Source organism: Chelonia mydas, chromosome 17 (assembly GCF_015237465.2).
Source record: "Chelonia mydas isolate rCheMyd1 chromosome 17, rCheMyd1.pri.v2, whole genome shotgun sequence".
Taxonomy (NCBI): domain Eukaryota; kingdom Metazoa; phylum Chordata; order Testudines; family Cheloniidae; genus Chelonia; species Chelonia mydas.
Genome location: NC_051257.2, coordinates 9,087,500 through 9,340,414, shown reverse-complemented (window position 1 = coordinate 9,340,414; position 252,915 = coordinate 9,087,500). Strand labels below are relative to the sequence as shown.

General features: G+C 40.5%; 4 protein-coding genes and 1 long non-coding RNA gene across 10 annotated transcripts; 1 reads left to right on the top strand and 4 right to left on the bottom strand.

The window, feature by feature from the left end:
* Nucleotides 1-16,003: 16,003 nt before the first annotated feature.
* On the bottom strand, nt 16,004-20,974 carry LOC122463184. Its single transcript, XR_006286310.1, has 3 exons — nt 20,748-20,974; nt 18,798-18,843; nt 16,004-17,202 (listed from the first exon to the last, which is right to left on the bottom strand). It is a non-coding gene; the product is annotated as an uncharacterized LOC122463184 (long non-coding RNA).
* A 13,566-nt stretch (nt 20,975-34,540) lies between these two features.
* On the bottom strand, nt 34,541-48,011 carry WSB1 (WD repeat and SOCS box containing 1). The gene is made up of 9 exons (XM_007057600.4): nt 47,697-48,011; nt 44,486-44,654; nt 43,106-43,374; nt 41,914-42,045; nt 41,330-41,430; nt 38,929-39,101; nt 37,447-37,560; nt 36,341-36,448; nt 34,541-35,676 (listed from the first exon to the last, which is right to left on the bottom strand). The coding sequence occupies exons 1-9, from the start codon at nt 47,734-47,736 to the stop codon at nt 35,517-35,519; spliced, it is 1,266 nt and encodes a 421-aa protein (XP_007057662.2). The 5' UTR covers nt 47,737-48,011; the 3' UTR covers nt 34,541-35,516.
* Nucleotides 48,012-84,547: 36,536 nt separating this feature from the next.
* Nucleotides 84,548-252,598, top strand: NF1 (neurofibromin 1). Of its 5 annotated transcripts, XM_037880586.2 has the most exons (58): nt 84,583-84,898; nt 101,004-101,147; nt 104,474-104,557; nt 106,795-106,985; nt 109,499-109,605; nt 109,917-109,984; nt 110,283-110,358; nt 111,806-111,963; nt 115,664-115,837; nt 116,492-116,614; nt 116,914-116,988; nt 118,755-118,886; nt 122,936-123,070; nt 124,312-124,425; nt 127,286-127,365; nt 129,481-129,604; nt 134,082-134,234; nt 135,640-135,886; nt 136,383-136,456; nt 136,586-136,669; nt 137,345-137,785; nt 138,277-138,416; nt 139,578-139,700; nt 140,159-140,242; nt 141,578-141,694; nt 142,320-142,501; nt 142,612-142,823; nt 143,843-144,004; nt 145,888-145,991; nt 148,360-148,495; nt 153,986-154,048; nt 158,487-158,645; nt 160,223-160,320; nt 160,488-160,634; nt 161,130-161,276; nt 162,656-162,766; nt 210,255-210,687; nt 210,892-211,232; nt 213,436-213,638; nt 214,776-214,969; nt 217,913-218,053; nt 218,259-218,538; nt 220,561-220,775; nt 220,994-221,055; nt 221,185-221,299; nt 222,172-222,273; nt 224,154-224,294; nt 224,894-225,020; nt 225,515-225,646; nt 226,224-226,359; nt 227,192-227,349; nt 230,127-230,249; nt 230,946-231,073; nt 231,980-232,080; nt 233,345-233,487; nt 234,324-234,370; nt 235,224-235,440; nt 248,117-252,598. In XM_037880586.2, exons 1-58 carry the CDS (start codon nt 84,839-84,841, stop codon nt 248,257-248,259), a joined length of 8,511 nt encoding a protein of 2,836 aa, XP_037736514.1. In that variant the 5' UTR covers nt 84,583-84,838; the 3' UTR covers nt 248,260-252,598. The 5 variants fall into 5 exon arrangements, with proteins under 5 accessions (XP_037736516.1, XP_037736514.1, XP_037736515.1 ...); XM_037880588.2 differs by lacking the exon at nt 134,082-134,234 and having other exon boundaries at nt 84,548-84,898; XM_037880587.2 differs by lacking the exon at nt 153,986-154,048 and having other exon boundaries at nt 84,671-84,898.
* OMG (oligodendrocyte myelin glycoprotein) lies at nt 190,993-196,368 on the bottom strand. The gene is made up of 2 exons (XM_007072729.4): nt 193,580-196,368; nt 190,993-192,810 (listed from the first exon to the last, which is right to left on the bottom strand). Exon 2 carries the CDS (start codon nt 192,803-192,805, stop codon nt 191,483-191,485), a length of 1,323 nt encoding a protein of 440 aa, XP_007072791.3. The 5' UTR covers nt 192,806-192,810; nt 193,580-196,368; the 3' UTR covers nt 190,993-191,482.
* On the bottom strand, nt 197,012-209,254 carry EVI2B (ecotropic viral integration site 2B). Of its 2 annotated transcripts, XR_006286392.1 has the most exons (3): nt 208,982-209,254; nt 199,854-204,812; nt 197,012-198,419 (listed from the first exon to the last, which is right to left on the bottom strand). XR_006286392.1 is itself a non-coding variant. In XM_027820143.3 (2 exons), the coding sequence occupies exon 2, from the start codon at nt 198,149-198,151 to the stop codon at nt 197,477-197,479; it is 675 nt and encodes a 224-aa protein (XP_027675944.2). In that variant the 5' UTR covers nt 198,152-198,419; nt 199,854-201,288; the 3' UTR covers nt 197,012-197,476. The 2 variants fall into 2 exon arrangements, 1 of the variants encoding a protein (XP_027675944.2); XM_027820143.3 differs by lacking the exon at nt 208,982-209,254 and having other exon boundaries at nt 199,854-201,288.
* Nucleotides 252,599-252,915: the final 317 nt, after the last annotated feature.

The following is a 252,915-nucleotide window of genomic DNA, read 5'->3' as shown; positions in this document are numbered from 1 at the left end:
CTGGCCATCGGCCAAGGCAAACGAACCCTGTGAGACCAACTGGCCAAGGTATCCCACGTGGGCACTCTGGTAAACCCTTCCCTACCACTGCTGCAGTGTGTACCAACCCTTGTGCCCAGGCCAGTTTTGCAGCAAGCACTGAGCCTTCACTGCAGCTGTTTCTACAGCAGTAGACCATTGATTTTGAATAACACAGAGATACAGACACCCCGCCCTCCCAAGCATTGGCAATGTCAACAGGCCAAAGGTCTCTGCCTCTGTTGTGTATGTGACATTGCAGCCAACCAGTTGCAAATCGCTCTGTGTAAGCTCCAGAGCCGGTCTCTCTCACCAAGAGAAGCTGGTCCAATAAGATATTACCTCATCCACCTTGTCTCTCCAGTGAGAGTTTTACTCATGGGGATGATATCCTTACCCATTTCCCATTAGTCCCCTTACTTGCTTCATTTTGCACTCTGTGTAGCTGGATTTTTCATGCATACAATTTTCCTGGCAGGGTCTCACAAGAATATTCCCTAGACAGTAGATCAGATTAACTGTCTGCAACTACCAGTGATGTTAAAGAGGACAGCACAAGGTGTAAATCAGCAGGAAATCTGGCCCAGGATTAGCAATTAAAAAAACACTAATGCAATAATTTAGTAGATTCCTCTTTGCCTTCAGGAACGCGCGGTCTTTCCTCAGTCCTACGCCTGTCACTTGGGCTTCTTGTACCCACCACCTGGGCTTCATTTTTGTTCACCCTCAGGGTCGATACTTTGCATCCCAAAGCGCCTTTCACCAAAGGATCTCAAAGCACTTCACAGACATTAACTAATTTAAATCCATGTGAGAGGCAGGGGGGAGGATGAACAGTTACTCTGAAACCAGCCATTTCATGCTGCCCACCCCTGACATACACCTGCCTCCTCCTGTTTAGCAGGGTGGTCCTGAGGCAACTGGGAGCTCTGGGTGACAGTGCAACTTTAGATACGAACCCTCTCATCCGTCCTAATTAGCTACACATTAAGGAAGGGCACCTTAGAACTCTGCTGTGACTGCCAGGCTCCCTCCAGGAAGTCCTGCTTCCTTTGGAGCCCCGCTGCTGATGATTGTACAGTCTGGGGGTGATTTATCAGCTGGCTCTGCGCGGATCCTTCATTTGGAAGATGAAAAGTGCTACACGGGTAACGGAACAGCTGTGAGTGGCTGTGAGACGTTCGCAGGGTGCCTCGTTACCCCACTGCCCCCGCCTCCAGCGAGAGGAAGATTTGCTTGTGCTTAACTGGATGTCAGCTCCCTGACACCACCAGCCACCCAAACATTCTCCTCAGGGCTTGGTCAGCCCTTACTTTGCCATGCAGGTTGACAATAGGTGAACTCCAGCTGCCAACCCCCTCTGAAAGCAGTCCCCTGTAGTATCCAGCCCATCACTGGACACTCAGAAGTGACCAGCTCAGCTGTCCCCAAAGGAACAGTGTACACACAGCTTGACTGGGATCAGGTCCTTTATAACAGAGCTATATGCACTGAGATATGTACAGTGAAACAACCATCAATTTAGTATCCGAGATTAAGATCTAGGAGACATTGAGGAAGGACAGAAAGCGGAAACAGAAATGGTTATATGTAAAACAAAAAGTATAACAGACTTCTTATAGACAACACTTAACTTTAACGGGCTAACCATTGGTCTAACAGCACGCATCTCACCCAAAGCTTTCTTGCAGCGTTTCCAACCAGGACAGGTTGGGATCCCATTTTCATGACTGTAATTGTGCTGCCCAATTACTTCCTCTAATGCAGGATACCAGGGTGCTGTCCCTGTCCCCCTCTTATAGGCCAGTAAACCTCATAAATACACCCTCCACAAAATGCTTTTTCCCTTTCTGCTGCGGTTTTCTTCTTGTTAAGGCCTGGTCTCCACTAGGAGGTCGGTCAGTCTATGTTGCTCAAGGGTGTGAAAAATCCACACCCCTGCGCGAGGCAGTTAAATTGACCTAAGCCCCAGTACAGTCAATAGGAGAATTCTCCCCTTGACCTAGCTACCGCCTCTCAGGGAGGTGGAGTCCCTACACCAAACAGGAGAACCCCTCCCATTAGCGTAGGCAGTGTCTTCGCTGAAAGCGCTACAGCAGTGCGGCATTTTAATGGTAGACAAGCCCTTAATCTCAGTCCTCCCTCTGCATTTGGCTCAGGCTGGTAATTGTGAATCAGACAATACTCAATTTACATTTCAGCGGATTGATAAGCAGCCCTGGCAGGAAACCAGTTTTTTCCCCTCTGCTGGGGAGTAACACCTTGATACAAACGATAAGGACATACTTTCAGTATACAGACATAACCTTCTAAAGATGATCAGTGCATTCATTTCACAACAATATTGACGACCAGCATGATCCTGGCTTTAATCTGAGATCTGACACGGCATGCTTTATAGATAAAATACCATGAAAGCAAGGTGTTAGATGTAATGAGTTGGTCAGGCCTGGTGGGGATTGCTGTTATAGAACCATGTACCTTTGGCAGTTAGCACTGAGGGGTTTGTAGGGGCTCAGCAGCTCACTGCATTGGGATGGCAGTGCCAGGATTTCATTTTTCTGCGTGGGTGGTTGTCTAGTTCTGGTGTTGCCCCTGCACTTGTAAGTCCTAAAAGCCCCCACCACTCTTCACCATCTGAATGACAGCAACAAAAGGCACGTGTGGGATACACACACACAGGAAGAAGATGCAGTGTTGAAGAGGGAAATGAAACCCTGGCAGCTGGCTTTCTGGACGGAGGGGAGAAAACGGACGCGCTTTCAGAACAAGATGGGGGCAGCACAAGCAGATGAGGAGTGGCTTTATCGTTAATGGAGAGAGTAAGAGTCCCCTTGCACTGCTCAACAGTTATACATTATTATTGGCTGTATACAGGAACATCGAGAGGCCTTAACTGAGATCAGGGCTTCATTTTGCTAAGCACTGTACAAACAACCTCTTTCCCAAAGAGCTAACGGTCTATATGGATGAAGGGTGACAGTGGAAAGAAAAGTAAAGTGACTTCACAAGGTCACATCAAGTCAGTAGCGGAGCTAGGAACAGAACCTAGCTTCCCCTGGCTCCCAGCCCAGCGTCCAGTCCACTTGCTCAGATTGCTTCTCAACATCACAGAAGTGTTAGAAAAACTCCGTCAGCTAATGTTTGTGAATGGGGGTAGATTGCTTTGAATTTATGACTGGGTAATTTTGTGACTCAAAGGGTAATGAAGCCACATAGTTTGCTTGTATATAAACACACACCCCCCACGCAGGTATTTTAGTCTTGTGACATGCCACATGAAGATCAAAGTTCTCACCAGACTAAACACTCTCCTGCTACTCTTATCTTTAGTGGACTTGGATTTGTTATTTTTCACTTCACAAAACTGTGATGAAGCAACATTTCCTTTGAGTTCATTAACCTAATTGCCTTCTATGACGAGATAACTGGCTCTGTGGATGAGGGGAAAGCAGTGGACGTCTTATTCCTTGACTTTAGCAAAGCTTTTGATATGGACTCCCACAGTATTTTTGCCAGCAAGTTAAAGAAGTATGGGCTGGATGAACGAACTATAAGGTGGATAGAAAGCTGGCTAGATCATTGGGCTTAACGGGTAGTGATTAGTGGCTCCATGTCTAGTTGGCAGCCGGTATCTAGCGGAGTGCCCCAAGTGTCGGTCCTGGGGCTGGTTTTGTTCAATGTCTTCATTAATGATCTGGAGCATGGCGTGGACTGCACCCTCAGCAAGTTTGCAGATGACACTAAACTGGAAGGAGTGGTAGATACGCTGGAGGTTAGGGATACGATACAGAGGGACCTAGACAAATTAGAGGATTGAGACAAAAGAAATCTGATGAGGTTCAACAAGGACAAGTGCAGAGTCCTGCACTTAGGACGCAAGAATCCCATGCACCGCTACAGACTAGGGACCGAGTGGCTAGGCAGCAGTTCTGCAGAAAAGGACCTAGGGGTTACAGTGGACGAGAAGCTGGATATGAGTCAACAGTGTGCCCTTGTTGCCAAGAAGGCTAACAGCATTTTGGGCTGTATAAGTAGGAGCATTGCCAGCAGATCGAGGGTTGTGAATGACCATTCTCCTCTCTTCGACATTGATGAGGCCTCATCTGGAGTACTGTGTCCAGTTTTGGGCCCCACACTACAAGAAGGATGTGAAAAAATTGGAAAGAGTCCAGCAGAGGGCAACAAAAATGATTAGGGGGCTGGAGCACATGACTTATGAGAAGAGACTGACGGAACTGCGATTATTTAGTCTGCAGAAGAGAAGAATGAGGGGGCATTTGATAGCTGCTTTCAACTACCTGAAAAGGGTTCCAGAGAGGATGGATCTAGACTGTTCTCAGCAGTAGCAGATGACAGAACAAGGAGTAATGGTCTCAAGTTGCAGTTGGGGAGGTTTAGGTTGAATATTAGGAAAAACTTTTTCACTAGGAGGGTGGTCAAGCACTGGAATGCGTTACCTAGGGAGGTGGTGGAATCTCCTTCCTTAGAGGTTTTTAAGGTCAGGCTTGACGAAGTCCTGGCTGGGATGATTTAGTTGGGGATTGGTCCTGCTTTGAGCAGGGGGTTGGACTAGATGACCTCCTGAGATCCCTTCCAACCCTGATATTCTAGGATTCTATTCTGCCAAAGAGCTAGTGACATGCATCCTTTTAGTGGTACCATCAACATATGCACTGCAGGCTTGTCTAGATGGGGAAGTTACATCAGTATAAGGCAAGGTGTGAATTTGTACCAATGTAGTTTTACCAGTATAATGTCTCCGACCCACATGTGGAATTGCTATTCTAGTAGGAGAGTGCCCTGTTTGGGTTTAGCTTTGGAAGCAGTTAAGCTAAACTAAAAAAAAAGCCACTCATTCAGGAATAAGAGCGTCCAGATGGGAGTTAGTGGTTTAACTATATAACTAGGAGAATCTCCCATGTAGACAAGCCCTAAGGCCATGGTCCAGCAGAGCACATAGCTTCAATAGGACAAGTCACAGGTTCAAAGTTAATCTGGACCAAGGCCTTACAGTCTGATCCAAAACTTATTAAAGTCAATGAAAATCTTTCTATTAGGGTTGGATCAGGCCCTGATTGCTGCAACCTTTGTCCCGTTAGGCCAGGGGTATGAAGAGATGTGAACCCTGACAAACAGAGCTATGCTGGGAGAAGACCCTAGTGTAGACACAGCTATACAGCAAAACTCTGGGGCCTCGAGGGTTATCATATTGCAGATAACAATAACATTTATATAAAAAGCAGCAGAAAGAGACCCATATATCCAAACAGAGCAGTAGGGGACAGCATGTTTTGTTTTGCTTTGCAGTTCACCTTCAAAGGGATTTGTTTTCCTGTCTCGTCTGAGTCTGTCCTTGAGTCCTTTTTCCAGCATAGTTGCTGAATTAACACTTGGTGGTTTATCTGTTAGGGTTCTGACACTTATGGACTAGATGAAAAGGAAGGGGAAACTTTTGTTTGGCCATTTGACCATTTCTCCAAGGAGAGGAGCCTCATCTGCGGTGAACTTTTGATCTGGATAATAAAACCACACTCTTAGTGAGTGAGTGCTTTTAAATAAAAGAATATCTATCCAAGCAGATTTTCAACCCTTTGATTTCCAGGAGATTGTTAGATGCAGAAATAACTCAAGGAAGATTCCACTTTGCACACCAACAACTCTGTTCAGCTGAGCATTGTGGGTTCAGCAGACAATCTGGGAAGGTTATGGATGGGTGGAAGATCAGAGACAGAATCGGGGCTCTGTCAAGGATGTTTTTCTTTAAATAATCTTTTAAGTATCTTTCCTTCACTGTTGTTTCTTATATGCCCTCCTTGAAAGCATGAGCTTGTATCGTTATCTAGAGAGTGCCTGACTCTTCTATAGGCCCTGATCCATCATTGCTCTGCACCTTGTGTCGTTTTTCACACCAGTGCACAGCGAGCGGAAAGCACTATTCTTTATGATGAATCAAGCCCACCGAGTTTACGGGCATGAGTATGTGCATTCACTTCCGCAGGACTGAGGCTCTGTCTACAAAACTTACGTCGCTCAGGGGTGTGAATATTCTGCCGCCAACATAGCTTATGCTGCTTGCGGAGGTGTTTTTTTATTCCGACGGGAGAGACCCACTGTGTCTACCCTATGGTCTCTTTGTGGGTGTAGCTATACCATTACACTATACCATCCAAATGCTCCTGGTGTGGATACAGCTTAGACTGGCAGAACTGTGCTTTTATTGGCATTACTTATCCCCACCTCCATGTGAGATAAACGATACCAACAAAACCGCAGCTTTGCCAATAAAGCTGTGACTCGTAAGGGACTTTCCCAGCACAGAGAGGTTGTTCAGGGATCACACCTCTTGACACCCCGATCAGCACAGCTATGCTGGCAGAGGTTCCTATCATAGACCTGACTTTAGCCCTGGTAACAGGTACTGCATGGAATTTTCAGAAGAGGGCTGAACCCACAAATGGAGGTGGATTTTCAACATGAGCACAGCAGTGCATTGGGTGCATGGTGCATTGCTGAGCTCCTTTGAAATTCTGGCCTTAATCATCACATGGTGGGGGCTGAGCTCTTCTGAAAATCCATTCAGTTATTTTGGTGCACAAATGGGAGCTGAGCTTATTAGGAAATCTGTCCTGAAAGTATTTTCGGGACCTGGCCCTTATTTCCCCTTCCATTTTAAGTGCACAGTGGTTTTTTCACTGAAGGACTGCTAGGCTACTGGGAATTACACGTTTGCTTTGCAACCTGCAGACCACAGAAATGGAACTCTTAGAAAACAGCTCAAAGAGTGTCTGCTTAAAACTAACAGCGCATTCATAACTCACCCGCTTATTCTTTCTTGGCAGTTACAGAAGTTTCTAAGCACTGGCAATGCAATGCACTATGGAGGCCCTACAAATTCTCCTTGGCACCTCTTGACCCCATAAGTGCCTGGGTGATTTTAAGGAACCTAATTTGCTATCACTACGCAGTGGTTCTCAGCCTTTCCAGACTACAGTACTTCTTTCAGGAGTCTGATTTGTCTTGAGTACCCCCAAGTTTCAGGTCACTTAAAATCTACTTGCTTACAAAATCAGGCATAAAAATACAAAAGTGTCACAGCACACTGCTACTGAAAAATTGCTGACTCTTGTTTTTACCATATACCGTAATTATAAACCAGATCAATTGGAATATAAATATTGTACCTACATTTCAGTGTATAGTACACAGAGCTGTATAAACAAGTCATTGTCTGTATGAAATTTTAGTTTCTACTGACTTTGCTAGTGCTTTTTCTGTAGCCTGTTGTAAAACTAGGCAAATACCTAGATGTGTTGACGTACCCCCCTGGAAGAACTTTACATACTGTAGCACAGTGGTTCTCAACTGGGGGTACGAAAATTCAGCAGGCCGGCTCAATGCCACAATGCAATTAAACACGGAACTTCCTTGATTGTCGGTTAAAACTGGAACCGTACTGTAACTAACGGATATGTGGTTGTGAATTTCCTCTTTTGTTTTAGATAACGTTGGGTTTAAAAAAAAAAAGCAAAAAAAAGCAGAGGGAGAGACCTTGTCTGGGGAGCTAACTGTGACACTTAAATACACTGAGTGCCGTGGTCTTTGTAAACATAGACCCTGATCTCTCAAACACTTGCACATTTACTTTACTCACACAAAATCAGTGGAAGTGCTAGCATATTGACAATTAAGTATATGTCTAGGTGTTTGCAGGAGCGAGGCCATAGTAGTCACTCAAAAGATACATTGATTGTAGGCCCTTTTCAGAATGTGGGATCTTTGATCCAATGTATCTGTAACTGCTTTTTTCAAGCCCTTACACTCCTGCAGCTCAGAGATTTTGCCACACAGAGATCGAACGTGTGTTTCTCACAAGTCACTATTCAAAGGGAAAGCCCATGCAATTCCTTCTCAAAGGAAGTGTTGGCAATGATTTTTAGTGTTGTTAAAGCCCCAGTTTGTGGAGTCATGTGATTATATTAGACTCTTGGCTTTCATTCAAAGAGTTTCTAACCCTCGCAGTTGTAGAGAAAAAGCTTGAAAACATGAACTGTAAGGGTTGACAATAGGGAGTCATTACATGTGCTGTCTTAGGGACAGATCCTCAACTTGTCATATTTGGAACTGTGACAATTTATACCATTTACACCAGCTGAGGGTCTCTCCCCAGCATCTTTCCAATTTAGATCTTGAAAATATTTGAAAATACCCTTATTGCTCTTTCTCTGCAAACAGCCTGTTGATGGAGGGTTTTTAATAGCACAGCCAGTCTAGTGTTTGCAGAAACACAGGCTGACATGAGTAATCGGCTGGCTTTCATCCCCCCCTCCCATGGTCTTTTTATTAGTTTAGTAACAATAAAAACCTCACATCCAAACCAGTGTTTTGGGGAATGTGTACAATCCCTCAATGGGCTCCCTTGCTGGAACCCTGCCTAGTAAATTTCAGGAACAAAATTTTCTCTCTCCAAAGGTCAGTTTTCATAAGGCCTTGATAATGGGAACCTTGACAGGCTGTTAATTGTAGCAGTATTACTGGGCTGGGAGACAGAGCCAGAGGGCTAGAGCAGATCTCTCTTTGCCTGCTCTAGGCTCTGTGCTTTGCTTGTAGCCTTAGGGCCAAACTAATTATTCCCTACATCTTCTTTCTGCTTACTCCACCAGCTGTAAAGCTGCTGTAACCAGCCTCCTCCCAGGGAATTCTGATGAAGTGAGCTGTAGCTCATGAAACTTATGCTCACATAAATTTGTTAGTCTCTAAGGTGCCACAAGTACTCCTTTTCTTTTTGGGGATACAGACTGCTACTCTGAAACCAAAGTAGAGTGTTCCCCACGCTGGTGCAGAGCTGGTGTAGCCAGATGTATTCCATCCCATTGCAGGAGCCCCTAGGAAAGGGAGCATTTTAGGGAAATGGGAAGTGGTCAGAGATGCCTTGTAGTCCTGCATTCCTGACTGCCACAACAGTCCTTAGGGACCATAGGCAGGTAGGTGCAATTTAGAGCAACTTTCAGGCTGCTCTAACCTGCACCCGAGGGCAAAACTTGTCCCTGTTGGCCCAGAATAGGGGAGGCTTAAATGCTGAAAAAAAAAAAAAAAAAAACACACCACACACCTTTCCCACCAACGTTGGAGCCCCAAAGCTGAGCCCTAGTGCAGGAATGAACTGGTAATGGAGGTTTTCGCAAACACTAAAGAATTGTTGGGCTTCACAACAGCCCTGTGGAATTGTCAGTCACCAGGAGATGCTCTGGAACTACTCCATACGAAGCCAGTCGGGACTCTGGGGGAGCGTCCTCTCTCTGAGCAGACTGTCTCCAGGGCAAGAAGTTTACACAGCTTCGACCTTCCTGGGTCTGACCTCAGAGCATTCAGCATCCCCTTCCACACCATGCGCTTCCCACAGCGAGTCCGCACAGGCGGGGCTCCTGGGGAAGCCAGTGGGTCCTGCACCCCAATTCTGCAGTCAGGCGTGACTCTCAGCCAGCCAGTAAAACAGAAGGTTTATTAGATGGCAGGAACACGGTCTAAAACAGAGCTTGTAGGTACAGAGAACAGGACCCCTCAGTCAAGTCTGTCTTGGGGGGCAGGGAGGCCAGAGCTCCATCTGGGCCTCCCTCCATTTCCCCAGCCAGCTCTAAGCTGAAACTCTCCCGTCCCTCCTCTCGCCTTTGCCTCTTTCCTGGGCCAGGAGGTCACCTGATCTTTGTTCTCCAACCCCTTCAGTTGGCACCTTTGTAGAGGAGGGGCCCAGGCCACCAGTTGCCAGGAGACAGGGTGTCATCCATTCTCTGTGCAGACACCATCACACTGGTCCTCTAGGGCTCTGCAACAATCACACACCCTTATCCCCCAACCTAGATACTTAAGAGCTGCATAGGGGAAACTGAGGCACCCACACAGCATTCAGAGGAAACATTAAGAATATTCCCACTTCGTCACAGGGGTAAAGAACTATTATTTCTTGAGTTTTTCAGCTGGGGAATCCAAGAGGTTAATTCTGTGGTAGAGCCAGAAACAGAATCCAGATCTCATAATTCCTAGTCCTGTGCTATAACCACAAGACCTTCCTTCTCTAGCTTTAGATGAGCTCCAGAAAATGCTTTTAAAAAAAACCACTACTCCAAGTTAGCTAACTCCTTCAGAATTGTGCCTGCAGTCATTTTTCATAAAATCCCATAACACAGAAAGGTCTTGATTTCATAGTTCACCCATGCATTGGTAATTGTGTATTGTGTTTTTAATACATGTAGGAATTTAATCAGCACTCAAAACAAAGGCTGGGTGTTGATTCAACTGCAAAGTCCTGGGAAGGGCCGGGGAAGATTGCAAACCTGATTTTCAAACACAGCTTCCATTTTTCCTTTGTGCAACTTTGCACACACATAAATTGCACCCATCAGTTTGTGTCTGCAAATCCTTCAGGTTTTTTATCCTGGCAGCTCACTGCCGGTGGAGAATTGCAGTATTGCTAACACCAAGCATTTAAACATTACACGTCAGGCTCTCCAAAAAATCATGACTTTTTAAAAAGATAACTCTTTGTGATCTTTTTATTTGCCTTCTTTGCGCCTTTGGAGTGCACTGAGATCATATTTTCAAGCTTTTCTCCACAACCATGAGGTCTACAAACGACAAGCTGAGATTCTCACCTAATCACCTGTCTCCAGGAGATGGGGCTTTAAGAAACTCAAATACTGCATTTTCCATCTCTCCCAGGAATAATTGCCAATGAGATGTCAAAAATAAAATAAAAATAACACAAATAAAAAGCCCAAACAAAAAAAGATGATCCAAGAGAAAGGTAAATGCGAGCCATCTGGACCAGATGATGTCTGCAAGATACTTGCTTTCTGGGGGGTCTCCATTGGTGATAGGGCTAGGATGGAAGCCTTTCAATGTTGAGCACCCAAAGTTTAGCATCTAAAACCAATTAAGTTCTGAGCTCCTGGAGCACTCATGGATTTCAACTCTCTGCTTTTACTGCTCCCTGTTTTGTGCTGCTTAAAAAAAAAAAAAAAAAAAAAACGACAGTTTTCAATATATCCCCATTACAAGGGAGAAAGGGGAAAGCCGGTGTCCCTTTTATCCAATCACATCAGCCACACGGAGGCAGGTGGTGTAAAAGAAGCCACTAGGCTAGCTCATTGTCACCAGGGGAGCAGCAGTGGCTATGGGCCATGCCGAATAACCCCTGGCTTGACGTGGTTTCTATCACGTACAGCGTTTACAGTTTGGTTCAATGACTCAGCACCTCCGCTATACAAATGGTTCCAGCACCCCTGCTGGCTAGAGAGAAGGGAGATTTGCCCCACCCAGTCTTCACAGCTCCTGGTTTTGGGCCTCAAAAGAACAAATGGTCTGGGGTGGTCCTAACCCTTCCCTCTCCCAGACACTGACTGCTCCCTGAGCTCATCTTTCTCTCCCCAAGTAGCTGATTCAGTTGCTTCCCTTGACACACGAAACACTAGCTACTTCCTCTGGCCTTAAATGACTAGTACCCCATTACAAGTGCCCATTGGACAAGGAGTTTTTGAAAACCTGGCCATTATACCCTGCTTCTTGTTACACCTGTGGGAAGATGTTAAACTCACTGGGCTTGCATATGTGTAACTTAGTAGGTTTTGTCATACACACATTGAGCAACTCCATGCTTTGTGACTGCATGGCTTTTCACTTAGATTAAGGGAAACGAAAAAAAGAAGAACGAACAAAAGTCAATTCCTCATGAGAGAGCAGAGTGTAGGTGTCTGCATAACATGCTGCATCTGAACTGACCACAAAATGGCAGCTATCTCTTGGAGAATCTTAGAAATATGAAAACACACAGAAAATAAAGTCATAGCAATCTTATAGCCACATATGCCACACAATCACAGGCAGAATTGTCTTAAGTACTTTTTTCCCCCCCATATAAGGAATGAGGAATTGATAGGCAGCAGGAATTATAACAGAAAGGGACTGAAGTACTGAGTGGTGTCAGTTACAGAAACTGGGCTTGAGAGGCTGCTAGCTTTCCAGACTTCCAACTGTGTGTGCACGTGCAGGAGAGGGGGGAGCTTCCTTGCAAGCCAGCTTTATTGCCATGTTAAAGATCAGTTTAACAATGCTCTAAAACCCCCTTCCTTTGAAGAATACAGAATGCAGTGGGTTGTCTTGATCAAAGCTTGATCTGGGGTTATTTTGGCATCAGCTGCTTTTCACTTCACACGGTCAGACTTGTGTGTAAAAAAGGTCTGGACTGGTGGCTGACAACAGGGGAAGCCCTGACCAGTTCATGCTGGCAAAGGACATGGAAGGGAGGATTTGAGTGCAAACTCTAGCATACAGCTGGTTCCAGAAAGAAAAGGAGTACTTGTGGCACCTTAGCGACTAACCAATTTGAGCATAAGCTTTCGTGAGCTACAGCTCACTTCATCGGATGCATGCTGTGGAAAGTGTAGAAGATATTATATATACAAAGCATGAAAAAATACCTCCTCCCACCCCACTCTCCTGCTGGTAATAGCTTATCTAAAGTGATCACTCTCCTTACATTGTGTATGATAACCAAGGTGGGCCATTTCCAGCACAAATCCAGGGTTTAACAAGAACGTCTGGGGGGGGGGTAGGAAAAAACAAGGGGAAATAGGCTACCTTGCATAATGACTAAGCCTATCCTGAAGGATGACCCAACACTCTCAAATCTTGGGAGACAGGCCAGTCCTTGCCTACAGACAGCCCCCCAACCTGAAGCAAATACTCACCAGCAACCACATACCACACAACAGAACAACTAACCCAGGAACCTATCCTTGCAACAAAGCCCGTTGCCAACTGTGCCCACATATCTATTCAGGGGACACCATCACAGGGCCTAATAACATCAGCCACACTATCAGAGGCTCGTTCACCTGCACATCCACCAATGTGATATATGCCATCATGTGCCAGCAATGCCCCTCTGCCACGTACATTGGTCAAACTGGACAGTCTCTACGTAAAAGAGTAAATGGACACAAATCAGATGTCAAGAATTATAACATTCATAAACCAGTCGGAGAACACTTCAATCTCTCTGGTCATGCAATCACAGACATGAAGGTCGCTATCTTACAACAAAAAAACTTCAAATCCAGACTCCAGTGAGAAACTGCTGAATTGGAATTCATTTGCAAATTGGATACAATTAACTTAGGCTACCTTGCATAATGACTAAGCCACTCCCAGTCTCTATTCAAGCCTATTTCCCCTTGTTTTTTCCTACCCCTGCCCCCCCCAGACGTTCTTGTTAAACCCTGGATTTGTGCTGGAAATGGTCCACCTTGATTATCATACACAATGTAAGGAGAGTGGTCACTTTGGATAAGCTATTACCAGCAGCAGAGTGAGTTTGTTGGGGGGGGGGGGGTGAGAAAACCTGGATTTGTGCTGGAAATGGCCCAACTTGATTATCATACACATTGTAAGGAGAGTGATCACTTTAGATAAGCTATTACCAGCAGGAGAGGGGGGTGGGAGGAGGTATTTTTTCATGCTTTATGTGTATATAATAAGATCTTCTACACTTTCCACAGTATGCATCCGATGAAGTGAGCTGTAGCTCACGAAAGCTTATGCTCAAATAAATTGGTGAAAATCTAAGGTGCCACAAGTACTCCTTTTCTTTTTGTGAATACAGACTAACACGGCTGTTACTCTGAAAGCTGGTTCCAGGGCACTGATATTTACACTTGCACTCTAAATACTAGAGCCAGAATGTGCAGAGCCAGATCCGCCCTTCCCCAGAGCTGGTGGAAACCGGGCCCTGGGGTTCTGGTTCAGGTCCTGCTCTGCAATGGGTTTCTAGCACCTTTCATCGGCGTTTTACAAACACTAACTAATTCAGACTCAATAGCCCGAGGAGACTAGGGATATAAAAGGACGATTTAATACACTGCTAAAATTCAGCCACCTCAGATATGGAGCAAGTACACCGAAGCACTACACAACAGGGAGGGAAGAATACCATATCCAAGGGAAAATACAGGGCACCATGCGAGGTCAAAGTTAGGTGGGGGTTAGCTCACTTGTGTTAGCTAGCCCCCACCCAACCTCTTTTCCTAGTGTAAGAGACTCTTAATGAGTACTCTCTTACACACACCTAGAACTCAGTCATCAGAAACAAAAGCTGATGCACCATCTTTCTCATTATCACCTTGCCACAGGTGAGGGCAATCTGGTCCTTTGACCCCTCTTGCTGACTGTCCATGGCACTGTCCCTGCACCTTCCCCTCTCTGGGGTGGAAACCTGCTGGGTGTGATTCTCCCACGCTGTAGACTGGCACCCCAGAGTGCAGCCCCATGGTCAGCCACCGTTGATTGCTTGGCAGGTCTGACTGTATTTGGCTGCTCTACAAATCCTCCCTCTGGGCACAGGGACCAGCAGGTGAATGCAGCGACCCAAACCTGCCTTTTCAAAACAAAGTCCTGTTTAATCTCCTTGGTAGCACCACAGCATTACAAAAGCAAATGTGTCTGAAGACAGCACCTAAGCTACACCTATAACTGCCTTACCTAAAGCCTAGGTAGGTCCAATTTAGACAAACGCCCTCCATGTCTGAGCCTGGGGTTCAGTTTGCTTCCCCACAGTCCCTTTGTCTCTCCCCCCTGTGCTCCAGGGGCTCAGATGTTAGGCATTCCCAAACTCCTTGTTTCAGTTTCCTGCCTGGATTCGCCCTGAACCAAGCCAGCATGACCAGAGTTAAACTTCAAAGGAATTGGCACTTATATTGTCCTTTTAAGTAAAGTGAATGATGCATTCTGAAGTTTATGGTCTCCTTTCCTGTGCAAGACAGCTCCTTCTGGAATTAACCCTTCACAATCACACAGCCACCAACACAGTAACAATCCAATAAGCAATGAAATAGAAAATAGTCCTACAACATACAGGCATCTCTCCCGTCCTTCAAACTCCTAATTCCACATCAACTTCTGGAACAAATACAGGTCCCTATTATCTCTTAAATTCAACAAGTTGCCCAAGCTGTAACCTCGCTGATAAATAAGAGTATCGTTACAGTGCCTTCAACAAGGTCACTGATTACTTATCTAAAGTACACACTAGCTTTATCAATTCCAATATACCAGTCTGTGAGTCAGAGGAGAACAACTGCCTTGGTGGGTCTATTGGAGTTCAGATTGTGTGCTGTACGGTCCTGCTCCTACAGGGTAAATTCACCCCATGCAGACAGCAAACAGGAGGGCTATGCTCCATTTAATCCCACTTGCCTTCTTTCAGAATAGGCTTTCATAGGTATTTACTCTCTGAAATGGATCACTTCCCCCTTCCTTATAGCTTTTCCAGGCTGAGATTCCCTCCTGCAGCACCAGACTTTTCTGTAACCTATTTATTTGGGAAGGGAAGTTCCTAATTCTGTAAATGAAAGGAGGGCATCAGATGGATGCAACTGTTCAGAAATGTGATTCAGACCATTGGAGGAAAAGTCTTTTTTCCCCCCCAGGCTCCTAGAATATATAGAAATAAGTCACCAATATCACCGCTTGGCCATGTGACCTGGCCTGCCCCCTGCCAAAAATAGTTGAACAAAGTGTCCAGACATCATCCCTTGACTATAAATAATGCTTTTTCAGTAGGTCCTGACCTCAGAGTATTTCCAGAGGATCAGGATCTTGCCTCTGGCTGGATTTCTTATTCTCTCTAAATAGCACCTTGCCTATCATAGAAGCAGAAGGGACTACCTCGCTTCGGTGTATATAAATAAACCCCGAGTACACCCCACTTCATGGAATGTCTCTGCGACTGCAGCAGATCAAGTGTGTGAATACAAAAAGTCCCTTGGACCTGCTAGAAAGACATCTAGTGCCGGATCCTTAGCTGGCCTAAGTCCACCTAGTAAATGTGAATCTATGGCATTTACATGGTGAAAATCTTCCCTGTGGCTCCTAGTCATTCAGAGTGGCTGAATGAGAAAGAAAAATTCCAACTGAAAGGGATGCTTTGCCATGTCTGCAGGGCAGTGGATTTAATTCGGGAGAAAGCGAAGAGGGGAGGGAAATAGAGTCTCCCTCCCTTCCCCACTGCAGGTACATTTGAAGCGTTTGGTCTCAGTCTCCTCTTATGCAGGCATTGGCTGGATGACGTAGATCAGCATGTTCTGCTGCAACCCTATATTGCCTGCCAAACACATTCCACTAACCCAGCTAAGGGCGTGTTTAAAATCTGAGCCTGGCCATTCCTGCTAGGAGGTTTGCTACAGTTTGTTCTTTATTTTAGTCCCTGACATGGTTGGCTGGTACAATTCAACCAGAGCCAGAAGAGGGGAATCGATACCAGGGTGGGAGTGCCAGAAACACATATAGCCACAGCCAATCAGCATCTAGAGGCCGCAAAACGGGGGGAAACGCCTCTCCACACTCTTCAGTTCTGTGCTCCGCTACAGTAAGATCACCAGTAGGAGGATCAAAGGGTTGCAGCACTCCCTGCTCTCTCACAGAGCTATCATCCTACCCCTCCCTCCTACTTCCCCTTCCAGCCAGCACCCTGCTCTGCCATCCTGTATGGCCAGCTTGCAGGAATAGCTCCTCCCATGGCCTGTCTGGCACTGCTGCTGAATACACATATTCACAGTCCAGGGGTCTCCCAGCCTGCCCAGTCCCCTCACTGTTCTGTTCCCCTACTTGTATAAAACAGCTCATGGTCTCTGAATCACTGTGCTGTAGATCTGGGCCTTACAAACCCACTGGTCAGTAAAGCCCTGACCATGAGTAGATTAAGATTTTCAAAAGCGCCTCGGTCCCATTTTCAAAAGTGACTTAGGCCCAGATTTTTCGAGGTAGGTAGGCATTGCTGTGCTCAGCATCGTCATGCATAACGGAGGTAGGAGCCTAGGCCTCACCTTCAAAAGGGATTTAGGCACTTAGGAGACTTCGGCTCCTCTATCAGTTAGGCATCGCAACCCTGAGCGCAGCAACTCATTAAACACCTTTATAAAGCTGGGCTTTGATGACGAGGAGGCTAAGTCCCAGTGAAAGTCAATGGAATGTAGATGCCAAATGCTAAAGTTTGCAAAAGCACCCAAGTGATTTAGGCTCCTAAATCCTTGGGGTTCAGGCGCCTACGATTCAAGCTGTTTTTACAAATTTTAGCCATAGTCTAAGGAAGAATCGTTATCCTTCTCGTGTAGCCAGACCCTTCATGGTAGCTTCCTGTGGAGGAGGAAAGATTGAGTTAATCAGAATAGCAGTTTCCAGTAATAACCCCCTGGAGATGGGCCCAAGCCATAAAGTTCAGACCCGAACTGCCCCAGGATGTTCGGATGAAGGGGTTTGGTTCAGCCCCATCTCCATAATATTTTGCCCTTTTCACACAATGTTCAATGCGTTGTATTTATCCTTAAACAGCTGTTGCAGAAATAGCAATATTTCTACTTGCCGGACACCCTCAGAGACCTGGGTATGTCTGGCACAGGCCAGATTATTTTTGGTGGGCTCAACACAGAGCTCACTTGTCCTTGTCAGCGTTCACACAATTGAACCTCAGAACGGAAAAAACCTGGACGATGTTGTGGGTGTGTCAGCTACAAATCTCGCCTGGTGGTTGCATAATAACAGGGTAAGGCTTGTAAAACCCAGCATCTGCAGAATTAGGAAGGTTGGCCAGCACGAGGCAGCCTGTGTGCTGACTCTAAAATTATCCCTGGTGTTCTGGAGAGAGGGTTAAAAAAAACAAAAAACTGTAAACAACCACCCTCAGAAGAGCCAGAGAAAGCTACGTTAGATTCCACTGGTGTGTTTCACATCAGGAATACTGGGACATCATGTACAGAGAAGAGGAAAAAACAGGACCGGTGAAGGGTGGAGGAGTGACATATGTTTCTTCCTCAGGCTTGGTCTACCACACCCTGACTGACATTGCTATGCCAACCTAACCCCCAGCGTAGCTGCAGCTCTGTTGACGGAACAATGTTTCTATCAAGGTTAGCTACATCATTGTGGAGGTGGTGTTCCTACACCGATGAACAAGCCCCTTCCATCAGTGCAGGCTGCTTCTACACTACAAAGCCCTGACGTAGCTATGCTGGTATAGTCTCCACAGTGTAGAACCGGCTCAGCCGCCAATGAATTGCACTCTTTAGTTAGCATTGCCAGAGAGGATCTTTAACTAGGACCCTGCACATGAGATCCTTAAGCTCAGGTCTAATGCAGGGATTGGTGTCATGAGCATGCAGAGATGGGCACTGCACTTTTCAGACAGACTCGTGCGGTAGTGTGCTTTGGTTTGCATGTGTTTAAGTTATGTGGCCAAAGGCCGGACTCACACGTGCACATTGCATATTAACCTACATAAGAGGAACCTGTAAACATATTGGACAAGCCCAACTGTAGGCTTTGAATGTCACATCTGAAAAGCATGGACCTTTAAATGCCCACACTTCTCTCTGCAGCCAAGAAAGTAACTGGGATTCTCTAGAACTGCCCCTCAGTAGAAGACCAGTATCTAAAAATGGGATACTTCGGTTATGGAGAAATGGTCGAAATGTTGGAAATGTTGTTTATTTGTATTGCATTTGCACCTATGAGCCCCGGTCATGGACAAACACAGAACAAAATCACGGTCCCTGCCCCATATTGCTTAAACAACAAGGTATGCAGACACCAAGTAGCCTTGTTATGGATTTGTTGAAAAGGAAGGATTAAAAAAATCCCAGCAGGTTAGTAACATTTCTCACACTGAATTTAATTTTGGAGATGTAGCATAAGGCTAATAAGGCCATTGGATGACGAAATCTAGTTGTCCTTACCCAGTGCTGCCAACCATCCTTGTATTCCCCTATCTTTTCATGGCACCTACAATATAAATAGAGATTTGGATGTTATGTTCACTGAATGCACATGCAGAAGTTAGATAAAAACATAAAATACTCTCAGTAAATGGTTGCAATGTATCACTACTTTTATGATTAAAATCCAGAAAGACAACAGTAATCAGAGACAAAACAGGCTGCTCCCCAAGGCACAACTCACTCCACTTTGTTCCAGGTTGGCTCTTCCAGGCTGAATCTGTCTGATGGCACATTTCCCTACAGAGTCCCCTGGCCTGCCAATAGGACCAGGAACCTTTCTCCTCCTCCCTTAAAGTGATAGTCTGCAATTCCAACAGTCCTCAGCACACCACAGTAGACTGTGGTGGTCTGTTTTGTTCTATGCCTAGCACAATGGGGCTTGACTTGGTACCACTGAAATATAAAATAATAATAGCTAGAGATGGGCCTGCTTAGGAGAGATGGATCCAGAGCTGGACTGAGCTTTCACACCGTTTGGGGAATTTTGATACCTAGAGCTCTGGGCTCAAGGCCCCTCTCTAGCAGAGCACACCTATGTGTCAGGACGATCCCATTAGGCAAGATGGAACTGCCGGAATGGAACAGATCAATGGTCCATCTAGTCTGGTATCTTGCCTCTAGCAATGGCTTAAGAGTCACGGATGATTCAGAGGAAGCCTTTGAAGCATAGGAAGCCCTTGTAATATTTTGTCCAGCAAGTGCAATTACAGCTGCTGTTATTCTTATTAAGATTTAATCCTTTAAAATAAAAAAACCACTTATTACTCAATAATAATCTGTGGCAGTGAGCTCCGAAGGTTAACGATACCCTTTTTGCAACGGTACTTCCTTATATCCATTTTAAAGAGTGTCTTATAATTTTACTACTGAGCATCCTGGAATGGGAAGGGAAGAATAGGAGCACCTGATTGGCTTTTCTTGAAGCTTTAGTTTAGCTCAGGGGTGCCCAACCTACCGCCCATGGGCGATACACAGCCCACCAGAGCATTTCTTAAGGCCCGCGGCCTGCTTCAACACAATATACTAACAGCTGATTCATTAGCATTTTGTCATCATGTTTAAATCATTTTAGTTTACACAACTGTGTAAATAGACAAAACTGTACATAGAAACAACCTAATACACACAAAATAAGCTGAATTTAAAATATAAGTCAATACAGGTGACTTAACCTTATTAAAATACATAGAATCTATTTGGCCCACACAAGGTGCTGCTTAGGTTTGTGTGGCCCTCCTGAGTAATAAGGTTGGGCACCACAGGTTTAGATAGAAGCCTAGGAACCAATTGGCCTAACAGGGCTGCAAAAAAAAGAAAAAGTCATATCTTCTGTAAACACTTCTGAATCCTTCTCACGCCATCAGATGTCACTTAGACTAGAGCATGAACAAGGCTTCACCATCCCGGTCTATCATGTTGAGTGATTTCCAGAATGGCTACCTTGTTGTGTCTCTCTAACTTCATGTTTTTAGGAGGCTAGGTTCTTGGCCTATCACTCCAGCCCAGCCTGGAAAACGGAGCAGAGTACACTCACCACAGGTATATCCCCTCACAGCCAGGCATGGCGTACAGCTCGGGCCTCACCTAGCAGCCCATTCCAACCGCTGTTCTGGCCCTAGAGCGGGCTTTAGTCTCGTGATTCAGCCCTCTGGCCGGGTCACTTTAAATCTCTCCCCTTCCAGGACATCAGCATCCTACAAGGACAGCGTCCCACACAACGCTAGTCATCAATATGGTATCTTCCTCTCTTCCAGGGCTCCTCTCCCATCCCATCCTTCTGTCAGAGTTGCGGCCCCAGGGCTTCTCCCTGGAGTCTTTAGTTTTAACCAAATACATAAGAAAAACAAAAAAGACACCAAAAGCAGCTTCTGCCCCTTCCCCAGGCATGAACTTTAAATCCACCCTCACCAGCTTGCTGTTCTTCTGCAGAATGTTAACTCCCGGGGGTTACCTCCCTGAAGACTTGCTCTTCTCTGGTTCCTCCATGCCTGTCTACCCCTAAGGCCATCTGCCTGTGGGCTGGTTTTCTCTCAGGCCACTTCAAGAGTCTCCTTCACCCCTGCTACCCTCTCCTATCAGGGCTAGCATGTAAACTTCCTCCTAAAGCTTCTGTACTAAGCAGAGAGGAACAACAGAATTCTTCCCCTCTGGGTGGCCTCTCTTTATAGAAACTCCCCAGCTCTTCCTCCAGCTGGGACTCATCTTTAATTGGGCCTGGCCCACCCTGTAGGAGCAATTAGGTGTGATAATTGGCTTCTCAGGCCTACATTAACCCTTTCACCACCAATATGGGGTGGACACCCCATCACAGGGCCCACTGGGCTGCTTTTAGCTCGGTCCCTGGCCAGAGTGGATGGCCCTACCAAAAACTCCTACGGGTCTAACTCACAGGGTCATTGGAACACACAAGCCTTCCTGCCGCATTGAGGTGCAGCACCAGGAAAGGCGTGTCATCACTTACATGTGTGCAAAGTGCTACCGGGTCAGAATGATGGTGTTTGACACCTACTGTGCACGGGTGTAAATGACCACACATGGTGCACAATAGTGGAGAGTCGATCCCATTGACTGCAGCCCTTTGAATCAAGAGAGACTGCACTGCAGACATGAGAACAGAATGAGGCTATTGACTTTAAGGAGACTGGAGGGTGTTCAACGCCTGGCAGGATCTTGTCCCATTTGTAGAACATAGATAAGTTCATCCCAGTTCTGTAGGAGAAGATGATTTCACCATCCCACCACTTCACCCTGCTACTGCATTTGTTTTCTTATGACCCAGAATTCATAGCAATACCATGTGCCGGATCCTCAGCTGGTGTCAATCAGCATAGTTCCAGAAATGATGATGATTTACACCCACTAAGGATCTGACCCATGGACTCCACCCTACCATAGCGCTCTCCATCCAGATATGTTCTTTAGGTAGGCTCTGCAATCAATTACATATTATTGTCACATGGTGGGGTCTTCTCTCTCGGGAACCCCTTGCTCAAATAATCCACTTTTGGACCAGTGACCCTACCCTGGACTCTGATGAGGACAGCGAACTTCACAATAATCTGGGTGCGCATGTGGATTTTAGGGCTCTTAGAAAAATCAGCTGTTTAACAGTCTCATCCTGAGGGCTTGTCTACAGCAGGGGCTGTCAACCTTTCCAGCCTCCTGTACTCCTTTCAGGAGTCTGATTTCTCTTGCATACCTTCAGGGTTCACCTCGCTTAAAAACTACTTGTTTACAAAATCAGACCTAAAAATCCAAAAGTGTCACAGCACACTATTACTGAAAAATGGGTGACTTTCTCATTTTTACCATATAATTATAAAATCGATTGGAATATAAATATTGTACTTACATTTCAATGTATAGTATGTAGAGCAGTGTGAACAAGTCAGTGTGTGAAATTTGGGTTTGGACTGACTTGGCTCGTGCTTCTTATGTAGCCTGTTGTAAAACTCGGCAACTGTCTCGAGGTACCCCCGGAAGACCTCTGCATACCCACGGGGGGGTACCCCTGGTTGAGAACCACTGGTCTATAGCACAGACTTACAGCCGTATAGCTAGAGCATTGCAGCTGTGCCACCGTGGCACCATAGTGTAGACACTTGCGACAGCGCTGGAGGGGTAGTGAATCCACCCCTTCAAGAGGCGGTAGCTAGGTGGGCGGAAGAATTCTTCCATCAGGCAAGTAGTGTCTGTACTGGGGCTGGGATCAGCTGAACTACGTACGTCAGGAAGTGAATTTTTCTCCCCCCTGAGTGACAGCTTGGTTGACCTACGTTGTAGATGTAGACCAGGCCTTAACGATACTGGTGCCCACCCCAGTTAAATGGCATTACTTTCTGTTCTTTCATGACCTAACCTGAGTTTCCCTAGGTAGCTGATGACCTGGAACCACACTGATTGTCTCCTTCCCCCCCGGGTTTCCGAAATGCCTTTTTGCACGGCAGTTCTTTCCCAACACTGGGCATTATTTCTAAATCACCCCTCTCTTTGCTTTGAGGTTTCTTGTGCAAGCTTAATAAGAGTCAATTAAGTAACTGGTTGCTTCAGAGAGTTATGTAATGTTGTGCAGTTCTAAATTAAAGGCATTAAGGAGCAGTATATAAGGGAGGTATAAGAACTGCACTCAGAACCTTTATGTAACAAGGTGATGTAATCACTGGACTGTAATCAATGTTTGTTTTCTCTGCTAATTAGAGCTGTGGAACTCAGCAGAAGACATTGGGTAACATCCTGGACCCAGTTTCACCACTGACGTCAATGGGGCCCTTGTTTTAGGTCAAGAGAGGCAGTGTTTCAATTTGGGCCCCTGAGTTATCATAACACTGAATACTTATATGGCAGCTTTCATCCATAAATCTTGAAGTGCTTTCCAGAGCTGGATAAGCATGTATTATAAACCTCTTTTTAGACACACAGAAACTGAGGCACAAAGGTTAAGTGACTTGTCCAAGGTCGTACAGCAAGTCAGAGGCAGAGTAAGGAGTAAAATCCAGGTCTTCTGATTCTCAGGGTCAGATCCTGGTCAGTGTTGCAGCAGCTTTGCATCAGTTTGCCAGCACAAAGCATCCATGAAGCTGATGGAGCCAGGAGCAGGAGTATTCTGTCTTTTCTTCTGTGTACAGCGCCTAGCACAAGGGTCCAAGACTGGGGCTCCTATCCTCTATGTACTTCCCTGTGGAAGAGATTGGAATCCCCAGGTGGAAAAGGCTGCCCAAATCACTGCACTATAGGCAGAGGAAGCCCTTCACCCACCACTGTCAGGCACCTTGAGTTGCGGGGGAGAAGGCAGAAGTGAAATATGGTCATGCTTTCTCACAAGGCATAGAAGATAAAATGGGTCAAATTCTTCCCTGGCATAAGTCCGTTATCCATTAGCCAGCTTCTCTCTCTTCACATATTGCAGAATTCACAAGGTTCTTTTCTTAGCATTCCCCACTCACCTTCCTCTGTATAGTAGCATCATTCACTTTTTCCTTCTGTCTGTTGCCTCCCAACCCTCTTACCAACCTTCTTACCTCTTATTGTCTACTTGCTGGTGGTTCTCATTTATTCAGCTCTCTCTCTCTCTTGCTCTGATGTCACTTTGTCATTGCTGCTCCCTTCAGGAAACATTGCCAGCAATTGTCTCATCTCTTTGGCCTGTTAACTCTCTCCACTGCCCCTGACTAAACAATGCTTGCACCAGCTGGGTAATGCATGTCAATGTACAGTAGAACCTCAGAGCGACGAACGCCTCGGGAATGAAGGTTGTTCATAACTCTGAAATGTTTGTAACTCTGAACAAAACATTATGGCTGTTTTTACAAAAATTTACAACTGAACATCGACTTAATATAGCTTTGAAACTTTACTATGCAGAAGAAAAATGCTGCTTTCCCTTTATTTTTTTAGTAGTTTACGTTTAACACAGTACTGTATTTGCTTTCTTTTTTTTTTTTTTTTGGTCTCTGCTGTTGCCTGATTGCGTCCTCCCAGTTCCAGATGGGGTGTATGGTTGACTGGTCAGTTCATAACTCTGCTGTTCGTAACTCTGAGGTTCTTCTGTACTGCAGGTTTGCTTCCACTTCCTGGTTCCTTTCCTCCTAGCTCCTGTCAATTGTAATGTCTTTCTTTAGTCTAATACGTGGAGCAATCCTCATCCAAGGATCCCAAAGTGCTTTACAAAACATTAATTAGAATCTCAAAGTGCTTTACAAACATTAATTAAGCATCACAACAACAATACCATAAGGGCTATAGCTGCATTTGCTTGCCACTCATAATATTGTTTTGGTAAAGCAGGAAAGAGGATGACTCAGTGCCTCTGGGCAGCCACAACAAAGGATTAAAGCAGTGAAAACTCTTACTCCAGAAACAAGCTTGTCTGTCTCACCAACAAAAATTGGTCCGATAAAAGCTATTACCTCACCCACCTTGTCCTTGTCTTTCTAATATCCTAGGACTGACACAGCTCCAACACCACGCTTTTACTCCTGACATCTTGTTAGGAACCCAGCTCAAGAAGCACAACATAATAATGGAAAGAGCTGGTTGGGAAATGCTAAATATTTCCCCCACAAAAATTCAACAGAAACTTTTTTTCATTGAAAAACTGATTTTTTTTATTACAGTTACTATTATTCATTTTTGCATTGCAAAAACACCAGCCAGAAAATCTGGAAAAAACTGAAAATTTTCATTGAGGAAAAAGACATTTTTTGTTACATATTTTTCAAATGAAAAATGTTGACCTGCTCTCAACAACTGTATTTGAATCGAATGACTTATGGATAATGCTACATAGTCTTATATGTCAACAAATGACACTCCTTATATTAACTGTCTACATACACACATGTATAGGGTGACCAGATGTCCCAATTTTACAGGGACAGTCCCGATTTTTGGGTCTTTTTCTTATATAGGCTCCTGTTACCCCCCCCCCCCCCGTCCCAATTTTTCACATTTGCTGTCTGGTCATGCTACACATATAGCACTTTTATATAGAACTCAAGGCCATGAATTAGATGGCTGTTCTGATGGCAAAAGCACTGGAAGTAAAGCAACCTCTTCCATTTTTAGATCTTTAACCCGCATTAAATTTGTTAAATATAGATCATTCAGGAAAGAACCTGGCGTCCATTCAAAACCCGACGACAATTGCTCTGCACTAGACATTGTCCCTCCCTTCCCCTGCAGCAGGACAAAGTCATGAACTCCAGAAACGTATGTGTTTGGCAACAGATTTCCTACAATCCCACCAGCTGGAATCCAGGAAATATACAAGGCCCACAAGGATCCTTGACATAAAGACTTTGGTCTTTGTGTACTGTGCAGCAAGCAGAAGCATACAGCCAAGGCTCCGTAGTCTACAACTGACACATGATAGAGTCTGGAACTAGAGAGGTTTCTTTTTTTCTTTCATGGGTTTATTCCAGGAATTCCTAGTTGGCTCCAAGCAGGGAAGCCAGCTAAGATCAAATGTTTGTAATTTGAGAGGCGATGTTAATATCATCTCCAGGAAGTTTCAACAGTAATACATTGAGGCCGCAAAAGAGGAACAGCGATGTTGTTTGCAAACTTGGAAACTCTCTATTATTAACTATTAACTATTTGTCACACAGCAGCGCCTAGCCACCCCAATTGAAATTGGGGCCCCTTTGTACCAGGAGACCCCCAAACACCTATTGTACAAACACATACTCAGGGGAAGAGCCCTGCCCCAAAGAGCTTACAGTGTAAACAGATAAAACAGAGTTATCAACCCCGTTTTACACACTAGGGAGTGAGAGATTCGGAACCTGATTTTCAGACATAGGAAGCACCCGCATTGAAGTGAAAGGGAGCTGAGGTCGCTCAGAACCTTTGGAAATCAGCCCCGAATGATTTGGCCAAAACCACGGACGAAGGCTTTGGAAGGGCCGGGATTAAATGCTGGTTGCCTGATTGCGAGTCAGTCACCTTAAACACATGACCATCCGTCCTCTCTAGCCCAGCTAAAGAACAGATAATGGGGGAAACGGTAAATTCTTGGAGAACTGGGGCCTGATTCTGAGAGGTGGGGAGGCTCAGCTCCTTTCCAGATCAGACCCTGGGATGATTTTTTCAGACTCTGCCAACCTAACTGCTTTGGGACGGACGGCTCTATAAACGTCCCGGAATCAGTACAGCCATGACCAAAGTGCAGTTAATGCTGAAGTGAAACAGCAGTCCACAGCATGTAGGAAAGGGAGAAGATTATATCCAGTGAAACTGTAGGATGAATTTAAGTAGGCAGAATGGAATTACCCCGGTTGGAATTGAGCCAGAGTATTAGGGTTATATTAGCACTTTACTCTTGTGAAAAGTGCCAGAGGACCACGAGTTGTTACAAAAGGAAAGTACCTTGTTTTAACGTATCATCTAAATGTTGTTTCCTCCAGTTAGACAGGATCACAAATTGTAGATGAACTCACGATCAAATTTAATAGTTTCAAATTCTTCACCCCGTCATTACCCTCATCCCCCAGAAAAAGACGGATCTGTTGACCTCATACTCCCAGCTTACCTGGTGCATGTTTTCCATGTCTTTTTTATTTTCCTTCCCCTACATTGTCACAGCCTGGTTAATCTTTGCCTATTTTCTTTTGTTGCAATAAATGGTTTGTGAGAGATATTGGCCATGTGATGGTCCACAGAGGACAGGAGTCACCAGATCCACTTTGTGGAGAGCCACCTGGGTAGGGTGAGTGGATGTCCTGATTTTATAAGGACAGTTCTGATATTCTGGGTTTTATCTTATATAGGCACCTATTCCCCCATCCTGATTTTTCACACTTGCTATCCTATGATCCCAGTTCTTGGGTTCAGTGGCCAATGCTATGCGCACTTAGGAAAACAAAGGTGCTGTTTGTATCCAGTAAGAGCTTTTCTTTGGAGGCTATGATTCAGAAGGGTGAGAGCCTGAAAATCCCAGCAAAAAGTACATCAGTCCACAACTAACTTCCAGACTCGCTAATAATGCTGCAATAACCTGGGTTGTTTTCACAAACACTCCCCGCAGCCCATGTTGTTAATGGCCTTGGCCTTTTCTCCAGATGTATGTTGTTTCCAGGCCTTTCCCTTGGATGTAGAACAATAATTCTCTTCAAAAAACTCGACACAGCTGCTAAGTGTGAACTTTCCAAGTGGCTACCAAACATCCTTGTCTGTCTTTTTAACCCTGACTTTTACAGTTATGTCAGCAGGAACATTTATATTTTCTCTAGGGCAGTGTCTACAGTACACTACGAGCAGGGGGGTGATTCCCCTGCTCGTGGACACATACTGCTCATTTACACATTGCTCTCATCAAGTTAGTGCGAGTCTGAATAGCAGGGCAGCTGTGGTAGCCCTGGTAGCAGCAGCAGGGGACGGCTGAGCCACACCAAGCACGTACCCTTCAGGTGCAGGTGGGCTTGGACTTGGCACAGCTGCGCCATGTCTCAGTGCCACCGCAGCGTCACTGCTGTTTATACTCACACTAGCTTGCTGAGAGCCAGGATGTGTGCATATGAGCAGGGGAATCACACCCCCTCATTCGCGGTGTAGACATACTGAGAGGGTGACCAATGGGAAGCCCATGTGCCAAATATAGTCCATGGGATCTATAAACTGGCCAGTAGAGATGACAGAACCCAGCATGCAATGCTCCATCTTGTTCTGAGTGACTTGGCTTTCACATTTACCAGGCCCTACATGTCACGCTCCATAGAGCATTGATCCGGCCCCTTTGGATCAAGACAGAAAACTCCATGCCTGCATATATTTTCCACCTTTGTTTTAAAGTTGGGATTGAATGCAGTTAGCTCTTTTTCACACAAATTTGGAGCAGCATGCTTGCAAGTTGCCAATGTATCTTATATGGGCAATGCTTGAGAGTCCCTGTTCTAATTATTCATATGTTTAGGCCAGTCAGAGGGAAGGCAGATTGGCCCAGTTCTACAGGGGCATTTAGCTACTTAACTCTCATTGAAATCAATGGAAGTTAGGCACCTAAATAACTTTGAAGATCTGGTCTATCTCAGTGTAATTCTGTCACTCCAGAGTATTATTATGGCAGGAATTGCCAGATGCTGCTGTGACACATAGTCTTACAAGTTCTTTTTCTTGGTGTGCAAGCAAGTTTTCAGTCCTTGAAGAAATTCTGTATTGTTGTTAGTTTTGTTATGCAGTAGTCCTGGGAGAGAAGCTATGGCAGATAGCAGGAAGTTTGCTCTCTGCTTTATTCTCGATAGTTGGAGGCAATTCTTGGAACAGGGTAGCTTCCTGGGAACTGGACATTGGTGTTTGGGTTGAGATTTCAAGAGGGAATTGCCTCTGCGCTATTTGTGACCATCTCAGCGTCATGACTAGTGTGTATGTACTACTGCTCGGGAAAGGGGCAACAGTATAGATGGGAAAGTTACCGAATGGTGGGGATATTCACAAACAACTTTCTCGTGTTTAGGCCTGCTAGACTATGGTAAGTAGTAATTTCCTCTTCATTCTCATACAGCGTTTGTACTTAATCCAAGACAGCAGAAGTAGGTACTGGGCACCAACAAAAACTCAGTTAATATTCTCCTGCATCATTTTCCAGTGAACCTGAGTTGTTGCAATACTAATACTGATAATAAACAAATACATTGTACTCTTATGGCGTCTTCCATCCAAGGATACCAGAGCCCTTTACCGACACTAACAACGTCCCTAGGAAGTGGGTAAATGGTATAATCCTACTCCATTTTACAGGGTGGTTAAAGCTGACTGGAACAGGAGAGGGAGCAATCACACCACCAGCCAAAGAGGAGGGGAAGCTGCGAAGGAGCACTGCTTACTCCAGCCAAGGTGTGGAGGGTGGGATCTCCCCTTGACTTTTAACAGAGAATGGTGCCCAGAGAGGGGCAGTGACTTGCTCAAGGTCATCCAGCAGGTCAGCAGAAGTGCCAGGAATAGAACCCCAAACTCCCGGCTCTTTGTCAAATGCTTCACCCTCCAACTTTATCCATCTTCAGCTCCGACTACTGATTGGGCTGGGATGGCTTGGCAGAAGATGGCTACTTTGTACAGAAAAATAGTAAATCAACTGTAACGACTTTGTAAAGTCGCAGCAGACAGGGACCACCCCACAAAGGGAGCTGTCCTGAGGCATGTCTCCACCCCAGCATCAGCTTGTTGGAATGACCCAAGCTTGCTGAGTCAGGTAGGCTTTTACTCTCCCATTACCCAGCAGCCCACAGATTCATAAGGGTCAATCTTCATGAGATGTTTCCAACTCGTAGTTAGTTAACAGAAAGGAGATCACAGTAGTAATGCCTCAAGCATGACGCAACTAAAACTAGGGTTTTTGTGTGCTAGGTTCTATATATGCACGTCGTAAAAGACAGTTTCGTCCTCAAAGAGCTTTCCGTCTAAATAGACAAGCGGGAGGTGAAGTGATTTGCACACACAGCAGGTCAGTGACAGAGCCAGGAAGAGAATGCTGGGCTCCAACCACCTAGTTCAGTGCCTGCTCACTAAACCACACTTACTTCCCCTATGTTGTGGTAAAGTTTGGCGTGACAAAGACAGGGATTGGAAGGAAATTTATCAGGAGGGGAAGGGGCAGACTGCTGTTTGCACTATTGCACCCACAGGGGAGTCTTCTAAAATCAGTGGCAGCTAATCTGGCCTGTGCTCTAGAGTAACCACCCATACCCATGTGTGGACTCTAGATCCTACACCGTCTGTGCCAAGCTGGTCAGAGGAAGACAACATGAGAACCACTTTAGGCTGCTCATGTTTATATAAAAATGAAAAGGCTTGAAATGCTTACTGCTGCTGCAGTTCTGTGCGTCTCCCTACTCTGAGCCTCACTGCAGACTTCCTCAATTCTCCAGAGTCCTTATATTCCTAAATGAAAGATTTGGCCCTAAAGGAGGCATTTGTACTTGGTCAAAGGAGATTGGTTTGGCTGTTCTGGAGCAAACACCAGCAGTTTCACAACAGGCAGAAAACTTTTCCCTTTCTTCAGAGGGAAAAGGAAGACCACAAAACCTAGGCTCTCTCCTTGCTCTGGGGAAAGATTAGGTACGTCAACCCTGCGGGTTTTGAAGGAGACAGATATAAAAGCCAAGTATCAGAACCCAGAGTAGTTTCGTAACAGGCATAATTTATCTGGGTGGGAAGTGGCGTCCTCCTTCTGAATTTGTTGTTTGCCTCTTTAAGACAAGGGGGTTGATGTGTGCCTTTTAAATACATGATATGGACTGTGACAAACTAACTATACTCAGCTACAGTCAAGCCTCTTCAGTCCTTGCTGCTCTCAGGCTAGCGTAAACTGGTTTGAACTGCTTTTCAGTTAAACAGCATCACTCCAAGAGAACAAAAATTTCAAGATCATAAATTTTTAGAGTTTGCCAAACTTGGCTCAAATTACAGACATTAAGGCAGCTTCCAAGCCTGTAAATGTTACTTCATGAAATACTACACCTCTAAGGCATGATTCGGATCTCCCTTAAACACTGTTGCAAATTAGAACCAACTCCATGTGACTATGTGTAAAATTGGTGAAAGATCAGAATCAGGCAAAGGGCTACTATTCTGACCTGGTAGCACTTTGCACTGATGTAAACAACTACATAAAGAGAATCAGGCACAAGGCTGAAGCAAGCTAGAGATAAAGCCCAAATCCTAAAAATGGACAGTGAAGTTCCATCTTTATTCCCTCTAGCTACAAAAGCATTAAAACATCAGACATCTTGGGACAACATAATACGCAAGACACAACATTCTGACTGACAGTGCGTGGCATTGTTAAATCAAAGCAGATGTCATTAGTGCACACCCCCAATTAATTGGTGATGGTGCCAGAATAATTGCGCTATATTTTCTGAAAAATAATGTAAAATAAAATGGTCCCTGCTTCCTAAATGGAGACACAAGAAATCATCACTTTGATCTTTTATACTTTCAGTTACATGTGAAGTAATCCCAATTTTACAATATTTGGGCATGCTTTGTGAGCAGAACGAATTCTCCCCCTCCCCCCATCTCAGTCTAATTATACTAATTGCTTAATGAAACTGAATGGTGTGGCTAGTTAATGAACTCTTGCTGGAAGATAAATGCCAAGGCGCTTGAACACAAGTCAAGGCTAAGCAAGCCATTTTCAAAGCAGGAAATTCATTTCATTACCAAGTTAATTGCCCTTCCTATTGCATTTATGCTTCCTATATCTAGTTATTTTTAAAAATACACAGAAGACAGGGCTACTGCCACTATAAAATCTCTAAAGGGATTTAAATTAACATGACTAGGGGTTGCATCCCTGAAGAAAATATTGTTTTAATCTTGGAGCCTATATACACATTCTGCTTTGTCACTATAATTATTTAGGTGAATATAGTGCTAGTAAACACCACGGTTATAATTCCAGAGATTTGAGCCCTCTAGTCATTCACAGAACTAACACAGCATGAGCAGTGGCTGAGTAATGCCTAGTTCACCCTACAAAGGTTTTGCTGAATTAACGATATCAATATAGTTAAGCCTAGGGTGACCAGACAACAAGTGTGAAAAATCGGGACAGGGAGTGGGGGATAATAAGAGCCGAAATACAGGGCCGGCTCTAGGTTTTTTGCCACCCCAAGCTCAGAGAGCGCAACTGCCCAAGCAAAAAAAAAAAAACAAACAAAAAACGGTGGCTGGAATGCCACCCCTGGAATTGTGCCGCCCCAACCACGTACTTGCTTTGCTGGTGCCGAGAGCCAGTCCTGCCTATATAAGACACAAAAATCAGGACTCTCTCTATAAAATCGGGGCATCTGGTCACCCTAGTTAAGCCAGTCAAGCCCTCCTGATGTAGATGCTATCAGTATAAAAGTACAGTATAGCTTATGCTGGTTCCTCAACTTTTATATTAGGTTGGGACTTTTACCAGTACAGCTATGCTAACATATTGCTATGCTGGCAAAATCTTATAGTGTAGACCTACCCTAAACTTGCCCCTTTAGCAACAAGCGTGAGATCAGGGAGCAAGTCTAGGAGCAGGAGGTTCAGTCTCCTTGGGGGCGGCTGGTTTGCTATCTTCCCTGGTGAGAACAGTAAGCAGGGAATCTGTGCCAAATGCCATGTATCTACTTAGCTATTAGAAACTGGACAGAGATGAACAACTCAATTCACATAGACCCTAGGAGCAGCTACCAGGTGATAACACTGGTAGGTTACAAAAGACCTAAGTCTTTCCTGGAGAAAGGCTCTGTACCTCAAATGTCTTCAGCAACCCGAGTCACCTGTCATTTGAATTTTGGCACAAGACCCGATGCTATAGGCCCCCTACTTTGTATTGTTTGCTTTAGATTAATTGAAATTGCAGTAAACAAAACAAAAATGCAGGTGGAGTAGAGCAACAGATGCTCACTGTATTACTGTTCAGAAAGCTGCTGCTGTTTCATTAGTTCAGAGTCGACTTATTCAGTACAATTAAGTCCGGCTGACAGGTATTTTACTCTCATATGACTGGTTGACCAATTTTGTTTGGCACCATGATGTTAATGGAATTGTGTACTGCTCCATCGAACAAGCATAACTGTCTCCATCTAAATAGTTACATCATTTAAGTTAGTTTTTAAAATGTAAGAATAACCTGGTAGACCTTGACTGGCAAATTTGACATAGTAGCACTTATAGGACCAAAAAAGCCCAAATCACCAGCCCCAAACATTTCAACTACATTAAGATTGTTTGATTTTTTTTTTTTTTTTTTTTAAATTGTGGTACCTAAAAAAGTCTCAGAGTAGCAGCCGTGTCAGTCTGTATCCGCAAAAAGAGGAGGAGGACTTGTGGCACCTTAGAGACTAACCAATTTATTTGAGCATAAGCTTTCGTGAGCTACAGCTCATTTCATCGGATATTTCTCTGACTTTGGAATTCAGAACATATTGGGATTGGAAGATTATGAGTACCTAAAACAATAGGCTCCGATACCTTCTGAGTTAAGGCCTTTTCTAGTTGGATTTCTTCAAATCCTCTAAAACGGTTTTGAGTGGCATGCAAAAGTATGGGACTTGAACTAGGACACAAGCCGAATAGGTCATCAGAGTGTGTGACAGCACAGTTCTCAGTAGCTGGCTGGGTGAGTGCCGATAGGTTTGTAGTAGATATGTTAATTTGACTAAGGCAGGGCTTCTCAAACTTTTTTTTCTAGGTCCTCCCTTTGAAAGTATTTCAGACTGATGACCCCCCCCACCCCCAAAAAAGTGATAGCAAATTACCATACTTATTCATAAGAGCATACTCATGATATTGCCACCCTTACTTCTGCGCTGCGGCTGGCGGCATTCTGCCTTCAGAGCTGGATGGCCGGAGGGCAGCAGCTACTGTACCTCTCCTCCACATGGCAATATTTTGTGATCTCATGACTCCCCTACAACAGCCTCGTCACACCCCCTGCCACCTCTTTTGGGCCAGGATCCATGTTTGAAAAACACTGGATTAAAGTGATCAGGCCTAGAGGTTACCTTTAAAAAAAAAAAAAAAAAGCATATTCAACCAATTCCTTTGAAAATCCAGTGAGCTAGTAAAATTTACCTTTTCCTATACATTTGGACCATTTTTGCTGTTTTCTACTAGTTGCCTCTATCACCCATCCATGTAGGTAAATGGCTTACAATAGGTCAGTTCCCTAAATCCCATTACAGAAGATACAGAGACTAGAACTGCAAACACTTATATTCAGTACAGATGTCTTGTAATCAAACTGTTCTTCCTTAAATTGCCATTAGCTGGAAGTTAACACCCCAGTACAGTAATTGTGCAATAATTGAGCAATTCTGCTACTCTGTCCATAAGTAACTTTAATCCTATCACTTACAGACCACTGTTACTAGTAGAGTTTATTCCAGCCTCCAAGCCACCCCTATGCCAGTAAAAGCACCAGTGTAACTGCATCTACACTAGGACCTTTTGTCAGCACAGCTATGCCAACAAAAGTATGGTGTACACATGTCCTGAGAGTATCTTTCATACCTTTGGAAGGTCTTTTGAGAAACTTCAATACTTTCAGATATACTGACATGTGGTTTAACACTACCAACCCTCTTTCATTATATGCACTGTACTATGCCCTTGAGGGTTTAGAGTATTATCACAATATAGTTTAACAGATTTCCACTAAAACTACTTAATTATTTTCATAACCAACACCTCCTTGCATACAAAAAAGGCACCAGACATCATGGTTTCAGAAAAGTGAGGTTTTTGTACAAGTCTTTAATAAAAAAACAAAAAATATATATATATATAATCAGGCATTTTATGCAATGCATACATTCTTTATATCTGCTAGGTACAGATAAATAACAGAAGGCAGAAGCAAACATTTTGCTTATCTTTGGCAGTTAACCAATATCACCCCCTCAAGAGATATTATAGGGTCACAGAATAATACAAGTCTGTAAACTTCACATATTACAGACAATATACCAGGCAACAATACAGTAGTTAGATTTCAGAAATTTAGAGGGTATTTTTCTTAATCACAACCCAGAGTTTAAATTTAATCTTTGTTGTTGCAAAAATTAAGGCCTGCTTTAGATGACAAACATGTTTGCTAATTGAAGTGATGTTCCGGACTTTTATTCTATCTAATCCATCCCTCACTCAACTTACTTCTCTTAACCACACATCAGCACTAATGAAAACTAAGCTGTATCTCCCCACAAAATAAACAATTTTGTATCTGTGGATCAGCATCCTGAACCCCAACTAATGTATGTACGTACAAAGCAGTTAAGCTTCTTTAAATCAATATTTGTCTAACTCAGTGTCCCAGAATAATAGCTATCCTTCTGCTTTACAGCACTGATGGCTCTACAGAAACAATATATACACGATATACTCTGACTCAGAAAAGCAATTTAAAAGGTCCACTGATAACACATAGCTGCTTACACATCTACATATGTACATGTTTTCACAGTTAGATTTTAGAAAATTGTCTTGAGAACTTCAGAAATACTTCTACTGTATTTTTCTATAAATATTAAAAACTCCATTGTCAAAATGCAGGACAATTTTTTTAGATGTACCAAATTTAAATAGATCTTGAAAACTTGTAGAGTTTGAAGCTTGAAGGTTGTAAAAATGTACCAGTAATTTTACCATTTTCAGCAGACTGGTCACATGCAAGGGATTTGGGGTTTTTTGGATTTTTTTTTAAGTCAGGTAGGAAAGAAACTCCACCACTTTTGAAGGGACAGGCAGGTTCCTGACTTGGCTAGTAGGCATCACTCTTCTAATCACCATGCGACACAAGTGTTGAAGACTGGACACATGTTTTGGAGTTGCCCAGAAGTACACGCTTCCATCATGCGTTCTGCACACAAACACATAAAAGTCAATTATTCCACAGAATTACTTTCAGAATTGCACACCCTTATACTTCGATAGTTGGGAGAAGGCCAGAGAAATCCTCTCCTCTAAACTACTTGTTCTCTAACTCTAGATGTTAGATAGCATAGTTGAGATTGCATGCTCTGCTCCTGGGATTTTGGGCTGGGGCTGAAAAAGCACTCAGCAGATCTCACTCAGGTCTCTCTCAAGCTATGGTGGCAGCAGACACTGAGCTGCTCAGACTATATATAGCAGTGCACTATGCTAGGGAATTCAAGGGGCCTGTGCAGGGCTGCCTAGTGCTGTACTTGCACAAGGAGAATTCTACCCTGGATGGCTAAAGGGCTTTCACAGCACTTGCACTGTGCTGTTGTAGTGTATATGGGTCAGACCCACATTTGTGGCTTGCTTGATCATTCCCTAAATACTAAAGAGAAATAAAGTGAGACTATGCTTGTTAAACTCTTGGTGGTGTTGAACTCAAGGCTTGCTTGACTAAGCTTTGATCCCTCCTTCAAACAATCAAAAGCAACAAAATGGCATTTAGAAATGAGGAAGCTAGAACTGTTAGTTAACATTTGCAAAGTCCTTTGAGGATGAATAATACTGCATAAGCGTTAAGTATGATTTATTAGCTGTATACTTGCCCAGCAGCTAGAACACTGCCATCAGTAGAAAAGGCACAGCAAAGCCCATTGTTCAAAGGTGCAACCTGTACAGGATAATCTTCTTCAATACTCCAGAACCTCACCATTCTGGAAGGAAAAAAAGTCAGCTGTTAAAGGCACAGTAACCAATTTCTTTAATGCAGTACAATAATTTATGAAGTGTTAACCTGAAAAAGAAAAATATATTTATGTATTTATAGTGTACTGTCTTCACCTGCAGTCATGTAGTCCAGTGGTTTTCAACCTTTCATTAGCAGACCTCTAAAAAATTTCAAATGGAGGCGCAGACTCCTTTGGAAATCTTGAACAGTCTGCAAATCCCCAGGGGTCCATGGACCACAGGTTGAAAGCCACTGATATAGTCAAATATAACTTTATATTTGTGCATCACACAGATACCAATTCTAAAGAAATATAAAGTAAGTGACTATCGTTTGAAGAGTTTGCAATAGACACTCCAGACTAAGAAACAGCATGCAAAAAAAATTAAGTTACTGCAGCCAAATGATCTGAAAGAGTAGACTGAGTCTCAAAACGTTAGCAGTTGTTATTTCTGCTAGGAGTTCTCAGTATTCATTTTAGCAAGCTACCAAAACAAGGTAAAGTGTTTTCTTGTCTTCGACAGGATGCCTTTCCTATCTTCAAAATCTTCTATTTTAAAAACTGACTGTGTCAGTCGTCATTAACAAAACCATACACAAGTACAAAAGTAAAACAGGATGACCCAAGTAACCATACTGGTTCATTTTTTCTTGAAAAAACTGTCATTCAACCAGACACAGAAGCACACTATTTCAATGATTTATTGAAATCAAGCCAAATAGAGGGCCTCTATTTCTCCACCCTTTTACAGATATCTTTGTATATTTATAATGCTATTTAAGTCATCTATCCTGTACACCATCTCTTGTTTATTTTATATGGCTATGGGAGAGAGTTTTACAACAGACCATCATTCAGACAGCAAGGCATTGGTACAAGCAGTCAGTCAGTTCTCAGTTTAAAAAAGTAAGTTGTGCGTAGTACAAGGAATTTTTAATTACTGGGAAGAAGCAAGAGTCTGACAACTCTTTCCTCATACTTACTTATCATCAGCAAGGCTTGCAATATGCAGTCCATCATAACTAAAAGACACAGATCTCACCCATCTGTCGTTCGCTCCCCCAGCAAATATTGGAGTCGGAGCAGGAAACAGATGCCTGTAGACAGACAGGCTCAGTTAACAGCATAACCACTGGAAACTATGTAGGAGTTTCTGTTAGCCATGATCCGTGATAGACCTCAAGAGAATTTTTTTTTTTTTTTTTTTTTTTTTTAACATTTGTCTCTGTAGTATGAATTAAGAGATACTGCTGCAGAGCTCTACAAAGGACACCACAGTATTAGTTATATACTGAAGACACTTCCACTAGTAGGCTTTAAAGCACCAAAGTCTTGAATTACGCATTTTCAATTACAGAGGAAGTACTCTCCCAGAACTGAGTTTCGAGCTAATTGTTCATCTCAAAAATAATCTTTCACATTTTAAAACAGGGGAATTTAATAACTACGAGATAGAGCAGTTTTCTCCCAGGGAATAAAATCTTACTGTTTGGTGCCAATATGGTACTTCTCTCACCTTCTACTGTCCAAAGCTGAGTTTTTTCTCATTTACTAGTCAAGCAAACCAAATAAGAATCATGGAACTGGGAGGGACCTCAAGAGTTCATCTAGTCCACTCCGCTGCATTCTCTTTCCAATTAATGGGCATACCTTAGATTTTTATAAGATCTTGAACCATTTTAGCAATTCTGTTAGTAAAGATTAACCGGTTGTGATTTGTGTACGTTAAACTCATAATTCTTTGTATATTGAATACTCCCAGAATCCGTGCTGTATTAGCCAAAGTGTGTCTGGATTCTAAGGCCTCAGTGTCTGTTCTTAAACTGAATTGCGTGTGTGACCAATGCTCAGCAACTTAATCAAGTAGTGGGCTCTATCTAATTATTCCCTGCTCCTCTCAGTTCGTAAGAGTCCAGGTAGGGACCCTTCTCAACTAATGAAGGATGTCTACAGAAGTACATTATAATAAACAAGACAGGGTACTTATGATCCAATTACATTCTGTGACTGATAAAGGTATTTATTATTGCAGATGTTTTCTGTGATGAATGAAATAACCCACTGAAAGATATTTTTAACTTATTAGGAATTGCTGGTTGCCACAGCTGTCAGTAATAATGACTGGATTTGAAATCTGTGTCTCACATCCTATAACTTCCCCCAAACTCTTCCCTTCTAGATGTGAATTGAAATATGCTGTCACCACTTCTCCAGTTACAGAGAGCTGGAACCTATGTTTCCTTCCAGTATAGTGCTATATTAAAGTATTGCCTGATTGTCTTACTTAAATAAATAAAACTTTAACCGAGTTAGTTATTTGACATCGTATCTTATTAAATCCAAGCATGTAACAATTCCATAACTTTGTCACTCCTTGCATTTTCATTAGGTATAAACTGTGGTCAGATCCTTTTGTAAATTCCAGGAGGGAACTAAAAATGAACACATTTAAATACTCTGCTTACCCAAATTCCATTAGAATAACTCCAATATGGGGATCCCAGACATAAACTCGAGTATCGTAAGATGCAGTAGCCAGTAAAGCTCCATCAGGGGAAAACTCACAAGCTACAACATCATTGTGATGTCCTTCTAGTTTACGAATCATGGAGTACTTATCCATATCCCAAAGAAAAACCTGAAATTAGAAAAGCTAATGTTATAGCTTTTGCTCAGATACCCAGTGCAGCATTTACATTTCTTAACTGTCTGCTAGTTTTACTTAGGATTATATTAAATCAAGCATTATAAATTACTACAATTAAGAAATATGCTCGTGTCATACTCTGATTAAAATCAGTTTTTAAAAATATTAAAGCAGACATGCAAATTCTAACTTAAGTTTGTTAAATGTTATTTAAAAAATAAGCCAAAATATAAGAAAGGCAATGCAATTTAACCATGTAGTTTTACTGAAATCCATGTATTACAAAACTATTTTATTAAAATACACAGAAATAAATAGGGTTAAGCACTACAGTCCCCTCTTTTCAGTAACTACCAAAATTTTAAGAAATATACAGACAGAAAAAGTAAGGTTAACATATTGTTACTCCAGTGGCATCCCCTTTGAGTTTAAGATCACTTGTTTACAATACGCTTGGATCACCAACTTCAGCCTAGGAAGAGAAACAGATACTGCAAGCAAAGAGAATTTTCACAGCCAAAAGAAATGTCTTTGGCAACATAACAAGGAAGTCTAACCACATTATTAAAAAAAGTTTATGCATCTTAAGTTTAATCATATCAACAAATAAACATTTGAGTATTGTGATTTACCCAGCTTACTGTAAATCTTACTATAGAAATTGGTAAAGTATGAGTATAATTCTAATTTGGGGGGATTTTACATGCAGTTCTACATCATATAAAACTGCACTGAAGACTGTGCAGAATATCTTAATATGAAGGCTCTACTATGTTTTAATGTAATGTTACAGAAAATAGGCTAACAATTTATGGGTACAAAACTATATATTAAATCTGTCCCTGTAAGTGCTCTTTAGGTCTCCCCCGCGCCCCCCGCCCCGTACAATTTTACTTGCAGATAAAATGCAAACAACTTAAGTTTAACCAAAGAAAATAGTATTAGTGCCTCACACACTTTACTAAAATGAAACCATTTTTAAGTCAGTCAGTTAGAAGTATCATGTTGACCAGTTTCACTAGTAAGACCCCAACATTCCATAAAACTGGAAAATAAAATTTAAGTTTTAGGAGTCAATGGGTTTCACTGCTGTGAAAATTAAAAAAATAAAAAGAAAGAAAGAAAAAAGCAGAAAGTGGACATCAACCAGCACCTGCGTACGTACAGTACACCTTGCAGTCGAATGCAAGGTTACTTCGTCCTATGGTAAAGTTCGCCCCCAGCCTGGTAGCCAGAGATGCCACTCTTTCTGCCCAGCTAACACCATTGTGCGCCTGTGTGAGTGGTGCCAGCTTAACCTCAATCACACCAATATTGCTGCCACCACCTGTGACAGGGAAAGCAAGAAGCTTATGGAAAACACACAGCCTAAAAATATCAATGAATACATCCACATCTGTTCTATTTTAAAGGACTAAACTGTTCTCTATCAAATCTGAACTGTTAATTTACCAAACTTTTTTTTTTTAAAATATAAAATGCATTCTAACAATTATCCTAGCTACTAGTCTTCAAGGTTCACATTAATTATGGTTTTGCTAATCAATTAACTTTAGTGTACTATTAATAGAAACTATATACTAGTCTTTTCCCTTTCCTCTATTTTACACTCATAGATTTTCAGTGCCAAGAAGAGCAGTTTATTGTAAAACGTGCTTTACCTGCACTGCTTTCAGTTCTCTAGCAGGACATTAGAATACAGATGGAAACAGAACCAATATGCTGTTCTTCATTCTAGATGTTTTAGACATATGAGTGCTAGTTGTATTTGAGAATATGCAGAAACATTTTTGTTCAGTAGAAGAGACCATGACCAGCTCAGACTTTGAAAAGTCCTTTTAATTGAGCAGGAAATACAAAGGATAAAATCAACAGCAAGATAATTTGATGAAAACGTTAGCCTAAATCTTCCATTCTTAACACTACACGTTTTACTTTCCTTGGTTTTTATTTTATGAACAGATGCAGATGTGCAAGCTACTTCAAAGGATGCTTAAAGTTTCTTCAACTAAAAGCAGTGCAAGTTCTCAGTTCATAAATCAGTATATGAAGGCATCTTAGGTAGTTTACTTCAATTTCTTTCATGCAACTTCTTGCATCATCATAAAAACATTAGAAGTTCATGACACCGAGCACAAGCTTTATTTGTTACTTAGATTTAAAGTGATTATATGCACAATTCAAGTATAAACTTAGGAACAAGAAACTCTGACACATACTGCTTTACTGGCTCCAACGGAACACAGAATGGAAGAGTCTGGAGAAAAAGCACAGCCATACACCCAATTCTGGTGCCCTCTTAATACCTTCATCATATTTCCTGCAAAGGAAAAAATGGCAAAACTAGGAGTATTAGTTCCAGATTAGTAACCCCCAGGAATACTCCAAATCCAGTTTTATTTAACATTTTATGCAAGAGATTTTTTGAAAGAGACACTGTACTGTTGTTCTAAACTACTATTTTGTTTTAAAGAGACTCTGGCTGTATAAAAGTTACCTGCCATATTGAAATGGCCTCAGAACTCTGTACCTTGACCAGCAGGGTCAGCACACATACCACTGTAAAGGGCTGCTGAACCTCAAATACATGCTCTTTGCCGAGGGGTAAATATAGTCTGCACTATATGGGATGAAGATTAAATGATTACTAGAAGGGGGCTGAGGTCAATAAAGATTTAAAAATCCAAAATATACATTGATATTACTGCTGACAACTCAGAAAGATTACTCTATGCTCTCCCAACAGGTGAATTTTCAAACAAAAACAAAAAAAAACACACCACCAAATAAAACACAACTGTACCATCATCTTTCAGGTCCCACACTCTCAGCGTTTTGTCTCTCGATGCAGATACTAATATCAGGCTGCCATCTGGGGCAAAAGTTAAATCTCTGACCACTTCAGTATGGTCCATCAGGTTAAGGAGGAGTTTTCCTGTTGCACAAGAACAATACCAATTAATAGAAAGTGCATAGCAGTTCTTTTACTCAAATTAAATGCCCACAAACAAAGCTTAAAGATAAAATTCCTTCCTCCTTGTCTACTTTTGGAGACTGGCTAGAGCACAGATATCTCTAAAATATGCAAAGAAATTAATCTTGTATACATACTTCATAGTGATAAGATGTATTTAATCTTTCAACTCTGACTAAGTCTGGAAAAGCTAAACTTCTAAAATCTATACACTAACAAGATTAAATGTCTGAGAACTAATCTAAGTGAATTACCTTTTAACTTTAGATGAATGCATGGTTTTCTTCTTAACTTCAAATAGCAAGTTTTTCCAATAGCAACTTCCCTAATATTTATTAAGTAATGTCATTGCTCAGTGACCAGGAGTTAGTTGTGGCCCAATATAATGGTAATTACAAGTTAGATTGCAGGATCCCCTTCTCCCTTGCAGCTTCAAAGGTTAGGACTGTCAGCCTATCTTAACCAGATTAGTATTGCTTATAAAAAAAAAGTGGGGAAAACAATTATTTCCAAAAAACCTTCCCCATAACCAAAGTACTAAAGGAAACTCTTCCCTACCTGGAATGCTGTGTTTTGCTTTAAAAAAAAAAAATTCAAGAGCCTCAAGTCAAGCACATACTCACACACTTTTATGGACCGAGGACTAAACTAGTATTTCTTTCCCTATGCTGCCCCGTTCTCCGCCACACTCAAATGACACTTCTAAAGTCCATTTCAGGTGAGATTTCACAAAGCAATAACAAGACAGTGGTGGTTTGGTATGTAACCTGCCATCTTAGCCCGGAGACGCTGAAGCGCAAACTAAACCATTTCTCTTTTCAACATCATTTCTTTTGTACAATTGTAGTTGCAACAGTCCCTTCTATTTTTAGACCTAAGTTAGTTCACTTTAACTGCACTTTTCAAATTAGCATTCATAAACCAACAGATTTAGAATCTAGTTATTCTAGTTTATGATGAGCTACAATGCTGCATTGTTAAATGACAATGGCAAGACATACATTTGAACAAGCTCCTGTACCTGTGTATACATCCCATATTTTGATGCGCCCATTGTTCAAGCCAGTTGCCAGCAGAAGCTGATCTTGCCCAAATTTGAACCGATGCCATTCTATATTCACACAGCGACTCTGTTTTCCAGGCACTGAAGACCCAAAAGCAAGACTCCAGACTATATCACCACAGTCTATTATATGCTCACAAGGCTTATTTTTTTGACCACCATCACTGTTCTGTCTTGACAGTCTTGTATTGACTGAATTTGCAACATTCTTTGTGCCATGCAACAAGCTGTAAAACAAGTCAGAATTTTAGAAAGAATAAGCTTTACTCTATAAACATAATTAACTGAGTATTTTATTTCAATAAATCTATGGGCAGTCATAATGCACATATTGCCACTGTATCTAAAATTAACACCTTCACTTAAGATTTTAAAATGACTGTCCCTTGTTCCTCAGTTGTGAAGGTGGTTTTCAGATATGGCAAACTCTTCTCATTATAGCAATAAATTTGAGTTGCCTAATTCTGCCTCTGTACGGAGCAGTTAGCTTCTTTAACCCTTCATGAAAGAACATTTTAAATGCTATACTTAAACTGAAAATTTTAGTGAGAATCTGAATTTATATTAAAGTATTTGAATTGTTTTTTATATAAAAGATGGGGCAGGAAGGGATCCTTTCTGTTCTGCTACAACTCACCAATACGCCCTTCAAAACACATTTTATTAGAAAAATCCTAGTAAGAGATAAGCCTGCACACTAAACTTAATAAACTGAGCACAGAGCAGAGAAAATGTATTTGCTATACAGGGATATGCAGCTGTCAATCACAAAGATGTAATTTACCAACTTCCAGATGGACTTAAAAGTGACCTGCAAATGAAACAAAAATGTGCTTTTTTTTTTATGATGTGCTGAAAAAATGCTGACAATATTCTGCTTGTTTTTTTAAGCTTAGAGATGTCAAGAATATAAGGTCATGTTTCCTGATGTTGTTGGAGAAGCAAAGAACTGAATTGGGAGTTCTCAGTCCTCAACTGAAGAGGTAGGCTATCTGAATCTTTTAAAAGAGCTTCTCTCTGGAGTGTTTCAGGAAGTTGATCTAGTGTTAAAAAGTACACGTTTAAAATCACTTCCTCTTTCATTGCACAAGTCTGTCTTTCACTTGTGGTATCACTAGTTCTCGCTTTGTCCATACAATCCTCCTATTTATATAAAAATCAAGACAATGTATAGATTAAAAACCCAAATAACCCAATCTCTCATTTATACATCTTAAAGAAGCAAAAACAGCACACCATCATGGTTATTTATTTGCAGGTCACCGCATATTTCTTTTACAAAATGAAGAAATAGGAGAAAGTGAATTTTATATCAAACAGCACAATTTTTAATCTTACAAGTTATTAAAGCATTTAGTCCAGGGAACAAGCTTTACTATGCGATGTCCTTGTGACCACGCAAAGTAAGATCCATCAGGTGCAAAGGCAACAGTCCAGTTTTCACGTCCACACTTCTTATCAAAAGGAGATGTTGGGGCTAAGAGTTCTCCTATAGGACGTGATCTTGCTAAAAAAACAAAAAGGAAATCCCATTTAAAATGTGAACAAGAGATTCAGCATATTTTAAACTTATTACCAACAATGTAGAGATTTCTGCTGATATTTTGGCTTTAAATCAGACACAAGTTAAACTAATTTTTGGCTAGAAAAATGGCTGTGTCACGATAAATTCATTTAAAGTCTTCCTTAGTAGCGACTGCAAAAACTTCAGGTCATTAAACAGCAGAAATGTACTTAAATAACCAACAGGAAAACCACATCTCAAGCTAATATGAACCCAGCTGAAATCTCATTTATGAGTCTAAAAGAAAAGGAGTACTTGTGGCACCTTAGAGACTAACCAATTTATTTGAGCATAAGCTTTCGTGAGCTACAGCTCACTTCATCAGATGCATACGAAAGCTTATGCTCAAATAAATTGGTTAGTCTCTAAGGTGCCACAAATACTCCTTTTCTTTTTGCGAATACAGACTAACACGGCTGTTACTCTGAAACCTGTCATTTATGAGTCTGTTGAAACTATTATTTAAACTACTCTAACCTCCAGCATTACAGATAGCACCAAAATTTGCCTCTCTGCAATTCAAGCAAATATTTTCAGTAGAGCTGAATAGAAAATTTACTTGGTGAAATTTTTAATTTAACATTAAGTGTGTGCAAAGTCAGTTACATTATGTCTCATCAGCCCACATAAACAAAACACCACCACTGATGTATTGTCAGGCAACAGAGATTTTTATACCAAATTTTCTACTCATTTCTAGTGAGTAGAACAGAAGAACCTAGCATCAGGCAATCAGAAGAATAAAAATATTTTTATTCTTATTTACTCAACTCGAACAAAGAATATCTTCTCACTCCAATTTAAGTGGAGGGGCAGTTTTATTGTCCTCATTACACCAGCCAGATTTAAGAGGACAAAATGATGCTTATCAAGTCCATTTTTACAAATGCAAATTTAAAAGGAAGGGGTAGAAAAATATCACACATGGTTATGATGAAATTTTTAAAATGTTTATTAAACATGCAAGTATTTGTTATGGATTTACAAAGTTCCTACTTCAATATCAATTGCTGCTCCAGCTTGTGCCTTCCTAATATGAATGGAAGGAATTGTGCAACAGCCCTGCCCTTCATGACGGGATAACCGCCCCAGGCTGGTTTCTCACGTGCTGTCTGTATTCATACAGGAGGGAGGGGTTTCTGTGAGTACATGAGAAACCCAACACATGCAATGGCAGCTACTGACCCATTCCCAAAAAAGAAATCAACATTGGTAACAGTGAAAATATGTATTGATACATTGTTTTATGGCTTAAAAAGGAACTATTTTAAAAAAATCACCAGTAGAAAGTGTCCAAAATAGCTAAACAAAGTATCTCATATATTATCCTTTTTTTCCATTAGAAATCCCTTGCTATCCTTATCTGCAGGTTTTGTTGGGATTTTTTTTGTATTACCAAAAATAAACCTTCACATAAAATGTGCACTATTATATATATGCCGCAATTTTTTTTTTTACCAAGTGACTGAAATACATAGCTTCAACAAAAAGAACCATGTTTTCAGAAAAACAATCCATTTTTTACTTAATACATTGACTGAAATCTGTATTTCTATGATTTCACACAACTACCAGCCACCTCTTATTTCGAAACTGAAAAGGCAAGGACAAAGACTTTGCCAATCAAGACTGCCGCATCAAGTTAAATGGAGGAGTTGACATGCATGGTCTGAAAAAGTCCTCTGTAGCTACGTGTCCCTCCCCCTGCCATGGAGTACATACTGTATCTCTCTCCCCTCCACCCTAAGGCATCTCAAGATGCTCCATAATGTGGTCAAAACCTTTTCCCCCATGGGCACTGGTTGGACCATCCCAAAACAGTGACCACATTATAGATTCTAAGGAGGCTGACAGCTTTTATTTTTTGCAACCACATAGCTGGAAGCCTATAGTACCTTCAGACCTTATTAATAGTCAACACTGCCTGGGTTCCTCCTTGGTATCCACACCCCATTTCACCATCCACTCTCAAACTCCTGCCAAGGCCCCTCTCACCACCCAACAACATTTCACCCCAGTGGGATCCAGGATGCTTGTATGCCCCCCAATCTCTCCAGAGATTCCCCCCTCACTAAAAAATGAGGAATCTTTATGGCACCTTAGAGACTACCACATTTATTTGGGCATAAGCTTTCGTGGGCTAAAACCCACTTCATCAGATGTGGGTTTTAGCCCACGGAAGCTTATGCCCAAACAAATTTCTAAGTCTCTAAGGTGCCAGAAGGACTCCTCCTTGTTTTTGCTGATACAGACTAACATGGCTACCCCTCTGAAACCTGTCCCCTCACTAACTGCTTCCCTCCAGTGGAGGACCCCACCCTCCCCCCAACCCCATCCCCTCCACCCCTCCAGGACCCCCCCCATCCCCATCCCCACCCTCCCCCCAACCCCATCCCCTCCACCCCTCCAGGACCCCCCCCATCCCCACCCTCCCCCCAACCCCATCCCCTCCACCCCTCCAGGACCCCCCCCATCCCCACCCTCCCCTCAACCCCATCCCCTCCACCCCTCCAGGACCCCCCCCCCATCCCCACCCTCCCCCCAACCCCATCCCCTCCACCCCTCCAGGACCCCCCCCCCATCCCCACCCTCCCCCCAACCCCATCCCCTCCACCCCTCCAGGACCCCCCCCCATCCCCACCCTCCCCCCAACCCCATCCCCTCCACCCCTCCAGGACCCCCCCCATCCCCACCCTCCCCCCAACCCCATCCCCTCCACCCCTCCAGGACCCCCCCCATCCCCACCCTCCCCCCAACCCCATCCCCACCTCCCCACCTGTGGCCACGCTCTACTCAACCCAACCCTCCCAGCCCACCTCCCCAGGACCCCCTCATACCCACTTGTCCCACCCCCACAGGACCCCCCCAGGAGTATCTCCCCCCCATACCCACCTCCCCGTCTGTACCCCACCCCGCCCATTCCCCCCTTCGCAGTCCTCCCGTCCCGACCCACAGACGCTACCTTCCCTCCACCCCGGCTCTCACCGATGAGCTTCTCGTTGACACTCGGGGGAAAGCTGGCCATCTACGGAGCCGCCCTTCGGACCGGCTCTGACACAGATCGGGGCGCTACGGGACTGACCGACCGCACGAACAACCACCGCTGCGCTAGACAGGACCGACACTGAGACAAAATGGCCGCCGCGTCCGGGGATGTGGTGTAGGGGCGGGGCCAGGGTCTGCAGGCCACGCCCCATCCAGGGGGCGGAGCCACGAGCGCCGTGGCGCAATCCCCGCCTCGCCGCTGTGAGGCAGCTCCACCGCGGGGAGTACGGGGCGGCCGCGGCCCTGGTTGAAACCATTTAACCATTCCACGGGGGGAGACGCGTCCTGTATAGGAGTACGGGGCAGAGCCACAGCTTGGGCAGAACCAGGGGGTTGGAGTTGAGGGCAGGATGAGGTGCCAGGTTTGTGCTAGAATCCGGGGTAAGACCAGGGCTTGGACCAGAACCAAGGGGCAGGACCAGGGCTTGGACCAGGGACAGAACTAGGCACAGAACCAAAGTTTGGACAAGCTGACACGAAAATAAGCCCTGGCTAGGGCAGGAACCATGGCCAGACTGTAAACCTTCCAGGACAGGGACTGTGTTTTCTTAGGGTTATGTACAGCACCTGATACAAGGGGGAACTGATCCTTATTGGGGCTGCTTGTAATGCAAATATAAAATTATAGTTCATGATAGGACTGGTGTTAGGAACATTTGAACGAGGAACAATCAAATAAAATCTGAGAAATGTGGTCTTGCAAGCCATCTTGTTTAAATGGCCCCAAACTATTCTCTGAAATTGGGCTTGTGTTTTGCACCTGTAAATTTTTTTTCCATGCAAGCAGCCTTCTTTGCCTGCAAGTCGGGAAGTTAGACAAGCAGTCCCTGGAGGAATAGATTTCAAGGGCTAAATTTTCACAACAGCTTCTGGAATTGAACATTGTTTTCCTCGTTTAAATGGACATTGGAAAGAGGTCCCACTTAGGGACAAAAGCCCAGGGTAGGCTAAACAGGCAGAGGCCTCCTCTCAAGGTGCATTCCGCCAATGAGATCTTTTTTCCCCTGATGGTGAAATACTATCTTGTGTTTCATTGGTTGAGTGAGATGTGCTTTTTATCCTACCGGAGAATCAAAGGGGTAGAGTTTCTATGGAACCAGACAAAACTAGAATCATCTCTTGCTTTTCAATTAAACTCAGCCAAATTAGTTTTTAATTTATAAATTCAGTTATTACCTTTCTTCACTCTGTTTTCTCCCTTGCTGTCCTTTCTTATACATTCCCTTTGTATACCTCTTTCTTTTTATACCTCTTTCTGTCTGGCTAACTTTTTGTCAGTTTTGCTGTCCCTCCTTTCTCTGGTTTGCTTGAGGGAGAGCAATAGCTGGAATAATGTGTCCCTTTTTAATAGCTCTCAAGAGCAGTACTGATGGTTCACAAGATGCCTTCCATCTTGCACTATTTACTGTCCTTGCCATTAAGTGACTCTAATCTAATGCTCTTTCCCTAATGTAATTTATATTCCTAAACTGTTTTGTTAAATCTCAGCTCATATTTTAGTTCTAATCCTTTGTGACTGCACTGCAATCAGATGATTCCAGACACCCTCCCAATGTATTGTTACGGTATACTGATTCTTTTTTCCATTACTTCCAGGTCATCACCCTAAGATTCAGTTCCCCCACACTCTTTCTGTCGAGCCGTGTCTACCCTATACATAGAACCATGTTGGGACCCAGATTCTACAAAAATCAACCGTTTCGGGGAACCTGATTATGACAGGTATGTTCCTTGACATCATTAAAACATGGTTCACTCTTGCAGTGCAGATGGGACCGAACTATCTTGCAGTCTAGCAAGGACCCAGCCTTGCTTGTAGTATGACTCCTGGACACAGTTCGTTCCCGTTTACACCTCTCAGTCAACCAAAGTCATATTGAAGGGGAGGGGTGTGTGACAATGCTTTGACCAGGTCTAGCGTGTTTTGTTTTGCAGTATAGGTGGAATCTTGTCTGACATGAATACAGCTAACGACTTCAGTGCAACCCTCTGAGCAGCATTTTTCTTACCACAGGCATGTTGGCTCACCCACGTTCACCGCGCTGCACGATGATGCTTGTATGAGGGCAATCTTGAAAAATGTGGGTAGCTATCCCTTGCTGCATCAGCTCAGAGTCCGAAAGGCAGAGAAATGTGGGTGTTTTTCATTAAAGATGTCCTCCTTCAAAAAGACCCAGGGAACTGCCGCATTGGCTAAACCAGTTACACAGATTTGGTTAAGCAATTCTGCATCTACACAGTAGACAAACCCTGTTAGAACCCACCTGCAGCCTGTCACGCACATTACAGCTGTTATCTAATCAGGGTAGAAATGTCTGTACCATGAGTTCATCTTGTTGTGGGCAAACATGAATCATGTGTGAAGTCAGCCATGTTACAAAGTGCCTTCAAAATAAGCTTATCTGTTGAGTCAATGGTTCTAAACCCCATTGTGTTATGGGATCCATTTATGACACAGTTACCTTTCCACATGATTCAGTCTTACAGGTTAGGTGAGATTGAACTGTATTGCAGCCTTGCTAATGCCCAGTGCTGTAGCGTGCTTCAGAAACACCTTTAAAGCAGTTAAGTCCTATTTGTGCTGCAAGACTGAACCATGTTTTAACTGTGTCAAGAGACTTATGCTTTGTAACCGATCCCCCCAAAACAGCAGAATTCACAGTGGACATAAAAACCTCTCTCTCATGCATCCTAACTTGTAGCCTGGAAACCCTAACTATGATATTATGTCAGCCAATATGCTTTCTATCGCTATTTCAGTGAAGACATAGTGAGCTTGTGTTCATAAATTGGATAGCATCTATATGGGATAAGAGGAGACATGCTCTTTAGATGCCTAAATATCCTAAGGGCAGCAGTAACATTCCTACCTGGATGAGTAGGATGGGTGTTGTCTCCATTATTTTTTTTAACTTTTCCAGCCAGATTATGAAATCTTTAATGTCTATGAAATTGCAAGGCAATATCTAAACAAAAAGTGGCTTTAATCTTTTGTGACTGTGTTGTGGAATCCATGGCTATAGGATTTTAACAGGGGCCCTTGATTTCATATTTCCCAACCATTGATATTATGTAAGTCTTCAGCCTTTCCTTGCCCTGCTTTATAATCTAATGTGCAGTCTGGGGAAATGGTAAAATTTTGAGCCAGAATTTATAGTTAAGCTCAGTGGGACTTGTTTATATCCTGTGTGGGGAGAAATGGACCACAGGGTTACATCTCACTCTTCCTGACATAAGAACATAAGAACAGCCATACTGGGTCAGACCAACGGTCTATCTAGCCCAGTATCCTGTCTTCCGACAGTGGCCAATGCCAGGTGCCTCAGAGGGAATGAACACAACAGGTAATCACCAAGTGATCCATCCCCTGTCGCCCATTCCCAGCTTCTGGCAAACAGAGGCTAGGGACACCATCCCTATCCATCCTGGCTAATAGCCACTGATAGACCTATCCTCCACGAACTTACCTAGCTCTTTTTTGAACCCTGTTATAGTCTTGGCCTTCACAACATCCTCTGGCAAGGAATTCCACAGGTTGACTGTGCATTGTGTGAAAAAATACTTCCTTTTGTTTGTTTTAAACCTGCTGCCTATTAATTTCATTTGGTGGCCCCTAGTTCTTGTGTTATGAGAAGGAGTAAATGACACTTCCTTATTTACTTTCTCCACACCGGTCATGATTTTATAGACCTCTATCATATCCCCCTCTTAGTCGTCTCTTTTCCAAGCTGAAAAGTCCCAGTCTTATTAATCTTGCCTCACATGACAGCCGTTCCATACCCTTAATCATTTTTGTTGCCCTTCCTTAATCATCCATCCATTCACCTCTCTGTCCCTTCCTCCTCCTTTTTTCCCCTGTCTCTCTCCTTCTGTATCTCCAAACTCTCTCTCTCTCTTCTAAAGGCTGCATGGCCCCTTCCTTTGGCCTCTGTTCACTTTAGCAACCGTTTGGTCCCTCATCTCACGCTACTCACCAGGGCTGTCAATCGTTTTAGTTTCTTCACTAGGTTCTCCTTCTTCCTAAATCTCTGCTCCCCGTCCTGATTTTGCCATGATTTATCCTAACACCGCCAGTGTCACATGTTACACTTCCATGTAGATGCTGCTTCTCCAATGGGGAGAGATTCCTGATGTCCTCAGGTAGCACTTTTAGAAGTGCCAGCATAGCTGAACCTCACCATTCATCTCTGAGCCTTCTTGGCCCTGCTGAACATGGAAAGAAACTACATTCATCGGACAAAGTACCTTTCAGAGTTTCTATTGCATTGAGCCAATTGTGCCAAAACTTGCTCCAACACATTCTCTCATACTTAAAGATGCAACAAACAGACGCTACCCTGACAGCTCAAAGGGCACCATTAAATTCTGCTGGAAAGAAATTTGTGCAGCAAGGTTTTCAAAGAGCTCAGATTAAATAATACTTTTCCATAGTGTCTTGTATTTGAGGACCTCAGAATACTGTAAGTATTATTATCCCTATTTTACAGATGAGGAAAGTGGGGCAGAGCTTCAGGGCTTGTCTATCTGGGGAAACTGATCGACACAGCTACAACAGAATAACTATTCCACTGTAGCTAAACCAGAATAGCTCCCTGTGTGGACATTCTATTCCAGAATAAAATTACCTTTAATCTGGAATAGTATCCACATAGAGGAGTTATACTGGCATAGCTAAATTATACTGGAATAGCCATTGCGGAATAGTTATTCTGCGATAGCTATGCTGGAAAATTTCCACCATGTACACAAGACTTAAATGACTTTACTAAGGCCTGATGTACACTAAAAAGTTAGGTCAACCCAGCAACGTCACTCAAGAATGTGAAAGATCCACACCCCCGAGCAGCCAAGTTAAGACGACCTGACCCCGAGTCGAGACAGTGTTAGATCAACGGAAACTTCCATTGGCCTAGCTTCCCCCTACTGGGGAGGTGGATTAACTATGCTGCTTGAAGTGTAGACAAACCCTAATATTAGTGCACTGGCAAAGGCAGGAAAAGAAGAAGGGGCTTCGACTCCCTGCCCTGTGGTCCGACCACTAGACATGATACTTTACGAGCAGCACAAAGTCTGGGTCATTTAAGTCTCTTCATGCTGTTTGGAGATGGAAAAGCCCTGAACATCTATCCTCACTTAACCACTTAATTTTTCCCAAATGTCAGGGGTATTTGTACTGCTGGTAAATAACATGAAGTGTCACTGGAGTTACTCATAAGCTATGAATGTTTGAACTGGGCCATCACGTAGCTGAGATTACTCACTTTGGAAGACTGCTGAGGATTTGCATGCCCGTACACAGCCAGAAGAAGGCTGCTGACTGTGTTTGCTTACCTTGTGGGGCTGTTAAATGAAGGCAAAAAGAGGAAACAAGTAACACAGTTTTGGCAGTGTTATCGAGCCTGTGGGTTTCCTGCTATTCTTGTGTAGGATTTTTAAGAGAAGTGATATTCTTCTCAAGTTCTTTTATTATATCCATATGTATCCCCCCACGAGCTGATGTCCCCGCCCCCCCATAGGATTCTCCTTTTCGTTAGATTCACAGATTTTAAGGTCAGCAGAGACTAATAGATAAACTAGTCTGACCTCCTTTATAACTTAGGCCAGAGAATTTCATCCAGTTACTTGTGTACTAAGACCAATCACTTGTGTTTGACTAAAGCAGATCTTCCAGAAAGGCATCCAGTCTTCATACGAAAACTTCAAGAGATGGAGAATCCACTACTTCCCTTCTTCAAATCCCTGCCATGGTTACTTTCCTTGGCTTACAATGAGCTACGCTGGACTCTCTTCAGAGATGACTGTCACTGTTCCTTTGCCGATTAGGCAGGGTCAGGGATGGACTAGGCAGGGTGGAAGCGGCTTGCATGCCCCGTACAGTCACATGTTGCATGAGCCTACGAGGCTGGCTGTGCAATGGCTCAGGGTGATTTATGCTTTTTCCATTATCTTTCCTTTCAGACACAGCTGCCAACTCTGCGTAGTGTTGTTCAGCTTGAAAGTTAATGAGCTCAGTGCCATATTCCCCTGTCAGCCTCTGTCAAGAAGTTACGGGTTGCAGTGAACTATCACAAATGAAAAGGGAGTTTACATTTGAGGCAGGCGGGCAGCCAATGTTACTTTCTAAGGTCCAGCCTGCGTGGCTCTTTCTGATGCCATTAAAGCACCAGCTTCTATTTATTTAATTTTCTTACTTACTGACCCACTGAATCTGGGCACGTCTCATTTCTGTTTCTTCCTTTGGACTTTTAGAGTCCAAAGTTGGGTTGATTTAGATTTCTCGTAACTGTCCTTGCTGACGTTTTCATGGCTCACTCAATGAATTATTAGACCGAACTTGGCAAGCAAAGGCTAGGGGATCTTAAGGGCCTTGATGGGATCCTGCTGCTTCCATAGAGATTGGTTCAGCTTCAAAAAGGGAGGAGAAAAAGCTGGACAGACTGCTAGGAGGAGGGTAAAGCAGTGCTCACCAGATCAGAAGATATGGCCTATGGGCTGGATTGCATCCTCACTGGTGCAGGGAGTTGCAACTAATTCTTCTCTCCATCATTAAAGCCTCCTGTATCATGGTGGTGGTAGTGCGGATTTACCCCTAGAGGAGGGCGGGTGGTGTTTCTTCTGCTGCCCTACCCAGGGAGGGCAGGTGTGAGTCCCACCATAACTGCCCTAAGAGGCACACTGGTGGAGGGTGCACCAAGGATGAGATGTAGCAGCCACTCTGGGCATGCCACCTCCCTGGTCAGTATTGCCCACCGCCTAGCTGTCTGCAGGCCCCTCAGCGGGGTGGTGGTTGTTGGCCACCTTGCGTTACTATAGCCTTCTGTTGGCAGACGTCCATCGCTGAGAACCATGCATTCTCGTGCATGAACCAGCAGTGCATCTATCTCATGGCCTCTTCTGTTAATCCTGGTTGTTTGGCTGCCTAGATGGACCCTAGAGGAAAAGGACACAGCATGCTGCAGAATTTGGCTCAGTAATAATTGTCATATGTATAGCCCTGTGCTATAGGTAGGCAGGGTGCTATGTCCCTGCCCCCAAAGAGCTCACAATCTATAGACCAAACACAACAAGTGATAACCAAGAGGGAATGCAGAGCACAGGTCATGCCAGTGAGATCTAGGTGGCTGATCTGTGCAGCTGTATGGCTTGGTGGTATGGCTTTATTAAAAAACAATATGTACTCTGGTGGCGACTGCTGGCAGATCCAACCTGGCTATCTCCTCTGTTTCTGTTGCTGCTGGAAGTGAAGGCCATGTGGAGGAGAAGGAGAGGGGGGAAAGGTATCCTGGATCAACTCTTGCTGGTCCATTGGGGGCAGGGAATGGGAGGAAAGGAATAGCAGGTCCAGAGGAAAAGTGGTGATACTCAATATTTACCCACAACCGCAGCATAACTGGATGGTTTCTACTAAAATGACCAGCAATGGAATAGACCAGGGGTGGCCAACCTGTGGCTCCGGAGCCACATGCGGCTCTTCAGAAGTTAATCTGCGGCTCCTTGTATAGGCACCGACGCTGGGGCTGGAGCTACAGGCGCCAGCTTTCCGATGTGCCGGGGGGTGCTCACTGCTCAACTCCTGGCTCTGCCACAGGCCCTGCCCCCACTCCACCCCTTCCCGCCCCTGAGCCTGCTGTGCCCTCTCTTCTCCCCCCTCCTCCCCAGAGCCTCCTGCATGCCACGAAACAGCTGATCGGGAGGTGTGGGGAGGGAGCAGGAGGCGCTGCTGATTGGTGGGGCTGCCGGGGGCGGGAGGTGCTGGGAGCCGGAGGGGAGCTGATGGGGGGCTGCTGATGTATTACTGTGGCTCTTTGGCAACGTACATTGGTAAATTCTGGCTCCTTCTCAGGCTCAGGTTGGCCACCCCTGGAATGGATAGCGTTAAAATCACAATGGTTCATCATTAGTTTTCAGTGTGAAAATCACCATTTCCACAGTAATGGGTCAATTCACAGTTCTCTTAGTGCCTGATTTTCAGCACAGTCTCAAGACAACCTCCCTTTTTACCCCCTGCAGTTTTGTGAAAGTGTTTGATTGCATTTGAATGGCTGGATTGCACGTATGCAGCAGCAGCCTGTTAAACATCTGATCACATACACCATTGGAGCAAAGCTACACCCACAGTTATTTTTGTCCATAAGCCACAGAGGGAGAGCCAGATTTAATGAAAGTTCAGATTCCGGAGAAAACTGATGTCAGAAGCAAGGAAAGGCTGAGATAATGTACTAGCCGGTGCCAGCTCCGTCCAGTTCTCTCCCCACTCCCCCGCATTCAGGCCTAGAATGGTTGGAAGGCAGAAAAGAACGTTATCGAATATGCAATTCATGCTTTGAAAGTCCTATGTCCCAAATCTACAATCTCTAGTACTTATTAACGCCAGAAATTGTGAAAGATCAACAGCCCTTTCCCTTGGACACTGACTTAAACATTTAAAGTTTCCTCTTGTGGCCCTGGGCCTCCATGGGGAAGGGGGGGTCTTTGTTCAGCCATCTCCCCAGTCCAAATAATGAACAGTCTAATGAATGGAAGGGGCAGGGCAGCACGCTTCACTGTAATGCCTTGCCACACTACTGGCCATTTAAAAATCATTACATGAATGGCACGCATGTAATTTGGCTGCAGATGCTGCCTCCTCCCTACCCCCTGTTCAAATGGCCAGACAGAGCTCTAGGTTGCAGAACTGACACAAACATTGCGGAGTAAACTGTGATCTGGAGTCAGTACACGCAGCTCCTATTGAAGTCCATGGGCGTTGCACCCACTTGCAGGAGGTCTGAATTCAGCTCCTCACATTTAATGATGTAAGGGCTGATTGTGCTAGTATTAAGGCAAAGGCAAAGGCCTGTATTGGGGTATTGCAGGGTATTTAACATCCCATTCTATTTAGACTGTTATACTGCGCCCATCAGTGTGGTCTATGAGCTCTAGCAGGGGCCAGTCTCTACACCCAGGTGAGTAAGGATTGCCACAGTAGCCAGATCTTTACCTGGTTAAAGGGGGAGAAGGTTCCTTGTGCCCTACACACACACACAAGGCCCAGCCGCGCTCCAGCTCTTCATCAAGGGGAAGAATCTAATGGAGGGGGCAGGATTATGTACAGGGGTTGAGCGAGCATCATGAAGAGGGAAGGTTTGAGACTTCCCAAAAGGAACAAGGCTGAGATTTTGAAAGGTGTTAAGGGAGATAGGTGCTAGTACCCATGGAATTTCAATGGCAGTCGGATGCCTATCTCCCTTCAGCACGTAGTTAGAGAGTTCCTGCCCTGAAGAGTTTGCCATCTAAACAGACCAGAGAGTCAAAGGATGGGAGGAGAAACAGAGAGATGAAGTGACTTGCCCAAGGTCACACAGTAGGTCAGTGGCAGAGCCAGAAATAGACTCTGTCTCCTGACTCCCAGACTGAAGCCCAGTCCACTAGATCATACTGCCTCCCCAGCACTTCTTACTAGTGATTTCCTTTCCCTCCTACTGTACCTATAGATTATCCACCTCTAGCTGAAAACTTGGGCAGTTTTCCATGGCCGTTAGTAACTTTGTTTGCGTCTGAGACTTAAGGGGTTAATCTGAAAAGGACGGATGAAATAGCGTCCATGTGCTGTGGAAAAATTACATAGTTGGAATACTGAGAGAGAAACTGGGTTCATGTTTCTCTTACCTTCTTTTGGTTTCTCAGAAGTTTTATCATTTTGGGGCCATTTCTTTGGGGTGTAATAACAGGAACTTGCAGATTGTGGTAAATTAATTGTTTTAATTATGAGTTTTTAGTGACTGCACTAGAATAAGGGAAGGTGCTGGTTTGGGCTTAATTTTTTAGGCTTATAGGCTTTCCTTCATTGCAAGCTAACCATGGGCATTGTACCTTGCGGGAGTCCACTTCCAGACACAGCAGCAGTGCTATATTTACCCACAGAAGTGAGAGAGCTATCATTCTAGATGGCAGATGGTCATATTGGGAAATTTGGACTTGAACCGTTCAATCAGATGGTAGTGAAAAGATATTCACATAGCAGAAAGGCCATGTCAGCATCCTGGAAAATTAGGTTGACCTAGGAACCTGAAAGCTCTTGTGGGATAGTGCAGAGATTTCTATTCCTCCTGATGGTCGAGTGGAGAAAGATCAGAACAACCTGCTCTAGGAGGCCAGAGTGTTCCCGACCTTTGTGAGATGCCAATTCTGCTGTTAACTGCAGGACTTAGTGCTTTTCTACACTAAATCAGTTTTATTTGCAGTATGCTTTGGTTCTGGGTTTGTCACTGTGGCATTGATAAGAATGAGCTGTTGTTGAGTGTCCCATTAGACTGTTCTGGACAGAGCTCAGCGAAATTTTTTGAACAATTTGTTCCCCAAAATATGCAGTTTTGGTCGACCTGAAACTATTTGCAAATTTGACCCGAATTTGCAGAATAGTTGCATCCAGAAAATGGGTTGTGGTTTTTTGTTTTTTTTGGGGGGGGGGGTGTTCGATTCACTAAACAGGGAGGGGAGGAGCTGCTGCTGCTGCTGACCTCATAACTTTTAGCTCAATGATTAGGGCACTCACTGAGGATGTAGGAAAACTAAGTTCAATTCCCTCCTCTGTCTGGAGCAGAGGTGTGCGTTGAACATGGGTTCTCCGTGTCTCAGGAGCGGACCCCTAACCGTTGGGCTGGGGCAGCTCTTCCCTGCTGAAGCTGTTCCACTTTGCATAAGGGATTTAACTATTAATTGGAGCAGGTATTACATCCCAGGTGAGTGCCCTGGGCTATCAGCTAGTCAGATGGGCCTCTCTCAATCGCTCCTGTTGAAGCAATTCCACTTTGTATAAAACATTTGAATAATCATTGGGCCGGAGAGTGAGTGAGAATGACTCTACAGCCTGGTGGTTAGGGTCTCTTACTAATGTGTGAAACTTAGACAATGAATGACTATTTGCTTTATTTTGAAGCCGTGGCATGGCTGTCATAGGCAGTGGGCCTGGGAAAACCTACATGGGTGATCATGTCCCTTTATGTGTGTTCATTGAGGGGTCAGGAGACCTAGGTTCTCTTTCTGGCACGATCATCAGACTTTCTGATTGGCCTTGTCAAGTGACATCTTCCTGCACCTCTGTTTCTCCACCTGTAAAATAGGGGAGGATAAAACCTACCTTTCAGGGTTGTTGTGAGGCTGAATTCATTAATCTTTGTAAAGCACTTTGAGATCCTGCTAGAGAAGGGCAAAGTATTCCCACTTCTGCTGTGTGACCATGGGCAAGTCTCTTCATTTTCCTGTCACTCTGTTTACGCTGTAAACTCTTTGGCAGAGGAACTGTCTTTCCCTGTGTTTTTATTGTGCCTGGTAAAATCGGACCTCCTCTGAGTTGGGGCCTCTAGGTTCTATCACAATACAAATATAAAATAATAATGAGAATGGCTGGACAGCTCTAAGGAATGGCAGAATCACACCATTATTTATGATTAGCAATACCTTCAGCAGCTCAAAATATGACTGCATGTGTTAGGGGAGACCACACAGCCCAGGAACAATTCCTGCAGCACACAAAATAGGCTGGGTCCCCACCCTGAATAATCGCAAATGTTACAAACATCTGTCTTAATGCTGTTACCCTGCATGTTGTTAAGCGGTCCAGAATTTCTCTACATGACACACCAATGCTGTGTGTTCTTCTTCGGTATGTAGTCATCCTGCACATACTCTTAAAGGGCCTGCACATGGGAGGGGCGAAAAACCCAGATCCTGTTGATTTAAATGGGAATTCTGGGCCTCCAAGCTCCTATGGGATGTCCTTTAAGACCCTGCAGGATCAGGCATGCCGTCTGTGATGTTTCCATGTGATTGAAAGTGACATTCTTTTTCACTCTGGAATAAAAATGTTACCTAGCTGCTGTATATTCCATTGAATAGAGAGAAGTTTTTGTTGGATTAAATCCTTTTGCTATGCTCTCTAAGTATACTCCATTACAATGGTGCACTAAATCTCTCAGTACCACCATCGTGAAAACTTTTGATTCTAATTGATTTCATTAAAGTCAGAGAGGAAGCGTGGTCTTGTGGTTAAAGCATGGGACCTCAAGTCAGGAGAGCTGGGTTTTTGTTTTAGCTCTCCCCCAGCCTTCCTGAGTGAATTTCAATAAATCACTTAATCCCATCTCTGAAACAGCATTAATAAAAACCGACCTTAAATTATTAATACTTGCAAAGTGCTTTGAGACAGTCAGCAGCTAAGTGCTAGAGAGGGACAAAATATTAAAATTAAAAATTGGATCATACTGTGGCCAATTTCTCTTTTATCCTGCACCTTGTGGAGTCATTTACACCTGTGCAAAGTGGGTGTGAAATGCTCTCTGGACAGAATGGTGTAAGTGATTACACAAGGCATGGAGCAAGATAAAATCAGGCGCTGTGACTTTATTGCAACATGTGACATGAGTGTAGGGATGAGAAACAGGCTCCTTTGTCCATCACTTTGTATAATTTGATTAAATATAGAAATGATCCAGGGCCCAAAGGCTCTCAGATTTGATGGGGTTTTCCTTTGAGGTTCCAGCCTCAGCCCACCTCTTGCTGAATGCAAGTAGAAGAAAGAAGGTTTCGGTAAAGGCCCCCTGCTACTCTTCCATCTCCTCCCACTGCAGAGCAGTGAAGGCAGGCAGCTAAGAAGCATTTGGAGAGATTATGCCTCTTGGCCCCAGTCCCTCTGCCAGCACAGCTGCAGATTGGAGGCAAATGTATCTTAGCTCATGTTTGGCTGTTCAGTTTTAACAGATTTAATAATTTTATTAAGATGATGCTGAAGTAAAAAGAAAACAGTATAGAGTTTAAGCATAGAAGTTTCTGGGGGCCCCTCCCTATTTGTTTGTTTTGCAAACCAGCTTCCTTTCCCCCACAAAGATGCCAGACATCTCATTTGTCTGTCATCTTCAGGGAGCCAAGGTCTGACTAATCAGCCAGATCAAACAGCACTCCGGCTGCAGTGCCTTCCAGTGGAGACAGAGCCGCCTTGTGAGCGCATTTATTTAAGTATGATATGGTTGGACATTCTGGCCAAGCCTCATTAGGATGAGAATCCAGGGCTTAGGGCCAGATCGTGCAAGGCACCGAGGACCATGTTCATAGCTCCTTTGTGCCCCCTGTACAGTCTGTATAAAAACTAGGCCTTATTGGAAATCCTGGGAGGTAGGCGGGCACAAGCCTGCCCACATCTAAAGGCCTCTCCCGCAGCCATGTGGGAGGGACCTCTGGACCTGGGAACCAACTGAAAATGAGGGACAACTAATGATTAACAGGGTCAGGAGTGAAGGTCACAGGTTCAAAACTAGGGATCCAGAGGGGGACACCAAGCAGAGAACCCCGACAGCGCTGACTGCTCCCCAAAGCTGTCTAGGGAGCCATCGGACGCCGCCCAGAGGAACTCCGCCTGGATGCGTGAGACCACGGAGGAGCGGAGACAGGCCCCACAGTTGCAGAGCACCCCCTCGTCCAGCATCCTTTTCCTGGTGCTGAAGATGGCCGCTTTGGCCAGGGCCAGGAGGAGGTTGACGAGGGGGTCTCGCGACTTGGTGGGTCCGCAGACAGGGTGTGCAAATATAAACAGGTGTGGGGAAAAGTGAGCCAGAACCTTAACAGGAGGTTCTGGAGGAGCCGGAATAGGGGCTGCAACCTGGCACCTTTGAGATAGGCGTGCACCAGGTTCTCCCTCACATCGCAAAGGGGGCAGGCATCGGGGATGGGGGTGAACCGCACCAGGTACACGCCCGTGCTCACAGCTCCATGGAGGAGCCACCAACCGATATCCCTGGCGGGCCATGGGACCACGGTGGAATAGATACTGGCCCACCGGGCATTCTCACCCTCCACAGGTGGTAAGTAGTCCCACCATTTGGTATCAGGGTGGGACACGAGGGTGAGGAAGTGAAACGTGTGGAGCATGAGTGTGTATAGTCGTTTCCTTGGCGAGGGCTGGAAGCGAACTGGCTGCAGGGCATGCAGCCGGCTCGGATTGTGGAAGGGAGGGGGCCGAGAGGGCTCGCAGGACAGGGGCCCAATGAAAAGATCCAGAGTGCCTGGGGTGAGGGGTGGGCAGTGAGCACCCTTTTCTGCTCAAGGAAAACCCGAGAGGTGGGCGATAAGGCTGCCCCCACCTCATGGACTACACGCACGATGGTCAGGATGGTGGAGAGCCCCAAGCGCCGACTGAGCACTTGGGGATCTACCCAGTCCCCCTGTCGTAGTCCAGGTGGTCTCTGATTCTGGTGGTTTTTGCCAGGACCACCCTCTGGTGCACCGTGGGGGACTCCGCCACCTGCATACATCGGTTGGGGTTGTGTAGCAGGGGCTCTGCGAGAAGGTATGCCCCCTTGTTGGCCATAAAGGACCTGGTCGCTGAAAAGAGCTTCCAGGTCTGGAGGAGGTCCTGGTAGAAGACCAGCGGCTCTGAGAGGTCTTGCGGAAGACCCCCTCGGGTGGAGAAAAAAGAGCTGCCAGTCGTATCGGAGGCGCGGAGGAAGGCGTGCGCTAACGTGCTCCAAGCTGGACTACCTGCACCCGAAAGGAGTCTCTGCAGGGCCTGGAGGTTGAAGACATGGACCTAGCGGTGAAGGCAGACCAGGCCCTGTCCTCCCTCCTCCAGGGGAAGACTCAAGACCCCTGCAGAGACCCAGTGCAGTCCTGGCCAGAAGAACTCCAGAGCTACTCTCTGGAGCTGGGCCAGGATCCCCAGGGCCTGGCTCATGGTGTTGAACCGGTGCCAGAGCATGGACAGGACTAGCTGGTTCACCACCAGCACCCTCCCGCTCAGGGAGAGGCACCAGAAGAGTCCTGTCCATCTCCGCAGCCGCTCGCCCACCCTGGCCTCCAAATCCTGCCAGTTTCCTGACATTGTGCAGATGGGGAAAACGAGGCAGAGAGAAGTAAAGTGGCTTCCTCAAGGCCTCCTGCTGAGGGAGTGACAGCCATGGTTACAGTAAGTGTTCCTGACTCCATCATCCATTCACGAGACAAAGCAACAAGAAAAAGAAAGAGCTGTCATAGTAAAGATTTACAGGTATACAAAAAGATGCACAAACTTAAATTGATTCTAATAATCTGTTATAATAGATGTCACTAAAGCTTGACATATCTACGCTGAAACCTGTTAGTGTGCAAAACATAATATACTGGCAAGTCTTAATAGTACCAGTTATTTACACAATATCCAGTAGCCAAACATCTTAAATCTATGACGTAATGAGCAACATAAGCAGTTCCGCTGGAAATGATCATTCACTGTACATCTTGAATGGAATTGCTAAAAAGGAAGTATAGTAATGTTCTCAGAAGGAAATTTCAGGCCACATCAGAATTCCCCACACTGTTAGAACCAGGTCTCACTAATGGATGATGAGATGAGGCAATATTTTCAGAGAGAGAAGTTCATAAAACTGAAGTGCCCTAACTGACTAGCTGGGTGTCCTAGTAAATTTGCCTTGAAGGTCATATAGATTTGCAGATGAAAAAGAGCTCCCATTTTCCACATGACATGGGAATATTTTTGCCAGAAAAATATATGGGATTGATGATCTTTGCAGAATTTATGGATCTTGCAATGGAAATAACTTCCTATTACTGAGGAATAATGATTGACATAGAAATGGTTCAGGCTATGTAATTGTGCAAATTCTGAGTGGATGGAAGATGGTATTATCGTGCACTGTTCATGAAATATTCGCATTCAAATTCAAACTGAATCCAATAGTCATTTTGATGAATATTCAGGGGAAGACTCAAAATTGAGGCCAATTAACATTCAGATGTGAACAGGAAACACATAGGCTCCAAGCCACCAAAATACTTAACCATGTTCTTAAAGTTAACAATGTGCTTTATAGACACAAAGACTATAAGTTCAGAAGGGTCCATCATGATCATCTAGTCTGACCTCTTGCACGCTGCAGGCCACAGAACTTCACCTTCCCACTCCTGTAATAGACCCATAACCTCTGGCTGAGTTACTGAAGTCCTCAAATCATGATTTAAAGACTTCAAGTCACAGAGAATCCACCATTGGCACTAGTTTAAACCTGCAAGTGACCCGTACGCAATACTGCAGAGGAAGGTGAAAACCCCCAAGGGTTTGCTAAATCAGGGATATGTTCCTGCTTGTCATACACTGTGCTAATAACAACACTTTGTACTCTGACCCAAGGATCCCAAAGTGATTTACATTAATGAATTAAGCATCCCAAGAGCTCTATCAGGTGAACATTATGACTTTGACACCATGCTTTCAGGGGGTCATCAAGAAAAAGTAACAATTCAACATCAAAGCGATGATACTGTGTTGCAATTCCTTCGTTAAAAGTAATATTAGTTAGTCACATGCGGGGGGGGGGGGGGGATATAGGCCATTACTTGGCTATGACCAGCATTTTGACTCAAAGCCATTAATGAAGCTGCAGACTCCTGATTCTCGTTCTCAAAGCCCATCAAGAATGCTTCTAATGATAAGGGAACAGAAGTGTTTATAATTCTTAACTCTATGTATGGCACATGCCACTCCAGCAGAGGATACGTCAGTGGAACGATGACTCAGCCACAGAACTTGTGGACAAAACTCAATCACCTCCAGTGTTCCCTCCAATTTTTCCCACCCATGTGCAGAATGAACTTTGTTATGTGCCCCAATATGGTGGTGATGTACATTACCTCCATATTGGTGCACATAACAAAATTCATGTGGTGGGGGTAGGGCCGAGGGGTTCAGTGTGTGGGAGGGGGCTCAGGGCTGGGGCAGGGGTGTGAGGGTTCTGGCTGGGGGTGAGGGCTCTGGGGTGGGGCCAGGGATGAAGGGTTTGGGGTTCAGACTGCCCCAGGGCTATGGCGGGGAGAGAGGACTCCCCCCAGATCTCTCCCCGCAGCAGCACCTGGGCTGGGGAGGAGAGGCACCTCTCCCCGCCGCGGCGGGGCTGGGGCTTCAGGATAAGTGCCCCTTCCCCGGCCCCAGCACGTCTTTCATCCACCACAAGTTAACTTCAGTGTTAAGCGTAGACATGGGTGAACAATTCAAAAATATTCCAAAACTTTATATGCATGCCCCTTTGGCTGTCCACTCCCTGGGATTTTCATGAAAAGCAAGCTTCATTATGCACCCCATGATTTAAAAGATTATCTGAAGTGGTGAGTGCCTGTACACAGGGGTGAACTTCACGCTGGCTGAAATCTTTATTTCCACAGAACAGATTCATTGTAAGTGCACTGAAACAATTTAAAAATGCCCTTCTTACTCCATTATCAACAGAGCATCACAATATTAAAGTTGAAGCAAATCCCCCAGATGGAAACATCTGGATCCAAATATTTCAAAATCAGTCTATTTTATACTGCCACCCATCACCATACTATTTGAGCACTTTCTACATAAACCCAGTACTAATAGGAGACTCCATAGTGGATGTCATGCAGACTCTGGCACTTCTTTCTTCTCAGGGGCAAAATGTGTCTAGGGCATGTTGGTTGTTGGTTTTTATTAATTTCCTCTTTTGGGGCTTGTGGGGGGAGCAGTTGTCAGGGGTTTGTTACCTGTGCCCTACACTGGATAAAACATGAGAGAACTCCATGTTTCTCAAACTAACCTGGCTCTTTATTAAGAGAACTATTTTCAAAGAGGCTGCAACTGCAACTAGTATTCATATGCACACAGACTGGATTCCTGGTGCCTCCTCCAAACTCCTCCCTCTTGCAACCTGTGTTCCTCCTTCCAAGTTTCATGCAGGTTGCTACAGGGTTTAGGGGTAGAAGAGGGTGTCAGTGTTTATAACAGAGTTAATCAAAACTCTTGATCCTAACACTTCTGAACTTTGTGGTGTTCAAAAATCACCTAAAATGTTGTGGTGTGAGCCCAGCTCTGCACCACATTGGCGTTTGCTGTAAGTTGGCTCCCACTGTATCCTTGGTTCCGGTGAAGACCTGCCACCTAAGGAGTTAGCCCAGTATTTTAGATGTTTGTTATATTATTTTGAAAAGATTTCATCATTTCTTGTGTGTATCACAGAAGCAGCTGGAAATGGCAACTAAGGCTTTGCCTACACTGGACTTTCATCAGTAAAACTTTTGTCGTTCAGGGGTGTGAAACACCCCCCCCCCCCCCCCGAATGACAAAAGTTTTACTGACGAAAAGCACCGGGATGAACAGCGCTTTATCGGTGGGAGAGCTCTCCTGCCGACAAAGCTTCTGCCGCTCCTTGGGGGTAGAAGTTTTTTGTTGGTTGTAGGGGCACAGCTGTGTCACTAAAAGGTGCGTAGCGTAGACGTAGCCTAAGATTAGGTGACCCAAAGTACTGGACACTGTGCATATATGGAATATATTCCTGTTCATTCTTTGCCACCGGAGTGAAACTAAAAGCATCTTTGTGAGCCATTTACCATAGTTATATAACATGGAAAGCATTTCATTATTTATAATTGCTGTTGCAATGTATGTTACACCATTGCTGGACGGCTTGTGAAATCCTTGCTCTGTTGACATCAGTGGGAATTTTACCATTGACTTAAGTAGGGCCAGGATTTCATCTGTTCTCTAAGCATTTGTATAGCCCCTATCACCATAATATCTGAACTCCACACAGACATTGACACATTTATCCTCACAACATGGCTGTGAGCTAGGAAAGTATCGTTATCCTCAGTTTATAAATGGGGATCTGAGCTACAGAGAGGTTAAATGACTTGCCCAAGGTCACACAGGAAGCCTGTGGCATAGCTGGGAATTGAATCAAGAGCTTGTGAGTCACAGTCTAGTGTTTTAATCACAACACCATCCTTCCTCTCCTAGTTGCACCAGCCTTCTGTTTATAAATATTACTACAGAGTTTAAATTAAAAAAAAAACAAAAACCCTACGTCAATCTCACAGACTTACATACACACAAACCACATTCAGGACACTAGCTCCCTGTAGCAGGAGAGGGTTAACCAGCTTTACCACCTGCTGACTGGAAAGAGAAAGCAGGTGGACCAGCAAGGCTGTATTTGTTTTGCAGGGCAAATCATCATGTCATGAAGTTGCAGATGTTATGCCATAACATCATGCGGCTTCACCATGCGTTGATGCAACATCACTGTGTTGTAAAGGCCTAACTCAAATTCAGGGCTCTCGGGATATAGTGCAGACCTGTAAAAAGTGGGGCTGTCTGTGTCTGCTGAATTTCAGGCTAGAGGATTCCCTTCTGGCCTTCAATACCACCTTAGTACCATCCATCAATACAAGAGACCAAACAAGCAGGGAACCTGGAAAGCAGGTGAATTGGGAGATGTGAAAACACAACATAACCTGTGCCTTACTCATATCAGTGAGTCTTCTGAGCTTTAAACTCCAGTTTAAGTGCTAAAGTCATGATGCACAGTAATCCACCAAAGACACAGCTGGAGTCCATACCCTTTGGTCTGGTTTACACTTAAAAGTTTTGCCAACATAGCTAGGTCGGTAAGGAGATTGGTTTTGGGTGGAATAGCTATGAAGTAATGTATGCCTAACATAGATGCAGTTATACCAATATAAAAATGCTTATGCCAGTATAGCTTATTTCACTTCCCAGAACCGGAATACCAGCATAATGCCTCTATACTACGCAAGTTTTGCCACTTTAACTAAAATACTGGGACAAATTCTTCCATGAGTTACAGGGTTAAACTGATGCAACCCCATTCATTGAATGTGGTCTCATGGGAGGAGGAATTTGGCTTATTGTCTTTCTCCTCTCCCTCCCCCCTGGGATGTGTTCTTTCCCCTTGTTCTCCAAAGCAGGAATTTCCTGTCCCACTACATAGCTTGGAAAGAGTATGGAGGTTTTCCCTACCCTATGCATACCTGGAATGTTTTTCTTCCTGTTTCCCAATCTCTCCTCCCCTGTAGTGATTTCATGCCGGGGATGGGCCTTTCCTTTAACTGTTGCTATAAGTCATCTGATGTTAATTAGGCTGTGGACTTGCGATGTCACACATAGATCGCCCTCACTTAAAAAGTACACTTGCAAAATAGATTAATAAGTGACCTGCTCCTTAAAGACTCATTTGCAGATTTAGGGCATCAATCGCAACTGAAATTGTGAAGTTTTTGTTTCTCCACTGATTTCTATTGTCCCTGCCTGCAGCCAGGCAGTTAGAAAGATGTTTGGATAGATAAGATTAGCTATCATTGCAGCCAATACTTTGCTGGGAAAAAGCACCTGCAAATCAAGTATTAGCAGTGGTAACTGGATTGTGGCTTTGGGTCTTTCACAGTGTCAAGCGTGTTGTTATTTTAAGGGCTAGATATAATAATTCAATGCACCTTGTTCTCCAAAACTGGAAACAGTCACCACAATTGGTCAGTCTCTAAGGTGCCACAAGTACTCCTTTTCTTTTTGCGAATACAGACTAACACGGCTGCTACTCTGAAAACAATCTTTAATAGATCCCTCCTCTCCATCACTTTAATTCCAGTTTCTCTAAGCAAAAAAGAGAAAGAGGTTGGGAAGGGAACACGGTGCCTGAGATTTGGCTGTCAAGACTTTTCTTGTTACAAACCGCTAAAGAAGACTGAAGGTCCTTACTGTGGAGCAGCAAATATTATTATCATTTATTATTTGTATTGTGGCCAGGCCTACCGGCTCCAATCAGGCATTGAGGCTCCATTGAGGTAGGCATTGTACAAACAGATGGCAAAAAAGGCAGCCCTTCCCCACAAAGAGATCATAACCTAAGGTGTAATTCCTGTTTTCTAAGCCTAATCTCTGTCATTTTTTCATCTTGTCCTGCTGATGTCCCCACAGGCAAGTTAATTTCAATGGAATTAAAAGGTGCCTCCCTATTTTTCACTTTGCAGTTTTCAAATGTTGGCAGGTGACACTGATACTCTCCTGCCCTGAAGGCAATTTACGGTAAACCTCATCTCAATTTTCAGCCCCATTTACTGGTACCTCTGAAACGCCGTGTCTGAGCATTCCATGCTGCCAGCATTATTTAGAAGCCCAGCAGTCAAGGCTGTGCTGCATGCACAGGGCAGCGGGATAGGCAGTCAATCCAAACAAGCTGATGTGCATTTAAAATAAACGTGTGTTTTTTCCCCTTGACAAGTACTAACAGGGGGCATAAACAGCATCAGAAATTAAATAGGGCAGCATTGAGTAGTGGGGTGATTCAACAGAAGGAGAACAGAGCAGCAGTCAATAAGGTTTTTTTCAGAAAGAGAGAATCCTTATATTCATAAGTTGCAACAAGCTAACACTAGGAGAAAAAAGATTAGCAAGAAGACAAACTAAATCCCAACCTTGGCATCAGCCCAGTGCTCAGAGCCCTGCCTTCCAGCAGGCAGCTTTCCTTCTCTCTCTCACAGCAGACGCCCTGGTTCTTATAGCCTGGGCATTTGGATAAAGAGAGGAGAAAGGGAAGCTGGAATTAACTCCTTGTGTAGTGGGTGACCAGGTAGTGCTCTTGCATTCTATTACAGGTATATGGCTGTGTACAATGCAAGTCATAGCCCTACTATGATGTTATATATAGCTCTGCTCTTACCTCCAGAATTAAATAACATGCTTCCGGGACCAATCCTGTTAGTACTGTTGAATTCATTGGCAGGGTTCCATGAATGCTGTAATGCCAGCAGCATTTAGTTCCAGGAAACAATCCAGTTGTGTAGAGAAGCCCATGGTATAGTGGTCTGCATGCAGAATTGCAAGCCGGGAGTTGTAGGTTCTGATACAGGCTCTCAGACTGACGCTGTGTGATTTCAATCTCAGATAGACTGATGTAAATCTGGAATCATTCCATTGAAGTCAGTGGCATTACACCTACTGTGAATGACAGAAAGATCAGGCCCAGGCTTTTCCTGTGCTTTTGAAGACATCAAGGCTTGCCTTCACAGCACAGTTTACCCAAATGGTTGGCTGTCACATGCTAGCAGTTGAGTTAGCCTAACTCAGCTAAGAGCAGCCATGCCACATCGCCATACTTGAGTTACTGCATCCACACTGGCACCGCACTTAATCATGTGAGGTGCTAGGACTTCTGGGGGCGTATCCCATGCGCTGCATTATTCTGGGTGGGTCACTCTGAATTATAATGCAGTGTATTGTGGGAGAATTTGTCCGTCCTTGCTGGGTACTTGTACAGAAATGGTCTTAGCCCGCCAGTTAATTAAAGAAAACCTCTTCTAGCTTGGCCTGTTCTAGATTCCTGTCCATGGCCTTTGTTCTAACCACAGTTAAGGCATGGATCAACTCAGAATGATGAACTGTACCAAATGTTGGCATTAGGGCAACTCTTATTTGGGGAAGAGTAGGCAGATAAAGGGCACAAGATGCAATGAAGGGCATTTTGGCAGTCCCTTGTCACCATGAGAAAACAGCAGTGTGCATGGCTAAAGAGATCATGCAGTTACAGCAGAATGGAGATAGCTGATGCAGGTTTTAATAGCTGTGGAATCCCTCTATGCTGGAACAGAACAAGCACACAGGGGTGAGACTATATGGTCACGAAGTCCTAGTATGACCAGCAGTAGGCCCAGAAGTTCTTCATGAGGAAAGCCACATTCCTGGAGCTGTGCAAGGTGTTTGTCTTGACCCTTCAGTTCCATGACAAGCAGATGAGAGGGGCCATAATGAGACACTGTCTGGTCAAAATTGAAGGATTTGTAATGGACGTGAAATTAACTAGATATTTGCTATAACAGCAGCGAGAATGAGGTGTCTGTTTTATTGTCCAAGCTGAGAGGAAAGTATAAAGTAAAACAAAACATTCTAAATTGTGGGGAATTAATTAAAATGTCCCTTCTGTAGCAACCGGCATGGAACTTGGAGGGAGGAGCATAAGTTGCAGGAGGGAAGAATTTGAAGGAGTCACCAGGAAGTCAGTCTGTGTGCACATGTCTAGAATGTTAGCTGCAGTTGCAGCATCTCTGTAAATAGTTCTCTAAATAGAGAGCCAATTTTGTTTTAAAAGTATGGAGTCCTTTCATGTTAGTAGCTAGCATGCGGTAGAAAAACCACCTTCAACCTCATTCCACTTTCTAAAGTGAAGCTGCTCCCTGCCTACTTCACAGTGGTGTAAAGCACTTTAAAAATAAGTGCTAAACCATGAACATACCGAGAGACAGAAATAAGCATTAGTTTGTATTATTCACAATGGAATCATTGTTTAAAAAAAACCCAAACAAATGGGGCGGGGGGGGAGTGCTTTTCATCAGCTACCCCTGGGAAGTCCTTATAATACACCTTTAGAAGCCAGCTTCTTGAATGCTATGAAGAGGGAGGATAGCTGTTTACGTAGTGTTCAGTGTAGTTACAAGTCAAGGCACAGTAGCTTTGTCTAAGACTAATAGTCCTGCCATGAGTGTGGGGGACTGGACTAGATGACCTCTCGAGGTCCCTTCCAGTCCTACGATTCTATGATTCTGTAACAAGAGAGCCTCACAGTGAGGGTGCAGTGGATTTAGATATTGGCCTGCAGCTCTCTTACAGCTTTTTTTCACTCCTTGTCTCATCCAGCTGAAATTTCAGACCTCCAGCTTTCTCTCTAAGCACTAACAGCCCTGCCCCTTCCTATGAGCTCACCCAGAGAAGAAGCTAGAACATATCAGTCAGTACTAAAGTCACAAGGTCCAGCTGGTCTTTCTCTCCCTTAAAATCTTTCCTCTAATTGGCCCCAGTTGTACTGTAAACAAGCAAGGAAACAGCATCTCATGGAAAGGAAGGATGACTTTGAATGATACTTGTGAGAGCCAGGACATGGCAGATTAGTCATCCAGAAAAGTTCAAGTATTATTTTATGGTGTTTAAGTCACTTAGACTGTACATTACTTCTGATGTTCATGATAAATGGCATCCATTTAGCACTGCAGCACAAACCCTGCATTGCAAGTGACCGTAATATCTGTGAAAGCCACTGCATGCTAAAAATGTAGATAGATAGAATGACCTCATTCCTTTGCAGTATTGACAGACACTTATGCTAGCAGTCATGGTGGTCAAATGAATTATAATCAAGCTCTGATGAAGATTTTATATTTTATACCAGTAAAACAAAATGACACACTCAAAACTAATTAATGTATTTCCATGTACAATAAGTGATGTACAAATCAACTCCACATTGAACAAGAATTCTATTCCAATAGCCTCCTTTTATTACATTCGTGCTCATACGAAGTGTATTGATAATGCACTGCTTCTTTAAAATATCATTAACCCAGCGGTAGTGCCTCTGTGAAAAGGGCTTGCTTTGTATCCAAATGAGCTTTCAACAGCAAAGGAAATGCTTTTAAACTACAGCATTTATAATTTGACTGTGTGAAATCATTTGTTGTTATAACTTTAATTAGCCCTCTAAATCCTTTCCTGATCAGACTTTATGGGATAAAAAGTTATAGTGTGAATATTTAGCCCATGATCCTGTAACTTCCCTAAGGCATAATCCGTCATTATGTGGTTGCTGTTAATGCAGTTTGTTCATTTTGCTTGCTTTGTTCATATTTGATAGATCCTATTTCAGCCAGTGGCAAATTGAGAGGCAAACAATAAAGTAGCAAATCCCTGGTTTAATCTTTTGGAGAAAGTTCATTTTGAAATCTATCCAGCACATTTCAGCTAGATAAATAATGTAAATGGCATGGAAAGAATGCAACAACACAATTCTTTTATCAAATAAAGGAAAATAAATGCTGAGCGTTTTCCTTTCCTCTGGTTAATTCAAACCAGATTTTAGTGGCCTATAATGCCCTCTACTGGACATATCTCTTAGAGCAATGTCCTCAGCAGAAATACGTGGAGCAAAATGGTGTAAGAGCATCAGAAGTATATTAATGTAGAAGAAGGTGCTCTAATATTGCCAGGCAGACTACATATCTTTCATTGAGAGTTAGTCAGCATTTCCATGAAACTCCATTTTTAAGGAGTTTGTAACCCAGAGGTATTAATTCACCTCTTACCGGAACTTGGCAGAAAAGTCTCTAAAACAAGAGCATTTTATATCTTTCTCTATTTCTGTTTTTATTTTAACATCATTCCATTGAAGTTTGGTTTCACTTAGGGAAGATCAGGGAAATATTTATGCCATTTGGCAGATCTGACAAATGTCCCACACTGTAGGGCCTCCAGTTAAAGAAATCCAGGCACGACTCATGCATGCTAGAGAGATCACATTTCTGTTTCATTAGCAGATAAACAGGAACCATTAAGGAGTCAGTTGGCTGGTTTGAACCTTTGCAGGGATTTGTGAAAACTAATTGGTAAGAAAGAGGCAATGCAGGGAATAGGAAGAAGAGATGCTGGAGAAAAGAACAGGTACCTTTGTGGGAGGAAGAGAGACAACAGGAGAAAAAGAGAGAATGGGAGGCAGATAATTGAGTTGCAAATGAAAGGTACAGAAAAAGGAAATGAATAGCTGTGGAGAAAACCCACATCCTCTGGAAACAAGCCTAGGAAAGTGCTGCCTCCGGAAGAGCTGACTCAGGAATTAGAAAGAGCAGGAGGGAAAGCAGAGGCCCAGATTTCTGAGCCTAATGTAGGAAAAGTAGAGAAAGAAATTGAAAGTAAAAGGACAAAAGGAAATCAGAAAGGAAGGAATTGCCTCCTGCTTAATGGCTTGTCTACATGGAGAATTTTACTGTCCTAATTATGTCAATAGTTATAACAGTATAACAGCCCAAGTGGATGCTCTTATTCCAAAATAAAGCACAGAGCTGGAGAGTCAAAAGTCAGGGTGGGTTCTGCTATAGATTTTCTCCCCAAATCATTTTCCCCCTCTGTGCTTCAATTTCCTCACCTGGTTGGTTCTCTTCTTGCCCAGACCAAGAGCAAAAGTACTGGAATATCTCAAGAATAGTTATTCAGGTGGCTTTTCTGGTTTGACTGAAAGCAGCAAGGCCTGAATATTTCATGAGAGCCTGTTCCCATAGATAGTTTTTCCAGCTCAATCTGTCAGACTCGAGAGTTCATGTAAAGCTCAGATAAGCAGCTAAACCAAAATCTGAACCTTTTGTGGTTTGTCCATTGTTAGAGCAAAAACAAATCCCTGCAAAGACACAGTCGTCTGTCTAAAACAATATTAATAGGTGTATAAAATCCTTCTGCTTCTAGCAGCCCCCAGTACTAGGTCATGGGTTTAGATTCAGGTAGTTGTTTCCTCTTTGGAGGCTACAGGGCGTTGTTTTTTGGCAAAAAGGAGGAAAACCTAGAGAATGAAGACGAAGAAAGACAGAGAGACATGAGCAGGGAAAGAGAAATACAGGAGTGAAAAGGGGAGAAAGAAACATACACACTCACTCTCTCGGGCCAGATCTTCAACTTGCGGTTTCCTTTTTAATCCCCCATTGATAATAATACCTAGCTCTTATTTAGCACTTTTCATCAGTCAATCTTAAAGCGCTTTACAAAAGAGGTCAGTATCATTATTCCCATTTTACTGGTGGGCAAACTGAGGCACAGAGAGGCAAAGTGACTCGCCCAAGGTCACCCAGCCAGTGGCAGAGCTGGGAACAGAACCCAGATCTCTCAAGTACAGTCCTCTATCCATTAGGCTATACTGCTACTACAGAGATCTATCATTTGGGACATTTAAAACCAAACAGAACTGAGCATACTGTATGGAGTAATACCATAATTGCAGTGGAATGGACTAAATGGCCACGGAGAATTTTGTATCTCTTTAATTCTATGTTCAAAATTAAGGGAAGAGATCCTTCATTTTTGTATTATAGTTGAAGGGTCTCTCTCAATTTAAATTTTAAACAATTTAAATTCAGGGCCAAACCAAACTTTTAGAACACCTCTGAGCCAAATTCTGCCACCCATACACATACTGAATAGTGCCTTGCTCCACAAGGCTTCAAAGTGACTTCAGCGGGACTGCCCAAGGAGTGAGGTCCTGCATTACTGAACTTGAGGAAGGGTATCAGTAACTAGCCCTACAAGAAGAAAAGGATAAGCTTTCGTGAGCTACAGCTTATGCTCAAATAAATTTGTTAGTCTCTAAGGTGCCACAAGTACTCCTTTTCTTTTTGCAGATACAGACTAACACGGCTGCTACTCTGAAACCTGTCATTATGCATAGCCCTACAAGAGTTTTTTTTTAACTTTTTAACAAACAATCCTGGCTGAAATCTGGGCCCCACTGAATCAACGGGAGTTTTGTGTTCTCTTCTTTAGAGGCTGCATGACATATCAATTTCCCATGAGTCCAAGCAGTTCCTGAGCATTACCCAGTGGTGAGACAGCTGTGATCTGAGCCAGGCTCTGTCCCTGTGATCTCAGAGAAGTCACGTAGGGCATGATTTTCAGAGGTGCTAACCACCTATGACTTCAGTAAAAATCAGTAGGAGTTGTGAGGGCTCAGTACCTCTGAAAATCAGATCTCCATCCTCTTCAGCTTCTCATATTCAAAATGGGAATCTTAATAGGGTACTTACTCACCTATCCCACAGGAACGCTGCGAAGGTTAATTCATGCTTGTAAAATGCTTTAGATATGAACATTTCTCATTTGTTTTATTATTGTTTTATTATTAATTAATTATTATTATTTTATTCTTGGCATAGACTGCTTCTTGTGCCCTGTGTGTAAAGTGAACCTTTTAAAGTGCAAAACGCCATATAAGCTCATATTCAGATAAACAATTAGATACGGTTCCCCCAGTGCCCAATCACTGACTGTTCTTTGGGTATCATATGATGCACCATCAAGCCACTTAAGAAGATCCATAAGAAAACAAATATACATACCATATATGTGTAAAAAATCCAAACATTAGAGGGCATCTCTGGGGTTAATGGATCAAAATGAGAACTCAACACAATGGTCTATATTTGTTTCCCCCAAATCTTTTTTTTTCAACACGTACTCTGAGCAAATGTAATGCACTCTAATGCAAAGGAATCAATAGGCTTCACACCACAGCTACCTTCTTACACATAAACAAATAAATAATACACAAAGTAGTGCACTTACAAGACCAATATTAAGCTTCATAATTTGTGTAAATCAGATGTTTACTGCATTTCTTGAAGGACAGCACAACCAATTGCACAGGTGATAACTGTTTTATTCTTAAACCATGTAAATCATTATTTTTTTACAAAACCCACTTTATTGATTTTCCACTTTTTATAAAACATTTGCTTCTTGCAACATTAGCCTGAAACTGTAGCACACGAATCAGTTCCCCATATACAGTATAATCCTTCATTTTCTAAATCTGGATTACAAGAGTTTTTGGACATATACTTTGATGTCCAATCACTTACATGTAAAACTACATTATTAATTATTATTATGTATTACCGTAGCACCTAGAGGTTAGATCATAGCCCCACTGAGCATTACAGATGAGACAGGCCCTGCCCCAGACAATTTACCACCTAACTAAAGAAGACAGATGAAGGGTGGGAGAAAGGAAGTATATTAATTGAACCCCTATATCTTTATTCATAATCTTTGTCATACCTTTCAATGGTGCCTTATTTTAGACTTAAATGTACCTTTGTTACACACAAACCTGGTTTCTCCATGTTATTATTATCTGTTATTTACATCACAGACACAGAATAATGAAATCTATACAATTATTTATTCTACAGAATGTATTTACTATTGTTTTTCCAGTGCTTCCCCATTTGAGTTTTTGTTCCACATTTGGGCATTGGCAAATTAAGACATGGCCCCATTTAGCTGATTGAATTGCTCATCCTCCATTCTGTTTGATTAATCTCATGCACAGTGTGGGCCAGCTTCTACTCTCAATAGAGTTTACATAGTGTAAACCCAGTGTTACTGCAGATTTACAGTGGTGAAAGTCAGAGCTGAATCTGGTCAATGGATCTCAAACTTGATTCATTTGTCTCTAAATATTTAATCTAATGATGCATGTGAAAAAATGATATTTCATGTTCATGCAGAGTAGAGAATAATAACTTGTTTAATGCTACATAAATGAGGAAAAAGCTTTCCCTTGCTTGGCAACACTTCTTTCAAACTGTGTTCTGTAGAACCTCAGTAATTCGCATTAATGACAGAGATCTATTGCAGATTAACAAATGTTGCAAATTAGCAAGTAAATGAACAAACAGGATTAGAAAGAAGCTAAGGGCAAAGCATCCCAAAATGACCTGTTCAATTATTTTGACAAGTGCAGTTTCATTTTTCTTATAATATTTCACAGTATATTAAATGTATCGTAGTGTAATGGCCTGATCAAATTCCCATTGGCTTTAATGGAGCTAGATCAGGTTCTAAATACACACTTTTGGGGAAAAAAAAGAGCAGTAATATGTGGCCTCTTGGCGCCAGAGTGATTCTGTCTTCAGTGAGAAGTGGAGTTAGATTCCCTCCTCACTTTCCTCCACCGTGAGAATTAGCAGGTTTGAGAAATGAGAAATGGTTACAGAAATGAGAATTAGCAAGGTTTGGTGTATTTACATTTGAAACATTCTAAAAACCTGCCTTATGGCAGTCCATCCAATTCTGCAGCCTGTCCCAGAAAATAAATGGTTTATGGGCATTGATCGTAGAAATCTGGCCATGTTTTAAAAAAAGAAATAAAGTCTGTTACACTCTCTAGTTCTTCACTGCACACTCGTCAACTTTAAAACTTACATTCAAGGAACAGTTGTGCATCAGTTTGTATCTTTATTTCACGAGAATTTTAACTTGGCGCTTGTATGAAAGTACATTATTGTGGGCCTCTGTCTTTTTTAGAAGCAAAACAAATTAACATGCCCAAGAAGGAAATTGAAAGTGGATGTTTGTCTGGTTATCTGCAGAGCCTATTTTCCTGAGTCAGAAAGAGTAAACAATTGGCCGGCTACTGTAATAACTGGGTTTGGAAAAGAATTTGTATACGTTGCATGACATGTTTTCAGTTTACTAGAGTTCTGCAGGGAAGGTTTTAGCAAATGTTCAATTAAAATAATTTAGTTATTTTTAAAATAATAGCAAGTGGACAAGAGAGACTAGTATACAGTAAATTCCTGTATCTATATTAGATGTTGTGGTTTGTTTTGTAATTAATTACAGAAAGGAAACAGGCTTAGTAGTTTCTAAGTGATCACTAAACCTCCATTCTATTTTTTCTATAAGTAATGGGAGTTTAGTAATGTGTTCTCCCCACCTCTTTCTCTCTTTCTCAGGTGCAGTTGACCCATTAAAACAACCCCATCTCAAGAAAGCTCACATTAATTCCATAATAAGGTACATAATCGAATATTTGTATGCACAGAGATAATCTTCAAAAAGTCATGGCACTTAAGACTGATCTGTATTGCTACATTTTATATTAGGTCCATATATAGGTTAGGGGTTTGTTACAGGAGTGGGTGGGTGAGATTCTGTGGTCTGCATTGTGCAGGAGGTTGGACTGGATGATCATAATGGTCCCTTCTGACCTTAAAGTCTATATTGCACTAGATCAAATTTACTTTTGCTACACTGGTGCAATTCCATTCACTTCCAATGTGACAGAAAAGAGATGCCCCAATGAGATAGCATTCTGTGATCCAGGAACCTACTTTAAATATGGTGGGTGGGTGAGTGGAAGTGTGTGTGTGTGTGTATAAAATGCTTTCAGTGTCTCAGAAGAATAACAAAGTGAGAACAATTTTGCTATTTAATACCTTTTTACAAATAAAATACTGACATGGTTATGGGACTAGCTGCATATCTGCCTCCTTTTTTGGTCTCTCTGAGTGCACCCACTTTCAATAGTTAGGCCTCTTGCCTTTATCTGTGTTGTGGTAGAATCTCATGATTCTTCCTCTCAGGTGTAGGCCAACCCCTCATCACCCTGCAGGTCTGATTAGGTTTTGGGAACTTGTGTGTCTTCCCTTCAGGAAATGGTAATCAGTGATATTGACCAATTGCCTTCTTAACCAAAGTGGGGGTTTTTTTAGCAGTCAGAATAAAGCATTAGAGAAAACAGCATTTTAAAACAATGAGCAGATTACATGCATATTTAGTTTTATCTAATCTTATGCTTCACTATAAGATAAATTAGATAGGCTTTCCTCTTAAGTGACAAGAAGTCACAGAGCCAACTCCCACTCTCTTAGACAGCCAAGATCTCTGTGTGTCTATGTCCTTGTCTTCACTACTAAAAAAAGAGCTGTTTTCTTACTTTGGGGTAAGTAATGTGCATGAGCTATTTTGAGGTAAAAACACAAGGAAGACCAGGCACTTCAGTGGTATCATGAGGTAAATTAGGTGAGGTCAGCACTATGCGTCCGCCTGGGGTTGACCCCACCTAGTCTACCCCGTGGCAATACTAAAGTGCCTGGTCTTCATTATGTTTTACCTCAGGATAGCTCACTCACGTTAGTTACCCTGAAGTAGAAAAACAAACAACTACAAACCCACCTTTTTTTAAGAAGTGAAGACAAGGCCTATGGGTCTCTCTCTTGTTCTGTCTGACCCACCTTGTTCAATCTGGTTGTGGTGCTGCTCATGAGAGAGAACTAGAGCTATAAGGTTACTTGCTCTGGCACTGTCTCTTAAAAACACTTAAGTGTAAACTGTTGAGTGACTATTAGAAAGTGCCCCCTTCTGACCCTTGGTTCTGCTATCCAGACAGACACCTAGGGTGAAAAAATTCACACCACAGTACAGAAACCCCATGAAGGAGACAGATCCAGATGCAGTATTAATAATTATGAAAGAGCATCTCTACACTACACAAAATACATTTTCTTGAGCTGTGAATATGGAATCCAAATCTTCCCATGATGAGGATCTCAGATGTAAGTCTTTCCCCGTATCATATTTATTTTTCTGGTAACCTCTTTATAGTATGAATACCTCTGTAAAAGATCTGATGAACACTTTTCCAATAACTATTATTTTATCTTTCCCAGGCTTCAGCTCATGGCACTTTATCCAATAAATTCTGAACTGACTTTTCTGCTGGATTAGTTTCAATCTGATACCCAGCGTAGATTTGCTTATTTTCTTACCAATTCGACTCCATTACTTCCTGTCTTTGTTTTCAGTCAGATCTCTGTTCCATAAGTGTATGTGCCTACAGGAGCCTGGGTAGTTAGTAACATGAGAAGAATTGTTTTGCCAGAGGAATGGTGAGGTACCTTTTCTTTTCCTCCCTCTGATCTAAGTTTCTGAAATTCAGGGGCAGAATTCAACCCTGATGCACAGAGGTGCAATTCAACAATGGAATTTCACCTGAGTATACCCAGGATGAATTTGGTCCTATATCACTTCTAAACGAAGGATTTCATTTTGCTCTCAGTTCCAGGGCCATATTGTATTCAGTGCACTGGCAATATAGGGGAAGAGTGAAGTTCTGAGTTTTGAATGTCCTGTAAAGGTAGGGGAAACTGCTGGACATTTTATGGTTTAGAACCACAACCTAAGTGATATAGCTGTTAACCACTAGTTTGCCATATAGGAAAATTTACAAATGAATTTAGCATCCTTTGGGAGATAAAAACCTTGAGGCTTCCAAGTTTAAGTCTAGGGTGATTTATTATTTACCTGTGATATAGCAAATAGACTTTTTGCTGTAATATCTTGGATCATTTTCCTTCAAAAGTGCTACTCTCTTCTACTACAGAGACTTAGCTTAGGTAGACAAATTTCCTTACTAGTTGTGACTCTGACAAACTAGCTCAAATCAAAGCCATAGGCCAATTCACTTGTTTGTGAATATCAAAGAAATGTGAAGTGGCCTAGTAGGCATAGGCCAGTTCACTTGTTAGAATAGAACAAAGGGGATGTTATCACATTACATTTAAGTGACATATGCCCCAGTAATTATATTTACACTAAATTTAACTGTTGGTTATTATTGCCTTACATTATATATCCCAAGAGTTAATTAACTCTAGATCAAAAGTGTATGTTAGTAAGAATATACTTGATGTGTAAACTACATGAAAACTAATGAAAGATTGTTTGGATTGCTGTAACTAAATGCATTGCGTATATCTCTGTAATTGGATTGCCCATCAAACTGGACTGGAGCCTTGGAACTGTAAACGAAGAAACATGCTAACTTCTCAGCATTGGTCACTGTGTTCAATAATGGGAAATCCACAGACCCAATCTGTGTTTAGCGAACAGAGGAAAAGCCCATGTTGTGATGGAGACACTTGCCAGATTGCTTTCCAGAGTACACAGCTATAAGAATGGATCCAGGGATCAATCCTGTATCTCTGAATTGATTTGGATTCTAACAGGGTGGAATACTGAACAACTGGACAGAGATCTCCAGATTATTTTGAGTAACTTTGAGAGATTTATGGACTTACAAACTTTGACTCACGTGTTAAGGTACTGTACCTGCTTTAACCTCTCAATAACTCTCATTTCTTTTCTTAGCTAATAAACCTTTAGTTAGTTTACTAGAGAAATTGTCTGTCATTATTGCTTTTGGTGTGAGATGGAGAGTATCCATTGACCTGGGGTAAGTGACCAACCCTTTAGGGTTGGGAGTTACCTAATGTAATGTGATATTTGATATAAGGGACCATTATCACCCAAAGTCCAGTTTGTCTGCGTGGCAAGATGCGCTGGAGAGCCCAAGAAGACTGTTTGTGACTCCACAGTGAGACTAATATAGTAAATCAGAAGTACACATTTGTTACTGGCTTGGTGAAATCTAATTACAGAATATACCACTAGTTTGGGGTTTCTGCCCTGTTTTCTGACAGTCTGACCTCAGATTGGCACTCTCAGTTGTGAGCTACTTCAGACAGCGTGACATTAGTCAAACAAAATATTTGTGATGAATGTGGGTTCTTTACTCACCTTAATGAGCCACAAAAATGCAGGGAGATTAGAGAATGACAAAAGGGGTACTCTAAATTCCATTGTCAGTAAAACGTGAGGCTCTCAGATATGACAGTAAAGGGTCCATATAAATACTTAAGATAGATAAATAGGGCATACATCATTGTGTAAAATCCTGTTGCATGTTAGACTCAAGGTGTCACTTAGATTTGGAGATGTGAACAATTACCCCATAGTTTATGGTCAGAAGATATTAAGATAATAAAAACTTTGGTTAATAATGTGTTTTTATATATGAATGAAAAATTTAAAATTAAACCATTTAATAGATATCCTTCCACCTTGAACAGTGATGGTATGTCTGCCCTTTTTTTATTCTTGTTTTTTTATTTTCCTCTCTCTCCATTTTTCTTCTTGGTCTCTGCAGGGTGAATAGCAGCAATAATTTATACATGGGAAGGCTGCAGAGGTAAATTGACCAGGGAGCTAGTTTCTCTCTCCATAATCTCCATGTATAAAAGTTTCTACTTTTGCTGCAGAAGGAAAGTGATCGAGGTTAGTCAGGTTCCTTCCGGCCTTATAAAGGAGGTGTCTGTGAAGAGAAACTGACTACAGGGAATATGTGCTAACTCAGGGATGGGCAAACTACGGCCTGCGGGCCTCTTCCGGACCGCCAGACCTCTTAATCTGGGCCTCAAGCTCCTGCTAGGGAGCGGGCTCAGTGGCTTGCCCTGCTCCGGCGCTCCAGCCAGGGAGTGGGGTGGGGGCGTCTTTCCATGTGCCTCCCGGAAGCAGCGGCATGTCCCCACTCCAGCTCCTATGCGTAGGGGCAGCCGGCCTGGGGGCTCCGCACGTATGTTGTCCATGCCCCAAGCGCAGCCCCCCGCAGCTCCTACTGGCCACGTCCACGTAGGAGTCGGAGTGGGGGACATGCCACTGCTTCCGGGAGCTGTGGGGGTGGCATCTGCAGATGGGGCAGTGCACCGAGCCGCCTGGCTGCTCCTCCGCGTAGGAGCCAGAGGTGGGACATGTCGCTGCTTCTGGGAGCTGCTTGAGGTAAGCACCAACTGGGGCCTGCACCCCTGACCCTGCCCCCCGCACCTCAACCTCCTCCCCTAACCATGATCCCCCTCCCACCCTCTGAACCCCTTGGTCTTAGCCCAGAGCATTCTCCTGCACCCCAAACCCCACATCCCTAGCCCCACCCCAGAACCCGCACCCCCAGCCTGAGCCCTCGTGCTCCCACAACCCTCTGCCCCATCCCAGAGCCCCCTCCCATACCCTGGACTCCTCATTTCTGGCCCCACCCCAGGCCCCACCCCCAGTCACAGCCCACACCCCCTCCTGCACCCCAGTCCCCAATTTTGTGAGCATTCATGGCCCACCATACAATTTCCATACCCAGATGTGGCCCTCCAGCCAAAAAGTTTGCCCACCCCTGTGCTAACTACTTATGCTAAACAATCTGTTCCACCTTGCATTTAGCTGCGATGCTCAGAGTAGCTTTCCCAGACCTGAAGAAGAGCTGTGTGGCTCAAAAGTGTCTCTCTCACCAACAGAAGTTGATCCAATAAAAGATATTACCTCACCCACCTTGCCTCTCTACCTGGAGATTAGTCAGTAGCCATGTACTAATTTGCTTGTCACAGTAAGATGCTCCTCTAATGTTGGATACAGAAGGTTTGGCAGAATGAGTGCCTGGGATTAGTTAATTTCATTTCTTCAGCCAGTTCTTTCCATGTGGCACCAGCTGCAAAAGAACTGCTAGTCCATTTCCTTTGGTGGGTGCTGCTTATACCCTTAGCTGGCTCAGTGTCAAGGAAAAAGTTAGAGGTGGAGGGAAAAAGGGGAGGGAGTGATCAGTAGAGGATGATCAGTGTGACAGGCCTAGGGGGGAAGGGATCAGAGTCCTTCCCCCCCCCCCCAGGCTCAGTGACAGGGCTGGGGGTGAGAGGATTAGAGCCTCATCCCCCTACCCCCCACAGGCTCAGACACGGCTGGGGGGGGATCAGAGCCCCCCCTCCAGGCTCAGGGTGGGGGTGTCAGGAAAGCAGAGCTCCCCCCCAGGCTCAGTGACAGGGCAGCAGGGGGGTGTCAGGAAAGCAGAGCTCCCCCCCAGGCTCAGTGACAGGGCAGGGGGGGTGTCAGGAAAGCAGAGCTCCCCCCCAGGCTCAGTGACAGGGCGGGGGGGGGTGTCAGGAAAGCAGAGCTCCCCCCCAGGCTCAGTGACAGGGCAGGGGGGTGTCAGGAAAGCAGAGCTCCCCCCCAGGCTCAGTGACAGGGCAGGGGGGGTGTCAGGAAAGCAGAGCTCCCCCCCAGGCTCAGTGACAGGGCAGGGGGGTGTCAGGAAAGCAGAGCTCCCCCCCCAGGCTCAGTGACAGGGCAGGGGGGGTGTCAGGAAAGCAGAGCTCCCCCCCAGGCTCAGTGACAGGGCAGGGGGGGTGTCAGGAAAGCAGAGCTCCCCCCCAGGCTCAGTGACAGGGCAGGGGGGGTGTCAGGAAAGCAGAGCTCCCCCCCAGGCTCAGTGACAGGGCAGGGGGGGTGTCAGGAAAGCAGAGCTCCCCCCCAGGCTCAGTGACAGGGCAGGGGGGGTGTCAGGAAAGCAGAGCTCCCCCCCAGGCTCAGTGACAGGGCAGGGGGGGTGTCAGGAAAGCAGAGCTCCCCCCCAGGCTCAGTGACAGGGCAGGGGGGGTGTCAGGAAAGCAGAGCTCCCCCGAGGCTCAGTGACAGGGCAGGGGGGGTGTCAGGAAAGCAGAGCTCCCCCCCAGGCTCAGTGACAGGGCAGGGGGGGTGTCAGGAAAGCAGAGCTCCCCCCCAGGCTCAGTGACAGGGCAGCGGGGGGGTGTTAAGAGATCAGAGCCTCCCCCCACAGTTGGTGACGGGGCTCCAGGAGAGAATCAGAGCCTCACCCCCAGACTCGGTGACGGCGGGGGGGGTGTATGTGTGTGTGAGGAAAGCAGAGCTCCCTCCCAGGGTCAGTGACAGGGCAGGAGGACACAATCCTAGTTTATTTCTCCCCCGTCCCCATTTAGACGCATGCGCACTGTCCTTTCCGTTATCCCACGCATGCCCCCCCCTTGCCGGTCCACGGCGCACGCGCAACTTCCCCTTTCCCGCATGCGCGCTGAGGGTTGGCTCCCGCTCTCGCAGCGCAGGCGTGCAGGCCCTGCTCATGCGCTTTCCAAACGCCCCCCCCCCCCAGTCCCCGGCCGCGCGTTCGGCTGCTGCCTGGGCTGGCGGTGGGGGCGGACTGGGCTCCTGCTTCCGGTGGGGTGTCATGGCGGCCTCGGAGCTCTGATGGCTGCGGGGAGCTGAGGAGCCGAGACCTAGCCCGGGACCCAGAGACCCTCCCCGCCCCGGCAGGCGGCGGGACATGGCGGCCCACAAGCCGGTGGAGTGGGTGCAGGCCGTGGTGAACCGCTTCGACGAGCAGGTAACGGGAGGGAAGGAAGGAAGGAGGGGGCCGCCGGGGGGCGGGGGCCTGCTCCCGACGTGGGCTGAGGGGGCCGTGGGAGGATGGGGGCCTGGGAGGGGGGAGCGGCCTCCCCAGGGGAAGGGTGGGGGCGAGGGCCGTGCCCGCTCCGTGGGCTGGGGGCGCCGCTCCCCTCTTGGGGCAGGGGCCTGCTCTCTCTATGGACTGGGGCGGGGGGCTGCTTCCGGCTTCCTTCCCCGCTTCTCAGCGCTGTGGAGGGGGATGGGGTTGTCGTTTCCTTGCTCTCCCCCCCCTCTTTCCTCCCCCAGCGCCCGGGCTGGGGTGACCGAGGGTGGGGAGTGGGAGGGAGGCGCTATAGGGTGCCTCTCTTCTGGGGTGGAGGGGATCTGGGGGGCTGCTCCACATTGCACTGGGCATAGACCTGGGGCGGGAGGGGCAATATTTAGTGGGGGCTGTTCCTACCTAGTTTAGGCTCCGTGGGAGACGGTATGAAGGGCTGCTGCTTTCTTCCCCTTCACAGATTGGGGGGACGGGCAGCAGTGATTCCCCCCCCCCCCCAGTGGTTAGATACGGCCACTATGATCGGCAGAGTGTTTACGGGAGGGTGGGGCCTGGGTACTTCTTGCTTGTCCATCCCAGTCTCCAAATCATCTTATCCCCTTACTGGTGAAATTGCCTCCCACTCATTTCCGGATGGATGATCCCAGCCCCGATGGTGGGGTGGCTCCCCTGGGTTATATGGTCATTTTCATTGTTAGTTTCCTCTAAATACAAAGGGGGGCAGGGGTGGCTATCTCAGTTGTTCTTTTCCTTGTCAGTTCCATCCCCAGACCCTCTGAAAAATCACCTAAAGTTTTTGCTCAGTGTTAATTTTTATTTATTTAACTTGTCTCATTGTCATTGAGAGAGAGGGGGGATTAAAGATTCAAAAGTGAGGAGTTTGGGGAGGGATAAAGTGAATGTTTATATTAAACTGCATCCCAGTCAATTGGAAACAGCAAACAAAGGCAGCTGGGTTGGGGGAGGGTCCCGGGTGTATATATTGTTTCAGTGTTAGGCTTTTCTCCTTCGTTATAAGAGTCAATGCCTTTGGAAGGGATTTTCACTGAAGGTTTTGTGGGTGGAAGGAAGAGCAATTTCTTGGTCTGGGGCTTGTGACTGTGTGTATTTCTCTGATCCACATGGCGAGACTGCTCATTGGGACTACATGGCTGCACAGACATTCCCAGTTGATCTCAATGTTAGTTCTTAGACTGCACATTCCTTTCTCTTCCCCCAAATGCCTTTCTGACATGTAAGCCAGGACTTGGTTTAGGTTGACTCATTTGTTTCTTTGTTTTCTCCTTTTGCTGTACTTGAATAGATCCTTCCTGTGATTGGGGGGAGAGTATAAGATACCCCACTGTGTATACTTATCCATAGTAAACATGAAGCTGATTATGGAGGTTGAATTCTGTTCATCTGCCTTGGCTCTAAATATTTCTTAGCAGTATTGTCTAGTGCTGGTAACCTGCAGAAAAGATTGGTGGCCTGTAAAGATAAGACTTTCGCTTTTACCTTTCTTTTAAAAACAGATATGAATATAGTTTCTTTGCAAGAAAATCTTTGTGCTTCTCTTTAATTTTTTTTGAGCAGTCAATATGATGAGGATTTTTTATAATTATAATGTAGCATGCTTCGGAGCCTGTTATTTTGCACAGTAAACTCCTTTTTGGATTACCTTGAATCACAGAGCTTTTATTTTCAGTAAGTTTAAAAGGAATGGTACTAATTATGCTCCCAGTAATGCAAGAAAACATTTCTTTGTGTACTGGTGTTAAAAGGCCTTAGGCTTTATCGTTTGTTTTGTTATATACATTGTGGAATTGGGCTTGCCAACATCTGTTAGGAGTTAAGGACTTGATCTTTTTAAACAAGTATTTTCTCATACACTTTATGGAATAATTAAGGGTAGGTATACAAGAGGAATCCTTTCCTACTTCCTTAGAAACAAAGCCCTTCAATTGTGAGTTAGCTGGAATACTGGAGTTACAGTTCTGTTGAAAAAATACTAAAGAGAATGTTAATTGCAATTGTCTTCCAGTTTGCATGATAGGTATGCCTTACAGGACTATAGAAATCAATTCATTGCATAATTCCCATCTGTTTTAAGAAGCTTATAGTTATTGTTTTTTCACAAATTTGATAAGACACTTAGGAATAAAGCAAAGAGGCCTCGATGATACACTAATATTCTGAAACTTTTTGAAATATTATGCTGAAAAATATTTCCCCTTTCCACCTTACTTTATTTCATGTTGAGGTTTTCAAGTTTTGAGATTTCTTCTTATTTGCTTTGCCCATTCTGAGAGTGATCTTCACGTTGGAAAGATGACTTTGGAATGCAGATCAGAGTAAACCTGTTAGGGTATTCTTACTCCTTAACTTTCTTTTAGGTATTACTTATGAATTGTGGATGGATAATAAGCCAGTCCCTGAACTGCTACTAAAACAGCTATGTGAATGACCAGCCAATAATGGTACAACAGTGAACACTGATCCCCTGGTTGCATCTTTGACTGCCCAGCAGCTGCTAATTTGAGAAGCCAGTTCAAATTACTCTTCAGTGAAGTACAGTGCCTGTAGTCCAATGCATACAATCCTCACTTCCTTTTTTACAGTGCTAGTAATGCATTTTCAGGTTTCTTTACTTCTGTGTGCAGGAAGTTTTGATATCATCGTTGAACGAGGTGAACTAACATTGCATATTATACCAGGAGTATGTTTCTGTTACTGACTAAAAAGGAAAACTCTTGTTTGAAACAGCAAAATATTATTTGCTCAGGTTTTGTTTTAAAAATTTACAAAATAGGATTTCAGTGACAGACAGATGTAGTTACCCAGACAGTGTTTCCATTCGTTTGTAAAAAGTCCGGTATTATTATTTCAAAGTGACTAAAACAGTATTTTATTGAGCAGTCAGGACTAATTTATATTAAAGAAACAAAACAAAAAAAATCAGAGCAAACTTGTCAGCTCTTGTTTATTTTCATAAATGTTTTGCTAACCAGAACACCTGTTGTGGGTATGATTCTGTATGATTAAAATGACTGGCAAGTGTGGGTTGGCATTGTAGGTCAGTCAACATCTGGCTGCTGAATACATTTTTCAGAGCTGTGTGCTGCTCCCTCCCACCCCCAATCATCTTTGATTTTCAGATACTGTAATGTGGTCTACTTCAAGATACCCTTGAAGACCACCTGGAGGCTTCAGCTGGTGCAGAAAGCAACTTCTCATCACATGAGTGGGGCCAGGACATAGCGGAGTACATAGTGCTGAGATTTCAGGAGTATGCTGACTTCCGATTTGTTAGAAATTTTTATTACCTGAGTGGTCTAGGACTCAGATATGAGATGACTCTCTCTCAATTCTCCATTGCAGTAATTGAGATTGGCTGGAATGCTATGGTAAAACTATCCAGGTTTGACAGCAGCGCTTTCATGTCAAGCCATCTCTTCCTTTGTAATTTTCTCCTCTTGGTGGTCTGCCAGAGCCCAAGTTGGGCAAGCTTCAGGCCCAGATGTAAGGCTCATTCATTTTGCTTAGTATTGGATTGTTTTGTTTTGCATCTTATTTGGGTATCTTTCTAGTTTTTGTTTGGTATATATTTAAGATTTGGTCTCCTAAGGCCTACTGGTGACTGGCAAGCAGTTTTAGGGTGGAGTATATCATTTGTATCTTCCATGTTTTTGTAACTTAAAGCACCTCTAATCACTACAGGTGCAATAACCATTAATAAGCAAGCAAAAATATTCCAAAACATAATAAGGCCTCCCTAAAATCAATGAATTTTAGGACTTTCCTATAGAAAAGTCAGTCTACTTTTGAATTTTAATTTTTTAAAATATTTTCATAGCATTTTTTTTAGAGCATATCACATTTTAGGTAGATTGGGGAGACCTATTTGACCTAATAGGTTTTCCCTCTAACAGAATAATGGCAGCCCCATTACTTGAAGCATTTAAAACTAGACTATTAAGCCCTACCAAGTATAAGTACGGGCACAATCCTGGCAGTAGGATGGGTTAGAAGAATCAAGCGACTTCTTTCTCTCTGTAACATAAATTAAGGAAAGAAACCCTTTATTAAATGGATTATAGTTAAATGGACACTGTCAACTATAGTCCCACATTTCTAGTGTTTAAAAATGAGCTTTTATGAAACTCAGAATTAACAGAATTAAGAGTTGTTTTAAAGCAAATAAATATCATCTTGTTGTTTTTGAAATCCGTCACAGCACCAAGAATATGAAAGTGAACCTGATTTCATGGATTAATTTTTCATTATTTTTTGCATCTCAGCAAAGTGACCACAAATAGTAACAAACGACATGTGAAAACATTCCAAGAAAACTCAGCTCCTCAGGCACAATGGAACTTTCTACCATAAAGGTAAAGCTTGTCTGTGTCGAATGCAGAACTTTCTTGGAGGTTGTTCTCAGACTGGAACGAACTCGTCTAGGAGCTAAGGACCATCACAAACCCTCACTTTTTATGCCAACTGCAAAGCGCACTTCTTCAACCTGTTTTCTCTAACATAAACACAGAGCAGCATGGACATTTAAAAACGAGCCCCAACCCAAAATGCTTCACTTCACACACACAAGTCTCCCCCTGGGGAGAAGATAGGAGACACTGTTCCGCACATGATAGACTTGTGTTAGTCACCTCACTTAATGTGCTGCTGGAAAGTCCTTAGATGCTACAGTGATCATGGCAATGTAAGAACCTACGTAGAATAGAATAAGTTTGTGTTAGTATATATAGCTAAAGATAACATCTGTTTACAGCATAAAACTTTAAGTTGTCCCTTTTATTAAAATTCTTACTAAGAAGTAGAACAAAGTAGTATTTTCTGAAGTCCATTGTTTTTTGCCACGTACTATCTTGCAAGATTATTTTACTGAACCATGAGCTCTCAGGGCCTGATCCTCTGTCCATTTATAGTTGGTGGAAAGACACCCATTGACATTATGGGCTTTCGATCAGTCCCAGACAACACTGATACTGACTGAAGGAGAGTGCTTTTTATCTCTTCCCCTCTGAGTCCAAAACACCCATGTGTTGCCATAAAATCTGTTTGTGTAGATCCTTCTGTAAAAGGGGAATAAGCAGATGTTTTCAAATGTATATATGCGTGCTGTTAAGGATTGTCATTACTGCATTTCCACTAGAAATTTTCTTTCCAGATGTCAGTACCTTTATTTGAAGGGGGAGGAGAGAGACTGCAGCCAGCTTATACTTGAAGAGGGGCTTGGAGTTGAATCTTGAACACACTTGAATTTGTTTATTTTCAAAAAGTTTTCTGCTGAAAAACTTGTTTTCAGAAGATCCTACTTATAATATCCATTCTATTTGACTATTGTGTCATGGGCCTAGCAATAGTGAACTTTGTGATTACTTTCATTAAAAAAAAAAAAAAAAATTAGTGTTTGTGAATTTACTGGTTTATAGTTCAGAGCTTTTACCAGGCTGCATTTAGTATGTCCACTTTTTAATCCTTGAAATTCTGTGAAGTGTATGCTGGCGTTCATGCAAAAGTTGAAATGGTCACTTTTTCCATTTAAAGTGTTAATGGACTTTATGCATGTCTCAGGAACACTGAAAGTAAAGGTGTTAAAGATAAACTTTTGTTAAAATGAAATAATTAAACCTTGTCTTTATTCCAAATATCAGTTAATAAAGAAACTTTCATGGTTCTTTGTTTATCTGTCTAAAACTGGTAGAATGGAATATCTTGGAAATGCGTGATCAAGACAATCAATGCTATCAATTTCTAATTAGATACAGTTGCTATCAATGTCCACGTTTTAGGAAAAGGATTTTATGTTTTTGTGTATTTAAACAAGAGTATGTGGAACTAATGCAAATGTTTCTTTGGCACACTTAAAAAAGATATTTATTTTCTTAATAACTTGACATCTGCATAGCAGAGGAGAGACCCTTAGCTAAGGTGTCTGAGGATATAGGCCCTTCTTCCTCTAATGGGATGCCACTCCCCAAAATATTAGTCTTGTATGCTGTCAGAGACCACACTGCTCTGCCCAGTGCAACAGCTATGTAAGTTCTTTAGTAGAATCTGCTTTTAAGTCTTAAAGCCATCTTTCAGGATCTAACTGTAGAGATCCTATTAAGTATGTTTTTAAATGCCTTTTTATATCTGTTTACTTTCTCTTCTGTAAATTGCCAATAAACACTTAAATTGGTTTTTCACTATTAAATCTGAGAAGTTACTGCCTGGCACTTTTGAAAGGAATGAAGTGCTGCCCTTGCTAGAGGAGACAGGTAAAAAAGTGAGTGCATGTGGACAGGGTCAAAGGCACAGAGAAAGTTGTGATCATCCTCTAGAGCAACATGGCAGACCATGTGGTATATACCATTGTAGATACAAAATAGGCCAGATGATCTGAGGCTACCAGGCACCCTTGTGGAACAGTTGTTAATTTATAGCACATTAATGCTTAAAGCCTTCAGTAAACTACCATGTGACATTCTGTGGGGATGTGGAAAAAGGTATTGAAATGGCATTCTAGGAGTATTTTCTAAGATACCAGTAGTAGGCAGTTTATGCTGCTCAGCATCTGTGAATCTGACTAACTTTATTCTTTAAATAACATATTTCTGTGAAGGGGTTTTGAACTTTTATTTTTTATAAAGCCAAAGTTGGAAGAACCTCATATCGCTTTCCTTTTGCAGTTTGCAAGGGGAATGTGCATCTCCTGCATAATTAAAATAAGAAACAAAATCTGTTGAAAACTTAGTTTAAAAGTGGAGAATAAGTGGTTTGACTTTGTTTGCATGCTTCTATTTTCTTGAGACTTGGTTTCCAACTCCAGTGCTTTTCAAGATTTATATATTTTGTTTGTCTTTTGGAAGTGTAAAATAGAAAGCTGAAAGTCTAGTGACCCAGCGTAGACTGTACATTTTCCCCCGCCAATAGCAAATTTCTATTGTTATCTCTTAAGAATTGTTAGATTCTTGGACAGATTTGATAATGATAAAATAATCATAGCAAAGTCAGAAGAAACCTTAAATAGGTAGAAAGCATTTTAGAAGTTAGGTATGGAAATTCATTTGTGTACTGTTTACATTAGATTTACTTAAGTTGTCTACATGGTCAGAGTATAAGTTTTGATCATCGGAGAGCTTGCGTTAACAAGTAAGTCTATATAAAGATTCTTCAGCTTCTACCAATGAAGCTTGCAAGAGACTTGTGTATTTACTATACGTTGTGCTTTCTATGTTCTACATTGGTATATTAGAATAAAATATACTGGTTGAAAGTAGGATGTAAAATATCAAACGGTTAACCGATTAACAGATAAATATTAGTTTTATTAATATATTGCTAATATTAATATTATTAATAATAATATTGTTAATGTTTAAAGCAGATTGATAAAATAATTTTGTGACATTTTACATCCCTACTTGCGCTGTCGTTCCCTCGACCCAGCTGCACTCCCTACCTCCACATCTGAGCACACCATGTGCATTAACAAATCTGCCTCTTCCCTATCCTTTCCCCTCTCCCCACTCAGTGGCAGTGCCCAGGGCAGGACAAACCAAGCTGACCTTGCATGGCGGTGGCTTGGGAGCCCAGAACAGCGTGGACCAGGAGCGGTCAGAATGCGTTGTACTCTCGGGCTATCAGTGCTGGCTTCCAGGGTTGGGTGCCTCGCTCCCCGCCAGGAACCAGCACAGGGACCCTGGGTGGGCACATCCCCTCCCCTACAGACACGGGCCCCCTGCTCAGGGAGCAGCTGCTGCCTCCTGCTGCCCTGCCCCACCACCCCTGCAAGACCCCTCGTCCCCCCCAGGAGACTCCACTGAGCCCCTGGACACTGTCAGGGCCCAGGCCGCTGCTGGCTGCTGCTGTTGAGTGTGGCAGGCTGAGGGGGCGGGTGGTGCTGTAAACGATATTTACATCCCTAATTGAAAGACTGTACTCGGACTAGTTATTCATGGTTTGCTATCAAACTGGGAGGGTGTATCTAGTGAGGTCCCTTATGGATCAGTCCTGGTTCCAGTTGTACTCAATATTTTCATTAAGGACTCGAGTAATGGACTGGAGAGTGTGCCTACATTATATGAAGCTGGGAGGGGTTGCAAACACTTGGGAGACAGAATTATAATTTTCCAGGGTCATTTTGAATTCAACAGGATGATATTCCATAAAGAGAAATGCAAAGAAATGCACTTAGGAAGGAAAAATCAAATGGTCAACTACAAAATGGGGAATAACTGACTCAGCAGTATTAATACTGCAGAAAAGGATCTGGGGGTTATAGTGGATCACAAACTGAATGAGTCAACAATGTGTTGGAGATGCAAAAAAAGCTGCTAATCTGGGGTATATTAACAGGAGTGTCGTATGTAAGACATGGGATGTAATTGTCCCGCTCTATTCGGCACTGGTGAGGCCTCAGCTGTAGTACTGTGTCCAGTTCCGGGCACCACAGTTTAGGAATGATGTAGACAAATTGGAGGGAGTCCAGAAGAGCAATAAAAGTGATAAAAGGTTTGGAAAACCTGACCTATGAGGAAAGGTTTAAAAAAACAAAACAAAACTGGGCATGTATAGTCTTGAAAAAGAAGGCTGACGGGGGGAAGACTTGATAAGTCTTCAGATATGCTAAGGGCTGTTATAAAGAAGATGGTGATCAATTGTTACCCATATCCACTGAAGGTAGGATAAGAGGTAATAGGCTTAATCCTCAGCAAGGGAAATTTAGGTTAGATATTGGGGGAAAAAACTTTCTAACTATAAGGGTAGTTAAGCACTGGTACAGGCTTCCAGAGAATATGTGAAATCCCCATCATTGGAGGTGTGTAAGAACAGGTTGGACAAACACCTGTCAGGGATGGTCTAGGTTTACTTGGTCCTGCCTTCAGTGCAGCAGGCTGGACTTGATGACATCTTGAGGTCCCTTGTCGTCTTGCATTTCTGTTGTTCTAACATGGTTGTCAACACAACCTGGCATTTTATTGTTGAGACTTCTTTACAAAACTACTTTATGGCTTTTCCTTTTGGTTGCCTCCTGCAATGAGGTCCTATAAGGTTAAGAACTTGAAAGTTTGAATAGAAGGAAAACTACAGGTGTGACCCAGCTAGTGTCATCTTCCTATTTTTTCTGTCATAACCCTCATCTCCACTTCTCCATGGAACAGGACAAAATACTGAACTACCAGCAACGTCGTTCCTTTTATAGTGAGCAATTCAATATTCTTCTAGTTCTCTTGGGGCTTGTCTATACTCCATTTTTGTACTGATTTTAGCCATCTGTTTAGAAACAGATCTGATTAAATCAGCGCACGCCCCTACTGTGGATGCGGTTATAGTTTTACAAAGGTGATTATATTGATATTTATTTATTTACCAATATAGTTAAATTGATACAATAACTTATAGAGCATAAGAATTGTGCTTCTTCCAGAGTGCTACTGCTCTCCTCTTCAGATCAGTGAGGGCAACTGCTGCATTTGCTTAGATCAGTCTTCCTTTAGATTTGTGACTCTCCTAACCTTTGCCATTCTGTTATGTTTGGGCTTAAATATGTCCACTATGTAGCTTGGATTGGGTAGGTAGTAATGTGCAAGTTGTTAGTTTCAGGATTCAGTCTGAGGACATATCCTTCATGTTCTATTTTTCCCTTTTTCCTTATTTTCCTTATAATAATGAAAATAAAAGCGTTGTAGGAAGCCTCTTCCTTTAACCCTCAGGCAATACTTTTTGTATAATAAATATATTTAACTATAAGCATTTTGGTTTCACTTACTCCTGTAATGACATTAATACACTTATTTGCAATGTTATAGCTATGTTGGTTCCAGGATATGAGTCCCAAGATAGTTGGGGTAATATCTTTTAGTGGATCAACTTCTGTTGGTGAAAGAGACAAGCTTTCGAGCTACACAGAGCCCTTCTTCAGGTCTGGAGAAGGTAACCAAATTGTCTTGAGCTAAATGCAAGGTGGGACATACTGTAGGAGACCATTTAAAATGAAGAGGGCAATTGTTTATATTGTTATACTGCGCCATAAAATCAGTGTGTCTGTTAAGTCCATGGTTTTTAAGAGTCCAGCAGAGTTATGAATTTAAGTTCCCAGGCTCGCCTTTTATACAGGTTTCCTCTGAGGATGAAGACTGAGAGGTCAGATATGGAGTGATTGCTTTGTCAAAAGTACTTGCCCAGGGGTGATAGGCTGTTTTTGGTCTTTTATCATTTTTCTGTGTGAGTTGACTTGAGAGCATAGTGATTGTCAGATTTCACTTCAGGCATTTGGAGCACTGGATGAGGTATACCACATGTTGTGATAGGCATGTGTGGGACCCATGGATCTTGACAGGTGTGTCGCAGGGGTATTGATCATCAGGGATCCTAGTTTTCCACGATTAAAAAACTCTATAAAAATGTGTGTTTTTCAGTGATTAAAATGAAATGCTGAACTTCAGTTTCCCCTAGCCACAATAGAGAGCCCGGAGGCTCACTGCCCAGGGCTCGGGCCGTCAGCTCTGGTTCAATTAATATGCTGAGCCAGATAATGGAGACTCAGATAAACAGGGTTCTACTGTGTATGTTTTAATTTTTTCACAAAATGTAAAAACTAAAGATTCTCTGTTTAAAGAAATAAATACAAATTCTACATTTCTCCATGGTCAGCTGATTTCTAGGATCCCTGCTGATCATTGTAGCAGTGGAGATATATCTGCAGATTTTGCATCTGTTCTGGCAGGGTCTGGTGCTGCATTGAGTTTGGTGTATCCTGGTCTGTGGGGGGCTTGTTTCTGATGATGAGCTTGTTGAGACTGGGGAGTTGTTTAAAGGCCAGAAGAGGGGGTTCAGGAAAGATTGGTGCCAACCAATTTTTTCCCCTTAATTTTTCTTAGCTCTTAGTTTCTTAATGTTTTAAGAATGATCTACACTGAGAAGAGGGTTATTAAATAAATGACACTTGAGCTAGGTCTACACTATAAACTTACATTGGTATAACTAAGTCATTCAGGAGTGTGAAAAATCAACACCCTTTAGTGACAGTTATACCGACCTAACTTCCAATCAACTATGTCAACAGGAGGGCTTCTATCAACATAGCTACCACCTCTCATGGAAGTGGATTTAACTATATTCATGGGAGGAGCTCTCCTGGCATCTTCACTGAAGCGCGAGCAGCTGTACCACTGCAGTGTTTTAAGTGTAGACCCAGCCTTGACCATTACTGATTTAATTAGTTTGACATTTCTATGCTCAGTGTTTTGTGAAGTAGTGTTAGTTTATCAACATCTTTTGGCGTTGTATTCAACTCCAATAAGTTTAGCAATGAAAGAAACAACTTCAAGCTTTTTAGACCATGATAAAAATTCCCATTTTTAAGCCATCTCGCAAGTTCAAGTCAGCATGACATTAAAACAATCTAGCGCAAAGTGCTGACATTCTCCCAAGAAACTCGCAAAACTAATGGTGATTAATTTTTCAAGTCGACCAAAACCATACAATTTTAAAATGTAGCATCAAACAAAACATTGATCTGAAAAATTAAATGTCATTGCCACCTCCAACTTGGGGCAGGGAGGGGGGGAAGAGATTAAATACATTTTTAATGTTCAATATTTTCTCAATCTTGTAAATGCTTCTATAAAATAGCATAATTTATTGCTACTTTAGCCAGTAAAAGGAAGTGTGTTCTATGTACAGTGCCACACAAGTTTAAAAAAACAACAGCCCAGCACAAGCAGGATTAACATTAGAAAATATGCACATACCAAATTCTCATACAGGTGGGATTTAATTCTGAACTAAAGACACAGAAATAAATGTGTTTTTAACCAGCATTGGAACCTGATCTCACTAGCTTTCTAGAATAAATTTGGAAGAGTTGGTCGGGTGGGGGAAACAAGCACAGTTGCAGAAAGATGAGCAATTTTTCTGTACTGGGCGGTTACAGCATTGTGCCTTATTTTCCTTTGTACCCCCACTTGTCCCCTGCTGGCATTCAGGCACTGAGCAGGTACAATGACCTCTACTATCAAGTCAGGCTATGGTACAGCTGTTAAACAGTTATTCCGTATAGAATTATATTGCAGACTTTCATGTTAAGATACATGGGCAGGATAGTCATAATTTTCATGACATAAAAATTCTCTGGGCTTAAAGACATTCTTTGATGGCTAGATCAGTTGTTCCAGAGTTTAGATACCCAGACCAAATGCAACTTTTTTTCTTACTGTTTTTGTGTTAAAAGGAAGCTTATACATTTTAATATGATAAATGAAGGGTTAAGATACTGCAACTTTATTCAGTGATGACCAAAAACCTTTAAGCACTTGATAGTTTTTTTAGACATATTAACTGCCTGGCATTTTTCCTTTAGTTCTTAAGTTCTGTGGCATTTTGAGAGACTGGGTTTCCAGTTCACATCCTTTTTCAAGCCATGAAACATCTTTGAACATCTATGTTTTTCAGAATCTCAGAATGAGTTTACGGAATGTTCTTGTGGAATCCAGTTAAAAAACCAGAAAAAAACATTTTAAATATTTGATATTTTATAATTGAGATACTTAGCATCTGCTCTAAATCCAAAGTGTGTGTGTATAATTCGGAAACATATATGCGTTGATTGCATTCTTGTTTCCCTAATCTGTTGTCTTTTTTTTAAATATAAAGCTTCCATAAAGTGAATTTCAACAAAGTACTTCTTCCTACATTTTAATGTGGTCTGATACTTTTTTAACTGACTCTGGTAAACTGCACGCAAGGGACATGATTGGTCTGTGACCTTTGAAGAATTTACTGAGTACAGCTTGAAACAAAGTGTCTAGTGTTCAGAATAGGATTAATATCTGTTGAGTTACTGAGTTTTCTGTTATCTGTGCTGGACTAGTTGCAGCTCAAGTCTAACTTTTACTATTTATTGTAGAAGATCCTCTTTGGAAGTCACTTTTCTGAATAAAGTTGAAAGAAATTTTAGCTTTCACTGTTTTGGAATTCGTAACATTTCATTTTTGTTAAATCTATGATCCCAAAATTTTACTTGCATTAATCTATATATCTGATTTATGGAAAAGATGGGAGGAAACATTTATCTTGCCAACTGAGTACCTGACTTGAGTCAGTCAGAAAAGTTTAGACATACCAAAAGTTTAAATATCAATGACTTGTATACAACTAAAATGTCCTCTAAGTTATTAGGCAAGTTGGGTGAGGTAATATCTGGCAAGGTTTGTCCACACTGCAATTAACAACCCACGGCTGGTCTGTGCCAGCTGACACAGGCTGAGGTAAAGGGGCTGTTGAATTGAGGTGTAGATGTCCGTGCTTAGGCTGGAGCCTGGGCTCTGAGACCCTCCTGTCTTGCAGGGTCCTAGAGCCCATGCTTTAGCTCACGCCTGGACATCTAGAGCGCATATAACTGGCAACACTGCAACCGATTCCTTCTTCGTTAGGGAATTGTTGTACTTTAAAACTATCAACATTTCTCTAAGAGTTCTTTAAGCACTTGAGGGATGCTCACCTTTTGACTTGAGTGATCTTGTAGTATTTAGTTTTTAGTGAAGAGAGGTGGACTGACATTTCCCCAAATGAACATCTAAAGAATGGCCTTTCCAATCCAAAAGTTACAGAATTTGATTGCAATGGCATTATTTTAGTGACACTGCCGAAACTTTTGGACATGAGAACTGTCCTCCTATGCTTGTAATCATCCCTCATATTTTGGCGTCTCTTATCACCATATTTTTGAGAGTTCACCCGTTACTTCCTTTTATTATTATGTATTTCAGTAGCACCAAAGGACCCAATCAAGAATCAGTCTTTGTGCTAGGTGCTATGCAAAAGTGCATCTCTTTTTCCATTATCTTTCGTTATCCTAACAGTGAGGATTAAAGAGCCTTAACTTGTGACTATTAATACCAAACATTTCAGTGACTATCAATTATCTGTTAATATTAACTTAAATTTGATTTGAACATGCAGGGTAATGTGTTAAGGGTTGAGATTATTTATCCATTCATGAATACATGGGTATGTCTTTATGGGCAATTGCTTTTGTGTTTCTTTTTCCTCCGCTAGGTTTTACAGGTATAGATGAAGTCATAATATTTTATAGTGTTCCAATTTCACTTATTTAGCTGACTTTTACTATTTTATAAAATAAAGAGGTGCCCCTCAGCCACCTGGGTTCTCTTGCACCTATTAGACTGACCAAGGAAGATCTGTTTTGCAAGGTGGATTTTTTTGCCTTTTTAGGAAGTATTGGTACAGCTGTGCCGCTGAAAAGCCTCTGGTGTAGTCATGACTTAAGACTTTTGCTGATATACTTGGGCAATGTGAAGAAAATCTAGGTCTTATTTAAAATCTAGTAAAAGGTGGTAGTATACATTAGCGTGGAATGTGCCTGCAGCGGGTACTTTTTTTTCTCAATCTGACAATCAGGATTTCCTAATGGAACAGCTTTAAACCAGTAGCTAATATTGTGTTCCTAGTGTTGTGCAGTTAGTTAATGCCGTTATACTTCTATCATAGCACGGTACCAGCTCTATAGGGTCAGTTTTTCACAATGTAATCTGCTGTAGCATAGTGTGTAAAATGGATGGTTTTAAAAATAGCTTTCTTTGAAAGATGGAGGATGCAAAGGTAGGAACTGGTTTTGCAGTCTCTGTTTGAAGCCACGAGAGCATGTCTAGATGAAAAAAGTGAGAGCATTTTAAAATAAAGTTAAACATAACTTTAAATGTGACTTTGCACCTAATTAGACAAGGCAAATTGTGTTTAAAAAATGTTAGCTGGTCATGGTCACCCCTTGGCTCCTCAGAATGCAGTTGCATGTTTTAAATCCATCCCTGTCTGAGACAGGAAAATTCACTAAGTCACACTGAGGTTTATACTCAAAATAGGTTTTTTCTAAAATATGTTTGCTAGTACGTTAGTTAAAACATATTTAACACGTTTTATGACAGTCTTCTAGATTATGAAAACAATCTTAGCCTTAGGATATGTCTGAGATTTCCTTTCTTTGCTGAAACACTCAGTTCCTTTCTCATCATTTGTCATTACATAAAGATATGGAGCTTGGAAAGATTGGGTTGAAACACTTTTCAAGAAGTGTGTTAAGACTAAACACATCAGTGTGATTCGAGGAATTTTCCTGTCTCAGAAGGGGATAGATTTAATGTATACTAAAACGTGCTGAGGCGTTAGAAATTTATTGCTGTCGTGCAAGTGGCTATGATATTGCCTGATGCCTGGCTTTGTACTTTCACACAATGCTGCTGTGCTGCTTGTTGATGGATGTGGATCTGTCGGATAACTTTCTGGAACAGTTAGATGGAATTGCAGTGAATATTGGAATGCTTCTTAGACCTGAATGAGTTTGTCACCCAGGATAGATCTCTGAATTTCTCTTATCCTATTGTCATACTTTTTATCCTGACAGAAGTTTCAGTGGAGGCTTTGAAGTCCATGTTTAGCTGCATAAATACAAAAGACATACTTTTTTTGCGAAGATTTTTGTGAAAACAGGCCTACAGTTTCATTGCTTAGTCACTTGTAATAGGTTTCAGAGTAGCAGCCGTGTTAGTCTGTATTCGCAAAAAGAAAAGGAGTGCTTGTGGCACCTTAGAGACTAGCAAATTTATTTGAGCATAAGCTTTCATGAGCTACAGCTCACTTCATCAGATGCATCCGTTGAAGTGAGCTATAGCTCACGAAAGCTTATGCTCAAATAAATTTCTAGTCTCTGAGGTGCCACAAGTCCTCCTTTTCTTTTCACTTGTAATAATACTTCTGACACTGAATTTGGTTTGTTTGGAAATTGTCACAGAACAGATGTTTGGCTTTAGTTGAGAAATAAGCAGTAAAAACAGGTGAATCTGGATTTTGCTTCCTGCAAATGTTTCTAGCAGGAAAAGATGAAAAATATAATAAAATGTTACTGTAAGATTGTCTTTAATAGAATGTTTTACAACATAATCTATAAAGCCTCAAGGTATCTTTAACCTTCCTGTAAAACTGTAAATCTCTAACTTAATATACAAATGCTAAGTAATGCTACTTTTTTTTTTTTTTGCAGCTTCCCATAAAAGCTGGCCAGCAGAATACCCACACCAAAGTCAGCACAGAACATAATAAGGAATGTCTCATAAACATTTCCAAGTACAAGTTTTCCCTGGTCATAAGCGGTCTCACTAATATCTTAAAAAATGTTAACAATATGGTAAGTTTTCTAGGTTTGGTTTATTGGATGCTTTTGAAAATGGTTATGAATTTTTATTTACAGAAACTTTGTAGAATGTCTAGTCTGACTCAGATTGCTGCTTCGTTTTGTGCATTTAACTTACTGATTTTTTTATTTTATTTTTTTAACTTCAAATGCAGTAAAGTTTACCAACAAAATTGAAATGAGCATCCACATTGCATGTGAGGGTTATGGGAAACGTGGGCAACAAGGTCTAAAAGGAAGACTGTTAGTAATGCTGCATTGGATAACCCAGAAGGTGTCAGTCACTGAGGGAATGGACAGAGTGGAAAAGTGCATATGGCTAGGATGGGGTACAACTCAACACATGCCCTCTTAGACCTGGGTTTGTAAGCAATCCTTGGATATCTGCTCTCCAAACCAAGTGGAATATATTTTGTAAGTGGTGCACTTGATCACTGGGAAATGGGTTCTCTCTGTACAGCTGCATAATCATGCCATTTAACTAATGACACACTATTTTGCGGCCTTGGAGGAGAAGGAAGAGGGCATTTGGGCAGAAGTATCCAGTGAACATCATCCAGAGCGATGGGAGCTGTCCTAATCCTTTCTGCTAGAATGTGTCCTGCCAGGAAGAGCAATATTGGAAGAGGGGAAAAACGAACAAGTATTTAAAACAAACCTAGGGCATTAGATTCTTTTCAGGATCTGTTCAGACATTCTACATTAGTGCATGGTGCAGTCATTTGCAAGTTGCCATCTCAGAAATTACATTTAAAAACAAAGAAAAATCCAGGAGCCATACAAGATTATCAGCTGAGAACCATGAAGGAAAAGGCTTGAAAAAGGCTCTTTGGTCTAGTGGTAGTCCTACAGAGTTAATCTCCTGAGCACATGCCTTAGAGGCCAGTAAGGGATGCTTAGCTTGAGTGGAGTGTTCCCCTGACATTTCCTCCCTCTGACTGACACTTGATGTAGCTTGCAGTGTTTCTTGGGTGGATCAAGGACCTCCTTAACACTGAGTTCTTGAGGGCAGCAGGTTAAAGTCAAGGGACAGAAAAAGGTTCAAGAAGACCTTCCCACCAAATTTCAAAAAGACCCTTTCAAACTCAAATTTGTAACATTAAATGAACAGTCTCCCTCTACACTGTTTATTTGTGAAATGCAGCAAGGCAGAACATAGGAACACTTTCAGAAATATCCTAAAGCATTATTGAAACCTCACTTTCATAAAATTAACATTGACAACTAATTTGATAGGGTGCTATACACAAAGGGGGGTGGGGAGGAACACAGGAAAATTATTAAATAGGATCCTAAGTGTGTGTGCTAGGAAAAATAAAAATTACCATGGGGCAGGCAAGATGAGAAATTGTAGTTACTTTGAAAAAGTGGAGGGAGAAGAAATGAAGCACATTTCATGGGTGATCAACTTCCAAACCATCAGATCCATCATGACAGCACTCAGGGTGGGCTCCCTAAAGGGCCAATAGTATGTGAACATATGTCCTCACCAGAACAAGAGAATGAGTAGCCTATACTTACACTAATGGACATAAAAATTAATAGTGCCAACCCAAAAATAAATCAGCCAGTCTATAGAGATCAGTTGTAAGGAATCTTGATAAATAAGAGTGTAAGCTATACAAATAGAAACAAAAATTCTGTATTTTATCTGATGTATGTAGCTGAGGCCTGGCCTGACATGAGCAATTAATACTTGGAAGGAGGCTTCATTTCTTGGAAGATAAAATTAGGGAGGTAAACAGATTATAAGCTTGAAAAAGGCAGAATGTCTGAGCCATCTAAGATATGAGGAAGAACACCCAGGGAACCGTTTTCTAACAATGAACAAAGATGAACCTGGAATATTAAAGTGCAGGTTCTTTGTGAACAGCACATGGAGAGAACGTGCTGCACGGGGATTAGTTCCTGCAAAGTAACCAAACCAATCTAAAAACATGTGATTCAATGTATAGTAAATACAGTGTAATTTGTACATGTATATAAAGTGTGTAACTTTGGATGTGTGGCATGCCCTATACCCACCCCATTCACTTGAGTCTTATCAACTCAGCATAGCTTTGCTCTATGCCAAATAAAAGGACCCGAGTAGTGAAATCTAGAGTTCAATTGAGTGTTTTGGATTCCAGAGACCTGGACAAGGTGTTCTGGGTAAGCCAAGTGGGAAAGGTCTCTGAGGGAATACCAGCAATGTACCACTTTTCATGGAAAATGGCACAAAAATTATTAGTCTGACTTGGTACTTCCCAGTGAATTCCTCCATAAAGGGCAAAAATAGAAGAATGGGTCTTTTCATATCAATGTTCTGTACCCAATAGCAAGACTTAACTTTTTTCCTACGGTTGAGGAAGAGAGAATGGATGAGATGCTCCAACCAGCTATCAGTATTTTTCAAGCACTCCTTCAGAATGGAGACCAGACACACCAGTAGACTGTGTGCCATTAGTCTACTCCATCTTTAGAAAAGAGAGCTTCAAGAGGCCTCCTGCTCAGCTAAAGCCTACAGATATTTGAACTAATCTTTCAAGCAGTTTTAATTATCGCATCATTTTTAGAAGCTTCTTACTGTGTGTTCTATCAACACTCAGTGGAACTAAATAAATTTTTTGTCTAACCCTTCTCTGCTTTGTTTTGCTGTTCCAATCTGAATATTGATATACTTAGTCATTGGTGCTGGTAGTGAAATTGTATGCCATTTTAAATATGTGATAAACTCTTGCATCCTAGATTTAAAATGCAGCCTCCGCTTTGAAGATCCGGTAGTGTATTTGTGTTTCTTCCTGTGGTCTATGCTAAATTTTGCAGCAGTCAAACTAAGTTTATATCCATGGGTTTGTGGAAAACCTCAGTTCTGTTAAGTGTTGTGTTGGCAATAAAATACAGCTCAAAAGAAATCAGATACTTTAGACAAACAGTAATAGCTACTAAAATAGCTTCTAAAAGAAGTGTAACCATCATTCTTTTGAATGAATTTTGGGGTCATGAAAGTGAAGGACTTGCTAGGCTCTCCAGTTGGTCTGCTAGTGCATCTCCAATACCAATTGGCCGGCCTGTCCTGTCCCTTGTTATCTTTGTTGAATTTATGTCATTCACACCAAAACAGTTTACTCACTTCATCCTAGGAACTAGGAAGGAACCATCAATCTCATTTTCACTGGTCCTATTTCTAAATTTGAACCAGAACTCCAAAGGTGGAAAGGCTAGAGCATTAACCTAATGTGCTGCTTAATCCCCAGCAGATTTTCTGTATCACCTAAATGCTGTAATGGGCTACCAGTTAGATTTTTGCCCTGGAGCTAAATCTGTATCTTTTCTTATAGAGGATATTTGGAGAAGCTGCTGAAAAGAATTTATATCTCTCTCAGCTGATTATATTGGATACACTGGAAAAATGCCTTGCTGGGGTAAGTAGTCTAATTTATAATTGCTGAGTTTCTGAATCAGATGTAGAAAAGTGAACAGAAGTTCTATAAATGTGTGCCTGTGTATACTAGGTACGAATAAACTAACAATCACTTGATTTATTTCACATAGAATTAATGCTAATTTTAGAAAAACTTCTGTGAAGTAGTTAATGTAACTGATAAAATAACAATGTGTAGAATGTCCATCCTCTCCCTCCTCCCCCCCATTAACAATGATCAAAAACGCCTTGACTTGTTAACTAAGTGGACAAAGGAAGGTTTCAGATCTAATCTTTCCTCTACTTCACTTGCAAAGTTCTAATATTATATGTTTCTCTACAACAATTCATATAAAAAGAATAAACCATTGTGTGCATGGAAAACAAATTTAAGTAAAGTAATGGGTTTCAGTGTTAAGCTTTCATTGCATTTGTATAAACTGTGGGTGGATGGGGAGATTCTAAGTAGGGATACAAACGAAAGAATAAAAATGGTTTCATTTCACAATTTAATACAAAATTAAAGGATAATTTTACAATCATTTTAAAAGTGGAAAATAGTAAAAATTAAAATATAAATGCTTTAAACTATATTAAAATTAGTGAAGTTTATGGAAGTCCTAGCTAGTGTTTCTTAAATGAAGCAGAGATTTCTTGTTGACATAGTTCTGTTTCTGTTTTCTATAATTATATACCCAGACAGAATCCTTCGCTATTGCCATATTAAGATTACTTTTGCAGGTATTTCCTAGTTTACATTATTTAACCATATCCAAACTTCCAGTGGGAGTCCAATTCTGAAGTTTCCACACAAACTTTCCTATTCCATTCAGATCTTTGCTGAGAGGCAGTTTGCTTTTACCTTTGGGATGAAAACAGTTGTATAATTGCAAAGCCAAACTTCATCTTATGTAAAAACTCTGAGTCTCAGGTTTATTCCTAAAGATTTCTTTTAGCTTTGTTCCAGGAAGAATGTAATGAAATCATCAAAGATGTGTGCAATTCCTTACTACTGGTTGTAAAAGATATTTCTCTACAGTGTAATAAATACAATAGAGTTTGGTTTATCAAGGTAGAACATCTTTTAATATAGTAAAGATGCTGATGATCTAAGTAATCGTGCTATTTTAAATACGTAAGAAAAGAATGTAGGTATCTACATAAAGCAGACTAGATTTCAATTTTAAAAAAAAGTAAATTATACCAGTAACTTAGACTTGTCTAATTTCATAAATCCATATCTTCCTTTTTTAAAAGCCACAATTTATATTGATCAAAACCTCAGTGTGTTTCAGATACATAATGAAACCTCTAGCAGCTTAAAATTGTATGTCTTGTCAATTTAGATGAAAGCAAGTTGAGCCAGTATGTTTAGTAAGACTTGAGCCAAAGCTGTATACAAAGAGAGTTGTGTTCTGTGATATGGTCAGACATACTTCATGCTTACTATTGCTTCTTAATGTTTCACCAAGTTCTCATGGCAACAAGACTCAGGTCAACTAAGTAGGATTACTGCAACTTCTGAATTGCCCATAGTAATTTCATTGATAGGATTTTAAAAGTTTAAACGCTGACCTGACCGTCTGTTAAGATTCTTAGTAAAGTTGCTCTTCAAATTCTTTGTTAAATAGTTTGCTTATGCCTCATACTGTGCAAATTGGAAAAAGTAGAATTCTACAGGAAAGTGTAGCTTTTTTTGTTCTTGTCTGGAATCACACTGAGTCAATAAAGAAGCACCCTCTCCTTCATCATGTCTTTTAAATCCCTACTGGAGAAAAACAACGGTCAGAAAACCATTTGAGAGAATTAAGAGTCTGAGTTTACCGTAGGTTCTTCTAAGGCAAACAACTGACTCAAATGCTCTCAAACCAATACTTTGACAGGTTGGCAGGGTGTGTCCCTTAAGTCTTCAAACCTCTTGCTCGAAAAAAGTATTTTGATAGCCCATTCAGCGCTTGATGATATTGACCTACTAACGTTGTCTCACAGGTCAGGGATGGAAACATATTCAAAGATGTAAAATACTACTTTATGTGAAATTGTAGGAAATTACTGTTAGCAGCAGTGGGGGAGGGGTGGTCAGAGCTTTTTTGCGTTGAAGTCAATGAGAGTTTTGTCTGTGTAGAGAGTAAGTAGTAGAAGATCTTTTCCTGGGATAGTAGTAACTAGAAATACTATTTTTGCCTGTAAAGCTTTGATAGGGAATTTCAGGAAATAAGTGAAATGTTTACATTTTAGCAACCAAAGGACACGATGCGACTAGATGAGACGATGCTAGTCAAACAGTTGCTGCCAGAAATCTGCCATTTTATCCATACGTACCGTGAAGGAAACCAACATGCAGCTGAACTTCGCAATTCTGCCTCTGGGGTTCTCTTTTCTCTGAGTTGCAATAATTTTAATGCAGTCTTCAGCCGCATTTCCACCAGGTGAGTGCATGAATGGCAGAGCTTATCCAGTGTATCAGATGTCTTCTCAAACACTGTGAATGTTGTCTGGCTCTAATCAGTATAGATTAAAACAAAGGCTAAAATTCATGACAGACCTTTCTGATCTGAAAAATATTAACATGAAAATGCTGATGGGGTGTTTGTATCATAATAAGTTGTTTGTTTAAAATCTTTTCTGATGAAAATCCCTCTACATTTCAAAACTCTGCTTAAGCATCAGTTGATAAAATTAGTCAGATTCTGTCTCCAGTCTGTGTTTTTTACAGCATATTTTCTGGGTACTAAACTTACTTATTTTTTTAGACCGGCTTTTATATGAACAAAACCTGCTATAGAACAGAACTAATGATAAAACCAAGTTGAAATATAGGGTGGGTGCTTGCTAGTGAGAGATTTCTAAAGATTGACAGACACACTTAACTTATATCCATTAATGTGTCTGCTGTTTCATGGTAACTTCTAGTTCTCTGTAGCTCTGTTGGAGCCTTAAGGGTGTTGTCCTCCCCTAATTTTCCATACTTGAAGGCCCATATCTGTCCATTCGTGTGATTGAGAATGGGGCATGATTGCCTTAACGCTAAGAATATTACTCCTTATTGGCTTTGGAAGGAGCCTGCTTGTCCTCTCACGTGAGTTTTATATCAGTGTATCCCCACTGATTATAATGGAATTACTCCTGATTTACACCACTCTAAATGAGAGGTGAATCAGGGCCAAGGTATGCTATCCCCTCTTTACTTCCCACGTTGCATGCATCTCTTCGGTGCTAATGTCTTTGGCCAGCCCACCAAGCTTGCATGGGAAACTTTTATTAAGGAAATGCTTTTATGTCCTTTGAAAGTTGCTTGAAAAGGCTTAACTCTTATCAGAGTAGTGTGGTTATAACCAACAATGGATAATTGAGTGGATAATTTGTTGGCATTGAATCCGATGCTCCTTTATTAGGGTCGGGCAGCAGTGAGTATGCCAGTTTGAGTTGTTCTTAGTACACCAGTCTAATTAAAACTAGGGCTTGTGTAACTTATACAGTTAAAAGAGCTTTAAGAACATTAGAATGGAAGTGCATTCAAATTTTAAATATGAAACTTGTTAAACATCTAATTAGCTGAAATCTCAACTATTCTTTAAACTTTAAAGGGCTTTAATAATCTCTCTTTCAAGGACCTGGACTTAGTAGCTAGGATGGAGGATGTGGTTTTTGCTAAATAAATTGATTAGGTTTAGTTGCTTACAGGGTAGGAAATAATTCCATGCACTTCTGTTATAGGGAGTTACACTAGAACTTATTCTTGTAGATAGTTCTTTAATGTGTATTTGTTTATACATCTGCGGTATAGTTTTTCAGTATAGATCTTTTTTTCTCAAACTTAATTTTGAAATTCTAGGCTGTTTCAAGGCTGGAGTTGATTTTTGTTTCCACACAATTCTGTTTTTCATTGGTACAGAAGTGGTTAAACATTTGGCTGTTTGTTGCTAATATCCACAGAGGTCAGCCTGCCGACAGTTAGCATTGCTGATCTTTTGACCCATGCTTCCTGTTTAGGCATATTTCTAGGCTCTGTACAGCAGCTGGGGGATTTTTGGCATGTAAAGCACAGCATCAGGGACCTTCCCGTTCTCAGCGTGGGCTGTTAAGTTTTCCCTCCATTGATGAAATGAAGAGCTGCTTTTGTGTGTAGTGCTAGAAATCACATATCATGTCAAGTACACATCTGTAGCTTTGGAAGGAGTCAACACAATCTCATAGCTTGCAGGCGCATATGATTGTTATTAGTGGCTTGTGATCTGATATGGTGTTTAGTAAGTTACCCTCGAAAAAGGAGGGAAAAAATTTACCACAGTTCTTAAACTGATGTGATTAAAACTCACTGAGTTTCATTAGGGACAAAAAAAAAAAAAAAAAAGCGGCCCTTTGCCTGAGGGCTGACTGCAGTTCCCTTAAGAGACTGTGAATACTCCTGATTGTTGACCAGATGGTATAGCTCAAGTGCAAAGCAAGGCACCCATTCCCAGGGGCATGGCCCAAAGGCACCACCAGCATGAGCCAGAGAGGTCAATGCTCAGGTGAAATGTAATATAGATTACTTCCACAGCATTGTAAAGAAAAAGAGGATATAGGGTAAAAACTTGGTGTTAACATAAATATAAACTGATGGCATTTGTAGCTTACATCTTGAAATGTTGAGAAATTTTCCTCTGAAACTTTTCTATATGATGATAAAATGAAAATATTCTGTAAAATTAACTCTTAGTGGTCATCCAAAGTTTGTTTTTAATTCTTGGATCTGTCAAAGTTCTAACTGTAAGTCTCTGGAGGGGATGATGATGATCCTTTAATATTCAAATGTTTACTGTTTGTTTTCATTTCACCTGTATAATAGGAGGTGTTTTTCATAAGTATAAACATGTCAGCCATGGCTGACGTTCTCTGTTTTGAGAAGTTAATACCGTTTACTGTTTTGAGTTATTTACTTTACTTTGCATCTCTTTAGATTACAGGAACTGACTGTGTGTTCGGAAGATAATGCTGATGTTCATGATATTGAACTTTTACAGTATATTAGTGTGGACTGCATAAAACTGAAACGAATATTGCAAGGTAGGCTGTGAAACTGTATATCTTAGGGCTGATCATCAGACTAGTTTTGTGCTGCCATAACTATCTGTTTAGAAATCTATAGTTAGTGGTATGACCCCCTAGCATAGACACAGTTACGCTGGTATAACATATTCCTGTATATTAATTTAGAAACAGTATAATTTTACTTACTTCAAATTATACTTAGCATCTGGTTTTAAAATAACTAGTGCTTAGAACCCCTGAGCTGTCTTATTGGGTTGAATTATTATATACCTATTTTGTTAGAAATGAGTTTTTCTTTCAAATGTCAAAATTTTTTATTTTTGCAGAGACAGTATTTAAGTTTAAAGCCCTAAAGAAAGTAGCTCAACTGGCCGTTATAAACAGTCTTGAAAAGGCAAGTATGTTACCATTGATATATTCTAAGTGGAATTTTCTTGCTGTTCCTCAGTCACTGATTTGCAGTCTCATGCCCCTGTTTGAATTTAGGAACCGGAAAACACTAGTCTCTTTTGGACAGGTCACTTTTCACTGTAAACACACATGTATGAGAGTTTTGCTGTAAACCCACTGCATGCTGAGACTCTGAAGGACAAAAAAAGTCATCTCTTCCATTGAAAGTTTATTTCCTAAGCTGAGTTTATTTCCTAAACTGATTGTTGCATATGTGTAAAGACATGTTGAATTATCTGTAGGCATTTTGGAACTGGGTGGAAAACTATCCTGATGAATTCACAAAGCTTTACCAGACACCACAGACTGATATGGCGGGTAAGACATAAATCATTTTGATGTGTATCTCTTAAAATATGGATTTATCAGGCTAAGTCCATTGGTTGTGACTTTCACAAAGTTTTATGTCAGAGATCACCAACTTCACTGACATTTGGTACACTTCTTGCTTCTCAGGCAGCTCACATAAAAGAAGCATCTTTCTGTCATCTTTTGCCAGAGCAGCCTGGGATACACTCTTTATCTCCCTTCACTCAACAAATGGAAATGGAGAGGAAGGGGGTAATGGTGGGAACTGGCCTGGTTTATAGAGCTCTGTTTTGGTACACATAACAAGTAAACAAAACGCACAAACATAAACTATCTTACATACAAATAAAAGTAAATTTACAAATACACATTTTAGCCTCTGATTCAGGAAAGCATTCCTGTTCAGGAAGGGCACGTAAGCATATACTTAAGCTCTGCAGATCTGTAGCTATCTGCTTTATATCTGCGGACCATGTTTCAGATCGCAGATGAATGCGGATCCAAATTTTATATCTAGAGTCCTGCAAATCTGCGTATATCCACGGACCGTTTGCGGATCGGATGTGAATACAAATTTTGTATTGACACAAGGCTCTACATATGCTTTAGCCTTTTTAATTAGGGAAGGACATAAGCACATTTTAAAGTTATTTTATGAATCATTGTTTTAATGCTGTTTAAAGCCCAGTTCAGCCACAATTGCATGCCTAAGCATGGTTGTAAAACACAATTATTTTATTTTTGTAGAAGGAGCCATACTTTTCCTCTTATGTTCTATTCCCCCTTTATCTTCCTTTCAAAAGTGGTGCTAAACTTCTTTTGCTTCCCAGTACTCAAGACGCAGCCTTCCAGTTTCCATTTGTGTCATAACAGGACCTGTATCTGAACTCTGAAAACAGGCTGAAATGTCTGTTACTTGTACATGCATATTTAATGTCTGCAAACCAGAATTCTGGAAAGTTTTTCACAGTTTAAATCTTCAGCTACTATTTAGTGAGTTGGTTAGCTGGAAAAAGAATGAATATAATTGATTTTAAAAATTATGGAAAATAGTGAAAGCAAATTTTGGCATTTGTACACGTCAGTTACAGTATTTCATAGAATAATATTTTTGATCAATGTTTTTTCCCCCTTAGATGTTTGAAATCCCCTTTTTTATTTCCTATTTCTTTCTGCAGACAATTATACCTAGCTCTGACATAAGTCTTCATCCACAGATCATATGTATTTATGGAATACTCTATAGTAGTCATGTCTAGTGAATAAATTACGTTTGTGACAGTCTTGCTCATATTTCTTTTGTTCTTTATTGAACCAAAGTCCAAAGATTTTTCGTGCTTTTTCTTTTGAGTAATGTTCTTTGCAAACTAGGATTATGAGTTAAACATAACAGGATATTTAAACACTTTTCCCCTCAGTGTTTCTTCCGTAGTCATTTGGTTGTTTTATAATGTAGATTGTGCAGAGAAGTTGTTTGACTTGGTGGATGGCTTTGCCGAAAGCACGAAACGTAAAGCAGCAGTTTGGCCACTGCAAATCATTCTTCTTGTCCTGTGTCCAGAAATCATCCAAGATATAGCCAAGGATGTGGTGGAGGAAACCAAAATAAACAAGGTGAAGAAAGCTAAAATGTCGTAGTGAAAACAAGTCTGAATTCACTAGGGTTTGTGTCTTGGGATGTCCTATATTGTTTAAAAACTCTATACTCTCTGATATAAGCCTATTCTGCCTCTGTTTTTTTTTTTTTTTTTTTTAAAAACCCACATTAAACCCCCCTATTAAATCCTTACTTTTTCCTACTATTCAGGCTTCTTGGAGCTCTCACCTAGCCCTTTACTTTCCCTACCATCAGAGCTTTGTGTAATGGCATATATCCCGCTTGATGAGGGTTGTATAGCTACTCGTGACAATTCAATTCCTGGAACTAAAAAAAGGGTTTGTGCAGAACAAACTGCCACCTTAGCACTTACAGTCCCTGCTGGGCTTGAGTAAAGAACTCCTAGAGTTTTGAATCCTGCTATTCTTCCCCAAGTCCCTTAATCAAGTTTTACATTACTGCTAATCTGAACTGAACTTTGTGGGTGGTGGTTTTTTTTTTTTTTGGTTTGGTTGGTTTTTTTTGCCATGTGTGGAAATAAGAACATAACGGCCATGCTGGGTCAGACCAAAGGTCCATCTAGCCCAGTATCCTATCTTCGAGAAGTGACCAATGTGAGGTGCTACAGAGGGAATGAACAGAACAGGTAATCATCATATGATCCATTCCTTGTTGCCCATTCCTAGCTTCTGGCAAACAGAGGCTAGGGACACCATACCTGCCCATCCTGGCTAATAGCCATTGATGGACTTATCCTCCATCAATTTATCTAGTTCCTTTTTGAACCCTGTTATAGTCTTGGTCTTCACAACATCCTCTGGCAAGGCGTTCCACAGGTTGACTGTGCATTGTGTGGAAAAAATGCTTCCTTTTGTGTGTGTTAAACCTGCTGCCTATTAATTTCATTTGGTGACCCCTAGTTCTTGTGTTATGAGAAGGAGTAAATAACACTTCCTTATTTACTTTCTCCGCACCAGTCATGATTTTATAGACCTCTATCATATCCCCCCTTAGTCATCTCTTTTCCAAGCTGAAAAGTCCCAGTCTTATTAATCTCTCCTCATACGGCAGCCGTTCCATACCCTAATCATTTTTGTTGCTCTTTTCTGAACCTTTTCCAATTCCAGTATGTCTTTTTTGGGATAGGGTGACCACATCTGCATGCGGTATTCAAGATGTGGGCGTACCATGGATTTATATAGAGGCAGTATGATATTTTCTGTTTTATAATCTATCCCTTTCTTAATGATTCCCAACATTCTGTTCGCTTTTTTGACTGCCGCTGCACATCGAGTGGATGTTTTGAGAGAACTAGTCACAGTGACGCCAAGATCTTTCTTGAATGGTAACAGCTAATTTAGACCCCATCATTTTATATGTATAGTTTGGATTGTTTTCCAATTATTCCATTCCAATTCCATTATTTTGCATTTATCAACATTGAATTTCGTCTGCAATTTTGTTGCCCAATTGCCCAGTTTTGAAAGATCCTTTTGTAGCTCTTTGCAGTCTGCCTGGGACTTAACTATCTTGAGTAGTTTTGTATCATCTGCAAATATTTCCATCTCACTGTTTACCCCTTTTTCTAGATCATTTATGAATATGTTGAATAGGACTGGGTCCAGTACAGGCTCCTGGGGGACACCACTATTTACCTCTCTCCATTCTGAGAACTGACCGTTTATTCCTACCCTTTGTTTCCTATCTTTTAACCAGTTACCAGTCCATGAGAGGACCTTTCCTCTTATCCCATGACTGCTTACTTTGCTTAAGAGCCTTTGGTGAGGGACCTTGTCAAAGGCTTTCTGAAAATCTAAACACACTATATCCATTGGATCCCCCTTGTCCAAATCTTTGACCCCCGCAAAGAATTCTAGTAGATTTGTGAGGCATGATTTCCCTTTACAAAAGCCATATTGACCCCCGCCCCCCCCAAAAAACCCAAATTATTTTCGTCTGTGTGTGTGACAATTTTGTTCTTTACTGTTGTTTCAACCAGTTTGCTCAGTACTGAAGTCAGGCTTACAGGCCTGTAATTTCCGGGGTCACCTTTGGAGCCCTTTTTAAAAATTAGCATCACAATAGCTATCCTCCAGTGATTTGGTACAGAAGCTGATTTAAATGATAGGTTACAGACTATAGTTAGTAGTCCTGCAATTTGAGTTCCTTCAGAACTCTTGGGTGAATACCATCTGGTCCTGGTGACTTATTACTGTTTAGTTTATCAATTTGTTCCAAAACTTCTTTTAATGACACCTCAGTCTGGGACAGTTCCTCAGATTTGTCACCTAAAAAGAATGGCTCAGGTTTGGGAATCTCCCTCACATCCTCAACCTTGAAGACCGATGCAAAGAATTGATTTAGTTTCTCCACAATGGCCTTATCGTCCTGGAGTGCTCCTTTAGCATCTCTATCGTCCAGTGGCCCCACCGGTTGTTTAGCAGGCTGCCTGCTTCTGATGTACTTAATTTTTTTTGCTATTGTTGAGTCTTTGGCTTGCTGTTCTTCAAATTCTTTTTTGGCCTTCCTAATTATATTTTTACACTTCATTTGCCAGAGTTTATGCTCCTTTCTGTTTTCCTCACTAGGGTTTAACCTCCACTTTTCAAAGGATGCCTTTTTGCCTCTCACTGCTTCTCTTACTTTGTTGTTTAGCCATGGTGGCTCTTTTTTTGGTTCTCTTACTTTTTTTTTTTTTTTAAATTTGGGGTATACATTTCAGTTGAGCCTCTATTATGGTGTCTTTAAAAAGTTTCCATGCAGCTTGCGGGGATTTTGCTTTTGGTGCTGTACCTTTTAATTTCCGTTTAACTAACCTCCTCATCTTTGTGTAGTTCCCCTTTCTGAAATTAAATGCTATAGTGTTGGGCCGCTGTGGTGTTTTCCCCACCACAGGGAGTTAAATTTAATTATATTATGGTCACTGTTACCAAGCGGTCCAGCTATATGCACCTCTTGGACCTGATCCCGTGCTCCAATTACGACTAAATCAAGAATTGCCTCTCCTCTTGTGGGATCCAGGACTAGCTGCTCCAAGAAACAGTCATTTAAGGTGTTAAGAAACTTTATCTCTGCATCCTGTCCTGAGGTGATGTGTATCCAGTCAATATGGGGATAGTTGAAATCCCCCCACTTATTACTGAGTTTTTTACTTTAATAGCCTCTCTCATCTCCCTGAGCATGTCACAGTCACTATCGCCATCCTGGTCAGGTGGTCTGTAATATATCCCTACTGCTATATTCTTCTAATTCGAGCGTGGAATTACTATCCGTAGAGATTCTATGGTACAGTTTGGTTCATTTAAGATTTTTACTTCATTTGATTCTACACTTTCTTTCACATATAGTGCCACTCCCCCACCAACACGACCTTCTTCTGTCCTTCTGATATATTTTGTACCCGAAAAGTTTGGTGTGCAAATGAAGTTCTGTAACACAGAATTTGACTTGGCTACAACTAAAAATAAGCAATCCTTGGAGCATCCAAGTTGGCCACTGCCAAGCTGAATATATCATGGTATCTTCACACAAATGTGAATGGTCCAAAGTGAGTGTGTAAAGAATAAAATATACTTTTCTAAACTGATACACCAGTATTTCCATTTTTTTTTTTTTTTGGTATTTAAAAATGTAAAAGCTCTGTCCACAGCTCCTAAAACATTGGTTATAACTATTTCTTTTCTTTTCTTTTTTGGTTTTTATGTTTGAATTCTGCAGAAACTGTTTCTGGACAACCTCAGGAAAGCACTTGCAAGCCATAGTGGGAGCAGACAGCTGACTGAAAGTGCTGCTATTGCTTGTGTTAAACTGTGCAAAGCATCCACCTACATCAACTGGGAAGATAATTCTGTCATTTTCCTTCTCGTGCAGTCCATGGTTGATGATCTTAAGGTAAAGAGGAAGAGAGAGGAGCCTGGAAATCATTTTGTCATTTTCTAGATCTGATGAGAAAATTGATTCGTTTGTCTTTTACTAATGAGCCCAATGTCTTGGAGTATCTTTGGTGGCATTTTTGTAAGCAAGCTGTGCATGTTCTAGTATTTTGTAAATACACCAGTATTGCAGCTCTAGGATTCTTCATTCACTCCTTACTTTCCTTCTCTCAAATCCCGCATTGTCTCTTGACTTCCTACCTTTTGTTTCTGCTGAATGCCTTTTGGCTTAAATAGCACTAAGGAATTTTATATTCTCTTCATGCAACATTTACCCACTTACATCCCATATGTAATGCCCAAACTACTTCTTGCTTTTCCAAATACATCTTTAGCTCTGGGTATTGCAACATGTAATCAACCAAGCTTCTGAGATTATATGGGTGAATTAAAAAGCAAGGGATAGGTTCTGAATTTTCTTTTTTGTCTCTATTAAATCTATAAAAGTTGACTTTTTTAAAGATTAAATATTTAAGAGGTTTCAGAAATAACGAATGTTAGCAGATTTTTAAAATTGTAACGTTTAGAGTGACCTACTCTCTGATTTTTTTAACAAATTAGTGATATATTACAAGCAGACTGGAATAACATTTTTATCTGAATTTTTATGTAGACCTTGCTGTTTAATCCAAGTAAACCTTTCTCAAGAGGCAATCAGAATGCAGATGTAGACCTTATGATAGACTGCTTAGTTTCCTGCTTTCGCATAAACCCTCAGAAGAACCCATACCTTAAGGTGAGGCCATGATTTTATGGGCAAGTAGTGTCTCCTGATGCGATTTATGACTTGTCAGATATCAAGGGTGTGCTAGTGGCAGCCGGAAATTCATAAATAATTTCAAACTTATTAATATTTGTCAGAAATTCTTTGTGTTGAGTATTTTGTATCAGTCTGTCTGCTGTTCTGATGCTGCTTGTATTGAAATTTTTTAAATTTACTAAAAGGGCTTTGGCGCTTTGTTCAGTCTGATCTTGAGAGATGTTAAAGAATAACAGTTTTCCTAAATGGCTTTTATATTAATGTTTTCCTTCTAGATTTGCTTGGCACAGAATTCCCCATCAACGTTTCATTATGTGCTGGTTAACTCACTCCAGCGAATAATCACAAATGTAAGTTTTAAAAGTATTTAGTTAGCCTAGAGGTGGTTGATTTTATTTAGGAATTGAAATATTCATTTGAATAGACTATTGGCAGTAGACTAAATCTTGCGCACTGTGTTCATTCTACTAGTTCTAGCACAATCATCAAGATTTGCCCATTTATGGACAGTGGATTTAGGTCTCTTCGACCTTGGGCTCACTGAGTTACAGGTCTGCATCTCAGTACAAATTTAATGTGCTGAAATGTGAGGATGGAAAAAGCATGTTTATTGTATCGTTTTTAACATAAAGTGCTATTTTCCTGTTGCATAACAAGCTTCCTCATTATCCACTTATCAGGTTTCAAAATAGGCCGAGATTCTAATCACCATAGTTGCATGGCAGCAGTTCCTTCACTGCTTCAACCCCTCTTGCTCTTTCCAGTGTATTGACATTGATCATTTAAGGGAGGAGGACCTCAGACTCATTATTTGTATTATGGGAGGCAGTACTGCCTAGTGGATGGAGCAGTGGACTGGGACTCGACAGATCTGGGTTCCATTCCCAGCTCAGCTACTGGGTGACCTGGGGCAAGTCAAGTCACTTCACTTCTCTGTGCTTTAGTTTTCTCATCCATAAAATGGTAATAATGATGTGTACCTCCTTTGTAAAATGCTACGTACGTGCTAGGTGGTATTGGTGGTGTTATGCCAGTCATGGAAAAGGAGTCCTAGTCATGGAAAAGGGCCCCATTAGGGCAAGCGCTGTACACTCATACAAAGTAGGTGGTCCCTGCCCAAAAGAGTTTATAATCCAAGTATAAAATGAGAGACAACAGGTAAATGCAATGAACAGATGGGCGAGGCTTACGCCTATTATCTCCATTTGGTGTGGGGTAAAAAGACAGGACACTCATTTATTTTAAAAAAATAAATATTCCTAGAACAGAGATTAGACCCATAATCCAGAGAGATTTAAAAATATTTAAAGCACATTGCACTGTGTGACTTGGAGCATCACAGGTTTTTGCTAAAGCAGTAGCCTGCCCCAAACCCTGTGGGCTCTCCCTAGGGCTGCTCTTGTGGTAGTTGTGCACTAGCTGTGGGACGAGCTTTGAACAGAAAGCTCCTGTAACTAGTGGCTTTCACTGAAACGTGAAATTTGATTTTCGTTTTAAAACATTTATAAAATTAACTTTTGGCCTTTAAATGGTTCTTTTCTATAATAATTTCTGCTTAATTTTTGTTGTCTAATAGAATGTACAGTTCATACATGGACTTTGCACTGCTCTCAGGCTGAGTTTGAGCCTTTTTTGGTCTTTAATGCTAAAGCACAACTCTCCGTGCCCACTTGTCTTCGATAAAAGTGACTGCGTGTTTCCTAATACTGCAAGTATGGAAGTAGTTTTTGATGAAGCACAAAACCATTAGGGAAAAGGGTCTTAATTTAACCCCTTCTGGCAAAAGAAAACAGAAAACTTGGAGTAGAAAAAAAAACTGATTCCAAGCTAATGAAATCTTTGTTGTGAAAATTATTTGCCCTTTGAATAGTAATGCATAACCCATTTCGAATATTCATGTCTTAAACTGGACTTTAAGTAGCAACTTCTTTAATTTGGCTTGCTTTTGTAATCTGCTACTAACTTCTCCAATGTCAGTCTGACACTGATCTTGAAGTACTTACTGACTGAAAAAACCAATTATGGCAGCAAGTAGTCTGTTTTGGGTTTTTGTTTTAAATAGATTGTGATTTGTATGACCTGCTACTTTTTAAGTACCAGTGTATTTTCTTCCTAGTCTGAAGTGGACTGGTGGCCCAAGATTGATGCTGTGTACTGTCACGCCGTGGAACTCCGCAGCATGTTCAGTGAAACACTTCAGAAAGCTGTGCAGGGTTGTGGGGCCCATCCAGCAATTCGTATGACACCGGTAAGCCTTGGGGCTGTGATGTAACAATTACTGTCCATTGCATTTTCTGTCTCCATTCCATTCCTGCTGTTTTATTCATCAATGTTAGTCTGGAAGATAGAGTAAAAATGTAGCAATCCCTAAAGCAACAGAGAGCCTTACATGCTCTGTAAACCTTGCAGTATTCTGTATATTCACAAAGTATTCCTACTAAGTTAATAAGTGATCTTGTTTCTTAGCTTTTATGCTGCTCTCAGACCGACAAGATAGAAATAATCTACTTTCTGTAATACAGTCTGACTGTTCTTTTAAGGTGTCTTGCTATATCCAGGCCTATTTAGTGAAGGTAATACTTGACCTTTTTTTTTTTTTTTTTCATAATCAGAATAATTCTACCCTCTGCTGCATACAGCAGAATAAATTTCAGTATCTGCTGCATTTCTACATTGATGATGAGCAGGAGTTTTTGATTTGAAATGCTTTTTGTTTGTTTTACTTTGTCTTAAGCATGTTGGCTGTTTGGTCTTAGTGACAGCACAGAAATTGTAAAGATTTGCAAGCATTATGAAATGAAAACTGCTTTGATCATCTTTATAAAAATCTTCAGTAAATCATGGATTAGTCTGTAGTATGCTATCCAAATGTCTTTTGAGTAGTTCTGCTCATTTTGAACTTTCAGTTTAGGACTTTCTATATTGTGTGAAGTTAACTTGTTTGTTTTTTGAAAAGATATAGTTTTCAGTGTCCCAGATATTTACTGTAGCAGAAGGCCTAAGCTATACATGCAGCTGAAATATTCCTAATAATTCAGTATTTTGTTTAAAAGAAAATGATTGGGCAGGTTTAGTTGAACGTTGTAGAATTGTTTAACTCAGTTTTTATATCTGTACATTCATCTGTTGAGAATATAGCAAGGGTATTGTACTTGGCAACTCTGAGATTGATTGGTGGTGCTTTGTCTTCTGCTTCTTATTTTCTGTTCTTATTGGCTGCTGTCGCTCACATGATCAGATGCCAACCAGTCACTGTTTTGCATGGCAGTGGGCCTCTGTTGCTGTAAGTATGACCCATTGTAACTACCGCAGAAAAGCCTTCAATTTCTTTGACTTTTCTGTGTATAGTTACCATTGTAGTCACATCACTTCATTTCAGATGGAATATGTAGCATGTCTTCACTTATAGGTTGTATGAAGTAAATAAATCATTTCACAGATCAGATAAACCATACAGCTTCCTTTCTGCCATGCTTTTCTTTTCAGAGTTCCCTTAATTGTGACAAACTGATCATATACAGTAGCAGTTTTCTCTGGCAGTACAGTTGTCACTTTTTGTCAGATGCTTTGAGTATGAGATTTTATTGTGCATCTTTAAGAGTGAAATCGAATTTTTTTTAGCAAAATAGTTTGGGATTATAAAGTCTCAAATTTGTAATTACACAAAGCCATACTTGAAAAGAATTCAAGAACAGGCTTGTAATCTTTGAGACTACTTTTTTGTTCCAGGGTATAAATCTGTAGATCAAAAAGTTAAAATAAAAAGCTTGCAACTTCAGTGTTACTGCTTGAAAGGTATCTTCCCAGGGATGAATTTATTTAAGTTTTTAAAGAATACTGTGTTCACTGCTATTGTTGAGTCCCTCATGCATATAAAACTCAATAAAATAAATTGTAAAACTTGAAATACTATCATTTTAAATATTCCTATTTTCACAGACTTAAAAAGTAAGCAAAATTAGATGCTAATTAAAGATTATACAGTTTGGACAAAAAATAGCATTGTGGTAGCACCTAGGAACCCTGGCATTTCATTGTGCTAGGCTCTATACAAGCACAGAACAAAAAGGTCTCTGTCCCAAACAATTTATAGTTTAGTCAAAATATTGTTTATAATGAGATTGAAAAAACACGGCCAATATGCAATGGGAGCCATTCATATGCTTAAAATTACGCATATTTGTAAGTTTTGCAAGATGAGGGCATACATTTGTAAATTAGACTAACTTTTAAGCTCTCATAATTAGCAACATCCAGATATTTGTCAGATGTGGAGGGTAATTCCCCCTTTGATCAAGGTCACTGAACAAGGATTAACATATTTCTTAGTTGTACTGAAGAAACTCCTTTGCAGATATCAAATAACTCCTGAGAGCTTCCTCTGTCCAGTAGTGTAACTTTACATAGTTAACTGTAATTCTCTGTGTGTCCATTTGTGTGAAGGTGCATAGGCCATATCTCGGGACAGATTGTCACACTTACTTATAAAGGTGGTAGACTCTCACCTCGTTCAGATTTTTTTCATATCTGAATTGCATAACGGTTTCCCTGGTGAGCTAGGATGAACAGAGGCATTAGAATCTCCTCCCATGCAGATGAGGAAATTGAATATTGTATGAGTAGTATTTCACCATTCCTCTTCAAATGAAGCTAACTTCCTCTGACTTTAGCCTGTGTTAGAGTACTGTACGGGCATTTCTATACTACAGTGTTAAGTCAATCTATGATCACGCTACTCTCCTTCTGTCTACTTTCCTTCTGTCTCCTCCTCACCAGAGCGCTTCCACCAACTGAAGGGGGCAGTGTGGGCGACTGGGAGCTAAGGCTCTCAGCTGTGCGCAGTTCCCAGCCAGGAGCCCAGCTGCTCCTAGGGCTTCTCACCTCCAGTGGGGAGATATGTACCCGGAGCCCAGTCAGCGGCCATGCTCCTGGCAGGGAAGTGAGAGCACGGGCAGCAGCTGGGCTCCCAGTGGAGAGCCTCAGTGCAGCCAGGCTCCCAGCAGGGAGTGTAGAGCCAAAACCCAGGGGGCACAGCAGAGATCTGGGAGCCCGGGTGGCAGCCCAAGTTGGGAGCCTGACTGGCAGCCCAGCTTGGAGCAGAGACTTGGCAGCAGCCCGGTTGGGGAGCCTGGAGCCAGGCTTCCTTGTCAATTTAATGGCTCCAGCTCCGGGAGAGCCGTGAAATTGATAAGACACTCAACAGCTGATGTAAGGAATACACTGTCTACACAGACACTGCGTTGCCCTAACTACTTCGACATAAGCCTCTCATGGAGGTAGAGTTATGTCAGTGTAGTAGGGCTCTTGCATCATTGGGACAAGGCTGTAGTGTGTACACTGACATAATTAGGTCAACGTAAGCTGCCATATGTTGACCTAACTGTGTAGTGTAGACCGGGCCTCTGTATTTTACTAATGATTCAGCACCATCTGAAAACTGCAAGACACATTTTTCAGAGATCCATTGCATTAAAATAGAGTAACACAGCTGCTGCTGCTTAAAATGTGAGAAGAGTGAGTTCTTGCCTTAAAGTAAAAACAAAAGGAGTACTTGTGGCACCTTAGAGACTAACCAATTTATTTGAGCATAAGCTTTCGTGAGCTCACGAAAGCTTATGCTCAAATAAATTGGTTAGTCTCTAAGGTGCCACAAGTACTCCTTTTCTTTTTACGAATACAGACTAACACGGCTGTTACTCTGAAACCTGCCTTAAAGTATTGTCATTTACATTAATACCGAAAAACAGCATGTTAACATTACTGTGATTTAAACTAATTCTGTTTTAAAAATCTAAACTTATTAAAAAAAAAAAAACCCCAAGATGTTGAAGTTAAATTAAAACCATCGATTGCTGTGCCAGCATAAGTATTTTGATTTTTGTTGTTGTTTGAGGGATTAAAAAAACATTACAATATTTTATTAGTAGGTATATCTGATTTTCTTAGTATTGGAATAATTATTTTCATAGGTTTTTCCCCAATTTCAGAAAACCTTTTGTGGGCAACTTATTAACAGATGAAATTCTTTTTCACTTACATATAGTTTTAATTAAAACTATAGCTTATTTTTAAACAAACTATATTTTTAATACGTAAAAGGTTAGTGAATACATAAAAGGGTAAAGTACAAAAGTTATATTTATACTTTACTGAATTGCATATACAATTGTTAGCCATATGATACCTGTTCCCTTTCATGCATTATTGATTATAAAAATAAGCTTTTAAAAATGTTAAATTATCAACCCCGCTATATGCAGTACTTCTTTGACAAATGCTGTAATATTTTTTCCTTAGAGTCTTACATTTAAAGAGAAAATGACAAGCCTTAAATTTAAAGAAAAACCTACAGACTTGGAAACCAGAAGTTATAAGTTTTTGCTGTTATCCATGGTAAAACTGTTACATGCTGATCCAAAGCTCTTGCTGTATGTAAGTAAATGTTACTGTTGAATTAGTGAAATCTTGATGTTAAAAGAAATATTGAAAAAGCATTTTAGCTTTTTGTTAAATATGAAGTCATCATATAAATAAACCTAGGAAATAAAGTCACTAAAGTATAAATACCAAAAACAAAGTAATAAAATTGGTAAAAAAATAAAAATTCAAACCCAAAGGTTTAGCTCTAGGATGATACTTTTTTCTCTTTCCGTCATCCAATCAAGACAATTTTTGAAGGCAGCTTTCCTAATGTCCATTATATAAACACCAGGCCCATCCCACTGTATTTCTTCTGCTTATCAGTAATGTGGTGAACCTGGGCAGTGCATTAGGACAGATCCCAGACAGTCATCCTAGTTGCTGATCATTTTGTCAAGAATGAGACGACAAGATAGCGAGACTGCAGGGCATGAAGTTCTTTGGTTCTAGAGAGCGCCAGATTAAAGTGACAAAGAGTATAGAACCCGTAAACCTGAATAGAGGGGAAATGGATTGGGGAAGAAAATACCATCAGGAAAAAGAATTAGGGTAAAAATCTCGAGCAGAAAAACAAAAAAGAATACTAGAGAGAAATTAATGAACTCAACTTCTAAAAATATGATAGAAGAGATGTTACGGGTAACACTGAGGAAAGACTGAGGGAAAGTCACCAAAGAATCATAAGGGAGACATGAAAAAGAGAGGACAGTAAACTTACTAAGATATGCTTTGTTTGTAAATTGATGTCATAATGGGTATTCCGTAAGGTTCCTTTCAAATAATTTTTCTCGGATTCTGCAAATCATAATATGGAGATCAACTCTAACCCAAGCATCAGAAATTAGTTCCAGTTATGTTAAATGTACATCTTGAAAATAACATTGGATGTACAATATTGCCAAATAATCATAATCATTTTATTACAATCTGAATCTTATAGTGAGGGTTGTGAAATTTTATTTTGTCTGTTTTGTTTACTCTTCAGTTTGAATTTTTTTTCTAGATTGCCCCAAAAAAGTATGACATTCAAGGACTATCTCAAAAAACAAACAAACAAAACCAACTCACCAATCCCTCTTTACTTGTATGAGGATCTGTGAAAGTAGTCACCTTAAGTCTGCCTGAGGTTAATTTAGTTCTGTGAATGCTGTTGGCCAGGATATTGGAAGGGTTTACATTTTCAGAGCAGATAAAACATGGCCCATTTCTGAACAACGTTGCTTTTTAAACCATTTTTTCCCTTTACTGTTTAGAATCCAAGGAAGCAAGGGCCTGAGACACAGAGTAGCACTGCTGAATTAATTACTGGACTTGTACAACTTGTTCCACAGTCCAACATGCCAGAAATAGCCCAAGAAGCCATGGAGGTAAGGGAAGTGTTCTTCCCCACGCAGGGTGATTAGCTTGCGAATTGTGCCGAGCATATCAGGCTTTTTGTGTAAAAGCTTTTAAGTATTGATCAGTTTGTTTCCAAAGTTGAGTGTTAGAGCTTGTCTAAATGGCAAGTTACCACTCTGCAAGCTAGGGTGTGAATTTGCAGCGCACCAGCTTGCAGCATGGCCTTGTGGACATTGGTACAGCACTCGGGGACTTTGACTGCACTGTAGCAATGTCCTCAGTAACTTGGTGTGTAGATGAGCCTTTAGTGTTTGGTCTGTATTGATGCATTTTTCTAAAAGTATGTTCAATTGAAAGTTTGCAATACAATACAGCAAAGGCCTATTTAAGGAAAGATTTCAAAGGTATGATAGGGAATTGTCTTCTGTGGTCGTCCCATGTCACTGAGAGATTTGTTCCTCACTGAAGCTGGCCTTAACCAAGATCTATTTCAGAAGGGGTTTTATGGATCTTCCACTACATTGTAGAGAGCACTGTTAAAATCCCTCCACTAACAGCCTGCCTGTCCGCCCCAGTTCTTCCTGGCTGGCTGAGATAAACATTCATTTTTACCTCTGGGACCATGGCCAATGATGGTTACTTTCTGAATCAGCAAGTGTGGAGGGGGCATATAAGCAGGCAAGTACTTCTAACCCTAAGGCTGTTAAAATCCTTTTCCTGCTTGCTCTGTAATTAAAGTGCACCACACTTGAGGTAAATGAGCTTCAGTAGTCCAGCAGGCAAAACACCAAGATTGATTTCTAAGCCGTCCATGCCATATTGCTAATGTAAGGCTGCTGAGTAAGTTGCCATTCAGTTGGTACGTTCATGCGTTTTCTTGGTGGTAGAAATGTATAACAGATTTAAAATATATTGAAACTAGAGATGTCAATTTCTTTTGGTGTGTGAGAAGGAAAGATTCTATGTCCCAGTTAAATTACAAGTTATTAAATTGTCCTGGATTACTGTGATTTGAGGCTCTCACATGTCATCAGGAGCACTGTGTCTAAGACTTCCATCTTCCACACTTCTAGGGGAAAACTTTCAAATATTGAAGGAAAGGATATCTAAAACATTCTTCAGGGTGTTGCTTTTACTGCTTCACTCAATCTTTGTAGCTAAATTCTGCGGCTTGCATTGCGGCATTTCCATCAATGATAATGGCTCCAAATGTTATAGTATCCGTATTCTGGGTATGTTGTTTTGGCCCAGAATACAGTGGTGTCTTTTTAAATAAGCGTACTGTGATTGGCTTGAAAGTGTTTTGGACAATTTTAAATATGACAAACTCTGCCAAACCCATCCTCTAATGTATAGTATTGTATTAGATGAAGGATTTGATTTTCCGTTAGTTATGTTACTTAGTTTAGGCATGCTGGGCCAGACTTTGATCTGGAGTAAGCCGAGGTAGCTCTGTTTTGAATGGAGTACCAGCAATTTACACTAGCTGAGAATCTGGTGTGTTTTATGTCCTCAATCTTTAACCCACTTACCATCTTTTTTTCTTCTAGCTTAGTTATTTCAAAGTGGTTCCTGTTACGAACTATTCTGAAAATCATTAAAAGTTGCTACACAAGTGTGTGGGGATCTGCCCTAGCTGATGGAAATGTCACTTTCAATGGTATTATTTTGCCACCACAGCTCTTACAATCTCTGCTTTCATGGAATTTGTTAGATTGATAAAGTTAGGAATTTGAGGTAGAGCTGCTTATTCTATCGTTGATTTTTTATTTATTTATTTTTTATTTAATTTTTTTTATGAACACCAGAGTATTAAATTTCTTTGGACATTTTAGCAGGGGTCTTCAAACAGTAGGTGATCTTACATGAAGCATCTCATTTGTCACAATACCCAAGGATAGTTACGGATGACGTGGCAGCTTTTAATTTAAATTTCCCTTGCTCTTGAGAGCTTGCCATAACTATATTTTGGTGAATAACTTGTAACCAGCAGTTCTACTTTTTCTGCTTGCTCATTGTCCGTGACTTTGTGATTTTTCTCACATTTATTTGCCAAATATTTTCCCAAAGAAATTATTGGTGTTGAGCTCATTTGTGAGTATTTGCTATATGAGCTGTCACTTTTGATTGGGCACATAGGTCACATAGTCCATTTCTATTCTTTCAAGTTTCTGGTGTGACTATGCATATTTAAAATTCATAATTACTTTTCTGCAAACATTTTTCAATAGTTGTTTAAACCTTGCTGTTTCCTTAAACCAATAAACTTGTGCAAGAGAATAATTGAAGAAAATAAACCCCAAAGAGGTGCAAACATAATTTTTAAAAATGAAAATGAATATTTTTGAAATATGCTTGCTAATACTCTCCCAGTTCTGGTGAGAACGTACTGTTATTTTAATTAACTTTTTGCAATTTGTAAACAAAGAAATTGCCCCTCTTCTCTTATAACAGAATTCTTCAACTACAGATGATGCTCTATTGTTGCTATTCTAGTTTTATACCAGCAGGATTGCTGTTTCATTACATTTTTCCAGATGGGTCATTGAAGTAAACACTAAAGTAAAAAGTTCCCTTTTTAAAAGACTTGACATGTCCTTGGTTCATTTTGGAGATTCACATGCAAGTAATACAAGATAATGTATCAAGTTTGGGTTGTAAATATTTAATAAAAGCTTAAAAGATGATTATGGAAGCTTGCTTAATAATGAACTTCTGCTTTTCCATAAAAAAAGATTGCATATTTTTGTTTTCCGTTAGATTTACTATTTTAAATGTAAATATAATTAATACTTGGATTCATATATATTTAATCTACTTTGCTGCATATGCTGAAGTACTTTGCAAATTATTTTCTCTTAAGTGAAAAGCTACTCTGTTTGAATTCAGGCCTTGCTAGTTCTTCATCAGTTAGACAGCATTGATTTATGGAATCCAGATGCACCCATAGAAACATTTTGGGAAATTAGGTAGGTAAATGAGCTTTTATAAATCAGATAAATAGCCCTGTCTGAGGTGTCTTTTCTTTTGAAGTAGCTGTGGTTTATACTTGTCTGAAAAAAGCCAAGTAGTTTCAATATGTCTCTAAAACCAAAACTATTCATGTATACGCTATCTTGTTTAGTTTCACAGAAATCTTTTTCCATTTTACTAGTTAACTTTTACAGAAATTGCATGTCACAGATATCTTGCTAGCTTTGTCAGAGGTTTTTAATCCAGTATTCAGTTGTAACTGTGGCTGTTAAGATAAAAATTATAAACATATTTTTAATTATCTGATTGAAATGCTTACTATTTGCTTTTTAAAAAATTGTATTTATGCACTAAGGCAGGATAAATCCAGCAAACCCACCCTTATGGAATTACTTAATATTATTTCTGAAACTAAAGCTCACTTTATGTGGAAGTTCATTTCACTGGTGCGAGTCACCTGCCTTGTCCTAAAGGGTTTTTTAATAAAGAATTCTATTGACTAAGATAATCTTGCATTTTATTTTATAACTTATAATATAACAATTGCAGCAATTGACTCGATAGATGAGACTATTAGGGAAAAGGTATTTCAGCACTCACAAGAAGGCAAAAATGGACATTAAATGTGACCCTGCATGAACCTGAAATTGTGAATCATGAAAATAAACTTAAAATATTTCATGCTTTGTCATAGGATGTGTATCAGTACACAATTTTTTTTTTTTTTGGTAGGAGAAAGGAATTTAGTATACGTTTCCAGAACACATTGCTCTCCACATCAATAAATTAGTCTTCATTGGTGCATTATATGGCTTCAGGGATTGGTAATGGGGATAGGCTTTCACCTTTACATTTTTGGCTTGAGTCCTGCCTAGGCTAGCAGTAATTGAAACTATATTATATAGCTATAATGAGTTTGTTGTCTGTTCAGGCTGGGGGCAAAAAACCCATAAAAACTGACACTAATCGGGACTCTTCGGCAGTTTTAACAGAGTACTGAATGGATTTGAACGAACACTCCTAGATGTGTGTTCCTTACTAACAGAGTTGAGACACATAAGGGCAATGTAGGTAAACATTTACTGCCACTGTCTGAGCTGGATCAGTTCTGTGATAAATGGAGGTCTTCTGAATCAACAGCCCTGAAGACTGGACATCTGAGAAGTACCAAAATCACTTAATTTCCTCTAGGGAATAAAAAATGGCCTGTTGGGAGGTGGAAGGGGACAGCTTTGTTATTTAAAATATACTCTTTATATTTTAAATGGACTATTATGTCATATAGGATATTCCTACTGATTCCTTGATGCCATGTAATGATATATGGATATATGCACACAAACAAAATGGGGAATGACTGCCTAGGAAGGAGTACTGCGGAAAAGGATCTGGGGGTCATAGTGGATCACAAGCTAAATGAGTCAACAGTGTAACGCTGTTGCAAAAAAACCAGACGCAATTCCGGGATGTATTAGCAGGAGTATTGTAAGCAAGACATGAGAAGTAATTCTTCTGCTCTACTCCGCGCTGATTAGGCCTCAACTGGAGTATTGTGTCCAGTTCTGGGTGCCACGTTTCAGGAAAGATGTGGACAAATTGGAGAAAGTCTAGAGAATAGAAACAAAAATGATGAAAGGTCTAGAAAACCTGACCTAAGAGGGAAGATTGAAAAAATTGGGGTTGTTTAGTCTGGAGAAGAGAAGACTGAGGGGGGACATAATGGTTTTCAAGTACATAAAAGGTTGTTACAAGGAGGAGGGAGAAAAATTGTTGTTCTTAAACTCTGAGGATAGGACAAGAAGCAATGGGCTTAAATTGTAGCAAGGGCGGTTTAGGTTGGACATTAAGAAAAACTTCCTAACTGTCAGAGTGGTTAAGCACTGGAATAAATTGCCTAGGCAGGTTGTGGAATCTCCATCATTGGGGATTTTTAAGAGCAGGTTGTACAAACACCTGTCAGGGATGGTCTAGATAATACTTATTACTGCCAGGGGACTTGACTAGATGACTTCTCGAGATCCCTTTCAGTTCTATGATGCTATGTCTTTATCAAGAAATTGTATTTGGATTATTAGATAATATAGCTAATACTGAATTTCATTTTGCTGCAGTTCACAAATGCTTTTCTATATCTGCAAGAAACTAACTGGTCATCAGATGCTCAGCAGCACAGAAATCCTCAAGTGGTTGCGTGAGATTCTGATCTGTAGGAACAAATTTCTTCTGAAAAATAAAGTAAGTAAATGTTAATGTTAATCTATTAAATCAGGTTTTTCTTTTTTACTTTATTACCTCTGTATATGGGTAATTTCTTTGTGATTGAAAGAAATTTTACTAGCTCCACCTTTAGTTGTGTTTAATGCACTTTCTTTCTTTACAGAGCAGAATGTGATATAGATATATATCATGGTCTCGAATGGTCTACATTTGGTTAGGTCTTTTTAAATACATAGCTAAAACTGCGTAGAATTTTTCTTTTTTCTGTTTCTGCATAGGAAATGCATGTCTTCCAAAAGGTTTGAAAAATGTTCTTTGCGGAACTAAAGACTTGTTGATCACTGTTGCTTTATATATGAAAATTGTAAGAAATTTCTGTCAGTGCAAGAAAGATGATGATGAGGATAACATGTACATCTTCAGACACAATAAGATACCCTTTCTTCTGACATGGTAGAATGACTTCCAAAATTCTGTCCTACTTCTCTTTCTGATCGTCTGACTGTGTCAAAGTACAAGCCCAGACTCTCTCTAGCTATTGCAAGATCACCTCTGAGAAAATCAGTAGCTAGATGGAAAACCAAACCTGTTACATACTCAACAGTAAAGAAGGCCTAATCAGGGTAGAGAAGAGGGAGTAGTGTTCTCAAACTTCAGTTCCAGATAACTTAAAATACCAGTGATTAAAGGACATTCTGTCTTTATTTCTGGACTTCTTCACATATACAATGTTTCTTAAATAAGAGAGGATGTCCATTTTAGAGCGAGGATTAGTGTGTGTGACTTGTTTGCCACTTGTATCCCTATTATTAGCTTTGTTACTACATGAACTTTTTTCTCAGTCTTTCTTATGCTGACTACCAGATAGGCCTGTTCCTTGGGTATCTCCTATTCAGTATTTATAAAATGTGGGGAAAAAATTAAAGTTCCCGCACAACTTCCATTTTAGTGTATCTGGTACCCAGGATTCCAAAAGCACTATTGCTCACTGTATTTTTAGTATCTCAAGTGGGATTCCTGGTTTCTCTGAAGTCCAGTTTCTTTACTTTTCTGGAGGCTTAGCTTGCAACTGTTTGTGCATATCTCACTCCTGCAACTGGGCTATCCATCTTGTTTTACACATTAAGAAACTTAAGAGTCTCCTCCAGTTGTGCTTGTAGATGCAGAGGGACTTGATTTTGGCCAGCTCTTCTTGTGATTTTAATCTTTGGGCAGCTCTTTTGGTTATCATCACCTCTACTTAATATGTCATTGTACTCTAGGCTCTCGATTCATCCTCCATTCACCATTTTCCACGAGAACAAGATGATACTTAACCCCTTTGCCTGAGGTTCTTACTAAAAGCTGTTTCAAACTTTCAACTTCTGTTACTTTTCCTCCATGGCTCACCTGGGGAGTTTGATCTCCATGAGTTGGATGTGAAGGGGACTTGAATACCTTGATAAAACAAGGACTTTTCTGCAAGTCGCCAAGTCTATAACCTTTACAGCGAATTTTAAGGGTTGATCTATTTCAGTGCCCAGTCTTCGCAAATACAGTGACTTGTGTTTTCAGTCCTGCTGTTCACAAGTCCAGGTAGTGATGCACATTTGATTATGGCATAGCTATGTGTCTTTTACATAATATGCCCATCCCTGAAATTTGTAGAATCACTTTTATCTGGAGCTTGATATTTATTATTATAAGCTTTCCAAACACACCTGAAGAGGCAGGATTTGTCCCACAGAGCTTACAGTCTCCGACAGAAAGCAATAAATAAACATCAAGAAAATGTCAAGAGTTCTTATGGTCTTATTTTTTTAAAACATGTTCCCAAAATCATTTCCCTTATTCCCTTGACTATGTGCACCAGTGAATTTGGTCCATAATGCTTCCCCATTGTGCCCATTTCCCTATAGAAATAAGTTTGGGCATAAGCTGAAGAAAGGAAAGTCAGGTGGTAACATTCCAAGTATGTGGACTTTTCTCACAAAAATTACACTAACCCAAACAACACTCTGACATCTTGGATGCAACTGATCCAAGGTAGTAAGTTTTTTTTCCCCATTTTCTGATACATACATTTAAAAAAAAACCTTCTCATAACAAAACATCAAGTCAATTCTCAAGACAATTGGTCCTCAAGTCCTTATCCCTAGAGCTCAGGTATTCAGAGTACAAATTAATTCAGATCTTTAAACTGTATGCAGAGAGGTCATCATTCAGAGATTTTTCCAAGGCTTTTAAGTCAGAATCAGCTATTCTTCAAGTTAAGAATCATCTTAATATTTATTGTTTCATTTCTTGGAAGAGAAGTTAAGGTAAAACTTGTACTAGTTATGGTTCTGAGAAATGGGTCTTTTAACCAAGTTGTCGCAAATTGTTTTCTCCTAAACATTTAGACTGTGATAGCTAAAATCAACCAGGTCAGGCTGTATTATTGGCTGCTACCAAAATGGCAGTACCATCTGCGACTGGCTGAAGCCTCAAAAAGTGTCAGTGGCTTCAGAGAGATGAGGGCATGGGGAGATAATGGGACCCCTGATGCAAGAAATGCCATCAAATGGCGGAAGAGGTGAACCATGATTTAACCAATGGCAGCCATAAACTGTAGGGAAGGCAACAGAAAACCACCCTCTATTTTCTCCAACAAGAGCTATCATGGCAGAACAGAGGCATCCTACTTGGCCATGGCTTTCCTTTCAAAAGTGTTGAAAACTGTGGCATCTTGAAATGTACGAAGGTTGACTGGTGAAAAGCTCAATATTTTGCTATCGCGATTTACTGATGTAAAACCTGGAAAACCAATGCTGCAGACAAAATGAAAATTGAAGCCTTTGAGATGTGGTGCTGGTGAAGATCCTTACTTGTCTCCTGGTCAGAAAAGAAGGTGAATGCTTACGATAGAAATATTGTTGGAGCAAAATGAACTCTGCTCTTAGAAATCAGCAGGTGCAAATGTATATACTTTGGTCACATCAGGCTTAGAGCTGGAAATAACTTCAAAAGTTATCATGAAAGGAATGGTGGTGGGTCATTGCAGTAGAGGATGACCAGCAAGGGGAAGGATAGATAGTTTGTGCAGATTACTGGGAGACCAGTTGCTGAGTGTACGAAGTTAGTGATGAATTGAGAAATGTTCTGAAAATTCTACTGTCTCCAGTATTCAGACATGAATAATGGACTTCATTTACTAGTTAAAATCGGTTAGGAAAAAGTAACGTTTGTTTTTTAGAGCAACTTTAACTCTGCTCCATTTCACAACCAGTAATTTCTGTTCCTGTTTTGTCCAGTTAAACCTGAAATATACACAATAAAATATACAATACAACAGAAATAACATTTATTAGAGCTTTAATTTCTTCACTTTCTTGACTTGCAACTTCAATAAACAGCTTCCACTTCCTTATTCAGCAAATGTGGGTTAACTTTCTCTTGGGATTGAGAGAATTTTTTCTCTGCTTCCCTCCAATGTAAAAAAGTCCTCACAGAGTATAATTGTACTGATTCCACTGATGATTTTCACATCCCATAGTCCCTATTTTTAAGAATTGAACTCTAATTTTCTCTTTTTAGGAAATGCCTTCAAGGAGCTTCAAGAGATGTGTTCTGGTACAAACATGCCCATTTCAGATGGGCATGAACTATTCTTGTGCTCTTACGGCCCTCTGCAGTCTTCCATTTTTGCCCCACTGTTTCTCCTCACGTGAAGTTTAGGGAAGTATCTTCTTCCCTGTTCACGTGGGCTATTGTGTGAAATTTTGCTACCTAAAGCATCAGCCTTTAAGCTTGGCATAAGGATTGTTCTTGTAGGTCAAACCTGTCTGCTTTTGTCATTCTATGCAAGATCTACAGGCATTCTAAATAATGAAGATGCCCAGAGGGAAGGAAGTATGTGGAGAAAATACGTAGTGTCTTCCTGAGCTGGGGAAGGTGCCTTTGCTGGATTTCTATCAAGATATATCTTATATAGTGCTAAAAAGCATTTCCAAGCTATCCTTAATGTGACATATTTGATCTTACAAAGTTCCATTGTCAGTTTCTCATCTGCATTTACAAATCAGCGTTTGTTCCTCTGTTTGATATGTACAACATAGTTCTCTTAATACTTTCCTCTATATTGCTTTTACAAGCAGTTTAATAAACTCTCTGCCACCTTGAGCAGACAAAATAAATAGCAGTATTAGAAAACATATGGGCATTGACCCGTTCTCCAGGCCAGATTTCAGCTTGAGTACCCTCTGCATTTGACTTGGGTATGGTATTCACTTCCTGTCTGCTGTGTAGTATGGCTGTGTGCGTTATTACAGGTGCTGCATTCCACCCCAGAGGTAGCTGCATTTCAGAGGTGAGTGACACAATTACGATGAGTAATTTTTGTAAGCTCTTTGGGAGCCTCCCAGGGTGAAAGATGGAAGAGGTGCTGTTTTCCTTTCGTGAGTGTAGCTGCTGTAACCCATCCTTTCTCCCTTATAAAAGTAGGGTGATTGACTATTTTTCTTACCTCTCTTTATAGCAATCAGATAGGAGTTCCTGTCATTTTCTCTTCCTTTATGGGGTAGGATGTGATGTCTCTGGCGGTGGAGCTAGTCAACTTTCTCTTGACCATGAAGAGATGCGCTGTGCTCCAGGAGCTACCCTCAGGAAAGGGAAAGGCAACTCTTCCATGGTAATTAACATTTTGTATTCTTAATACTTTAAAATAAACTCCATTGCCACCCTCAAAATCAGTTACATTTGTACTACTATATTGAGATTCTTTTCAGGTATTTTAAACATTATGTGGGTGGGGCGAAGGGTATAGGAGAATTTAAACGTAAATGTCTCATGAGCTAGGTGTTGATGTTTGCTCAAGGTCACTATGCTAAGATGGCTAGAGTAAATGCGATATTTTTAAAACTAAACTTTTGAAACTAAAATTTTGGTGTGTCATCTTCATAGAGCCTAAACTATAATCTGTTTACACATTTGTCTGCGTTTATTAAATCTCAGACTCCAGATTTCTAAATCTCCATGCTATCTGAACACATGCTAAACAAAAAAGCACAAGGCAAGGAAAATCTTCATCCTTGTTTGAATAAAGGGGCTCCTTTTATATGCTAATGTTTTCAGCTCTTCACCTACACCATGAATTAGTTATGGAAAAAGTTGAGCAGAATGTTGTAACTGAATCTGTCATGAGCCAAGATTTCTAACTTGCCTTTTTTAAATGACCTTTTTTTGGTAATCTGTAACAATGTACATAACTCTTAAAACATTTTAATCTTTGAAGCAGTTTATAAGCATAAATTGGTTTTTCACTCTGCTGAGAGGTGGATAAGTAGTATCCCCATTTTTATTTATGGGGGTAACTTAAGGTAGAAATAGTGACTTCTTCAAGAACACAACGGGTTAGAGATGGGATTAAATACTTGGCTCCCAGTCCTGTGCTGAGGCCTACTAGAGTCCACCTAAAGTCTACTGCTGAATGAAGAAAATATAAACATTCTAGTCACACGTCAGATATCAAACTAATGAAATTTTCTGTTTAAGTAAATGTCGATAGTTTTATGGGGGTTTAGTTTTTTTTTGCATTATTTTGGTGAAAAACACATTAGTGGAGAAACAAGTTGTTACACACACCTGCATTTGATAATACTTCCATCCTCCCACACTTAAGATATCTTGTCCATTTATAATACCTAGCTCTTATATAACCCTTTTTTCTTCAGTAGATCTCAGTGTGCTTTATGTAGGAGGTATATATCATTCCCATTTTACAGCAGTGAAACTGAGGCACAGAGGGTTAAAGCACATGCCCAGGGTCACCAAGCAGACCAGTGGCAGAGCCAGGAATAGAACACAGGTCCTTTGAGTCCAGTCCTGTATCCACTGGGCCACACTCTTTGCTGGGACTGTCTCATCCTGGGTGCTGTACAAATACACGGTAAAACAGAGCCCTGATCTCAGATGAGGCTGTTGGGTGCTGCTGGAGTACAAATAATTTGCAGGAGGAGGAATGGGATAAAGACCTATTTTGAGAAAATTGCCTGTTAAGTAATATTACCAGATATGCAAATGTATTTCCCCCCAAGGAAAGTACAGCAGGATGCAGCGGAACTCCAATATGTCGCCAAGCCCAAACAAAATTAGAGGTTGCCCTGTACATGTTTCTGTGGAGCCCTGACATTGAGGCAGTTCTTGTTGCGATGTCCTGTTTCCGTCATCTCTGTGAGGAAGCAGATATCAGGTGTGGAGTAGATGAAGTCTCGGTACATAATTTTTTGCCAAACTACAACACCTTCATGGAGTTTGCGTCTGTCAGCAATATGATGTCTACAGGTAAGAAGGGAGAGACTAAACAAACTTTTTGTCTACCCGAGTATTATTTATGTTCTTTAAAGTATACTTCAAAATGTTAAAGCTAGTCCTGGTATAAGTGAAATGCTGTAATACTTATCTCTAGTCTGTCTCAATCATGTGATTTCATGGCAGTTTCCATGAATGAAGTTACATGTAGAAAGACTAAAAATCTTTCTTATTTGAAGATTGCTTCCTCCCTGCAATGCTTATGTAATAGTAAGCTCAAGTATTGTAGGGGGACACTGACTGAATTTTTGAACAGCTAGACCTGATAGTTTAAGTGAAGGGGAGAGTTTCCCCGAAAACATTTGTTTTATAATACTGGTGTGCTTGTGATTAAGTCTTACAAGTCTTCTGGGTTTTTTTTAAGAATATTCATTTTTATTTATGCAAGCTTTTGTTTCTAACAAAGATTTATTTTAAAATAAAAATGGCTGTTAGATTAATTTAATTGTACTGTATACTCCTTGCTTAGGGAGAGCAGCTCTTCAGAAAAGAGTGATGGCATTATTAAGGCGCATTGAACATCCAACGGCAGGCAACACTGAAGTAAGTTCTCTTTATGAAAATGTTTCTTATTGGTAGCTGAAAATACGTTGTGTGGAAAGCAGTCAGTAGTGTTGTTGTAGGAAGTAATCTGAGGTAAATACCTGAAATTCTTGATGTGATGTATTTTAGGCATGGGAAGATACACATACAAAGTGGGAACAAGCTACAAAACTAATCCTCAACTATCCAAAGACCAAAATGGAAGATGGCCAGGTATTCTGAAGCTTCCTTTCTATTCAGTTATCAGAAGTGCTGACAGAAATCTTGTATTTTCTAGTCATTTAAGTTTACCATATTAATTTATATCTAACTTTAATTTTTTAAACTTTTAATTTAACACTCTTTTCAATCAATCCCTCATATGGGTGACTTGAGCTACTTCTGAATTCATTCCATAGCTAATGAGTTGTTCCTGTGCGCTCTGCAGTGATATACTGAGTTGGGCATTACCTCTGGAGTATACTGGTGTGTTCACCCTTTCTGCCCACTTCACTGAGTACACAGTATAGTTGGAAACAGAGTAATCATGATCAGAATCAGTGTTTCTCAAGCTTACGTGAAGTCAAAAATTTTCACGTCTCCCTTACATTTACTCTGAAAATAAGAGTTAAAAATGTATCATTGGTACCAATCATAAGCCAGTATAGTCTGTTTTTTTGAAGTGATTGACAGAGAATGTGACTTAAGGATACATTTCAGTTTATACTCTCCTACCTACTTGCCTTTGATGTAACGATTTGCAAAATCTCCTGAGAATTGAATAGTTTTTTATTGACATTGTTTTAAATTTATAAATTATTGGATTTCTTTACTGAATGACACTTAAAATGTCTGTTTTCTTTAGCTGATGATTGCTTGTAATTCTCATTTTGAACAACTCTTTTCCAGGTTACTGATAGCCTTCACAAGACAATTGTCAGGCGACGAATGTCTCATGTTAGTGGGGGAGGCTCCATAGACTTGTCTGACACAGATTCTCTGCAGGAATGGATCAACATGACAGGGTTCTTGTGTGCTCTTGGAGGAGTGTGTCTCCAGCATCGCAGCAATGCAGGATTAGCAACTTACAGTCCACCCATGGGTCCAATCAATGAGCGTAAAGGCTCCATGATATCTATGGTATCCACCGAGGGAAATGCAGAGACTCCTGTTAGCAAATTCATAGATAGATTACTATCTCTAATGGTCTGTAACCATGAGAAAGTGGGACTTCAGATACGGACTAATATTAAAGATCTGGTGGGTCTCGAACTGAGCCCAGCACTTTATCCAATGCTGTTTAACAAAATGAAGAATACCATCAGCAAATTTTTTGACTCTCAAGGACAGGTAAAATGTTTGGATATGTTTTCATATTTTTATCTTATTGAACATATCAGCTATCGTACCCTTCACATAGATATTTAAAATTGATACCTACCTCTTTGTTTGTGTTTTTACACAGAGCCAGAGAACTATTTATTACGTGATAGAAGGCATCATGATGATTGTGTGAATAGCCCATACAATTCTTAATTTGCATTTGAGATTCCAGACTATATTAGTCTAGCATGCTTAAATTTTTTAACTTTTAACTATCTTCCTACTTAATAGGATTTATATTCTGGGAAAATGCTGTCTTTATTAGATAAACTTCTTGAGACCGTAGCTCTGTTAAGTGTTGGAATTCTTCTGAGTAGGTAAATCAGAACAATACTTGTCCATTAGATTGCTGCCGAGTGCTACAGTAATATAAATATTTTCTAATACTATATACATTTAATTCATTTATTTTTGGGCATCACTTCTAAGAATTATGACTCCATGTCTTCTTCCTATAGGTTTTGTTAACTGAGACCAACACACAATTTGTAGAGCAGACTATTGCTATAATGAAAAACCTGCTTGATAATCATACTGAAGGGAGCTCAGAACATCTGGGGCAAGCTAGTATAGAGACCATGATGCTAAATCTAGTCAGGTAAGAAATCTTGACTGTTTCCCCTCTGCAGAGTAAGTTTTTAGATAATCACGCAGTGTCTCCACCCCCCTTCATGCTCTGCTTGGGTGCAATAGCAGAGATGTAGGAAGCTGGTTAATGTTCTGATTCTCAGCCCCCAGACACTGGCAGAAGTTAAAGCTGTAGGGGAGCAGCTCTGATTTTTGCCATGATGTAAGGTCCTCCAGTAGACAGTCAAACTATCAACTCTGCCATTCCCCGTCTCCTCCCTTTCTCTCACTTCCTATCTCCAAAACATTCATGACACATCTCCCTCTCACTTCATCTGTGGGGTAAGTGGGGACCAGTGTAGGATGGTACAGAGCCATCTCAGTCAGCTTCCCCAGCACAGAGGAAATTCTTCACTCGCTATCTCAAACTGCTTTAAAAGCCACTGGTCACAGATTGGAAAATCTCACTCAAGGTCTTATGCAAGGTAGCCTGTCTCCCCTTGTTTTTTTCCTGCAAAACCCCCCCCAAGACGTTCTGGTTAAACTTGGATTATTGCTGTGCACATTGTAAGATGAGCTGTTGCCAGCAGGAGAATGAGTTTGTGTGTGTGGTTTTTGGAAAAAAGGGGGGGGTGTGGTGGGGGGGGGTGAGAAAACCTGGATTAGTGCTGGAGGTGACCCACCTTGATTATCATGCGCATTATAAAGAGGGGTTTCAAAGGGGGATGGGCTGTTGCCAGCAGGAGAGTGAATTTGTATATGTGGTGGGGGGGGGGGGGAAGGGTGAGAAAACCTGGATTTGTGCTGGAAATGGCTCTACTTGAGGATCACTTTAGATAAGCTGTTGCCAGCGGGGGAGTGAGGTGGGAGGAAGTTTTGTTTCATGGTCTCTGTGTGTATATAATGTCTTCTGCAGTTTCCACGATATGCTATGCATCCGATGAAGTGAGCTGTAGCTCACGAAAGCTCATGCTCAAATAAACTGTTTAATCTCTAAGGTGCCACAAGTACTCCTTTTCTTTTTACGAATACAGACTAACACGGCTGTTACTCTGAAACCTGTCAAGGTCTGCAATGACTGGTTATACAAGTGTAATTCTAGACAACCAGAAGAAATTCCTCAAATGTGTCATCCCCCCCGAATGCTTTGAAGTTAGTTTATTTAGTGTTTTACTTATTCTGACCTTCACAGATACGTACGTGTGCTCGGAAATTTGGTACATGCAATTCAAATAAAAACTAAACTCTGTCAACTAGTGGAGGTAATGATGGAGAGGCGAGATGACCTTTCATTTTGCCAAGAGATGAAATTTAGGTGAGTACTAAAATAAACAGTAATTCCAATAACGATAATTCATAATAATAATTATAGTGGTTCTATTTGGGGTAGTGTGTTCTTGTGGAGTATAGTGGGCAGGTGGGTGTGGGGGTGACACTTCTTTACTAACATGCAAAACATTTTCTTGTTTCTTTGTATTTAATTTAGGCCTCAATCCTGCATCAGGGTTTGCTACCATGGACCTCTATGCCTGTGCAGAGTCCTCTTGAAGTCTGACAGTAGGGACTCTACATGGGTGCAGGGTTCTATTGGAAGTCAGTGCAGGATCAGAGCCTTAATCAGTACCCTACAGTTACTAAACTGAGTTAATCGTTAAGGTTTGCAGTTTAAATGTGTTTGTAAAATATAAAGTTAATAATTAAAAATACCACCTTGAGCACCACCAACTTCAGACAGTATATTTTCAGTTTTCTGTACTGTAATATTTCTTATAGGAACAAAATGGTGGAATATCTGACAGATTGGGTTATGGGCACGTCCAACCAGGCAACGGATGAAGATGTAAAATGCCTGACAAGGTAAGAGAGAGGTTGACAGAATACTCTTTCTGAGGCTGTCTCTACGCTGCATGCTCGGGGGTGTGATTCCCAGCTCGCATAAGCTGGCACGATAGCGCTGCTGCTGCTGGCCATGCTACCGCAGCTTTTTAGCATGCTGATTCAGAAATAGATACAAGCTAGGCATCGCACTTCTAAAGGGTCTCAGGGCTTGTGCATGTGACCATTTAGTTCATGGCAAAGCTGGGGTGTGAACCTGCCCCTCACAAGCCTTCCGTGGACTAACTGTGTGGACACTGCTGACATATTAACAATTAGTTAATGGGCTTTCATCTAGCCCTCTTTCAAGTGGTAGTAGATGAGAGCACATCAACGAACTGTTACCGCGAATCAGCAGGGTCCATGCAGACTAGTGCAGAGTAGAGTCACGCTGGGGCTAGATTCACAATGAATTTAGGTGCCTAAGAAAATCACTTGCATTCAGAACCTGAGTGTCAGCATCTAGGCTCTCTTTTCTGTGAACAGGGAGAGAGAGGTGCCTGAGAATGGGATTCACAAAAAACAATACGGGAGGCAGCTCCTTGCCCAAGGAGCTAATTGGAGATGCCAGCCACAGGGGTGTGTACTAAGCTCCACCCCTCTTCCTGGGAGAGGTGCTTTGCGAATCCGAATGCAGCCAGATTCTGGGAGTTAGACATCTAAAGTGGAAGTTATGCACCTAAATCCTTTTGCAGATCCAGCCTTAAACATTTTTGTAGAGAAACCCTCATCTGCTAAAGGTGATATGTAATACGATAAAATGTTTAAACTTCTTTTGACTATTTTAGTATAAAGGCAATACATGTTCAAGGCTTCCTTTGAAAAGAAAACTTCATTGTATTGTTCAAGGGTTTTTGCTTATCAAGACCCATGTTCAGGTTCTGTTTCTCTTGTTACTTGATGACTGTACACCTTGAAACAGAACATAGGCTACATGTCTTACAACCTAAAGGAAAATGCAGAGCTCTGAACTTCAGTTTTGGCAAGTAAGAGGAATTAACTTAACAGTTTGTTTAAACTATGTAACTGTCATTTTTAAGATTAAACTTACATTTTTTTAAACAAATGGTTGAAGATTTAAAAAAAAAAAATTCAGTTCACCTTTAACGTTATGAATGAGAGTCATTTCATTTGGACTTGCCATGAACTGTGACCAAAGCTAATGTCATTCTGAGAACTGCAGAAAGAGTGATCATGCTTATAATATGATCCGTAAGTATCTTATAAATTAGACTTAGATTTTTAGTAGGCATAGTAAGGTTTTTAGACTAAGACACTGGCCCTATTTAATTTAACTCTGTTTCATTTTTGATTCAGAGATCTAGACCAAGCAAGTATGGAAGCAGTGGTCTCTCTTCTTGCTGGGCTTCCACTACAGCCTGAAGAAGGAGATGGTGTTGAACTGATGGAAGCCAAATCCCAATTATTTCTTAAGTAAATAGTCATTTTCAAACTATTTCAATTCTACTATAATTTAAGGCAGATACATTATTCTGTGTTTATTATGAAGCAAATTCTTCTTAATCTTGCAAGGGTTAATTTTATTCAGGGAGTTGCCTCAGTATATCCTCTGAATTTGCGAATCTCCCTCATAGGTTTAAGCAAACACTTCAGTTTGTAAAAGTAAAAATATTTGGAAAGCAGTCATTAAATGTAACTTTGTTTTCTCCAAGCGTGTGTATATGCTTATTTCACAGAATTATCTTGTTTCAATTTTAATTTTATGAATGGAAGAATATGCCAACTTTTAGAAAAGCAATCCCATGAAATTCAGTTGCTGGGTCTGAGGAATTCTCCATGCAGGCTTTGTGATACTGCCTTCCCACTCTCACCATACATTCTTTAGAAGCTGTAAATGATGATAATAATCACAGTAAAACACAAAAGAAAACAAAAAAAGAGAAAAATACCCAGAGCAAGTCTAACTTATATTTCTGGGAGGTGTACAACAGAGTCATTCTATTTTACTTCCTAGACCATTCTGCTGGAAGACTGACTCTTTTTTTTTTTTAAACAAAGTCTCACTTATCCAGATCTACAAATGTTGTTTTTGTTTTAGATATTTCACTCTATTTATGAACCTTCTAAATGACTGTAGTGAAGTTGAAGATGAAAGTGCACAAACAGGTGGCAGGAAACGTGGAATGTCTCGAAGACTGGCTTCATTGCGACACTGCACTGTTCTTGCTATGTCAAACTTACTCAATGCTAATGTGGACAGTGGCCTTATGCACTCAATAGGTAAAGTAGTTAGAAACAACTGTTTATGATTCACATACGAAGGCTTGAGCCTTAATTAAGAAGTACATGACTTTGTGACTCAAGTCTTTATTTTGTTACTATCTTGTTAGGCTTAGGTTATCATAAAGATCTCCAAACAAGAGCTACATTTATGGAAGTCCTCACCAAAATTCTACAGCAGGGTACAGAGTTTGATACGCTAGCAGAAACTGTACTAGCAGATCGGTTTGAGAGATTGGTGGAATTGGTCACTATGATGGGTGACCAAGGAGAGCTTCCTATTGCTATGGCATTGGCCAATGTGGTGCCTTGTTCGCAGTGGGTAAGTTGATTCACACATCCAGTTACACGATATTTGTTAACCCCGAGTGCATTTTGTTTCGTAAGATGTAACCTGCTTAACTCCTTCAAAAAGTCTTACATAAGACTTGGAATTAAATTTACTGCTCTTCCAATTTAATGATAATGTTGAAACAAAAGTTGACTAAAGAAACGAAGAGTTGAGGCTACCCTGTTAGGGCCTGTGTTGTAATACATGACCTTTTTCTCAGAGGATTCTACAACTGTGATTGGGTCTACTTTGCTGAGAGCTTTAGTCTAAACTAAGATATTGTGGTATATTTTAAAATTATAGTTGAAACAGTAATTGTTAGCCTGTTATGGTAAAATAGTTTTTTCTTGTCCTTTTAATGTTGCTCGGTGTGGGGACTGTTGGGTATATGTACTGTAATACCAGAGTAGGCCTGTGTTTTGGTAACCTAATGTGCTTTTTCCCTGATCTGTCTGTGGTCTGTTTATACAGTGGGTGAATCAATTAGTCTTCCACCTTGGTTCATCATAGGCTCACAAGTGAGATGGTTTTAGGAACATATTAAAGAACCTACCAGTATAACATGATCTGGTGGGGTACTCGAGGAGAGATTTAGAAATAAAATTAGAAGTGGGGGAGTGGGATGAGCACACTTTAAGGTTTACTTGCAAGACTTAACGGGACAATTTGCCTCTCAAGTATTCTAGCTTACGCTAAATATTTTCTTCTGTTTAGTAGTTTGTCCTTTTTTGAAATATTTGACCACATTAAAATTTGTGTAGCACAGGCTGAAACATTCTAGACCATGTTTCAGCCTGTGCTATACAAATTTTAATGTGGTCAAATATTTCAAAACAGGACAAACTACTAAATAGAAGAAAATATTTAGCGTAAGCTAGAATACTTGAGAGGCAAATTGTCACTGACATCTTTTTCTAGCACAATTTACATTAGACATGTTTGGGGAGGTTTTCACAATCCAGCCTCTTTACTGCTGTGACACACTAACCTCTTTATTTCTGTTCCCTAAGGATGAACTAGCTCGTGTCCTGGTCACCCTCTTTGACTCCCGGCACTTGCTCTACCAGCTGCTTTGGAACATGTTTTCTAAGGAAGTGGAACTGGCAGATTCCATGCAGACTCTGTTCAGGGGAAATAGCTTGGCCAGTAAAATAATGACTTTCTGTTTTAAGGTAAGTTGTATGAGCTTAGGTTCCTGTTTATAAAACTCTTTTGAAGAGTGACAGACTAACAGGAAAAAATGTATTAACTCAGAAATGTGAAACTGCAGTTGGATTACATTAAACTCTGAGTTTAGATAGATAATAGATAATTGAAAATAAGATAGTTCTGATGCCTGGAGAGTGCAAACTATAACTTGATGGCTGTATTTGTCTACACAGTCACAGACAATTCTTGAAAGTTCATCAAGATGCCATGCAGTTCTTTTTTTATAAACACTTATGGTGTCTAATCCTTGGAGACCTTCCATGCCGAGGCCTGATTTGGGATGGGGTGGTGGGGCAAAACTTTTTTGGTGACTTCATGACACACCCTCTTTAGTTCACACTTTAATCTGGAGGCTGCCTTGAAAGTTTCCAGGGAGCCCAGTGTTCATTCTGCAGGGTTCATCTGTTTCAGAGCTACCAGGGTGGAAGTTAAATACCGTAATGGAAAAGTTTGCATAATAGAAGTATTTATAGCAGACTTAGTAGACACATTCAAGTCAATGTTCGTTAAATGCAGGTAGAGTATAATTGTTTCCTATTTGATGCAAGTGGTTGGACTAGCTAACGCTCTTCTTATCCATCTTCTAATATTTTAGGATCTGTTAGGCAGTCACTGCAGTCTTCAGTCCTAGTCAGAATATTAAAATGTATTTTAAGTTGGTTTAGTTGAAGTCTGCCCAGGCAATCAGATGGGTGATTCTAGAATGCAGATCTAGCTTACTGAAGAATTGGAAGGCTGCTCCCAAGAGGCTAATTTCCAATGAAGTGAGCTGTAGCTCACGAAAGCTTATGCTCAAATAAATGTGTTCGTCTCTAAGGTGCCACAAGTACTCCTTTTCTTTTTGCAGAAGGTGTCTTTCTCCCTGTCCTCACAGAGATGGGAAACAAAGTCTGGCCTTTCTTCAAATAAACTGAATTCCAGTTTAAGGCCTTGTTAGGAACTAGGTAAACTGAGATGGGGGCATTGAATTGATGTAGGCTAAGCAGGAGTCCCATCTGTTTTTAAAGAGGCTTACAACATTTGATAACTTCTGCTTTAATTAGTTATTTAGGAGGAATCATTTATGAAAATAATTGTAGAACTCAGTTATAACTTTGCATTCCAGAAATGATCCTATGAAGTACAAATATTAACTTTACATGATTCTGTCCTGTGCCCTAATCTGATCAATGTAAGACCTGTTTATCAAGTCAAAGATGATGCGAAAGTTATTTTAACTGGTAGCTGTTTTATCAGCCATCTTATTTAAAAAGCTGTGGAATAGTCTCTGTCCTTAACTTGTTCAAGAAATATTTCCTCCTTCTGTGCATTCAATTCATACGAAAATAAGCATTTGGTACCCAAATTGCATAGATACTTCTACGAATAAAGCAGTGATGATGAACTTGGTATCTTTTTGGGTAGGTAGTCAATAGCTTTTAAGTTAGGAGTATGCAGTCTTTAAAAAAACCTGTTATAAATGAGAGAGGTAGTGACTTGTATTCGCATGTTTTTCTTATTGTACTATTTTGAAAGCTTGTTTACTTGCTTTAATTTGATATACTTCAAAAGTTTAATATAGTACTTAATAGCATTTGTGCATAAACTTCTCAGACAGGAAAGTGATAATTCTAAGTACTTTTCACATTTCTTAAGCATATGTTTGCTTGTGTGTGTAGCATTCTGGCTAGGAGAACTATATAATCTTAGAGAATATATTTTAAGATTCATTGCTTGTACAAACATAATCAGATGTAGGACAAAATAGAATTAGTGTATAAAGCTTGACATACTCAGTATTTGAAAATATTTTTGTGCTTTGAATTATGCTGGCCTGGCCGCACATTCTGATGTATTTTCTCCATAGGTATATGGTGCTACATATCTGCAGAAGCTCCTGGAACCTTTACTGAGGACTGTGATCACATCCTCTGAATGGCAACATGTCAGCTTTGAGGTGGATCCTACAAGGTTTGAAATGTGAAAAAAAATATCATCATTATTTATAAGCCTGTTTCCCATCCACACTAATTTGACAGGATTGATTTTTTTTTTTCTTAGAGTGCTTGCTCATGTCGACTCCATTCTAGGTGTGTGTGTGCCCCGTGCGTAGTCGTCAGAGATTTTTGCCCTAGTGGTATCTGTAGGGTCGGCTCTGGCACCCCCTTGAGTACCGCGCACATGTGTCGGTATATCGGGCACTGCCAGCCCTATGCCCACTCGGTTCCTTCTTACCACCCATGGTGGTTAGTCGGAGCACCTTCCCTTGCATAGCAAGGGCTAGCGGTTTCGTCTCTTCTACTTTGAGTCTTAGGGCCTTGTAAATAGCTTGTTTATAGAAGTTAGTGTTAAGTAATTGTTAAATGTAGTTAAAGTTAGAGTCCCATCGAGGATTTAGCCCCAGGCGGGGCATGCCCTGGTCCTTTGGGGTTTAAGCCCTGCTCAGACTGCAACAGGCCTATGCCTGTTAGTGACCCCCACAGCAGTTGCCTCAAGTGCTTAGGGGAATCATGTGTGAAGGACAGGAGTCGTATCTGTAAACATTTTCGACACAGGACTCAGACGGAGCACAACATCCGTTTGAGGGCTCCCCTCATGGAAGCTGCCCTCCGACCAGCTTCCGAGCCATCCCAGCTGGACTTCACTGCTAGTACCTCTGTCTCAGTGCGTAGCACACCCCCGGCACTGCTCTCTGTTGCCGTGCCCAGGAAGAAGACCAAGAAACAAGGCTCTCCAGCACCAGGGAAGAAAGGCCATCGGGCAAAGGAGCCAGTTCGGGCCGCCCGCCCACATTGGAGCCACATGGACGTGTCTCCCCAGTCAGGGCCCTTAGTCCCCCAAAGGATCCACTGGCAACTCCAAGGAGCAGCTGGGGACGCAGACTTGTGGCGGGATCAGTGCCTTCCCAGGCTCTCCCGGCGCATAGAGAGCAGAGGCCTCTACCAGCGCTGCTGGCACCGCGCGTGCCCCAGGGAGTTGCAAAGGCTCCCTACAAGTGCAGGCTAGTCGCCAAGACCCCCCAGAGGCAGGTGAGCACCGCCTGTCTCCTGAACCGAGGCAATACTCTCCGACTCCATGCCACAGATCTACGGCTTCGCAGTCCAGGCCCTCAGGGGCTCACCCTAAATCACCGGCACCGCGTTCGCGGACTCTGCCCTCTTTAACGCAGGTCGCCTGGGGGAGTTGCTGGTCTCTGTATTACCAGCACTGTTCACCCTCCCGCTGGTCGTCTTCTTGGCATAGGTCCCCATCACTCGCTCCGCGGGAGTGATCTCCATTGCAGTACCGGTCCCCCCAGCACCGGTACCATTCGAAGCGCTGGTCTCCAGTGGCATCGGTCAGATGACAAACGCAGGCGTTGATGGCTCCACCGTGGTCACCGCAAGGGGATTCCTCTGGCACGGAAGGGTAGGTTAGCCCCTTGCCGAGGCATCACCAGCGCGATTGGTCACTGGATGCTGCGTCGACTTCTACAGTGCCACCTTGGCAGCATGGCCATTGGCCAATGCCATACCTGAATATGGACCATACGAATCTGGCCTGCTATGTGACTCTTGCCCATAGCTCTGCAGATGATTTGCTCTAAGCCAGTAAACCAGTTGCTCAACTACGAAAGTTTTTCTTTTTATATGGCCTACTTTGTCCTGATTTCTCCCATATCTCCTCAGAATATATACTAAATGGTTAGATTATTTTGCAGTTGCTTTTTTTTCTAACTCTGTTCTGCAAGTCTCTCCCTTTTTTTTATTTTACACTAGCTAAAATAGCTTTCTCAAAACATAAGCTTCCTTTTCTGTGCTTGTATCCATATGTTTGACTTTGGGAAGTGATAAATGGCCACATTTATAAATATCCCTTCTACCTGCATGAAATATACCTATCTATGGCTACCTCAGTAACTGCTTGAACTTTCAATAAAACCATGACCCTGACAAAACCTGTTACGTATGCGGATCTTAAGGCACAAACAATACCTGTCTTGTTGGAGATGTTCTCAACTTTATTATACAGTTGCTGGACTTCTCATCCTCCATGGGTATGTGAGACCCTAAACTGTGTGCATGGCTGTTAAGGGTAGTGATGGAGGAGAATTCCATTATCATGATTTATTTTACAAAGCTGTAAAATGGCCTGATATTTGTGAACTACTTCGTTCAACTCATTCTGCCTCTTAGGTAAAATCTGTTGTGCAGATGTCTCTATTGGTAGGTCGTTAGTCAACAAGGTTGCTAGTAATGTTACACTGAAACATGGCTGCTATCGAACATATAAGAGCAACTTGTATGTTTTTTGAATGGTAACATTTTGAAAGATTGTCATATGTATGGGTCTGTTGCAGATTGGAGCATGCAGAAAGTCTTGAAGCCAACCAACGGAGTCTCCTGCAGATGACCGAGAAATTCTTCCATGCAATCATTAATTCCTCTTCTGAGTTTCCACCCCAGCTTCGCAGCGTGTGCCATTGTCTGTACCAGGTATGCCCACAGTTAGGGTTTAAATCTTTAAACCCTAAGTTTTGTTGTAGAGATTGTAAAGGTCAGAATTTCTGGTTGAAAACTGTTATTTCATGCCTTGGGCCAATAGTAAAGTGCTATGACCATTTCGTTCTTAAAACTGTTTTATAGGATTTATGTAATTAATCCTCCAAGCTGAAATTCAGCATACATAATCTTAGCCTAGGGAATGAACTGTGTTTATGGGGCTGGCCTGGCAGTCCTGTGGTAATGCCACTTTGAATTCACAGCTGAGCACCCTGAGCTAATAAGGGTGGGGTCATCTTGTCTTGCTCTAATACCTCTACTAGGAGCTGAAGGCACAGCATTGGTTAGCTGCGGAGGTAAGAGGGCAGCTGTTCTTGCCAGAAGTGTACAGTGTGGAGCCTTTGAGGGTGAGGGCAGCAAAGAGGGAAAGTGTGGAGGAAGATTAAACAAGTGTTTTGAATTTAATGGCAATATGCGCATTTACTTTCTGTACCTGGAGTGACTTCCACTGTATAAAATCCATTCAACTAATAGATGGTTTGCTCTACATAATAGTATAATTATCCATCCATCGATCTTTAAAAAGATCATAGGTATTAGCTACATATGTGTTAGCTGCATAAATACAAGAGCTATTAAAAAGCCTGCTTGGTCCCTGAATTTAAATAGTTGTCTTCAGTCCTCTACTTTAAGTACAGTAAGTGCACAAACTGTTATCTTTGAAGTAAAACGTAACTGTTTTTCTGTTTCAGTAAAAAACGTATAAAAACTATTATCCACGTTAGTTCTGCAGAAATATTATTCATCAGATACGAATGAACAGAACTAACGGTTTAAAATGTTCTTCAGCTCACTTTATTGTGAAGCTGGTTAAAATGGAAAATATCATACAAGCCTCACAGTTTGAGGGTTTCTCAAACTGTGATATATAACTCTATTTTATGCAAGTTTTCTATTGATTTTAGTAGAAGCTCTTAGTTGACTCCTGTCATTTTAAAATAACGTCTAAATTCCAAGTTGATGTTGCATCAGTAAGTTTAAATTTAGATTGTCTCAAGCAGCATATATCCCGAAATGTTAATGGCAATATGTTAGTAGAGAGTTGTCTTAGGACTTACTCTTGAAGCTAGTAAAACATGCGGACTCAGGAAGTGTTGTGTCTGTGAGTATAGAGAGAGCCAAGCCAATGCAACATTCAGTCTTTATTCCTTTGTCCCACATGTACTATGCTCTCTCATCGAGCACTTTCTGAAAGATTTCTCTAAGCTCTTATACTTAATCATATAAAAGCATTCTCTATTATGAAACTATATATTGTAAAAGGAGGGAAAGTTTTAAGTTCATCTATTGGCAGGTAGGACACTGGTAACCTTAAAATGGGGGTGGTGCAGCATATGTTCTGCACCTAAGAACGGCCATACTGGGTCAGATCAAAGGTCCATCTGGCCCAGTATCCAGTCTTCCAACAGTGGCCAATGCCATGTGCCCCAGAGGGAATGAACAGTAATTATCAAGTGATCCATCGCCTGTTGCTCATTCCCAGCTTCTGGCAATCCGAGGCTAGGACACCATCCCTGCCCATCCTGGCTAATAGCCATTGATGGACCTATCCTCCATGAATTTATCTAGTTGTTTTTTTGAACGCTGTTACAGTCTTGACCTTCACAACATCCTCTGGCAAAGAGTTCCACAGGTTGACTGTGCATTGTGTGAAGAAACACTTCCTTTTGTTTGTTTTAAAGGTGCTACCTATTAATTTCATTTGGTGATCCCTGAGTGGTACCACATCTGAGTGGTATCCAAGTTTAATTTTAAAGGTGGGATGCAAAAAATCCAGGTGCAAGTAAGGAATAAGATGCAAAAACAGAGACCCCATCTGCAATTACTTTTGTGTTGAAGCCAATACAGCAAAGAATCAATCCTGCTTGGCAGCATGCATTTCAGTATGGAAAAGAGAAAAATATACTTTTCCATAGCAAGTAATTCTGTCTTAAGTTCTGGGAGAACACACTTTCCTGAGCTATTTGTGTGTTATAAAAGAATTACCCATACCAGGGTAGACCAGAACTACTGCATTGTTGTTTTCTACCCACTAAATATTCCTTCTATAAATGTAACTTTTTTGGCTTTTAAGATGAGTACTCTACAAACAATGCATTGTTTTTGGTGCTGATTGAAAATATAGGACTCTTCTTGAATTCCTGAAGATTATTAGATATCCAAAACAAGTTGAGCAGAGATTATTTTTTAACTTTTTAATCACAGGTCTTCAAGTACAAAATGCCAAATAAGGGGAATAAAGAGAAATACATCAATTTCACAGTCAAGTCATTGAAAGATACCTCTAATCAACACTCTCTTTTACATGGGTCTAGATCTACAAAAATAGCTTGTGCCTGTGATATAAAATAGTCTGATCGTTCATTTTCTCTCCATCTAAGGGTGGTTTTAGGAAGTTGCATCCAGTGGGCTTGAGGGGATGACAGGCAGGTTTCCTTTCAAGATGAAACAAATACTGCTTCATGGATGATGTGCGGGGGTGTTTTTAACATTATCGACTGACAACTTTAGATAAAACCTTGAGTATTGCTTCAGTTACTTGATGTTATTTCCTCTGGTCTAGGTTCTGTCTCTTTGTCTGAGCTAGTTTCTTATATGCTATTACTTAGCAAAATTTGTTGAGATAGAATATTTTCAAACCTATTTCTAACAGTTACATTTATTTGTGTACAGAAGTTTTTTAGTTCAATTCCATGGCTACTGGAACATATACATTGAGATATTGCCAAAGAAAATCCTACAGAGGACTGCTAAGATACATTTTTACTTCTCACCTTTTGAAGCATTTATGTACCAACTAGGTTGCTCTTGGAACCAAGTGTCTCATTGGACTTTGCCAAAAAAGTACAAATGAGATTAACTGGAAAAATACAATACTAAAATAAACTAGTTTTCATCTGGCAATTGAGGAGTACTTGAGGTCTTTGAACAGTCTGCTATCTTCAGCCTGCTGTAAATAAGGCTTGATTTTGAATTTGTTGTGAATAGCCTTTTATTTGCATTTCTTTGCCCATTGTCTCCTACTTTCTCCTCTTTATGCCACGTTTGGTTTATCAAAACATTCATTAGCTTATTTCCCTACATTCAAGTACTAGAGAAATTTGAAGATGGTGGCCAAGACTAAAGAAATGAGAATTATGTCTGAATTGTCATTCTTTATTTTGCATTATATAACTCTACTTTTAGAACGCTGTGGTTCATATATAACATACAGCCCCCATATACAATAATTTTGGCTGGGAAAGAGTAAAACAGTTCTTTTAAGCAACCTCATAAAAATCCCTAAGGGAATCTGCCATCTCCCAGCATGAAGTGTATTCAATCTTGCAAATGAGACTAATTTTGCAGTATTTTGGGGGGGCTTATAAATGGATGTGAAGGAAATACTAATCAGAATTGATTCTGAAAATGAATTGCTTTCAGTTAATGCAACAATCTCATTAAAACAGATTTAATTTGGGTAGTCAGGACCACACTGAACAGCACTTCGGGTAGTGCGAATAGAATTCATGATAAGAGGTATTTCCTTGTGTAAATCACCAACATGTAACTAATAGTTAAGCCTCTGGTTATTGCAATGGTTAGTACACATGCTCACTCATTTTCAGGTAACTTATTCCGTATGTTGTGCAAGATAGGAAGCCAAGAACAAACTCAGTCAACATACCATTACCAAAAAGCACTGTTTGGTTTGTATAAAGAGACCTGTGTTTTTTGTTAACATGAGGATGGGATTCTGGTTTGCTACAGAAATTTATTCCCTAATGCACAGTGTGTGTGGCAGTATCTATTTCTGAGATTAGCATTAAAATTTCTTTTTAGTAAATAGAATAGAAATTTCAGCTGATCTTGTCATAGCTTTTTTGTTGTGAATTGCCGTTATACCAGATTCAGCAGTGTGAAACTAGTTTTATTAGTAGGTGGATTTTGTGCTGAACTGATCGTACGTGCTAGAACAGTGGTTCTCAACCTATTTACCATTGTGGGCCACGTATGGAGCTCTGTTTTGTGGGCTACATCCACATAAGATATGTATACTACCTGTATGGCCCTGAGGATGTCACATGGGCCGCAGCTGTGTGCTGGTTGGATAGCAAGTGGCCCATGGGTTGAACCACTGTGCTAGAAGGTAAATGTGAAGCAGATTGGAGATGAAAACTTTTCTGTAAATTTCCACCATTTTTATTTTGTAGGCTGTTACACAGACTTTATGGTATCTGCCAGAGCCCTGCACGGAACTAGTGTAGAGCCCTGCAGTGGGACTGGGATCCTACAGGACCTACCACCATAATAGCGGGAAGGAGTGGGAGTCTGTATTGTGGGATGGGATCCTGCAGATCCTGTAGGACCAGCTGCTATAATAGGTGGGAATGGGTCTTGTGGGGCAGGCCGGGAGCGGTATTAAAAATAATCCCATGCAGGGCTCTAGTATCTACCCAAATTCTGACTTGTGGGTGGGTTTTTTTTGTTTTTGTTTTTTTTAAAAAGAGTGTCTTGTAAGCTTCCTTGTAACAAAATGCCAAATTTTAGTATGGCACCTGTTTCCTCCTTAATGCTATTTTATTGTAATCTGTATTGATGGTTACTGCTGCTTTATTCAAAATAGTTATTTTCGGCTAATGTGGAGGACATGGCTTTTATCCTCACGGGTGAAGTTCACCTCTGTGCAGAGGGAACAGCACAGAAGGTCTGCGTTCTACTGTCTGACTTAAATCACAGTGTGAGGTGGTGCACAGGCCTTGGGCTGGCCCTTTTGACCAGGGATGAATTTCAAAAATAGACATAGTCTAGTCAAAGCTCTTGAATTTTAAATCTGTAGCAGTTTCTGCAAAGACCTGCTGGTTTTCTCAGTCTTTATTTACAGAAACTTTGTGCCATATTGTGCACCCATGAAAATAATTTAAACCATGATTGTGGTCCAATTACATTAAGATGAGAAAATTATGAATATGAATCATACATTAAACTAAATTTGAAGGACACACAGAGAAACTTGAGAAGATTTAAATCTAAAAATTATTTTAAAAAATGATGTAGACCTTCTAAAAGTTAAACTTTTGAAATATGCTATTTAAAAAATATTTGGGGGTATGGCAAAACATGTTTTGAAAGCTGAATATACTAATTTATGCCTGATATTGTTTATCATAAGCAAATTTAAGCAGTTTGACTTTTAACCTAGCCAGAAATAGTAGAAATGATTGAAACCCAACATTTGCTTGCATTGTATTTAGTGCTTTGTGAATAAGATGTAGTAAAATAAGTATGTGGAATAAAAACTCCATCAAACTTTAGTTTATATATTTCATTTTTTGTTATGTTTGTTACATTTTATTGTGTAATTTTATGTACAAGTCAACATTGTTTTTTGTTGCTGTATGTAGTTGGTGCTGTGACTTGTTTGTGCTCATCTCTGTTCTGTAGGCAACTTGCCACTCTCTACTGAATAAAGCTACCGTAAAAGAAAAAAAGGAAAACAAAAAATCAGTAAGTTTGGAGAACTTTTTATTAGCCATTTCTTTCAAAGCAAAACAAAAGTCTTTTGCTGTTTGTTCAGAACATCTTCACCTTAGCCTATTTGACCTTCACTATAAAATCATTCTACTAATTCTGGCACAAAAATAGTTTTCATTTCAATTAACACTGGAATTAAGTTCATATTTTAAATATTCTCTGTGTGCCTATTTGAGTCAACAAAAAGGCATTTTTAACCTTACTGCTTGATGTTCAATATTCTGATCTTCTGTCCTTGCCACCATTTGCAATTATAAATAAACGTTAAAAGAAAATGACTTCTAGACTTCAGGAAAATCCAGGTCTGCTTTATTTCAACATCTTGGTTCGTAGATGTTCTTTTCCTGGAAGTGGGAAAACTCAACTTAACGCAAATAGTGCATTGAAAAGTAGTTTCACTTCATTGTCGTGTGAATTGTTTTTTATTTATTTTCCCTTAAGTTTTGCCTTGTGAGTAACAAATAAAATTTAGCATTTGTACTTATACAAAATGAGCAAATCTCCTACGGTAAGCCAGTACTGGGTTAAAGAAAATAGATTTTAAATTGACAATTGAGTATTATGCTTTTGCTTTCCTTACAAGAAAATGTGTGTTGATATAGTGATGTCATTGGAAGTTAAGATTTATTGTGTCTTGAGAGTGATCTCTGCCTGCAGTGTGTGAATGCTGTGGAGAATAAGATGCATAAAGGAAAAATGCAGGTTGAGCATTTTGATAATTCTCACCCATTTTTTTTGCATTAATTGAGCAGAGTGTTAATCATGTTTGTATGCAAAAAGTGCGATCTGCACGGCATTATTCTGGAAAAAGGTAATCAGTGTTTGATGAAATCTTGAGAATTGTGGGTGGGTTTGTAAGTGAAGGAAAAAAGTCTTTAATATGTGCTATGTGTTAATGATATGTTTTCCATGGCATTTCAGGTGAACTAGAAGTTACATGACAGTCATTCTCGTTTAAGAACATCTTTAATAGGATTAGATTTTATACTGAAACTCTTTTTTAAGGATTTAAATTTAAAAATCTTTTTGAAATAGAGTCTAGGAAGAAAACGGGTTTAAATATTCTAAATTTTACTCTTGGAGATTTATTCTTGCAAAAGATGCAGTTTACATTAAACAGTGTCATTTATTTCCTCCTATTTTTGAAAAATAGAACAGTACTCTTTGTACTGAGTCTGTATAGGATTGTCTTTAAACTTTACATTGCAAGGCTAAAGGCACATTTGAAACTTTTCAGAGGAAAGGTTGACCTTTCTTAATTTTATCTGATGGAGAATTATTCTGGTCCTAACATTTTTTTCTTTTCTTTTTTTCTTTTAAACTACTACAACATTCCCATTGAGAAATTATTGTTAAAAATCTGTTCTCTTTTTGATCCATGAAAAAATGCTTTTTCCTGCTGGCTCTTGAGCAGTATTTATCTAACCTAAATTATTCGGAGCCACGCTGATAGATTTTCAATGATGTATGCATTGCTACACTGCTAATAAATACTTGATGTCTGAAGCAAAGCAGTGTATTTATAGGAACATGAATTACTGAGATTTGAGACTATTAAAATTTAAGCTATTTAAAATATTGTAAAATTTCATACTTTAAGACTTTTTGGTCAATAGTGGTTAATAGAAATCAAATTTTGTTGCTGTTTACTGATAAAGTAGTCTGGTTTTGATCGAAGTTTAAACTTTAGTACAGAACTCGTGATGTTTTAATGGATTGTAGTACTAAAAAAACTCCGACTTACTGACTTTTTTGAAAGCACTGTCTCTGAAAACAGTATTCATTTATTTTGACATAGTGTACATTTATTCTATCCTTGTTCTTGGTGGGGGTTCTTCAAGTTTTAAGGTTCTTGGTACTTGTGATATTTGTAAAAGTAGTTGTGGTTCGATAACTAAAAGCTATTTTAAACAGGATAAGTAGTCTGTTTAAATATAAATTAAACTGGGAACTATTACTCAAATATTTAAAATAAACTATAATCTGTTAAGTTTTCATGCGTTATTCATCATGCTTCTTCATCAGCAAAATTTACATGTTGAATTCTAGGTTCTTTTACCCTTTGAAAATGAATTCTCAGGCCTGGAGAGCCTGTACACCTGTTACTTGTAATGATGCAGGTTCACTACCACCCCTGGGAATCCTAAACCTTGATACCCACCTTTCTCATTCATTAGACACTAAAGTTCTTATAGGCAGAGGTGTCCCTGAGCTATTGCTTGCTTTTTCATCATTAGCTGTTTAGAATATTCCCTGGTGAGCTTATTGAACTTCATGGTGTTCTCAGAGATCTCTGTCAGCCTTCTTCTACAAGCAAATGAGAATACACACACTGATCCTGTTCAATCTGTGCTGTCAATTACCTTTTGAAGGTACTTTTTCCACACTAACAACTCTTTTGTGCTTTCTCCCCACTCCATTTCTTCAATATACTTGTTAAGACTAAGCATCAATAACATTTCATGGATGAAAGGTAATGAGACCTCTGAACAACCCCGAAGGGATTTTCTGCAGTGTCTTCTGCTGTTTCAGAAACCAAGAAAAAGTAAACTAAAGGACCAAAGAATATAATACTACAAAAACTCATAGCAAAATTTAGGCTGTGGGGTCACACCATGGTTGTTTCAGCTGAATTCATGACAGCTTAAGTCCTCATGAATCCTGGAGACCTACATTCACATACTTTATTTGTATTAAAATAACATTATTGCTGCATTTCTCTTTTCACTTCCCTTCTAAACAATAAGCTGTAGAACAATACATACTGTCCACAGGCTATTTGGAAAAAACACATGCTCTTGGGTCCATCGCATTCCCTGTTTGCTTCTTGGGACTTTAAGTAGAACTTGATAAAGGAGCCATCCTAAATATATAGTCATAAATATTTATTTGTAATTTATCCTTGACAGCATTGATTTTTGCAATGAATTTATTCTAGTAGCCTGCCAGTAATTTACATGTAATCCGTATTTATCAGTACAATTTCTCCATGGATTGTCTATCCTCAGTTTCATTCATTTTAAAATTGAGAAGGTAGATCAAGCTGGGGAACTCTGGGACTGTATTAAAAGCCCTGTGAAGAGCAAAAAACCATACTGGTATATGTGATGACCAGATGAGTAAATCAGCCTGTTTTAATGTCTAGCCTCCTGCAGTTTTATGGAAAGGTGCTTTAAAGAACTAGTATCAGGTTTGAAGGGCATGAACTTTCATATCTACAGAAGTAGCTTTCACCATATTCCCCACAAGAGATTTTTCTAAAATTCCATAGCATAATTCTTACTGATGTTCTTCAGATGGCATTTCAGAAGTCTATGTAGTACATGTACTCCATTTAACAGTCTAGAAGGTTCTCCTCAGACCTCTGCATTTCTCAGAAACCTCATTCCAAAGATTTTTCAAATGAACTAACTTCCAGTCAGTTTAGCACTCTAAGCGGTAACAAGTTTTTCTTTTCAGCCCCTGAGTTCATAACCCTTTTATTAAAATACAAAGATTCTTTAGGTGATAACTGAGAAGACTTAGTTTTTCTTTCCGTATATTTCATTCTGTTCATTCTATAAAATATTCCAACTATTTTGGATTGGGTCCCCAAAAGTAGTACCTAAATCTACAGTTTTTCAGCAAATTCCGTCCCCATCTTTATATGATTTTGCTGGGCACTGAAGTGAATAAGAAGGAAGGGTATATGTGTGCAAGTTAAGAATAATGTTGAATAGCAGAATTCCTCTTTACCAATATAACTGATCTGTTCTTGATCGTATCATTTCATTTGGCAAAACTGTTGAAATGGTGAGTTATTTCTCCTCTTCAGGTTTTCTTTCAGGTTCCAATGAAGTCTTTCCTCCAAGGTTAAAAGTACCCAAGAATCATTATAATGTAAATTTTAATGGTGAAGGGGCTTCTGTGAGTAATCTTAAAAATCTGACAAATTAGAAACACACTTCCCATGTTTTTGACTGGGACATAATATATATTTGAATTGAATATTTTGGAATAATTGTCCACATTATTACTTTCTTAGTGACTAGTTATTTTTAAACTACTTCTTGGATTTGTACCAATTTGACCCTCTACTAAATAATTTCACCCACATAGGGATGGTTGTATGAAACTTGCAGTAAAATTATGTACGTCTGCTTTAAAAATCCCTCTTCCTCTTGCATTTAATTATCATGAAGGTGTTGTTCTTCCTCTAGGTTATTAAGCCATTATAACTCCGGATTTAAACAATATTCTCAAATCAGCATAATCCTACTCAAATGTATCAATCCTGTATAGTCCTATTTATGGTCTGGAGTGATTGATAAATACTTAAAATGGGACTACAGCGGAACACTTTTTTCAGCTTTCCTTCCTCTTTTGCTTTAATTCAAACTGTAGCTTTATAATTCTCAACTTTACTTTTTAGGTTGTCAGCCAGCGGTTTCCTCAGAACAGCATTGGAGCAGTTGGAAGTGCCATGTTCCTAAGGTTCATCAATCCTGCAATTGTCTCCCCTTATGAGGCAGGGATTTTAGATAAAAAGCCTCCACCTAGAATTGAAAGGGGCTTGAAGTTAATGTCAAAGGTGAAGGATTGAATTTGCTTGATTCTGTATTTTTATTTGGACTTACTGTGTTTTCTAGGTGATTTTAATTTGGCTTTAATTCTCTCTTTAAAAAACTATAAGGAGACTTAGCTCAGCTTTAAGTTTACTCTAGCCAGGACTTCAGTGTTTAAATGTATACCTTTTCTATTAATTTTACAGCTAATTTGAATTGCATTTTTTGAACTATGCTTGGGTATATATCATAATTCTAATGTGCAGGCTTTATCTCAGTCTAGTTCTTGAGGGGAAAGATTTGTATAAAAAACAAATATTTTGATGTTTCCCAGTAACCTGAGTATAAAAGAGCCCTATACTGTTTGGCCTCCCAGACCTGCATTGCTGTTTTTTAATTCTGAAAATTCTGTGTCAGAATATTAAGACTTGTTTGCACAGTTGTGCAAAATTCAAGCTTTGGGCTGCAGAGTTCTGACTGAAAATTAATAGCTCAGAAGTGAGGGCACAAGAAATTAAGCAGGACACGCTGATAACTGCTGTCTAAAAGGTAGTACGACTCAACCTTTTGTTCCTGTTAAGTTTCTGTTCCTCACCTCTGAAAATTATTTTCAAAGCCTCATGAAGATTTTGAATTTCAGTGGATGTACGTGTATCAGAAAACTTGACATGTATGTGCCTTACTGTCATATAAATATTTTAATGTTGAGTACGCCTCTGATGCCTCTAAATATACCTACATAGGAGGTTGTTGAAAAGCCAGTAAGGCTGACTGCGCCTTTTTAATGACTTTATAAAAAGCAACTTTGATGAAGTACAAAGGTAATTCCACTGGTAGTTTACCTGAGAAATCTTTGCCACACATCTTAGATAAAAATATAGAAACCAGACTTTCTCGTGGGCCTGGGGCCTGTAGTCAGCCCAAATATCTTTACTGCAGTTAGACAGCCGCTTAGCTTGAGCCCTGCAAGTCTACGTCAGCTGGCTCAAGCTAGTCATGGGATTTTAAGTGCGGGGTAGACATACCCTTACTGCACAGCAAGTTGGGCTGTTTGAAATAGCAGTACCTCAAAGTGCACTCACTTAGTAAGTGAATTTTGTAGCTGAAAAACTCTCTTCCTGTACACTTGATTCAACTAGTGACCACTAATCAGTGTAGTTATGCGAGTACTGAGAGTTTGGGGGAAGAAAACACCATTCCATGGCTGCAAGAGGAATAAATACCCCCTCATTCTTCAAGCCTACATGAAAGGCAATGGAGTGAGCTTGTTCTGACTTGGCCCCATGCTCCCTGCCCTTTCTGTCCATTCCTGTAAAATTTCCCCCTTGTCACTACTAAAGGGAGCCTTTAAAGGCGCAAACACCCCTTTTCTTCCAGCCAACTGGACAAAGATTCATTTGCATAAAGGCTGCAGTGCACACAGTCTACTAATTGGGTAGTTCAACAGCTTTTGTGTGTGTGTCCTGTGGATTTTCATAGATAAATAGAAGTGGATGAATCTGCCAAAGTGGGAAGAGATGTTTCATTGGCACAGCTGCATTAAGTGTAATGTGTAAAACCTCTGTGTGCCTTTAACAATTCTATTTTCTATTTTACTGTTTAGATACTTCAAAGTATTGCCAACCATGTCTTGTTTACGAAAGAAGAACATATGCGGCCATTTAATGACTTTGTAAAAAGCAACTTTGATGCAGCACGAAGGTAATCCCACTGGTAGTTTACCTGAGGAATTTTTACCACACATCTTATGTAAAAAATATAGAAAGCAAACAGAAAAATGCTTTCTCACGGCTCTGTGACCTGTTGTCAGCCTACTGGACTGATTTTTCCCTGCTAATCGGAGCAATTGGTTTTCTGTCTCCCTTTAGGTTTTTTCTTGATATTGCATCTGATTGTCCTGCTAGTGACACTGTCAATCACAGTCTCTCCTTCATTAGTGATGGCAACGTACTTGCCTTACACCGTTTACTTTGGAACAATCAGGAGAAGATTGGCCAGTATCTTTCCAGCAACAGGTAAAAGATCTGAATGTGGGAGGGAGTTATCAATGCAATTACAGTTCAAGATGACAAATCAATTAATTCACATCCTGGGGATTGGCATGGGCAGGTTGCCTTTCATTCATTAGCTATTACTTAAAAGAACATTGTACTAACCTACTTCTCTTATGAATTTTTTTGTCTGAGGAGACCTTTAGTTGGCAATATCCATAACTTTCCATTGCAGTTCTTCATATTACTGTAAGCCACTTACAGTAATCTACTTGTTTGCCTATGTCTCATTCATATTGAGACCTGTGCATGAATTATGCTTTCTACTGTGAACAGATTTCTTATAGTTGTTCACTAAATACTGCAATAAAAAATTTAACATTCTTCACTTGCCTAAAAATACTTGGGACGCGCAACCAGCTCATTCGTGGTAAAGGGAAGTTACTGGACCAAAATCAGGAGGGGTCCTGAGGGCTAAGTAGGATTTGTTGTCTCTTGTAAGTAATGTATTGTTTCTAGGGATCACAAAGCTGTTGGAAGGCGACCTTTCGACAAAATGGCTACTCTTCTTGCCTATCTGGGTCCACCGGAGCACAAGCCTGTGGCGGACACACACTGGTCCAGTCTAAATCTCACCAGTTCCAAATTTGAAGAATTTATGACTAGGTAATGGAGCTACTCGATACTGGAAAAATTGGCTTTTTTAAACTTTAAGCTATCAGTCTTGTAATTTTGATGTAGCATGTACAATAACTCCTCTCTTAACGTTGTCCCGGTTAACGTCGTTTCGTTGCTGATCAGTTAGAGAACATGTTCATTTAAAGTTGTGCGATGCTCCTTAATAATGTTGTTTGGCAGCCGCCTGCTTTGTCCACTTCTTTCAGAAAAAGCAGCCCGTTTGAGCCAGCTGGTGGGGGCTTGGAACCAGGGTGGACCGGCAGTCCCCCATCAGCTCCCCTAAATTCCCTGTGTGGCAGTCACTCAGCAGGCTATCAACTGCCGGGCAGTTCAGCTGTTCCTCCCCCTCCCTGCTGTGTGCTGCTCCTGCCCTCTGCTTTGGAGCTGCTCCCGGGAGCCTCCTGCTTGCTGTGCAGGAGGTGGGGGGAAGAGAGGTGCTAATGTCAGGGCATCCCCCTCTCCCCGCTCCTGCTCTCCATCTCCACAGAGTGGGAGTGGGACACAACAGGGCTGAGGAGTGAGGGAGCTTGCTGGCAGCAGCTGCTGTCTCATCTTGCTGATCTACTTAAAAAGGCAGTGTACTTAGGGGGTCAGCGTACTTAAAGGGGCAGTGCACCCCCCCCCATTCGTGCTGCCTTTTAGAGTTTGAGGCTACATTAACAACGTGTTTCAGAGTAGCAGCCGTGTTAATCTGTATCCTCAAAAAGAAAAGGAGTACTTGTGGCACCTTAGAGACTAACAAATTTATTTGAGCATAAGCTTTCGTGAGCTACAGCTTGAGGGCTCAGCTGAGTGCTAGTTCATCATTTAGCAGTAAGGCATTTCCTGGGAAATATCCCACCCCTTCCACCCTGTGACTCCCCCACCTCAGCCAAGCTTCACAATAGTCTTTTGTCTGGCAAAAAAAATTTCCCTGGAACCTAACCCCACCTATTTACATTAATTCTTATGGGGAAATTGGATTCACTTAACATTTCGCTTACAAGTAGCATTTTTCAGGAACATAACTACAGCGTTAAGCAAGGAGTTACTGTATATACATAAGTACTTTCATACCTAATGAGGTCTTTCAGAGGGAGAGATTGGGGGTGGAGGTAGAACCACATTTAAAACGTTTGAGTTCTTTTCCACTCAAAAATAGAGAAATAAACTCCATGCGGTGTGATGATATTTTTTCCCTCACAAATGTCGGCTCATTGGTAAAATGGAAAACTCTAAGAAAACAGATGTGGTGGTGGTTAAAAATTTGCTTAACAATATTTAATGAAATGTTCAGACAATTTTTAAAGTGCAAATGGGCCGTTTTTCTCCTAGACATCTATGAACAAATGATGTCAATGTAAAGTAGTAATTGTGCTGATTTCTAGGCACCAGGTACATGAAAAAGAGGAGTTCAAGGCATTGAAAACGTTAAATATTTTCTATCAAGCTGGGACATCAAAAGCTGGCAATCCTGTTTTCTACTACATTGCTCGGCGGTAAGAAAACTTCTGTCTTTCCCTTGTCTTATAATAACCACTGTAATACCAAAAGCAGCAAGTGCATATAAGGAAGATATGTGCTTTTCACCAACCAGGAATTTGTGAACATATCTGAGATTTGAGGTGAGAATATACTCTTGTGGCCATCCAATTTCCTGGATCAGAAATTTATCAATATATATTGTATGGGCATCCATCCCATAGTGTCTGAGTGCCTGTGAAATGTATTTAAAGTTCATTGTGAAAGGGTTACATTTTACTTTAGGAGGTGAAAAATTCAAGGTCAATAAATATTAAATTGCCCCCACATTGCGTATGGATGGTACTAATAAGTCATATCAATAACTTTCTTCTGTTCAGAATTTATTGCAGCAGAAAAATTGGGAATTTAAATGCAAAATGAGGTGGCAAAACATGTCATGGAATAAAATTTTGAAAAATACTTAAATCCTATTTTCAATAGTGATTGAGGCATGTAGGACCTAAGACTCGTTGAAAGTACCTGGGACTTATGCTCCCAGATGCTTAAGTTGTTTTTGAAAATGGAACTTGTGCTTATAAGTCACTTAAGTACTTTTGAAAATTTTATCCTTGATCGTTAGTGTTGAGTTGCTTCCTTCCTATAAGGAAAGGATTTAGTATGATATGGAGTGGTGCAGAAGTCTGATTAAAGAAATGGGGAGAAAATCAGTTTAAGTAGTGAAGAATAGACTACAAGTTTTGCAAAATATTTAATATTAGAACCCAGGACTGTGCATATTTTAACTTTGATCTTTCACCATACTTGAACAATTTTTACTACACTAATGTCGAAAGTTTCAAGAAATATATCTGACACAGGATTATTCTTTTCAGATCACCAAGGCAAGTATTTCACTGTAATCTTTTAATTTTTACATCAGTTTCACTAATATTAGTGAAATGATTGCAGTTTAACAAAGTTATGCGTAACTAAGTAGTATTACTTATTGTTGACAAAGGATTACGCTTTAAGCTAAACATCAACAAAAATGCAAACCAAATAAAGTTGCAGTCTAGATCTTGACAGACAAACCATAGTGTGAATGACAAGTGGAACGTATAAGGATTTGAGATATCAGTGTCTCTTGCAGGAGAACAATCGGACTTTTGCAAAGGGAACATGACCTCTTTTTATGGTTATCTGAGTTTATTAGGCCAAAACTTTTGGTTACTCTATTAGAATTGGGCACATGAGGATAGATACGTAGGAAATAGGGTCATATTTGCATAATTTGGCTTTTGAGGGGGATACATATACTTATTTTAATACATAAAATGTAGCTTGGTAAAACAAGTGTAATAAGACTAATTTCCATAGCTTACCAATATTTGTAATACATTTGGAGTATGAGCTTTATTTGACAATCAGCTTGCTACAATTTCTGACAGTGGAAAAAGTCATACAGTTTTTTCTGAATTGTTTTTTATATAAAATGCATGGACACTTTGATACTATTTTGAGTAATTTAATAACTTTACAAACGGAAAGTACTGATTCGAACATGGTCATTAATTTAGCAACCATAAGTATAGTACCGCTACTGCTCCACAATATTAAAACTCTCACAATAGTGAAGAACATGTTGAAATGATAGAGGTTAATTGACGTCAGAACGGTGATTCTTAGAGAATTTGGACTCCAGAACTTGATTGTACTACCAGTGATTAGGAAGTAATGAATACTGTTTTTATAACAATTAAGCAAGCAGTTACATTCAAATGATGGACACGGTAAAAGATGCAATAGTCATGAGAGTTAAGGCCATAGCTACTGAGCCTCCATGCTGCATTGTGCTTGCTCTGTTAGTGACTCTTTGATTATTTGGTTTAATGCTGGTTCCGTTCATAGGTTTAGTGTTGGCAGTCATCTTTGCTGCAGAGAAGCTAGGAATCATCTTTGCTGCAGAGGAGCTAAGAGTCATGGTCATCACTGTTCTTGTATTTGCTGGGGTGACTAAACGAGCCTCATTTAAAAACATGAGGCATGACTACACTGCACAATTTCAACAGCATCTTCTGTCTGTATTAAACATTTCACATAGTTAGTATTTTCACGTTGTCTGGCATTCTCGAGCTTTGCTAATATGAAGTAGACACTTTTAAAGGAAGAGCTGTTCTGTCATGCTAACTATTAGATTATTTTTCAGTTGAATCAGTTAATATCCCTAAGTTACTTTATTTTATCATTTTTCATCATTCTTAACTTAAATTCTTATAATTTTCCTTGCATTAAACATGCAGTGATGCAAAGTAGAATGAAGTATTTTACCAAGAAACCGAATCTATAACACCTGTTGTACAATGACAATATTTTTTGTCTGTTTCCAAGATAAAATTATTGACTCTCAACCTGTAGGTACCAGTGTAAAATTCCAACAGTAAGCTACCTACCTGTTGTAGATGTTTACTTAATTTTACCACAAGATAATAATCCATACCTTATTCCAATCTCAGTTTCTTATGGTGAAAGTAGATAACAGCTTCTGAAGAACCCATCTGAGCGCAGCCTCTACATTTACAACTGGTTTCTACATTTATATATAAATTCCCAAAGATGTCATCATAAGAGCTAAAAGTGGTTGGCTCCAATATTTGCATTTGAGTCTCTAATTTCCAGAGCAACAAACATAAACCTAACGAAAATTCAACCCAACATCAATGAAGGAAGTAAAATAAATTTTGAGGTTTTTTTCCTCATTCCGGAATACTCTACAGTATGAGAGTTTGTAAATAAACACAACCCTCCCTCAATCACTTCAGGGGAAATGCATGCTACATACTATTAAAACCTCTGTGAAGTACTAAATGGCTGAAAACTTAAAGCTAAATTACTTTCATAGTGAAAAGGGTGCTAGATTTAGGAAGTATTTGAGGGGTAGCTGTGTTAGTCTGTATCCACAAAAACAGCAAGGAGCCCAGTGGCACCTTAAAGACTAACAGATTTATTTAGGCATAAGCTTTTGTGGGTAAAAAACCCCACTTCTTCAGATGCATGCCCAAATAAATCTATTAGTCTTTAAGGTGCCACCGGACTCCTCATTGTTTTTGTAGATTTAGGAAGACTTTTTCAGTGCAAGAAATCCATTGGTGCGGCCACTTGAGAAATGAAAATGTGTGACCTGTTACAACTGCATGATTAAGAAGTCACCATTATTTTAATAACACTTTGCACTTATGTTGCATTTCACATTTTAAAATCACTTCACACAGGCCATTTGGTACAACTAGTTAGTTAGAATCTCCACTCTGGGGAATCTTCTGATTCCTTGCCTTGGGACTTAGATTACACCCATGGTTTATAATTGTGTAGAAATGAGTTTGAAGTGGCTATCCTGTAGGCCAGTTGTATGTTTAGGGATCCTCTCGGCATGACCTGAGCTAGGGAATGCTGCCTAAGCAGCATAGAGAGCCTCTCGTGAAATTGGGCTCCTCATCTTCCTCCTCGTGTGAGGCCTATAGTGCTGAGAGGGAAACCACACGAGAAAATGCTAAAAAAAGGTCAGCATTAGCTTATGCAGGGAAACCCGAGGCTTGAAGGGGGTGATACTGTGGAGAATTGCCTTCCCATCACTCCACCCGCCCTCAGCCCAGCTATACTCCTCACTACCATACAAGGGGTTTCCATGGAGTTGGAGGGAACAGGATGAATCGTGCTATTGAGTCTCCACCCCGCTTACCCCTTTTAGCAGAAATGCCACAATTTTTAAGATATTTTTTTTTGCGACACAATCTAGCTCTTTGAGGACTAATGAATGGCCATCATTTTGGCTGACAGAATGGCTGAAATAAGCCTTTTCAGTTTCTGAATTGAAAAGTCAGCTAGCAGTTTGAATGGTTGTGTACGAAGTGAGACTATTGAGTAACCTTGTAAAAATCAGTTGTGAAAATGAGCAACTAATAAACAGTGTATGTCTTATGGTAACTAACTTGCATTAAATAGTTCAGCATAGTTGGTGTGTTTCACGTATTTCATAATGGAGACATGAGATTAAATTTCAAGTTATTTAAAATGGGTGGCATATGAATACATGGCCATTTTTGAGCTTTATTGATTTTTATTCAAATATTATTGAACCAATATTAAAATAATATTGTTCCATTGAAGATTATCACTTGTGCAATTAATGTTTAGTTTCCTTAGGAACACCGTGCAGCTTCATTGTACGTAATGTGGCTTTGCTAGAGTGCTTTACTATTTAATGAGTAATTCTATACTAGGAATGGTCAAATTGAATCTCAGGTTTGTCTAAGCATTGTGGTTACATGGTAACTGGAAAAACAACTCTTCCTTAAAAGCTTAAAGTAATTAAGGTAAATTGATGTAAAGTGAGCACAGCACTTAGATTGTGAAACGAGCCTACAAGTCTTAACACAGTATGCCATTTACTTACAATTATTTCACTTTCATTTATTCCGACAGAATTCTTAGGCCCTGTCGACACCAAAAGTTGCAGCAGTTTTGTTAAAGACATGTTCTTTTTTGCATGCTGGTCCCTATGTATATTCCCCTGTGGGTTCATATGCACTGCATGCAGCGGAGACTGGAGAATTCTAGCAAATATTGTCCATTGGTCTGCACCTCGGCAGTTGCTCTCCTTGTGTTCCATACTGAGGTATACAAGGGGTGGTGCAGACTGACACCACTCCAGTTTCTTCTTACCGCCGCATGGCCTGAGTTGGAATCCTCCAGTGTCAGGAGCTGATCCTCTTTGACATTCTTTCCTATAAATATTTGCAAGTTTTATGTTAGTTATTGTTAATAGTTTTCATAGTTAGATTAGTAGTTAGTTAGAATCTCCACTCTGGGGTATCTTCTGATTCCTTGCCTCGGGACTTAAATTATACCCAGGCTCCTGGGCTTTAAGAATTGTCTCTCTTGCCCCTGCTCCTTTTTGGTCAGCGACAGCCACCAGTGCTGCCTCTGCTGCCTTAGAGAAGCTCATATCTCTGCTACGTGCAATATTCACTGCTCCTTTCCCGTCCGAACGCAGCAGGTATGGGAATGCTGGCTTCAGAAGTTCCATGGAACGTGCCATGAAACCTCAGTTGGATCCAGGAAACCCCCCTGCACATCTGCCTGAGACATTGAAGAGCATGCTTCCTAGTTCAATTATGACACAGGAGTGAGAGCGACTAGAGCGAAGGACTCTTCATCTGGGCCTTCTTTCGAAAGTATTGAGCTGATGCCCTAAGCAAGAGCTGATCCCCTCTATATCTTCTAAGAGAAGAGATCCTGTCCAGGCTGAGCAAATCTTTGCATCCAGGACACAAGGACGTGGGTCCTTCCAAGCCTCATGACCGTGATCAAAAGGCACATAAGAGGAAGGCTCCTACAGCACTGACCTTGGTACTAACTAAAACAAAGCACAGAGAGTTAAAGGGTCGTGAACCATGGTATTGACAGTAACCAGGGGGTTGGAGGCTCCATCACTGGTGGTACTGTGGCAAGCCCAGAAGGAACCACCGACTACCAAGTTTTGTTTTACACCAACTCCAGTGGCACATAGCAAAGAGAGACAACCTTCTAAGGCTTCAGCATCCTACACCACACCACGGGATATCTTCATCCTCCTGATCTTGCACCACTAATGGAACCAGATCTGACCCTGACCTTCTCACTTTCCTGCGAGTCAGACATTTCAGTGGAGTCATCTCCTCCTCCACTGAGGGAGTTCAGTCCAGACAGAAGTTTGAGAGTCTCCTGCTTCCAGCCTCAGCCATTCAAGTGTGTGTGGGGGATTTGCGCACTCAGGATCAATTGTACCCAATGCCTTGGGGACCACCACAACTTATTTTTGATCCTTCGTATTGGATCAGCCTTATTGGGGACCATGAGACCTAGAGTCCATTGATCCCATAGGGAATCCTACCCACCCTTCTTCCCCAAGAGACCAATCGAAGCCACCTGATCTATGGAGGAGGAGAAAGACTAACTGGTACCAACTCGTAGTTCATCTTCGTTGCCTAATGAGATGATTGCTCTAGCCTCAGCTTCTCCACCCGATGGCCACATACAGTACCAAGAGTTACTTCAGAGAGTAGTAGAAGAGCTCTAGATCCCGTTAAAGGAGGTGCAGGACTTACACCACAATCTCTGAGACATCCTAAAGCCTATGGGAGCTAGCAGACTAATATTCCCAGTCCACACCATATTGGAACTGGCAAAAATGGTATAGCACATGCCAGCCACTTGTGCCTCTACCCCTAAGAGTACAGCTAAGAAAGCCCCTATCCCCTTTGTCCTGGTTAAGGGAGCAGAAGGTTTTTTTCCCTCCCACCCTGACCTGAATTCCCTAGTCATCTAAGCAGCCACAAAAGATGCAAAACCAAGGGCCCCCTCTGCTGGCAGAGTCCAAGTGTTTAGACCTCGGCGTGGGGGGAAGAGATTTACTTTCTCCAACTATCAGGCCCTCCTGGCAAAGTGGTTTTTTTTAAATTACTCTAAGTTCTGACTTCAAAGATAAATTACCTCAGGAGGATAGGGCCCAATTTCAAGACCTATTGATGAAGGCAGATTAGTGGCAAGAACTGGCAAGCAGTCGACTCTGTTGATACTGCTTTGAGATCCATGGTGACAACTATAATGACATGCCAGGAATCTAGGCTACCCTTCAGGACTTCCCAGGGAGGTACAGGGCGCTGTGCAGGACTTTCCCGTTGATGAAAACAATCTTTTCCACCAGAAGACAGACCAGTCTTTGCATTCAGTGACTGACTCAAAGGCAGCTCTCCACTCTCTGGGCATATATAGACCAACCCCAAAGCAAACAGTAGAGGGTGTAAAAATAGAGACACACTGCCCCATCCGCGCCTACCCAACCTCTCCCCCAACCAAAAGATACTTCTGATGGGATGCTCAAGAGCTGCGAACCAGTATTGATGGCACCTTCACCTGAAATCTGCTTTGATGGACATGTAGCACGATTCCCCCACAACTGGAGGGCAAAAAGAGACAGATGGATGTTGGATGTCATCTGTTCCAAATACACCATAGATTTCATCTCCCCACCCTCTCCAGAAGCCCCTTCCTTGTCTGTCTTCGGGGACACTTTCATGAGGAGATTTTCCTTCAGAAGATGAAATCCCTCCTACAACAGGGAATAATAGAGAATGTATCCCTTCAACATCAAGGAAAAGAGTTTTACTCCATATACTTTGTAATCCCCAGAAAGACAGGAGGATTGAGACCCATCCTCAGCCTGTGACGACTGTGTCTTTACCTGCAAGATAAAATTCCACCTGGTTACATTGGCATTGATAAATACCATCCCTAGAAAAAGACATATGGTTAACAACTCTCAATATGAAAGATGATTCCTTTTACATCAATATTCGGCCTTCCCACAGAAGTTTTCTCAGATTTGTGGCAGGCTATGACCACTAGCCATACAGAGTACTCCCATTCAGCCTTGCAACTGCACCCAAAGACTTCATAAAAGTATTTTCCATAGTAACAGCACACCACGGATGGGACAATTCCACTGTCTTCCTCTGTCAAGAGAACTGGTTTCTCACAGGTACATGTGCAGAAATTATAACATTGGCCTCATTGCTGCTCCATCTCCTCCATATTCACGGAGACTCCTAGAGATATTAGAAGTCCACTTTGACTTTTTGATGGCAGCTCTACAAGCAGCCATACCATCTACATCCTTACACCTTCCTCTTCTCTGATGACTGCTTTTCAGCCATCCACAGTGGAATACACATAGGGACCGTCACTCAAAGAGGAAAGAGATGTACTTACCCTTTTTAATTGGAGTTCTTCAAGATGTGTGGTTCCTATTTGTATTCCACTTCCCACCTTCCTTCTCCTCTGCTTCAGATTTTTCTTGATTTTGGGTAAGAGGTGGAACTTTGGTACACATTCAAGGAAAGCAACTTCATGAGAGCAGACTAATGGATGTTACTTGCTAGAAAGCTCGATTCTTAGGCACATGGAGTGCATGGTGTACCCACAGTGGAATACAGATAGGGACCACACATCTTGAACTCCAGTTATGAGTTAACTAACTAATTTAGTTAAACAGATGCAAAATTCTGTGTGGACATTCTTAATTCAGTTTATGCCTGGTTTAGATTGATTTAGCTTACTTTGATTCCAGGCAGATTTAAGCTAAATTGATATAAGCCAGGAATAAATAGAATTAAGAATGTCCGTACAGGGTTTTGCATCCATTTCAACCAGATAGATCTATTAAACTTACTTGTAGCTAAATCAGTGAAACATTGTGTGAAGACAAGATGTTAAAATACGTATGTAGTGCTAAATTCAGTGGAGTTTTAAAGAATTTGCCAGTTTGTCTTACCAAACAAGCTGCAGCATCTTCAATGGGAGAGACCATTGCATACAAGTTAGGCATGGAAATGAATCTGTCATGCTGGTGAGTTCTTCTGGTTACCATTTGTTCAAGGATGTTCTTAATACCAACGTTTTGGGTAGAGTCTGCCACAGACCTCAAAATTCTCCCCAAAATGTTAATACATGATTCCCAGAACAACTAGTAATTTGGCAGTCCAATATGAGACTTAAATCTGCTTAATTTTGGTGCCTATTTGAAAAAAATGTCTTGTTTGTCCTGTGAAAAGAGGAATAGTCAGTGATATGTTGGAATGTACTCTTAGGATTCCATGTTAGAGTTCCACCACCATTTTGAAGGGTGAGCTGGAGTCACTTTTTTCCTCTGATAGTTTTCCCTCCTCTATGAGTGATACCCATTCATCCCTGCCAGAAATGACTTATCCCTGGCGTTTATACAAATATATTTTAGAACATACTTTTTCCTTCAGAATTAATCAGAATTTAAACAAAATGTTTGCAGGAACACTTCCAGGTTAGAGGAAGGGTGACCCAGTGTCCGATTTTTCGATCGGAACACGTGCTCGAAAAGGGACCCTGGCGGCTCCAGTCAGCACCACTGACCGGGCTGTTAAAAGTCCAGTCAGAGGTGCTGCGGGTCTAAGGCAGGCTATTCGCTACCTGGCTAGCAGGTCCGGCTCCTGGGGGGGACGGGACGGGGACGCATGGGGCTTCGCACCCTGCCCCCGCCCCGAGCACCGGCTCTGCATTCCCATTGGCTGGGAACCGCAGCCAATGGAAGCTGCGGGGGGCAGTGCCTGCGGGTGAGAGCAGTGCGCAGAGCCACCTGCTGCGCCTCTGCCTAGGAGCCAGACCTGCCAGCTGCTTCTGGGGCGCAGCACAGTCCACGGTGCCAGGACAGGCAGGAAGCCTGCCTTAGTCCCCCCTGCTGCCTGGGAGCCACCGGAGGTAAGTCCGCACCCCAATCTCCTGCCCCAGCCATGAGCCCCCCCAAACCCAGAACCCCCTCCTGCACCCCAAACCCCTCATCCCCAGCCAGAGCCCTCATCCCCCCTGCCCCAACCCAGAGCCCCCCCTGCACCCCAAACCTCTCTGCTCCACCCCCGAGCCTGGAGCCCCCTCCAGCACCCAAACTCCTCAGCCCCACGCCAGAGCCCCCTCACGCACCCTGAACCCCTCATTTCTGACCACCTGCCCCAGCCCAGTGAAAGTGAGTGAGGGTGGGCCAATGAGGGAGGAGGAATGTAGTGAGCAGGGGGCAGGGCATCGGGGCAGGGAGCAGGGCCTTGGGGACAGGGTGGGGCTTGAGTGTTCAGTTTTGTGGGGTTAGAAATTTGGCAACCCTAGTTACAGAAGTAGAGGATATTTCTGGTTCTGTTCTGTGATGGTTTTCTACCTTCCGTGTTTCAAATTACTCAGGCTGGACACAGTACAGGGCTATTATTATACCCGATATATTTTTCAGAAACAGCATGTAAGCATTGCAGAGGAATACATTTAACATAAGTGTTTTTATCAGGTGGTGCAGCTTCCCTGCCATGTTCACACTTACAATGAAGGTGTGTCTATGCAGAATGGGGCTGGGAATGGGGCAAGAGAAAAAACGTAGGGACTTTCTCATTGTAATTGTGACCGTGGGAGGGAGGCCTATGAGAAAATGCAGGAAAACAAATTGAATGTGTTTCTTTAATCTGTTTTCTCTCTCTTCTGGTAGCACACATGTCCTTTAGCCCCATGGGGGTAAATATTTGGGAGGCGCAGCACACTGGATAATGTAATTTAAATAGAATGCTGGAATTAGTGGCTGTGTATATAAATGTGACAGGTGCACCTTGGTTGCTGGAATCTTTGTGACAAAGGGAATATTGGCTAGGACTGCAGATATCAGTTTTTCTTTCGAAAAATGCACTGGAATTCTTAATTCTTACCTGAATGGATATCCTTTAAAAACTGGCGATAGGAGCCTCAGTGTGACACTTCATCCGAAGAGCTCAGCTGTAGCGTCTGCACTAAACTTTTTCACATTTTCTGATAAACCTAGCCCAACTTATAAGGTACAGTAAAGGAAAGATGTTTTGGTGGCAGTGAAGAGTATTTTACCCTAACTCTAAAGAGAGATGGCCAGTGAGGTGGATAAAAACAATGATGAGAACGTTTTTGAAGTGTAGCTAATTGCCCAGGATATAACTCCAGAAACTGTGGGGTTCAAGTGAAATATCGTGTTCATAAATGGTCCAGCACTACTAGGATAGTAGGAAAGCTTCTCAATAGAACTTCTCTCTTCATTCATAGTAGAACTGCCAGATATTTTTAATCTTTTCTGCTTTTGGCAGAATAAGATTTCAGACAGGCTCCTCAAACAGACAGAACAATTCAGAGGAGAGAGGAGCTTACAGGGAATGGGAACAGGGGTAGAGGAAAAAAACGTTGCAGTCAGTTTCCTCCATTTCTTCTTTTACCTTTTCCTTCGATGTGAGAGCCATTGTGTTTCAGACCCCTCCATTTACATCAGAAGACAGGGCCTGTTCTTAAGTTCATATCTCTGGTGTCTTATTAAACACCTGATGTCAGCCAACAATAAAAGGCTGTTTGTTTGCCATATCTTTCTCTCCAATTTTTTTCCCCAGCACAAACTGCCTCATTTCATGTCAAGGAACATAAAATTCATAAGTTAGCTGCTCATCTACTTCAAGCAGGAAATTGGGCGTGCAAATGCCATGGATAGATAATCCATCTAACAAAGTTCATGCTGTCTGGGCTATAACTGTGTAAAGGAACAGATCCAGCTCCAGCGTATACAGTACGTCTTCTGTAAAATGATTTGACACGTTGTTTGTATATTCCTCATTAGTAATGTGTGAAAAAGCCTTATCGTTTGAAGAGAAGAGTTCTTTAATTCCTGGAAATAATGGGGGAGTGTTTACATATGCATAACATTTACCAGCACTTTATCTTGTGGTATACTCTGAAAGCACTGAAGCAAAGGTGTCTACAATTAATTCATTACATAAAAGTAATGTTATAATTCTGGGAAAAGAATAAATAGCATAACCATTCAGGCTTAAAAGTGCCTCCATGGTAGAAGTTGTCTAGGGACATAGATGCTGAGATGTTTGAACTTTTTTGAATAGACAGCTGTTGGACACTTAAGCAACCTAGTGGTTTTACTTAGTGCAGCAATTAAAATCATCTTAACCCTTTCCTGGCTGACAGCTGCCCGTCCCTCATCAGTGTTCCGTTGGAATGCTGGCAGTTCGAGGGAAACTAATCAGTATGTGATGCACTCTTCTGTGTGCATTTTGAGGTATGGTGCTGAAGGGATACTATCAGCATGTTTAGGCCCAAAGTGTCACTTTCTTAAAGCAAAAATAAATCTCATGGGCATCTCTACAGAAAGGAGGAGGAAGGGAAGAATTTAAGAGTTAAGTAGTTGTTTTAAAATGTTAATCTCTTGTTCACTGGGGACCCCAAATACTCGTTTAAATCTGTATTTGTAAGGCATCCTTAGCAAATGCTTCTTGGGTTAACTTTCCGTTGGAGAGATACCGATCCCATATGTACTGTGTTTTTTTTCTGGTAATAAAACTGGGATATTGTCAGACTTGAGGTATTCCTCTTCCCACCCCCACCCCCACCCCCCAAAAAAAGGGTCTGAGCAAATTGATCAGCAGGTCACCTGGACTTCATGGTATACATCCAAGAGTACTGAAAGCTTAAGTGAAGTATGCAGTCTATCACTAAAACCAGCTACTGTACCAGAAAATTGTTCTCATCATTCGCTTTTAACAATTAAGTCCCATTTTTGCTTTTCAGCATTTGTTTTGGGTGAACAAATATCTGAAGTTGAAAGAGATGGTCGCAGTCCGGGGGCTGCATGCAAACTTGTTGTCGAAGTAAAAGGCTGATTTGTGGTGTACCAGGAAACACTTGAGTTTAGTTGTTTGTTCGGTAACTGTGATTTCCATTTGTTGAACTTTACAAAGTTTGTCAGTACTGCAACTGAGAAATTTCAAGTCATTCAGTGTGCTAATAGATATTCATTACGGGGCTCAATCCGGCAAGGTGTAGAACACTTAGTGGAATATTTGGAGGATCCCAAACTTCAGAAGGAGTAGAGGATATTTCTTTAATGCATTACTGCATGTCTCAAAGATTGCACCCTGTGCCCTTGCACGTTGAATATCAAGATTTCACTGCTAAGCGAACAAACTTAATACCGTTTGAAATGCATTTGCCATATTGACTTGGACAGATTACCAGAAAGAGTAATAAGTTAATTATTTGAAATGTAAAATAAGTGTTGTCCAGTGGATAGTGTGAGAAACTGTCAGAAGGCCTGGATTTTATTTCTGACTTGAAAGTCATTCAACCTATTGTGCTTCCCTATCTGAAAATTAGGGATAACGTGCACTTTTGTAAAGCACTTAGTAATCATTGGATGAAAGTTGCTATGGAACATTATGAATCATAGTGATTTATCTGTGCAGCTCCCCTTAGGTGGCAGTGAATGTAGTCCTGCAGCTATGCCACCTCTGTTCCATTGTGACTTTCCTAGAAATCTGAAGCTGTCACTTACCACAAATCTGAAGCACCATCAAGTCTGGACAAGTCAGTGATGAGCCAAGAAAAGCCCAAGGGAGCGCAGGGAGCTGTTTGTGTCATGTGTACCCACAGCCATTTGAAGGGCAGCAATCGTTGCACAGTTTTATTGTCATTGTTTTATGCTCTGCTGAATGAAGGTATAAACTGGGTTTCATAACATGCCCACAGGGGGGGAGTATTTGCCTGTCAGGCCGTCAACAAATTTTTAACTAACAGATCCTAAGATCAGGTGTATAAACTTGAATCTTCATATATTCCTACATAAAAGTTGAAAAAGGTGAACTCATAAAGCCAAGTAGGAGACACAACAGTCAGGATTTTTTTAATTGGAAGTTTACTAGAAGTTGAACTAGGACAACTCTAGAAGAAAAAAATAAAGACAGAATTATTTAACTCCCATTTCCATGGTTCTGTTCCATCAGCATAACAATCCTGAATAACCGTTTTGCAACAAAAATCCTGTGCTTTCTGGTCCAGATGGAGACCCCCAGCCTCTTGGATTGCACCATGGACAGGCTTCTCTCTATAGCAATAGACACACAGTGGAAAGACAAGGTTTTGTCCCTGGTGAGCTTATCGCATCACTGATATGTAACATCTTGCAGAAGCTGATTGGCTGTCTTATGATACAGTGATTGCAATAAGTTATTCCTATCTAACTGAACCAGAATCAGACTCCTTGTACAATAATGCCATGTTTTTGGGTGAAGATTTTCTAGCATTTCTTGCTGGGTACAAAATTTTAGCATCCAAATATTATATTACTAGGTGGCTGATGAGATTCCTCTGTCTGTGAAATTGTTGGTGGCAGAGTCCAACATCCATCAAACAGGAAAAAACATTTTGGCATATGGTTTTAAACACTATCACTTTGCCCTGTAGAGTTTTATTGACCTTAAGTTTATTTTCCCAGAAAATACTGTGTAAAATAGCTTAACCCATCCCTCCCAAACTTTGAGCAATGTACCCACCTTCTCACCAGAGTGAGTGCTCATTCTCTTCCTAATAATCCATACTTGCTGTTCTAGCTATTTATCATTTTTAGCACAGTATTCTTTTCCACATCTCACCTCTTATACTTTTCAGTTGTAGGAGGTCTCAGTCCCAAGCTTTGTTAGTAACAGATTAGTCTTCGATACTTTCCATGTCATACAACTAACTGGGGGAAGTGACAACTGTTCATCTGGGTTCCTGCGTCACACAGCAAACTGGTCCCACTGTCCTTAAGCCATCTCTTCAGAAACGGTACGTGGGACTCGCCCATGTTATCTGAGGAACCACTCGCCTCTCATGATCACAACTTCCTGTTACAGCTCCATTCCACTGGATCAGTGAAATTGTCAGCCTCAAGACTGACTTTCTACTTGTAAGAGACAGAGCTTTCTCTGCTTCTGGCCACAAGTTCTCTTCCTCCAGGAAGTTGGGATGACCACTAGTTCCTCTAATTAGATCAACCATCCAAAGTGACAACTGTTGAAACACTTTGTGGCTAGCACTTCAGTTCTTTACTTGTCATTGTCTTTCTGCACCCATCACTGAGATCGCTGTTCCTTTTTTAATGCCCAGTACTCAGAGATAATTTTGATAACCCACCATCCCCGTTATCTCTTTTTCTGTGTATTGTTATATTTTCTTTTACCAATCTATTACTTTAGTAATCTCCATTTTAATTTGACTTTGTATGCTCTTTATTCATAGGCTCTCTGGTGATCTTTTAATTAAGCTTTAGCAAAATAGAAATATCAGGTTTGGTTTTTAGTTTTGTCTCTTTTTTGGTTTTGTGCTAGTGCTGCAAAATGTTGTTAATGCTGCTTGTGCTGCTGTTCTTGGAGCACCGTGTGTTGATTCAGCAGACGTCACGTTACTCCTACAAAAAGACCACAGGCTCAGTTCAGTGGCGAAGGCACTCGGCCAGGTTCATTGGCATCAAAGCACAGAATTATTTAACTCATAGGCGCTACGTGTACCCTAACGCATGTATGCCCGCAATTAGGTACCAGCTCAGCTAACATAACATAATCTTATCCCCTAGGCCAGTACAAAGAAACCCCTCCCTCCACTTTCTTTTTATCCATTGATACAAATAAGTTACGTATTACATTTTATATGCTGTTCATTAATATCTTGTACTTTGAACTTGCTAGTTTGAACAAAACATCCTCATCCATTATCCTGTCATTCCATCCTTCTCTTACGGGGGCGTCAATGTGTTCCTATACAATCTGTTGGTATGTATCTGTATGTAGTATTCTGAGAGCTCTGGGTGTTTTTGTTCCATCCTCTCAGGCCAGGAATGTGCTTACTTGGTTAGCTAATACCTGGCATGTTACTATTCTGCCAAACTCAGGCCTACTTTGGTTCACCCTAGCAGCTATGCCTAGGGCTCTAGCAAGGCCTACAGCCTTTATTGCTTAATAGCTAGGAGCTCTGCCCTCGAAGCCATATCTCTGAAGTCTTCCACTATATATGAGAGAAAACCATGAGGAGTGGCAAGTAAAGGGCAACATGAAGCTCCCTCATGCCTCGCTACCACTAATGTTCATTTGCTGTCTATTTTAGAGATGGTTGAGAATATTTTTTTTGGATACTATCATCAAAAGCCTGAGAGATGAAATTATTGGTGAAAAGTATTTTCTTTGCTCAGTAGGATGTTGGTTTTGAGAGTCAATAATATATGGCCGAGGCTCTGGTTATCTGAGAACCCTTGACCCCACCGTGACAGCTGAGGTGCATGAGCTAATAATTTCTAGATTTAAACACAAGGGGGCTTGTAGAAGGGCATTATTGTTTGGGGTGCTCAGTTCTGACTCACTCTGTGGCTTTAACTTGAGAACGAGTACTTGCCTTCCTGGCTAAGTGCAAGGCCTGTCTATTTAGCTTGCTATGTTCATAAACTGCACTATGAGCTCTCTAAGGGCATGGCTACACTGGAAACATGGCAGCGCTTTGAAGTGCGAGTGTGGTGATCCACCTCCACGAGAGGATTAGCTCCAAGTGCTGGAAGGGTGGCTCCCAGTGCTCGGAGCCTGTCTACACTAGCATTCAGACTTGTTGTGCTCAGGGGGGTGATTTTTCACACCCCTGGCCAGCACGTTAGAGTGCTATAAAATGTAAGTGTAGACAAGCCCTAAGTATCTTAAGAATATGTCTAATGGAAGGAGAGAGTAAGGGGAAAGGAGAAGTTGTAAGATACCTTTTCCTCCAGATTTGTACTATCCCTGTTTGTGTACTGTATCAAATGTACTTCCAGAAGGGACATTTTATAAATAAAAATAGAAAGCTTGTAAAATTGGAGGGGAAGGATGAAATATTGTGACCTTACATGTAGTTTTGGATGACTCTTAAAATGTTCACTGAGGCATATCTCAGGGAGGGATAGAGCCTATTGGGAAGGGATTGAAAGGACAGTCACTGTCCTGACTGGATCCTTTTCAGAACTTGTCAGCTGAAACGTGGGTCAGAGTTTAAGTGAAAGCTTCGACTCGTTTTTCTAAAACTGGCTTGCTGTCCTTCCTTTGGCCAGTAGATTGAAAATCAAGAAATAACTGTGTAATTATCTAGATCTTGTTTTGTTTGCTCTATAGCGAGATTGCAAAAATGGACAATGATCTTTTCTTATATTATGCTGCTTTTCTCTAAGGATGCTAATGGGAGCCAAGGATCAAGGTACAAATAGGAAGGGGTAAAGTACTGGAGGAGAGCTCTGATATTGAATACGAGGTCATATTGAAAGTGTCAGTTGATCTCTCTAAAGTTTTGTATACGAGACTGACCCAAGTTATCTGAGGAACCACCTGATCTCTCATGGTCATGACTTCCTGTGACCACTCCATTGCACAAATATAGTGGAACTGTCAGCCCCTTGTGATTTGTTTGTGATTTGATGTGTTTCTGGGTCACACATTCTATGTCGAGATGGCAGGATGATCACAAACCTCGGTTCCTTCAGAGGACTATGCAAAACCCATTCCTTCAGTCCAGCCTTCCCACAGTAACACCAATAAAAATCAAATGCACAAATCTAGTCCCTGTAGACTAGAGGAAAGAGAGACCTTTCTGTGTGCATAATTCTGTGGTGTGCTCCGATAAAATGGTTCTGGGCTGAGACACAGCTTTTGTTGTTTAACTGAACCTTTTTGTGTACCCTCACTTGCTTAAGAATAAGTTTCTTCCTCCCCAGGACTTGCCTCCATTTCTGACCTCTCTTGCTCGAAAGACTCCAAGTGTGCTACCTCCTTTCCCACAACCCAATAAATAGACATCTTTTATTCTCTGAGCAATATGTGCCCTTCCTGTTGGCAACAAGAGATTCAGCTGAGAGACTTACCGTGGGTTCTCCATCTGTGTGTCTGAGCTAGAGGTTTTTTTTTTTTTTTTTTTTTTTTTTTTTTTTTACAACTATAGAGTCCTAAAAGGCTGCCTTGGTTGGAGCTTGGCTCCATGTTTGAGAGTTGGCATCGTGTTCGTGGGAACTGGTTTTGTGTGAGGTCTAGCATTGACATTGTTGATCCTCTTTCCTGACTTTGGACCAGGTTTTGTCCTGTTTGGCTGTGGAAGTTGTCTTGTATGAACAGTTCCACGAATGAGGAGAATTTTCAAAAACTAAGAGAACAGGACTATTAAAGGGTGACACTTAGCTGCGCATTTTGAGCCTCCTTAGGTTGGATTACATGGTTTTTCCCCCTCTCCCACCCCCACCCCCCACCTCTTGCTAAGCAGCAGTGAAGAAGGACGAACCTATCCATGGGTTACAAAGAAAGCTATACATGATTAAGTGGAAGCGTGTACAATTGTATCCTCTCTAGACAGGAATGGAAAAAAGGTGAGCTTGGTAAGAAAATGAGAGGATATTGATGACCAAAGTGTTGCTGGAACCATGATTGATGGTTGGGAGAGCTAATATGGGAGAACAAACTTTTCAGAAAATATGTAATTGTAATTTTCAATATTGTAAAGTTTAAAACCAAAAATTGTACAGAGACCAGCTGTGTAGGTTTTTGGCTGTTTGATTATATGAAAAAACTTTTATTTTAACTGCAGAATAGAGGCATATTGTAATTGTGGCATAGCAATATGACTAACAACTTAAAAAATGGTACCTAAAACATTAAAGAATTTTGTTAAAAGCTTGACCGCTGAATAGAACTGCAAGGGATTTTAAATTGGCATGTCTTTCCTTAATACAAGAATGTTAACACTTTTACAAAACATAGGTAGTGTTTGTTGTACTGCTTTTTCATTAAGGCTTCATTTTAGAGTGTCTTAATTACTCAGTCCTGAATATTTGAGTACAGATGTGACCAGATTAACTTTGAATGGTCATGTTTAATACAAGTAAATAAACTGACTTGTTGGATGTGAAAAACCTTTCAGGAGAGAGACCGGTTTTTCTCCTGTTGTTTGCCAAGAAAGCATGCTGAACGCTGGCACGCTCCAGGCAGTACCTGAGCATGAATCCAAGAAAATAATTTACGTTTCCTCTCCTTTGCCTTGTTTGTTCATTTGTAGAATTAGTACCTATCATTTAAATGCTGCCTTATTTATTTATTTATTATGGTTTTGTTAAATTTCCTTGAAACAAAAGTAATGGAACAAGTAGCTCTCCGCTCTATGTAGATGTTACTTTTACTATCATGCTTCCGTCCATTATGGTATTTAACGCCTATCAAATTTTGAAGAATTTGTAGTAGCTTTTAAAGAATTTTGAGGGGTCCCCCCCCCACTTGTTTTAAAATAACATGGGTAATAGTGGAATTTTTGCTTCTAATTGGACAACCTCAACTTATTTTTAATTGCTGTGAATAACATAAAACTATTTACAATATTTGTTTAAAAACTAGATAAGGCCATGTGAGCAATAAAATACTAAATCTGCACTATTGTATATACAGAAGTTAAATAGTTTTAGGTGAACCATCTTTCAGACTTGATACCAATAAGAGCACAGGTATGTATACAGAACCCATCACCCTATTATCACAACACACTCCACATGGCTTGGGTTAAAAGCAGAAAACCACATACAAGGAGCAAATACCCCATAACCCAACTCCCTGAGAATCCCACAGTTTTAATAGTCATAGTCTAGGAAAATCTTGGTACCTATATAACATGCTGGAGGTAGTGATGAACTAAACACCGGTGGGTAATGGAGCTGACAGTGGGGTGACAACAGAACTGCAGTGGCTAGGAAAAAGTCTTAACGAAGAGTTGCATATGGCATAATATCACATAATTTAAGAATTAATCTGAAAAGTTTGCAGAGCCCACTGAAAGGATGAAAATACACCCCACTTGGTAAAGTGGTGCTGAGAAGAGTTGACATCAGTGATGCAATAGTAAACATTGAAGGGATTGTAGCAGCTGAGCCTCCACGGTGATGAGTTGTATCACTTCTCAATGTCGAATTCTTTAGAGATTCTCTGGTTGGTAGAGCATTGTCCTTGTTGTGCCGGGTGGTGGAGACTGCCTTGTCTTTGTCCTTGCTGGTGGGGTGGGTGGTGGAGGGTGAGCTGGCTGTCGGCGGCAGTCTTGTCCTTGTGATTGCTGGTGGGGTGGGTGGTGGAGGTGAGCTGGCTGTCGGGGGGCGGTCTTGTCCTTGTTGGCAGGCTCGGTTGTCTTATTGCCAGCATTGCCCACACTATCCAGACCAACAGTCTTGTAATCGTTTACACTGCCAATTAAATGGAGCTCACATAGCATGAGAACAAGGACAGCCAGGTGTGATTTGAATGGCATCTTCCTTCTATTTTGGGGGTGGTGGGGTGGAAGCAATATCACAAGTTTAAAACTTTTTGTTTTTCTGGTAAACAGCGGAATGATTTAGCTCATTGCTCTCCTGATACACTGTACTCATATAGTAAAACTCAAGTGGTCATCTTCCAGTTCTGCTCTCTGTACATATAAACGTGGGAGGAAAAGCAAAACCACTGGCCTGTAAAGAGAATCCTATTTGCAACTGCTAGCAGAGTCCCTCCTTCCTACCTGAACTCATTGCATTGTATGGCCTTTTTTGTAGCACATAAGGATTAAAAAAAAAATCACAATGGGAATATGATTCTTGTCAGGTCTGAATAAAGCAAAGGGAGCAATAAACTTGCTTGAACATACCAGCCATGATTCCTTAATCACATAAAGCAGACAGTGCAAAAATTTTAGCCTTTTGGAAAACTTGACTCCCATTTACTCAGTTTATTACTTTTTGTACAATTTACTTCCTTTTGGGGCAATTTTTTAAAAGAAGTATTTTCTAAAAAGGCATGAGATCAATTAGTATAACATTGTCCAGTCAAAAAATGCAGAATAACATAAGCTTCACATGTACTTATTCAATAACGAGTATAATTATTTTACATTTTAACAAAAGGTTCTGAGATCAGCACAGAAAGTTCTCAATCTGTAAGCAAAATTTACATAAAACATAGGTACGACTAGCCAGCCTAAAGTATGATTCCTTATAAAATGAGCTGTCTGTTTCCAAGCTCAAAATACTTAAGGTAAAGTTCACAAGCCAGGTAAAAATTTAGCAATTAATACCATTTATTGAAGGCTGAGACAATTTTAGCAAATCATATAATTTCATACCTTTTTATTGTTTCAGATCCTCTTTAGGGAGAAATGAATTCAGTTGCTAGATATCCTTGGACTCTGAAAGTGCTGTCTCTGATTTTAAATTTCTTTCCTACTATTTAAGTATCACTTCATAATGATGTAATCAAAAAGCCAACAAATAGCTGGCTTGGTTTCCTTGTTTACCTATGTCTGATTGGATTTCTGTTTCCCAAGGTAAATAACTTCTTTTAAAAATTCTAATTAGCATTGATTAAAGGAAGTAAAATAATTCCCTGAAAGCATTTTAACCCTTCAAAATTTCCAAGAATGTGCTTATGCCTTGATCAAATCAGCAGCATTCAAGGAGTTCGCTGAAGCTTCAGGGTATGGTGGACTATTATGTAGAAATATGGGATGCTCCTTGTTTATTTAGGTCAAGCAAGACGGCATAACCAGCCCAGAGTTTGGTATAGGAAAGGAATTTTAGAAAACCAAGCATGCAATTAAGGTACATTTTTGGAGGTATAGTGTTTCTTTACTTATAGTGTGTTTAATGATGGTAAGGGATTAGATAAATTAATTTTTGAATGAGGCTCACATTATGTTGCAAATATACAACAAATCTGTTTCTTACTCTTAGCTGTGTCAGGAAAAAATTGGGGAAAAACCTCTGTTCTCGGAGTTCCTGCTAAATTGCTAACAAATTTTACAGGCATGTAACTTTCTGGCGGAGTGGGGAGAAATATGCTGATCTTATTTACATTGCTTTTCAGCCCAAAGGTGAATTTTTCTCCCAAGTTTGGATGTGTATGATCCATGACAAAGTGTTTTTCTCCTCAGTCATTGCTGAACTTTTATAAACTCATAGTAATTTTTGAGTTCCATCTTGACAAGGGGTTAAGCCCATGACTTGATTAAGCACTAAATTCAACTGTTACACCTTTGCATATCCTTTGGGGGTCAATGAGCAGCATGGATACAAAAGATCAGAACTTGGCCTAAGTGTATCGGACATGGCTGAAGAAATGTGATTTAGAAAGAATGAGGCCGAGTGTGTGAACGTTCTGTAGAAGAATCTAAATAAATATTTACCTACATACCTGCGGGATTATAATGGCTCTAGAAGAAATATGGGATCTGCTCTGTCCACACTTGAATGCAAGGTTTCACTTTTTCATTCCTGTAAAACTGCATTAAAGTGTTGAAAAGCTAAGATTCAAATATTAGAAATATTAAAGCTGAATATGTGCTACAGATAGGCAGGGGTGAGTGGAAGCCTTTTGCAGATGACAGCTTAATTTTTCTTAATTTCCTTTTTGCAGTGCTTGGATTGAGGAATTAATATAGACTGAGGGCATTTTTTTCCTCATGAAAGTTAATGCTTGAGAGCACTGTCTAATGTCTGGTACTATACCGATTTTTTCGTTGTATAGTTGTACTAAAAAAACTTAACTTGATTGGTGACCTATCTAGTGTTATAGTCCTGGTTGTGACTTTTAGCTCCTTATCTAAGCCCTGTCTCGTGATATAAAAGTATTTATATTAGGCCAAGTCCCCCCACCCCATCCTCCCCCAACAAAGGCTATCAAACCTATTTGGAAGAGGCAGCCAAATTCTGTGGGTAATTAGGCGGTGGGGTTTACATTCAGAATGGCATACTCCCCATGTTGCACTGCGGTGTGCACATGAATGTCAAGAAGAGGTTTGCACAGAAGTTGAGGGGAGAGCATGGGCTGTATGTAATAAATGGGTTGTTAATTTGTTCAGTGCCTTCTTGCATGCATCACTCACTGAGAAAATCTGCTCCCCTTTAGACTCAACCCTTTCTGCCTTTTTTGGCTGTGGCTACACTACAGAGCTTTTAGCAACACAGCTGTGCTGAGCTTCCACCCCCACCCCCCACAAGCGGGAGCAGCTTTGTGAGCAGGAGAGTGCTCCTGTCAACAAAGCGCTGTTCACACTGGTGCTTTTCTCCTGCAAAACTTTTGTTGTTCGGGGGGTGTGTGTGTGTGTGTGTGTGTGTGTGTGTGTGTGTTTTTAACAACCCCCTGAATACTGACTCTGAAGTGTTAACATTGTTCTTAAAAGCTGACACTCTAAATGGAGTGACACTCTAAATGGATTAATTGGGGACGTGGGAGTTCATACCTATGAGTCAGACAGTCCATGGACTCAGGCTGTGATTACTGCATTGATTATACTGTGTTAGCCTTTGGAAGGTTATCTCTGCAGCTCTGAGGGCTAGAAGCTTTTGAAATTTAATCTTAGATTCCAGAAAATCTGAAATTGTGGTGCAGGCCAAACCCAGCTCGCAGTCCACGTGTTTAACTCTCCTGCACTATGGAGAGAGATTTTTGCAGAGGTCTTTTTTCTTTTCGTTTTAAATGTCTTCGAGGCAATAATTATTTGTCATAAATTTTGGTAACATTTTCCAAAGCACTGTTTTCAAAAGTGATTTAGGAGCTTATATCCTGTTGTCCTTCAGTAGAATTTGGTCTCCTAAGTAACATTTACAGTTTTTAATCCTTTGTCTATTACAATTGCTAACTTTCAGCCATTTTTGTCTAAAGTGTCAGCCTGGCAATACTAGCACGTATACAGTAACTCCTCACTTAACGTTGTAGTTATGTTCCTGAAAAATGCAACTTTAAGTGAAACGATGTTAAACTAATCCAATTTTCCCATAAGATTTAATGTAAATGCGGCCGGTTAGGTTCCAAGGAAATTTTGGGGGGGCAGACAAAAGGCATTATATACTGTACTGTACTGTGGTTGGGAAGTGCCCCTGGCTTACCCCACACAGGCACGGCCCGCTGCATTGTAGGATGCTAGGAAGCACCTTCACAGCAGCAGTGGCAGCTTACCCAGAGAAGAACAGGCACCGACTTTGCTGGGGGATGCTCCAGGCCTGCCTCTTCCCATGTCCGCTCCACTCCAGGCCCACCTCTTCCCACCCTCACTCCACCTCCTCTCCGGAGCACGCTGCATCCCCGCTCCTGCCCTTCCTTCCCAGAAAGTCCTGAGCGCCGCCAAACAGTTGTTTGGCGGCAGAGGAAGCGCTGGGAGGGAGTGGGAGGAGGCAGAGAAGAGGAACTTGTGCAATGCTCCCTTGTAAAATCGCTGCTCTTCCACAAAATCTTACATACAGTGTACAGAGCAGGCAGCCAAACAACATTATAAGGGAGCATTGCACAACTTTAAATGAGCATGTTCCCTAATTGAGCAGTGATGTAACTGTGAAACAGCGTTAAGCAGGAGGACGTTAAGTGAGGAGTTACTGTAGTTGCAAGCTGTAACTACTGAGTAACAATGAAAAGAGTTGCTGCTAAAGATGAGCCATTAATATGCACAAAGTGACGTGTGTAAGTACTGAAATGAAACTAAGTTAAAAAAATCCAAAATTGTTAGCATATGCATGGAATAAACTAATATTAAAACATTTTATGCACACGGGGATGATGGTGTATTGTGTTTTTATAAGTATATTGAAAAAAATTTACACCTGATGAAGAACATTTTCTTAGGGGTGATTTGGGTGGAATGATTTTACCATTTTAAAAAAGCAAAAACTGATTCCATTGTGTCCGCACCCAGAAGAGTCAAATTGAAACATTGCTTTTGTGAGGGCTTTGTGATGTTTGTGTGCAACCATGGCAACAAATGCTTAAAAAAAAGCGTGAAAATGTATTTGTAATCAAGGAATGGAATTAAAGCAAATATAGTACTGAACAAAATCTGAAGCTAGTGTATGTGTCTGGTAATCCTGTGTATTTGCATTCATGTTAATTGATTTCTTTATTTTCTTCACATTTATCTTGAATGCAAATGACTTGCTGTTAGAGCAGTGAGTAAGTAGGCAAATGAGTTACCCATTATGAGTTCTAGTTGCTCAGCAACAGTACAGGCAGAGCCTTATGATTTCAGCCTGCTTTATTGCAAGCAGCCTATTGACCAGAGGACCTCTTAACTTATCCCTAGTGTAGGTCAGTTTAAGACAGAGGGCTGGTCCTAAGATTTGGGGAGGGTGCTTTTTTTTTTGTGTTTTTTTTTTTTGCGGTAATGTGAAGGGAGCTGCATACTGTTCCCTTTCCACCTGTGAGATGATTCTCTACTGCCACATATTCTTGACTGCTTCAGATGACCTCTTCGCTCTGACTCCTTGCTAATATTGTTGCCACCCACTCCTCACCTGCCTCAGCCCCTGTCCCTCTGCATTAAGAGGAAACCACAAAATGCCAGAAGAAAACACAGGAGGCCAATTTCCATCTCCAGCCTTATGTCAGATATGGTAACCAGGTAGCAGCTGGTATGCAGTAATTACCTGCCCTAATCAAGTTTTTGGTTGTCCTGGACCTGCTGGACAAGAGGATTTTTCCTAGACTGCATTTAGCATTTACGGAACATGAACTAAGTGTTCATTGCACACACACTCAGAGCATTTCAGAGTTGCTTCCATGATTCATTCTGTCACACCCAACAGAACTTGACATGATTAAATGAATTGTGCAGCAAGAGCGAGTTTAGTGTCCATGTAGTGTAGGAGAATGCTTCTGATTGCACCTGAGGTGTGTCCAGTCATTTCGTCTTGTTCTGTGACCTCGGTCATATCTCACAAGTTAAGCAGGTTTTGACCATTTTTTGTGAAGGGGAGATTTCCAAGAAATATCTGATTCAGGAAGTGGTGGATGGTTGGTGTCATTTCCCTTCCTCCTCCTCTCCCCCTCTCCCCCCTCCCCAATTGGTACTAAGCTAATGCATCAGCATGCTTGGGGGCGCTGTGCTGCTGGCAGAGCCATCTATTAAATGTCCTGGCCAGTGGCATGGAATACACCTGATGATGTGTGAGTAGACTTGAGATAAAATTTTGGTCAAAGCCTGTTGACACCAGTGGATTCATCTGTTACATCAGACTCAATGGCAGACAGGAAGGGTTGGCTTTGCCTATCATCAGACGCTTCTGTTGGCCCTGATTTTATACAGTCATTGAAGTTACCTGGTAAGTTCTTAAGGGCTAGGATTGTTTACGTTTCAACTTGAGTAATTACATTCTGTTTACCTAAATTCCCCATACAGTCTTCCTGATCTTTTGTAAGTTTTCTTCTCTTGTTCCAACTGTTACGTACTCTTAGATGCTAAACAGCTGCCTAGTTGCTTAGTTTCACCCAAGAAGTAGCTGCTTTTCGGTAGTTGGTGGACGTATCTATTTTAGCTATCTGCAAATTTCTGTGGGCTTTGAGATTAATGGCACAATCTAATTGTAAATTAGCTTGATGACTGAAAAGGACACACACAAAAAGTGTCAAGGTAACATTTTAGGTTTGCTCTCATTTGGTCACTGCCCCAATTTTCCTCCTTAACACCAGAAGTTTTAATTTTGAATTGGGTACCACATTCAGAAAGGGATGACCTATTTGCATAGGAAAGCCAAGACTATTGAGAGATGTGATGGTATGGTCTTAACCTATCCTTAAGGATATAGCAATGAGGCGTTTGAAGGATATGTAATGGTTATGGTGAATATTTATTTTGTCAAAGGAGCACTACCAATAACTCAATTGACTGCAGTTTTAAAAACTGTGCAATTGGATGTCCGTAAAATACCTGAGTTTTTTAGTCTCATCGTTCAACATATACTTTGCAGTTAGATGTTAAAATATAAGCAGTTTGCTTGCTCATCCCTTTCTGACCGTTTTTTGATCATAGAAATATTGTTCACGTAGAGAAGTCTTGTGAATTATGATTCCAATGGCCATGGAATTGGATTTAGAATTTACCTTTAGGGGCAGCTCCAAGGCAGAGATGGTTATTCATGAAAATTTTGCAGCCCTCTATCTGTTGCTTTAGCAACTGGCCTGGAGCATGCACATTCACAGCAGATAGAATAATGCTTCCTGCCAGCCTCTTCCTCTTGTACAAAGGAAACAGAGGCAGTTCTGTTTTCAGTGTGCATGCCCCACCTCAATGCTGTGCTTCAATTTTGATGTGGAGTTCCCCTGACCAGCTTCTCAAAGGCACTGCAGACCAGTGGCTTCCAATAGTATCCTCAATTCAAGGAACTGGAATATGCCTCCCGCAGCACGTCTGAAAGCTCCTTCCAGCTACTCCCTGTTCCCAAGTGCCTGGGTTTTAATTCCCACTTCGTTCCCACAGAGCCCCTCTCCATTGACTCCTTCCACTTCTTAGATAGCTAAAAGGAGGGTTGTAAATGTTCTATATCCCTCGCCTGACAGCCAAAGGGAGTATAGCGTGCTGAACTTAAATTTTAGTGGAGTCCCCTGGCTTTTGCTGCACCCTCATGCTGGATCCTGTGGCATGCTGGAAATTAAGCAACTTGCTGAAATGCTTGGGAAAACATTAACAAAGGCTTGTATTAACGAAATATTAAGTGAGTGATAGTTATAAATAAAGCTAAGATTTTGTCATGGATATTTTTAGTAAAAGTCACGATAGGTCCGGGGCAATAAAGGAAAATTCACGGAAGCCCATGACCTGTCCCTGATGTTTACTAATAATATCCATGACAAAATGGGGAGCTTAGCTGCGGAGTCCCCACATCGCCTGTAGTGGCTGGGCAGCTGTGGGACCACTAGGAACTCTGCTCCTGCCCCCCCCCACCCCCCCGTGGCGGCTCAGAGCTCTGCGGGAGAGGGGCGGCCGGGTGCTGCGGGGTACCCCACTTGGTGGTGAGGGCGCTCTGCAGGTGGCGGGGGGACACTGCAGCTCCCAGCCTCTGGGGCTGAATTCACGAAGGTTGCTGGAAGTCATGGATTCCATGACTTCCGTGACCTCCATGAAAAAATCATAGCCTTAGTTATAAATTCAGTAAAACTCTTTTTCCAGTAGTTTTTCTCTGTATTTCACATTGCTGCAGAACTTCAGTAGCATATATCAAGTACCTTTGCCGCACAATTTAGCGCTACTCTGCAGCAGAGTACATGAAACCATGCACGTAAGTATAGCTCAGCTCAGTAGTGTGCAGAATATAATGCTCATGCTAAATTATGAGCTCATTCTCTTGAGACAAGGAAGTGGGCACATAAAACAAAATTGATTAGAGAGTTCCTCTCAAATTTCGTGCCTTCTAGGCCTTGATGGCTCTCAAAACACAAGGGTTTGTCTCAATGACAAATAAGTACATTCTACTATTTAATTAGTTGATCATCATATAATTACTGTAATTGACATATGCTGTGTAATCTTGCATAGGGTAAATTTGCTTGCAGTTCATTTTGCAGATCAAAATTAGTATGAAGGTGCATCGTGACCCAGTCATGCAATGACTTTCCTTTTAAATATAATGGAGTAAGTTGCTTTAGTTTGTTAGAGACATGCTTGAAATAAATTTAAAAGAATTACATTTCCCAATCACTTTTTTATTTACAGTACTTGTTATCCAAGAATTTCATAGTAGGTGTATATTATCCCCTTTTTACAATCTGGGGAACTTTAGAGACAGAGATGTGAAGCGACTTGCCCAAGATCTGTCAGTGGAAGAGCCAGGAAGAGAAACCATTCCTTTGACGCTCATTTCTCCTTTCAGAAAACTAGACCATGCTGCCTTCCTTGGTTTTTTCCAATCCAGTAGATACCAAAATAATTTATTTTTAATTCCTGACTTTAAAACTGTGACTCTTCATTCATATTAAAACATCTTTCATACTTATGAAGTAAACATAGACATATACATGCCAACCATATTTCCACAAATAATAACTTTTGATAAGTGAAACAGATTTTGTTTACTTTATTCCCCCTCACCCTCTTTTGCAAATCATTTTAACTTACAAAGGATCAGCACAGCTGTATGACAAGAATTGCTGATTGGCAAATCAAGCAAGAAAAAGCAGATATGTTACAGGCCTTTTATTTTTTCCAGATGTTTAATGACAAAAACATACATAAAACCAGTACATAAAACTCCGATGTTTTATTTTTGTGCAAGGAAAATTAAAAATGTAAATACAAAATAAGCATATTTCATAAAAACAAAGCATTTGATAGGTTAGTTTTACTCAATACGACATTAAAATAAGTAGCAGCTTAGTATCAAGACATTAATTGTGCACTTTTTTCTTTTAAAATGGTTACTTTCTTTAGAGCAGAGTCAAAATTTCAAAACTGACTTTCTTGTATTTGATTCACTCTTAGACTTGAGTGGTTTTCTCCAACTATTTATTGCTGGAGTAAATGTGTTAATTTTCAGAAGAAAATGCAAGCCCTTAGCCAATCAGAATTGCCACTGCATTAAGCATTACAACATAGAATGAATACACCTCACAAATGCTTGCTTTGGAGGGCGCATGAGTGTTAAAAATATTTGTGGTGGACTCCTCTTTCCTTAAGGTAACGGTTGTGCTTTGTTGAGGCATTTTAGAGTAGTTTGTTAGCATTTTGCTGGTAATACTTAGGGTCATGGGAGTAGTGGATGATCCTGTTGAACTTATCATGCTTGAGTTCACATCAGTTGAATTTTTAATGTAGATAGTGTGTGTCGCTGCTGCTTCATGCGAACTAATTTTTCGAGGAGTCGGATCTTCTGGATAGAGGAGTAATGGTCTATCTGTGCTTGTAAATAATACAGTTTGGCTTAAGTTAGCACTTAATGTAACTTCATTTGCTCGAAATTGTTCACGTATTTTTGTCACTTGGATTGGGTCATTTGCCATTGGAGAGCCATTCGTATCTGCTGCCTTTGTTCCTTTACCTATGAAGTTAGTGTCTGTAACTGTGGGAGCAGTCAAAAGTGGTGTGGCATTAATCCAAGACAGAGTTTGATTGGGGCATGGAGCCCCTATCACAATGGCTGCTGTTTCCTTTACCCACTTTAGCAAGTAAGGGATATTTTGCTTATCATTGCATGACCATGGGTTGTTATAAAGTGTTATGACTTGTAGTTGAAAGAGCCGATCAAAAGCTTTGTCAGGAATATATGTGAACTTGTTGTTGTGCAGGTAAATGTTTGTAAGGTGTAGCAGCCTCACCAGTGTTCCTGGAAGTATTTGTGTTAAGAAGTTGTTTGATAGATCCACCGTCTCTATGTTGTAGGGCATATTGGTTGGAACTGTCCAAAGTTTGTTGCTACTGAGATTGAGAAATTTGAGACTACTCAATGTATTGTTGATAAGTACCGCTCTTTCTACCATATTCCTGGAAACGTCAAGCACTTTAAGATTCCACTGGTAAGCTGTATCAAGTTTCTGAAGAACTTTAATATTGTTACCCATGGCGTATATTTCCCATAGAGACTTGGGCAGATGAGCAGGAATGTTCTTGAGCCAATTATTTGAAATATCCAGGGTCCTCAAATTGGTGAACCGGGTCAGCTGATGGTCAAGATTAACAAAGTGGTTAAAAGACAGATTTAAATATGTAATGTTGTCTTGAAATTCATGTGGCAGCGTAGTCAAGTTTCTGCCAGAACAGTCCACATTTCTGTTGTTTCCTGAGCACGTACATTTAGAAGGGCAAATGCACAGAACAGTGGGAATAAAAATCAGAAGGACCAGTAGACAAGGACGTGTTTTCAATATCTGGTATTCCATTTTGCCTGAAATTAAATATACCAAAGTGACACCCTTATAATAAAGATAATATACTTAATGCATTTGTAAGGATCATCTTTGCACTGATGACTTGCTGGAGAAATTGCGTTTAAAAAAAACTACTACTAAAAATACCCTTTGTGGTACAGTCCTTTTTATAATTGTTTACAAAGCATCCCTCCATTTACAGGCATGTGTCTAGCAGAATGAGACTCATTTTTTCATCTCCCTTTCCCCCTTGAGCTCAATTGAGGGCTTTCTTCCTAAAATGCAAGTCTATTCCAAATGTTATACAATGTCTGCTTTGTTTTTTAGTGATTTCAAGCCTATATTATCTTAGGAATAATGTGCTCTTTTACACAGATGGATGAAAAAATGGCTGTCAAATGGATCTGCCTTAAAAACCTCTGCAGTAATATAGCAATTCCACACACAAACATGCACATTGTATTTGTTTTAATAAGATTTGTTGAAGTGCCTCTAGATAATTTGTTACAAACTCATTTGAAACCTGAATTCCGGATTCCACATCTCTATTCCAAAATAGACATTAGTAATGTTCTTCCTTTATACAACTTTACTCCCATTCTCTAAAGCTAGCCAACATGTATATTTGAAACCTGAATTAATGTTGGAATGAAATCTCTAACTGTCACTGCAGCAAATTTCTGGTGCATGCAATTGTTAGACCGGTATTTTCAGTCTTATTTCCCAATCTTTAATTTTGCAGTAGGTTTTTGCCATTAAAAACAAACCAAAAAACCCCACACTTACCACAGTTCCTTCTGGAGTATCAGTGCATCATTTCTCTGAAAGATTTATGCTTAAAGGTCGCCTTGTTTTAGAGAATAGCTACAGTTCCTCTCTGTGGATTGTGCTTTCCTCTTCAGCTGCATCATATTGCTGTTAGCAGGGGCTCTGCAACCACCTGATCAGCACTACATCGGAGGACTGCAGAGCTGCTGTTGGTGCTGACTCAAATTTATTGCAAGGGGTGCATGCTCCACAAAATAGGTTTTTAATTGAGTTACTAAACTTCTCTATATGCATATTTTTCAAGATGTGGCTCCATCAAAATAAAACCTGTAAGTCTGACTACATAAAAAACATCCAGTAGAATTTCTGTAGCTCAGTTTTGCTTAATTGCTGATTCCCCCTAAAAGTCTATTTACAACTGCTGTTCATATCTGCTGTGTTCTTGGCACCTTCATTTTAATCTACACTTTTGTAATAATGACTTTACAGTTTAACTCTAGCTTCCTCTGCTTCAGCCTTCTTAAGCTAGACAGCCAAAGTCTTTCATAATACTTTAAAATTGGAAATATATATAAAAATTAATTTTCCACTTGTAAGATGAGATTGTCAGTGTATCCTATCAGCTACAGAATAGTACTGTTCGGGATTTATACAAATATCCTCAGTGAGACTTTATTTAAATTTCCCTCAAACAATCAATGTATAGCTTTATGCTATTAGTTTTTAATTTGATTATAGAATACATGCCTTTTAAAATCCGTAATTTTTATAAAGCTTTTCCTTCTGACACATTGTTTCTGGCATCTTATGTAGCTATTTTTATCTTAGTTTTTCCTCTGTCAGTGAACAAAATGTAGATGTAAAACTTAATGTTTTTTATTGTCAACAAAAATTTTAAAAAATGCTTTGCAGTCTTTTATCTATTTTTGTATTATGTGCTAACGATGCGCTCTGTGCGGCACATACAGATGCACACTCCTTGCTCCAAAGAGCCTGCAATCTTAGAATTATAAACTGTTCCCTTCTTTGCTGAAATGTTCTGGGCAGCTGATTTCAGCATCTGGCAGCTTATCCCTATGAAACAAAATATTCAGTGTGCTAAATTCTTTTCTGGATCATATGTCCTCATCAAAATAGTGAATGAAGATCCAAATACAGGGCCATGTTCTGCTACCCCATTATTGATAAAAGGGCGGCTCAGGTGAAACTTAAGGCAGAATTGGCCAGCAGAATCTTTATTGCTGATGTTGATCCGTGAGCCAGAAAGAATACAGTTGAATTGAATTTCAGCTTGACTTTTCAGAGCTGGCAGTTAGAAAAACATCTTTACTTTTAAACTGAGTGAATTACATATTTACGTTGTTATGGGACAATAAACTTTGAATCCCAAGGCACCATATTTTATAGGAACCCCCCTTTCAGAGTAGAGCTACTTTTTAAAGAACGGACTCCCTTTTCTGACTGACTTTTTTTTTTCCAAACTAAAGTAGCTTTTATTTAAATGTTGTATAATTTCTTCCTAGAATCTTTGAAGAATCCACTTTATGGAAAATCTGGCTTCATAATACAGACTGCTTCTATTTTGAGTCTCTTTTTGATTGATCTTAAATATGGACTTTTCATGCTAATCCAATATTCAGGAGTCCTATTAGAATTTGTTTCTTGGTTCAAATTCTTGACATTTGCAATCATTTTAAAGATGCAATTCTCCAGATCTGCTTACATATAAATAAGTTATATTCTGTCACATATGGTTTTGCTATATAGCACACAGAAGAATTCTCTTGGGAAAGATCCGTTATAAAATTCCACAAAGTCTCATCTTTGCAGAAACCATTATTTCACTTGAAGGTTATGGCATTGTAAATGTATTTGTCAATCAATATTCTTTGTCCAAACATACAGTACATGAGAGTTAACTCTGAGGCTCATGGCATGTTGTATTAATTTAACTCTTGTGAAAGTATCAAATTTTTGTTAAGACTTGCATGTTACAGCTAAAAAATTAGTATTGTGCTCAGAGCTTTTCACTAAGTTGTTTTGCAAACTCTGGGCCTAATTCTGCAATCTTTACATGTAAAATTCCATTTGACTCCAGCGAAAATCATAGGATTTGGTTCTCTTTAATATTATTACACTTTTACCCTGTTCCTTTGAGAACTTCTGCTCAGTGACTTTTGTGGCTCTCAGTTTAAAATTCATCTGAAGTCTAATTCTTTCCGTTTCTTTTTATGTACCAGTAATAGACTTAATCATAGACTTCCTCATTCTCCTCTTCCCCTCTTTTTGTACCACATGGCTCATAATTACTCCTGATGCACTTTATCTTCCTGTTACACATGCTAACATATAACCACATTACCAGGCTTTTGTACTCCTCTGAAATGAGTGGATGGAGGAATAGACCTTCATTGTATGTCTTGATCTTTAAAAGTTGAATCGAGCGTAAATCAATTTTCTCTGAACGAACATTTATAAAATGTCTTAATAACCATAAATGCTGCAGTAGGCGCATGCCTCAGTGACAAGTATTTAGGATTGGCTGAACTTTTTTTTAGGAAACCTACAATCACCTAACTCTCTGCTCTGCTAAGCTACAAATATAAAGCTGCTTCCTTTTTCTGAACACAATCTTTAGTCAAAGTTAACATTTCTTACTGTTCTAGCAAAAAATTAAGAGTCCATACATGAGAGGTTTTTCTTTCAAGTGGGTGAGAGAGAGAAGACCACTAGACTCCTTTTGAATTAGTCCAGCATGGTGGATCCAAGATTAGCATTGATAGAATAACATGCAGGTTAGGGTGCTTGCTTGGGTTTTGAGCAAATCATAGAATATCAGGGTTGGAATGGACCTCAGGAGGTCATCTAGTCCAACCCCCTGCTCAAAGAAGGACCAGTTCCCTCCCCCCGATCCCTAAATGGCCCCCTCAAGGATTGAACTCACAACCCTGGGTTTAGCAGGCCAATGCTCAAACCACTGAGCTATTCCTCCCCCCCAATAGGGTCTCAGTCTTTTTACTTTAAATACCTTTCCAAGGGTTAACTCTCTTACAGATGGCAATGTTTGTAATGGACCTCAAGGCTGAAAAAAACCCTGATATTATAAAAAGACTGAAGAGATGCTGGCAGCTAAACACCTATTGGAAATAAGTTCAGTTTTCAAATCATTGGTCAGTTTAAAAAAAAAAAAGAGAGAGAGAAAACATTAAAAGGGTTCCTCTCCCTTTTGGATGGATGTTATGAGGGCTAGTTGTTGAAGTGCTTTGAGATGCTTCAGTTATGTGCTATAGAAGTGCCAAGTAGTATACAGTAAATAGACCTAAATTTTATATGGAAAACATATAAGTTTGTAAGTGTATCAAGGCACTGGACTTTTGCTTTTAATCAGTGGTTTTGTGTTTAATCAAGTGAAAATTCAGTGAATTTTAATTTCAGTACAAGTCACCGAGATGCCTTTGTATTCAAACATTTTATTAAAATTAAATGTGAAGTATGCTGCTAAAGTGACTGTTAATTCAAGTTATACAGCCTGGAAAAACAAACATACAAGTTAGAAGCGGTCTTTCTATAAAGCTGGACTCATTGCATTTTGAAAACTATATATATGGAAACCTTTGTTTCTGTAGCTTTTAAAATCTGTAAATACTAGACCTCCATTTACGTACTTAGTCCCGTTTTTTTCTTTAGCTAGCATCCATACTCTGTATTGAAGTCATTAGTTTCAAGCAGATCAGTAGGTGGTTCCCATTTGTGAAAAGCTAATGTTTAATAAAAGCTGTAACTTCATATAGTTCTTGTTTATCTCAACTTCTCATGTAATCATTTGCTTCAAAACACTTTTAAGAACAGTGTGAAGTATGTTGCAAAGCAGGCTCCTTCAATTTATCCAGGGTCTGGCCATGCTGACAGCAATGGTTAATTTACATCTTGATGGGTTAAGTCAGGAGGAGGGGGAAACTCGCTCTGTGCTTCTGATTGACATTCAAGAGATTTGCTGATTTCGGGACAGTGATTCTCCTGGACTTCGTTAAGCCAGTCAGGTGGAGGTGGCAGATCAAGTGACTCGGGTGGGGGAAGGATTGGGTTGAGCGGAGGGTCGCATACGTCACTCAGTCCATCTGAAACAGGAGGTGGGGGCACATTGATAATATTTGAAGAGGAAACCGAAATGTTGGCGGCTAATGGGCCTGGGCCTCCCTTTAGTGTAGGGGTAGATTGATTGCTCTTCTCCTTTGTGTTGCAGCTGGGTGGCTTCTCAGGTCTTTCTTTTGATTCAGAGCTTTTAGAATTATCCAAGGATCCGTTTTTGTTAAATTTCCATGGCAAGATAGAGAGAACTGATGTACGTTTTGTAGCCAGCTCCGTTTCTTTAATACTCTCCACAAAGATATCAGGTATTTCTCCATCTGCAAATGGAGAGCGACCTGCCCAGTTTGGATCAGCCTGAGCTGGCTTTTTTGAGCATTTCCACAGTAGAATTATAATAATAACTATCATCATACCAGACAAAATTATGCCAATTAACAGTGCAGCTATCCAGCTCCCATCACTGGATTCACTTTCTTCTGTTGCAGTGGTATGAGGTGTCATGATAGCTGCTGATGGCTTTTCAATTTGGTGTTAGACAGCAAGTTCATTTGATTGGTATAGGAACTTGGGAGCTGTATTTCCTTTATTTTTTGGCAAGACTGATAGATGTATTTCTTGATTGTGTCGGAAAAACAGTTGACGATAGGTTTGTTGGAGGCCTCTGTATCTTTGTAGAAAGTGATCTCCACAATTGTCCATAGAAGAAAATTAGGATTATATGGTTCGTGTCCTTCTCTTCTGCTGACCACACGCAGTGTGTGGTTATCTTCTACAGTAAAAAGAGAATAAAATACAGTTAGCTTTAACTTCAGAGCTGTACTATAGATTTCTGTTTTATAATTAAAATCTTGTTTATCTTCATTAATTTGCTTTTGACTACCAACAGTAAGTTTGATGTAAAGCTATGTAAATGGTAGACCTACTTTTAAAAACACCATGTCTGCTTCCGTTGAAATGAAAGTCAGGTTTTGACTGACTTGAGTAAGAGCAGGGGCACTTCTAACATCATTGATCCTAAATTTCCTCTTGTGTGGTTTTGTTTAAAAAGAGAACAGCCACAATGTCCTTTCCAAGTTGCCAAAAAAGGACATAGGAGAGAAGACTGTAAAAAAGGTCAAAATAGTGATCTGTATGGATTGTCAGATTTCCTTGAAAAGTTCAGATCCTCACTTGTAAACAGGAAATTAAATGCAAATTAAACTGCTCATTACAACAGGTGATTTTGCATTGTTTAACATTTGTTAGTTACAAGCAGCGTCTCTAAATGTAATGTACTTTCTTTTCAATACTTTTAACCTTTATCTTGCATTCTGAGTTCTCTTTATAAATTAATACTTGGAGCATATCCGTTTTAAATTATGTTTTTCTGCTACAGTTACTGGAATGGAACTAGAATTTCAACAGTAGATCATTGTTATAAATGGACTCCTGAATACATAATGGTTTTTGGAGTGAGAGGAAGAATGTTAATGTAAATTCACTTGCAGTAATGGAGTGGAGTTTTTTGCTATTACTGTTTAAAGTTCAAGTATTAGAGCATCAGTCTAAATGAGATTAATAAAGCACATATTCGGTATGCCTGCTTCTTTTGATGTGCCTTCCGTATTTAAATTGCACATAGAGATACATTTATTGGTAAATTAATGTTGAGAACTCAGTTCATGGTGCATATTATTAATAAAAGCACAGATGTTTTCACGTACCTGTTATGAGAGTGTTTACCAGAGTGTAAACACATCCAGACAGTAAGTTAAAACTTCTGGGAACATGTCAGATTTCTGTATTCATGTTTAGACTTGCAACAGGTAAAAATATTTCACTCATTTGTGCTTACTCTGCTCTCCTTCTGTACATGTGTACTTCATCAGAGCTCAGTAAGGTACTGATAAAAATTTTTATGGCTGTTAACATAATTCACAGGGGAAACTCCAGGTAATCTAAAAATGTTCACTGTTGATTAGAGTTTGAACTTGATTTTGAGAATTATTGGTTCTAATAGCAATATTTGAATAGTAAGGAGATGTCTTCAGAACACTAACACACGGAGGAAGACCATTTTCTAAAACAGAATACCGTACACAAGTCATAAATTAATTACAAAATATTCTGCAGCATCAAGTTGCAAAATACAAGTTGTTTAATGTCACATCAACAACTAGTTAGCCAAGCAGTTAAATCTTAGCGTATGAAAACCGTTCCTTACCTGTACAATGTCTCCTGTAGTAAACAGTCTTCACATACTAAGTTAACATTTTGCTGTTTCAAAACTAAAGCAGTCAGAATGCGTGTTGCACATTAAAGAGCTCTAAAAGGGTCCACTGTTCTCACACTGAAATTTTTTTGCATAGAAAGAGGAAGTTTATCAACACTTGCTGCAGGAAGTGTCAAGATTAGGGACATGACTAAGAATTAATGTTCAGAAGTTGCCTACTTGAAGACCAAATTTGGGATATGTTGTTGTGTTTAAAAAAAAAAAAAGTGTAAATAGTCATGTTTGCAATTTTTGCATAAGATATTCGTAGTAGTATTGATGTTTATATGCCTGTGTCTATAGAGAAAACATGAGCAATGGTAATTTTATATATTAAGTAGAAGTGGATTGAGCTGAACACAATCTTCTTCCTACTTTCTGTGCTTTTCTGGTGAAGTGCAACAATTATTACTATTCAAAGAGGCTCAAATGAAGATGATTTAGATCAGAAGTTCTCAAATGGTGGTTTGTGGAGAGCTGGCTGATCACAGGGTGCTGGTTCCCTTCCGTATTTTCATTTCCTAAATTGCAATAAAAGGCAGCTAAAAACTTGCTTAATATTATTGTTCCAAATAGGCCACTTTTGTAGTTGCCACACTGTGTGTGACTGTAAATGGGAGGGGTTGTGCTCTGTGAAATCCGCAGGGCTCCTTTTGATCACTGTCAGGTGCTTGAATCCTGCAAAAAATGCAGGATAGTAGCTACTATATCCTTGTAGATTAACAGGGGTTGGAGTGCCTCTCAGAAATAGAGGGGATTAGGAGCAAATGTGCAGAAGAGTACTGTATTTGGGTGTACAATAGTCAAATCATAGAAATAAGTTTTGACTGTGCATTTTATATATTATGTGCAGAGCAGGGAGGGAACTGCTACTTAAATATTGTTTCATAGCAATTTAGACATCGCTGATTCAAGGGGCTTTTTGAAAAAGGAATGTGCAGTGTATGACACTTACATGCATATGAAGGAACTGGCGTACAGTAAAATCACTTTTTAAATGAGACTCTCACAGTAAACAGTGTTCTGCTATAACTGGAGCTGAACACTTTTGGTGACTTCTCTCCATGTTTTCTGCTGGTAGCTGGTAGAGGGGACTGGGACCACATCTTTGCTCTCCAGGGGCGCTGTAATGGAATCCAGCAATGATGTCATGATCCAATGCCCTTAGAAGCCAGTGGAAAGACTTCCCCTGGCTTCAGTGGGAGTTGAATAAGGCCTTTGATCTCTGTTGCTGCTGCTTAACTCCTACAGAAAGTTAAGTGGTCTGGGGGAGCAGAGGGGATAAGGCAACAAGCTACAGTGATATTTGCTCCCCAAGGGACCCAGGGAACAAATAGCAGTGGAATATTTCAATTCCCTGAAACCAAGGGAAGCACCACAGTCCACTCCTTCCACCATCCTAGCCGGAGGAGCAACAGCCAATCCCAGTGCATAAAACTTCAGTGTCTGCTGTTGCCTGCTTGCGCCCCTGACCCTCACTTCTGGCTGAACAGAGGCAGCAAGGTAGAAATATTAATATATGTAATAGGGTTTATATATATTCTTTCCAAGTTGGGTTCCTTGATGGAATTCACTTTCAGTGAAGGAGGATCAATTCGGTGCTTAAATAGGTTACATGTCTTTATTTTCCCGAGCTTTAAAAATCAACACTTTCTTGCATCAAAAGATATACATTATAGATAGGAAATGTATGGGGAGTTTGGAAAGGCCAAACCATTAGTTTTCAGGAGATACCATCAGTGTGTAGTTTTTTTAACACTTGCCAAACGAGTTCAACAGACCTAGTTATATGCTGCTTCTTAGACTAAAGGTCAAGCCTGCATATCAGTTCATTTTCAGAACTGGAGAATTTGTCCTTGTTGAAAATAACTTTTTAGGTAGCTCCTCTAAAGCATCTTTTAATAACTGCTTCATAAATGATTTTTGCAAGACTTCGTATTGTCTCAGAATTTTGTTTTAAACACACAGGAAAAATACGATAACGTACCTGTAAGCAATCTACTAATGTACCTGAATCACTGTGCCACCCAGGAAATCCTCATGTTTTTTCTAACTACTTTAGAGTGTCTCTAACCGAATATTACAGGTATTTTGATTCCAAGGTGTCTGGGGGCAGCGATAATTATTTGCTGTGTTTCTACAGTGCCTAGCACAATGGCTAAATAACCTGGGTGAGGCCTCTATGTCCTGTCCCAATACAGATGTTTAATTGCTATATGTCCATCCATATTTCTGGAAAGAGGAAAAATTTCCTCAGCAATATCTCTTCTCTTGTGGCAATACAAATATTAATCAGTTGGGAGTACATATTTTGAAGAAGTGTGACTTAAATGTTTTATCACATATCTATATGCAAGTATGATTAGTGAAATTATGAGTATCTTGATATATATACAAATGTTGCATTATTGTGCCCAGTGACTAACTTCCATTTTACAAGTTGAAGTGCCCTGCTGACACAATTGTAGACTGTTTTAGCTTAATCTGCAGAGCAACAAAGAAAATGTTGAAGTTGCTAGTTTGTTTTTTTCAAGATCCCAAGAATTAACTGATGTATCTGTGAAGCAGTTCATCTGTGCTTAGGTATAGAAATAATGTGCACAAATAAGAAGTCTCTCCAGTTTCCTCCAGGTAGTGAATCTTTAGTATAGTGAAACCTGTTACAAACATTCATTCAAAAGACCAGCTTAGAGGAGCTAAAAGTTGAAGTGGTACTCAAAGAAATCTTTAGGGATACTTCATAGTAATGGTCTTATGTTAGAGTAGTTCTTGGTAGGTGGTCCTTAGTGCGGGTTTCATTGTATTAATCTTCTGGATAAAGTAAGCTAGATGAAAGTAATAAAATTTCATCTTCATTCTTATAAACAAGCAAATCCACAACAAAAAAACTACTTAAGTGCATTTCTTTTTCACTCTCCAGAGTGACGTAATTTTTCCCTTAGTAAACATTCTGGAGAATTAATATTCTAGAAGTTGTTTCCTTACAATAGAAACCCCAATCTATTATATACCATAATTATGAATGAGTCAGATTGTTTCAAAATCTATTGTATGTTTTTATTGGGGTTACCAAGTGAAAGAGTTTTTCTGCAACCATGTTACGTATAAAACAAGATTTATATATTTTTGCACAAACTTAAAGCTCAGCAAATACAGTTGACTTTAAATTAGTTCAAAAGCAAGGTAGGCTTGTATTATGGTTTTTGAAAGAACAAGAGCAGAAATCGTATTTTGACTGTACAATATGTTTGCTTTAAAGTTAGTTGCAACCAAACAAATGCCAGCACAAGTAACTGAAAATGCTAGTTTTTTAGAGGTTGACTCACACAACACTTAGTTATATGGGTGCTCAAACTTCTTCACAATCCAGAGCATATCTTAGTATAGAGTTAGTCTGAGGGAACACTTCCCCATTCGTGGCCCTCTCCTCCCATTTTTCATCATGCAGCATCTCTCTAACAACTAGAGCAGTTGCCTGCATGTTAGTTATTTTTAACTGTTTCTTAATATAATTAAGCAGATGGCAACGAGGAGGAGATAGCACCATGTGATCAGCCAGCTCTCCGCATACCTTCAGTGATCAACAGACCACAATTTGAGAACCTCTGATCTACAAAAATATGCTGAGGAGCTCTTGAGAATTCTGTTTGCAGTATCAGAGTGGTCTTCTAACCTACTGGTTTGTGGGTCACTGATTACATCAGAGAGAAACGAGCTTCATTTAAAATAAAAAAGTAATCGTATACCCATAAATAGCACTCTGCGGATTCTATACCTACTAAGCTATTGGTCCATCCCCATGGCCTTTGTGGGGTTCCTTTTGCAGCCCTAATATCCTAAATATTTTGTTGCTTTATCCCCACTCAGCTCCATTGCCCACCAGTTTCTTTCAAAGCACTAATAGAGAGGTCTCCCTTTAAAACAATTCAGGGTACTGTTTCAAATGACTGAAAGGTTGATTGCACATGAGTTGGGGTGCTCCTTCCTATGGAGCTGTGTGCTACTGCCTAGAGTTCCCATTGTTATGCAGTGGAAAACCAAATCCAGGATGTGAACCTGGTTCTCCTGTGTGGCACTATGTTACTTCAAGGCTGCAATGTCATCTCTGTTAGGAATCTGAGCTTTATTTAAATCTCAACTATAAAATTGGTTACGATGCTGTCACATGGTTTTGAGGCTTGTTCATTTTTCTGATCATTAGCTCTTCCCCTAGTGAGTTTCTCAGTTGTTTCAACTGCATTTTTCTTTTGAACTGTGTTAGCTGTCTCTGATATCAGGTCTTGCATCATCAAGTCAGTCCCTGTTAGCTGTTTAGACTTCCTCTGCCATGTATTTGATCCAGCTGGCCATAAACTGCTACTAACCAGAAAATCACCATTACTTCTGGGCATGCGCTTTCCTTCTTTAGATCTTTTGAGATACGATACCTTGTTTGCCATTACCACAGTTGACAGAAATAGAAATGTGCAAGCAAGAACAAGCACTGCTATTATAATAAAACAAATTAGTATCAGAGATTTATTCTTTTCTTCACAATGTTCAGTTTTTGTTGTAATCTGGGTCTTGGTGGTGGTCAAAGGGTCTTGAACTGCAGAAGTAAGATGAAAGCTAGGGGAAAATGTTGACAGTTCCTGACCAAATGTTGTTTGAAAGGCGGCTGTCTGCGTTTCAAAAGTAGTAGTTGACTCGCCATTGTAATCTGTGTTTTGCGTAACAAAATTTGTACTGGCTTCAGTGGTACTCTGGTTTTCACTTATGTTTTGGGGAATGGTACCCAAATAGCTCTCATTTGTAAACCGGGGACGGTCAGTGTCGTTTGCTCTGATTTGCAAGCAAAATAAAAAGATGATCGCAACAATGAAAGCAAAATTACAGCGCCTCGTCAATTTCACGTTCATATCCAGTAGCTACCTGTAAAAATATAAAAATATAGTATTAGCTTAGTAATTCTATGCCTGTATTGATGTTGAAGGTTTGAATTGGAGCTCTGTTGAAATGTTAGGCAGATGCTATATCTACAGTTAAACAACTCTCTCTTTGCAGTAACTTGACTTCATGCATTTTGGGCATGTTATGAAGAGTGTAGCTACGTAAATTCCAGAAGAGTAGGTGTTCCTGTGTTTGGTCTTCAGTATTATTGAACAGATTTCTACAGACTTAAGGGGAAAAAAAGAAAATGAAGAAAAGTTCAGGGGAGGAAGGACATTTCAAATTATTGAGTGATGTTTCATGGGCTGGTGCATATGACATACGAGGAGAGGCTGAGGGAACTGGGCTTGTTTAGTCTGCAGAAGAGAAGCGGGGAGATCTGATAGCAGCCTTCAACTACCTGCAGGGGGGTTCCAAAGAAGATGGAGCTCGGCTGTTCTCAGTGGTGGCAGATGACCGAACAAGGAGCAATGGTCTCAAGTTGCAGTGTGGGTGGTCTAGGTTGGATATTAGGAAACACTGTTTCACTAGGAGGGTGGTGAAGCACTGGAATAGGTTACCTAGGGAGGTGGTGGAATCTCCATCCTTAGAGGTTTTTAAGGCCTGGCTTGACAAAGCCCTGGCTGGGATGATTTAGTTGGTGTTGGTCCTGCTTTGAGCAGGGGGTTGGACTAGATGACCTCCTGAGCTCTCTTCCAACCCTGATATTCTATGATTCTATGCGTGCAAATGAGTGAATACTGTCATAGCTCCTTCTCTTTAAAGCTGAGCAAGTTGCACCTTTGAATCAATCACTTCTGCTTTTAGAAATACAAGAGAAAACAATCTAAGGCAGTAGTTCTCAAACTTTTTTTTCCACGTTGAAAATTGCTGAGGATCTCGTTGGACCACTTAATGATCTTTCCAGATGTTTGTACTGTTAGCTAACTATTATAAAGCACTTTCGATAAAAGTGCTATATAAAAAACCTTAATTAGGTTTTTCTACAAATAAAAGCACACAACTCATATTTTTATATCCATGCTGTTACCTTTCTAATGCGATTGATGTGTCCTTTCTCCCGCACCATAGCAGCCCTCCGAGCTGGGGCTGGGAAGGAGGGCTCTCTCTCCCCAGCAGCCACAGCCCTGGAGCTGGGGAAAGTCACCTCTTCCTCTGGCTGCCGCAGCCCTGCACATCCCAAATTCCCCCCACCCCTTCTTCTCAGCCCACTGCCCCCTCCCACCTACCCCTATTCCCCCGAAGGCCACCACCTCACCTTACATGTGTGTGTTTTCCAGGGTCCAGGCACCTAATTAGTAGCATCCCGCCTGCACGGCTCCACTAATTAGGTGGGTGGCCCTTCATTCTCTCATGTGCAGCCGCCCAGGTGCACACCGTAGAGGGAACTATCCGCAGACCACCTGAATGGAGCTTGCAGGCCACCAGTGATGCGTGGACCACAGTTTGAGAACCTCTGATCTAAGGAATATTTATAGCCTGTTCCCACCTCCTACTCTCCTGAATGAGTAATGAAGTAATTTTAAAGGGGAGGAAATGTAGCCATGTTAAAAAACAAAAAAAGAAGATATCAATTTTACACAATCTTAAAGATGACAGCAGTAAGTTACTGTATCCGCTCATATTAATCCATTAAAGACTGAATGCAGCTGCCAAGCATCTTTTTTAGTAAATTTTCAGCAAACTGATGTCTCTTTTTTGAGTTTACAGTATTTTTATTGATTTACTGATGATTCTATGGGCTTTTTAGAAAAGAATTGTGCCCTTTTTCTGTAATCTAGATGTATGGATGTTAGCAGTGCAGGAAGCATTCATATTAGCTTGAATATAAGCTGCATTTATTTTAATTCTTAATTACAATTGACAAATTTGAACCAAGCACTGGAGGCGGTCATGCTGCCGGAAGGGGACTGAGTTTGTAACGCAGACAGTGCAAAAGCCCAGCTTGACAGTGTCCCAGTTGCTTTCATATCCGTTACATAGATAAAAGAAATGTCTATGGTAGTGCGAAACGAAGTATTTTAAGTATAGTCTATTTCTTTTGGAGATTGAAATAGGGATGAATAAGGAAAAGTGATCTGGAATTTCTTACACAAGATATAAGTAGTAATAGCGTCACTAAAATGCGAAAAATGTTTTCACTGAAGTATGAGAGATTGTGCAAATCACATTGTTACCAACTGCATGTTTCCATTCTACAGTTGCACAGTATTCAAATTTGTGCATCATCTTCAGCCATAGAATTTGGCAAGAAGACAGACTGCTCACCTCAAAGTATACCTGCTATAAAGACTGTGACTTAAAAAATTAATACTAACAAAATAAGCAGGTGATGCACTATGCCTAATGCTTAGTGTGCTCTGGTATGGTCTTTCCATTCTTTTTCCCCATATGTAGGTTTTGGGGGTGGGGGGGGTTTGGTCTATCTGTTGTAACCTGGGTCCTTATTCTTCAAGAAGCTGATCTCCAGCAAGCTTCTGACCTTGTATAGAGCTCTTTGCAAGACTAAAGGCCTTACATTATAAATCGTTTGGGTCATGCAGGGATTTTACAGTATGTGGTTCTACAGTCCCTAGCAAAATGGGATCCACCCAGTCTTGATTGGAATACTTAAATTCTACCAACATACAAAAATAATAATGAAAGTATGAAAATTAACGTGATTTTTTTTGGATTGCAGCATTTGCAACCCTCAGATACACTGCTGATTTTGTGTCAGTGATGTAATTTCCTCCAGATTGCATACTTGGGAAAGATATCTGAAATTAGAGGTGATCACCCTTATTATTACCTAGTTTACCTGGTTTTACTTGTGAATATTTCAAATTGCACAATTTTATTCCAGTATTATATAGTATGTTCTGTTTAAATTGGAATGACTAAATATTATGACTGTTCTCACAAATGTGTATTTAAACTACAGCTTTAAAGTTTATTCTGCTGAACAAAATACCTTTTCTTCCACTCAAACAAGCATCTTAGAAAAGATCTGTTTACTTTTTAATTATAGTCAAAAGTTGTAACATAACTACCATAGTACCTAATGCATTGAATCACAAATGTGTAGAAAAGTGAACTTGCTAAAGGATTTTTGGCATCTTTGCAGAAGCTGAATAGTGATGTCCTTTAGAGATGCCAGGGTCCTCCAGAAAGTGAGGGAAGTAAGGACTTAATATTCCTGGTATGTCTACTGTAAAAAAAAAAAAAAAAAACCCACACACACAAAAAAACAGATTGAGTTGGAGTTTGGCTTCATGCATCATAAAGAAGTAGTAAAGGGCACAAATGTTTTTTTTTCTCTGCAGTTCATATTTAAGTTAAAATTAGACTGTAGTTCTGAGGTAAGGTAAAGTTCCTCCTTTTCAAACTGAGCTGAAAACTAGCTTGTCATATAAGCTGCAGGCGGGGTGAGGTTTTTATCTCAAAATGGTTCCAATTGTTTGTAGAAGATGCCTTGTAATGTGGCAAAAAAGTAGAAGGAGAAAGCTGAAGTAAAACATGTAAATTATTCCCTAGTAGAATGAACTACCCTTTTTAGGTATTTTGAGCCATTTGAGATGGGTCTGCCCCGTACTGTTCCATTCAATATTGTAATGGAAGAATCTCAAACACCTAATGTTTCCATTACACAATTGCAACAGTGCTTCTGCATACTTCCACTGACAGTACAATGAGCCCACTGTTAATTGTAGTGTTCCAGACCAGATGTACTGTTAAAAATAAACAAACTTTGTTGACAAAATGTTAATGGTTTTATTTAAAGTCACAAAAGCAAAGGAATTGATCATTAAAGGTTATCTTTCTCTTTAATTTACCCCTTCCTGCTTAGGTATAGATAGGATCTTCTGTTAGTATATAGTAAGATCTACAATACATAGGCACGACGGGGCTAACTAGTGACTGACACTCTTAATGCTTTCTTCAGATTCTGAAATATAAACTCCCTTTAACATAGTATAACATCTGTATTTTTAGTAAGTTTCCTGTATTCAAGCTAAATAGACTGGTTGGGAAAAGATAGTATTTCACTTCTTGATCGCAGTTGTCAGGGGTATTGTAGTGGCTTGTGTGAAGTTGTGTAAAAACATTTTTTGCATTACAAATTCTAACAAACTCAAAAGCAAAGTGTAAGAAAGCAAATATGGACCTACCTTGCCAGAAGTATGGTCAAATTCAGAGTTGAATTTCAGATTATTCTATTACTTAACCACGCAGTTTCTTTATCTTTTTCTTGGGATGCAACCGACCAGCAATATAAAACAAATGGACTTAGAAGATGGTGATTTATTTTTTTTTTAAGTGAATCTAACTAAAATATGTGGTTGTATTTCCTCACTCAAAAAACTAAACCACAGAGATGACACACTTCCTTTCCACTGCAAGTCTACCGTGACATGTTAGGGGGGGAGGAAAGCACCAATTTGCTCAAATTAGCTCTCAAAATGACAGGAAGTGCAATAGAAAAAAAATTTCTGTCCTTAGGGCAGAGACTCTCTACTTGCTGCACCATATATGTTTTACCTTTATGCCAGATTATTTCTCCTACGTGTTATATAAAAATGGTGTCTCCAGTGCAATCAATATTTGTTTAACTTTTATTTTTATTGCATGTATTTGTGTGAATTCTGTCTTTACAGAATCTCCAGCTTTACTAGAAGAGTCCAGGTAATGGTAGCACAGAGAAGCTGGAGGCAGATAGAAGTGTCTCAAATTTCCACACGCTACTGTGGAGTTTGACTATAATTTGGGTTAATGGTACCTAGTAAAATTATACCTGCCATGTTAAAAATCTTCTAGATTAATTTTGGAAGGTGACTGTCCTTCTCAAGATGCAGAGCAGCTTTACTTAAAAACTACACAAATCAGAAACTGCCTTAAATTATCTGAAAGATTTAGTTGTTTTCAGAAAATCTAACAAGCACATTTATACTAGTCATTTGGCCACTCTTACATCCAATTAGGCAGTCGGATGCCAAGTTTCAACCTACAGCAAATGCAGTGTGTGAGTTACAAACCCTTCAAAGGAGGATTTGTAATGGAAGTGCCTGAAGATGCTTAATTAGGGCAGCGTCACTATTCTAAATTACCTTTTTTATGTTTAAACATGGGTGTAATTTGCAAGTGTGGAAAAGTGTATACATTGGAGTTTGATGAGGAATCCTTGCTGAGATAATGTTGCCCCTTTACTTTGTAGAGAGAGAATCTAAACTGCGTTATCCAATATGATGGATGAGCTACAGCTTAATGGTAACAGATGCTATTTGCCTATTGCCTTCATGGTCTCTGCAGATCCAGTACAATTGTTTTGGAATATCTGGAGTTGGTATAGGATCACATGCAAGCTAAATCTATTTTTTTTCCCCCTACTGTAACCAAGAGAAATCATGGAACAACATGTGAAATGTTTTTTCTTATTTTTCTTAGGTTCAAAACAGGTCAGATCAATGGTGATTTATTGATATACCATGTTCTTCTAACTTTGAAGCCATACTATGCTAAGCCATATGAGATTGTAGTGGACCTCACTCACGCCGGGCCCAGCAATCGCTTTAAAACAGACTTCCTTTCCAAGTGGTTTGTAGTTTTTCCAGGCTTCGCTTATGAAAATGTCTCAGCAGTTTATATTTACAATTGCAACTCTTGGGTAAGGGAATACACCAAATACCACGAGAGGCTTCTGACAGGCCTGAAAGGTAGCAAAAGGCTTATTTTCATAGACTCTCCTGGGAAATTGGCAGAACACATTGAACATGATCAGCAGAAACTTCCAGCTGCTACCTTGGCTTTGGAAGAAGACTTGAAAGTATTCCACAATGCTCTCAAACTGGCCCACAAAGACACCAAAGTTTCTATTAAAGTAAGTCTCATTTAACACCCTTCCTACCGAATTGCTATGTATAATTTGGCATTATAGACCTGCATGCTATTTTACTGTCATGAAGTCTTAGGGAGAAATCATGACCAATATAGTTCATGCATAACACTGGTGATAACAGATCTTGTTCATTCTTCATATTCTTAGCTACAGCTACTAAGTTATACTTTTTCTTTCCTTTCTAAGGTTGGGTCTACCGCTGTGCAGGTAACATCAGCAGATCGAACAAGAGTCCTCGGACAGACAGTATTTCTAAATGACATTTACTATGCCTCTGAGATTGAGGAGATATGTCTAGTTGACGAGAATCAGTTCACCTTAACCATTGCCAACCAAGGCACACCACTCACCTTCATGCATCAGGAGTGCGAAGCCATCGTGCAGTCCATCATTCACATACGGACGCGATGGGAGCTGTCACAACCAGACTCCATCCCGCAACATACTAAAATCCGTCCAAAGGATGTCCCTGGAACACTACTGAATATAGCATTGCTTAACCTGGGAAGCTCAGACCCTAGTTTACGGTAGAGATCTCTTAACCCTTACCTTGACCAAAATGTGTGCTAATTTATTTCTAAGGTTGCCCCATTAGTAAGCGTTTTACAGCAAACATAATTATTCTTTCACCAAAGTTTCACTAACTTGAAATGTATCTAGGAATAACATTGATATTTCCCAAAGAAAGATCAACTACTCCATGGTGGGAAAATGAAGCATAAATTATACTAGGTTAACTGTAAAAGTTTTGGAAATCTTAATTCTTATTCTGAAAAATCTCTTTATCGTTGTAAAAAAAAGTCAATTTTTAAGGATGAGATTGCGTAACAAAATATCATATTGTTTGCATGCCAGTTCACTTTACTCATCTCATCCTAAAACTCTTCACATCTTTCTCCTGGCTTTGTTTTTAAAAACATAAACTAGAATTCAGTCTTGGGGCATTAGTGGCTGTTTTGCAGCTAGAAAGCAGAATAAACAATAGGAAGATACATATTAGAGCTGGCTGGAAACTTTCCAACTGAGCATTCTTCCAGTGGAAGAGGCAGGTTCATCTAAATCAAAATGTTATATGGAAACATCCCTGTCTGAGAGAAACCAGGTAGGTTTGCTATGGAACCTTGCTTGCTGGGCAGGTTTCTGTCACAAGCCTACCTGGTTTCTTGCGGTTAGTCACCTGGCAGGCTGACAAGGCGCTGAGAGTCTGGGAGCTTCCTGGGCTCTCAGCAGCCCACAAGGCCTGGCTTCCAAGCTCCCCAGCATCTCTGCAATCTGCTGACAGGGAGCCTAGAAGCCCTAGATCTCTGGCAGCCCTCCAGAAAAGCTGCCTCAAAGCCGAGGCCTCCAGGGTCCCTGGCTCCAACCTGTCAGGTGGACTACCTCAGAAGTGGGGCTTTCACGCTCCCAGCTGCTTGGAATCCCCAGCTTCCAGGCTCCCCAGAGTGCAGGATTTTCGGGGGGACCTCAAACATTTCAAAAAGGTCTGTGAATTTGGAATTCCTGTTCTGTGAGAAATTAAAAAATTTCAGTTTTTCAGTTTTGGAAAGAATATTTTTTTGAAATTTCAGAATTTATAATGGGAATTCCAGTTCCTAGGCAGCTTTGTATATGTGTATGTACCTATATAGACACAGTATAATATACAGACATGTGCCATTTAATTTTTATAGGCTATGTTGTTCTCTGTGGGAATAAGGTGACAATATTTCCTGCATTCATTTTAATGCATAGGAGAATTCTAGAGTTGCCTTATTGCCATTACTGTGTAAAATGTACCTGTGTAAGACATCAGCACTTCAATGTTACATGTGCAATATTTAAGGAGAGATTTTCTGAGGATGAACTGGTTTTAGTCACAATCTCAAAAATACCTAAATTCAAATGTACACGTTGATTTTATATGGGTCTGAAAAACCAAGGGTCAGGTTTTTGCTTGGTAGCCCTTTGGTAGCCCTCTTCTCTTCCTTCCTCCCTCCCCGCTACGTATCATTCTAATCTGTTTCATCCAAGAGTAACTAGACATGGAGCCCTTCAGTGATGCTCTTTCAGTTTGTCAGAGAGGGTTATTGGGAGAAGGAGCTTAGGCCCTAGCCCTGAGCCCCCTCCCACACCCCAAACTCCTCATCCCCAGCTCAACCCCAGCCCGAGAGCCCTCATCCCCCTGCAATCCTCTGCCCCAGCCCTGAGCCCCCTCCTGTACCATGAACCCCTGCACCCAACACCCCTCAGCCCCCCAATCCTCTGCTCCAGCCCTGAGCCCCCTCCTGCACCATGAACCCCTGCACCCAAAACCCCTCATCCACAGCCAGAGCCCTCAGCCCCCCACACCCCAACCCTCTGCCCTACCCCTGAGCCCCTCCCAAACCCCTCATCCCCAGCCCCACCCCAGAGCCCTCACCCCCCCACCCTACATGGTGCAATATAGGGAAACTGTTAAACACTTACTGTATCCCGTCCATTTGTACATTATTTAAAAAAATATGTATCAGCTTACCAGGCAGGTGTGTGGGCGGGGGATGGGGGGAGTGGGAGGAGGACTTGGACCTGTTCTGGGCACCATCAGAATTATACAAACCTGCTGCCCCTGTTGGTATGGCAACACTAGACTGAATTTTAAGAGACATTAATACCACTCTCTTGTACTGTTTTTAATGGAATTATTTATTGTATACACATTTTTTAGATGCATAGGAAAAAAATTTAAATTGCGTCACTTATGTTTTGTTGCAGGTCTGCTGCCTATAATCTTCTGTGTGCCTTAACCTGTACCTTTAATTTAAAGATTGAGGGCCAGTTACTGGAGACTTCAGGTCTGTGTATCCCTGCCAACAACACCCTTTTTATTGTGTCAATTAGTAAGACTCTGGCAGCTAATGAGCCACACCTTACCTTAGAGTTTTTGGAAGAGTGTATTTCTGGATTTAGCAAATCTAGTAAGTAGCATTCATTTTCTCTAACACTAACACTGAGTTTGAAATGGTTCAAGCTTTTCAGTCCTGTTATAGAGTTAATAAATGTTCTCATGTTATTGAGTCAGTCCATTAGCACAGTAGGCTTCAATTAGAAATGCAGCCTAAAGCATCTGCAGGTGCTTTTCAAGTTTAGCCATTATATCTGTGACCTAATCAGCAAGTGGTGAAATGCTCTGGAACGAAGCGGTGTCAAGATACAGACTGGAATCTGCTCGCATGGAGAACATAGTAAAGACAAGATTACCTCATTCACAGAACTGTTTGAACAGTGCCCTCTTTTTTATAGAATCAATGTCTAAAACATTCTTTAGACTTTTTGATATTAACATAAGACAAATTGTACAAGTGGTTTCAGTGGTCTACAATGATAATGCTTCTTAGGTAACATCTTACTGTATATTAGCTCTTCCACATCACTTCTGAAAGTTGTGTACAATGATTACTTTGGTGAGGGTTACTTTAGTGTCACAAATTCACCAGAAATAAACACAAATCACAATCGGAGTTCCATGTTGGTGATAAACTCTGAAGTCTAGAAAATATATGCCCAAAAGATATGTAGGATCTTTCCTCTACACACATTGTTAATAATCTAAAAGAGACACACAGAATTTGAATTCTAATCCAGGGTCTGATTCTCTCTCTAACCTTGGCTGTGTCTGGGAACATAGCTGCCTTTCTTTCCTCATGTGTAAAATAGGGATTATACCTACTTCATGAGGGTGTTGAAGATTAACATTTTGAAAGCACATTGCAGATGAAAAGTACTATGTAAATTCTAAATATTAATGTGTTTACGAGCTTTGAGCCCCTTTCTCTTACATCTCTTCAGCATGAATTAAGATGTCACTCTTCTTTCCAGCTTCCTAAAGATGTAGGTTGTGGAAGTCGCTAGAACAGTATGTTTCTTTTTAAAGCTTTACCTTTTACACAATAATCCTACTTCTGATCTTTCACAATTTTTTTGGTCTAGGTACCTAGACTTTATTTTTGGACAATAAAATTGTAAAGAAAAGTGCTTGCAAATAATTCCGCACATGTAAAGAGAAGAGACCATCAATGGCCTTCTGTTACAATAACATTAATTTTTGATTTCAGGTATTGAACTGAAACACCTTTGCCTGGAATATATGACTCCCTGGTTGTCGAATCTGGTCCGATTCTGTAAGCACAATGATGATGCTAAACGCCAGCGAGTCACAGCTATTCTTGATAAGCTTATAACAATGACAATAAATGAGAAACAGATGTATCCTTCCATTCAAGCAAAGATATGGGGAAGTCTTGGACAGGTACTGACTGCGTAAATTCATTATCGCCTTTAACAGCAAAATGTAAATGAGATATAGGTTATAATCTGCGCGCGCGCACATACACACACGCACACTCCCTTCTTTTTTGTCCTATGATTGCATGGGTATCAATGGACCACTTGCCTTGAATGGTCCTTTGAATATGTGTTAACTGCTTTGCTTAACAATCTCTTCCGCTTTGTATTTAGCTGTGACACACTGGTCTGGTCTACACTATAGAGTTAGGTCAATGTAAGCTGCCTGCATTACAGTGTTGCTCCCCCCAGGGTAAGTCACCCACTACACCGACCTAATAACTCCATTTCCACGAGAGGTGTAGCACTTAGGTTGATGTAGTTAGGTCAATGCAGTGTTAGGGTAGATACTGCGTCAACTGTTCCAGCTGTCAGCCCCGGTGGCTGACAGCCAGAGCTCCACCGCCTGGACCTCCCGCTGTCAGTGCATCACAATGCCACATACTGATAATTAAATTGGTGCAAGCGCTCCTAATGAGGACGCGCACCACCGACAGAAGGTGCTAGTGTGGACGTGCCAAACTGCAGTGGCTGTAGGTCAGCGTAACTTAACTTTGTAGTGTAGACTTGCCTGAAGTGTCTACACTTAAATTTTGCTCCCCGCAATTTAACTGCCCCATTATGCCGACTTAATAACTCCACCTCCGCGCACAGCATAAAATCAAGATCAATGTAGATGGGCTGACGCAATGTCAGTGTAGACGCTGCATTGCTTATGTCGACTGTTACTGGCTTTCAAGAGCCATCCCATAATGGCCCACACTAACAATGCAATTGATACAAGCTATCCTGATGAGGATGTGCACTGCCGACACAAGGAGCAAAGTGTAGACACGCACAAGTGATGTAATTACTGCAGTAGCTGTATGCCAGTGTAAGTTAGGTCAAGTTAATTTTGTAGTTAGATGTGGCCTCTGAGTACCTTTTCCAGACCAGCAGAAGAGCTTTGTGTAGCTTGAAAGTTTTTCACCAACAGAAGTTCGTCCAATAAAGATATTACCTCACCCACCTTATTTTTTTAATATCGTGGGACCAACATGGCTACAATAACACTGCAAACAGGCATTCTACAGTCATTTAATATTAGTGCCAAAACAGTTTTCTTCTTTTAACAGCACTTCAGTATATTAACCGTGTATGTTGATCGCAGCACACACAACTTCTCATAAAGTTTCCTATTAACATTAAATATTGAGCTCTGGCTTTTAATAACACATTCCTGGCTTCTACAGAGACCTGAAAATTCAGGAAGTATCTTTGTATGCAGTGTTGTAGCCCAGACCTGAAGAAGAGCTCTGGATAAGCTTGAAAGCTTGTCTCTCTCTCTCTCACGAACAGAAGTTGGTCCAATAAAAGATATTCTCATCCACCTTGTCTAGGAAATGTCTTTGGCATTCCTGTTATAACCATAATAGTTGCATGGATACTTCAAGAGCGGGCATAAAAGCTCCTTGTTTAAACCAACAAAATTGAACACGTTCCATAATATGTTAATATGGGCAAATAGTATGACAGCTCCTCTCCCCAATGGCCTCTAACCTAATTATGAATTAAGCTCAAAAGTCTGTTCCCAGAAGAGAGAAGTTGGAGGAGAGGAAAAATGGCTTTCAGAGGTATGCCATTAATATGGAAAGTTTCAATTAAAAAAACAGCTTCACTCGCTGTGAGGATGTATGCTTGTTTGCTTGACTGACTATTGACCACCTGCTGGCTGACATGACCTCCTTTTAGTTACACTCCTTCCCTTTTTCCCCTTCTCATGCTCTTTTTTAGTCTTGTCACCACATGATGTTGCAACACAGTTGCAACCAAATTACTTTGAGACACATTGTAACTGCCACCAAAACTGGTGAGCTGCCTCTCCTGTTTGATCGACTTCAGTCACTAAAAAACAGAATAGTTTGCAACCCTGGACCATATCAGTAAGAGTGTCATTTATATTATGCCATTGCCAATATGAAAGTCAATTATCAGGCAAACATAGAGAATGCGGAATTACAGGGTGAAATCTTGGCTTCTTTGAAGTCAGTGGGAGTTTTGCCATTGAATTCTATGGAGCCAAGATTTTATCCAAGTTCTTAAATGGTGAAAACTACAATGGATTGAAACCAGCAGTCAAACACTGTATGTGGCCTAATTCAATCGTTTGTACCATTTTGTCTGGATACTTAAGGAGAAACATTCTCTGCATTGCTGACTGGTATATCTGTATTAAATACATAGCTTTCTCACAGCCTAAAAAATCTTGCAAGCTGTCATTGCGGTTTTATTGATAGCTAAGGTCACGTCTGGCTAATACTTTAGGCAATACCTTACATAAACAATAAGATCTCTTCTTGCTTTTTAAAAAGAAAACAGATTTGCTATACCTTAAAAATCCCAAAGCATCCAGTGAAGTGAGCTGTAGCTCACGAAAGCTCATGCTCAAATAAATTTGTTAGTCTCTAAGGTGCCACAAGTACTCCTTTTCTTTTTGCGAATACAGACTAACACGGCTGCTACTCTGAAACCTTAAAAATCCCAGTGCATAGTTTCCAAATTGTTGCTCTAAATAATACTTATCTAACGTCTTAGATTCAAATGGCAACTAGAAAGCGATGCAAACTAAGTCCTCACAATCTAACTCCACAGTTGTGAAGCGCACACACTTAAAATTTACATTCATAATAAAACTTGGAGGGGTTCATCTTAATTCAGATGTAACAATGTAAACATGATGTTAAATTAAGCATGGTTATCTTTGCTGAAAAATCACTGAAACCGGTGCTGTAATTTACACCACATACATATATTCAAGTAATAAAACTAAGTGGTTACTTGTCTAGCAGGCTGCTTAATTCAGATTGTTACACCTGAATTTCATTTAACTGACGTTAACAAGCAAATTATTACTTATTTTCTCCAATAGATAACAGATCTACTTGATGTAGTGCTGGACAGTTTCATCAAAACCAGTGCCACAGGGGGCTTGGGATCCATAAAAGCTGAGGTTATGGCAGACACAGCTGTAGCATTGGCTTCTGGAAATGTGAAATTGGTTTCAAGCAAAGTGAGTGTTTCCGTTCCTTAACTTACCTTTAAGTCAGTCAGTAATTTGACACTGCTCTTTGGTACCAGCTCTAAACAGTGGTACAATAGTATTTTAAAATGTGTTCTTAATGGAAACATTTTCAAGTTTAATTGTAATAGTGGTTGAGTGAAACTTTGAGCCCTATTTTTGCTTTAATTAAAAGAAAATGTTTGCTCCCTTTCAGGTAATAGGGAGGATGTGCAAAATAATCGACAAGACTTGTCTGTCTCCAACTCCGACATTAGAGCAACACCTGATGTGGGATGATATTGCCATTCTAGCACGTTACATGCTGATGCTCTCCTTTAACAATTCTCTTGATGTGGCAGCACATCTCCCCTACCTCTTCCATGTAGTTACTTTGTTGGTGGCCACTGGTCCTCTTTCCCTTAGAGCTTCCACCCATGGCCTGGTCATCAACATCATTCATTCTCTGTGCACTTGTTCACAACTTCACTTTAGCGGTAAGTTCTTACGAAATACTATATTAAGTTGATCACTCATTAGTTTACTTTGCTTTAGCAAATGTCTCCGTGACCTGTTCCCATCCCATTCTCCCCCACCCTCATTTCTATGAAGCTACTGTATCTGAGGGCAGGTCTACACTATGGGGTTAAGTCGACCTAAGTTACGCAACTCCAGCTATGTGAATAAAGTAGCTGGAATCGACTTAACTTAGGTCGACTTATTGCGTTGTCTACACCGTGCTGGGTCGATGGGAGAAACTCTCCCATCAACTTACCTTATGCTTCTCGTTCTGGTGGAGTACCAGAGTTGATTGGAGAGCGATCGGCGGTCGATTTAGCGGGTCTTTACTAGACCCACTAAATTGACTCCCAGTGGATTGATCACCGCATCCTAGATCCACAGTAAGTGGAAACAAGCCCTGAGACCACAGGTGGCACTGCGGTGATGTATTTTCACACCAATAGTAAAGGTGAACTCTAGTTCAGTACTAGATCGCAGTTGAGGCCAGAGCTTTCTTGTGCTTGATCCAGTATGGCCAATGGCTACAGTGGAGTGGTAGAAATTTATCACCTGTGATGGTCATAAATTCAGAGAACTTACAATAAGAGACAATATTTCCAACTCATTTAACAATAGTTAATTATAGGATAACAATAGGATGGTTGAGATGGATAGTTGAAACAAAAGTGAGTCATTTAATATATCTTTAATCTTTATCGTTCACAAATAGCAATCTTCTAGAACACTCAAGTTTTGTTTCTCTTCTGGGGTTTTGAAAGTGTTGTGTTGCTGTTCAGCTTTGTGAGAGATTGCCGCATGGGTGTATGGCTAGAATGAATGAGGATTGGGCTAAAAACTGATTAGCTGATTTAGGGCAGATCTTTAATGTAAATAATGACTAAAGGGAGTGGCTTGTTTGAAAAAGGGGTGAGGTGGACACATTATCGACAAAGATTTTCATGATGTAGATGAAGAGGAAACTGTGTCTGTGCTCTAATTGGCTGAAATTCTTCTGTTGAATAGATGTATAGAATACCAGGTAACCAAAATGTCACTTGTGTAAGACTATTGTGAAACTAAAAGAGGATACCTTACATGCTGTTATATTTTTGCCGTTTTTCAATGATCCAAAGATAAAACTTACTGGTGAGAACCAATAGAGTTAAAACCCACTAGCAAGTATGTCTTCATAGCGTCTTATCACAAAAGTGGAGGCATGAAAGCATGTTAAAGGAACCTTAACACTTATAATATTTTGCACATATATAAAAAATATATATATTATATATTATAAATATAAATATATTATAAATATATATAGTGCCATTATCCAAGAATCTGAAAGCGCGTTGTATATACTAAGAACTAAGCCTCACAACAGCCCGGAGTTATAGGTAGGTATCTCTAGTTTACTGATGGGTGAACTGAGGCATAGTAAAGTTAAAGGCCAGATTTACAAAAGTGTCGAGCATCCACAACAGTGATTTCAAAAGAGTTCAGCTTCCATTTAGGCTTTAAAATGAAGTGGCCAGATTTTCCAAAATGCTCAGAACCTTCCAGCTCCCATTCAGAAAATCGGGGCCTAAATGACCAGACTAGAACTCAGCAGCACTACCTCCCAATACCAGCTGTTAACTGTGTTCTCTACCCTTTTCATTCTGTGGCCCACCTCAGAGAGAGAGCTTGTGGCACCACCTCCCCTGACCAAATTCCCTACTGCTTGTTTTTTCAAACTATTTAATTCTCCTGACCACATTTTGAGAATCAGTACACTGGGCCACACACAGTGGCATAAATGCACGCCAATAGCATGTAAAACAGTTTTAAAACAGGCAGAACAGTACATGATATCTCTTCTTCTCCCTCGCCCCCCCCCCCACCCCTCCCTTGAAGGTCGTCTACTTCCTAGAATACATGCTTACACCTTAAAAATGGACTCTTGGTCTTGAAGGTACTTTTTGAAATGGTGGGATGGGATTCAATATATTAAATGTAACTTGTAAATTCTTAATTAACAGAGGAGACGAAGCAAGTTTTGAGACTCAGCTTGACAGAGTTCTCGCTGCCCAAGTTTTATTTGCTGTTTGGAATCAGCAAAGTGAAATCAGCAGCTGTCATAGCATTCCGATCCAGTTATCGGGATAGGTCATTCTCTCCTGGTTCCTACGAGAGGGAGACTTTTGCACTGACTTCCCTGGAAACAGTTACTGAAGCTCTGCTGGAGATCATGGAGGTACGATTTGTAAGACTATGAGAAACTAATAAAAGCAGTGAATTATAGCATAGTAGTATTGCATATACTATCCTGCAGGCAAGCAGCATAAGAGGATATCGGCTTCCTGACTTAGCTTAGCACTAAATAAGGAATAGCTCACTAAGAATTAAAAGCAGATACGTATTTTAAATAGGTGCTTTTCCTTAAGGTTACATGTATTCAATATCTTTTTTTAGGCTTGTATGAGAGATATTCCAACATGCAAGTGGCTGGACCAGTGGACAGACCTAGCACAAAAGTATGTTGTGATTCACAGAAACATAACCTATAACTGCATGTGTAGTAGATGTGCATCTCTTGATTTTTTTCACTACACAGGCTTTTGGAAACAAACTTGTTTAATACAACTCACTTCTATTTCTCACAGGTTTGCTTTCCAATATAATCCATCTCTGCAACCAAGAGCACTTGTCGTCTTTGGCTGTATCAGTAAACGAGTGTCACACGGGCAAATAAAACAAATAATCCGAATTCTTAGCAAGGTATATAGTTCTTTGTTTTTCTTGATGTAACTCATAGAATAGCTCCTTTAACAGCCAGATAATTTTGTGTCTCAGTTAAATTTTGGATTCAGGAGAATTTATTGACTGACACATTTTAGCGTGAATTTTTATGCAGAATAAGGAATTGCTGCATAAATGAAAATCTAGTTTTTGTAGCCACACTGTTTCTGACCAGAATAAATGTGGTGGGACTGAATTTGATTCCTCTTTAGTAATTTTACCCAGTGTTGCTGCTCATACTAGAAAATAGAACGGCTAGATATTTATCTCTGACTGAATTTGGAGTATTGCATTGAGGCTGAATCTAAAAGCTCAGTATTTAGCTGCACCTGCATAACTGTGAAGGAAGTTATAAATTTAATAGCTGTGAAAAGCAAATAAAGTAACTTAAAGAGAATTTGAATAAAGTGCCTACCGTTTATGCAAGTGAAATATTTTAAAACTATGCAGTTAGCTTAGTAATGGTGTCCATGATACCAAACAAGATCATAAAGCTATGTTTAATTGTGGGTGACCGGTATACCAAAAAGATTAATTGCCCTTGAGCATTTTATTATTCTACTCCAGTTTCGTAGACATAAAATTTAGGTGAACAGTATCTGAAATATCAGGACTACTCAATCTCTCTAATATAGTAGCTCCACTGATCCTTAAAATAACAGTACAGCACCTTAACTTCTTTATGTGCACCATGAAACGTTTTCTAGGTTTGTCATCCTCACTGATAATACTTCAGAATCCTTTTAAAACAAAACTAAATCAAAACTGCTGTTAATTATTGGTTAGAACTTTGGTCTTTAGATCCTGTTTGTTTAATAAAAATTAAATGTTTTTTCCGTTTTTCCAAAAAGGGACTTGAGAGCTGTTTAAAAGGGCCTGATAATTACAACAGCCAAGTTCTTATAGAAGCCACAGTTATCGCACTAACCAAGCTGCAGCCACTTCTTAATAAGGTAAATAACACTGATAAAACTATCAATCTGTTCTGTAAATGAAAACTATAAACATGTTTAACCTCAAAAATATTAATACAAATTATGAACTTCATCTCTGGCAATATTCCTGTTCCTTTACTCTAAAAGTAATTCCTGCTCAAAGGGAAATCAAAAATGTCACTGCTTTGTATTTGAGACCCTCTCTGCAAAAACTTTGGAAAAGCTGAGCTTGCATGGGATTGTCTGGTAAAGCAGAATTATGGGCAAAAAGAACATGAGCCACAGCAAGGTTTGAAAGAGGTTATTTCATTATCTGCTCTCCTGAGCTCTTCAGCTTTTTTGGCATTCCAATCTGTGACGGCTGGCACAGGTCTTCTGGATCATGGTTTGTCATAAAAGCTAGTCTCATTTGACTTGAAATGTTCCAGTCATCAAGTTCATGACTTTGTCAACCCAGCAGTTTGCATACAGTTATGAATCTCTGTAAAATTTCCTTGCAGAGTTGTACTGCACACACTCTCAAAGGGTCACAGTACATTTGAAAATGGGGTGAAGCGCTCGAATCTGGGCATTACTGGAAGAGGGTGGGTAGCGCCGTAAAGTCTCTTCCGCTTGCAACTGATCTTGTAAATATGTTCTAAAGAGAAATTAACTTCCAGAAATTTTCTTGATATATGCATTTGGAAGGCATGTTAATGTAATGTTCATCTTCCATACACATCAAAGAATTTAAGCAAACATCAGTGATCTGTCTGAAGGATCTTCTGGTGATTTTACCATTTGATATTTCATCCTTATCTTGATACCTTTATTTTGTATTAGCAGCGTTGTCTGCTGAGCCAACTGGATGGCATTATATAGGGTTTAGAACTGACAATGAGTTGTAGGAATTAGTAGTGCCTTAGTATTTTCAGGTTCAGTTTTATGTTGATATGTCGTGAACTTAGACTTTAGTACAGAAGTTTAATTTGAGTATTTATTGTAAAGACAATGAAGGCCACATAGCCTTTGGAAGTTCTGCTTCATTTCACTTAAAGTCTAATAGTTTGACTCTACCTCAGTAAAATATAAAGCTAGTAACTTTGGACCAAAAAGAAAAGGAGTACTATTGGCACCTTAGAGACTAACCAATTTATTTGAGCATAAGCAAGCTGTAGCTCACGAAAGCTTATGCTCAAATAAATTGGTTAGTCTCTAAGGTGCCACTAGTACTCCTTTTCTTTTTGCGAATACAGACTAACACGGCTGCTACTCTGAAACCTAACTTTGGACCCTGATCCTGCAAGTCTGTCTGGTGTATATCTCTGGTAATGTCATGCTCAGAGGATCAGAAATGAATCCCCAATATGTCTGTCATCTATAAGGAAGACGTCATGTCAGTAAAAACTGCTGATTTGGGAGTCCCGGATTAGTTGAATGCTCATGTGCCCAGCATGCCAATCTGATTGGGCATGTAATGGCCTGACTAGTTTGGCCACAGCATTATGATCACATCTTTTGGAATCTAGACTTGGTATTGAACGCAAACATCAGTTCCCAGATTGGTGGAATGCAGGTGCAATACTGATTTTGAAATGTGTGTGATTTGAAAGAATGGAATGAATGGAGAGGCAGCAATCACAAAGAGTGATCCTTGTGACTAGTTCTTCTGTGGTACTTAGACATCCACCTTGAAGAATACAACTGCTTGAGGAATATAGATGGTGCTTATGTGGACTGTCAGTTTTGTCTTTAATGTGGTTGAGGAGAGAACCCCATATGCGGATAACAGACCACCACCAATCAAGGATAGCTTAAGAATGCGTGACAAACAAGATTACCAGGATACTTTTTGTCCTGTTTTATTCATTCCCAGAAACTGTTTTGAAGTTAAAATCATTGCAATCTTTTTCACCTAGGACTCTCCTATGCACAAGGCCCTCTTTTGGGTGGCAATGGCAGTGCTGCAGCTAGATGAAGTTAACCTTTATTCAGCAGGTACAGCACTACTTGAACAAAATCTACATACCTTAGATAGTCTTCGGGTATTCAATGACAAGGTAAGTGATCCACCCACTAGTAAACTGTGTAAGCAACCCTTAATGTACTGTGCATTCTTACCTCTGAAAGCAAACAAATCTGTGTATATGCTTCCTTGTTGAACAAAATAGTTGAGTGAAGAGAACTGGTGTATCGTACTCTGACTTGCAAGGAAATCGATATTCCAACATTTAAGGGTCCTCATGTAAACCTGCATAGAAAAACGCTTGTTGTTGTTGATTCCTGTTGAACCTGAAATTCCACTGCAAGGTGAAAAGATACTGAATTAAGCTGAATACATTTGGGCTCTTCTCCCACTTCTCCTTAAATGTTTAACCTAATCTTTGACATGTAGAGAGAGCACAATCACAGCAAATTCATTCTCCCACTTCCAGAAAGAAAAGGAAAAAAGTCCAAATTTGTAACCTGTAATATAGCTTGGAATCTACCCAGACTGACACAGAGCACAGACATGTCAACATTACACTTAAGGATTTTATTTACGTATTTTATTGCAAGTTTCCAACTTATTTTGACTTCTGTAATTTTTTACCAAAACATTAGTGGTATGAATAGTAAGCATGAATAATCTGCAGCAGACACTGTTTTTCGTTAACAGAGCCCAGAAGAAGTATTTATGGAAATCAGGAGACCTTTGGAATGGCACTGCAAACAGATGGATCATTTTGTTGGACTCAACTTTAACTCTAACTTTAATTTTGCACTAGTAGGACATCTTCTAAAAGGTAGGAATAGAAAATTTGTTGTGCTTGCTTTTCATGTCATATTCTAAGTTTAGTTTATAAGCATAAGCAAAACGCTCATTCACTTAAATGGAATCCAGATTTCACGTTGTGCGGTGTGAACTGTCACTGGAGGTGTGGCTTTATTTCTCTTTATTCCTTTGTGGTACTTTCTGTAAAAGCGCTTTCTCTTTATGAGTTAGGCTTCACTTCACTTCAGGCTTACTGCATATTATATAGGTGATCATAATGGGACAAGAATTTAAATATGTAGAATATCTGCCTAGACACTTGCAGTGTTCTGGTCTTTGGGAAAGGGCAGAAAAAATAATAGTTTTAGTATGTGTTCATCATTCACTAATTTTGTGCTTTCTCACTCTGTATATATGAAGAGTTCTGAGAAATGTATCGGAAAAATATTGGTAAAAGCATTATAATAAATATGCATTAAAAACTGAATGTTCAATCCTTGATTTCTTCATAACCTTGTTTCCTAGGATATAGGCATCCCTCTCCTACCATCGTAGCAAGGACAGTAAGGATTTTACACACACTACTAGCTCTGGTTAACAAACATAGGAATTGTGATAAGTTCGAGGTGAATACCCAGAGCGTGGCTTACCTGGCAGGTAAAAAAAGAACTCCTAACCTTCTGCCTAATCAAAAGGAACAGGGTGTGGCCATTCTTGACCTTAGGTAGATAAAATATTAAAAAGCTATTTAAAGAAAACTTTGTCAGAGAATGATGGGGCTGTTCAAAAAATCAGTCTGAAAGGTTAAATCAGTGAAGGAAATGCTAACAAAAGTTGATAAACTCAGCATGTGGGGTATCTGTTTCAAAATTCTCCCAGGGGTTGGAGAGAGTTTCTAAAATGTAAATATTAAATGCTTATGTTAAAAAAATTAAGCAATCAAGAGTTCTAACAGCCTAGCAAGAGTGAACAGTGTGGAGGGAAAATATTTAAATAAAATTTTAGTTATAAACTTATAGGGGACGGTTATGAAAAATAATTCAACTACTTTAAAATTATTTCAAAAACCTTCCTTGTCCTTGAATTGACTTCAAGCATTTTAGTGAGAAATAATTGCAGCTTCCAAAGGATGTGTGTATGTGCTGAGAAAAAAATTAAAATCCATGGAGTACCGCGTAGACTTCTGAAAATGTTGCTGTCTTTGAAAACTTGTTCGCTTCCTTTGGATTTTTAGCTTTGCTGACTGTGTCTGAGGAAGTTCGAAGTCGCTGCAGCCTAAAACATAGGAAGTCTCTCTTGCTGACAGAGGTTTCAATGGAAAATGTTCCTATGGATACATATCCCATGCATCACAGTGACACCAGCTGTAGGTCAGTGTGTCTCTCACTTTATTTAAACTACAGCAGTTGTGTGAACCTCCGTGACTATTTTGGGAAGAAAGCTGTGCCTTTTGCAGGTTATTTAAAGGTAACCTGTAATGTGTTAAAAACTAGAACCAGCATTAAGAAGGGCTGCTTAAAGATCAACTGTGCGTTAAGGGTTCAAGGCTTATGCACTACTTAAGCACTATGTGCTTAAGTGAGACATAAGTGGTGTCTTGGGTTTATACTAGCCTCTCTGCATAGGGCTGAAGTTTACCCTAAATCTTGTTTCAGCAATTTTAAAAACATAATCATATTTATTTTTCTCCTTTAGTAGCGCCGTAAAATTGCTACCTAGTGATCCCCTACTTCCTTCTTTAGCTGAGATTCCAGCACGCAGTAGCTGGTAACATCAGTATTGCTTATGGGCAGTGAAATCGTAGTATAGGAGGTCTGCATGTAAGTGGAAGAGCAAGCCTGGTTTTATGAAATCCTGAGTATATTTCTAGAATTATTAGCATTTTTATAAAAACAAGATCTAAAAACCTTATAGATCAGCTGATTATTAAATAGGGCCTTCCCCTTTCCTTATAAGTTGGCTTCCTTACATTGGGTAATTTTCTTATTTGTTTTTACCATTTCAGTAATATAATCACACAGGGGTCTGCATTTCACTGATAATTTTACACAATTTTGCAACCGAAGTGGTTACTACATAAACAATTCCAGCTGACAGCTTTAACTATTACTATTACAAAGGGGAAAGTTCAAATAGTTGGAGGATTATAACCAAATATGTGCATTTTTGGTTTGTAAAAATTCAATTCCTCCACACTTTCAGGACACTAAAGGAAAACCAACCGTGGTCCTCTCCAAAGGGGTCAGACAGACATCTTGCTGCCAGTTACCCCACAGTGGGACAGATTAGCCCACGAACACGAAAATCCATGAGCTTGGATATGGGACAGCCTTCACAAGCCAACACTAAAAAGCTACTAGGTAAGTAAAAAACGAGGTTTACTAGTTTGTTACATCAGTCTTTAAAAAGCTAAACCAGCGAATGTTTTTGGGGGAATATAACCTATTTATTTGACGTTTTTAAAATGTGCCAATCCTTTCTTCTAGTGACATACATAACACCTACTCAGTACAAATTGGACCAACCTCCACAATTAAAGTCCCTCCAAACTAAGGCTCTCGCCCCTTCCCTGCTTCCACCCACCCAATAGGAAGTCTTTTTAAAAAAAAAATAAAGCTTTGCAGTGAAACATAACGGTCATCAAATTCAAGCAATGCAGGGCCAAAAAGAAAGCGTATTCCAGACTTAAGAATCACTTGCTGCTTCCAGCCCTCTCCATCAAAACTTAGAGGCTACTCACTTCACCACTTCTCCTGATCTCCGTGTCTGTGGTTAACACCAGAAACGAGGCAGTCCCAAAACATTAAGAGCTTTTGGCAGTTGTTGCTTATTTTTTTATTGAAGTACTGAAACATATATTACAAATTTCATTGCCTTTGAAAACAAATGGAAGAAAAAGTAGTTTTCAATCTTGCTGATTTTGTCCATGTCCTCTTTACATTTCAGAAGGAATACTTACTAGTATTTGCTTGGGAAAAGGCAGATCTTCAGGACATAATTAAAATGTGTAAGAATTACCCTCCTAGTGAGAGAAGATGAAAAATTTTGGTTCGTTGCCAGCTGCATGTTACACTTACAGCTCCTTAACTTATTAGGTTTATGGGTGGAGAAGTCTTAACTGCACAGGAATAAACAAGAATGATAAAAGTTTCCCAGCATATTGCATCAGTCCTCTTACGTTACATGACTTATATCTGCCTCTCCTTGCTTTGCAGCAAAAGTTGCCTCTTAATTTCCTTGGAGGGTGAAACTGGGGTATCTGAGCAGGGCTTGTTTGGTGCCTTGCCCCACAATGCTTCAACCCTGACCTAGAGGCTCTCAGCCCCAAGGGGAGAGAGGATAGCTCAGTGACCAGGGCCACTAAATCTTTGATCTCCCCTTTGAACCTTCTGATAAGGGCTCCAGTTAGTAGCAGTGGTTAAGCAGTTGGTAGTGTGAGCACAGCACCAGTGGAAACTTATTTGAGACCGTAAGACTCATTTAATATAAAGGCCACCAAGCAATCATCAGATAGTAACAACTTTCAATTACTGCCAACGAATGTTGGATTTGAATTGGCAGTCTACAAGTCCATAGCCTATTACCTCTCACCTGAGCAGTTCTTTAAGCCGTCTTTACCCTTCCTGTATTCTGAGATTGTGTAGGGCTGCTACCGGTCCCTTTTCCAGCAACCTCTGTGACACTGAAGACCCTGCAACAACCCAGTCTCCATGGGGCCCCCAGAGCTGCCCAGCCACCGCTTGTGGCAGGGATCCCCCCCTGCAGTGGCTTAGCTGCCACGAGCAGCCGGGGCCTCCCCGCAGCTCCTAACTACCAGCAGCAGCAGAGGAATCCCAGAGTTCTTAGGGCCACAGGTGTTGGGGGCCCCCTGCATCTCCCCAGCCACTGCTGGCGGGGGCCCCCCCTACAGCTGCTCAGTTGCTGCGAGCAGCCGCACCCTCCTTCCCCCCCAGCTCCCAGCCACCGGCAGCAGCAGAGACACCCCAAAGTTGCTCAGTGGCTGGGGACAGGGCCCCTCTCCCCCCCCCCCCCGCAGCTCCCCAGACTCCACCATTGGCAGGGCCCTCCCAGCATCTCCCAGCCCCGCAGAGCAGTGGGGGACCCCTCCCAGCCCCTGGGCAATGGGGTCCCTGCAGCTCCCAGGTGGCTGCTGGGGGGATGAGGGAGGGAGGGCCAGGGTGCTGGACCCTCCTTCCCCATTTTGTCAAGGATATTTTTAGTAAAAGTCAGGGACAGGTCACAGCTTCTAAGATTTTTTTGTTTAGTGCCCATAATGAGTCCATGATTTTTACTAAAAATATCCATGACAAAATTGTAGCCTTAATGATGATATCAGAGTATTGGAGAGTACCTGCTGTGGTCCAAGCTTCCTGCCTTGGCCAGCTAGACGACTACAGTGAGCTGCTTGCTTCTGTTTCCTTTTCAAGAGTGGATCAAGGACTTGGAATAACCATACTGACCACGTCACTTAGGATTATATTGCTTTTTAGAGCTTTATGGGGGTCTGCACAATACCCACTCACACCTTGTTTATCTCAAACCCAGTGCTGTTCAACCTCTCACCTTTCATAAGCACTAAAATATACACACTAAGTGAGGAGGAGTCGGGACCCTGATAGTGACTCACTTTCCAGTAATAAGGCATTAGAATATTTACTAAATGGGAGACCCTGTAGTATGCTGACCATTTCCCTGTAGTTTCCCACTGCAGTAGATTTTGGGAAAGGAGCAGCACACACTTGGCACCTGAGCCTTAAATAACATTTTTGAAAATTGGCTGCTAAACTGATGTATATTGTGTTAGCCAAGCGTTTCAAAAGATGTGACCTTAATATCCCAGGTACTTGTGTGACCACATCTAGAGCTACTGTAGCCACAAGTGAAGATTGTTCTAGAACACCAGCAGGACAAAGACCGACAGAGGTCCTGCTCTTGTAGGGATGTGCTTTGTTGTTCCATACAAAAGATATCCGTATCACAGAGGATGGTGAGACCACCTCTCCCAGTGTTCTTGTCCATATGTCCTCGGTAGTGTAGTACCTTCACAGCAAAAAAAACATTCAGTACCTTACTATTCAGATACACAGAATATCCACTGTGGTTTACTGATTTAATTTCTTGATGGGTTTTTTTTTAGGTACAAGGAAAAGTTTTGACCACTTGATATCAGACACAAAGGCTCCTAAAAGGCAGGAAATCGAATCTGGGATTACCACACCCCCCAAAATGAGGAGAGTAGCTGAAAATGACTATGACATGGGTGAGAAGAAAGACTAACACTTTTAGACTATTCCTAGTATTAAATGCAGTGCATGCACATGAAAAGGTTTATTACTAAATTCAGTGTTCATTTGTTTAGGGTACAACAAGGCAATAGCTATGCATTTGTCTTAACAAAACAAGCCACCTAGAAAGTCTCCAACATTTTGTAACACTGGCAATTGAATCTCAAATCACTACAGCTGACAAAGTTAATATGGAGACCTACAGTAAAAGACAGCCAAAAAAACCACTGCATTGCAGAATGAAATCAGATGAACCAGATTATGCCCTTTATATGTTTATGAGCACTGAATGCAGGGTTTTTAAAAAGGAACCAGTGGCCTTATGGATAGAGCACTGGGCTGGCACTCAGGATGCCTGGGTTCTGTTCCTGGCTCTGCCGCTTGTCTGTTGGGTGACCTTGAGCAAGTCACTTCACCTCCCTGTCCCTCAGTTTCCCCTTCTGTGAAATGGGATATTGTTTATCTGCTGATGAAAAGTATTACACATGAGCTTGGTATTATTATTATTACAATAAACATGCTTTTTCATAACATACAAGTCATTGAATTGTGGATAACACAAAGCTGTTTCATGGGAATTGTAGGTGGCTGAATTTGATGGGATGGTATATAATTCTTTGTTTTTTAATTATTGTGCTCTGGCTGAGTACTTTTTTTTTTTTTTCTGGCAGAAACCCAGAGAATATCACCCCAACAACACCCACACCTTCGGAAAGTTTCTGTGTCTGAGTCTAATGTCCTCCTGGATGAAGAGGTCCTTACTGATCCAAAAATTCAAGCCCTGCTGCTTACTGTCCTTGTAAGCACACTTTCCCCATATTATGCCGTATTTTTTAATGCACTATATCTTTAAAACCAGCATGTATGTTTCAGTGCAATGCTAATAGGGCTTGATTGATCAGGGTCTGTCCCTGATGTGTAAAAGGCATTCTATTTTGCCCACTAATGTCTAGGATGTCCAAGAGAATTCCTTTTTAAAATGCATATTTAATATCCATAAATGGGCAAATGTTTAATGTTCACATTTATGCACCTTTTTGCAGAGTACATCAAATTACTATCTCACTTTTTCACGGGTGATGAGAATCACAAAACAAATGATGCTACAATGTGTGCATTACATTTTTAAAAAAAGAAAATCTTAAATTGCTGGAACTAGATTACTTTGAGTTTTAAACTTATCTGAGCCCAGTAGTGGAGGGTTGCAGTATAAATTACTTGTTCTCCCAGCCTGCTCCAATGCAGTTCCCATCAGTGCCATCCTCTGAAAAGACATTCAAGAATGTTTAATTTGAATTTCTTTGTTCTTTCTGAAACTCTTTGAAGTTTGAATACATTTCTAAACTTTCATTTTTTGAAAACCGGTGGGGCAATCTTTGTTGAAAACATTTCTCACCAAAAGAAATCTATTGACCAACATTTTTGCCAATTTTTTAAATTTTGACAAACTCCGTTCATTGTCAGTCTCCTGTGTACACATGAAATACTTGAAATAAAAACTGTGTCCTTAAAAAGTCCCTTAATGTGATTATCTATCTTGCTAGTGCTCTGTTTTGGGCAATCAGGTGCTGTTTGTGATGAACTAGTGTTATGCCTCAATGTTTGAGATCCCTGTTAAAAAAAAATAAATAAAAAAAAAATGAAGCACAAATATTCACCTCCCAAATCAGAGAGATACTGATTTTTGTCCTTTGCATTATGCCAGGCAACATTAGTAAAGTACACTACAGATGAGTTTGACCAACGAATTCTTTATGAATATTTAGCAGAAGCCAGCGTTGTCTTCCCAAAGGTCTTTCCTGTTGTGTAAGTAATTAAAACTCAGTTTATATAATATTTTTTGTATTAAGCTTGCTGCTTTACACTTGCATAAAATGACTTCGGGAACCGGATGGCAGGGGGTTACAAGACTTTTTTTGCCCCTGGGTTGCTAGTTCAAATTTAACTTAGACTTATAAGGACTGAAGGCTGTGCCCATTGGAAGCTATCTAGTGGCCTATGTGAAACGTGTTTGGTGTTTTTGGTGGTAGCGGTATCCTCAATACAGAAACCACTCCCACAATTGGTGCTAATAAGTACCCTTATTGACAGTTTCCACAGAGAGGCCAAAGGCCATGGAGACTGAATTATGCTCTACCATAATCCTTCCAAGTCAGAATTTGGGTGCTTTGGCCTGGCTCTGGAGAATCTTGCACTGCTGTTACCCATGCTGTGCTGCTTCCAAAACCTTCCCATGCTCATTGCAGCCATTAGTCCAGCAGTTCAGTCATGGTTTATCAGTGTTTGACACTATAAAAAAGAGTTGAAATAAAAATAAAAACTTAGGGTTTGTTTACAGTGCATTAGTGTGTTGTTGCAAAACAAGGGGATACATGTTACCTTTTAGATTTTTTTTTTTTCCCTCCAGCAAATAAACAGGGTTGTTTTTTAACTGGTGTCCAAGTGACCTGTCAAAACAAGTTATTTAAAGTGTAGCCCAAGCATAGTCCTTCAATATGATTCCGCATACAACTTGTTTGCTTAGTTTATCACTGTATTATTGTCTATGTGCAATCAATACAGTTCAGGAAAGTCCAGCTATTGTAGTTTAACTTTTCAGTTGTGCATGTTGTAGAAAGAATATCACATCCTCCTGTTATAAAATGATGGTCAGATTCAAAGGAATTTCACACGTCACTGAAATCAAACTGGCAGTAATTGGTATCCTTTATGACAGTATAAGGAGTAATACCGAGGATTGAGTAAATCCAGAGATTCATTTTACCAGTTAATTATTTCCTTGTAAATAATTCAAATATTTGATTGTGCATGTTTGAGTATTTTGTTAATTGCTAATTAAAGAAAAGTGTTGATACGTTACATTTTCTGTGTCTGGGGTTTTCAAAAGCACTGAGGTAACTTAAGGGCACACGTCCCATTGAAAGGAAATAGGGTTTGTGCTCCTAAATCACTTGGACACTTCTGAAAATCCCATCCCAATAGTTTTGTTTGATAAATGAACCTGCAGTTCATATCTAACTTTAAGTAACTATATGAACAAAAAGACGACACTTACTTTTGTATTGTTTAGGCACAATTTATTGGATTCCAAGATCAATACCCTTTTGTCACTGTGCCAAGACCCAAATTTGTTGAATCCAATTCATGGGATTGTTCAGAGTGTTGTCTACCATGAAGAATCTCCACCCCAGTACCAAACTTCTTACCTACAAAGTAAATATCTTTCTACTTTTTTTAAACTGTTCTACTGTAAAAATAAATAAAAATGTTTCCATCAAGATTGCTGCTGCCCAGAATTTGTTGTGTGGGTTTTTTCTTAATTTCACAAATCTTAATGTAAGAATGTATTCATTTGTAATAAATTACCTGTTTTAATGTTAATGTAAAATTCCTTGCTGTGACTGCATGTTGCCAGCTACGTAAGAAAACAGTAAGTGAAATAGGCTAGAAATTAAAACTCAGTCATGTTTCCACTGACAACAGCATGTGAAGTACAAAATGAAAATATTGGTCAAAAGTTGCAAATAATAAATTAGATTTGTAAAATTCTCTTAGATTTATCAATCAAGTGTCTAGCTGATAAATAAATTGCACGAGGTAAAATTTTAAAAGCACCTAAATCCGGTTTTCAAAGTGACTGAAAGTCCATGCAATTTAGGCTCCTAAGTCACTTTTGAAAATGTGACTTAGGGCTCCTAAGTCATTTGCCCTTTTGGAAATTTTACCCATACTTAAATGCTTACCCTGACAGCATCCCTTTTCAATTTGGGGCTTTTGAATTCATTTATTATGCTTAAGATGTATATTATATATAAAAAACAAATCTCAGTAATTGTACTTTTTACATGTTGAACACAATTGAGCCTATTTTTAGGCATCAAAAAATTTCACAGTTTGTCACTGTGAGATCCTTACATAACATTTTTTTCAATATGTAAGCAAATCCAAGTGATGCATCTTGTATACCTTCTAATTAGTTTGGTTTCCTATCAAAATTGTATGAGAAAATTGTTTGTTATAGGGTGGTAATATTCAGTTTGTTGTTATAGGTTTTGGATTTAATGGATTGTGGAGGTTTGCTGGGCCATTCTCTAAGGTAAGAATAGTATGAAAAATGTAAGTTCTTCAGAATCTTGTCTTTATTGCCTATATGGAGCACCAGGATGCCCTTATGGCACTATATATAAATATTAAAAAACAACATTGATAAAACAGGCAGACTTTTTATGTGTAAGGCAGTAACTAGCTCTCTGGCAGACCTCACAAATCTTGATAGATTTGATAAGCGGGTGTAAAAACAGATAATGTTACCTACTGTTAAGCTATCAGGTAAGAGCAATCAAGTTGGTAAATAACCCTTTGCAATGCTCCCATTGTCATTGTTAAGAGGCACTTGACATACGTTGTCATTCAGCACATCTTTAGATCTTTATTAAATGTATTTTGTAGCTTACAGAAATGTGGAAATCAATACAGGAGTAAATTCACAATGATAAATTTCACATTTTACACTGAACCTAATGTCATCTTAAGTATTGACCATCTGTACTGCAATTTGTTCTGTCAAATCGATGTAACAAGGACCAAATGGGCAGAGATGGGCAGTGGTTGGATATTAGATTTAAAGGAGCACAGATAATGATGTTTATAAATCGCCACGTTCAGAGCTAGACGCAGCAGTTCACCTTCTAAAGAAAATTTCAGCATTGGTGCTACCACTTCATTACTTGATGCTGCTGCTATCAAGTGATATGTGCATATTATAACTACAGATTGCCTTTAGTGTATATTAAAATTAATCTGAATATGAGCCTAGATTGCAGATGCCCACATAAAATGCTTAAAGACCTAAACAAAACAAGTGAACACCAAAGTAAAAGTTTGAGGTAAAATTTATGTTGATATTGGTGGAAGTGAAATAGGAACAGATCTAATTTTTATTTCCACAGCAAACACAAATCCCAGACTACGCTGAGCTTATAGTGAAGTTTCTTGATGCCTTGATTGACACATATTTGCCTGGAATTGACGAGGAAACCAGTGAGGAATCCCTTCTGACACCTACGTCTCCTTATCCTCCTGCAGTGCAGAGCCAGCTTAGTATTACTGCAAACCTTAACCTTTCTAATTCTATGACCTCACTCGCAACTTCCCAGCATTCCCCAGGTCAGTAAATATTTTTATATTACCTATAAAAAGGGAACGTATTAAAACTAACATCTGTGTAGCCCCACAAACAAAAATTTTCAGTAATACTCCAGAGATGTTACTATATTAAGCGACATTACATTCTGAAGCAGGGCTTGATGTTGATTTTGTCTGTCATGAAAATTGTCTTCTGGCCCTGGGAGTGGGACTCTCAACATTGTCATATGTTACTTGTATCTCAGTATCGACGTTAAATTTGTTAATGAGGAAAACCTGCAACATGCACAGGGATTCAGGATTTTCCTGTTGTTGGTGATACATGCTGAGGAGTAACGGCAAGGTGCAGCAGCATGCAGAAAGAGCTATGTTTTAGTGTATCTCTATGATATTAGAGGAGTGGATGCTAAAAAGTAAACGTTTACATTTGTGTTGAGATATCTTCGTAGTTCATCATGGAAATAACAGTGTGAAAGTCAAGGTAGGAACATGCAAGTCCAAACCAGTGTAGTATAAGACTGTACAGGCACCAGCATGATGTCACAGAGCAGAGGTGGTAGTCCTGCTGAATAAAAGAACTGGTGCTCCCACACCTGACATATTGTTTCACTTCTGACCACATTACTAAAAAGATACTGGTAAATAGAAGTTCCAAAAAGAACTACAACCAAGTATTAGGAAAGAGTAAATGATGGAGGAATGGAAGACTTTAATATGTATAGCTTTGCTATGTGACAACTAAATGGGAGGAAATAAAGCTGCCGATGTTTGCATGCAGGGGGATAAACAGTGAGCAAGGTGAGGAACTATTAAATGCAGTACATGAGGATATGAGTGAGGGGCAGTAGGATGAAGTGTTCAAAGAAAACACAGGGTGGATGTTGGGGAAAATTTCTTGATACATTAGGCAGTAGTTTGGAATTGCTAACTTACACATCGAGTCATGTCTTTTCTGCCTCTGTTAGTGATACCAATATAGGTGTATAATTTTGCCCTGTTGTGTTCAAATTACTACAGCTCTGACACTTTTAAAAATCATCTTTTTGGTTCCATGCTTTTTTCTCTGTTCTGGATGCAAGGTAGTCTCTTCCTTGCCTTTCGGGCCAGTACTTGTAATAGGCTGTGTTCATTGCCTGTTTTCTGTGTGGCTTCTGTTGGCCCAAAACCAGGAGTCAGTTGCACTCAAGAAATCAAGCCTTCCAGTTCTCCTTTTCGCTCACAGCTGTTGTCCATGTTTCTTTGTCTATATGATGATAAATACTAGGTTTGCAAAAGATGAGGCAATGCCCTGTAAGGCTGGTTACCAAATGAGTAACATTGAAGTGTATTTAAAATCCTACCACTTCATCACTTAGTTGTGACCTCAATGCAGAGTCTGTCCAGTGTCTTTGAAGAAGTGGACTCCAACTTTTTAGAACAGGTGAAACACTCTAGTTGATTTAATCATTGAAGAGAGAGTGCTAGGATTGTGTCTTGAGAAAACTGAGCCAGTGCAAGTAGAAAAATCTGGAGAAACTGGCTCATTTCCCAAGTTCTGGCTAAGCCTACATGATTTATTTCACTAACTAGCTTTGTCCTGAATGGGAGAAGAATATTCGTTTTTCAGAGTTGTACCTGTCTGTGCTGTTTTATCAATAGCACAGCTCAGCCCTAGGGAGGCTTTTATTGTCATTGCAGTCTTGTTGCTGTGTCCTTGTTATAGATGTTCATGCTGAGGACAAATAACGAGACTTGGGCAGTGAGAAACAGAAGAATTGGGGTGCAATCAGGTTTATGATCACGAGGTGTTAAAATTATCAACACTATTTTTCTGTAATAAATGGTTACGGTAGATGTTAGTTTTGGAAGTCCTTGGAAAAATCATTTTTTTACATTGCAAGAATTTATGTTCCTGTCTTAATTTCTTAAATAAGAAGGTGGCTTTAGCTTTGTTTATAAACATACAGAAAATTTTGGCAGAAGTATTATAAAGCAATGAATAGTCAAAAGTGTCAAGTTGGTTGACTTTTTTTAAAACAGAAAACTACATGAAAATCTTAGATGGTGTCTCAATGGTATTACTGTGAGTATTTAAAGGGACACAGTTAAGTTAAAAATCAATTGCTTTCTGAAAATTTTGAGCTGACTATCGGTACAAATAGCACGTAAGGCTCCTATTACAGGAAAAAAGTTAAAGGAAAATTTTGTCAGTTTAATTTATGTATTTGTCAACGCGGGTTTAGTAAATTCACTGTTTCCCTCTATGGTCAGATAGGAAGATGGAAACTGACAGACAAACGGGAGTAGGAAAAAAATTAAAGGCATTTTAAAAATAAAATTCAGAACACGCTCTGTAAATCACGGGTACCCAAACTTTTTCAAAGTTTGGTCAACGTCTTAATAGAAAGACCTGTCTGATGGCTACCTTTCATCCTACAATTATGTAACATCTCTGTGACAACTCCAGCAGTTGTTTGCTCATAGTAAAGTGATGTTGGGAAAGCATTTGTGTATTCTTAGCTTCTGTACTGCATTGTGTGTTGTGGTCTTTTCAGAAAAAAAAAAAAAAAAATTGCCATGTAAGCTTTTGCTCTTCATTTCATTACTTCCCATCTGTTCTGTTTCTCTCAACTAGAAACAAGGAACAAGTCAGTTCCCTGTAAACCACTAGAAAGTGTTCTGCAAACCACACTGGTCAATGGGAGACCGTTTAGGAGAAAACTATTTTTTTAAAAATCCCATTAACTTTAAAAAAAAAAAAAAAAAAAAAAAAGGAGGGGGGGGTTGGCAGTGTCTGTTCAATGTGTAAATGTATTACATTATATTTTTTTGTAATAATAAATTAGACTATGTAAAGTGTAGAGCTAGAGATTAGTCAGAGCATGCTTTGTGGTCACAAGACTGCTTCATCCAATAGCTTAGCTATCAAGAGTGGTTTAGTGCTGTAGGAGCTAAAAGATATGATATACCTGGAGTTACTGCTATTGAGAGCAGATTTTTCTCAATGGTCTTATTGGCTTTTTATCAGTTTAAGCATTTAGATTTTTCTGCTAGTGTTGAAGAAAGCAAATGAGAGAAAAGTTTCAGCCTATAAGCTATTCTGCATCTGATTCTTAAATTTCTTTAAAATTTACAAAACTGATTTTTATTTCTTGGCTTTATTTTGTATTGTGGGCTAGTATTTTAAGTGAATACTCCTCTCCTCCGCTCCTTCAAGAAACTAAGCTATTCCTTTAAATTTATCACATGGAGAACTCATTCCTCTGAAAGCTCAGTGGTAACTTTAAGCTTTTTTTCGCAGGTGTTGCTCAATTCAGAGGATGATCAGGGATGGTCTAGGTAATACTTAGTCCTGCCATGAGTGCAGGGGAGGGGACTGGATTGGATGACCTCTCAAGATCCCTTTCAGTCCTAAGATTCTATGATGCATTTTAATTTTTTTAAACTTATTTTCAGAACTTTTCAAATATACACAGTAAATGAGAGGAATACAGAAGGACACATCAAGTCATCTATTAAGAACATAGATATACATTACAACTTAATATAAGCCAATACTTCAGTAATTTACCAGTGATTGAATTTTGGGTACCCAATTTTTCAGATATCTTGAATGGCTGGTGTTCAGAGATGCTCAAAACCTCTGAAAATCACCGCTTAAAGATATTTCAAGTTTGTCACTTAAAAATTAAAGCACCTGAAAACCCTAATAACTAAGAATATCTTACCCCAACTCTTAACTGAAATGTTACTTTGTCTCTTCTCTTCACCTTTATTTCTTATTAGTGTTTTGCCTGTACCTGAATGTACTCACCCCATTCTGGCAATTGGGTGGAAGGGAGACTTAGAATTCGAGCAGTGGTTCTCCAACTTTCTCATTCTGTGGATCAGTTTGTAAGTCCGAGCCCTTCATGTTGTACCTCAACCCCCAAATCTTCCACTGCTTGGGCCTGAGCTGCACAGATTCGTACCCATTTAGCTAAAGGTGTGATGTTAAACTGGTACAACTTTGTACGTAGATCAGACCTTGGTTTTCAAACTGTTCAGTCCTGTTGACCAATTAATCAGCCCACCCTACCACGTCTATATGCAACTGTGGATGTAGCCTAAGTCTTGCGTTCAAATTAACTGTGCCATATTAGAGGCTCAGCTTGTTGGGGAAGTCAGATCATTGCTATGTATCTCTCTCCCCATCTGCTGTCCTCTCAGGAGAGGTGAAAGGAAGCAAGGGGTGAAAGAAATGTTCTCCCCAGAATGAAATCAGTAACCCAAGCACACCAGGGTCGGAGATAGAGCTGACCACTACACATGGTCTCTAGAAAGAGGTGAGGTAGCCACGGAAGCTCTAGGATGCTCAAGAATTTCATAGTGATCCGCATACCCGTGGTCTGAGAACCATTCAGCCAAAAGAATCAGCTGTTTTGATGATGTCCATCGTATCACATCGAATTAATTTAGAGAGAGCCATTGATTTATACAAACAGGTTATTATTATTTTAATTAAATCTATTAAGAGATTTGCAAATATTAACGTTTTTCCATTTCCTGCCTTTGGAAACAAGAGAACTAGGCAAAATCATTGTCTATAAATGTTTTGTGTCTTATTCTTTTTTCTTATCATGGACATTATTCACTTATGTTTTTTCTTTCATTCTGTGTCCGTGAAGCTTCTCTGCCTTGCTCTAAATCAGCAGTTTTCATGCCGCTTCCTCATCAAGGTACCCTCTATTTTCATCATATTTGCACGAGATACTGCTTGATCTGCATTAGAGTTGGGCTTAAGGCATGAGAAGTAATTTACTAAGCTCTTTAAACACAGGAATGACTCCAGACACAGTACTTGTAAGTAAGCACAAAGCTGTTGCATTTCTTGTATTATCATTAGCTCCTTACTTGATACTTAAAACACAGCAGGTGGGAATGCAAGCCCCATCCACATGAATAAGGCAGGTTTGAGAAGAGAATTGGCACCTAGATACTCCAGTGATGGGCACCCAATGAAGATAATCTACTGCAAATATTAGCAAAGAATAAGAGAGAGGCCAAAATGTTTCATTTGAGTTCTTTTGATTAATAGGAAATCAGCTTAAACATCAGTTGTATACCACCAGCACTTATGCACAAGAGGAGTTGTTTGGAACCAACTTTGCCAGATTAATTATTGAAGGGCACATGCTGCTTTTATTGAGACAATGTCATTTTGAGGTTTCAGTTCATGTAGGAAGATACAGAAAGAGTTGCAGAGAATGTGTTATGTGCTCACCCTTATAGACTGCTTCATGTTTTCCTTTATCCTGTAGTTTGCCTGAGCTCCAGGTTGTCTGCACCTGTGTGTGGGGAGCGAAAGGATGAAATTAGCTACCACTGAGAGCAGGAGTCAGAATGTAATTGTGTTTTTAATTTAGAAAATAATCCTTATGCCTGTAAAATAGTGGGCCTGATTCTCCACTCTCAGTAGTGTAAATGAAAGGAGAATCTAGTGACTGACCAAATGAGAGGCTGATTCTCATCTATATGAGACAGAAGACCGTTGGAGGCAGTTTATTAAAATGGCATGGAAAGTTTATTCATTCAATAAACCGTCACCTTGCTTCCTCCTTCCATAATTAGGTTAAAAATTATCTGAAATTCCATTAACATTTTTTTCACTGTCACTGATTTTTGCTCTACGCTGCATTTTAACTGCTACCATTAAAATAATTTTCTGTGTACAGTGCTCATTCTATTGCTGAACATTAACACAATTGCTCTTGAATATTTCTGAACATAACACACCCAACACATTCATTTTGCTGCAGAAATAATGAGACAAAGGCCTTAGGTGCACCAGTGTATTAGTGCAGGAATAATTTTCACTCAATACACAATTGCAGTATAAAATTGATAACTGTTACTTGGAAGCAGGTTTGGATTAAAGTGAGGTTTCAGCTTCATTGCCTCAAATTAATTAGTCTGTTTTAGGATGTTAGTGACGATTGCTCTGGACCCAAAGTCCCTTCTGTGTGGAGTGACTTTTCACATTTGCAGTGTAGTAAGTTATTTGTGTGAAGTTCAGACTAAAATAGTTAGAACTTCTGTTTGCTTTGTTCTGACATGAATCTTTTACACACTAAGTTATTTACAATTAACTTATTATAACTAGTCCAACATTGAGAGAATAAGGGTTAAAGCTGTTTAGAAATGTCTGTGCATTTGAACATCCCATTTAGTGCTTTCATCCTGATATTCTGTACTGTAAGCTTCATTCAACCTTTACCATATAGAGGTGCACTCGTTTAGCCACAGTTCTGATAAAGGTTTCCTGTCAACGGGTAGTCAGCATAGCCATTTGACACAGAGTGAAGTTTCCTGTTAGGCCCATTTTATGACCTCTATCTTCTGTGGTGCTCGCTGTGGAAAATATATTGGTGCTCAAAAAATGTCTGGTTTGCAAATATTTAAATAACACTTCAACTGGTGTCTTTCATCACTTAAAGAGCTCTTCAAGTGATTGTCCACATGTCCACTTTTAATGCATGTGTGCTCCACGTGCACAAGATCGGATTCTTTTGGCCAGCCGTGCCATTGGGGGTCGCACCTGAACCTTCGATTCCCTGCCACATATCCCCACTGAGGGCATAAGGGGCAGAGTGAGCCCAACCATCTGTCAGCTCCTTCTTATCAACCATAGCTGCAAGGACAGAACCCCTGCAGTGTTCAGATCTCTGCACACTGTGCTACTTTACTGATCTGTTCTGTGTGTGTGTGTGTATATGTATATACACACATATACATATACGTTAAAACATTAGTATAGTAATTTTTTACCACCTTGGCTATATATATTTAAGAAAAAAATTACTAGTGTTAAGGACTTCCCCGGTACTGGGATTTAGCTTGCATGACTGAAACAAAGTCCCTGAGGTTCCAACCATCCCTGCTTTAACATAGATATTCCACTTTGTTAATGACTGGCACTCAAGATGCCTTTTTTGTCTTGGAGAGTCATATGTATCCCTGGTTTCAGAGTAGCAGCCGTGTTAGTCTGTATTCGCAAAAAGAAAAGGAGTACTTGTGGCACCTTAGAGACTAACCAATTTATTTGAGCATAAGTATCCCTGGTAAATCCTCAGTCTCACTCGTTCCGCAAGAGGATGCAGAAGGTGAGAAAAGCCCCTCTGAGGGGACCTAAGTTAAAGGAGGCAGAGCTGTCCTAAAACAACTTAGCCTAGGGTGGTTCACAGCCTAAATCAGGTCCTTCTGGTCTCCCAGCACATACAGCAACAGTCTGTCCCCGCCCGGTACGGATATTTGTGCATGTGGTGCTGATGAGTCTGGTGCCAACCCCTGCAGTACAGAAACTCCCAGCACAGATTTCTTTAGTACTGAAGTTATTTTCAGTACCAGCTTATCTTGTGCTGACCACACAGCTTGAGGCGTCATTACTATCCTCAGCTTGTGAGAATGCCCAGTACAGTATCACCTACTAGTACTATGGGGGAGGGATAGCTCAGTGGTTTGAGCATTGGCCTGCTAAACCCAGGGTTGTGAGTTCAGTCCTTGAGGGGGCCATTTAGGGATCTGGGGCAAAAAAATTGGGGATTGGTCCTCCTTTGAGCAGGGGGTTGGACTAGATGACCTCCTGAGGTCCCTTCCAACCCAGATATTCTATGATTCTATTACAGTACTAGTCTCCTCTTCAGCTCCCCTTCTGAGCACAGCCAGGAGGTATCACCCACCCAATCAACTTGGTCCCATTCATGTGACTCCTACTTGCTTGACAGGGAGCCATCACTGTATGTATAAACCTTTGGGATCTCAGGGAGACCAACATTTGCAGACTTGATTAATAATTTTCCTGCATAATAAATCTGATTTATTTTTCCAGATCCTCATCTCTTGAGTCATTTGTGGGTCTCTGCTAGGGAGTTTCTCAGTAAACCGTGGTACCTTGGTCCAATTACTTTCACATATCAGTTCAGCTAGCGCACAGAAAATCGTTCAGATTCCAGGTGGGAGCATCTCACTACCAGTACAGAGTCTTGGCCTTTAGTCTTTGAACAGCACCAAGAGTATTGTTTGGCAGTCATAGCAGCTTACCTAAGGAGACAAGGGACCAGGTATAGCCATACCTTGACAGTTGGCTCATTCAAGGATGATCACGGTAGCAGGTGAACAATTCCATTCCCTAATCCTGCAACTTTTCACCACACTGGGTCTCAGGATCAACAAAGAAAAGTCATTGCTATTACCAACACAGAGAATAATGTTCATTAGGGCAGTGCTAGATTCCGCATCAAGAGCTTATCTGCCACAGGAGAGTTTCAAGACCTTAATAGATCTCGAGAGTCAGCTGCAGGCTCACCCACAAACATCAGATGTCACTGCTTGCTGGTCACCAGCAAGTGGAATTTGTGGACAATCAATCAAAGATCAGTTACTTTAAAATGTGTTGGCTACATGGGTTTCATGACCCTCCCTGCTTCCCTGGAGGCCTGTGCCACCTGGATAGTGTATTGGCAAAGGAGCTGACGGACAGCTGAGCTGTCTCTGCCTGTTAGGTCCTTGAGTGTCAGAGCATAGGTCATCCAGGGCACAGGCACAGCCGAACTGGCACTTCTGGCTAAAAGAATCCAATCTTGCGTGCATGGACACGTGCACAAGAAGGGGAATCCGTGTGGACAATTCATCTTGCAGAGCCACAGTTACAGTAAGATAAGTAACTGGGTTTTTTAATTGTATCCAGTTTCCTAACAACTCTGATTCAAGTTGAGTTAAACCCTGAGGTTTGAAAGGAGGGTAAAACAAGTTGTTTTCATATTACACTGACGGTGTATGATTAAATGTACAAAATGGCGTGCATCAACAGAGAAGCAAAAAATGGAGCATTAGAAATAATTGTTCCCATTTATAGCAGAGGTCTGTGATTGTAGGAGCTGTACAATGGGAGTATAGTGCGGCAAACCACTGCCACCGTCGTTCTGAATTTACCTCCTAGTGGCACTCATCCATTGATATTTGTTTGAATTTTATACCAGCTTTTTAAAAATTGAAAAAATATCCCTTGATTGAATTACATTTGAACTGCTTTTGTAGTGTTGCTATCTGGTTTATAGCCATTTAGACGTAAGGGGCGCTTTCATTTTGTAAAGTAGCAGCATCTGTTTACATCCTTCTGCTTCTCTGTCATACGGACTTGATAGTGTTAAAATTATTTCAGTACACTTGTTACTATTTGACACACCTCTAATAACTATGTATAAAGTCTGAGGTTATTTCTGCCCAATAGATAGAACCGTTTTTTGAGTCCAATATTTTTGTTTGTCTTTTGTGGGGAAATTAGAATTCGTGAAAGGTGCTGAATTGGCTGCCCTAGGGTGAAATCGTATGGCTGTTCAACAGTGCAATATAGCCAGTGGCAATGCAAGTTACTTTCCAGTTACACTACCATGGTGCCTTATTCCTAACCTGGAGGGCCAACTTTCAGGGGTAAGGAAGTACTTTCCCGCCAAGACCCGTGGTCTCTGCTGACACTGCAACAAGCCCTTCAGTGCATGTAGTGTGTGTGAAGGGGATATCTGTCCAAAGGGAATTGGACTGAAGCCAGTCGTTTCACATTGGCTACCAACCAGGGCGCAGGAGTCAAGCCAGCAACCTGAAAAAGCACTGAAAAACCTCTCTTCCATTACCAATCCCTTGAACCCCCATGGTCCTAGTGTTACTATGCAAACCTCATTTTTATCCAAAGGAATTTTCATTACCATTTCTACTAGATGTGTAGTAGATGTACATTTAATACTACAAATTATATGAATATACAACAGGTATATCCTGTTGGCAGTAAACAAGACTATTAAAATTCATATCTAATCACACAGTTGAGTTTTCTGTGGGTTTGCATACTGTTTTTACTACCCAGTACATGATAGGGAACATGATGCAGATGACATGTTATAAAAAGTAAGTCTGCCTGTGGTTAGCAGGTATTTTTTAAATAATTCAGCTGTTTTTTTAATTGACATTAGTACGCTAAATAAACCATATGAATCAGTCAACTCAACATTCTTCAGCATAGTTCAGATCAGAAGCATCTGAAAATTTTGAAAAGTATTTTCTGTCTCTGCTGCCAAGTTGTAGGCCAAATCTCAGTACAACGTGATTTAAAGCTGCCAAGCTTTGGCTCCCTGTGAGATGTTTAATAAAAATATCAGAAATCCCTTAACTTGGGCAATGCTATCTGACTAGCACTGTAAGAAAGACTTAATACAGCCTAGTATCGCTCATACCCCAGACCTACTGCTCAGACTTAGAATTTGTACACATACACACCTGTTCTTCTTTTCCAGGAAAATTTCTGGCCCATGACAAGAGAGTGTAATCCTTAGTTTCCATATCAAATCATGACTGAATCATTGATTAAACTTCAATTTGCACCAGTTCACTGTCCTATGTAGCACCCACCTATATGCCCAGTGGTCCTAATCTTACTGTCCAAACCCCATTTTCTAGCCAGGGCACTAAAACTGAGCAACATTCCACAGTTCTACAGCCAATCTCTGTCAGACTCCTGGTAAAATTACTTAAAACAACGAGTATTCTGAAGGCTGAATTAGAGAAAGAAATAGTGTAATTAAGGGGAGGATGGTATTTCTGAAAGTATGACAGACCTTCGGCCTAAATAAAAACTGTTTTGTGTTCAAAAGACCTCTATGTATATTCCAGTACCATCTAGAAGCTCCAGTGTGCTACCTTCACATGGAAGGAGACAGTTCCTGAAAAGCTTACAATCGAAATGGACTAGACAGAGTTAAGTACTGTCCCCATTTTACAGATGGGGAACTGAGGCACAAACAAATTGATTGACTTTCCCAGCAAAGCCAGACACTGAACCCGGATCTTCTGAGTGTTAGTCCAGTGGCCTAACCTGAAGACCGTTCTTATTCCACTAAAATATCCTTTTATTAAAACCCAACCCAAAAAATGTTCATTTCATACTACAGTGAAATTACGTTTCCACTGTAACCCATCAAAATGTAGAGGCTGATTCAGGGGCAAACAGTTTTTAAGGCATTGTGATTCAGTTCATACACCAGGGAAGTTTGAAAGAGGAAGTAACTTTAAATGATTGAAGGACAAGAGGCTGGATATGGCTGCAGCTAAGGGCAGAAGAGCATGGTACTACCATGCATGGATATTGATAGCTCTGAATACATACTCACTAATATAGATAGATCTGAAACAGCACTTAGATATTTGCATTCCTCTCCAAAATTCATAAGACGTGAGCCTCACATGCAGGGATTAGGATACTTACTTGTGTGTGCACTGTTTAGATCACACTGGCCATACGGTTTTTATTTTTTAATTGAAAATCTGTGGATACTTAAGATAACAAGTGCAGATGTGCATTCCTACACCTGTATTCAAAAACATCTTCCTGTTTAGAAAACAAGGATTTATTGGATTCAGTGAATGGTTTATATGCCTACATATCACCTTTAGGGTGTGGTGAAAGCATAATAGAATAAAACATTCCAGCAAGTTTCCAGAGGCCTGATTAGCTGATTTCTTCTCTTTTAAGATTGGAGTAAATTAACAAACACACACCAAATACAGGGTTAAATTATTTGTTAAATAATAAATAAATTGGTTAGTCTCTAAGGTGCCACAAGTACTCCTTTTCTTTTTTCGAATGTTATCAATATTTTTTAAAGTAAGTAATTTCCTGCAGATTCCTTACTAGAAATGAAGTGTTTAAACTTTTACTGCAGAATACTCACAGCTAAAGATGGTGGTTCTGTGAGATGCTGTATTTCTGAACGCTACCTGTAATAAGTGTTAAAACGCCCCTATAATCTATCTTGGAAGTTCAGAATTTCATCTCCCCTGCAGGGTTTTTTATAAACTAACGCAGTGTTATTCATTAGAGTTCACCCTGCAGGTCATATGGAATTTTAAGTTGCCAGAACTGTATACATGTAAATTGCCATTAATTTTTTTTTCTGTTTTTACTGCTTAATTAAGCTTTTTAGAACTCTTTGATTCCCATCCTCCTTCTCCCCCTTATAATATTTATATTAAGGGGCTTTTGACTGGGAGATATGACTCAGCTGTGCAGGTGGAATACAAATGAACTCATTATATGATGGCAATACTAAAAGACTGTAATGTAGATGGTGCTTTGCTTGCTGTTGAAGTGTTTGGCATTTTACACAGAAAACCAGAAGTGGAGGGAAGGAGGCTGTTATGAAATGGAGCTAAGATTGAAATAGTAGACTCCTCTTGACTGTCTCATATATCTAAGAAGCCTGTGGCCCTGCTAGTGCAATTTTATTGGCTTGGTATTTGCAATGTTAATTTTGCTCAGTTCAGCGTGATTAGAGTGTATGGAGAGATGCGAGCAATTGTAGATGATTGGAAGGTGACCTCTGCTGGAGAGTTATGGTAAGGTTTGTGTTGAAGATGCTCTCTTCTGTGGTAATTACCATTCAGTTAAGGCCTGCCTGCTTCTAGCTTCACCTGCAGTAATTCTTATTTCTCATCTTCTTTTTCTGCAACTTTGTTATTTCAAGTATACAGAATGTCTCATTTTTTCTGCCATTAAAATTCTTAAATGACTTCTTGGTGACCAATTTAACTGAGGACAAACCTGCCTTTAAAATATTAAATTTCAAGATAAATGGAACTGAGAATCGTAGCCTCAGGAAAGTAATGTTGTGTCCCCTTTATTTCCCATCAGGAATTGACAAGGAGAATGTCGAACTCTCCCCCACCACAGGACACTCCAACAGCGGGAGGACACGCCATGGGTCCGCAAGTCAAGTGCAAAAGCAGCGAAGCGCTGGCAGTTTCAAACGTCACAGCTCTAAAAAGATAGTGTGAAGCTTTTTTTTTTTTTTTAACTGACTTATGTACCTGGGCTTCACTAGTGGCCCTCCACCAGTTGTGATGCTGCACTTAATTCTTAACGTTCCCATCCCACCAGCCATGTTGCCAGATGATCAACTCTTAAAACATTGCCTGAATTTTAATGCCTTCTTTTCTTCTGTTTTTTTGGTTTAAGCCAGTATTTCAGAACCATTCAACGGAACCATCTGTAGATCCTGAAGAACTTCGTAGATGAATGAAGTATGGAATTCTTTACAGTGCAGTACAGTCACTGTCCAAATATGAAAGCCATTTCTCATAGACCGTTTTACCTTGCTTCTGTTATATGCCTTGTTAGTTTCTTCTTTAAAGAAAAGTGTTAATGTTTAATCCTGTTTTGCACACTTTTCAAGTTAATGGCTTCATGAGCCGGGGAAGTACTATAATCCTTGTTAATTCAAACCCTTCAGATTTTTAGCTGTGGACTTTTTTTTACCATACTTAAAAGTAACCTTGAAATTAGCCACAGTGCAGTAAACCTAACCAGAGGTGGTTGATAAATTAAATCTTTAGTAATTAGCAATAAATTTAAGAGGACGAGGAGGCCACTTGTGTCTCTTCATTTGCCAGAACGTAGCTTCATATATTTAGGACTGTATATGGACCAGACTGGACAAACTGACTTTTTCCAAAGTACATTTATTTTTTGCTGAACTTTGACTGCACTAAAAGAAATGGATGTATAGAGAAAAGCAAATCATCAAGAACTGACTATTAATTATGCTCTCTTTTCTCGCTTGGAAAATGTATTACTTTTTATGTTACCACATATCCTATATGTTACTTTTGCCCTTTCCACCAATTTTATGCACCTTCAAGAAATTCCTGGCAGAATAACTATTTGGGAAAGTTGTCTGAAGTAACTTTCAACTCCCTCAGAATTGTGTTTGGCAAAGCTGCTTGTGTGCTGCCCAAGCAATGATACAAAATCATTAATGTTCACTTCAGTGCAAAATGGTACATGAATTTAAAAATAACTGACATCTTTGTCAGACAGGTTTTGTATGAATGTTTGCAATGCAATTTCTGCTGTCAGCATAGACATTTCTCTCAAATTTTTCTAGAAGAATTTTCAATTTTTTTTTTAATTTGCAAAAATTATGTTTGGGGTTTATAAGAAGTAACCTGAAATTGCTTTCTATCACTGTGAAAGATTCATCAACTTACAGTAGTATATTAACAATGGATGACTGTGAAAATATGCTGCTATGTTGAATGATATGTAATGAAGCAGCACAAAGTGCTACAAATACTATATGGACTAAAAACGTGCGGAACATTTTGATCTCACAGGTAAATATAAATTCTGACAAAGGAGGGCATGTCATCTGGGTGCTCATTTTAGGGCTAAATATATCTACTGTTAATGCCAGGTGGTCCCTGTTGTATGTTAGGATTTAGCAATTTATGAATGGCTTTAAAGAAAAAAGTATATCATATTAAAAAACAAAAACACCTCCCATAGTGCGATTTCAGTAGTGGCTTTCAGTAAATCAAACTCCACAGCTAAATTAATAGAGAATGGTACAATTAAGTGTTCAGATTGTATTGATATAGCACATTATTCACATTTATTCACACAGTAACAGTGTAACATGTTTATGTAAATAAAAATTTGCCTTTATTGTATTGATTCAGAAAATAACAATTTAATTTTTTTAATTTGTTTACAGTCCTGGAAAAACTATGAACACAAACTTAATATGCAAATAGTTTGCCAAAATAAGAGGAAAACTTAGAATTAGTAGTTATCTTGAACTAGATATGTTGGAAAATATTGAAGACTTGTGCAATTAACCAAACTTTTTTTATTCTTGATCATGTAGGAGCTGCAGTAGAAACTTAATTATTAAAATTCTACAAAAGCTATGTATGAAATGGATTATGAGGATAGAACTGAATTTAGGAATAGAGCAATGACCAATGCCAGGTACTAAGCTGCTATGCATTCATAACCTTGGATATCACAGATAAAATCTCTTCCATCTAGTACATCCAATTGTGTAGTAGTCAGTTTCAAAATCTCTGTCCGTTTAAAACCTTGATCATATTGAATCAAGCTCATTCTAGCCCTGTCAGTTTTCTAAGTGTTCAGTTTTGTTAAAGATTATGAATCCTAAAGAAAACTCACTAATATATTTTTTCTCACCATGAGGCTGGGAAATCTTTTAAAGGTAATATGCTGTTACAAAATAGAAGCTTTTTTGCTCTTTCAGTTTCCCTGGTGAGCTAATTTTCAAAAATACTGCATTTTTTCGTGTTTATTACCAAATCAGTTTGGATTGGGTTGAGTGTATTTAAAACTACCTTTTCCAATGTTTTGAGATTGCCTGACGAAATTGGAATTCATAAAAACTGTACATTTCAAATGTGTATGTTGTGAAATCAAAATACAGTGATCAAAATTATCTTTCATGTGAGAACCGCAGGAGTGTCTCAGTACCCACTTGACCAAAACTGATTTCATGTAAGATAGGCAATAAGTAACTCACCTTAGTAAATGTCATTGGGTGGGAGGGATTGTCTTAACATTTCTACCATTGAGTTGGGTCAGAAGATCTGAACCTTCTAGAGCAGGGGTGCCAAACTCATTTGGAGGAGAAAGCTGTATTCTATGGTTTATTCTAGTTTGTGGGCCAGCGTATACATTCAGGACCATATACTCCCCCACATTGTACAGTGGAACAACCACCAATGTTGGTCGGAGGGTTGCAAAGAGATCAAGGGAAGAACATGGTCTTTATATAGTGACTAACTATCTAGTGATAAGTTATTTGTTCAGTGCCTTATTGTCACATTCTTCACTCAGAAAATCTGCTCCCCAGTAAAATCTGCTCCCCACTGCTATTTGTCTTTTTCTTTCTCATGTTCTTTCTTAATTCCTTATTCTCCTTTCTTTCGCTTCCCCCCGCCCCCCCCTTGTCTTTGAGTCTTCTGCCCTTCTCTCTGCATTTCGTTCCCTGGGGCAGCTGCCACTTCCTAACACAGTGTGCTTCATTCCTTCCCCCTGGCACCCATTCCTTTTACTAAAATGGTCAGTGATGAAGTGAGCTGTAGCTCACGAAAGCTTATGCTCAAATAAATTGGTTAGTCTCTAAGGTGCCACAAATACTCCTTTTCTTTTAGTGATTAAATAGTTAATGATGAGCCTGAAGTATAATCACTGGGCCTTTGATATTCCAGTCTGATTAACAGGGAACAGAGGAGTTCACACCTCTCAGTCATTGTTTCAGACAGCTGCAGACTCATCAGCCATCACTGCGTTGGTTACACTCTGTTCACATTTTAAGGTGATCTCTGCAGCCGTGGGGCCTAGACACTTTGATTTATGGGAAAGCTTAGATTTTGGAGACTCTGAATCTGACATGCGGACCACATAAATACATCACGGGGACCGTACGTTTGACACCCCTGTTTTAGAGCATGTTTATCCATTATGCATTAACCACATTAAGTACTGTAAAGACGATTGACATTTTATTGTTTGTGTTTGTATTTTCCCTGACTTAAAGTTAACTCGGTAGTATTTTAATAGTGCATAACCTACCTGTTAATTATACCAATGCTTCTGCTTTAATGTGCATGCAATTTATTTTCCATGAAAAGGAAACATTTCAAATAAGTATTTTGTGGACTGAGCATTTGGGAAAGTGCCAGTGCTCTATTCCTAATTGGTTTGTAGCTTTTAGGGCTTTTTCTGTTTCATTCTAAGGTTAATATTTTTCAGATGTAATGAAGCACGTCTTAATGTTATGCAACAGACTTACCACAGACAGTCACTTTTAGTGTTGGCCACACTTTTTTTTAATGCAGTATATTCACCTGTAAATAGATTTTGTGTAAAATTTGACAAAGTATATTTACTACACTGTAAATACATGTGACAATATATTGTATTATTTTGCTTTTTTGTAAAGCAGTTAGTTGCTGTATATGTATAACATACAAATTTGATTATTCTAGTGTTAGTAATTGTTAACTACTACTTCTCCTTCCTGCTGGTGCGTTGTCATTTAAAGAAGAAAAAATGCTGTGTACGATAAACGTACACAGTGTACGATAACTTACTATTTCCATTTGGGCCTCAACTTCGAAAATGTTTCCTTGATTTACAATCCTGTTACTATTGTAAGCAAGCGTGCAGCAGCCGGTGAGAATCCTGCTGACTCGAACACAGTGGGTAACTTGTAGGTAAAAACTGTAGAAATCATGGTTTCAAATAATTGTTGTTCACCCTATTTTCCCCTCATGTATGTACTTCCCTTTTTTTGAAGTAAAATGTAAATTCAACCTGCTTTGAGTTGTTTGGGGGTCATTGGCTGCTAGGGTTCACGGCTCACCTTTTTATTCTCTCATCATTTTCTTGTCCCTCAGGGTACTGGGATTTGTTTTATTCTTTTGGAAGCTAGAGGTGGGTGTGAACCAAGAACCTAATCCAAAGCTCATCAAGGTCAGAAGGATTCTTCTGCTGACTTCAGTGGGGAAGTCCACAATCGTGTTTAAAGCTGGTGATGTGGATTTGTGGCTGTGAATATTGCTGAATGCTTTTCTCCATAATTGTTTATTTCTAGATCATGGTTAAACTAATTGTTCCAAATTCTGCCCTCTGTT

Coding starts and splice junctions, on each gene's coding strand:
- NF1 (XM_037880586.2), top strand. CDS start 84,839: ATGGCGGCCCACAAGCCGGTGGAGTGGGTGCAGGCCGTGGTGAACCGC. Junction 104,558..106,794: donor TGGAAAAATGCCTTGCTGGG/GTAAGTAGTCTA, acceptor TTTACATTTTAG/CAACCAAAGGACACGATGCG. Junction 211,233..213,435: donor AGCTCAGACCCTAGTTTACG/GTAGAGATCTCT, acceptor GTTTTGTTGCAG/GTCTGCTGCCTATAATCTTC.
- OMG (XM_007072729.4), bottom strand. CDS start 192,805: ATGGAATACCAGATATTGAAAACACGTCCTTGTCTACTGGTCCTTCTG.
- WSB1 (XM_007057600.4), bottom strand. CDS start 47,736: ATGGCCAGCTTTCCCCCGAGTGTCAACGAGAAGCTCATCG. Junction 39,102..41,329: donor CCGTTGGAGCCAGTAAAGCA/GTATGTGTCAGA, acceptor TTCTAATTTCAG/GTTTTTCTTTGGGATATGGA. Junction 36,449..37,446: donor GCAAGCCTTGCTGATGATAA/GTAAGTATGAGG, acceptor TTTTCCTTCCAG/AATGGTGAGGTTCTGGAGTA.
- EVI2B (XM_027820143.3), bottom strand. CDS start 198,151: ATGACACCTCATACCACTGCAACAGAAGAAAGTGAATCCAGTGATGGG.